Source organism: Schistocerca serialis, chromosome 6, assembly GCF_023864345.2.
Source record: "Schistocerca serialis cubense isolate TAMUIC-IGC-003099 chromosome 6, iqSchSeri2.2, whole genome shotgun sequence".
Taxonomy (NCBI): Eukaryota; Metazoa; Arthropoda; class Insecta; order Orthoptera; family Acrididae; genus Schistocerca; species Schistocerca serialis.
The window spans coordinates 299,591,917-299,880,274 of NC_064643.1; the positions used below are offsets into that span (position 1 = coordinate 299,591,917).

The 288,358-nt window shown below is 42.8% G+C and overlaps 1 protein-coding gene and 1 non-coding gene across 2 annotated transcripts; both read left to right on the forward strand.

Moving 5' to 3' along the window:
• The first annotated feature begins 85,568 nt into the window (after nucleotides 1-85,568).
• Nucleotides 85,569-227,368, forward strand: LOC126484829 (thrombospondin type-1 domain-containing protein 4-like). The gene is made up of 7 exons (XM_050108425.1): nucleotides 85,569-85,588; nucleotides 86,332-86,398; nucleotides 125,773-125,894; nucleotides 214,068-214,161; nucleotides 217,949-218,051; nucleotides 224,435-224,577; nucleotides 227,270-227,368. Exons 1-7 carry the CDS (start codon nucleotides 85,569-85,571, stop codon nucleotides 227,366-227,368), a joined length of 648 nt encoding a protein of 215 aa, XP_049964382.1.
• Nucleotides 146,749-146,824, forward strand: Trnas-cga (transfer RNA serine (anticodon CGA)). The gene has a single exon. It is a non-coding gene; the product is annotated as a tRNA-Ser (tRNA).
• Nucleotides 227,369-288,358: the final 60,990 nt, after the last annotated feature.

Here is a 288,358-nt window from a genome sequence, read left to right on the forward strand (position 1 = left end):
TGGCTCCTGCCTGGAGACTGTAGCCTCTTCACTCAGATCAAACGAGCGCCTTTACGGCGGTGTACAGCTCACGACCAAGTGCATGCGTATGCTTCGTGCGCAGGCTATAGCGGTGACTAGGCAGCGCACGTGAGCGTCCATCGGAGGCAGACGCTGGGATCGTCAGAGCGTGTCCAGCGGTCACGACAGGCGCTCGCGGGCGCCCCCTGCGGCGGCTCCCTGCTGGACCGCTCTGGAGTCTCCACCCGCTGCGAGCAACAGAGCTACCACTGTGCTGGAGAGAGCAGACCGGCGCTCTTGGCTGCATTATCCGCCATGTGAAACATCCGAGAGGACAGCAGGAACATGATATTTCGATACCGTGTGATGTGATTAATCCATCCGCAACAATATAAACTGATCATATATTGCGTAAGAAGGTGTCAATGAAACTCCGCTTTTGTGGAAGATATTAAAATATTACTGTCGAGGTGGAACATTAATGCGAAAACGCTGAACAACGGTCTTCGGCTAGCAAAAACTGCGTTTTATTGGCATAAGACGTAGAAGCTGCAACAGATCTGCTACACTGTCTGTACTACTTTGGCCCGTTCTCTTCTGGACCTGACAAGACTGACGGAGACCATCAAAAAATTCAAAGAAGTACTATCACGAAGTAGAGGAGAGGTTGTCACGGCTATGATAAGCGAACAGAAGTGGCCATCATTCGAGCTAGTTGGTTGGTATGTGGGGAATTGAAGGAATCAGACATCATTCAAGCGAAGGCGTTTTCCGTCACAACGAGAGTTTTAAATAACCAACTTTCTCCTCCGAATGCCAGAACATTTTGTTGTGACCACCTCCGTGGAGATAAATGGCCGTCGCGATGAAATAAGGATAACCAGAGCTTGCACGGAAAGATTTAGGGGCTCACTTTTCCTTCATGGAATGATAGAGAAATAATTTCAAATTAATTACGTGTACCCATTGCCAAACACTTATATCGATTAGATATAGGTTTATATTATGTAACTATGTATCTGCAATTATGGTATGTGTGTTCTTTGTTATTTAAAGTCCTTGATTTGTGACAGGAAAATTAGAGTTTTGTAATGTGTATATGAAAACAGCAAAATGATTTGTTAATATGATAAAATTTTATAACACGTGTATGTTCATAAAAAGAAAATGTTTATTGGAAGCTGGTTCATGCTTAGGGTACCTGTATTTGTAATATATGTGAGGTGTAGGGAAGTCCCTCCGCAACGGAAGTGGCATGGTGCGATGTAAAAGATGGTCGAACTAAGCGGCTCCTTGGAGTCAAGGGTACGCAGTATGTGGCTAGCCGTAGCACAGTACACTTCGACGATGCTAAGAGAGGCAATTGGAAGCTGCTTTACAATGGATTAGCCTTGGATGTGGATCTGGCTATTATTTAGTATTCTCCGCAAAAAGGAGTGGCTCTAATATGGTGAAAATCCGACGTCAAGAAGAGGTTTTATAGAGCATTCGAACATTAAGAGCGTGAGTGCAGTTAAACGCCATGTCGCCTGCCACCACTCTTCACTACTGCTTCACTAACTTCAAACATTCAGTAATGTACATGGACATGAACCAGTTAATTTGTGTGTGGTTTGAGTAACAATCACAAAAACAAACTTGTGTCCAGAACTTCATTTTCTATCCTGATCACGAATCTATGCAGGGTCTTCACCTAAGTGCTACTAAAACCGACTATCTTAATTTAAATGAACAATCCTTGCATTCAAGTGTTTCAAAGTGATGTTTTTTGCCTAATGTAAAAGGAGTAGTAAAAATTAAAGTGAAAAACACAAAATTGGAGTTAGATAGGATTTTGCTAAAGTATCCTTAGTTTATTACAAAGTATAGTTTTGTAGAAATACAGTGCAAGATTGTGTAGATATTATTGTGTAAAATACCTGCTTCACTGGTAGTAAAAAGACAAATAATTTAAGCTCATTTTCATAAATAGTATGGTTTTGATTTCTATTGTGAATGGGTCCTTTTTTTGAAGTTAATTAAGCTCAGAATTGAATTTTATTGTCTTGCAAAGTAAATTATGAACTACTCGAAGTGAAGTGAATGACTAGCTTTGTTTGTATTAGTCTTTTCTACTAGAATAATCATACAGCTTGACTTGTGAAACTATACTAGTTTATGGGTTCCCATCATATTCTCCACTTACTAGAAAGAAAACTGAACTATTAGTGCTGAAAAGGAAAACTGGTACATGTAGAGGAGTTTAAACAGTGTTTTTTTTTCATGTCTGTTAAGATAGAAGCCCTTTGTGTCCAAATTTAGTTCTTCACTTCATGCAGTAACATTTCAGTATTTGATTAAGCAACGATCTTGAGTGTAGCTATCATTAATACGCGCTTGGTGCAAATTTGATTCCTTTAATTCACTGGTGTGTGCGTTATTGGTAACACAGTTCAGAGTGCACTGTGTCAGTTTGTATCCCGTGTGCTATTCAAAGGGAAATATAAACGAAAGTAACTTCAATAACCAACATCCAATTTTCTGAAATATATATTTCCAAATTAATGTGCCTAATTGGGCTGGCGACCGCTCTTTTCTTCATTCCCTTACGATTTTACCACTTTCATTAACTCACAAGGTTAAAGTCCGTTTAGTTTTTCTGTTAATTTCACCATATTCAAAATTATAGTCCGATACCTTTGTCCATTAGACACACGCGCGGTCGAAATTCGAGATCCTCTCAGAGGGTAACATTAGCTTGTTTCACGGCAAGTTAGTGATATATGTGGCTTTTGCGTGACAGGACTAAAGGTTCGGTTGTTTGGGAAGAGTGAGATAAGCATGCTAATCTTATACAGTGCCAAACACTTAACTGTGAATTCCAGAGTAATCTCTGAATAATACCGTACCTGTGAAACCTCCGCATGTAGTCCAGGCAACGGACGAGGTTAACGAGCTTACTAATGCTGAACACTGTATCACGTTTTCGACCGTCTCACACTTGCTTGCGTTTGTTAAAAGGATCGGGTTACCCGAGCGCGGAAGCTGATCGGCACCGACTGCAGCGAGGAGATACGTTCATTTTATTTATAGTACGGCTCACAATGCATAGAGAAACAAATGTCACACAACAATGTCGAATTAAAATTTATACTTAGAAATATAAGTAAAAAGCAATAGCGTCTTTTCACTGTACAAATTCTTCAATCTATCAATAGCTTCATATACGATGCACATGAAACTTTCTTTCTCTCCTCTATGCCTCATACGTATAACCTGATCGCTGTCTGTAATTGCATATTGTTACTTAAGTGAAGTAGTACTGCCGTTCCATTTCTCTTTTTTTTTCTTTTTGGTGCAGATTTATTCCTGTAATTTAATTTCTCTGCTCAGTGAACTGTGTTATTTGTTCACAATGATTTAGATTCAATGTCCACGCCAGAAATAACGCCAGCAGTGCGTTCATGGAAGATCTTCAACAGTTTCAAGTGTGACGCTTTGTTTCAAGTTATAAGTTTTTTTGGGCGTATTTTGTGCTTATTGGGTTGCCTATTCCTTTTAGCAGGTCCTGTGATGTCATCAGTGAATGTTATAGCTGATTTTCCTTCATCCTAAATCTTAATCCCACTCGTGAATCTTTCATTCATTTGTCATTGCTTCTTCGATGTGCAGGTGATGCAGGAAAGGGAAAGACTTCTTCTCTACCGTATGTGTGCATTTTCTTGTGTTTGTCAGTTACATATCGCATATTACTCTCCTGTCCATTTAGCTCTTTTCCTGTTTTTCTGAAAATTTCAGGAATTTTGTAACATTTTGCGTTGTCAAACGCTTTCTCCTGGTCGCCAAATCCTGTGAAGATGTCTCTACTTTTCTTAAACATGAAAGATTATTACGAAGTAATCCTGTTTTATTTAAAGCTTACTGAATGGGAAAACACACACATACTTATCGACATATGAGTATACACACGTGTGTTTAATGAGAAAAGGACGCTTGATTGTCCGTCATGAAAGAAATCTTGCCTGAAGTGATTTAGAAATAGCACGGAAAGCTTAAATGAGGATTTATTCATTACGCACTGGTATTGGCGGTCTGATTTTACATTGTTTCACAGAACTATGCATTTCCTGGCTTTAACGCGGCATAATTTCGTACAGCACTGTTCACAGTTTATTTGTATACTTTTAAGTGTTTTTGCTGTGTGAATAAAAAGACCTTCTCTTGCTGCACTATATTTTGTTTCTCCCAGAAACGTTTTGCCTTTTATAACTTTATGGCATCATCACTGGGATAGTTCTCCTCGTTTTCAGCTGGCATCTTTGTTATCTCTCATCTGGACACATCTGAGGTCGCAGTACAGCTCTATTTACGAACCATATGCGTGTTTTTATGTTAAGATATTTTTCTTCCCACTGTCAGTCATCTGTTACTAATTGTAGACATTTGACCGAAAACTGTGACTTCAAGACGTAATTGCTTTGAATTCAGTGTGCGTCTCATCCTGTTTGCTTTGCTTAACAAACAAACAGATCAAACAGGAAAGGACAGTAGCTAACTCAAAGTAGTTACTTCTTGAAGTCACAGCTTTCAATCAAATGTCTACAATTACTGACAGAAGACTGATAGTTCATCACAAAAACAAGGTCAAACAAGATGAAAAGATAGATGAGAAAGTTCTTAATATAAAAACACGCTTAAGTTTCGTAAACAGAGTTGTAGTGCAACCTCCAGCATGTGATTAGGTGAGACGAACGCAGATGCCAACTAAAAACGTGGGGAACTATCCCAATGATGACGCATTAAAGTGAAAAAAGGCGAAACGCGTCTGAGAGACATAAAATACAGCGCAGAAAGAGAAGGCGTTTTTTATTTACAAAACAAATATTTCTGTATGTGTTGCGGAGGATGTCTACGCAAAAAAAAAATTGTTACTTTTAAGTCCGTATTGTGTTTCGTAGTGTTGCCAACATTGACACTAGTTTTTCTTTGACCTAGCTATATGTTTTCTCTGTAGTTCATTACATATGTCTTATTCTATTTAATTATGTTAATGCGTACTTCTATACTGTATAACACTAATGAAATTATAGTGATGGAGTTTATTTTGTGGTACGTAGCTGTGGAAGGGAGATGAGAGGACAGTAAGCGCACAGTAGTATGATGGGGATTGATTAGAGTGAGTCGGAGGAGAAAGATGAGGGACAAGAAGTGAAATGAAACGGGGGGGGGGGGATGTGATTTCTTCAGCTATTTTATATATTGTGTGGTTTCCAATATTTATTTGTTAACTGAGAGACTGTTATTTTGCATTAATGCTTTGTGCACATGGAAATTTTCTTGTGATATTCGCATCGTTTTCAGTAGTACGTGGTTGTGGTACTCCTGTCCTGTATGACGGTTTTACCGTATTTCAGTGCTCTGATATGTTCATCATATCTTTTGTCAAGTGTTCTGCCAGTTATCCCATTGTACATATTTTCACTGTCCCTGCAACTGAGCCGGTAGATATCAGATTGATAGTATTTGTCTGGTTTTGATTTTAGTTTCAGGATGTGGTTTTGAATTGAGTTGTTTGTTCTGTAATAAATGTTTATGTCTTGATTTTTTAAATATGTTTTTTATTTTATGTGTGAATTTGTTACAGGTTAGTGTGTCACTTTTTTGTGCAGGTTGTACGTGATGATGTGGTTTGGAGATATGTAGTCATTCTCGCCTTATATGTGGTAACAGCCAGTTACTAAATTTAAGGTGCGCGGTAGTCTACGGTAATTAAATTCTGACACAGAATCTGTAAAATGTATAAGAAATATGCGTAAATTATGAGAGATCTGGATAGAGTTTTTGTCGAATTTCTTTCAAAATCCAAAGAGATAACTGTCGTAGTTGTGACTGTATAGCTACATCTCAGAAAGCATGCGTCATTTCACAGTAAATGTCAAGAGAAAGACATGGTGAACGGCACCAGTTTCTAGAAGACAAAGGATGATAAATTTGTGGCTATTTCGCCGAAATAGCTGTTTGGTCGTGAACCACTAATTACGCAATCGATCACAGCAGCCTGATTAATCCCTTCAGATCGTTATTACTGATCGGACAGCAAGATTCATAAAACACCTTCTGTGGGCATCTTTCACACAACGTTTATTTCAATTACGCTGAAAGAAACGTGATAAGACGTTGACTGATACCGCTTAACGAGACACTATAATTAAACTTGTTCTGGGGGACCAAAGCGAGGCGTCCACAGTGCGGGAGCAGATTGAATCAGTCCACAAGCGACACGTTCAATTACCACTTCTTTCATATAGCAAATTAAATTCTTAATTAAATTTGCCCGTATGTTTTGCATACGTGAGTATATCTGACAAAAACAGTTACAATCTGTTGGCGTAATAATAGATTTCACTTTCGATAATTAAAAGCGTGACAGCCGAAGATTGCTGCTGAACAATGCGGAGGAGGGGTGATGAATCGACAGTATCTGGTGAAAGCTGTAGCGAGTTTATTCCACAGTTTTCAGAAAGTCATTGGACATTCAAGGACGATGTGTCCATTCACCAAAATGGATACCACTAACTTATTGAACGTAACAGCTATGTACCCTTTTTTGTCTTGTTGACAAGACACATTGTTCCATTCCTATAAACAACACGATTTCACTTTGGTTGGTACATCTGGAAGCTGTAGCGACTTTATTCCACAGTTTTCAGAAAGTCATTGGACATTTCAAGGACGATATGTCTATTCACCGAAATGGATGCCACAAACTTCTTGAACGCAACAAATATGTACCACATTTTTGCCTTGTTGACAAGACACACTGTTTCATTCCTATAAACAACATGATTTTACTCATAGTTGGTATATCTGTGTATTACAGCTCAATAGGTTTATGTTTCGATACTACGAGGTCGGTTATTTTGTAAGTAAGTCTTTGGTCGCACAAGAGAAACTCTCCATCCATTCTCAACTGAATGACATTAAAGATTTCATTTCTTGTATTTCTGTTGCAATTTGTCATTGTGCTGAATTATTTTACTAACTGATTTTACTAAGATTCTAATCGATGAAAATTACACGAAGTGTCTGAATGCGGTATATTCAGTGCAACACGCATCTTACCGTAAGTTGTAGATCATCTGTGTAACTGCTGATACGCTTATGCTGAAGATTACTCGGAACTCTAACTTTCCCAGCTTATAGTAGAATTAAGTAGAAGAACCTGTAACTATTAGAGCACCACAAAAAATGGGATTTGTGTAGGTATAGCGTGGACGTAACGTCTGACTAATTCGACTTCTTTTGCCACTGTGAAAACAGTAAATCCGGTTGCCGGACAAGGGAGCTTCTTTTTTTGTCTTTTCAATATTAGTGGCGCTCGTCTTCGATGCTTCTTCTCACCTTTCATATGCTGATCTCTTCATCTCTATCTAATAACGTAGCTTATTGCTCTCTACGTCATGAGATCACCACGCCCCGACTCGCTTTGCCAACAATCGCCAATCTCCCGCTACATTTCGTAGTCCTTGTTTGTTTTCGAGTAATGTTTTTTCATTTCGATCATTATGCATTTTAATTCTGTGTATGGCCTTGCTGCAGACTCCTTGAAGTCTAAGTATGTGCTTCACTTCCATGCAGTCCTATGCTCCAGTTCAGGACTGCAACTTCTACTTCAATACGTAACCTATTTCTGACTGCAAGATGTCAGCCTTGAATCAAAATTTCATATCACTCTTTTCATTTGTGTAACGTTCCCAGTGTCCCCGAAAAGTATGAAAATACAAACAAAAGGAGTATTATCATTACTTTTTTAAATTCCGTTTAATACGTCCAACGGATCTTGAAGGCGTGCAGAAAAATATACTGTGAGGATCAATTGATCGGATTTCACTTCTTGAGCCCATAATGCAAGCGAGTTTTTGCTGTGTGTAAGACCTATGACTGTTATTCGTGACGGACAAGGCAACTGTGATTTACGTTTACCTGAATCATTTATATGAATGTCGTGACGGTTTGTGTGAAAATATAGGTTCCTGTTTAACTCGAGCGTGGTTTTTGTCTCCAATGACTTAATATTCCTTCCTGGCCTAGCTGTAGGCCGTTATAAGGTGAAACTTTGCACAGATTTTGATGGAAGGTCATAGCTGAAGTTAGATGATGAAGCAGACATTGTTTAGGGAACCATTGGCAGCTGAATATTTGACACCTACTTAAACTGGCAAATTAATGAAACACGCTGAAAACCGTGAAAATTTTCTGAAATTGGCTTGATTATGAATGTAGGCATCTACCTTTATTTATAAAGGGCATACATATCTCAGGCTAGTTACATTTCATTGGATGAAAATAAAAAGGAGTTTAGCAGTTAAAAGTGTGTTTTTTCTGGAATTTCAGACTCTGTATTGGAGTGTAACATGGAGTTTGTGGTCCATTAAGTAACTGTCTCACATGTATCATATAAGATTCAAACATTAAGTGAGTTGTACCACGAAATAATAGTAGGATAATTTACTTACGTAGACATTATGTTAGATAACCAACTATCAGATTATCTTCATATCTAATGCTGCAAAAAGGAGTTTCATATTCTTACCAGTAATGACAAACTGTATCGTTCAGTTGTACATCTGAAGATGATCTGCTGCTCAGATTGAAAAAGGTCACCATTACAAAAAGAAAGAAAACAGTGTTCCAAAATTGGAGAGAAGCTGTGAGTGAAGTCAAAACGTACCTCGTGATAACGATGGAATGCTTCGACAGGGTTACTTTTTTGTGTATGTGTGAACTTTTAGCGTGAGAAAAATGGATGTTACGCAACGGCTACGGAAGTTACTGTGCAATAATACTGTGCAGCTAGTGATATGGATGGAAATGCGTATAGGAAATTTTGCAGAACGTTAAGAGACAAATCCTCGTAGTGAGGGATTCATGAGAAATACTTTGCTGATAATCGTGATGTAAGGCAGGTGGACCGGAGCTCGGAGGTAGCTTAAGTCTTTACATGTTAGTATAATGACCGTCAGTGAGGCAAATTGCTGCAAATGCTTTAGGTCCACTCCAGCATGGGACATAGTCATGTGTCTACAGTTTTCTCACCTGCCATGCAGACTTGCTTTCTGCTGACTACCATGCAGCGTCAACACTGCCGAAAGACTGATTACCGACAGGCTGATCACGACCTGATAAAGACATGTACTTCAGCACTCCTGTCACAGTCTGCCTTACATTGCTTTATTTGTCTCAGAGTAACAACTAGAACCTAGGAAAAATCGCACACACAAACTTCAGTTGTCAGTTTCTTACTAAACTACCTTTAGTCCAAAACAGACCCTTTTATGCAGATAAAACGACTTCAGTGAATTCTATTTGTGGTTCGAACCGGCGTCTCGCAGTTGGTAAGGGATAAACACGTTTCCAACAGACGCCGATATCAGACGCGCGAATACATTGATGAGCGCTTGCGCAGCCAGACCTTCAGCGGCTACAACTGCGAAGGCCTTCTGCCGCCGCGATATACAATATGTGATCAAATGTATCCGGACACCTGGCTGGAAATGACGTACAATTGAGTGGTGCCCTCCATCGGTAATGCTGGAATTAAATATGGTATTGGCCCACCCTCAACCTTGATGACAATTTCGACTCTCGCAGGCATACGTTCAATCAGATTCTGGAAGGTTTCCTGGGGGATGGCAGCCCATTCTTCACGGAGTGCTGCACTGAGGAGAGGTATCAATGTCTATCGGTGTGGCCTGGCACGAATTCCACGTTCCAAAACATCCTAGAAGTGTTTATAGGATTCAGGTAAGGACTCTGTGCAGGACAGCCAATTACAGGGATTTTATTGTTGTGCAACCACTCCGCCACAGTCCGTGCATTATGAACTGGTGCTCGAACTTGTTGAACGATGCAGTCGCGATACCCGAATTGCCCTTCACCAGTGGGAAGCAAGAAGTTGTTTAAAAAATCAGTGTAGGCCTGTCCTGTGATAGTGCCACGGAAAATAACAGGGGTGCAAGCGCACTCCATGAAAAACACGACCACACCATAACACCACCGCCCCCGAACATTACTGCTGGTAGATGATATTCACTGGGCATTCGCCATACTCACACCCTGCCATCGGATCGCCACATTGCGTACCGTGATTCATCGCTCCACACAACGTTTTTCACTGTTCAATCGTCCAATGTTTACGCTCCTTACACCAAGGAGTCGTCGTGTGGCATACACCGACGTGATGTATGGTTCAAAATGGTTGAAATGGCTCGGAGCACTATGGGACTTAGCATCTGAGGTCATCAGTCCCCTAGAACTTAGAACTAATTAAACCTAACTAACCTAAGGACATCACACATATCCATGCCCGAAGCAGGATTCGAACCTGCGACCTTAGCGGTCGCGCGGTTCCAGATAGAAGCGCCTAGAACCGCTTCGCCACACTGGCCGGCTCATGTGTGGCTTGTGAGCAGCCGCTCTACCACGAAATACAAGTTTTCTCACCTTCCGCATAACTGTCATAGTTCTTGCAGTGGATCCTGATGCAGTTTGGAGTTCCTGTGTGATGGTCTGGATAGATGTCTGCCTATTACACATTACAACCATTTTCAACTGTCGGTGGTCTCTGTCAGTAACAGGCGAGGTCGGCCTGTACGCCGTTGTGCTGTACTTCTCCCTTCACTTTTCCACTTCACTATCACATCGAAAACAGTGGACCTAGGGATGTTTAGGAGGGTGGAAATCTGGCGTACAGACTTATGACACAAGTCACACTCAGTCACCGGACCACGTTCGAAGTCCGTGAGTTCCGCGGAGCGCCCCATTCTGCTCTCTCACGATGTCTAATGACTACTGAGGTCGCTGATGTGGGGTACCTTGCAGTAGGTGGCAGCACAATGCACCTAATATGAGAAACGTTTATTTTGGGGGCTGTCCGGATACTTGTGATCACATAGTGTAGAATGGCCGGCGACAGTTACACGCCCATTGTCAGTCGCAGATTTCAGCAGTTCTCATTCTTGGTCGACTTTCGACAGTCCACTCGCGCATTAGCTCACGCTGCAAGATGATCTTTAATATGCTCCTTGTAATAGCTGGACCTTATTTCTGTTTGTTCTTCTGTATAGTTATAATTTAAGCAAAACTTCTATTTACTCTACTTGCGTGTTCACTGATCATTTCTGGTCCTGTTCAGCTTGCCCGCAACAACAGCTGCTGCAACACTCTGTCACCCACCACCGTCGAGTACGAAGTAGTGTCAACAATATTTACATTGTTGTGGTTGTCAAACCTAATTACTTGTATCATAAATAACTGAAGATGACATGTTCGAGTGATATTATCCAAGAATTTATAAAATTAATCCTCCATGTTAATTATTACAGTGTCGTATTTTATCGTGTCAAGTAAGGTTCCACAACATTTTTGTTTGTTGTAGTTGTTGGTGACATGGTGTAACTGGCAATACAGACCGGAGCACACATGTTCCATCATGCCCCACACACATTTCATGCAAGAGGTCTAATTAGTGCACCGCATAGGGCAGCTGACGAACATTTTTGTAGCTGCACAGAATAACGAAAATGTTACTGGACATTCATTGTCATGCTTGAAGAGCACATGATCAGTCAGTGTTCCAGTAAACTACAAAGATTGTTTGTTATTTTGAGAGCTACGGGTCTGCATGTCATAGGTCTTGTAAGCTGCTGCTTGTCACTACCTATCGTCAGAACGAGAACGAAAAAGAGTTTAACCTTCGTTGCTTCACTGTCAACAACGCTGATGTGCAGCTGACAATCAGCGCCCAACAAATTCAGCTTTCTTTTGGGAGGGCCATTCGACCACACACACGCCAACAAAAGTATTTCACTGAAATGCACTTAAATGACGAAATATGCTCGTCATGGCATATCTACATCGTTTATCACCCCTGTACTACGGGAAACGGATTGAAGGCCCCTTCCTGCCGAAAGTGAGCCCAAAACTTAATCATTGCACGCCACCTCGCCCGTTTCTACCGATGCCTGGGCAAAGTCACAATCACCCTCCACCTCTCCAGTCTGCCAGTACCTCTTTTCTATATTTGGAATTTGGCTGAGGCTGTCTTGCTTGCCTTGATAGAAAAAACTAGTGGAGGGCCGGGTTTTGACTGCGTAGCCAGGAATTAGGTTAAGTATATACCAATGTTTCAGTGCAGTGAACGCAGTGCTACAAGTTACGAAGCAAAATATTTATCCCGGCAACTGTGCAATGTAACTAAAATACGTATTTGTCAATAGCGGTCCATTAGCTAAAACTGACGTTCGTCTGAACTGAGAATGATATATTCCGTTTTTCAGTCCGCTTTGAGCTAACATTCTCTGCCATCTGTCTCCCTACTTTTATCTGTTGATACGTATCTGTGTTTGCCTTTGTTGGCATTAAAACAACAAGAGCACTGAGACTACATGAGAAATTAGGAACGTGTTTGGCGAAGCATACAGGAAAAGAACTTTCGAAATGGCAACGGCAAGAGTAAAAAACGCTAAAAATTCAGAGAAAATAAAAACCGAGGAGACTAGGTAAAAGAGGAGACAACTGTTAGCTGGTAATAATGGTAACGAAGATAACCAACAACATGAAATTGTGTTTTCAATTAATTTAATAAAAATAAATATTTTAATGCTTTTCCGCTATTACATCTCTTTCATTACAAATTCCTCGTTTTCTCAGAAACTAATACAGCTTTTTCTCTAAAACTTCTACAGACATCTCCACAACCATCCGTGAAGTCATGGAACAACACTAGAGGATGTATGTTCTGCCCGGTTAATTTTCTACACACTTGCATTGCCAAGTTGTAATAAAAGTGTACTATAGGAGGAGAAACATTAACTTAAGGTTTCCGGTTGATAAAACTCCTTGATTATATATCAGTAGAATAATGAGACTATATCTGATACGTGGTAGTGGCCGCGCGGGATTAGCGGAGCGGTCGAGGGCGCTGCAGTCATGGACTGTGTGGCTGGTCCTGGTGGAGGTTAAAGTCCTCCCTCGGGCATGGATGTGTGTGCTTGTCCTTAGGTTACATTAGATTAGATTAGATTTACTTTCATTCCAATTGATAGGTAGTGAGGAGGTCCTCCAGGATGTAGAACATGTCAGAAAAACAACAATACATAACAAATATTTACAACTAAAACAAATAAGCTAATGTACCATTCCACAGGTCCCAAGTTGAATGATCATCATTTTTTAATGAACACTATATGAAAGAGTCATTTTACAAATACTAATGCACTGACTTTAAAATAAAAAAGTTCTTTTATTTATTTACTAGGTAATAAACGTGTAATAGTATAATACTTATTTACAATGAACATATTACTGCACTGAAATGGTGCAGAAGTTAGATTGTGCTTACACACACACACACACACACACACACACACATATATATATATATATATATATATATATATATATATATATATATATATAATGAACACATTACTGCACTGAAATTGTGCAGAAGTTATATATACAAATTAGTTGGTTTTACTGAGAGATTCATCAATGGAGCAGAAGGAGTTGGCCACCAATAAATCCTTTAGGCTTCTCTGAGACTGAGTCTCATTGGTTGTTAAGCTTTTTATGGCTGCTGGCAAGTTATTGAAAATGTGTGTTCCTGGATAATGCACACCTTTTTGTACAAGACTAAGTGACTTTAAATCCTTGTGAAGATTATTCTTATTTCTAGTATTGATTCCATGAATTGTGCTGTTGGTTTGAAAAAGTGATATATTTTTAATGACAAATTTCATTAATGAATAAATATATTGGGAAGCAGTAGTTAGTATCCCTAGTTCTCTAAACAGGCTTCTGCAGGATTTTCTTGAGTTCACACCACATGTAACTCTTACTGCACGTTTTTGTGCCCAGAAAACTTTAGCTTGGCTTGATGAATTACCCCAAAAAATAATCCCATATGACATTATGGAATGAAAGTAAGCATAGTATGCCAGCTTTTTCATTTTTATATCCCCTATGTCTGACACAATTTGCATTGCAAATAGAGATTTGTTAAGACGCTTCAGCAGTTCTGTGGTGTGCTCCTCCCAGTTGAATTTATTATCAAGCTGTAATCCCAAGAATTTAACTGTGTCCACTTCTTCTATCTGCTTGTCATTGTTGTCAGGCATATACTCGTGGGACACCCCTTACAAGTTATGAACTGCATGTAGTGTGTTTTTTTCAAAGTTTAGTGACAAAGAATTGGCTAGGAACCAGTGATTAATGTCCACAAATATTTTATTAGCTGATCTTCATAAGACTACACTTGATTTACTATTTATTGCAATGTTTGTATCATCGGCAAACAAAACGAACTTGGCATGTGGTAATGTTACTGATGAAATGTCATTGATGTACACAAGAAAAAGTAAGGGCCCCAAAATGGAACCTTGTGGGATCCCACAAGTAATTGGTTCCCAGTTGGATGATGCCTGATAGCTTGATACATGTCTATTTCCTGATAACGCCCTTGTTTCCTGCCAGAGATGTAAGATTTGAACCATTTTGCAGCATTTCCTTTTACACTATAATGTTCTCATTTACTTAAAAGGATATTGTGATTTACACAGTCAAATGCCTTTGACAGATCACAAAGTATACCAGTTGCCTGCAGTTTTTTGTCTAATGAATCAAGCACATTTTCACTGTAAGTGTAGATAGCCTTCTCAATGTCAGAACCCTTTAGAAATCCAAACTGTGACTTTGACAGTATGTTATTTGAGATAAGATGGTTATAAAGCCGATTGTACATTACTTTTCTAAAATTTTTGGGAGTGCTGGCAACAGGGAAATTGGACGGAAATTTGATGCTATTTATTTACCTCCCTTCTTAAACAGTGGCTTAACTTCAGCATATTTCAACCATTCAGGAAATATTTCACTGATAAACGACTGGTTACATAGATAGCTTAATATGTTACTTAGCTCAGAATCACATTTTTTAATTAACTTTGTTGATATTTCATCATACCCAATAGACGTTTTCGATTTTAAAGATTTTATGATGGACATTATTTCTGCTGGGGTAGTGAGGGTCAAATTCATATTATGGAAGTTACTTGAAATGTCTGGTCTGAGGTATTCCATAGCAGCATCTACCGAACCTGACAACCCCATCTTTTCAGTAACAGTTATAAAATGTTTGTTAAAAAGTTCTGCAACACTACACACATCTGTCACCAATGTATCATTTACTCTTAATGCTATTTGTTCCTCTTCGTGTCTGGTTCTACTGGTCTCCTCCTTCACTGTATCCCTTACTGCCTTTACTTTGTTATCTGATATGACTATCTTTTTCTTGTAATATACTTGCTCTGATGTCCGTATTACAGACTTTAATGTTTTGCAGTATTTCTTATAATATGCTAATCTATGTTAAGTAGTGTGTAAGCTTAGAGACTGATGACCTTAGCAGTTAAGTCCCATACGATTTCACACACATTTGAACATTTGAACGTGGTAGTGATATGTGGTAGAAATTCGGAATCTCTATTCTTAAGATGAACTTTGTAAATTTTAGATGGACAAGACAGCGGGTCTCAAATGATTCGAATTAAGTGATCTTAGCCTTGCAGGTCCTTAAACTACGCAACAGTTTTTTTTTAATTTTTTATTTTACCGTTATTTTACACGCACGACAGAATTTTACCCGACCACGCAACTCGAGTAGGATTAAAGATGTTTGTGATGGAGCTGTGATTGCTCACTGCGGTCAGTGACGGAGACCACACCTTATTGGACTCGGAATGTTTATCAACAGGCTGTCAATCAAGCAGCTGGGGGTACAGCTGTCGAGACGTAAACACAGAGCAGGCCAGAGCTCGGGACGGGGCCACGTGTTGGCCACCAGCGGACGGCTGCCGCGGCTGAGCATATAATTAGGCCCGACGCGCAGTGATTGATGCCGCGCGGCGGCTCCGGTTTCAGAGACTGCTCCTGCCGATAGCGTTTTGGTGCCACAGGACCGCGGGACGTGCGCAGCTGACGCCGGTGTCAACAGCCGAATACCAAGAGCTCCAGCAGTGGATTCCACAGTGCTGCCAGTCGTAAGGGCCAGCAGACTGCATCGCCACAGTTTCGTCTGTAGCATGGAGGTACTTGCAGAACTAAAACTCTTTCTTTCGAAAATGGTTCGGTGTCCAAACAACCACAAATTTTTAAAAAAAAATTATTAAAAGTAATCAAAATGACTTTGCCATCTCCGAATTTACAGGGTGGTCCATTGATAGTGACCGGGCCAAATATCTCACGAAGTAAGCATCAAACGAAAAAAAAATACAAAGAACGAAAATTGTCTAGCTTGAAGGGGGAAACCAGATGGCGCTACGGTTGGCCCGCTAGATAGCGCTGCCATAGGTCAAACGGATATAAACTGCGTTTTTTTTAATAGGATCCCCCATTTTTTATCACGTATTCGTGTAGTACGTAAAGAAATATGAATGTTTTAGTTGGACCACTTTTTTCGCTTTGTGATAGATGGCGCTGTAATAGTCATAAACGTACGTTGTATCACGTAATATCCCGCCACTGCGGACGGTATTTGCTTCGTGATACATTAGCCGTGTTAAAATGGACCGTTTACCAATTGCGGAGTTCGATATCGTGTCGATGTATGGCTATTGTGATCAAAATGCCCAACGGGCGTGTGCTATGTAAGCTGTTTGGTATCCTGGACGACATCATGCAAGTGTCCGGACAGTTCGCCGCATAATTACGTTATTTAAGGAAACAGGAAGTGTTCAGCCACATGTGAAACGTCAACCACGATCTGCAACAAATGATGATGCCCAAGTAGGTGTTTTAGCTGCTGTCGCGGCTAATCAGCACATCAGTAGCAGAGAAATTGCGCGAGAATCGGAAATCTCAAAAACGTCGGTGTTATGATACATCAACATCGATTGCACCCGTACCATATTTCTATGCACCGGAATTGCATGGCGACGACTTTGAACGTCGTGTACAGTTCTGCCACTGGGCACAAGCGAAATTACGGGACGATGACAGATTTTTCGCACGCGTTCTATTTAGCGACGAAGCGTCATTCAACAACAGCGGTATCGTAAACCGGCATAATATGCACTATTGGGCAACGGAAAATCCACAATGCTGCGACAAGTGGAATATCAGCGATCTTGGTGGGTTAATATATGGTGCGGCATTGTGGGAGGAAGGATAATTGGCCCCCATTTTATCGATTTCAATCTAAATGGTGCAGTATGTGCTGATTTGCTACGTAATGTTCTACCGATGATACTACAAGATGTTTCACTGCATGACAGAATGGCGATGTACTTCCAACACGTGGATGTCCGTCACATAGCTCGCGTGCGGTTGAAGCAGTATTGAATAGCATATTTCATGACAGGTGGATTGGTCGTCGAAGCATCATACCATCGCCCGCACGTTCACCGGATCTGACGTCCCCGGATTTCTTTCTGTGGGGAAAGTTGAAGGATACTTGCTATCGTGATCCACCGACAACCCCTGACAACATGCATCAGCGCATTGTCAATGCATGTGCGAACATTACGGAAGGCGAACTACTCGCTGTTGAGAGGAATGTCGTACACGTATTGCCAAATGCATTGAGGCTGACGGACATCATTTTGAGCATTTATTGCATTAATGTGGTATTTACAGGTAATCACGCTGTAATAGCATGCGTTCTCAGAAATTATAAGTTCACAAAGGTACATGTATCACATTGGAACAACTGAAATAAAATGTTCAAAGGTACCGTAATTTAAAAAACCTAACTGTTACCAACTGTCCTTCTAAAATTGTGAGACATACGTTTGTGACTATTACAGCGCCATCTATCACAAAGTGGTCCTACTAAAACATTCATATTTCTTTACGTACTACACGAATATGCAATAGAAAATGGGGGTTCCTATTTTTGAAAAAAACGCAGTTGATATCCGTTTGACCTATGGCAGCGACATCTAGTGAGCCAACCATAGCGCCATCTGGTTTCCCACTTCAAGCTAAACAAGTTTCGTTCTTTGCAGTTTTTTCGTTTGACGCTTATTTCGTGAAATATTTGGCCCGGTCACGATCAATGGACCACCCTGTATACTTACCCACAAGATAAATATTAAAATGAAACTAGATGTTAAAAAATACAATTATACCTCTTATATGTGCTGTGTTTCCGAACGAGACATAGCCAGGGCAATAGCACCACAGGCGCAAAGGTGCGAGCTGGTGTCAGTGCCATGGAGACTCGCCATTTGCGCGAGTTCCACCAGCGCCACGGGCGGCGCTTAGGATGAAGATATCGACTTCGCCTCGGCCAATTGCCGGCCGAGTACAATCCGCCAACGAACGGCCGACAACGGACAGAAGCCTACTCGGAAGATGCGAGAGCAGCTCATGGCCAGTTGGTTATAGATCAACGTCCAGGGCTGACTTAGACAGGGAATGTCGTTTAGGGAACTCTTAGAAGTGAGCAGACATTTTTCTAAATGGCATTTGCTATGTACTGTGAAGTTTACCTACGATTACATTCACTTAGCCATTCAGGGCCTTTTTGTGTTACATTAAATGCAGTGTTGCAGACTTCATTATCCAACAAACCACAAAGATAAGTAAACCTTTTAACTCATTTGTGTGACTTTGTTACTAATTTGTTGGAGTGCTGTAGAACCTTCGTTCTCCTATCCTGTTTCTTGACTCTGCGGCATTTCTGTGTAGTAGTGGCAGGGATAAATTGTCTTAGCGGTGTACTACATCAGAACTCACAATCTCCGCCTACCGTACAATAGCGGCAACTCGGCCTTCACGGCAGCAGCGACAAGGTCTTTACAAACCTGGCGATGAGGGTTTACAAGAACATCCAAATTAAACCACGAAAAATAAAGCCATGTAATGCCATGAGAGGCAGCAGTGGGTCATTGAAAAGCACAATTAGAAAAGCATGTCGTTAAACGAGACAGGAAAACTTTTTAAACGTACATCGATGTTTGTACAGATTTACAAGCCAACGACATGTGATGTTGGGCAGTGAATTGCATAAAAGAGTCTGAAGAATTTATGGTAATATTGAATAACATAAGGGCGACGACAATTTGAAGTTTCGCTGACTGGAAACGGGTGACTGGCGCTACAGGAGAGGAGAAAGCTTAAGGAAGAATTGCAATAGGATAAAAGCTGGATGACTGGAACACAACAGTGCTGAGACGCTTCCAATGTTATGCTGTTTGCTTCGGTTAGTTACAGAAATCAACAACTCCCGAAATTACAGGAGAAGAAAGTACATTAGGAAATCAGTGAGAGATACAATTAGATACCAACTCGATTACATCACAGTTACACATAGATTCAGAAGTGAAGTACGAGTACAGGGCTGTTTTTCATATCAAGGTACTGATAAGACTCGAGCAGTAGCCCAGCAGTGACACACCAGCCTTTCAAAGAAAAGGAAAACTCGAAATCTAGGTCTGAATTAATGGAAATTCTCCGAGGCAGTGACCAATAGCCTGAGAAAAAACAAATACAATATTCCGAAAAAAGAAGAGTAAAAAGTAACAAATAAGAAAACAGTTAAGGCCCAGTAGACCAAAACAAAAATGGCTCTGAGCACTATGGGACTTAACATCTATGGTCATCAGTCCCCCAGAACTTAGAACTACTTAAAACCTAAGTAACCTAAGGACATCACACAACACCCAGTCATCATGAGGCAGAGAAAATTCCTGACTCCGCCGGGAACCGAAACCGGGAACGGGAACGGGAAGCGAGAACGCTACCGCGTGACCACGAGCTGCGGACAGACCAAAACAGGTACAGCAGAACCCAACTCTAGAAATAGCGCCACATTGCGTTGAAAGAAAAAACCGTAACAGTGTAGAAGATGAGATAGAAAACATTCACGAATCTGCTGATAAATGACCAATTATTCATTACTCAGGAAGAGTTGTGACGATGTAGCTTGACTCCCACCATTCTACTTCGTAAGCGCTGCTATGCCACGTATTAGGATCTATATCAAGTAATCGGTAATTTTGTTTTCGAAATTTCGATGTTCAAAAAATGGTTCAAATGGCTCTGAGCACTATGGGACTCAACTGCTGAGGTCATTAGTTCCCTAGAACTTAGAACTAGTTAAACCTAACTAACCTAAGGACATCACAAACATCCATGCCCGAGGCAGGATTCGAACCTGCGACCGTAGCGGTCTTGCGGTTCCAGACTGCAGCGCCTTTAACCGCACGGCCACTACGGCCGGCTTTCCGATGTTAAAGTTCCTACATTAATCACGGAGTATGCAGATTACTAAGATTGAAGAAACAAATCACCCCCCACAAAACTTCATTATTCATTCAGTTTGTCATTCTGACTGCAGCGAGCTAATTTTTTTCGTCAGAAATTGCCATCAAAAGTTATTGCAGTTACAAAATTTCCTACATCTTGCCATACAGAAAATCTTATGAGCTAATAGGTAAATTCAGATGGAAAGACCACATTAAAATTAAATAGTCACTTTTCCCATTTCAGTAACGTATTTACATTAGCCCATCACCTAATTTAAAAGCCCTTATTAATTAAAGAATTTATCTGTCCCAACTTTCAGTGTCAATTCTAGCCAAACTACTGTTATTTCCGTGATATGTTTGAGATATTTTTGATCGCCTGATGCCTCTGTATCAATTGACACCAATATTAGTGAGCAAACGACCCTAATTAAAAAATAGTAAATCATCGTTAGCAAAATGAATACCCGAGATTCTCATTGCATAGGCTTAAATTAGTACTGGATACTTCATTAGCTGCTGCTCATACCAGATAATATATAAACAAATTGTAATGTAATCTGCTTATCCACTAAAAGGCAAACATTCTTGCCTACATACTTTTTATAGTATTTTAATTTGATGAAGTTGAACTATATCCTGGAGCGGGTTTTTATAAGGCCAAAGCTCTCACCATTTTCAGTGTCTTGCTCTAGTCTGTTCTTAGTCTGTTCCTACTCGTTTTGCTCGCATTCTGTTCATTCTGCTCTTATTCTTCGTGTGATATAGCTTCTCTTATTTTAGCCCAACCGCAGGAACCGTTTGTGGTGCGTTTCCGTTCATGTAATTCAAGCAAAGAGAACGTATTTTATAGTTATGGCAACAGATATTAAAGTGAGTGGTTTGGTTCAGTGGAAAAATATTTTTGACTGTAGTAAGAGTTCTGTAGGCAACGGCCTTGCCGTGGGCGCTGTCGGGCGTGGCCGGCACTTGGATGGGTGACCATCCAGCCGCCATGCGCTATTGCCATTTTTCGGGATGCACTTAGCCTCGTGATGCCAATTGAGGACCTACTCGACCCAATAATAGGGGCTCCTGTCAAAGAAAACCATCATAACGACCAGGAGAGCGGTGTGCTGACCACTCGCCCCTCCTATCCGCATCCTCAACTGAGGATGACACGGCGGTTGGATGGTCCCATGGGCCAGTTGTGGCCTGAAGACGGAGTGCCTTTTTATTTAGTAACAGTTCTGTGACTCTGTTTTTTTCTTAATTGCGTGTTACTGAAATTATGGTCACTTCATCTGTACTTTCCGAAGAGTTAACTATTAAGCTTCGCATATTTCCGTATTAACCACCTGTTGCTAGAAACTTAGACGTGGTCATCACCGACAGGATCTTAAGGACGCAATTAAAGATTTGCGAACTTCCAACTTTGAAGCTATAAAAGAAGCTTCCGGCTATTCATTTCTAAGATAAATTCAACAACAGCACTTCCAGATGGTAACCCAGAGATTGTGCAGCTACCAAGCCATATTCCATAACAGCGAGTTTTAGTTGCGTGACATTGAGTTCTGATTTCTTAAAGCCGTGAAAGGCGCAAAGGTAGCAGATGCTAAGTTCACCAGGGACTGCTTTTCACATACCTCTGTAAAAAAAAAGTCTTCTATGTTTAGCGGGCTTGCAGCTTGAATTTACTTTCTCATAAAAAGATGACTACGAAGAAGCACGACAAGCGAAGCTAACTTTCAAAAACACGTCCATAACCGACAGACTATTCTGAACATCATCTGCGAAGGACACCGGCTATTAAAGATGATCATTCGCTGGCCAGCGCGTGCCACGGCGTAATAACTTTGTCCCGTGTCACGCTTCAATCTGGAGCTCATTTGCATCGTAATGAAGGGGCGGCGGGCGCGCTCCGTGCCAAGTGGCGTCGCCCGTGTCTCAGTGGGCAGACCCGCCGACGGATGCACAAATGTGTTAACGCCGAACAAGAAATAATTCTGGTGAGTATTTATGCTAAAAACGCGTGTTGACTAGACACAAGAGCCCACTTGTCGTCGAAGGACCGTTGTTCCTTCACAGAAACGTATTTCAATATTTATGCTGTAAAATTAACAAGAAAAGCATTCAAATAGCAACAGGCGTACCACTAAGAGGGAAGACGTTACTAAATGCACAAATGATTAGATATGGTTGGCAGAATCTAAGAAAGAACTAAAGTACATTTTGGAGTCATTAACTTACGAAGGGCGTTCAATAAGTAGTACGACACCTTTTTTCTGAAATCAGTAAGGTTTATTGAGATTTCCCATACACCCTACTATTCCTCATGCTCTTGGCTCCAAAACCTTATTTTTTAATATTGCATTGTATGTTGAGTCGAAACAAGGCCCCCGGAGTAGACAACATTCCACTAGAACTACTGACAGGTTTGGAAGAGCCAGTCCTGACAAAACTCTACCATCTGGTGAGCAAGATGTATGAGACAGGCGAAATACCCTCAGACATCAAGAAGAATATAATAATTCCAATCCCAAAGAAAGCAGGTGTTCACAGATGTGAGAATTACCGAACTATCAGTTTAATAAGTCACAGCTGCAAAATACTAACGCGAATTATTTACAGACGAATGGAAAAACTAGTAGAAGCCGACCATGGGGAAGATCAGTTTGGATTCCGTAAAAATGTTGGAACTCGTGAGGCTATACTGACGCTACGACTTATCTTAGAAGAAAGATTAAGGAAAGGCAAACCTACGTTTCTAGCATTTGTAGACTTAGAGAAAGCTTGTGACAATGGTGATTGGAATACTCTCTTTCAAATTCTGAAGGTGGTAGGGGTACACTACAGGGAGCGAAAGGCTATTTACAATTTGTACAGAATTCAGATAGCAGTTATAAGAGTCGAGGAACATGAAAGGGAAGCAGTGGTTGGGAAGGGAGTGAGACAGGGTTGTAGCCTATCCCCGATGTTATTCAATCTGTAGATTGAGCAAGCAATAAAGGAAACAAAAGAAAAGTTCCGAGTAGGTATTAAAATCCATGGAGAAGAAATAAAAACTTTGAGGTTCGCCGATGACGTTGTAATTCTATCAGAGACAGCAAAGGACTTGGGAGAGCAGTTGAACGGAATGGACAGTGTCTTGAAAGGAGGATATAAGATGAACATCAACAAAAGCAAAACGAGGGTAATGGAATGTAGTAGAATTAGGTCGGGTGATGCTGAGGGATTTAGATTAGGAAATGAGACACTTAAAGTAGTAAAGGAGTTTTGCTATTTGGGGAGCAAAATAACTGATGATGGTCGAAGTAGAGAGGATATAATATGTAGACTGGCAATGGCAAGGAAAGCGTTTCTGAAGAAGAAAAATTTGTTAACATCGAGTATAGATTTAAATGTCAGGAAGTCTTTTCTGAAAGTATTTGTATGGAGTGTAGCCATGTATGGAAGTGAAAAGTGGACGATAAATAGTTTAGACAAGAAGAGAATAGAAGCTTTCGAAATGTGGTACTACAGAAGAATGCTGAAGATCACATAACTAATGAGGAAGTATTGAATAGAATTGGGGACAAGAGGAGGTTGTGGCACAACTTGACTAGAAGAAGGGATCGGTTGGTAGGACATGTTCTGAGACATCGAGGGATCACCAATTTAGTATTGGAGGGTAGCATGGAGGGTAAAAATCGTAGAGGGAGACCAAGAGATGAATACACTAAGCAGATTCATAAGGATGTAGGCTGCAGTAGCTATTTGGAGATGAAGAAGCTTGCACAGGATAGAGTAGCATGGAGAGCTGCATCCAACCAGTCTCAGGACTGAAGACCGCAGCAACAACAACATGTTAACCGGGGGCCTAGAAACGACGGAGAGGCTCCGTCCCCACCGCAGCGGCAGTGGTCCACAACCCCAGGACGACTACCGCAGTCCACTTCGCCCCTCCGCCACCCCACACCGAACCACTCTTTCAGAGTTATTGTGCGGTTCGGCCCCCGGTGGACCCCTCCAGGGAGCGTCTCACACCATACACGTGTACCCTCTATGTTTGCATGGTAGAGTATTGGCGGTGTACGCGTACGTGGAGAACTTGTTTGCGCAGCAATCGCCGACGTTGTGTAGCTGAGGCGGAATAAGGGAACCAGCCCGCATTCGCCGAGGCAGATGGAAATCCGCCTAAAAACCATCCAGAAACTGACCGGCTCACCGGACCTCGACACAAGTCCGCCGGGCGGATTCGTGCTGGGAACCAAGGGCTCATTCCCAATCCGGAAAGCCGTACGTTAGACCGCACGGCTAATCGGGCGGTCTATTTTTGAACATAATCTCCGGTGAGTGCTACAGCTTTACGCCACATTACTGGGAGGGCCGCATGGTACCACTCTACTGCTCGGTGTCGGAGCCAAAGTCTTGCTGCATCAATAAGCTCACCGTCACCTACCTACTGCTTCCCGGGGATTGCATCCATCGTATACTGGGCCAAACGGAAGTCGGAAGATGCGATATCCGGGTGTAGGGTGAATGAGGAAGAACATTACAATGAATTTTTGTAGCTCCTCTCGGGTGGGCAGACCCGTGTGAGGCCTTGCGCTATCACGGAGAAGGATAAGTCCGTTTCATTTTTGTAGCTACGAACAGGCTGAAGTAGTTTCTTTAGTTTCCTGAGATTAGCACAGTAAATTTCAAAATTATTACACTACTGGCCATTAAAATTGCTGCACCACGAAGATGACGTGCTACAGACGCGAAATTTAACCGACACGAAGAAGATCCTGTGATAAGCAAATGATAAGCTTTTCAGAGCATTCACACAAGTTTGGCGCCGGTGGCGACACCTACAACGTGCTGACATGAGGAAAGTTACCAACCGCTTCCTCATACACAAACAGCAGTTGACTGGCGTTGCCTGGTGAAACGTTGTTGTGATGCCTCGTGCAAGGAGGAGAAATGCGTACCATCACGTTTCCGACTTTCATAAAGGTCGAATTGTAGCCTATCGCGATTGCGGTTTATCGTATCGCGACATTGCTGCTCGCGTTGGTCGAGATCCAATGACTGTTACCAGAATATGGAATCGGTGGGTTCGGGAGGGTAATACGGAACGCCGTGCTGGATCCCAATGGCCTCGTATCACTAGCAGTCGAGAAGACAGGCATCTTATCCGCATGGCTGTAACGGATCATGCAGCCACGTCCCTATCCCTGAGTCAACAGATGGGGACGTTTGCAAGACAACCATCTACACGAACAGTTCGAGGACGTTTGCAGCAGCATGGACTATCAGCTCGGAGACCATGGCTGCGGTTACACTTGACGCTGCATCACAGACAGGAGGGCCTGCGATGGTGTACCCAACGACGAACCTGGGTGCACGAATGACAAAACGTCATTTTTTCGGACGAATCCAGGTTCTGTTTACAGCATCATGACGGACGCATCCGTGTTTGGCGACATCGCGGTGAACGCACATTGGAAGCGCGTATTTGTCATCGCCATACTGGCGCATCACCCGGCGTGATGGTACGGGGTGCCATTGGTTACTCGTCTCGGTCACCTCTTGTTTGCATTGACGGAGCTTTGCACAACGGACGTTACATTTCAGATGTGTTACGACCCATGGCTCTACCCTTCATTCGATCCCTGCGAAACACTACATTTTAGCAGGATAATGCACGACCACATGTTGCAGGTCCTGTACGGGCCTTTCTGGATACAGAAAAATGTTCGACTGCTGCGCTGGCCAGCACATTCTCCAGATCTCTCACCAACTGAAAACGTCTGGTCAATGGTGGCCGAGCAACTGGCTCGTCAGAATACGCCAGTCACTACTCTAGCTGAACTGTGGTATCTTGTTGAAGTTGCATGGGCAACTGTCCCTGTACACGCCATCCAAGCTCTGTTTGACTCAATGCCCAGGGGTATAAAGGCCATTATTACGGCCAGAGGTGGTTTTTCTGGGTACTGATTTCTCAAGATCTATGCACCCAAATTGCGTGAAAATGTAATCACATGTCAGTTCTAGTATAATATATTATCCAATGAATACCCGTTTGTCATTTGCATGGTGCAGCAATTTTAATGGCCAGTACTGTAGTTGCACGATGAGGAAGGATATCAAACACAATACCCCCTTCAAAGACCCAGAAATCTGTCCTAGTGACTGTACCGGTTGAGGGAGAGGCTTTGATCTTACTTTTTAGGAGATGTGGAGCCGCTTCATGAATTGCCGTTTGGTTTCCGGTTCGAAGTGATGAACCCATGTTTCATAGTGCCTATGCTCGGCTAGAAACTGCCACAACTAACCTCGTAACGCTCTAGCACTTCCGCGCAGATGGTCCTTCGATGCTGTTTATGGTCTTCTGTTAGGCGCTTCTGTTAGGCAGCGAGGAACCCACCGGGCACACACCTTTGAATACCCCAGCTAGTGAACGAGTGTGTTACCACTAACAACAGTGATGTCCAGTTGGGCAGCGAGGTGTCTGACTGTGGTCCGTCGATTACCTCGAATGGGAGTGTCTGCACGTTCCCACATTGCAGGAGTCAGAACTGTGTGCCGCCGGCAGACACGCAGAAGATCGGCTTGTAAGAGGATGGCCGGCCGGTGTGGCCGAGCGGTTCTAAGCGCTTCAGTCTGGAACTACGTGACCGCTACGGTCGCAGGTTCGAATCCTGACTCGGACATGGATGTGTGTGTTGTCCTTAGGTTAGTTAGGTTTAAGTAGTTCTAAGCTCTAGGGGACTGATGACCTAAGATGTTAAGTCCCATAGTGCTCCGAGCCATTTGAACCATTTTTTTGTGCGAGGATAACAGATGCCTGGCCCAGCGACTCACCGTGCTTTTATTCACCGCCAGGTCTCTGTAAACATTCTGCAAGTGCTCATGAATATCTTCGATGCTCTGGTTTTCTGGCAAAAAAATACACAATGACAGCTCTTTACTTGGAACGCATATCCGTTACTGACGCCATTTTAAAGGTTACATATAGCGCCGGCACCAAACATAACTTCATGAAACTATAGGTGCTGAGGCGGAAGTATTCCACCATGTCCCACAAGAAATGCTGTGTTTTTGTCAATCGAAATTGGCTGAGAAAAACGGTGTTGTAAGGGCCTTCGTATTATATTGGAAATAAACGCAAGAAACTGATGAGCATCACCGAATATTGAAACTGCCAAAGAAGAAAATTAATCGTTATGTCCAATACTGCACCTAGTCTTGATGTGGAAGCAGTTCTTCGACGAGGAAATGTGTCCACAAGTTTTTTTTCAAGAAGCCATATCCAGCCCAACATTGGTGTGTATATCACGTAGGACTACCAAATTTTAAAGTTGCTGATTCCTAAGTCTCACCTGCTGTTCCAAATAGTCCCAGCTATTTCCTGCTGGAGTGACGTCGGGTGATTTAGCGGAGCTGGACGAGCTGCGATAGGATGCAGGAGTATTTTACAAATCAGAAACTCAAGCGTGCAGCCCAATGAACAAGTCTTGGAAGACGTGCATCCATGTCATGAACATTCAGAAGAAAGGGCAACACTTGGTCTCAGAGAATGTCGAAACAAAATATTCACGTGCATCTTGATATTAGCACGAAATGTTTAAGGCTCCATTAGATTTTTGGCAAACAGCTCTACTCCCTCAGCTGATATTCCTGGCGTTTTCCACTGTCTTCTGAAACCAAAACGACCATCGAAGTTCGTTTTCATGGTATCCCCAATGAATGGACGCAAGTCATTACACTCGTGATCGGAACATTTGATGTCTTGCATCATTTTTTTGCAAAAGGGCAGTATTGGGACTCGTCTGACCCTATAACACTCTTGCTCTTACCCATTGTCCAGGTCCGTTGAAGACGTGCAGCTCCGTCTGCTGCTATGAATAATGGCCTTTTGCTATGTACACCATTTCATCTTAGGGTTGGGATACCGAACAGTGATGTATGGAAATATCAATGTGTCGGAAGCTACAATTCAAGGAATTCAATTGATGTTTGACCAGCCGATATATCGATAACATCGATGTTTTGTGACGATGTAACTGGATAACATTATTGTCATCGTCTCACTCACAATACAGGAAACACAGTTCTATTTTCTTTCCGACACTAATATATATACAACTTCAGAAAGGTGCCTTTGATGTTCTTGGCTGGAATCAGTTGTGTATTCTCGTGAACTCCTCTCACTCGAAAATAAGGTTGTCAGAAATTGTGACAATGTGGAAGCAAAAAGAGATAAACTCTAGAGATTCCCCAGGATTATCAGTATAGTTACGAATTCTACCCCCTGGACGGTTAGGAGATAGCTCAGTGATAGTCTGGAGGGAAATATCTCAACTTAGTTCCGATGTCTATCAGATAGCAAGGAATTATTTATGTATTGTAGAGACTTCCAGCAGAAAGACTGTTTTCAAAAGCTGGTGATTGCAGTTCAGAGAAGTAGATTAAAATCAGAAAGTGCCAGCAAATTAATTTTCTTTACTTCTTTAGGAAATAAATTTTGGAACTGCTAATTTTTCTCATTTTTATTATCTGTTTTTCGGGTGGTTCTTTCCTCTTTTTTCGTATGTTGTACAGCCTTGTTACTTTCTTTACTAAGATTCCTCTACATATATGTAAAGTAACGTATTATTCAATTTAGTTCTGCTTAGTTTTTTATTAATTTATGAAATCGTCTCCTCACAATGTTAAATAACACGTGTAACCATAATCAACCTACATTTTAAAACTAAATTTTTGCCACCGAATTATGGAAGTATCTATTCGATTAAATGACGATATCGATTCTATTATTCTGATACACTGTTACGGCGAATACTGATATTTATTTTTCGATGACCCATCTGAATTTTCAGTGCTAGTTGCGTAAGGTTCCCTTCGCAATACTCTCTCTCTGGCAGTAGCAAATTCCAGTAGGTTTCAAACGTCTGCCATCGAAAAGGCGTGTCATATTTACCCGGTCCCTGTCAGTAAGGTTCGCGAGCATAATTATTATTCTGTGTTATGTGGATGCGGGAGTGGTCTAATGTTATATTACTCCTTTTAGACTAATCGGTCAGTCTGCTTTGACCCATCACCAAACCTCACGTTGTCCTCATGGGTTTGTCTAAACACGATAGCCATTTTCTCACGTCGCCACAGCACCCGTCTTACTGCCCTGGTCCGAAACCACCAGTTAAGCCACAACATTTCAATGCAATGACCTAACCTTTCTTTACTTATGTATTTTTGAGCCACCAGTTTCCTAACTGGCTTGATGCGGCCCACCAATAATTCCTCTCCTGGGCCATCATTTTCATCTCAGTACATGAAATGTATTCGCAATTGCGAATATAGACAACAGTCAGCTGTTTAATGGAATGATGACTCGGAAAATTTGAGCCAAACCGAAACCCGATCCTGAATTTCATACTTTTCACGAAAGAACATTGCATCGTACTTCCGAAGCGACACTTACAATCTACGTTCTCAATTATTCACTGGATGTATTCCAATCTCTGTCTCAAATGGTTCAAATGGCTCTGAGTACTATGGGACTTAACTTCTGAGGTCATCAGTCTCCTAGAACTTAGAACTATTCAAACCTAACTAACCTAAGGACATCACTCACATCCATGCCCGAGGCAGGATTCGAACCTGCGACCGTAGCAGTCACGCGGTTCCAGACTGAAGCGCCTAGAACCGCTCGGCCACACCGGCCGGCAATCTCTGTCTCCGTCAACAGTTTTTTACCCTCTACAGCTCCCTCTGATAAAATGGAAGTTATCCCCTGATGTCTTAGCAGATATCCTACCATGATCCCTCCTTCTTGTCAGTGCTTTCAATGTATTCCTTTTCTCGCCGAGTCCACGGAGAACTTCTTCATTCATTACCTTATCAGTCCACCACATTTTCAACATTCTTCTGTTGCGCCACTTCTCATAGGCTTCGATTTTCCTCTATTCGAGTTTTCCTACAATCCATGTTTCACTACCATACAATACTGTAGTCCAAACGTCATTCTCAGACATTTCTTCCTCAGGTTAAGGCCTACGTTTAATACTAGTAGACATCTCATCCCCAGGAATGCCATTTTTAACAGTGCAATCTGCTTTTGATGTCTTCCTTGCTCCGTTCGTCATGAGTTACTTTGATGCTTGGGTAGCAGAATCTCCTTTGTCTACTTCGTAAGCACCAATTCTCGTGTCAAATTTCCCGATCTCATTTCTGCTACTTATCATTAATTTCATCTTTCTTCTATTTCCCACAATCCATATTCTCTACTCATTAGACTATGCATTCTACTCAAGAGATCATGTCATTCTTCTATCCTATGAGAGAGGATGGCTGTGTCATCAGCGAATTTTTATCATTGATGTTCTTTCACCTTGAATTTTAATCCCACTCTTGAACCTTTGCCGGCCGGTGTGACCGAGCGTTTCTAGGCGCTACAGTCTGGAACCGCGTGACCGCTACGGTCGCAGGTTCAAATCCTGCCTCGGGTATGGGTGTGTGTGATGTCCTTAGGTTAGTTAGGTTTGTGTAGTTCTAAGATCTAGGGGACTGATGACCTCAGAAGTTAAGTCCCATAGAGCTCAGAGCCATTTGAACCATTTTTTTTCTTGAACCTTTCTTTTATTTCATCAGTGCTCCTTGGACGTGCAGATTGAACAGTAGAGGCGAAAGAAAACATCCCTGTCTCACACCCTTTTTAACCCAAGTACTTCGCTCTCTGTCTTCCACTCTTATTGTTCCATCGTTGTTCTTGTACATCTATGCCACTACATAAAGACATGTCGTTGCTTATCGTTTTTACCAAAAATTGTGAAGAGTACTTACCCATTTTTGCACGATATTCTAATGAACATTCGGACATATAACTATATGTATAAAAGGGAAACGTTATTACCATGTTGTTGTTCTTGTGGTCTTCAGTCCAGAGACTGGTTTGATGCAACTCTCCATGCTACTCTATCCTGTGTAAGCTTCATCTCCCAGTACTTACTGCAACCTACATCCTTCTGAATCTGCTTAGTGTATTCATCTCTTGGTCTCCCTCTACGATTTTTACCCTCCACGCTGCCCTCCAATGCTAAATTTGCGATTCCTTGATGCCTCAGAACATGTCCTACCAACCGGTCCCTTCTTCTTGTCACGTTGTACCACAAATTTCTCTTCTCCCCAATTCTATTCAATACTTCCTCATTAGTTATGTGATCTATCCATCTAATCTTCAGCATTCTTCTGTAGCACCACATTTCAAAAGCTTCAATTCTCTTCTTGTCCAAACTATATATCGTCCATGTTTCACTTCCATACATGGCTACACTCCATACAAATACTTCCAGAAAAGACTTCCTGACATTTAAAACTATACTAGATGTTAACAAATTTCTCTTCTTCAGAAACGCTTTCCTTGCCATTGCCAGTCTACATTTTATATCCTCTGTACTTCGACCATCATCACTTATTTTGCTCCCAAAATAGCAGAACTCATTTACTACTTTAAGTGTCTCATTTCCTAATCTAATTCCCTCAGCATTACCCGACTTAATTCGACGACATTCCATTATCCTCGTTTTGCTTTTGTTGATGTTCATCTTATATTCTCCTTTCAAGACACTGTCCATTCCGTTCAACTGCTCTTCCAAATCCTTTTCTGTCTCTGACAGAATTACAATGACATCGGCGAACCTCAGAGATTTTATTTCTTCTCCATGGATTTTAATACCTACTCCAAATTTTTCTTTGTTTCCTTCTCTGCTTGCTCAATATACAGATTGGATAACATCGGGGATAAACTACAACCCTGTCTCACTCCCTTCCTAACCACTGCTTCCCTTTCATGCCCCTCGACTCTTATAACTGCCGTCTGGTTTCTAGGCAAATTATAAATAGCCTTTCGCTCCTAGTGTTTTACCCCTGCCACCTTTAGAATTTGAAAGAGAATATTCCAGTCAACATTGTGAAAAGATTTCTCTAGGTCTACAAATGTTAGAAACGTAGGTTTGCCTTTCCTTAATCTATTTTCTAAGATAAGTCGTAGGGTCAATATTGCCTCACGTGTTCCAACATTTCTACGGTATCCAAACTGATCTTTCCTGAGGACGGCTTCTTCCAGTTCTTCCATTCGTCTGTGAAGAATTCGCGTTAGTATTTTGCAGCTGTGACTTATTAAACTGATAGTTCGGTAATTTTCACATCTTTCAACACCTGCTTTCTTTGGGGTTGGAATTGTTATATTCTTCTTGAAGTCTGGGGGTATTTCGCCTGCCTCATACATCTTGCTCACCTGTTGGTAGTGTTTTGACAGGACTGGCTTTCCCAAGGCCGTCAGTAGCTCTAATGGAATGTTGTCTGCTCCCGGGGCCTTGTTTCGACTCAGATCTTTCAGTGGTCTGTCAAACTCTTCACGCAGTATTGTATCTCCCATTTCTCTTCATCTACACCCTTTTCATAATATTGTCCTCAAGTACATAGCCCTTGTATAGACCCTCTATATACTCCTTCCACCTTTCTGCTTTCCCTTCTTTGCTTAGAACTGTGTTTCCATCTGAGCTATGGATATTCATAGAAGTGGCTCTCTTTTCTCCAAATGTCTCTTTAATTTTCCTGTAGGTAGTATCTATCTTACCCCTAGTGATATAAGCCTCTACATCCTTACATTTGTCCTCTAGCCATCCCTGCTTACCCATTTTGCACTTCCTGTCGATCTCATTGTTGAGACGTTTGTATTCCTTTCTGCCTGCTTCATTTACTGCGTTTTTATATTTTCTCCTTTCATCAATTAAATTCAATATTTCTTCTGTTACCCAAGGATTTCTACTAGTCCTCGTCTTTTTACCTTCTTGATCCTCTGCTGCCTTCACTACTTCATCCCTCAGAACTACCCATTCTTCTTCTACTGTACTTCTTGCCCCCATTCCTGTCAATTGTTCCCTTATGCTCACCCTGTCACTCTGTACAACCTCTGGTTTAGTCAGTTTATCCAGGTCCCATCTCCTTAAATTCCCACCTTTTTGCAGTTTCTTCAGTTTTCATCTACAGTTCATAACCAATAGATTGTGATCAGAGTCCACATCTGCCCCTCGAAATGTCTTACAACTAAAAACCAGGTTCTTAAATCTCTGTCTTACCATTATATAATCTATCTGATACCTTTTAGTATCTTCAGGATTCTTCCATGTACATACAGCCTTCTTTTATGATTCTTGAACCAAGTGTTAGCTATGATTAAGTTATGCTCTGTGCAAAATTCTACCAGACGGCTTCCGCTTTCATTTCTTACCCCCAATCCATATTCACCAACTATGTTTCCTTCTCTCCCTTTTCCTACTCTCGAATTCCAGTCATCCATGACTATTAAATTATTACCATAAGTCTCTAAAAGTTCTTGACCGAATTGCTTCAAATTTTTGCGTGATGAGCTAATGACCCTCTTCAGTGACAATTTTCCGATATTTTCTCCCCAGTGGTAAAGCCACAATTTGAGCTTCGTCATTCTCGTTAAGTTGTCTCTAAGGAACGTGAAAGCGTCTCTATGACAAGGTGCTTACTTGCTCAGGAAGTTTTCACCACACTACCGTATGGCTGCGGGTGCTCCCTTGTACAGGCTATGTACAAATGACGCTCTAGTAACCACGCCACCACGCCTTTTTTCTGCTGGACGACGTTGAAATGCTTACCAGTTGGCATATGCTGCCCTCCGATCAAAATCACCCTACTTTCTGTCAGTGTAACATAAACAACTCACAAAATTACTTTGTTACAGACATAGAGCATATGATTTTCTTTATTATGCGCGCTGTCACATACTCACACATTAGACGTTCATGTCACTATAAAGGACCTGTTGTCGGAGAAACAGTTTTGAAAATACCTCTTTCCTACATCCAAACTTCGCAGTAAGCATCCTGTAGGTGGACAAAGACTCTTGAAAGAATGAATACTGCTGGGAAATGGCTTACTCGCAGCCTAATTGTTTCTAGAATTAATCTTGCGCTCTGTGGTGGTTTGAGCACTGATTTTTTTTTAAAAAAGAAAAAAATCTTTATTTCAAAAGCTTATTAACCATACAATGTAACCCACTACCTTATGTGATTAGTGGGCCGTAATACATCTACATTTATTCATTTTATTGCAGCTATTCTACGTATGATTTAGTAACTAGTTAGTAAGAGCACTATATGGGAACTACAATGGGCATAGTAATATGTTACTAAATACTAAGTGGTAACCTAACTAACTATGGACTAGTCACTAAAGCCTGCTCATTCAGCTAACACCAATGAGCGTGCCCCTGACACTGGGCAGGCCATGGTGTTAGTCGCTGCAGGTTCCTGTAAATGGAATCTATTAACTAGGTCCTACAACTAAACTTATCCTAAGGTCAAGATTGGGTGCGTTGTCTAAATCGGTGTATAGAGGCACCCCACTCCCCCTAATCCCGAAGCGCGGCGGATTCTAGACTGAAGAAGTCGGCCTTTCCGCGCTCACGCGGTTTGGAAATAGGGTACTAGACTTCATCGGTATTTAAAGAGTCTTTGTAAGGTGCTACTTCGGTTCTCGCAGGTAGTCCCTTAAGACTTTCTGAGCACTGTTTCACAACTTCCAGAACTTTGTGCCGGACAGGATTCCAAAACGGAACCAATCAAAGCACCAGCATCATCCCACTCACAGATCTGCACGCGGACTTTACCACGGCCTATTTGACTGCTCTGACTGCGTTCATGACATCACAAAGAAATGGCTCTAAGCACTATGGGACTTAATCTCTGAGGTCATCAGTCCCCTAGAACTTAGAACTACTTAAACCTAACTAACCTAAGGACATCACACACATCCATGCCTGAGGCAGGATTCGAACTCGCGACCGTAGTGGTCGCGCGGTTCCAGACTGAAGCGCCTAGAACCTCTCGGCAACGACGGTCAGCCATGAAATCTCATACAGGCATGAAGAATCATACAGATTATCAACAAATATAGAATATCCCAAGCGTAACCAGCGAGATAATAAGGTAAGGCCTTGTGTCTCTTCTGCGGAAGAGTTAGGCATCTTCAGAATTAGACCTCCACCATTGAAAAATGATGCGATAATCTGAAAATTTTGTTGTCCGTAGTTACCAGGAGCGGTTGCACGCTGAATCTTCCAGCATGTCCCATGCTCCTTAACTGCAAGAGTTGGGTGTTCGTCGCTTGTCTCTGTCACTGACAATGAAGTGTAACATGGTTAAAATCTTATTCCTCTCCACATAATAGGAGGGTTACGTTAATTCGAATGTACGTAGACGTTCTTTCTAGAGTCCGTGGTTAAATTTCAGGCGTTTCATCGTCACAAGAGTATGAATGGGATGGTTTTACAGTAGTGCTCTATCAAAACTACGATTCGGTAGTTTTGCTACGCTACATAAATCATGTTGTAAACGGTAGGATTACTGGTAGTATTGGTAGAATTGGTAGGGAAAGGAACAAAGATGAATGAGAATGAGAGAATATGAGAGCTGGGGACTTCTCTTTGTTTCTTTTGCACGTAATTAGAACTGCATATCATTCTGTGTTAGCCCGTTGTTTACTTTATATCCTTACAGAATAAAAATTGTTTTATAGCACTAAAAATTAGTTGATAGCGTAACTTCTAAGCTTTTATCTAATTAAAGCGATTACTTTTGATGCAAGTACAGTTTATGTATATATAGGAATAATTATTATAATAATTTTATCACATATAATTATTGTTGTTGTTTTGTAATCAATAGAACGGTCTACATCATGATTAAGGACGAGAGTTTCTTGTTATTATTGATAAATCGGAAAGTTTTTTATTAACAACAAACTCCTTTCATGGAAGTCCAACGAATTGAAGCGATGTTCGACATATTTTTGTTCTGCTGTTTCTTATTTTTGGCAAGGAAACTGCTTTTTTGTGCTACATGATAAATCAGTATTGTTTTCTTTGTCCCTCTGTTTCACTTTCCAGATCAACAATTTACGAATAAAATCTAAATTAAACACTGGAAACTTTAGTTTTGCTACAAATACAGTTTACTCTTAAGTAAGAGATAGGAGGACTACAGACCAAAAATGTTCGGTACGTTACGCGGTCCTTTATATATCCTCAGTTTCTAGACGCTCCACCGCTTCAACTTATTAGGGGAATCTAGAAGTACATTGATGGCATACGCGAAGAAAGCAATCGCTATGAGGTAATGCCCAACATACATGCAAAACACCCAACATACAGGTAACAATGGTAGGAACTGAACTGACCAAAACTATTAGAAAAACTACCGTGGCTTGCATTTATTTGTGGTAGTCTTTGGTAGCCTATGGTAGTCTTACTGTGTGGCCGGGATGCTGAAGTACAGCTTACTGTAGGATTCAGACTGGTGGCGCTAAAGAAGTCACAGGGATGTATTCAATGTCACAACAAAATTCAAGTTCGGGTCCTTTCCGTGTACATAGGTACCCGTCATCCGCCAGCCTACTGGCAAATTCGTTGCCCCGAGAACTGAAATGGAACGTTTTGAGCTGTAGTAATTTTTATGAAACTTTTCTTCGCTTACGGATGTCAAATCGTGACTCGGAATTCTCTTGCTCGAAATGACTTCAGTCGAAGCCACTGTGGTGATGCGCGATAACATATTGAAATTGTTCGAAGGGAGTTCGGGATTGCAGCCGGTCGCCGTAAACTTCACTCCACGATGTTCCGACTGGACACCTGACATTCAACTTCAGTTGAGCCATCGAAGACTGGCTCACCTATCTTCGATGGCTCACTTGAAGATGAATGGTAGGTGTTCGAGTGATCGTGGAGTGAAGTTTACGACGACCGGCTGCAATCCAGAAATCTCTTCGAACATTTCATTCATGGAGAAAATTTTACGAATTGAAATTCGCAGTGACGAATACGACCGACCCTCATCTGTATAAGGAAACGATGACAACAAAAATATGTGCCGGACTAGGACTCGAACCCGGGTTTCCCGTTTTACGCGAGCGGTCGCTTTAACCCCTTTGATTACGTTTGCACGACCCAAGGTCAGACTTCCGTATGTCGTCGTTCCTGCGTCACAACCTGTACTCGGACACAAATTTTGTAATTCCCGCACAGTAGAGGACATTTTAACTGAAAGTCGCTTCCTGGTATCGGCAGATAAATACCATATTGCAGTGCCTCTGTTATTAAGAAAAATGATGCAATGTTTCTTTGGACATGCATGCATCGTATATTGAAATTAGTTTATATTAAGTTACACATTGAGTAGTTATTAGGCTGAAGTCTGCACGACGTTGCCATGTGGCATCTTTCAGCACCGTGACCCACTCCTCCACATCGAGAGTCCGTGGCTGCGCTATTTCTGCGGCCGCTGGTACCACTACAGTGATACTCCGGGAGAGAGTACGGGCAAACTGCTAGCTGCTTCTTGCATAAATCTGCGTCGCCATAATTGACTGCCTTCACCGTAATTACATTCCTCTATTTACATAACTGAGGCAGGCGCAGGATGAAATATGACCTCCATTTCCGCCGGCCGACTGCATGGCAGTTCATTAATTCCCGGAATATTTCGCTGTGCAGGCGTTGACAGCGATTTAGGCTTTCCCTTATGTCTTTGTTACTTTTCCAAGGTCGTGTGTGCGACTGTCTGCGTTCCGCAGTTGTGACGTCAATTTTCTCTCTTTTTCCGCCTGCTCTCTTGCCTTTAATTAATAAACGTAAATCATTTGTTGGATCCTACAGAATGAATGAGCTGCGTGCTAGCGTTGCACCCAATGTGACATTATTTTTCTCCACGTCCTCTGCTTTGTTACCTGTGTGAAGCCTTTGTCCAACTACTCCTTCTTTGTCTTTCGGTCTGTCCTTGCTTATGCCCGTCAACATCCTGGACAGTTTGTGTTACATATTGTGATTATTTCTTAGTCGCTACAGTTTTACCCTCAACAGCTGGTGGCATCGCCAAGTTCACTTATGCTTGATGTCTTCGTCGTACGTCAACGACTGAGCCATGACCAGTCTATAAGGTGAAGTCTCAGTAATATTCCTTGTATCTCCCATGAACCTGCTCTTTTTGGTAATGGAATCCAATAGGCATCTCTCCTCGCATATCTTCGTAATTTCGTTTGATTTCCTACTTCATCCATACACACAATTCTGCTGTAACAAGCGTCCATGTTCTTCTTGCCCAATTTCTCCAAGTCCACCTTAAGTGCATGGCTGTAACGCAAAAGCCTGAGGAACTTCCTCCACAGCTCTGTGGCCGATACCAGTAGATTTCTTTTGTTAGAGAAAGGTTTGTTTGTCTACGGCAACTTGCTTCTAAAGTGTTCCTTATTTTGATTTGCTTCCTTCATACGAGAACTTTCTTCAGCTCACTGCTACATCTTCTTACCTAACATGTATTATTTCTAAGGAGCTAAATTTCCTTCCTAATTTGTTCAGGAACTTTCATTCCTTTTTTATACTTAACCTGAGTTATAAGTGCATGTGGTAGTCTCATAGTTAGGTCACGTATGGTGTACATCACTAAAGGAGTATTAGTGATATATTTTTTTTCATTTTGCTTGTTTTACCGAGTAAAAACTATCGACACACTACAAGTCTGCATTAGGATAGGTCGCATTTCTCTCTCCGAAGTGCATTTTTAGGGCTTCTTCCCTAAATCGGTAGAAACGGAACTCTTATAAAATCACTTTATTCTCCATCTGCCTGTCCAGACGTCTATTAAAACCCCTTTTACTCGGGAACAGTTAGATCAAAGTGAAATTTATGCCCAATATTAAGGTGTACTGTCTCTAGGGGGTGTAAAAAAATGTTACAACCTAAGTTGCTGCAATCAAAATATACGTCTAATTGTGTCACATATTTTTACAACCGCCAACTCACTCATCAGAACTGTAACATACTTCCAGTTGACCTAGAATCATGAAATTGGACAACGAACACGTTTTCACAGTACAAGTAGAGGAAAAAGTTCGAAAATTGCAATATCTAGTAACATTACACAAAAAATATCTTTTGCCGTTTGTTTTCTGCCTCTCCGTATGCTAAGCCATTTTTTCTCAGAAATGTGTGAAGGTATCAAGTTGAAATTTATGTCAAATGATGAGGTCTACAGACCTTTGGCGATGTAAAAACAACTTTCGCCTCTAAGTCAATGCATTCATAAGATTCGGCCATTTATGTCACGTACTGAATGGATATAATCAAACTATAGACACTCGCTGAGGTCTATTTTAGACAGTAATTATCGTATGGCAGCGAAAAATAGTTTCGATTTTGGCCACCAGGCGTTGCGAGTACAGGAAAGACGCACAAAAATGTTTCCGTATTAATGGAGTAGGAACGGGACGCGGACACAGCAGGTCAAATAGGCGAAAAATTTACACAATTTTGATTTCACTTACAATGTTCTAATTGCTCGCAGAAATTCCGGAGGAATCTGTGACGTGTTCCTGTATATTGTCCTTCAGCTCAGGTAGAGATCGAACGTGTCCCTAGTAAACGTGTTCTTTTAGATATCAACAGAGCCTCAGGTCACATGGATTCAGATCAGGTGATTTTGCAGGCCATGCATCTGGTAAACCTTTGGAGATAACAGCTTCGTGGAAGGTTGCATTAAGCAGATCTTTCATAGGGCGAACGATATGAGGTGTTGCCCCACCTTGCCTGAAAACAGTGGTTTCCCCAAAGCTGCACTCTTCCAAAGCAGGAATCAAGTCCTGTACAAGGAAGTCTCGATAAAGTGGAGACATGGCAGGGTACATGATACGCCTTCTGTATATTCACTGCAACATGTAGTGTAAAATGTGTGTCGGTACTTCATGGAACACTGCCGTCAAATTCGAACCGTAATAGAAACCGTATAGCAAATATAGAACGTTGCTGTGGATCACGATGTTTCAGTTTTTGCACCATCTGTTTCTTGTACGGGTACCAGTGTAAAATAGACCGAAAAACTTTCCATACTGTTGATCAAGGGAAGGACATTTCTCATGGCACTGCACTAATACTACCACTACCCGGTGCAAATACTGCATGGTCAGTTACAGCAACAGCAACCTAGTCAGTAAATTCCGCCGGGATAGGACGCATTCCTCTCCAGGTGCCACACCATGCTCAGCCGTGCTTCCATTATCGTCTTCTTTTAACCATTTAGTGACATCAGGGCTTTCCTACGACCTTTCAATCGGCGAGAGTCTCTCAGTGCAACACTGTAATCCTGCTGCCGTTCACATAAAACAGACTCATTAGCAGCGCACGGCCTCTATTATCGGCAGCCATACTTTTCACCCACGTTATGGCTCATCAAATGACAGCATGGATGTCATACAGTTGTATAGACTGTCTACAGCACCAGATTTGAATTGGCGGCCAAATTTGGAGCTATTTTCTAGCTTAAATCGGTTCCGCATTAACGTTAGCATACCTACCAAGTTTCACTGCCATACGGTAATTACAGATCACAGTGGAACTCCGCGAATAGCTGCACTTCATTTATAACCACCCGGTATTTCGATACTCACAAACGCTCTTATCAAAACCCATAGATGTACTATTCATATACATAATTAAGCTTTTAAGCTTTTACGAAAGACTCAGAGCGCGAGTAGTACCCACAGTTGTCGTTATATATATATACGTTGGTAGTCGGCTATTTGTGTGTGTTATCCCCATTCTCCGGAATAGTGCAAACGTATTGTTTCACCATACATTATCTTAACCCGTTATCTGGTTCAGTTAAAAAGGTTTTAAGAAAGTAGGTGAAATATTTGTAAAGTACGAAATATTTGTAAAGTACGAAACAAAATAGATTACAGAAGCACTGTCGAAATTCATTTGCTGCATATGATTTCGAGCAATATCGAGAGGCGCCTCGACTGTTGTATTTGTACTTTTAGATATATGATTGCACTAAACATTCGATGTATTTTTCAGAAACTTTTTTTATTTCAATGTTTTCTTCACAAAGCATGATCTTATTGAGATCTGGTTTCCCTTCCTAGCGCTTTTGTTTTCGAAATGTTATGAATTTAGTACATGATTCGAAACAAATTTGACAGTTAAATATTGCACCAATCTAATATTTCATGCACAACAAACCAGCCCTTGAAGATTACACTTTTTGACACCTCATTTGCCTTCTAATGTCTGCTGTGCCCGAAAAGTTCTAAATTTATTATCTGATTTTAAGGAAGCCTTTTTGAACGTTAAATATCACACCAATGTAATTCCTTATCACAGAATAGCTAAACCTTGAAGAGAAACTCTTTGACACTTCAGTTAGGTATCTGGCAGTAGCTGTTCGTGAAATATTTCTTTTTTCCATCCCATCACTAATTAAGATTTTTAATTACCCTGATTACTCTCAAGCAACAAAATTTTTTGTGATACTTGACCTCACGCTGATCAATTTCATGCTACATGTGTCCATTTCTCACTCTTCTTGACTCTGAAAATTCGGACAAAACGCCACTGCGTAATTTATAGGATGACTCGTGTACATTCCAGTAAAACTTCTGAAAAACTGCTGTAAAGGAATATAGATTTTTCTCGCTCATCACTAACTGCAAAGTAAGAATTCCTCCTCTGGAATCATTTTCTGAAAGTAAAATGACCTGCCTCCAGCATTTTCTTTGAAATTTTACCTCGGTCTGCAGACGACACGCGCAGAATCGTCCGACACTTTTGTTATTTAATGTGGCGATATCATTTTCCCTGAAATACAACGCAAATTTCTCTTTAAGATAAATGGTTGAGACGCTCAATTAATGCTCGTATTCCAATACCTGAAGATCCATATGACTGTTTTCTCCATCCGCATCAGTACTCCACAAGCCACTAGACGGGACATAAAGGAGGGTACTTGTGGTGTCTTTTAACTGATCTCTCTCCTTCCCCCCCCCCCCCCCTCCCCTCCTGTTTCCCTGTTCCACACGCTATAGACACGTGGGAAGAAAGATTGTCGGTAAGCCTCTGTATTGGCCCGGAATTCTCGAATTTTTTCGTGGTCATTTGGTAAGGTGTATGTGGGAGGCTTCCCGGAAAGTACTCACAATTTCAATAGTTTTAGCATAGGTCATTCATTGCTCTATCTGACTCCACATTGTGGAATCACTTGCTTCTCAAGCATCATAATGTTCACCTCTACCTCCTCCTCCTGTTCCTGTCTCGTTTCACAGAAGTTCTTCTCCAACGTTTAAATCTTCGTTGTACTTCCGCCTCATAGCTGCACTTTCTTCACAGGTATTTCCCATTGAGCACGTTTTGGTTAACATCTTGCACTGGAATATAAAGTGTGTGACTGTCTCATGCTGCAGCCAGCCCTGCAAAAATTTCCAGAAATGATATGGTCAAGAAAAATGAGACACTCTCACAAAGGGGTGTGCAAGAGGGCGTGGGGAGGGGAGGTGGGGGTGGGAGGGACAAGTGTCGCAGACGTGACTAACGCAGATATCGACTGCGGCGCTGTGGGGTGAGCCGCCGGGACCTTCAAAGGGATTCTTTCCCTTTTAAAGCGGCCAACTGCTGCGAATAATCTCGGCGCTGTTGGCAGCTTTTGTGTTTGTCGTGAGCGCCCTGCGCCCTGCGTGCAGATTATATCGCTCCGAAATTCCTGCAGTGCGCCGCTCGTGACTCGGACTGCGCCTGCCGCCCTGCTTTTTCGTTTTGTCCGCGCAGATGCTCCGCGCGGGGACCAGCTCCCCTGTGTCCCTCCTCGTTGTTTTGCCGTGTACCTGCTCGTTAAACGCTGCTAAGAGCCTTCTGCCCCTCCTCAGCACTTCCGTGCGATTCCGAGTCGTGTTGCCGACGAGGCGGAATGAGAGATACCATTTAACCAGTCTCACTGAAGTGATTTACTTCTGCGTGCGCTTCGGTACGCTTTAGAACAGTGCACTGTGTGGCGAGAAGGAAATACTCTACCACTCACCCCCATTCCCTTCCCCTTTCTGATCCATTCGTGAATGATGCGTGTAAATATTAACTTTCCTAAATTTATCGTTATGTAAGGACTGCGAAGTATTGGACTGGTGCATAAATTCGCCGAGTTTTTGTTTTGCATGCCGGTATTCCCGTTGCTATGGGTTTATTTAACGATTTTCATGTTTTATTTGTAGTTAAGGGGGGTAGGACGTCAAACGGGCCGACGTGGAGCAGGAGAGGCACCACAGGACATTTTAATTTCCACTGTCTATACTTTTACAAATAAATTCATAAAACTTTAACAGCATGACCAGGATGGATTCAGGATTCATACTCATAGCAGTCGAAGCTCAAAAACGTAACAAAACACGTTTTTTTACATGTGAAATTTCATCATTTTTTCACTTACTACTGGCTGCATTTGTTGCTATAGGTACACTTTTCTTTCTAAGTAAGAGAGATTCTTCGATTACTTTTGCACAGCATACAAACCATAGTCCAGAACTTATTTAATTTATGAAAAAATGAACGCATTGTTACATTTTAAATTTCATTTTGAAAAAAAATTTAAGTTTTATAGTTAATTATCTCAATTTTTTCCACAGTTTTTAATAGATTTGGAAAATTCTAGAGTTTCATACACCTGTAACTACCGTTTTTATGCTAAGAAAATTTCATCGTAGAATCTCTCTTACCTAGGAAGAAAAGTGTACTTATAGCAACAAATGCAGCCAGTAATAAGTGAAAAAATCATGAAGTTTCACATGTAAAAAAAGGTATTTTGCTACGTTTTGAACTTCCATTGCGATGAGTGTGAGTCCTCAATCCTTCCTGGTCATGGTGAGAAAGTTTTATGAATTTATTTGTAAAAGTATAAACAGTGGAAATTAAAATGTCCTGTGGTGACTCTCCTGCTCCACGTCGGCCAGTTTGACGTCCTACCCCCCTTAACTGCTGTTACATGATTTTACACATTGTGGGCGCATGATTTTACACATTGTGGGCGCTAAAAAACAGAGTGCCAAGTGGAGAAATCGGAACGTTTCCGACATATTCTTCTGTCCGAATTCATAGAGGGGGGAGAGCAGTGGAGGCAGCCAGAAACATTTGCGCCGTGTGTGGGGAGAATGCCACTGGACAGAGCACGGCAAGGAAATGGTTTTCTCGTTTTAGTAAAGGATCGTTTTGGCGTCTATGACTCTCCAATTTCAGGAAGGATTTCGGGGTTTGATGAAGATCATTTAAACGCATTAACCCACAATTATACACTACTGGACATTAAAATTGCTACACCATGAAGATGTCGTCCTAAAGACGCGAAATTTAACTGATAGGAAGAAGATACTGAGATATGCAAATGATTAGCTTTTCAGACCATTCCCACAAGGTTGGCGCCCGTAGCGACACCTACAACGTGCTGACATGAGGAAAGTTTCCAACCGATTTCTCATACACAAACAGGAGTTGACCGGCGTTGCCTGGTGAAACGTTATTGTGATGCCTCGTGTAAGGAGGAGAAATGCGTACCATCACGTTTCCGACTTTCATAAAGGTCGAATTGTAGCCTATCGCGATTGCGGTTCATCGTATCGCGACACTGCTGCTCGGCTTGATCCAGATCCAATGACTGTTGGCAGAATATGGAATCGGTGGGTTCAGGAGGGCAATACGGAACGCCGTCCTGGATCCCAACGGCCTCGAATCACTAGCAGTCGAGATGACAGGCATCTTATCCGCATGGCTGTAACGGATAGTGCAGCCACGTCTCGATCCCTGAGTCAACAGATGGGGACGTTTGCAAGACAACAACCATCTGCACGAACAGTTCGATGACGTTTGCAGCAGCATGGACTATCAGCTCGGAGACCATGGCTGCGGTTACCCTTGACGCTGCATCACAGACAGGAGCGCCTGCGATGGTGTATTCAACGACGAACTTGGGTGCACGAATGACAAAACGTCATTTTTTCGGACGAATCCAGGTTCTGTTTACAGCATCATGATGGTCACATCCGTGTTTGGCGACATCGCGGCGAACGCACATTGGAAGCGTGTATTTGTCATCAGCATACAGGTGTATCACCCGGCGTTATGGAAGGGGTTGCCATTGGTTACACATCTCGGACACCTCTTGTTTGCATTGACGGCACTTTGAACAGTGGACGTTACATTTCAGATGTGTTACGACCCGTGGCTCCACCCTTCATTCGATCCCTGTGAAACTCTACATTTTAGCAGGAAAATGCTCGACCGCATGTTGCAGTTCCTGTACGGGGCTCTCTGGATAAAGAAAATTTTCGACTGCTTCCCTAGCCAGCACATTCTCCAGATCTCTCACCAATTTAAAACGTCTGGTCAATGGTGGCCGAGCAACTGGCTAGTCACAATACGCCAGTCACTACTCTTGATGAACAGTGGTATCGTGTTGAAGCTGCAGGGCCAGCTGTACCTGTACACGCCATCCCAGCTCTGTTTGACTCAATGCCTATGCGTATCAAGGCCCTTATTACGGCCAGAGGTCGTTGTTCTGGGTACTGATTTCTCAGGATGTATGCACCCTAATTGCATGAAAATGTAATCACATTTCAGTTCCAGTATAATATATTTGTCCAATGAATACCCGTTTATCATCTGCATTTCTTCTTGGTGTAGCAATTTTAATGGCCAATAGTGTACAATTTAGTGTATTCGAGAACTGGCAAATGTGATGAACTGCCATCATTCTACCATCATGCGACATCTTCATGAAATGGGGAAGGCTCAAAAATCGGTTATATGGGTAGCGTATGCTCTAAGCCAAAACTCACGTAAATCAGCGAGTGGACATTTACTTCTCTGCTTGCTGCTCATCAAATAGCTCATGATCAACACCGACCATTCCTATCCTGTATCGTTACTAGCGACGAGAAATGGTGTCTTTATGCTAACATCAGGAAAAGAAAGGAATGTGATACGTGATTGCTTAATCGTACCACACTTACACACCCTATCTTAAATACCATAAAAGAGGAAGCGGGATGGAATCATGATTGGTAGTCACAATTTATATCTATGACAGTTTATTGACATTACCCCTTTTTTTTTTTAAAAAAAAAAAAAGACAATTACAAATTGTGGACGAGCCACTAGATAAAGCTTTGAAAATAAAGTTAGAAACCCAACGCACTCAGTACTCTAAAAACAATTCCAAATTAAGAAAATAGCGTTACTAACAAACTTGACAATTTCAAACTCCCGTATAGGACTTCCCTCAAAATAGATATAATGAAAACAATTACAGGTAAGGGGTTACTTAATAACACTTGAACACTAGTGCCAAGCTAAGATGCCATTAAATAACATGATAGAACCACTTAAATAAAAAACTACTACAAAAACATTGATCTTCAAAATATAAATGTTCACCTGCTCTGGCGTGTTAATAAAATAGTCCCTAGAAAAAGCTGCACAAGAAACTCAGCAGATGCTCTGCAGTTTAAGGTTTAGCCAGTTGTCAGTCCCTAATATTTAGGAAAACAAGTTCATATACAAACAGGTTACATATATATATACCAGCTTAACCCGCCTTGACTGAAAGGTAGATAAATACTAAATTTTGGAAGGCGATATGTGAACAATTCCGGCAGTGGTCAGGTTCTTAAACACTGCCAGGCCTAGACCTCGGATGACATTTCACTCCCCGCCAAGGCGCTGGCACAACCAAAAGTTTCTGCCCGAATCACAAAGACATTCCAATAACTCTGAAACACAGAAACACTTGGCAGAACCTTTGACTCACTCATACATGAACAACTGCATTAATAGAGTGCAGGCTTTAAGAAAGGCAACATAGAATCTTTTGATTGAAAGAGACACAAAGCACTAGCGAAACTGAGAAAATTTTCAAATAACGGCCACCATTTAACTAGGCCAACTGAGCCCCTCCACATCACCTTAAGTTTCGACTGTGAAATATGCAATAAAGTTTAAAATCTCTGAGTGCGTCGGTGAATAAACAACCACGACGACTTGTATCCCCAAGCTGCCATGTCGGCAAAACGCCCAACCAGTTTCACACCACAACGTGTAATGGTCATCACGCTTGTTCGGCAGCCGTTGACACTCGTCTCCCCGCGAGTATCACAAGATCTCCAGGGTTACCCGTCGAAGGCTAACAACCAACTCGCTTCGCCTGCCAGGCCGCAAGATAAGACACGCAAGAAGCAAAGATAGCTTACTTCAACCACAATAGATCTCCACGACACGTGAACAAAATAAGACTGACGCCAGCTCGCTGCAGCTCAGAATCGTCGAGCCCTAACAAAACCTGCGCGCATCCACAGAAGATAATGTTACGTTCCAGTTGGAACAGTGCTTATAACCACAGTTACTGACATTTATTGTCAACAACAGACGCCTCTTGGCAGGCAGTCCAAGAACGAAGACCAAGAAGACTGCATAAAGTGCTGCTACTCCACGATAACTCCCGAACGCATTCTGTTAGACTGACAAAAACACACCTTATTCAGCTCCTCTTGCACCTTCAGATTTTCACCTTTTCTGTTGTCTATCGACCAACCTTCAAGAAACTTCCTGCTCGGATGAAAATGCACTCCGAACATGGCTCGACAAGTTCATCATCACAAAAGCACAGTCGCGGAATCGAAAAGTTGGACCAGCGTTGGTAGACACTCATAAATAGTCAAGGAGAATATACTGTTGATGAATAAAGTCTCTCTTACATGTATCTATTGTGTTTGTTAAACGTATGGAATATTATGCACTTGACATGTCCTTAAATTATACACTCCTGGAAATGGAAAAAAGAACACATTGACACCGGTGTGTCAGACCCACCATACTTGCTCCGGACACTGCGAGAGGGCTGTACAAGCAATGATCACACGCACGGCACAGCGGACACACCAGGAACAGCGGTGTTGGCCGTCGAATGGCGCTAGCTGCGCAGCATTTGTGCACCGCCGCCGTCAGTGTCAGCCAGTTTGCCGTGGCATACGGAGCTCCATCGCAGTCTTTAACACTGGTAGCATGCCGCGACAGCGTGGACGTGAACCGTATGTGCAGTTGACGGACTTTGAGCGAGGGAGTATAGTGGGCATGCGGGAGGCCGGGTGGACGTACCGCCGAATTGCTCAACACGTGGGGCGTGAGGTCTCCACAGTACATCGATGTTGTCGCCAGTGGTCGGCGGAAGGTGCACGTGCCCGTCGACCTGGGACCGGACCGCAGCGACGCACGGATGCACGCCAAGACCGTAGGATCCTACGCAGTGCCGTAGGGGACCGCACCGCCACTTCCCAGCAAATTAGGCACACTGTTGCTCCTGGGGTATCGGCGAGGACCGTTCGCAACCGTCTCCATGAAGCTGGGCTACGGTCCCGCACACCGTTAGGCCGTATTCCGCTCACGCCCCAACATCGTGCAGCCCGCCTCCAGTGGTGTCGCGACAGGCGTGAATGGAGGGACGAATGGAGACGTGTCGTCTTCAGCGATGAGAGTCGCTTCTGCCTTGGTGCCAATGATGGTCGTATGCGTGTTTAGCGCCGTGCAGGTGAGCGCCACAATCAGGACTGCATACGACCGAGGCACACAGGGCCAACACCCGGCATCATGGTGTGGGGAGCGATCTCCTACACTGGCCGTACACCACTGGTGATCGTCGAGGGGACACTGAATAGTGCACGGTACATCCAAACCGTCATCGAACCCATCGTTCTACCATTCCTAGACCGGCAAGGGAACTTGCTGTTCCAACAGGACAATGCACGTCCGCATGTATCCCGTGCCACCCAACGTGCTCTAGAAGGTGTAAGTCAACTACCCTGGCCAGCAAGATCTCCGGATCTGTCCCCCATTGAGCATGTTTGGGACTGGATGAAGCGTCGTCTCACGCGGTCTGGACGTCCAGCACGAACGCTGGTCCAACTGAGGCGCCAGGTGGAAATGGCATGGCAAGCCGTTCCACAGGACTACATCCAGCATCTCTACGATCGTCTCCATGGGAGAATAGCAGCCTGCATTGCTGCGAAAGGTGGATGTACACTGTACTAGTGCCGACATTGTGCGTGCTCTGTTGCCTGTGTCTATGTGCCTGTGGTTCTGTCAGTGTGATCATGTGATGTATCTGACCCCAGGAATGTGTCAATAAAGTTTCCCCTTCCTGGGACAATGAATTCACGGTGTTCTTATTTCAATTTCCAGGAGTGTACAAATAAACTTGAAGTCTTTCCCCTTGCTCCTTGCACAGTAGGTTACACAAAAGTAAAGCAAGCAAGTAAAGCTCTGCGTTGTGACCCAGACGGGCCACCTGGGACCGACCGACCGGCGTGTCATCCCCTGCCAACGGCGTCACGTAGGTGCGGTGTGGGTGCGGTTGGAGGTGCATGGAGATTGGACGTCGCTCCTCCGGCATTGTAGGCTTTCTTGAGCTTCGAACCGCTACTTCTCAGTCAAGTAGCCCGTCAAGAAGCATAACAAGGCTGAATGCTTCCACGAAGGAGAAAATCTCTACCGGGAATCGAAACTGCGTCTTCTGATTGGCAGCCACACACTGATCACTGTGTGTTACACAGACAAATGAAATTTTTATATCCATTTTTGTTAATTATGGACTCCTGCGCATTGAACCCACATCCGATTTAAGTTCGTTTCTGTCACCTACACAGGTTTTTTTAGGATTACGTGCGACTATGACAAATTTTATACATGACAAACGGCGCACACGGTTCAGGATCGCATCGTGGAAAACCAACGGTAAGCCAGTGATTCCGCTGTCGCCGAAAACTATTTACTGTTAAATCCATTGATTACAATGAAATAAAAATTGAAGTTCACACTTAAAACCTTTGGTGCTCCAAGATCAGCGAATCAGTGGAAATACAACTAGGTCCTTTATCAATCGGGATTGGGCATTCCAGTTAGAATCTGCAACGAATCCTCTCACAGAAAAACTTCGAGCTCTATCTACCTGGCGTTGGTCTGCAAGTATGTCATATAAAGACGATCGATCTGACATCGACGAAGTGGCCGTTCACCACGAAGGGAGCACAGTTCAGCGCTCTCATAACCGGCAGAAGCGCATTCGTTCAGGCAGCGCATTCGCAGTGACAACTGAGTGCGCCACTATTTAGGTGTATTTTATCCAGTATACTCTCGAAGATGACCAGAAGACTTTGTTACGAAATGTCGAGGCAGCAAGTTACAGATATCCGACAGTTCACCCGAAAGTTCATGAAAGAATTTTTTTTTTCTTTTTGCTTTCTTCTTTTCTCTCTCTCTTTTTTTTTTTAAGTCATCAGTCTTCCAACTATTTTGATGCGGCCCACCACGAATTCCTCTGCTGTGACAACCTCTTCATCTGAGACTAGCAACCTACGGCCTCAATTATTTGTTGTATGTATTCCAGTCTCTGTCTTCCTCAATAGTTTTTTACCCTCTACAGTACCCTCTAGTGCCATCAATAATGCTGGGTTCGGTGTGGGGCGGCGATGGGGTGAGTGGACTGCTGTACCTTGTTGTGGGGTTGGGGGTGTGAACCACTGAGGGCTACGGTGGAGACGAAGACTCTCCGTCGTTTCTAAGTCCCCGTTCGATATACTCAATACACACACCCTGTACAACCATGGAAGTTATTCCGTGATGTCTCAACAAATGTCCATCTATCTTGTCTCTTCTTCTGGTTAGTATTTTCTGTATCTTGCTTTATTCGCCGATTCGGCGCGAAACCTCCCAATTGCTTAGTTTATCAGTCCATTCAGTTTTCGACATATGATACTTCGATTCTCTACTGTTCCGGTTCTCTCACAATCCATGTTTCCCTACTACACACTGTTCTGCTCCAGACGTACACTCTAGGAAATTTCTTCCTCAAATTAAGCCTTGTGTCTAATACTAGTAGACTTCTCTTGGTCACCAATGCCCTTTTTGCCTGCGTTAGTTTGCATTTTATGCCTTCCTTGCTCCATCCGTCATGGGGTATTTTGCTCCCAGATAACAGAATACTGTAACATCATCTACTTCGTCATCACCAATGTTGATGTTAAGTTTCTGGCCGTCCTCGTTTCTGCGGTTTACTCTCACTTCATATGTGGTCTGAGTCTATATCAGCCCTTGGGTACTCATTACAGTCCAACGTCTGTTTTCGGATTCTCTTCCGCGCTGCGAGGGGTAGAGGATCGATCTTAGGCGCCTTGTCACGGTCCGCGTGGCTTCCCCCGTCTGAGGTTCGAGTCCTCCATCGGGCATGGATGTGAATGAGTCGCCCTTAGCGTAAGTTAGTTTAAGTTAGATTAAGTAGTGTGTAAGCTTAGGGACCGATGACCTCAGCAGTATGGTCCCATAAGACCTTACCACAAATTTCCAATTTTTTTGAAATCTTACCTTATCTCCTGGCCTTTTCCAAATATACCTCCTACTTTTGTGATTCTGGAACAGAGTAGTCGCTATTACTAGATGAAAGTTATGGCAGAATTCAACCGTTCTTTCCCCTCTTTCACTCGTTGTACCATACCCATAAGCCGTATTGAGAATATCATCTAGCTTGCCCTGTAGGTGTGTATTCGGTATGCAGAGGCTTCGGTTGTCGTGACTGTCACCAGTCGTATTTGATGTTTTTAAATGATCGATATTCATTGATTCCTTCAACTGCTTACTCGGTTGTAGCCCCTTCTGTCCCTTATTTTAAATACCATTTATTTTTGGAAGAGAAATACCTTCTTCTCCTCCTTCTTCTTCTTCTCTTCAGGCATTAGGCAAAATTGCCTGTTACAGTACTCATTTTTGTCGGGGTCTTCCTCTATTTATTCTTCCTTAGCACTTGTAATTTCTAGACTTCAAAGGGAGTATCTGACTCCCCATTCATTCTACGCGTTCGTTCTATTTTGTTCTGTGATTTATAATTTTATCATTTATACTAAAAAGTTTTAGTTCTTCTCTAACATCTTAGTTCCTTAATCTGTTAGCTGTTGTGCAACTTTGAACTCTTTCCAGGAATTTCATTTCTTCTGCCTGAATACAGCTTTCTTGCTGTTTAGTAAACATCGAGATCTCACTTCCACACAGCAAGGAGGGGACTGTAATAATTTTGCACAATTTAATTTGAGTATCTTACCTAATTTTGTTTTTAAATTTCTGTTAACTTTTTTGGAAATTTGTCGTAAGGTCTTATGGGACGAAATTGCTGAGGTCATCGTTCCCTAAGCCTACACATTACTTAATCTAGCTTAAACTAACTTACGCTATGGACAACATACACACCCATGCTCGAAGGAGTAACCGAACCTCCGACGGGGGGAGCCGCACGGACCGTGACAAGGTGCCTTAGATCGCACGGCTACCCCGCGCGGCTTCTGTTAACTGTTTGACTGGGCTGGCTGAATTTAATGAGCCTGATTTCTGCAGGGTGTGCCAGAACGAATGGTCAATATTCAGGAATGTGATAGGAACGATCATTTGGAGCATAAAACTTTCCGTGCTACCGGGTGTACAAAAAAAAAAAAAATGGTTCAAATGGCTCTGAACACTATGGGACTTAACATCTGAGGTCATCAGTCCCCTAGAACTTAGAACTACTTAAACCTAACTAACCTAAGGACATCACACACGTCCATGCCCGAGGCAGGATTCGAACCTGCGACCGTAACGGTCGCGCGGTTCCAGACTGTAGCGCCTAGAACCGCTCGGCCACACCGGCCGGCCCCGGGTGTACACACGTACATTACAACATTTATTTTACAATGTATCAACTGAACAATACGATTTTTTTAACACACTCACCTCTAAACATTATCGTACACGTCACATTATAGCCCTCGTATAGTTCACTACAGATGCTCGAATATACCACCATCAGTTTCAGAGCATTAATGAACTCTTGGGGTAACATGTAGTTTTGCTTGTCTGAGTGCTTCGGCATCTTCCTCAATGAGGGCATCAGCATCCGTGATGCGACCAACAAGTTTATCTCGCATATTTACCTTTCATTTGTACACATTATTTTATTGCAGCCCAATAAAAAAACCTAATGTAAGGTCTGCCGATCTTGGTAGTCAGATAATTTTTACCAACCATGAGCAAACCAGAGATTAGGGTTAAGTGTGAATGAGACGCTCCCTCAAACGTTTCACAAAATGTGTAGGGGCTGCGTCGTGCTGGAAGTATATGGCAGTCTGTGTGGTCGAAGGAACTTCCACAAGGTGTTCGAAAACCAAATTTTACAGCAACAAAAAATAGCAAGTAATTCTATCCCGTCATTCGGTCTTCAAAAATGACTGAAACCTATTTACTTGTTACCGATCATACCGCACCACAAATTGGTCGAAAACTGTCCACTGCAGCGTCTGGATTATCCTGTGAACATCGACGATTATTACGTGTATTTTTGATTCCACTCCGGGTAAACGTGGCTTCATCGGTGACAGTATTGATGAAAGAAAATGATGATTGCCATTTGTCCGGTGATTAAATTCAAGTCGTAGGCATTATCGCCATTGTGAAGACTGTTGACCGGCTGTATGGGATATGTAGCTCCTCTATTGGCAACACGAGGCTGAGTGCACCACGAAAATTGGCAATAGCGCATGGCGACCCGGACGGTCACCCATCTAAGTGCCGGCCACGACCGACAGCGCTTAACTTCGATGATCTGACGGGAACCACTGTATCCACTGTGGCAAGACCGTTGCGGAACAGGCATAGACCCATATGAAATTTTTTTGCTTCAAATGAGCGTCCCCGTTACATCCCTGAATATTGACCACTGCTTCTAGAATACCCTGTATAACTTTGTTGAAGTGATATGTCACCTAAAATCCTAAGTACCTGAATTGTTTTATTTGTTCTAAACTCTGCTGACCAATGAATATTTTGATTCCGACTCGCTCTTCGCCATGAAGGTCATTGTCTTAGTTTTTTCTCTTCAGATCTCCATGTCAGTTCCACACTTATTCGTTTCTGTGAGTAAATTACTTTCTGAAGGCCCTCTTCTTTATCTGATTGGGTCATTGCATCGTCAGCATTCAGTTAAAAGAGTTCTCGTCTCAAGGTGTACGCTTTTTTGAAATTATGTTTTACATACGCAGTATGCACTGTTTCACGTACGTAAACGCTGAACGAAGTTCGGGAAGTATAGCACCCCTGTTGTACTTCTTTGTCAGTTGGTATCTCATAAGTTATTTTTCAATTGAGTCTAGAGTGATAATCGTCTCCTGATATAAACTTTTATCGCTCTTATTAGATGTTTCGAATATCAGCGATTTTTCATTATCTTCTAGAGTGTCTACTGACGTTGTCAAAGCCGGTTTTTTTAAATCAGTGGAAGTTAGTGTACCCTCACGGACAGTTGTGCACGTTACAACGCCGTTTCCGGGACGTGGGAGGTGCGCCAGCTCCGAAACGAATTCGCCTGACAGATTAACGATGAGGCGCGGTGTGCTGGGCAGCCTGGATATGGTTTTTAGGTGATGAATACAGGGCTGGTAAACAAATCTCGTCTCCATTACACGATTCACTAACATTTAAAAAGTATCGCTCACTTCTGCATGAATAACACTATGCGCTGACTGTTGAGGTGCACATATTCCATTCCGGTGGCAACAGTATGGCGACAGGAAGGGCATCCAGCCACTCCTTAAACTAACCATGACAATCCGTAAATAAACATGCCGACGTGACACCTAGGGAGCACAAAGGCACAAGAAATAGAAGAGTAAGCAAAGTGTTTCTTCCTTATGATCTCCGCGTTTTTGTATTACCTGCTGTAAAATGAAAACTGCATCTATAGTGGAGCGCCCCCCCCCCCCCCCCTAAATCACACTTGTTCCTCATGCAGTACTACACTGAAGCGCCAGAGACACTGGTACAGACATGCGCATTCAAATACAGAGATGTGTAAACAGGCAGAATACGCGCTGCGATCGGCAACGCCTATATAAGACATCAAGTGTCTGGAGCAGTTGTTACATTGGTTACTGCTGCTACAGTGGCAGGCTAATCAAGATCTAAGTGACTTTGAACGTGGTGTTGTATTCAGCACAGGAGCCATGGGACACAGCATCTCCGAGGCAGCGATGAATTGATGTTTTTCGTACCTCAAATCGGCGAAAACGCTGTGGTTGGAAAAAGATCCTGCAAGAACGGGACCCACGAAAACTGAAGAGAATCGTTCAACGTGGAAGAAGCAAATTGCTGAAGATTTCAGAGCTGGGCTATCGAAAAGTGTCAGCGTGTAAACCATTCAGCGAAACATCATCGCTATGGGCTTTCGGAGACGAAAGCCAACTCGTGTACCCTTAGGCCTCGCTTGTGCCTGTCGGCACCGAAATTGGACTGTCGATGACTGGAACCACATTGCCTGATCGGACGAGTCTCGTTTCAAATTGCATCGAGCGGATGGACGTGTACGGATATGGAGACAACCTCATGAATCCACGGACCCTGCATGTCAGCAGCGGATTGTTCAAGCTGGAGGAGGCTTTGTAATGGTGTGGGGCGTGTGCAGTTGGAATGATATGGGAAACCTGATACGTCTAGATACGACTCTGAGAGGGGACACGTACGTAAGCATACCGTCTGATTAGCTGCATCCATTCATGTCCATTGGACGCTTCGACAGACTTGGGCATTTAGAACAGGACAATGCGACACCCCACACGTCCAGAAATGCTACAGTGTAGCTCCATGGAGACTCTTCTGAATTTGAACATTCCCGCTGGGCACCAAACTCCCCAGACATGAACATTATTGAGCATATCTAGGATGCCTTGCAAGGTGCTGTTCAGAAGAGGTCTCCACTACCTCTTACGAGTTTATGGACAGTCCCGCTGGGTTCATGGTGTCAGTTCCATCCAGCACTACTTCCTACATTAGTTGAGTCAAAGCCACGTCGTGTTGCGGCATTCCTGCGGGCTCGCGGGGGCCCAACACCATATTTGGTAGGTGAATCAGATTCTTTGGTCTTCAGGGTAGTTCCTAAATGTTTTTAAGATATATCTATTGTACGATAAGGAGTCCGTGTCTCCACAGCCAGCGGGCAAAGGATTTGCAAATAGTTCTTTTTCTGTTGAGAGGGAAACTGTAGTAGTTAGGACAGCTGATATTTTTAACCATTTGCATCTGCTCTACCGCCGGATGGTATCATCCGGGTCGCCCTGCATGAGGGCATTCGGCACGTAGAGGCATCGGCTGTCCGGACGGTCGCCGGTCTGTGGGCAGTCGCACAAAGCGAGCATTAACGGCAGCTCGGCACGTTGCGGTGCGCTGCGGCACGGCTTGCTAAGCGCCGCCGACGGTAGATATCTGTGGGTGATTTATGACCGCCCACCATCGACTGGTTCAGGCAGAGCGGTGTGTCGTTGACAGCGTCTGCATGGTACTGCGTGCGACTTGGGACTGCTAATGGACACTGCGCCGACCATGCAACGCGCATTAGCGTGGGGCGCTCTTGTTCCAGCTTATCAGCAAGAGCGTTGTGACTGCTGCTGCACAAGTCGGTTATCATTTAAGACTGTTGCACATCGTAAGCAGGGTATTACAGAATGCAAAAAAAGAAAAGAAGAAAGCTCCACGTTCTGGCTCAGACAGACCTATCGAGACCAACCGACCGCCGTGTCATCCTTTCGCACAGGCATTATTCGGATGCCGAGTGGGGCAGCGTGGGATCAGAACATCGCTCACTATGTCGTTGTCAGTTTTCTTGACTTTGGAGCCGGTACTTCTCAATCATGGAGCTCAATTGACCTCACGAGACTGATTGCATCTCGTACCAGTCCTGCTACCAAAGAAAATTCTCTGACAGTAAAGAGAGTCCAACCAGGTTCCTCCACATACTAGCCAGACAGGCTGACCACTGAGCTATGGAGGCGAACTATTACGGAGTGACGACTTAAAAATTTTGTAGATTCTAGACAGCCTGGGGGCTTTATTCAACATGTTGGAGAGGCCACTCCAACAGCCATTTATGGATCAGGATGCAACCAACCACAGACTGAGATGCATGACGGAACAAACAATGCTTGTTGTCTGGTTTCTGACGTCATACTTGGTTCATGCCACTGACTACCAGAGAAGACTGAGAAAACTAGGTTGCAGCATTGTCTGCAGCACAGATAGTGGCCACATGGTTCTGGGTCGAGTGGGAAGACTGAACCAGAGACTTCGAAGGTTTTGTGAAAAGCTAGGCTGCAACATCCAGGAGGTGCACCATAAGATTGAGAACTTTAAAATTCGGAGCGTTTTACAGGAAGGAACCTGTGAAATGCAGCGTTATGCAGTTTCCATGGTTTCGATAGACTAAATGAAACACTAGAATTCTCCAGTCTGAAAAACTTTTAGTGACAAAACAGGAGAGTACAGTCAAATACCGTGAACAGAATCTGTGGCTTGGCTATTTTCGAGTATATATGTGTGCGCTGGAGCACCGACGTGCTGAAACCACAAACTAGAGCGTAACTAGAAGGAAAGGTCCTCCTGGAGTTCAGGTAAGCCATTCTTCAGAAAATACAAATGTCATGCACCATACAAAGGACCTGGTAAGCTGCGTGGCCCAATAAGAGAATTTTCAACAGCCCATTAGTGGATACTGCGGGGGTTAAAAATACCCTGCCTTGTACAAGTTGACTCGACAGTAAACAGAACGAGGTCGGGAAAATTGGTGGCAGCATCACGTTGACGAAGGAACCACTGTGACTACCGTTCCGTCGCTAAAATTAAGGCTGTTCCGTAGTATGCATTGGTTGATAGTGGAATGGGAGTAGTTGCTTGTTATGCAAAATGCTCTAGATACGTGATAGGCGCGCACTGCGCGGGCAAGTTCCTTTTTCTTAGATTGATAGCTACAGGTTCCGTGACGTCTTCTTCAAATACGGGGGTTCCTGTGCTTCTCCTTGCACCTGCCTGACATGTATCGGCTAACACGGTTCGTCTCTCCTTCAGTCAGCGATCAGACTGAACAATGAAACGCGACTAAATTGTCTCTTTGGGTAACATCGTGTATGCACTCGACGAGCTGCAGTGGCAATGCATGAAAGGGTAGCTGTCTAAGTGAAAAGAGATCTGACACGTGCTACTGCTAAAGAAATTAAATTTTACGTTTCCGGCTACAGATTCCCTATTGCAAAATGTTCCGACTGTCATCTTTCTTTTTTTTTTTTTTTTTTTTTTTTTTTTTTTTTTTTAATCAGTCTACTGACTGGTTTGATTCGGCCCGCCACGAATTCCTTTCCTGTGCTAACCTCTTCATCTGAGAGTAGCACTTGCAACCTACGTCCTCAATTATTTGCTTGACGTATTTCAATCTCTGTTTTTGCCCTCTACAGCTCGCTCTAGTACCATGGAAGTCATTCCCTCATGTCTTAGCAGATGTCCTATCATCCTGTCCCTTCTCCTTATCACTGTTTTTCACATATTCCTTTCCTCCCGGATCTGCATAGAACCTCCTCATTCCTTACCTTATCAGTCCACCTAATTTTCAACATTCGTCTATAGCACCACATCTCAAATGCTTCGATTCTCTTCTGTTCCGGTTTTCCCACAGTCCATGTTTCACTACCATACAATGCTGTACTCCAGACGTACATCCTCAGAAATTTCTTCCTCAAATTAAGGCCGGTATTTGATATTAGTAGACTTCTCTTGGCCAGAAATGCCTTTTTTGCCATAGCGAGTCTGCTTTTGATGTCCTCCTTGCTCCGTCCGTCATTGGTTATTTTACTGCCTAGGTAGCAGAATTCCTTAACTTCACTGACTTCGTGACCATCAATCCTGATGTTAAGTTTCTCGCTGTTCTCATTTCTACTACTTCTCATTACCTTCGTCTTTCTCAGATTTACTCTCAAACCATACTGTGTACTCATTAGACTTCATTCCGTTCAGCAGATCATTTAATTCTTCTTCACTTTCACTCAGGTTAGCAATGTCATCAGCGAATCGTATCATTGATATCCTTTCACCTTGTATTTTAATTCCACTCCTGAACCTTTCTTTTATTTCCATCATTGCTTCCTTGATGTACAGATTGAAGAGTAGAGGCGAAAGGCTACAGCCTTGTCTTACACCCTTCTTAATACGAGCACTTCGTTCTTGATCGTCCACTCTTATTATTCCCTCTTGGTTGTTGTACATATTGTATATGACCCGTCTCTCCCTATAGCTTACCCCTACTTTTTTCAGAATCTCGAACAGCTTGCACCATTTTATATTGTCTAACGCTTTTTCCAGGTCGACAAATCCTATGAACGTGTCTTGATTTTTCTTTAGCCTTGCTTTCGTTAATAGCCGTAACGTCAGAATTGCCTCTCTCGTCCCTTTACTTTTCCTAAAGCCAAACTGATCGTCACCTAGCGCATTCTCAGTTTTCTTTTCCATTCTTCTGTATATTATTCTTGTAAGCAGCTTCGATGCATGAGCTGTTAAGCTGATTATGCGATAATTCTCGCACTTGTCAGCTCTTGCCGTCTTCGGAATTGTGTGGATGATGCTTTTCCGAAAGTCAGATGGTATATCGCCAGACTCATATATTCTACACACCAACGTGAATAGTCGTTTTGTAGCCACTTCCCCCAATGATTTTAGAAATTCTGATGGAATGTTATCTATCCCTTCTGCCTTACTTGAACGTAAGTCCTCCAAAGTTCTTTTAAATTCCGATTCTAATACTGGATCCCCTATCTCTTCTAAATCGACTCCTGTTTCTTCTTCTATCACATCAGACAAATCTTCACCCTCATAGAGGCTTTCAATGTATTCTTTCCACCTATCTGCTCTCTCCTCTGCACTCTTAATGTTACCACCGTTGCTTTTAATGTCACCTAAGGTTGTTTTGACTTTCCTGTATGCTGAGTCTGTCCTTCCGACAATCATATCTTTTTTCGATGTCTTCACATTTTTCCTGCAGCCATTTCGTCTTAGCTTCCCTGCACTTCCTATTTATTTCATTCCTCAGCGACTTTTATTTCTGTATTCCTGATTTTCCCGAAACATGTTTGTACTTCCTCCTTTCATCAATCAACTGAAGTATTTCTTCTGTTACCATGGTTTCTTCGCAGCTACCTTCTTGTACCTATGTTTTCCTTACCAACTTCTATGATGGCCCTTTTTAGAGATGCCCATTCCTCTTCAACTGTACTGCCTACTGCGCTAATCCTTATTGCAGTATCTATAGCGTTAGAGAACTTCAAACGTACCTCGTCATTCCTTAGTACTTCCGTATCCCACTTCTTTGCGTATTGATTCTTCCTGACTAATGTCTTGAACTTCAGCCTACTCTTCATCACTAATATATTGTGATCTGAGTCTGTATCTGCTCCTGGGTACGCCTTACAATCCAGTATCTGATTTCGGAATCTCTGTCTGACCATGATGTAATCTAATTGAAATCTTCCCGTATCTCCCGGTCTTTTCCAAGTATACCTCCTCCTCTTGTGATTCTTGAACAGGGTATTCGCTATTACTAGCTGAAACTTGTTACAGAACTCAATTAGTCTTTCTCCTCTTTCATTCCTTGTCCCAAGCCCATATTCTCCTGTAACCTTTTCTTCTAGTACTTCCCCTACAACTGCATTCCGGTCGCCCATGACTATTAGATTTTCGTCCCCCTTTACATACTGCATTACCCTTTCAATATCCTCATACACTTTCTCTATCTGTTCATCTTCAGCTTGCGACGTCGGCATGTATACCTGAACTATCGTTGTCGGTGTTGGTCTGCTGTCGATTCTGATTAGAACAACCCGGTCACTGAACTGTTCACAGTAACACACCCTCTGCCCTATCTTCCTATTCATAACGAATCCTACACCTGTTATACCATTTTCTGCTGCCGTTGATATTACCCGATACTCATCCGACCAGAAATCCTTGTCTTCCTTCCACTTCACTTCACTGACCCCTACTATATCTAGATTGAGCCTTTGCATTTCCCTTTTCAGATTTTCTAGTTTCCCTACCACGTTCAAGCTTCTGACATTCCACAACCCGACTCGTAGAACGTTATCCTTTCGTTGATTATTCAATCTTTTTCAACATCTGCAACCTCCGAAATTTTTAAAATGTCGGTCTGTGACTTCCTGTACACTTGTTACTGTGTACAGAGTATTTCACGAGTCTCGAAGTACCTATCGTTACTGAATGAAACGTTTCGTTATTCGCATGTTTCCTTCTCCGCATGCACCGCGGAAGATCAACAGCTCTTCCAATATTTGCTCTCCGCCATTCTATGAACAGTCTTGTGGTTGTCCGATCTGTATATAAAGAAAGCGTATGTTGATGTGAACAGAGAAAAGGTGTGAGAAGTACTGAAGAAAACTGGAATACGAAATGACACGGTAAACAGAATGAAGAATTTGTTTGGAGATATACACAGTAAAATCAAAACCCTCCTGAAATATTTGACATAAAATGTGTCTTCTCTTCTTCCCATTACTGGTACTGTAATGAATGACTTTCAAAAAGAAGTACATCAGACCATCACAGATGAAGGTATGAGACCTACATTACCAGCGTTTTTCGTAGATGAGTGCCTACAGTTGTTAGATAATTCGAAAAAAGGCATATTTATGCCATCAGATGTACAGTTTTATGTTTATTCTCTATCCGCGTCGATTATGACAACCATGTTCACAGGAGAAAAACAGTGTACATCAGTGGATGAGATATATATTTTCATCAAATATGACACAACCAAATGTAGAACATACATAACTGTCGTAACAGTCAGTCTCACCACAGTCTATATAACCGAACTGTGTCTTCCCACTGTTACAGTAGAGCATCATCAAAGGTACACTACTGTAATTGCGCCAAAGCACAGCGCGTTTATATAGATTGCATTAATACAGACTATTACGACAATTATGTATATTATACATTTGGTTGTGTCATATTTGACGCAAATGTTTGTTTGATCCATTGATATACACTGTTTTTCTCCTGCGAAGATGATGGCAATAAACGACGCCGGTAGAGAATAAACAGATATTTGTACAGCTGATGTTACTTTCTAATGACGTGCCTCTACAGACCTCCAGGAATAAATAAACACCTCGACAGAAGCTGTTAAAGTACATGGTCTCACATTCAGCCAGGAGGAAATTGACGTGATCGACATTAAAGATACGAACAAGCAGTGGGACGTGTTGAAATGGAGAGTAAGTAGCTACAAATGACCCACCATTTCAAATATCTTGGTACTGTTGTCTTCAATACTGGTTCTATAGACAAATAAATTGCTCAGCGATTTCTGTCAGGTGTTTACAAGCTGGAAAAGACTTAAAACGGAACAAGAAAGTACAAAAATGTAAGATATTCGTTTACGAAACCTCATACATCTCCATTTTGACGTATGGTTTGTGAAACATGGACGGTGAGAAATAAAGACGTCAGCAGAATTTATGCTTCTGACACATTTGTTGTTTGAATGGTAGGAAGGACACGGAGGAGGAAATCTGAAAATGGGTTAAGGTTGTAAGACTACAAGACGTAATAACATCTCAGTGGCTGATATGGTATGGGCATATAGGACCCAAGGATGCTAAAAGGCTACCAAGACTAAGGTACGATTTGAAACTCAGAGACAAAAGACCGAGAAGACGACCAAGACTCAGGTACAAGGATGTGGCGAAGTTTGACATCGAGCAGAGAGAACATACCTGGAATAGCACTGTAGAGAGAGAGAGAGAGAGAGAGTGAGAGAGAGAGAGAAGTTTAAGGACCGTTCACCGTCCCATTGAATAAAACTGGACGACGTACTATATGACGATGACGATATGATGATGGCGATGACGACGATGACGACGATCTAGTCGACGGTTTTCATATTCATACAGTTCGTTTCTCTTGAGTCATGTCCCTGTTGGTAGCGGCCAGGGCTTGATCTATAGTGAATTGTGGGTTGACCCCATTGCAACGTAGTAAGAAGAGATAGGGAGTAGAGGCCTTCTTGACCTTCTTTGGACAGGTGATTGGAACAGTGAAGATTGTTACCATGATATTAAGTATTCTGTATTTCAAACAGATATTGCTTAAATAGTTCAGCATATATACAAGAGCTATTTTTTTTCAACCTCCAGTTGCAAAATGAAAACCACACAGAAAATCAAAAACTTTTAATTTGCATCGTTTATCTACACCGTCCAGCTACTTCCTGCATAGTTGCCGCTGTGACTTAAGATAGTCGTAGCGTGATACCAGCTATCCAGAACCCTCGTCATAGAAGGCACCCGCCTTCGCTTTCCGCCGTTTCCCTGCGCCAATCTGCAGCTCGCTCTCTGTGGCAAAATACTGTCCTCATAGCCGGCTTTTAATGTGAGTGAAGAGATGAAAACCAGAGACAGCCAAGTCCGTGCTTTATAGTAGAGGGTCAAACACTTCTCATCGAAAACGCTGCAGGAGCGTCATTGTTGCACCTACAGCGCGTGACTGAGAGTTGTTATTAAGAAGGAAACACAATTAAGTTGTGGGGGCTGCATGAAATCAGGTGGAACCCCTCAGTAGATGCTTTACACTTGGCAAGAGACAATTTTTCTAAGTATCTATACGTGCTCACTGTACGCTCAGAACAAAGTGCGACGAAATGCTATGGATGGGAACAATGGAAACACTGAGCAACCGATCCATATAAAGCTACTCCATGTTTTCAAAGTGGTTTTACTTTCACAACCGACCTGAGGTCGGAAAACAAAACAGCCCTCATATCTTACTGGTAGGGGTCTCTTACAGTGGCTTTACTCTTGTGCCTCGCCAGATTAACTCTTGCAAGAGACAGTTGCGTTACAACAAACTATTTCAATTACTCTAACGGTTTTGGTTCCACGAACGTGACTAGTCCTGCCTACTGACAGAGAAACCTTGACGGTCTATCTTATTAATTACTCAGCTTCGTCAGAGATGAATACTACGCCAATATTTTTTCTAATTCTTTACTCATTATTATTTATCATAGTAAAATTATTAACGTTTTCTTAAGTGTATGATGTAGAGAGTACTGCATGTGTAAAACCCTGGTCCGATGTAAGAGAGGCTTAAAGGGCCTCATCTGTTCATGTTAAGTAAATATGCTGCCTGACAAAAGAAGTGTAACACCAAAAATTCGTGGTCAGATGTCTCCGTAACATCATGCACGTGCACATCACTGGTGGGTATGCAAATGATACATTTGCAGTTCACTGTGACAGCCAGAACTCAATTAAAAGGTAACTTGCAGTGAATCTATCGTACTATATCTTGGTCTAATGCCACCTCACTTCTGGCATTTACGTGAGCCACAGAGACGATTAATATACATATGTACTGTTGCATCTAAATGTACGTCTATACTCCTTAAGCCATCTTACGGTAAGTGGCATAGGGTACTATGTGTACCACAGTCACTGCCCCTTTTCGTATTCCAGCTGCGAATCGTTCGCTGGTAAGCCTCCATGTGTGCTCGAATCCCTCTGATTTTACATTCATGATCTTTTCACGAGATATACATGGCAGGAAGTAATATTTTGGTTGACTCTTGTCGAAACGTAAGCTTTCGGAAATTTAAAAGTAAACCACACCGTGAGGCAGACAACCTCATTCGCAGCATCTGCTGAACTATACTGTGACGCATTCGTGTTTATTAAATGAACCTCTAATGAATTTGTATCTTCTATATTTCCATTGTCAATGCTGCCTCGTACAGATCCCAGATTGACGGGTAATGTTTAAGTACTGTTCGAACTAGAGTATTGTAAGCTACCTCCTTTGGAGATATTTCCTGAGATTCTTCCAATGAATCTGACATCTGTCTCACCTGCATTCAATTGGGTGTGGTCGTTCTCCTTTCAGTCGCTCCATACGCGTGCTACAACGCATTTTACAGAAGTTACTGCTTACAGTTATTTTTCTGCAATGACTATACATTATGGCTGTTCTGAAGTATTTACGCGCAGTACGTTATTACTCTGTGTGTTGAGGACAGTTTGCCTCTCCCTACACTAAGCGTCTAATCTCAGCAAGTCTTCCTGCATTTCCCAACATCTTCCAGCTAGCGACTTCTGTGTGGACAACGGCACCTCACGCGAAAAACCTCTTGGAGCTTCCGATGTTATCCAATAAGTCATTTATACAGCGTATCCCATCTAGCTTTGCCACCTCATATATTACGGAAATGAAACAGAATGCAACAGGCCATGGATGTACCTATGTCCAGCGATTACACAGTGGGCAGGAATGCACGCTTTTTAAAAGTAAACAAACATCACTTGCAACCCAAAATTACTTTTTCTAAGGCATATGTGTGTTTTTTCTAAAGAAACGAAAACTAGAGGTACACTTACTGATAATGGCAGACTTGGTTTCGCTGCTCTAAACCTTATATCTTCCGGAATACTTAGACTTTAAATAACGGTGGGACAGTAATACTGTAATGCCGTAATGCAGTTTGCTTGCACTGCCCTGACGTCTGTTGTAGGCAAACCTTACTCTGCGCATTACGGCAGAATCTGTGGCGTTCTTCCATCCTTTAAAGTCTTCATATTCCAGACGGTATGAGGTTTAGGACAGCGAAAACGTGTCTGTAGTTCCTAAGTGTACCCTTTAGTTATAATTTCCTAGCAAAAACATGCATGTGCATTGAGAATGTTACTTCGTATTGAAGCTGAGCTTTGTTTACAGCCGGCTGTTGTGGCCGAGCGGTTCTAGGCGCTTCAGTCCGGAACCGCGCGCCTGCTACGGTCGCAGGTTCGAATCCTGCCTCGGGCATGGATGTGTGTGATGTTCTTAGGTTAATTAGGTTTAAGTAGTTTCTAAGTCTAGAGGACTGATGACCTTAGATGTTAAGTCGCATAGTGCTTAGAGCCATTTGAACCATGATTGTTTACATTTATGGAGTGTGCATCCCTTACTGTGTGAGCTACTGACACAGGTGCGTTTCTTGCCAATTTTCTTTCCATATTTTTTTTCGATTTGGAAATATATGAGGTGACAGAATTACATGGGACACTCTGACATACCTGCGAAAAAGTAATGGTTCTGTAATTCTTCCTTGAGATACGGCCGAAGCTACTTTTGCATCTGAGGATTGCTCTCCATTGAGAATGACATGCTGTGCTCTGTTTACTAGAAACTCATCAATCGAATAATTTCATTGTATATTGAGGAAGGCTTACATTCATTGCCACGAAGGAGCACGTTGCCAGGAAGCTGGTAGCCGGCGGCGGCGAGTTGACAATAGACGCTGGCGCCCGAGTTGGTCTTCCGTGAAGAGGCGGCGCTAGGAATAGAGCGCCGGATCCGCGGCAGTGCTGAGTCACCGCCGGCAAAGACAATGGGATGCGCCTGGTGTGCCGTGCTCCGGTCTCGCCCCTTCCTAGGGCGGAAGGCAGGCGAGGTGAGTGCATTCGACAAGAGCAGCGTCATCGGAACGTCTGGATGTGCGTTACTGGCAAGGGAAGCCATACTTCTTCTTCTTCTTCTTCGTTTCACCCAACTTTGGGGTACGTTGAATCAATCACTTCTGTGTGTTCTGTGCCTTTCTTTTCGCCCAGTACTGCTTCATTCTTTCTGATCTTGCTTTTCTTTCCTCATCAGAGATGACAATCGTTCTTTTCTTTCTATTTTGGAGCTGGAATCCCTCTTTTCTGTCTTTGCTTATCATTTTTGCGGTCCTGTCTGTGAGCATTTTTTCTGTGATGTGTAGTTCTCTTAAGTCTTTCTCTGTTTGGATAAACCAATTTGGTTTGGATTTTTTATTCCTGAAGTAGTGAAACATTCTTTTTGTAAGTCTATTTGGGTTCATTCTGAGAATGTGCCCATAAAACTCAATTCTTCTTTTCCTCATTGTATCCGAAAGTTTTTCTGTGGTTGTGTAGAGTGTTTCATTTTTGGTATGAATTAGTTTGTCGTTATGAAATTTGGGGCCTAAAATTTTTCTCAATATTTTTCTTTCTTTGATCTCTAGCCTTTCAATTGGGCCATGGTTAGTGATAGATAATGTCTCAGCTGCATATAGTGCTTCTGGTTTAATGACAGTGTTGTAATGTTTTATTTTTGAATTCCATGAGAGGGACTTTTTATTATAAGTATTATAAGCTGAAAGGCTAGTTCAACTTTGTTTCTTCTTAATTCTATTGCTTTTTTCTCAAGGGCGTTCCAGCTAATCCATTCACCAAGATATTTGAATTCTTTAACAATTTCGATCTTTTGGTCTCTTACTTTAAGATATTTCATTGGCTTTTTTATATTTGTGATTATTTTGGTTTTTTCAAAAGAAATTTTAAGGCCTATTTTCTCTGCTTGTTTCTGTAATTGGAGGATCTGTTCTTTGGCTTCTTCCCATGTTTCAGCTAGTAGGGCCATATCATCTGCAAATGCTAGGCAATTAACCTTGATGCCTTTGTTATCATTTCAAAAAAATCAAGCTAGACCCATCAAATCTGGTGAGGGTATTATTATTGCTCATCTTTTAAGATCGTGTGACTGTGTCTTACGCACCGGGAGCAGCTGAGTTGTCCTGGACGAGAACAGCCCCTCGGACAGCTTCCTGTGGTGGCGCATTCACATCTCAGGAGACTTTGTAGTGTGTTGCTCTCAGACGGTCCGACCATTACCATTCTAAACTGCGCCATTCCGAGGGAGCAAAAATAACTAGGCATCAACTTGAGGTTAGGTCTTCTCCTTTTTAGGTAGTTGTGAATCCACATATTTCAGTTGCTTGCTTTGCTCCTCTGTGTCGGGTTCATACTGATCCACGATAGACTCGTCCATGGCGATTAGCGGCTAAAGAAACCAGGTGGATTAGTCTGGCACAGCTGCAGAATTTCCTCTGTTGCCTGGCTTCAGCGGGTGTTTGAATTCGTGTGAGCAGTAGTGAAACCCAGTCAGTGACAACCTTGTCATTTTTAAATGGCTTACAAGAATTTGAAAACTTATCTGTGACTGATATTCACATTTTCCGATATCGCCTCCACTGACGTACACCATTCTTCTAGCACTACTTCCTCCTCTTGCATTTCCCGATTCTTCACAGAGAGATGATCTGCCATTTCGTCCTCGTCATTCGGACTTGTTTGAGCACACTGAAAGCGTGTGCGCTATCTAACCGTATGGTGGTGCAGAGATGCCGTACAGTTCTACCATGTACTGTTGATGCGATGATCTTTTCCGATTTGTAAAACCCATGACGGTTTTAGATTAAGGTTGATTCTTTATTACTGGACTCTTTAATTTGCTGTCCAATTGGTTTGGTATCGGACAGCGTTAGCGGGTAGCTTTGCACCCAAGGTGCACATATGGTGCACGTATCACAGAGGTGAAGTTTCTAACCATGTAAAACTCCTACTTGCACTAACCCACATAATTAATTCAATAACGTATAAAAATTGATGAGGTAGGTCTCTTGAAATCAGAATAATATTTATTAAACGGAATGTATTATATTTTCAATCCATAGAAAACGTCGCTGCGATGTCTAAAGCTAATTCACAGAACATTAACATTTTTCGGAACTATCAAGTTAATTCAAGATTTTTTTGTTGCAACAGCTCATAAGGAGTACGTGAACAACAGCACATGTGGTTCTGAGAAACCAGGTATTGACCCACGCTGAAATACCCATATTAGTAGGTCGTTGTAGCCTCCAACGACAGCAGCGCAGGCGGTTACTCTGGCCTCCAGTCGATCGTATAGATGGTGAGTACTGTCCGAGGATCCCGACCGGTTAGCCTTACGGTCTAACGCACTGCTTTTCGGGCGGGAAGGAGTGATGATCCCCGGCACGAATCCGCCTGGTGGATAAAGTGTCGAGGTCCGGTGTGCCAGCTAGCCTGTGGATGGTTTTTAGGCAGTTTCCCATCTGCCTCGGCGAATGCAGGATGGTTCCCCTTACCGATTTTTGTGACTATTTTCATTGACCACGAATTTTCGTTATATGATATAATTAGTGCTGAAAATCAAATTCCGCCTCAGTTACACTATGTCGGCGATTGCTGCGCAAACACTTGTCTCTGCATACCCGTACACCATGATCACTCTACCGCGCAAACATTGGGGTTACCTCAGTCTGGTGTGAGACGTTCTCGAGGGGGTTTGAGGGGTGGGGGGTTCCAATGGGGGCCGAACCGCACGGTGTGTGGCGGCTGTGGGGTGAGTGGACTGCTGGAGACTGTTGTGGGGTTGTGTACCACTGAGGGCTACGGCGGGGACGAAGCCTCTCCGTCGTTTCTAGATCCCCAGTTTTACACAATACAATACAATTAATGTCCGAGGATATGCTACACATGCTCCACCCGTTCACGTATTTCTGTAAGAGTTGTTGGTTGACGACTTATACGAGTCACTTCTCTTCCCATCATGTCCCACACGTGCTCGATTGGAGGCAAGTCCGTAGTTAGTGCTGGCCAGGAAAGTTGTTGCACGTCTTGCAGAGTACGTTGAGTTCCACGCGCAATGTTTGGACGAGCATTATTCTCTTGGAGCAACACATCAGTTTCCTTTTGGAATAACGGTAAAAGAAAAGGATCTAACAACATTCGGCACCTACCGAACGCTCGTTAGTTTACCCTCCAGAAACACCAAAGGTCAACGAGAGTTGTAGCTTATCGCTCCCGCAACCATAAGGCCTAGGGTGGGACCAATGTGTTTTGGACGAATCCACTCTACGAGACAGCGTTCACCAGGTCTACGTCGTACGCGCAAACGACCATCATTCGTACAGATAGAACCTGCTGTCATTGCTGAACACCACGACACGCTATCCCATCTTCTGAATGATCATATGACGGCACTAGTTGAGCCGTGTACGTCGACGCTGTGGCGTGACTCGAAGACGGGTTAGAGGTGTGGGCATCGGTAGTCAAACCGTTAATAAGCGATTCGTGTTGACACGTCTGGGGCTGACAAGCTCTCTTACCTGTGCTGTGATACCTGTGCGATCCACTACTACTGCTCTTACAATACGAAGATTCGGGAGGGTGTCCAGAATCTCGTCTATGATTGTGAAAATGTTTACGTGACTGCTGATACCAGCATCGTTGCACACCTGATGTGGCAATTCTCGGAAAAGACCATCCCGCCACTCTGAAGGCTACAATTCGAGCGCTTTCAAACTCGCACAGTTGGCTTCAGTAAGCACGAGTGCATCTCCATGGCATGATTGCCTGCCTTCTTCACTCGTTTGCGCCACACTGAACCGTCTGGCTGTGAGCATTCCATATTAAAGGGTACGCACAGATGACTCTCAGGTAACTATGCCACTACGCTGTCTGTCGGTGGATGACACTGAAACTATTAGCAGTACATTTACTATCCATCAGGTGGCATATGTCGTAATTGGATCAAAACTGACGTCGTCTTTCCAGGTGTACTACCTTCCTTTCCGGCAGCTTATATTGTCTCATTTCATGTGGAATAAACGTGAGTCAACATTAGCGCCTATTTTCCGCACGCTGCGGTCTCCTGCGATTCGTTCTGCAAAGTTTCTTAGAGCAGCTACACCAGCTGCCCGCTACTGATTGCCGCGCGTCAGGTTGGTGTGAGTAATGGCAAGATTCGACATATACGAACCGTATCGATATCTGTCTTCTTACCTGATGCAGTAATCAAATTACTACGCAAAATTACTCTTTACCAAGGGGCGGTGCCTATTTCTTTGGCCCCTCTACCAGCCGGTTACGTAACTCAGAAGCGGGAATTGCAATGTGAAGCAGGATGGCGCACAGTCACTGTGAAATAAATAATTGTTGTCTTTTCCAAAAGTCAAATTACTGAATTTCAAATCTACCGCTGGGTAACATTCAATATCACTTTGCCCCCATCTTTTGCACTGCGACATACTTAGATTCTCCTCAGCACGCTGTCAACAAAGTGGTCCACACTGTTGCGCTGGAATTTCTATGTGTACCAAGGCTGCAGTCACTCTCCAAAGAAACAAACAATTACGCAAAACCGAGCGAGGCGGTGCAGTGTTTAGCCAGCTGGATTCGCATTCGGGAGGACGAGGGTTCAACCCTGGGTCCGGCCATCCTGATTTAGGTTTTTCGTGATTTCCCTAAATCGCTTCATGCAACTGCTGGGACGGTTTCTTTGAAAGGACACGGCCGACTTCCTTCCCCAATCTTCCCTAATACAGAGGGACCGATGACCTCGCTGGTTGGTCGTTTTCCCCAAATCAACGTATGGACCGCCTAATAACGCAAATTTATTTTTGCAACATGATATCCACAACTGGATGGCTATCTCTCGCATATCTTTATCCTCTACCGCCCGACTGTTCAATAGCTTCCACTGTTCGAACTAATGCTGCCTCACTGCAGCGTTGTTAAGGGCAACACACGTTTGCGTTCATATATTGCCGCAAAATGTGGGCGACGTAAACTCGCCTTAAGAAGCTCGTCGGGCGACATACACTGCCGAAATGAAAAGTACAACACCTTCAAGGGCTGAGTTCAGTTGCATCAGGGTATAATATGTGCGTGATGAGACTTTTAATTTTAGTGATTCATCTGTCACGGTCATCTGCGATGAAGCGGCACTCAGGAGGCCTATCTGTGCACCCTCTGCCGGCCGGAGTGGCCGAGCGGTTCTAGGCGCTACAGTCTGGAACCGCGTGACCGCTACGGTCGCAGGTTCGATTCCTGCCTCAGGCAAGGATGTGTGTGATGTCCTTAGGTTAGTTAGGTTTAAGTAGTTCTAAGTTCTAGGGGACTGATGACCTCAGAAGTTAAGTCCCACAGTGCTCAGAGCTATTTTTTTTTCTTTTTTTTCTGCACCCTCTGTTTTGACCTCGCGGACAGGTAATGTGTTTATAGGGCAAGAATGTTTGCAACATTCGTTCTAGGGCACCATACCATCATGCCCTACGCACGAGTACGAACCCTTGGTGAGCTGCTTCAGCCATTTCAACGAGGTTGCATTGTAGGCTAGTGCGAAGCTGGCTCGACGTATCGAAGGATTGCTACCCAAGTTGGTCAGAATGTATCGGAGGTGTGTCCTGTTTCCTATGATGGTCTGTGAAACCTTTCTGCACCTGTAGATCGGTTTCCGGACGCCGGCGTAGTACAGATGCACATCAAAATCGCCTTCTTGTGAAAGCGGCGGTGGCCGACTGAACACTTTCAAGTACTGCGTGGCACCAGGACATAATATGTGCATAATGAGAGGTGTCTATGTCATCAAGGAGCACTAGGAACCGTCTGCCTGCAGAGAAATTAAGATCACGTGTTCCTCTGGTCAGGGTAGTACTGATACCACGACGCCGCTAAGCATGGCTACTCTGTTGTCGTGGAAGACTTCACTGGAGAGTGTAAAGGCGTTCTGTTGTCTTCCGTGGTGAGAGAGGGGTCTATCTGTATGCGGAAGATGGACGTAACTTCATATGGCACATTCAGGGTGAGCTGCCTGTTCCAAAGTGCTTTCGCCAACAACACACACGTCCCATACCAGGCTTCAGGATAAGGGAGGGGGGGGGGGGGGGAGGTGGATATCAATTACAACTCGCGTCTTTCTGCAGGAAAAATTAACCAGTGCCGCTGCAATACACAGGTTACTTGTCCCCGCACTGCTGCCATTTCTTCGACAGGAAAGTGATACGCTTTCCCGGCAGGACACTGTACATTCATATATGGCTGCTGCCAGACGTGGTGTATGGCAACTGCCCTGGCCAGCAAAAGCTCCAGATATCTCACCAATGGAGCGCGTACTGAGGATGATAAAGTGGAAACTTATTTATTCTCAAGGGTTTGCAATAACTATAACTGAATTGCAACAATAGAAGCAAGATGTTTGGGACAAACTGGCCCAAGATGCTTGGATTAGTCTATCGCATGATGGCTTTCGGCCTCTTTATTATAGTCTGCCAGAGAGAATACACTGTCTATTGATGTGACTGATTTGGAAACATTTACTGTAGTATCTACGTTTCATTTGGTCTTAATTTGTTATCATATTCTCCTACTATGATGAACAACATATCGCTCCACTTGTCAATTAACTGACCCCGTCCTTGAGGGTTTCGCTGACAGTGCATTTGTCTCAACTTCCTACGGTTTATTAAGCAGATGAAATTATGCGCTCCAGAGACATATTAAGTCTCAAATTTATCTATGATAATAAATACAGGCCGAAGCAATCAATTTAAATTTGTACCAACCCTTGGATTCGAACCTGGGTCTTCTACTCACCCGGATTACCCTAGAACGTCTCAGTCGTAAAAAAAAATTAAATAAATAAATAAAAGAACTCCAATTCACGCCTCAGTCCTTCTTGATGTCCCGCTTCTTAACTCGTTTCAGTAGTGCAGAAGCACTCCGACATTGGACTAGTATCTTAACATTGAACAAAATGGAGATAATTCTGCCTGTATCTCAGGTGTAGGTGATATATTGCTTCGGCCTATATTCATTATGATAGATTAAGTTGAAACTTGACACGTTACCGGAACATACAATTTACTCTGAGGTGCAGCCAAAATTGTCACCATTTCGTTCAATGCCTAGGTGCTATTCCAGCGTTGGAGAGTAACTGCAACACTGATACGCATGCAGTGCCAGGATGGCGCACTGGTTAGCGCATCTGTTGGTGTTTGAATGCCAGCTTTGGTAAAAATTTTAATTCGTTGCTTCGACCTGTATTATACATTACTGGCCATTAAAATTGCTACACCAAGAAGAAATGCAGATGATAAACGTGTATTCATTGGACAAATACATTATAGTAGAACTGACATGTGATTACATTTTCACGCAATGTGGGTGCATAGATCCTGAGAAATCAGTACCCAGAACAACCATCTCTGGCCGTAATAACGGCCTTGATCCGCCTGAGCATTGAGTCAAACAGAGCTTGGTTGGCGTGTACAGGTACAGCTGCCTATGCAGCTACAACGCGATACCACAGTTCATCAAGAGTATTGACTGGCGTATTGTGACGAGCCAGTTGCTCGGTCACCATTGACCAGACGTTTTCAATTGGTGAGATATCTGGAGAATGTGCTGGCCAGGGCAGCAGTCGAACATTTTGTGTATCCAGAAAGGCCCGTACGGGACCTGCAACATGCGGCCGTGCATTATCCTGCTGAAATGTAGGGTTTCGCTGGGATCGAATGAAGGGTAGAGCCACGGGTCGTAACACACCTCAACTGTAACGTCCACTGTTTAAAGTGCCGTCAGTCCGGACAAGAGGTGACCGAGACGTGTAACCAATGGCACCCCATACCGCCACGCTCGGTGATACCCCAGTACGCCGATGACGAATACACGCTTCGAATGTGCGTTCACCGCGATGTCGCCAAACACGGGTGCGACCATCATGATGCTGTAAACAGAACCTGGATTCGTCCGAAAAAATGACGTTTTGTCATTCGTGCACCCAAGTTCGTCGTTGAGTACACCATCGCAGGCGCTCCTATCTGTGATGCAGCATCAAGGGTAACCGCATTCATGGTCTCCGAGCTGATAGTCCATGCTGCTGCAAACGTCATCGAACTGTTCGTGCAGATGGTTGTTGTCTTGCAAACGTCCCCATCTTCTGACTCAGGGATCGAGACGTGGCTGCACTATCCGTTACAGCCATGCGGATAAGATGCCTCTCATCTCGACTGCTAGTGATACGAGGCCATTGGGATCCAGCACGACGTTCCGTATTACCCTCCTGAACCCACCGATTCCATATTCTGCTAACAGTCATTGGATCTGGATCAAGCCGAGCAGCAGTGTCGCGATACGATAAACCGGAATCGCGATAGGCTACAATCCGACCTTTATCAAAGTCGGAAACGTGATGGTACGCATTTCTCCTCCTTACACGAGGCATCACAACAACGTTTCACCAGGCAACGCCGGTCAAGTGCTGCTTGTGTTTGAGAAATCGGTTGGAAACTTTCCACATGTCAGCACGTTGTTGGTGTCGCCACCGGCGCCAACCTTGCGTGAATGCTCTAAAAAGCTAATGATTTGCATATCACAGCACCTTCTTCCTGTCGGTTAAATTTCGCGTCTGTACCAAGTCATCTTCGTGGTGTAGCAATTTTAATAGCCAGTAGTGTATTACCTAGCGTATGTAAGTCTTGGGCTCTTACAAGGCAGATGACGTCCTGTTCAAAAAATGGTTCAAATGGCTCTGAGCACTGTGGGACTTAACATCTTAGTTCACCATTACATATGGCTCCGTTTCAGATATGGATGTATTTGATAATCTCTTCTCAGTAACCCTAGTAACATCTTCGTTCCGGAACGATCTTCTACTAGAAGATAACAAGAAAGAAACTTTACGAAGCACCTCTCTGAAACGAATTACTAAGACGATTGCCCCAGAAGAATTTATCAAAGCAATTCGTCGAGAAAGCTTGTACCTAATATACTGAAGTTCAAAATGGTTCAAGTGGCTCTGAGCACTATGGGACTTAACATCTGTGGTCATCAGTCCCCTAGAACTTAGAACTACTTAAACCTAACTTACCTAAGGACATCACACACATCCATGGCCAAGGCAGGATTCGGACCTGCGACCGTAGCAGTCACGCGGTTCGGGACTGAAGCGCCTAGAACCGCACGGCCACCGCGGCCGGCTGACGTTCTGTGAACTGCAGTATCAGAAGGTGCGACGAAAAGCTCTCGTCCTCCCACCGCTAGCGGTAAAGCACCCAAGTGAAGCCCAGTAGGCAGCGGTACATGCTGTGCCGGGTGCTGGCTGGGGTAATTAATGCGAGCGCTCGGAAGCCGCGGCGAGACTGATCCCTGGCAGCGAGGCCTGGCCTGGCCACGGCTGGGCCCGGCGACCCAGATGGCCCGAATCATTTGTCCCCATTTGTCTGCGCCACGGCGCCCTGTAATCTCTCCCGGGCACTGCTGCTGTTTTGCCCCTCATCCGTCAGCGTAATGAGGTGCCGGACGGCCGCTTCCGAGAAGCGTGCTGCGCCGGGCGACACACTTAGGCCCGTCTGTAATTGACGCCTCGCTCACGGAGACGCCTGACGCGGTCGGGCGGGTGGGCGCTGGCTGCCGCCTGATGAGGTTCTCTTTCATCAGACGGGGAATAAGTCTGGCACGTGGTGTCGTTAAAATAAATCCACTAAGACTGCCGCAGAGGCCTAAATGTGAACAAAGGGGAAGTTGCTGCAGTAAAGCGATTCCCTCAAGGAGAAAATATGTGTCGGTTAAAAAAAAAACGATCGAGTTGTTTACAGCTATTGGTGTTCCTCTCTTCTCGACTTCTTACGGTTTTCACAACCGGCGCCTTGGAAATAGCTACTAGGTGGTCCAATGCGTCGTCTTTTTTCCTCTGGGATCCAGCTCCATACCTTCTTTGGCCAGCTAATACCATCGTTTCATTTGGCCATACTGTAACAACGTATTACTTTAAAAACTTCAATTACGTTCTTCCTCTGTCTTTGTCGTTCCGCGTGTTCGGTCAGAGGGTTAGATTCCCTCTGTAATAAAAAAACTGAGTTAATCGATCAACAACGAACCTAAATGGATGTCTTACGACGTCCGCCCCTAGCAGATGCAACGAACAAAAGCGAACAAAATGAGATTAAAAGAAAAAAAAAGTGGTCAGTGCGTTAGACTGCCACGCAGCGGGCGCAGGTTCGATTCCCAGCCGATTCGGATATTTTCTCCACTCAAAATATGGATGTTGTGATGTCCTCACCGTCATTTCATCATCGACGCGCAAGTCACCCAGCGTGGTGTCAACTGACAAGACTCGCAACTCGCTGGCCGATCATCCCTAGGTGGGAACTCCCCCTTTCTTTGAGATACGATCATTTCATTTCTGTTTCTCCATTTCTGATGTGGTTCATTTGAAACTTCAGCTCTTCTCCCCAGTAATCCATTTCCATGGCCACTAGCTGATAATTTTCTCTCGTTCTTGTAGCGTTTGTTTGTATAAACATTTTTCCTTTTGTTTTAGTCGTCAAAGGAGTGTGTTTAAATCTCGAATAATACATCTGCTTTGTCTAAGCTTATTTTTAATATCTTCTAAAAGCTTTCCACTCGCAAGCATAGTTACGTGTAGGTATTTGAAAGAAGAGCACTATTTCCAGCGTCTAAAGCATCTACTATCATAAACTCATTTTTCTTCGTGTGTATTTTTAAACACCATTTGTCATATTCTTCAGACAGCTTCCCCAGCATATTGTTAATCATTATGTCCAGCAATTGTCACATGATGTGTTTTGCAACTGACGCGAAGGGTACAAATTTGTTCAAAGGTAGGAGTCGAACCCAGCTCTCATGCTTACTAGGTAGATGTGCTAACCACTACGCGCATCTGCCTAGTGAGCAGGAAACCCGGGTTCGAATTCTGAACTTCGTAAAAATTTTCATCCGCTGCTGCTAACATCAAAATGTTTGAGACTTGAAAAGGGCTCTGGAACCTTATGGTCTCATTTAATTGTCACGTGCGTATCAGCGTATAGAAAAAAGTGCAATCTACCAACTGAGATTTCTATTTTCTTCTGAATGTCTTGAATAATTATTGTAGGTGTATTTCAGTATCATAGCACATCCCTGCCGAAGCCCTTATCTCCTAACGTGTGACCAACATTCACTGAACTCGTTTCTTCGTAATATAACTCCCTAACTGCATCATGTAGTGCACTAAGGCACCACTATTCCTCAGTATCAGCCGCAACTTATATAAAGGAACTTAAAACTTAGCAGCTGAAGGAAGCTTCTTCAGGGATGAAATAACGTTGAAGTTCGTCAGGTAACGAATGGTGCTGGACTCCATTCATCTCATAACTCCATTCTTTTTTTACGCTACGCAGTTATATGGCTTCTAAACTGGTCTCCAATATCGAATATCTATTTGTCGTTTCAAATCTCGAAAAGTTCACAGTCCCTAACAACTTTAAACAGACCACAAAAATATACATGATACAAAAATCACATGCAGTTACTCTCCATTAATCCAAAGCGAATGTTATAACATCATCATCATCATCATTTAAGACTGATTATGCCTTTCAGCGTTCAGTCTTGAGCATAGTCCCCCTTATAAAATTCCTCCATGGTCCCCTATTCAGTACTAACATTGGTGTCTCTTTTGATGTTAAGCCTATTAATTCAAGATAATTCTTAACCGAATCCAGGTACGTTCTCCTTGGTCTGCCCCGACTCCTCCTACCCTCTACTGCTGAGCCCATCAGTCTCTTGGGTAACCTTGCTTCTCCCATGAGTGTAACATGACTCCACCATCTAAGCCTGTTCGCCCTGACTGCTACATCTGTAGAGTTCATTCGCAGTTTTTCTTTGATTTCCTCATTGTGGACACCCTTCTGCCATTGTTCCCATCTACTAGTACCTGCAGTCATCCTAGCTACTTTCATATCCGTAACCTCAACCTTATTAATAAGGTAACCTGAATCCACCCAGCTTTCGCTCCCATACAACAAGGTTGGTCGAAAGATCTTATAACAGCAGACATAAAATTTTTAATACGGAAAGATATGGTATTTTAATTTTAAAACCAAGAAACATTTATAAAGTAATATTTATAAAGTATAAAACAATAAAGCAAAAATACAAAAGCAAACAAGTTTTCTGCTGCTCTGGAATAGAGGAGAAACAGAATTAAATTTCACAGGATAACGTGAACTTTATGAAACATTTAAAATTTAAAGTTTGAAATTTACTTCTTGCGGTTAACATTGTTCATAAAGGAAATTATTTTTTTCTTTTGTAAGTAAAAAATAGAATAGAGGTAAAATTAGATGGCAAGTTCTTGTTTCTTGCCATCTCTAGAATTGCGTCACCCGTAAGGCGTATAAGGAATTATACGTCAAAAAACAATATACCGCTTGTTAAATATTACTTGAAGTTTCCAATGCAGATCTGTAAGTTACATTGACAAGTCGTGTGTAATGGGCTTGCATTGATACTCACGTAATGAAATGGGCTGCTAACCAAGAGCAGCTATTTTGGTCCAGCGTAAGGAGGATATTGATGCAGTTCCCACAACTGAAGTATTGGTTCTAAATAAAATGCCAGCGCCAACTGCTCTTTTCTATTTATTTTAAAAACCACTACCAGTTTGGACCCCAAGACCATTATCCAGTGATATATGTCAGGCGTCTTGAGAGAGTACCGAACAATTAGTCTCTCCCAGTTTCCATTCACAGTTCTCCTACATACTTTGTGGGATCAACACACCTGAAAGAGAGAATACTGCGGAGAAATGGCTCAGCCACAGTTCAGGCGATTATTGTTAGTAAATATCTTTCACCATCCAGGGGAGAACTGTTCTGAAACTTCCGGGTCGACTAAAACTGTGTGACGGACCAAGATTCGAACCGAGAACCATGCCATTCGTCTTAGCGACCCATGTATTCAGGTACGACTCACAACTCGTCCGCCGGCGGTGGTCTCGCGGTTCTAGGCGCGCAGTCCGGAACCGTGCGACTGCTACGGTCGCAGGTTCGAATCCTGCCTCGGGCATGGATGTGTGTGGTGTCCTTAGGTTAGTTAGGTTTAAGTAGTTCTAAGTTCTAGGGGACTGATGACCACAGCAGTTGAGTCCCATAGTGCTCAGAGCCATTTGATGCACAACTCGTCCTCGAGACTTTACTACCGGGAGTACGTGTCTCTTACTTTCCAGTCGTCTCTTAAGTTCCTCGGGACAAGAACTTCTTGAAAAGAGGACACTGTGCAGCAATGACTTGCCAACAGTTTAGGGCATTGTGTCACAACGATTCATTCTGAAATTTTTTGAGTGCTACAATGCGGTTGCAAGCAGTATGAAAGTCGAGATGATTCATCATCATGCCGTAGCCCTACCCGTCAAACTGGTGCGTGCCAAGGAAGGCACAAAGCCTCGTGGTAGCGCCTTGGCAGTTCTCCAAGGCGCACGCATGACGTCACACCAGGCTGCGTGAAATTGTCCTTTGGCTTGGCTTCCGTCCTGGACCGTGCGTCACACCAGCCAATCTGTTTCCAGGCGAGACTCCGGTAAAGAAGGGATCACGACGCTTCTTTTCCGCATTCCTCTGTGTAGTTCACTATGTTATCTCCTGTCGACATGAAACTGCACCGCCCACAAGTAGCCACTGTGATGAAGGGTGCTTCTAAAAGCTGACCTAAGTTGATGGCATTGTTACATTACATCCTGTAGCGGCCCACACACGCAAAATTACACTGAAGTGACCAAAGATATGGGAAACCTCCTAATATAGTGTTGGACCTCTTTTTCCCCGGCGGAATGGAGCAGTTCGATCTGGCATGGACTCACCAAGTCGTTCGAAGTCCCCTGCAGAAATACTGAGCCAAGTTCTATAGCGGACCTTATTTGCAAAGGTGTTGCTTGTGTGATGCAAGATTTTTTTCACGGACTGACATCTCGACTGTCCCATAAATCTTCGATGGTATTCATGTCGGGCGATTTGGATCGCCAGATCATTCACTCGAATTGTGGAGTAGCGAACAACTGTGGCCCGATGACGTGGCGTATTGTCATTGTTGTTTGGGAACATGAAGTTCAAGGAAGATTCCAAATGGTCTCCTGGTAGCCAAAATAACAATTCCAATCAATTATTGGATCAGTTGGACCAGAAGACCAAATCCATTCGATGTTTAGCACAGGCCACACCATTGCGAAGTCACGACCAGCTTGCAAAGTGCCTTGTTGACAGATATGATCCATGGCTTCGTGGAATCTGCGCCTCACTCGAACACTGTCATCAGACCTTACCACCCAAAATCGGGACTCATCTCACCAGGCCACCGTTGTCCAGTCCTCTACGGTCCTACCGATAAGGTAACGACCCTACGAGAGGCACTGCAGGCGACATCGTACTGTTAGAGAAGGCGCTCGCATCGGTCGTCTGTTGCCGCAGCCCATTAACGCAAAATTTCGACCCACTGTCCTAACGAAAACGTTCGTCGTACGTCCCACATTGAGTTCTGCAGTTATTTCACGCTGCGTTGGTTCACTGTTAGCACTGACAACTCTACCCAAACGCCACTGTTTTCGGTCATTAAATGAAGGCCGTCGGCCATTGCATTGACCGTGGTGAGAGGTAAAGACGGAAATTTTGTATTCTCGGTACACTATTGACGATGAGGATCTCGGAATATTGAATTCTCTATTTCCGAAATGGAATGCCGATGCATATAGCTCCAACTACCATTCTTCTTCGTGCCTGTTAATTCCTGTAGTGCGGCCATAATCATGTCGGGAACATTTTCATATGCATCACATGAGCGCAAATCGCAGATCGGATATGCATCGCTCTTTTACGCTTTTTGTACGCGATACTCCCGCCCTCTGTATGCGCGCAGACCGCTGCCACATGACTTTTGTCACCTCAGTATATTTTACATAAATGTTTTGCAGCTATGAAAGTCTTTACTCATATTCCACTCATGATACGTCTCCACAAGCTGGAATTCGGGGACTTCAGGGAAGTTTCCACTCACATTGGAGCATTACGGACGGTCTCCTACGATTTTCTGCATACATACAAAATTTGGTCAGAGGCAATATAATAACTTCCTAAAGCATTTCATAAACCAGGAAAAAGTCAGTTTTACAGATGCTGAGATTTCCAAGCACCTGAAAGTGCTGAATACGCGGGGCCTACTTGACGTAAGCTACACACGTAAAGCACTTCTAATATATCGTTCATGTTTCAGTCCCATTTGCACATTTATTTAATACATGACGTGTTTCGACCTCCTTTGATTGTATTGAGACCTAAAAACAAAATGAAACTAAATACACACACCAAAGAAGTTCTGCACCACCCCAGTTCCCAGAACTCCTGAAGATAAACGTTGACTGTGGATATTATATCACAGGCACAGTCCCTTTGACTGTTCAGAGATGTGACTAAACCCAACCAAAGATCTAAACAACCGTGCATGAACGGCGCCCATTCGACGGAGGGGGTCCGACAGCCGATCTGTTCTGGTGTCATTCCACCAGGAAGGAGGTACACGCCTCGTGTTGTCTGTAGTTCAACCATGCCTAAAAGGCCAGTACCGAAGTTCGACCGCGTCCGCATTGTTACTATGTGCCAGGAAGGGCTCTCACCAAGCGAAGTGCCAGGCGTCTCGGAGTGAACCAAGGAGATACAGAGAGACAGAAACTGTATATGACATGCCTCGCTCATGCCGCTGAAGGGCTACTACTGTAGTGCATGACCGCTGCCTACGGATTATGGCTCAGAGAAACGCTGACAACAACGCCACCATGTTGAATAATGCTTTCGTGCAGCCACAGGACGTCGTATTACGACTCAAACTGTGCGCAATCGGCAGCATGACGCACAACTTCACTCCCGACGTCCATGGCGATGTCCATCTGTTGCAACCACGGCACCATGTAGTGTGTCACAGATGGGCCCAGCAACATGTCGAATGGACCGCTCAAGATTGGCATCACGTTCTCTTCACTGATGAGTGTCGCATATGCCTTCAACCAGAAAATCGTCGGAGACGTGTTTGGAGGAAACCTGGTCAGGCTGAACGCCTTAGACACACTGTCCAGCGAGTGCAGCAAGGTGGAGGTTCCCTGCTGTTTTGGAGTGGCATTATGTGAGGCCGACATACGCCGCTGGTGGTCATGGAAGGGGCCGTAACGGCTGCGATACGTGAATGACATCCTCCCACCGATAGTGCAACCATATCGGCAGCATATTAGCGAGGCATTCGTCTTATTGGACGACAATTCGCGCCACCATCGTACGCATCTTGTGAATGACTTCCTTCAGGATAACGACCATCGGTCGACTAAAGTGGCCAGCATGGTATGTTCTCCAGACATCAACCCTATCGAACATGCCAAAGATAGATTGAAAAGCTCTATTTATGGACGACGTGACCCACCAACCACTCTCAGGAATCTACGCCGAATCGCCGTTGTCGAGTGGGACAATCTGGACCAATAGTGCCTTGGACAGTATGCCACAACGAATACAGGCATGTATGAATGTGTATGAATGCAAGAGGACGTGGTACTGGGTATTAGAGGTCCTGGTGTGGCAGCAATCTGGACCATCACCGCTGAAGGTCTAGCTGTATGGCGGTACAACACGAAATGTGTGGTTTTCATGAGCAATAAAAAGGGCGGAAATGATGTCTATGTTGATCTCTGTTCCAATCTTCTGTACAAGTTACGGAACTCTCGGAACCAAGGTGATGCAAAACTTTTTTTGATGTATGTATGTACGGACTGTTACTCTACAAAACGTATATGAATGTAGAATTTACTTACGTGGTTGCGTCAGCGACCCATCGTGTTCATGTCAGAACCACCCATCAGAACAGCATGATGTGAAACTGTGATCCATGTTTTAAATTGGTAACTGATGAAAGGAGGGGGTATGTGGGAATAGGAGAAGGGGAGAGGAGAAAATTGGAGAACTGGGAGAGGGGAAGGAATTGAGGGAGGGGAATCGGAGAGATGACAAGAGCCGAACGGATTTACATTTCGTAAAACTTTATAGTAACCTTCGTGATAAGAGAAAGTTATACGCTAAAAATAAAAAGTAAAATTATGTAAAATACTATAGTTGTGATATTATGAGTATAAAAAGACGAGGAAGAGGTGTCCTGAGCGTATCTCGTTACACTCTGTAAATAATTATAGTAACAAGTAAAATTATAAAAGTAGAATTATTTAAGAATTATACCTAGAACATTAAGACTGTGAAACGATGGGGGGAGGGATGCAGTGGTCACAACGGATTTGCATTCGACAAAATACTGCAGTATCTTACATAAAAAGCGAAAGTCTTAGGCTAAAATTATAAAACGTATATAACTATAACTGTGTAAACTGCAAAGGCGTTTTAAACATGAACCCCAGTTTCGTACCACTGTACTCTGATATGTGGTTATGATACAGACGGGTTGTTGACGCAACTACGTAGGTAAATTCCACATTTACCTACAACGATTTCCTACTTCTTTATAAAAGCAGACAGTACATATTTCGTTTACATTTGCTTTTAGATCTGAAGATGATTCAGGGGTACCGAAGCTAGTGACGTATTAAAAAAAAATCTTTATGTGGAACTAAAAATAAAAATTAAATTAAATTTATTTTAAATATCGATACAGTTGTTGATCGCTCGGGACAAATACGACGGCTTTAGTGAAAGTTACACATTTTTAGGACAGGCTAAGAAACTGGTTTTGCTATATTGCAGTGCCTGTGTTGTTAAGAGAAAAGATGCAATGTACCTTCGGATATGCAAGCGAGTCTGAAGGAACAGGCAAAGCGGCGACTACAGGCGTTATGAAATACATGAAATGTATTCCCTGTGGCGAATGCAAACAACCATCAGCTGTATAAGGGAATGAAGACAGTGAAAATTTGTGCCGGACGGGGACTCGAACCCGTATTTCCCGCTTTACGGGAGCGGTCGCCTTAAACATTCTTTATTTTCACCCAAAATCTTTTAGAAAATAAATGGTGAAAAAAATTTGTCAAGAGGTGAACGACAACCTGCTACCTTTGTACTTCCTTTTTTTCTCATCGGTTAGGGAACTTTATGTTTGTCCTGCACAATTAGTTCCTTGTGGGAAGAAGGAACGTCAACATTATATTCATAATGAAAAACTAAATAAACATAGTGACTCACCTGCGGCTGTTTACGATTTTTTATTACAGTGGTGACTACACGTTCGGAATATACACTCCTGACGAACAGTTGCCCACAGCACATACTTGATGTATGGGTCCAATGATACATGAGTCAATGAGTGCAAGTACTTATTTGGTTAACAAAAGGGCCTAAAGACGACGCATACGTAGCGCTGAAATCTGAATAATCAATACTTAGAAAAATACGGCTGTGATAGTCCACATCCATTACATTCACACCTGAAAAAAAAGCACAGCAGCACTCCGTCTTCAGGCCACAAGTGTCACATCGAGACCATCCGACCGCCATGTCATCCTCAGCTGAGGATGCGGATAGGAGGGGCGTTCGTTATGATGGTTTTCTTTGACCGGAGCCGCTACTGTGCGGTCGAATAGCTCCTCAATTGGCATCACGAGGCTGAGTGCACCATGAAAAATGGCAACAGCGCATCCTGGCCCGGGTGGTCACCCATCCAAGTGCCGGCCACGCCCGACAGCGCTTAACTTCGATGATCTGACTGGAACCGGTGTATCCACTGCGCCAAGGCTGGGGCCTACACCATTTTTATGAGTCATAGAACCAGTTGTGAGAATTAATGTACGAGAAAAGAAATAAGAAACGAAAGAAATGAAAAATGGCCTTTAGTACATGTATTTAACAACACAGCGTTTGCAAAATTAAGCTTCTGGTGTGCCTTAAATGGTATAAACATAAAATCATTGTGTATCAGCAGTCGACGAATAGCAATGAGGCTTGTACATTACTCCAAAAATCAATCCAAATGTAAAGTGGTTGAGTTATCAGGTACTTGTTTGGAATCGCTGGGAACAACTGGAAACAAATATAAGAGACTAGAGTGAAAGACTTCATCATGACTGTAATGGCACGGATGTAAGTAGGATATGTTCCTCGAGCGATTAAATGGCCGATATATAAAAGAAATAATTTATTGAATCAAATCAAAATGACAGCTCAATACGCCAAAGACTAGTATGCGCCGAGCAAGGTTGTTAGGGATAGGAAAGACCCATAGTAGTAAAATACTCAGGAGGTTGCTACGAAAGGAAAGAGCGCAACACGTATGTAGGCGTAGTTGGAATACAAAAACTGAACTAACGCAAAATGAGGCAGCAAAGGGACTAATGCTAGAAGCATTCAATGATCTCGAATAATTCCAAGATCTAAGAAAAGACCGAGTTGAGGAGCTAACGTTTAGTGAGCATGTGATATTAGAGAGTATACTGGAGAAACACGAATGTGTATCGCTGCAGTGCGCAAAGACGTCTGAAGGAAGTCAGATTGTGGCCGCAACTGCTGCTGACGCTGCTATTGATGATGACAGTTATTGTTACATTACGCTTTTTAGTGTAACATAATAGTAGTGGAAAGGAAACTTTCTTCGCCCTGAATGAGTAAGTCGCCATGTGAGCCAATAACTTCATCCATCACTAACTGCATTGTTTTTCATTTAGTTATCAATATTAAGATTACCAAGTCAAACACCTTCACCAAGCCCTGAGGAGAAGCATACAGGCGTGCGACGTGATAGTGGAACTAACACTCTATAATATGGATATATGCGCTACTGGAATGTGTACGTGCAGCTGTCTAATATGCCTTGTGTCTCTTTGCAGGTTGCTGATGGCGGCCAGTGTGCTGATGGTCTCCTATGGCAAGACTGCCAGCAAGTATCCGCTGCAGGTAAGTTCAGTCAGTTCTCAGTAGACATTATATTGGCTGTAAGCGTATCATCTTGTATGTATTGTCCCTCTGAGTGAAATGGTTCACTTTTTAACTAAGGAGATACAAGGGGATGATTCAACTTGAAACTATGTTTTAGACCTGCAAGTTAGGTATATATACCGTGTGTCCCAAGAGATATTGTCACTATTCTCCGGATATGACAAGAATGATCATTCGAAGCAAAAAATACTTGAATTAAAAACAGTCTTGGTTACAGCTTATTCTTTTACTAACAAAGCATTTCGCCATCTCGGGGTAGCTTCCGATCATCTTAAAATTTTCCTTTTACGACATATTAAAAGTAATAAAACGGCTCTGTGGTAGACGGAAGCTCGCGTCTAATCAAATGGATTCGCCCAGACCTTCGCCTTTTCCAACATTTTAAGAACCGTAGAAAGGCTCTATTCTAGGTTGATACACGCGAGCTCATTTGTTCGAGCCGTGCTTCAGTCTACCACAGAGCCGCTTTATTATTTTTAATTTGTTGTAAAAGGAAAATTTTAAGACAATCTGCAGATGCCCCACGAAGGCAAAACTGTAAGTTCATGCGGATGAGTAGGAATATCAAACCTGTAATGTTCGGATACAGTATTAGGGTCTAATAGTATCTTGCTTGACACAGTCAGTCGTTTAAATATTAGAGCGTAACGTTGCAAAGCGATATGAAATGGAATGAGCACGTGAGAACTGTGGTAGGGAAGGCGAATGGTCGACTTCGCTTTGTTGAGAGAAGTTTAGGATGAGTATATACCGGTAAAGGAAACCGCATTTAGGACGATGGTGCGACCTATTCCTGAGTACTGTTCAAGTGTTTGGGATCCGTACCAGCTTGGACTGAAGGAAGACATCGAAGCAATTCAGTGGCGGTCTACTAGATTTGTTACCGATAGATTAGAACAACACGTCAATATTACGGAGATGCTTTAGGAACGCAAATGGGGATTCCTAAAGGGAAGGCGACGTTCTTTTCGAAAAACACTACTGAGAAAATTCAGAGAACCAGCGTCTGAAGCTGACTGCCGAACGATTCTAATGCCGCCAACATACACTGCGTGTAAGGACTACGAAGATAAGATAAGAGGAATTAGGGATCATACGGAGGCATGGAGACAGTCGTTTGCCCTCGCTCTATTTACCAGTGGAACAGGAAAGGTTCAAAATGGTTCAAATGGCTCTGAGCGCTATGCGATTCAACTTCTGAGGTCATCAGTCGCCTAGAACTTAGAACTGATTAAACCTAACTAACCTAAGGACATCACACACATCCATGCCCGAGGCAGGATTCGAACCTGCGACCGTATCGGTCACGCGGTTCCAGACTGAAGCGCCTAAAACCGCACGGCCACACCGGACGGCGAACAGGAAAGGAAATGACCAGTAGTGGTACAGGATACCCGCCGCCACGCACCGTGAGGTGACTTGAGAAGTGTCTACATAGACGTACATGATCGCGAAACACGTTGTTAATAAAAGTATGGTCTACAACCAAGGCTGTTTTAAATTCAGATATTCTACACATGGTTCCTGTACCAGACGGCCTAATGAAGTGGAAGAAGTGTTACGAAGCAAAAATGTCTGCTGAACATGGGCTGTAAAATGGATACCTTAAGAGCCATGAGCCCATGTTCGTCTTCGAAACTGCGAAACTCATTTCTTCTGGTGAAGAAGTGTTCGTAGCTCTTACGCTGTATGCACATAGCGAGTTCGCAGCGTCGTTTTCTTCCGCGTTTCATCATTGCGTGTCAAACAGTGGAACGGCACACACTACAGCTGTAACCTGCAAGCTACCGCGAAGCAGCAACCGTTGCAGGCGAACCAACAGCTTGACGCCAGCCTGCTGTGGATGCAACCGATTTCGACGCGGAATTTTTCATTAAAGGGTATAAAAATACGCAAATATATATGTTTTGCTGCGAAACCGAATCAGGAGAGAGATGGTATAGGTAAACATTACTGTTAAATTATTTGTTTCTGTTCTAGCGGTGGCGTTTCTGCTCGGATGTAGCCATTTAAAACTTGAATTAAAGCTAAGCAGCGAATGCTTTGCGCTCTGGTGATAGCTCTGTCACCTTCAGTGAACAATAACAGTTTAATATAAATTCTGTTACCGAGACCGGTTGAATGCTTTATTGCACTGCAGCCATAATTGTACACATTTCAAAAGTCATATACTGTATGTACTTTATGGCCTATAAGACACTACATGCTATAAGGTACAACTTAATTTTCAAGCCCGTTTTAAGATAACATTTTACCATTTGTATTGTTGGACTACAAAGCAATATTCTCTCTTTGCCTTAGTTCCACTATGGTTTCCTTTCGATGTTGAGAAATAAAACGATGGAAAGATTGTATTTCCTCCTCATACTCTTGTGGCATTTTCTGAGATATTTTGGTTTTGGTTCGCATGCTAAGTCCATGACGCTTCATAAGGCTATAGCACCAACCAACTCCACCCTCAAAGTCTGTTAGTTCCACCGCAGCGCTAGCTTACGAGCTTGTATTGGAATCGTTTTTGTATTAATTCCGATGCCATTCTGGAGGTGTCCTTCAATCCATTCTAGTCTGGGCCATTTTGTATTCAATACACAACTTGCACATTTACTCTTCCTCACTTTTTTTAGTTCTTATTTACTAGCCCGCCAACCTCGAATGACTTTTTTTCTGTTGGTGGACGGCCGAAATGCCGCTCAGCTGCTCTGTGTCCATGTTCTTCTGCGCATGTTATTACTTTCAATTTATAGCCCACATCATACCTTTAATTTTTTTCCTTTAAGAAACTAGCTACTGACAAAAATATTGTGCTGTTACCGATAAGGGAAATCACTTTCAATTCAAGTTCATTAGCACCACAGACTGCAGTTGGCGCACCATTGGCTAGACTGTGTTATGGGTTTGTGACGGCAGGGCGGGAGAGAGGAAACCCACGTTCGTCGCAACGGTGCACTGCTGCTGTCAGTTGAATGTTGCCTAATAGGGATAGGTTTCCCCCTGCAGCATCGAATATATGGCCATTTTTAAGACTGGCGGGTGTTTTGAATCATACACTGGACATTTTTATATTTCGAGCATAAGACGCACTTGAATTTTGGGGGCAATTTTCCGAAGAAAAAAGTGCGTCTACGTAAAATCCAGCAAATTCGAATGGTGTTTCACGTTCTGGAATAAACTGATTCACTGCTGACTATTGTTGTTGATACAGATAGAGATACATTTGTCCTTCGACAGTACTTTGTCCGCGTCGCTAATGAACTAATCACGAAGATATTTCTTTTACAATTCGTGAACGTCCTCCATAAGATGAACAGATTTCATTGTCCAGATTAGATATCACGCGGTTCAAACACAGTGCATTTTTGGCCAGCTGTATTTTGTGACATTCTGTATCCCTTATGCATGCAAGACACACAGATTTACAAACTTCCCGTAGAATTTTATACAGTGTTGTGTGGCCGATTCTGTATTGATAATAGAGATTAATTAGAGTGCATCCACTGCCCAGACATCAGGAAGCGATGAACAGTTCACGCTGCCGCTATTGTTTTACTGACAATTCATCAAACGACAATATGTTCATTCAAAAATTAAGAATTTACCTTCGTCTTCTCTTAAACCCATAAACGCTATTTTCAGCAGCCGTGAAGTAACCATTGAGTCCAAAACCTCCTGTTGCGTTGCTTAATATATTCTTAAAAGAAATGAGCAAATACTACCTGCTTTCTCCTGCCTACCTGAATACTGACTTGATTCCTATCTAGTAGTGTACCGCTGCACGATTACCGCTATCGCAGCCGTGTTTGCACTGAAACGATTTCTGAGGCCGCGGTTTCGATGCGAGCACGCGCGTCTGTCACTCGATTGTGTGCATTGAGCCTTAAGGTATGCATTTTAGAGACCACCAAATAGTAAAGCTCCGATTCATTAGAGAATGGAGTTCCCCTTTTGTAGAACAGCTTCAGAAGTCTAATTACTACTTCGGTTTAAACAAGTAAACGAGAAAACGTTTAGAAAAGTGCTCCTTTTTAAATATATATGATATTACAGTGCCTTTGTTGTTCAGAAGTATGACGCAATGTTCACAGACACTGCGGCGACGACAGCCGCTATGGAATAGCTAATGGAATGCCTAATGGAATGACGACAATGAGAAATTGTGCTGTACTGCGACTCAAATTAAGATTTCCCGCTAATCCGGAACGGTCACCTTACCATTAGGTATCCGAACACGTCTCAAGGCCACACCCAAATGGGCCAATAGGCGCTCTGTTGATTTAAAACATGATGTGTAAACATCCTACGTCAAAGTGATTGAAATTCGTCTGGGTATTATGCCGCGTCATTGCTAAAAACTAACAACAATAACAAACTAAAACAAAAACAAAAAACAAACTAAAACCGACTTTTCGGTCGAATTGCAACGGCCTTACACAGGGCACGAGTGGTTTTGCATGGGGATAGGTGCTTCTATTTATTACAGACTATCGATGTCTGACGTCACTGTTGTAAAACTACGTTCTTATAGAACGTCTCGGTCGAGCACACAGTTTTAATCTGCCAGGAAGTTTCATATCAGCGCACACTCCGCTGCAGAGTGAAAAATGCCATTCTGGAAACATCCCCCAGGCTGTGGCTAAGCCATGTCTCCACTATATCCTTTCTTTCAGGAGTGCTAGTTCTGCAAGGTTCGCAGAAGAGCTTCTGTTAAATTTGGAAGGTAGGAGACGAGATACTGGCAGAAGTAAAGCTGTGAGTACCGGGCGTGAGTCGTGCTTTGGTAGCTCAGATGGTAGGGCAGTTGCCCACGAAAGGCAAAGGTCCCGAGTTCGAGTCTCGATCGGGCACACAGTTTTAATCTGCCAGGAAGTTTCATATCTACGTTCTTATATCCTACGTCAAGTGCGCAAATTTTCTTTGTTGGTTGCCGGTTTCGGCTCATTGACAAGCCATCCTCAGATCTAGAACACGGAAGACTGCATATAAAAAGTGAACAATAAAAAATACATTCAATATTTGAATTTCCACTGTGCAATACATTACCAGTCTAAAATGTTGTCCAGTGTGTGACGATCATTACACACCGTCATACTCTTACAGCTAAGTCGCCCTAGTTAAACAAAAGAAAAAAAAAATAGGAAAATACTAAAACGTGACAATACAAACACGCAAAAAATAATTTGAGTAATATCAAATACTCACCTAAAATGAAAAATCCTAGTTCGTTTTGCAAATTGACAACGTTAATCACTAACTAGATTTTGTTACAGTGCCTGTATTGCCACATCTGTGGAAACGATCTACAGCAACGATAGTTGTATCGTCCATGAGTAGTTGTAAACAAGATATCACTTCTAATATTTATAACAGGGGAAGTAAGTGACAGCGTCATGGCTACACGAAAACACTAATTACCAGATGGCGCTACCATCCAACACATTTAATACAGTCGTGACTCTAGTAAGGCAAACAATGTTAATATACTGAAATTGTTTTATAAATTTACGTTACATAAATGCAAGAAATTATGGTCATATCAGAACATTTGTAGTATTTTGGCTCTGAGCACTATGGGACTCAACATCTGAGGTCATCAGTCCCCTAGAACTTAGAACTGCTTAAACCTAACTAACCTAAGAACATCACACACATCCATGCCCGACGCAGGATTCGAACCTGCGACCGTAGCTATCGCGCAGTTCCAGACTGAAGCGCCTAGAACTGTTCGGCCACCCCGGCCGGCACATTTGTAGTAAATAAACACTAAATATTATCGGTTCGTTAAATAATAAAAAAAACATCAAGTTCTGGATGTCACGGAATTACATCAAAAGTGCTACTGGAGACTGTGCATTATTCTAAACGGAGAAAAATATAACGGCATTACTGATCAAAAAATATTACTTAATATTAGGACGAAGTAATATCGTAACCCAAGGTCTAGTTGCGAGATGCAACAATCTCGATGAATGGCTATGATAACGAACCAGTCATTATAAAATGGTTCAAATGGCTCTGAGCACTATGGGACTCAACTGCTGTGGTCATCAGTCCCCTAGAACTTAGAACTACTTAAACCCTTCTAACCTAAGGACATCACACACATCCATGCCCGAGGCAGGATTCGAACCTGCGACCGTAGCAGTCGCCAGTCATTATATACGTGGCTAACCAACAGTAGTGTATCTGAGCCCTTAAGTCTTACAGAAGATAAAAAGTAATATAGAAAGACAAAAATATTATCAGAGTGGCCTTAACTATTTGTTACAGAATGTAGCATGAACTGCTGATATGTCCAATATACATAAAATACAATAAGCCGATGACTAATGAACAATATTCCGTTTACTTTTTTAATACGTTTGTGAAATGAATCACATTCAAAGGCCGAAATCCAGAAGCCATAAAATACACACACAATACACATCTAGCTTATGGTCTAGGTGTTTCTTGCTTTGCTTACCGTCTATAAGCACTAAATACATAAAAGTGAAATAGTGTTGTAAACTGATGCCTACGTGTAAATACAAACGGCACTGTACAGTGTGTTCCCGTAAGAACGTACAAAGAGGATGCTTCGCTGTCTAATTTTAAGTAGGGAACCTGTGGTCGGAGAAGCCAGCTTAAGGAGATAATAGGAATAAAATCACACTACTGCGTATTCTTTTATTTACATTAGTTCACTGCAAATACCATCATTGACACCATGAAGGTACCATTTGTACTGTGTCTTACTAAATGTGCTGAAACTGACGGCAGTCAACGTCGATACAAGCATGTCATCGGCGAACAATATTCTGAAGCACCCTGCCATATAACCCTGGTGTGTTTCGAATCACGTCCCAGGCAGCTACAATCCTGGCAGCTAATTCCATCTCTGTATCCACTTGGGTCTCATATACAAGTGGCTTTAGATATCCCCATAGGAAATAATCAAGGGGATTCAGGTCAGGTGACTTCGTTGTTGTTGTTGTTGTGGTCTTCAGTCCTGAGACTGGTTTGATGCAGCTCTCCATGCTACTCTATCCTGTGCAAGCTTTCTCATCTCCCAGTACCTACTGCAACCTACATCCTTCTGAATCTGCTTAGTGTATTCATCTCTTGGTCTCCCTCTACGATTTTTACCCTCCACGCTGCCCTCCAATACTAAATTGGTGATCCCTTGATGCCTCAGAACATGTCCTACCAACCGATCCCTTCTTCTGGTCAAGTTGTGCCACAAACTTCTCTTCTCCCCAATCCTATTCAATACTTCCTCATTAGTTATGTGATCTACCCATCTAATCTTCAGCATTCTTCTGTAGCACCACATTTCGAAAGCTTCTATTCTCTTCTTGTCCAAACTATTTATCGTCCATGTTTCACTTCCATACATGGCTACACTCCATACGAATACTTTCAGAAATGACTTCCTGACACTTAAATCTATACTGGATGTTAACAAATTTCTCTTCTTCAGAAACGCTTTCCTTGCCATTGCCAGCCTACATTTTATATACTCTCTACTTCGACCATCATCAGTTATTTTGCTCCCCAAATAGCAAAACTCCTTTACTACTTTAAGTGCCTCATTTCCTAATCTAATTCCCTCAGCATCACCCGACTTAATTAGACTACATTCCATTATCCTTGTTTTGCTTTTGTTGATGTTCATCTTATATCCTCCTTTCAAGACACTGGCCATTCCATTCAACTGCTCTTCCAAGTCCTTTGCTGTCTCTGACAGAATTACAATGTCATCGGCGAACCTTAAAGTTTTTATTTCTTCTCCATGAATTTTAATACCTACTCCGAATTTTTCTTTTGTTTCCTTTACTGCTTGCTCAATATACAGATTGAACAACATCGGGGAGAGGCTACAACCCCGTCTTACTCCCTTCCCAACCACTGCTTCCCTTTCATGTCCCTCGACTCTTATAACTGCCATCTGGTTTCTGTACAAATTGTAAATAGCCTTTCGCTCCCTGTATTTTGCCCCTGCCGCCTTTAGAATTTGAAAGAGAGTATTCCAATCAACATTGTCAAAAGCTTTCTCTAAGTCTACAAATGCTAGAAACGTAGGTTTGCCTTTCCTTAATCTTTCTTCTAAGATAAGTCGTAAGGTCAGTATTGCCTCACGTGTTCCAGTGTTTCTACGGAATCCAAACTGATCTTCCCCGAGGTTGGCTTCTACTAGTTTTTCCATTCGTCTGTAAAGAATTCGTGTTAGTATTTTGCAGCTGTGACTTATTAAGCTGATAGTTCGGTAATTTTCACATCTGTCAACACCTCCTTTCTTTGGGATTGGAATTATTATATTCTTCTTGAAGTCTGAGGGTATTTCGCCTGTTTCATACGTCTTGCTCACCAGATGGTAGAGTTTTGTCAGGACTGGCTCTCCCACAGCCGTCAGTAGTTCCAATGGAATATTGTCTACTCCGGGGGCCTTGTTTCGACTCAGGTCTTTCAGTGCTCTGTCAAACTCTTCACGCAGTATCATATCTCCCATTTCATCTTCATCTACATCCTCTTCCATTTCCATAATATCGTCCTCAAGTACATCGCCCTTGTATAGACCCTCTATATACTCCTTCCACCTTTCTGCTTTCCCTTCTTTGCTTAGAATTGGGTTTCCATCTGAGCTCTTGATATTCATACAAGTCGTTCTCTTATCTCCAAAGGTCTCTTTAATTTTCCTGTAGGCGGTATCTATCTTACCCCTAGTGAGATAGGCCTCTACATCCTTACATTTGTCCTCTAGCCATCCCTGCTTAGCCATTTTGCACTTCCTGTCGATCTCATTTTTGAGACGTTTGTATTCCTTTTTGCCTGTTTCTCTTACTGCATTTTTATATTTTCTCCTTTCATCAATTAAATTCAATATTTCTTCTGTTACCCAAGGATTTCTACTAGCCCTCGTCTTTTTACCTACTTGATCCTCTGCTGCCTTCACTACTTCATCCCTCAAAGCTACCCATTCTTCTTCTACTGTATTTATTTCCCCCATTCCTGTCAATTGCTCCCTTATGCTCTCCCTGAATCTCTGTACAACCTCTGGTTCTTTTAGTTTATCCAGGTCCCATCTCCTTAAATTCCCACCTTGTTGCAGTTTCTTCAGTTTTAATCTACAGGTCATAACCAATAGATTGTGGTCAGAGTCCACATCTGCCCCTGGAAATGTCTTACAATTTAAAACCTGGTTCCTAAATCTCTGTCTTACCATTATATAATCTATCTGATACCTTTTAGTATCTCCAGGGTTCTTCCATGTATACAACCTTCTTTGATGATTCTTAAACCAAGTGTTAGTTATGATTATGTTGTGCTCTGTGCAAAATTCGACTAGGCGGCTTCCTCTTTCATTTCTGTCCCCCAATCCATATTCACCTACTATGTTTCCTTCTCTCCCTTTTCCTACACTCGAATTCCAGTCACCCATGACTATTAAATTTTCGTCTCCCTTCACAATCTGAATAATTTCTTTTATTTCATCATATATTTCTTCAATTTCTTCGTCATCTGCAGAGCTAGTTGGCATATAAACTTGTACTACTGTAGTAGGCGTGGGCTTCGTATCTATCTTGGCCACAATAATGCGTTCACTATGCTGTTTGTAGTAGCTTATCCGCATTCCTATTTTCCTATTCATTATTAAACCTACTCCTGCATTACCCCTATTTGATTTTGTGTTTATAACCCTGTAGTCACCTGACCAGAAGTCTTGTTCCTCCTGCCACCGAACTTCACTAATTCCCACTATATCTAACTTCAACCTATCCATTTCCCTTTTTAAATTTTCTAACCTACCTGCCCGATTCGTAGGCCATGGAATAAGACTTCCCCTTCCAATCCAACGGCCAGAAAACACTGTACCGGCACCGCTTCATCGTATTGTACTCTACGTCTCTGAATAGCACTGAGTAATGAATGGGTCTGTCGTTGATTCATAGCACGTTCTGTCATGAGACACCGTAAATACGATACACCAGAGCCACCTTATGGAGAAATGAAGCAAACAAAATTTGCATCACAAAGCCCTGGTATCTAGGCTCGTCCTCCTTGTTTCGTTGCAGGAAATAAAGAACGAAACTCCGTCCGATCAGGCCTTGAAAGGCCCAACGATACCGATCGTCCGCCGTGTCTTCCTCACTACACAGGCGTCACTGGATGCGGATGGGGAGGGCCATATGGTCAGCACACCGCTCTCCCGGCCGAATGTCAGTTTACGAGACCGAAGTCGCAACTTCTCAATCAACTAGCTCCTCAGTTTGCCTGATAAGTGCTGAGTGCACCCCGCTTGTCAACAGCGCTCGGCAGACCGGATGGTCACCCATCCAAGTGCTGGCCCAGCTCGACAGCGCTTAACCTCGGTGTGGAAGTAAAGAATGTACACGTAAATAAACAGCACAGTACGTGTAAACCTGTACGCATGTTAGTTGTAAATAAGCTGGGTGGACAAGTTTACTTGCATGTCTCATTAAGCTGGCTTCTCCGACCTCAGGTTCCCTATCTCAAATTGTTCAGTGGAGCATTCTCTATGTCCTGTTACATTTTTGCACGCTCTTGCGGAATAACCCTGTTTGTGTCAATTAATAAAACATCAATAATTAGTAAAATATGTATGTAAACGGGACTAAAAAGAGATGTCAATTACAATCATGAGTAGCCTTGCGTCAGTGTATCAGATAAAGAAAAATTGTTTACCAACTCATCGTAAGCTAGAGGATAACACATTTTGTTTAACTAGGGCCACATAGCTCTAAGAATACGACGATGTGTAATTTACATTTAAGATTGCAAAGTACCGCATAATGGAAATTCAAACAATGAATGTATTTTTTATTGTTCACTTTTTATACGCAGTTTTCTGTATTTTAGATCTTAGGACTGTTCACCAATGAGACGAAACCGGTAATAAACAAAGAAAATTTGCGATACTGACGTAGGATTTCTATTCGTATGTGTTTCAGCTATTGTTGGTTACGTTAAGAAGACAGTGACGGCGACTTTGAGTCCCGAACAGTTCGGAAAAGCCTCGTACTAACTTGGAAGAAAACCATAAAGGCAGTCGGCAAGGCCCACACAAGGGCGGCTTTTTTCCGCCTTAATTTTGATTCGTGGAACACCAGCGTGCTCATTGTTAATGAAATCACAGCAGCCCACAAAAGAAAGAAGCCAGTGCTCCAGAATGGAATGTCTGGTACTACATTTTTTGAAGAGAAGAAGGTGATTGCCGTAACATCTCACTACGATCAACCACATGATGCTGCAACAGGCTAAACTGGAGGTTTTGCAGAATCACGGAAATTACTTCTACAGATGTATGAGAATCTTGTGATGAATATAAACTCCGTACTCCAGATTTTTAGAGGGTCAAGTGCCCCCCTTCCCCCCCCCCCCCATCCCCCCACCGCCCTCTCGCCAACGGACGTCTATTATCGTAAGAATTCTCGATAACGTCTACATCTCAATCACTACTCCGCGACCTGACGGTGTGTAGCGGATGGTACTTCTGGTACCACCAACTGATACCCCTTTGCCTACTCCACTCGCGAATGGCACATGGGAAGAATGATTGTGCATATTAGTACTAATTTCTCGAGTTTTCTCATCTCACAGAGATACAATAAAAAGAAGTCAAATATACATAATGATCGCTAAAGTAATAAATAGTATCTCCCGTCGGCTTGCAGCTCTAAATCCACACTTCAGTAGATTCTTTGATAACCATTACTACAAAGTGACAGAACTTTGTAATAAAAAAAAGTGTGTTCCTAAATTCCAGCCCCCCTCCCTCCCTAGCGGACGCCAATATACTGGACATTCATTCACCCAGCAGCTAGAATGCAACTATTTGAATATTGCGGCAGTCATTAAGACTACCGATTTGTGCCGATGTGAATCGATTAGAACTGGGGAGCAAAATGACACTGCTACAATGCCAGACGGTAGCACCGGCTCTTTGTATTAAATCTTATGGCGAGAGGTGGGTGGGGCTGTATGATTGAAGCGGTGCGTTATGGCACCTAGAATTTTGGAAATAAAGTTCACCGGCTCCCCTCCCTCCTAGCGGGCTCACCTCTACTGACATTTACTGACAAATTCCGCACTACATAGGGGTGTCCGAATAATCTGGTTTCCTCTCTTAATACAATGTTGTTGACATATTTTGCATGTGGTCAGTCAAATTTTTGATTATCTCCTCACATCAGTTAACACGAGCTTTTTTTTTGTGCTTTTGTCGAGCCGTACGGAATCGATAGGCAACGGATCTCTCCCACAGCTGAAAGCAATGAAAAGTCGAGTATACTGCGTTCACCAGTACACGAGATCATCCTTCTTTTCACACCCTTTCAAACTGCTTTTCAAACTCTCCCTATTTTAGCAATAATAAATGACCAGTTTTGAAGCATGTGTTATACAGGGTGTTACAAAAAGGTACGGCCAAACTTTCAGGAAGCATTCCTCACACACAAATAAAGAAAAGATGTTATGTGGGCATGTGTCCGGAAACGCTTAATTTCCATGTTAGAGCTCATTTTAGTTTGGTCCACCTACGCTCAATGGAGCACGTTATCATGATTTCATACGGGATGCTCTACCTGTGCTGCTGGAACATGTGCCTTTACAAGTACGACACAACATGTGGTTCATGCACGATGGAGCTCCTGCACATTTCAGTCGAAGTGTTCGTACGCTTCTCAACAACAGATTCGGTGACCGATGGATTGGTAGAGGCGGACCAATTCCATGGCCTCCACGCTCTCCTGACCTTAACCCTCTTGACTTTCATTTATGGGGGCATTTGAAAGCTCTTGTCTACGCAACCCCGGTACCAAATGTAGAGACTCTTCGTGCTCGTATTGTGGACGGCTGTGATACAATACGCCATTCTCAGGGCTGCATCAGCGCATCAGGGATTCCATGCGACGGAGGGTGGATGCATGTATCCTCGCTAACGGAGGACATTTTGAACATTTCCTGTAACAAAGTGTTTGAAGTCACGCTGGTACGTTCTGTTGCTGTGTGTTTCCATTCCATGATTAATATGATTTGAAGAGAAGTAATAAACAACATGGAAAGTAAGCGTTTCCGGACACATGTCCACATAACATATTTTCTTTCTATGTGTGTGAGGAATGTTTCCTGAAAGTTTGGCCGTACCTTTTTGTAACACCCTGTATGTTACTTTTATGTTATATCTGAATACAGGCATCTGATGGGCGCTTGTAGAATCTGAAAAAGTGATTCTGTATCACTTTAAGCATGTTAAAGACAATCAAGTTTTACTTCTTGTGAACTGATATATGTATTAGTATCGCTGGAAACGTAACGATTGCTGTATGCCATTTTTCTTCATATGTCTTGTTCATGCAACAGAATAATGGCTGTAACACTGTGTGATTCTGTGCACAACCATCGCCTGAAGTCACAGGATAACATTTACCTTCCTTCACATTGAAATCTTATCCCTACATTGCATTTTCACTTGTGATTTCACAAGAGACCATGAGACAGGTTTTCAGTGCCCTAAAACATCCCACTCGATATGAAATCTGACGCATAAGTCGACAAAGGCAATGTGACTAAGTTTTGTTTTATATTTCGTAGAGACAAAGAACTTTCTTATAGAGAAACGCAATAACTATAGGGGGACTTACCACAAGATAAACCAAGAAGAAAAAATGGCTCTGAGCACTATGGGACTTAACATCTATGGTCATCAGTCCTCTAGAACTTAGAACTACTTAAACCTAACTAACCTAAGGACAGCACACAACACCCAGCCATCACGAGGCAGAGAAATTCCCTGACCCCGCCGGGAATCGAACCCGTAAACCAAGAAGAAACCGAAACCATAATCCCTACATCAAATCTCACGTAGTTAATCGCTGTTCGTGTCTATGAATTACACCTAATAGGTATAATTCGTGCAGTGTAAAAGTTTTGCACTCTGTATACTATAATACATAATAACACGAAAAATCTGAGCTAGTGTGACAGCAAAATGTAGAAGTTTTCGTCGTTGAAACAACATACCTTAAATTTCCACTTCAAGATGAAAACTGAAAAATTCATTTAAAAATAAGAAAGTTCCGTCATTGCTGGAGGCAGTTAATTCTCTCTTCTTGAAATGGAATTCTCAAATGATCGAATGCGAAGATTTGAAAAAAGATCAGAAAGAATGAACAGTAAGTTCGTAAGAATAGCAAATTGCAAAATTCCCCCCGAACAGGCCATGAAGGCCCAACGGTATCGACCGGCCGCCGTGTCATCCTCAGCCACCAGTCACCACTGGATGCGGATATGGGGAGGCACGTGCTCAGCACACCGCTCTCCCGACGGCATCTCAGTTTACGAGATCGGAGCCGCTACTTCTCCATCAAGTAGCTCCTCGGCTTGCCTCACAAGGGATGAGTGCATAAAACTTGCCATCAGCGCTCGACAGACCGGATTGTCACCCATCCAAGTGCTAGCCCTACCCGACAGCGCTTAACTTCAGTGATCTGACGGAAACCGGTCTTACCACAGTGGTAAAGCCGTTGGCAATAACAAATTAAACTTAATGTATATTGTTCAGAAAATGAATACAAAACCACATGTTTGACATACAAGTGTCCTTCAACGGACCACATGACTTTAAATGACTAGATTTAGACAAAAGGCAAAGAAAATCACTCTATATTCTTAATAACGCCCATGATAAAATTTAGTGAGTGAAAAAGCAATGATACAACCAACTTCAAGCCCGGATAACTAAACATAAATACGACGTTAATTTCGAAGTGTTTCACGCAAACTGTAAAAGGGAATAAAAAAAGAGCAAAAACAAAACGAAGAATGTCTCGAACCCAGCCGGAAATAGAGCCCATGGTCTCTGGCATGGCATACGGCCACGGTGACCACACAGCCACGGAGGCGGAACAAACAGAAGTAGGGATGTGTCTTTTCGTCTGCTGATTATTCGGTCCTCGCTAAACGATTCTGCCTGCCAGGTATTTCTATTGGTTGGCTCAGTTTAATCGACTTGCTTTAGACGTGCCTTGCAGTTCCCATAAAAAGATAAGGTTCTCTAGAAGACGGGTAAATGATTAGATTCCTTGACACAGACAAGTGCTTATCAATGGGCGCATGAATGCATGGCGAGAAAGATGTCTCACAGTAAATGACACTGTTGGCATAAATAAATCTAAAGGAAACGTACAAAAATCATAATTTTGTCATTATTTACGGCTTAGGTGTTTCACACAAAAGGGAAAAAAATAAATAAGCCTCTCACACATATAGGTATCTCTTACCTATTGAGGAATAAAAAATGATTTAGTAGTACAGGTAACAGTAATCGTCAGTGTGTGCGGGTGACGTCCACCAGTTATTTTATTCGCTGTATGCCTTGAAATAATGCAAACAACCTGACGTACAACTCAAGGGCGTTTCACTTATTACTGGCGTTTATTCGTAGCTGAGTACGACAGAGCAGCTAATACTCTTAGTGCTAAATTGTGGGATAGTAAACAACTTTCCGGGGCATTTCTCGTGTATCTGTAACGAGGAATTGGTTCCGAGACAACTCAATACTGAGTTTTTAAGGCCGGAACGGCTGTGGGACGGGAGGCCAAATTGCTCTCCGGTCGCGACCATTACACCCAATTTAGTAGCTCAGAATCGATACTGTCGTTCGGAGAACTGAAATAGGGACCCACTTAATGCATCGGCCGATGCGCGATACGATCGGATTGGACGCAATGACGTTCCATTGAGATTTATGGGGCGGCTGGGCAGGACGTGTGCGATGCTAATGTCGGCAGACGTTCGGTCGTCACCGATCTGATAACGTTATTTAATTTATGAGGGGTCAACACTTGAACTGACCGGGGCTGGGTGGGGCGAGGCGAGGAGAGGAGATGCCCATGGGAAGGCGCGTTCCACGCAGATGATCACCCAGCAGCTGGTCTTCAGTTGATCCGGTCGCTGATGATTGCCAAACAAGCTTTTGGGAGCGCCAGTGACGCAGAAAAGTGCTTTACGACGACAATAACAGACTGCGGTAAATACTGTAACAGTTTAGATTAGAAGGAAACGTTCCGATCCTTATTCAGTACCGGTATTGTTTTACACCGACTCGCACCTCAACTCTGTTAACCTGCAAATAAGTTGGTATCTGAAATTGATCTTAACGACGGTACAATTTTCTCTACTGTGAAATGATAATATAAAACATTCTAGACACAGGAAGGACGGCCAGATGAAGTCACATTTAAGGATTTACAGAACAGGGTAAGAGTGATGCGTTTAATTTTGGTGTAAGGCATAAATGCAGTCTTCCCCCACCCTCTCCCCTACTATTCATGCTGTACATTGAAGGCGCATTAACGGAAGTAAAAGAAATGCTAAGGAGTAGTATAAAATTCAGGATGAAAGAACGTATAAGAAGATTCGCTTATGACTTTACTATGCCCAGTGGAAGTAAGAAATAATCACAAGACTTGTCATATGAAATGGTCCAATGAAAGCAGAATATAGAGTAAGTATTAATCAAAGACAGTTCAATGTAATCAGGAGTTGCAGAAATTGAACTAGCGATGAAGTTCACTGCTCAGTTTGCTACTTTGGAAGCAAACTGACCCTAATATTTCTGGACGCCAAGGCGTACACGGAAAAGTAACGGCACGGCAGAGCCATCTGTGGTTTGCGTACCACAACTACGTAACTAAGTGACACCTCCATCCGCCAGGCGGAACCGCGGGTAGTCATAACCGATACATTAACTACCTCCAGAGATCACTTTTATATATCCATATGCAAAAGTAATTGTTTAATGCCTTGTGCAAGTAAATTGGAAATGTCATTGCATAAATCGTAATACAGGGTGATTCAAAAAGAATACCACAACTTTAAAAATGTGTATTTAATGAAAGAAACATAATATAACCTTCTGTTATACATTATTACAAAGAGTATTTAAAAAGGTTTTTTTCACTCAAAAACAAGTTCAGAGATGTTCAACATGCCCCCCCCCCCCCCAAGACACACGAGCAATATCAACCCGATACTCCAACTCGTTCCACACTCTCTGTAGCATATCAGGCGTAACAGTTTGGATAGCTGCTGTCATTTCTCGTTTCAAATCATCAATGGTGGCTGGGAGAGGTGGCCGAAACACCATATCCTTAACATACCCCCATAAGAAAAAATGGCAGGGCTTCTTGGAGGCCAGTGATGACGTGCTCTGTCACGGGCTGCCTGGCGGCCGATCCATCACCTCGGGTAGTTGACGTTCAGGTAGTTACGGACAGATAAGTGCCAATGTGGTGGCGCTCCATCCTGCTGAAATATGAATTGTTGTGCTTCTTGTTCGAGCTGAGGGAACAGCCAATTCTCTAACATCTCCAGATACTGTAGTCCAGTTACAGTAGCACCTTCGAAGAAAATGGGACCAAAAACTTTATTGGCTGAAATGGCGAACAAATGTACAACTAAATGAAACTTTATAGCTCCCTTAATTCGCCGACAGATAGTGCTTAGCCCTGCCTTTTGTCGTTGCAGAGTTTTAAATTCCTAAAGTTGTGGTATTCTTTTTGAATCACCCTGTATTGTAACTCTCTTTTGTAAACTGTTTTCGTATCGACTGAGATAACGTTGTTTAAAGCAATTTTCGTTTGTATAACTGGATTCAGTGCACGATTCAATTATGTAGCGAATGTTGGTGATAGTATCTTTGTTACGCCATTGAGCTTCAGTGTTGTGCAAGCGATATAAAAGAGCTGAAAACTCGAAAAGGAAAATGGAATTAACAATTATTGGGATTGTTCACGAAGTACCTTAGGGGTAATTTGAAATAATTGTCTTGGTCTTAAAGAAATGGGCAATATTTGGTAATAGAAGAATCTGACATAGCAGAACAATTAAACTTCATGAAATAACCGCTTGAAGATCTTTTGAAATTTTGGGAATACGATGGTATGTTTGGCACGTTAATCCAATCACTGGATTGCAAAAATGACTTTTTTTCTCTTGCTATGATTTACTAGACAAGAAAAGAATAGAAGCTTTCGAAATGCGGTGCTACAGAAATGCTGAAGATCAAATGAGTCGATCATGTAATTAATGAGGAGGTACTGAATAGGACCGGGGAGAAGAGGAATTTGTGGCACAGTATGACTATAAGAGGGGATCGGTTGGTAGGACATGTTCTGAGGTATAAAGCGATCACCAATTTGGTATTAGAGGGCAGCGTGGAGGGTCAAAGTCGTAGAGGGAGGCCAAAAGATGAATACACTAAGCAGATTCAGAAGGATGTAGGTTGCAGTAGTTACTTGGAGATGAAGAAACGTACACCAGATAGAGTAGCATGGAGAGCTGCATCAAACCAGTCTATTGACTGAAGACCACAACAACAACATGATTTATATGCATGAACAGCTTGTGGTTTCTCTGGTGTTGTACAAATGCAAAAGAAATAAGTATTCGTTAGTACAAGGATCAGATATAGATACTTCATCTGCTATAAAATAACTGGAACTATCCTCATATTACCTGCGTATGTTATATAGTTATAATTTTAAAGTAATTAAAGGAAGGAAAATTGTGGTCAGCTAAGTAACGAGATAAAAGGAGAGAGTGTCACATATGCTTCGCTGCAAACAGAGATACTGTGACACTCATTTCGTATTTCTGTGTGAATAGCGTGTGAGTTACTTAGGATATAGAATTTAACAGTGGTTAAAGGACGTATGTAGAGTTTCTATTCGACTTAAAATTTAGGGACTGCACTGCTGATATACAGTAAGGAACACTTAATATGAACACTCATTTCACAGATTGTTATACAGTTGTTTCTCTGCATATTGTGTGCTGAGACATTAATATGTTCAGATTAGTATGTATACTTGTGAATTATGTTGTCAGATTTAATGAATGTTAAAAGCTTTTTAAAGAGTAGAAGCGTAGATGACGTATGGTAGAAACTAGAATAAGACAGATGTACTTACACATTTGCTAATCATGCTACAACACTTAGAGATATTATTCGAGAAGCACTCTGTACTTGCTTTGATCAGTGTCTACTATCAACCAACAGTTTGTTTGAGTCTTAACTAGTCAGTGTCCATCTTAGCAATACCATCAAACCGCACATTTTGGGCATCCATTTGGTTACACGTTGTCAGTCACTACCATTGGTACTTGTATTACTGAAGTGGTTCGAGATTAAGCTACCTTTTTTCATTTAGAGTGAATTCCAGGCATATACCCAAGGTCCCAGTAATAATAATAATAATAATAATAATAATAATAATACTCAGGTTACCAAATAGTGATACTTATTTATTTCTTTAACTTGAACTACCCCTCTCATTAGACAAACACAGTTTTTTGCTAAAGGTGGTATTGTTTCATACCTACGCCTAATAACGCCCTCTCTGCCCTGACGGGTCACTTACATGTCTGGCTAGGTTACTAAAAGTCTAGCACACGAAAGAAACGCAAAAATATATGCGTCTTCGTCGTCAGAAAGCGCAATGTAAGGAAGTTAGTCCGGTTTAAGTGGAGTGATAGGTCCAGGGCAGCTGAATTTATCATATGTGTGAAATTCCTCTTTATAAAGATCATGGTACTATCAGAGTAATCCATATATGAAACTAACACATATTTCGTTTGTAAGGCCAAGTCGATACTGGTTCTTTCAAGAAAACGGAAATACTGAACGATATTAAGTTTCGTGCATAGGGTTTTGTCTGTTAGAAATGAAACAATCAATTCCATTTGATTTCCACAACAGACCGTTTTCGACAGCAATCTGCCGATAGCGTATTTGAAATGGAAAATATAGGGTGTTTCTAAGAGATTCGTCCTATTTCATAGTACTGTACTTTCTATAGGGATGTAAACAGAAATTTGGGGTAAATTTTTACTTCGGTATAGGACTAAAAGTTCATACTTTCTATATCTAGCAGATTTTCAAAAATGGATATACACGCTATAAATGCATGGTCGCACTCGTGATCACTGCCAGCATCAAAAATAACATGAAGGAAATTCGATAAGCGAGGAATTTCTGCGCGAGCCGGAATTCCAAACCTACTCGTCACGTGGCGCATTGGTTAGCACACTGGACTTGCATTCTGGAGGACGACGGTTCAAACTTGTGTCCAGCCAACTTGATTTACGTTTCCAGTTATTTCTCTAAATCGCTTCAGGCAAATGTCGGGATGGTTCCTTTAAAAGGGCACGGCCGATATCCTTCCCCATCCTTCCCTAATCCGATGGGACCGATGACTTCACTATTTTGTCCCCTCGCCCATATGAACCAACCAACCAAGCAACTAACCAACCACTGAAGCAGATTTCGTAACGGGAGCAATAGAAGGAAGTCATTTCATCGGATGAATGTTTCACACTGTTCTCAACTTCTGGCTGAGTTTACGTTTCAAGAGTGAAACATGGCGGGCGTACGGTGATGATCTGGAAAGCCATACCTTGGCACAGGGATTTCATGTTTTCGTGGGTACTTCTGCAAGGTCGCATTAACACCAAATATTTTGTGAATATTTTGGCTGATCAGGTCCATCCAGTGGCACAATGCTTGTTCCCCAGTGGTGTTGATGTGCTCCAAGATGACAGGCCTCCTGCCCACACAGCTCGCATTGTCCATGTTAGGTTCTGTGAGCATGGAAATGAATTGTCGCATATTGCATGAGCACCACAGTGACCCGATTTAAATATTACTGAGCTTTTGTGGTCTACTTTGGAAAGAACGGTGCGTGATCGCTATCCAACTCTGTCACCGTTAACTAAACTTGTCACTATTTTGCTGGAAGAATGGTACAGGATTCCACTGAAAACCATACAGAACCTGTATTTGCCTACTCTGAACCAGCTGGAAACTGTTTTGAATACCAATGGCTTTCCTACACTCTCTTAGACATGTGTTGTGTTTCCTGGTGTTTCCATATTTTTGTCTACTCCCCGTACATCCTTAGGGTTCTTTTCACAGTTACATTTCGTATTAAAATTTTCAATTTCCTTCTATATGTTTTCATTGCGCTTTGCAACGGGCTTACAACAAAGATCCAGACGATAGTCAAACTTGTTTAATTTTTCTAGAAGTTACTGTATTCACTACTGTAGCTATGATGCAATGCATTCCATCCAGCGTTGTTAGAAGGGCAGTATTTCTCAAACCTCCACAAAACAGTCACATAATCAGAGATCAGACGACCTTAGAGGCCTGTGCCACAATTCCAGATCCACGGTCACCGTAAAGAAACGCTATTACGTACAGGTGGAAGTGAAATTCTCGGCATGTTCTCCTAATTGTGAAAAAAGCAGTATTTCCAACACATTCGTGTACTTGATTCCTGTAACCGTCTTTACCGCAAAACAAGAATGCGCTGTAAATCTTTACTCGGGAAACACCGCAAAACACATGCATTCTTTGGTGACTGTTTCTCTCTCTCTGTGGCCGTGCACATTGCGTTCTGAACTAGCGAGAGAGGAACTGGCTCCACAAAGTAGATCCCTGATTTTTCTGTCTGTACTTGTAGAGGAAATGACCGCGTCCGTAGCTGAGTGAAAAGCATGACTGAACGCCATGCAGAGGGCTCGAGTTCAGTTCCTAGTACTGTCACGTATGTTTCCGTGGTGGGAGGACTGTGACAGTGACAATTCAGCCTTGTGATGCCAATTAAGGAGCTACTTGAGTGAGAAGTAGTGGCTGCAAGGTTTGGAGAGCCGACAACGGCCGAGCGTAACCTGATGCTCCTCCACACCGTATCTACATGACGGTTTACAACAGGTGACATGACAGCTTGTCGGCATCGCGCAGTTCTCTGGTCCTAAATTCCGTATCAAGAAATCGAATGAATTTTTGTGGAACTCCATTTTATGTTATTTCTACCAACAAGCAACTCCTTCGTTTTCCAATATGATTATCATGCCTGTCGAACCAAGTCGGACGAAGACACTGACCACAGTGCGCGGCAGCTGCCGTCCAGTCCAGATTGCATTACTAGGCCGTCCGCATAAGCTCTCCAACAGTGGTGAACCTGCACGCGTTCAGTATTAGACGGTCTCGGCTGCACAATTAACTAGAACAATTTATACGATAAACCGAATACTTGATGTCAGAGATGAGATCATAATAAAAGTCACTTATGTTCTTTCATTTACTTAAGCTTTGGTATACGTGTCTTTCCATTCGGTCTACTCATTCTCATATTTCATCTTTCACAATCGTGTGCTTTCTGTGTAGTCTGCAGAACGAAACTGATAGTACATTATTATTTTACAGGGTCTATTGCATTAAGCTAAGTAATAAATAAAAGCTTATCTTCGCACCAATCGCGTGAGAAAGATTCATAGAAATCTTGTCAAAGATACTGTCTTTTTCTGCAGTCATCTCTTTTGTGACTATTTGACAAGTTTTAGTTTTGCACCAAAGGTTTCTTTTCTCTATGCCCACAAAACAAAATTTTTGCCGCCTTCCAGATCCCACTTCTCCATCCTCTTCCTCCGTACGCTCTCCAGTTCTTGTCTGGAGGGCAAGTATTCCCACTTCCAGTTCCATTTTTGGTCTATGTGCTCCAGCTCTAGGAGAGGGTCTCGCTAGATTTGTAGTAGCTTCCCCACAAAATCCACAGTACAATCTACAATTTACTAATCTACGATAATTCATGCGGATCTCCCTCATGTTCAAATTTTATGACGATATTTGTAACAAATACACTTACGGAGAAAAAATTACAACACCAAGAAAGAGCTGTGCGACATAAACGAAAGTTAATAGGCATGTTTCTACATTTTAACGATGACGTCTATTAAAATTTCGCGCCAGTCCCATAAGAGAGGCGCTTGTAGCGCCACTATGAGGATGCAAATCAGGTTTGCTTTACATACACGCTGTAACGGAAGTGAGCGTTAGTTACCTTTGAGATTGGACATGGTGATTTGACGTTAGTCAAGAAGTCTGCAACCAACCGGTCTGCGTGCTAAGCACCCTGGACCTACACCTGGAGCTGTGGCTTGGGGTGCGATTTCGTATGATAGCAGGGGAACTCTCGAGGTTATCCCACTCACCATGACTGTAAATTTGTACGTCAGTCTGGTGATTCAACCTGTTCTGCTGTAACTCATGTACAGCACTCCAGGGAGAGTTTCCCAACACGATAACGCTCGCCCACATACCGCCGTTGTACCCCAACGTGCTCTACAGTGTCGGCGTGATGCCTTCGATTGCTCGATCATCAGATCTGTCTCCAGTCGAGCACGTATTGGACATCATCGGACGATTCCAGTGTCATCCACAAACAGCATTAGGCCTAATAATCCGCGTATTGACCGACCAAGTGCAAAAGGCACGGAACTCCAACCTGACGTCCGGCATGTGTGCAACACAATGCATACTCGTTTGCGTGCTTGCGTTCAACTTACTGGCGGTTACAGCGGTTATTAATATACGGGTGTTTGGTATTTGCAATGGCTGATCTTGCAGTGTTAATCACTTAAATATATTTCCTAGAAAAATATATTCCCAAAATTTCATTACTCTACTTTAATTCTTCTTTGGTGGTGCCATTTGTTCATCAATGTACGACATAATAACAGGGAACAACGCTATAAACTTCCAATAAAGTATCTACCCTATCTTCCTTAAAACGTGAAGAAAGTTTTGTAGGGGTATGTAGCGTATCATCACTCAGTTACAAGACAACTAACGTAAAGTAGGTGAGCACTAGCTACCTCTATCTATCTGCAAACAAAACACTATCTCACAAAATATAAGTACACACAGAAGCAAAATATAAATGAATACATTACCGTATCGACATAAACTACTAAACACTTGAAGCAACAAATCTCAATCGACGAAGTGCATGCGCACTGACGACCTTCAGAAATTTATAGACGAATGTAGACTGATTAAACAGAACATTAGGACCACCTAGCAAGTAGCCGGCGTGTCCATCTTCGGCACGGATAACAGCGGCGACGCATCGCGTTATGGAAGCGATGAGGCTTTGATAGCTCGCTGGAGGGAGTTGGAACGACGTCTGCATACAAAAGTCACCCGATTCCCGTAAATTACGGGGACGGAGCCGACGAGTTCCAACGCCGCGTTCAATTCCATCCCAGATGTGTTCCGCGACTGCTACGGTCGCAGGTTCGAATCCTGCCTCGGGCATAGATGTGTGTGATGTCCTTAGGTTAGTTAGGTTTAAGTAGTTCTAAGTTCTAGGGGACTGATGACCACAGTAGTTAAGTCCCATAGTGCTCAGAGCCATTTGACCCATTTTTGAACCAGATGTGTTCAGTCGGGTTCAGATCTGGCGAGTTGGGGGCCAACACATCAATTGGAAATCGCCACTGTGCTTCTCGAACCACTCCATCACACTCCTGGCCTTGTGAGATGGCGCATTATCTTGTTGAAAAATGCCACTGCCATCGGGCAACATGATCGTCATGAAGGAGTGTACGTGGTCTACAACCAGTGTAAGATACTCCTTGGGCTTATGGTGCCTTGAACAAGCTCCACTGGACCCATGAATGCCAACTTGAATGTTCCCCAGAGCATAGTGGAGCCACCGCCAGCTTCTCTCCGTTCTGCCGTAACAGCTATGAGCTATGAAGGATCAGTTTATGTGATCGCTCTGAGCTTGTGGTTATAGCTTCATACCAGTGCCTACCAATTTTAATTGTATATTACAGCACTGAGGATGGTCACTAAGTGATCGAAAATCGATTTTGCTGACAATGAAACAACAAAATACGTCCAATGCTGATTTTCCTTCCAAAGGTATCAAGGAGTTACCGCCCTGGTAGATGATAGTTTCTCGTCCCCCAATCGACACGACGAAGGAGGTACCGGACCTTGCAAAGCACAGCCTCTGAGCCATCGTCCAGTGCCGATGGTCACTTGCCGATGTCGTCGTGTTATTACCAGCACGTGCATGGGTCATCGCCTGCAAAGGCCCATTGTTAGGAGTGTTCAGTGCACTGTGTGTTCAGACACACTTGTGCTCTGCCCAGAATTAAAATCTGATGTTAGTTCCGCCTCACTTCACCGTCTGTCCTGTTTTGCCAGTCTGCCCAGCCTACGATGTCCGACATCTGTAACGAGAGGTGCTCCCCCCAACCCTACACATGGCCATTACAATCTGCCCTCTGTCAAACTCGGATGGATCGTGCACCTTCCCCATTCTACACACGGACAGCACTCATACTGATACTACATGTACCTTGCGTGTCTTTGTGAGAATCGATTTTTTTTAATGTCGAAGTAAGCGTGTTGTGTAGAAGATTTTTTCAATTATTACATGGAGTCCATCGGACAAGCAGAAATTCATCACCAGATGATACTGCTATTTATATCGACAGTAGATCGTTGGTCATAATGTTCTGACTCATCAGTGTATATGAATATGTGTACAGAGTTATTGTTACATACATACAGGTTTTCAGAAGACGATATGAAAACTAAAAGACTTACAGAAAACGACACATATCGGTGGGCAGAACATCTCTTCAAGTTTCTGTCTGGAATAAACGCTGTGGCTTAATAACAGGAGAGCAGGCGTGTCAGATAGGGAGGGCCAAATCATCTGCAACCCAATGAACACATACGGAAAGCAGGTTGCTTTCGCGCCTTTCGAGACAGTTTAGCATCAGAATCTTCAAATAATTACATGCATGTATTCAAGTTCGTCCTGTTACAAACAGTGCCCACATCGTACACCTATAACTTCACTTAAGAACTTAGAGACGTGCTCTATCGACATAAATTTGTCTTTTTTTGTGTGTCTTCTTCTTTTTGCGCTGTCGTCCTCTGAAACTCGGGAAATGCTTATGAATATTACTGTATACACACCGACTGATATAAAAGTGAAACACCCAGAATGGAAGGAGAAAAGGAAATGAAACTTTGCGGTCGAGTGTGTTGTGATGTTATTGGACTGATCACTAAATAGTCCAATTTGGAAGAAAAAACTTGGCAGTACGAGCCCAACTATCAGTATGACCCTGCACCGCAGTTTGGTTTGGATATGTGCGCTTGGGTCATAAATGCTTTTCTGAGGTAAGCTGGTTTACAAGGTTAAAACCTGTTGAAACTGGTCCTAGAGATACCGGTTGGTGGAATGGAGTTTGTCAGAGTTGGTCCCACACGTTCTATCGGGGACAGATCTGGAGATCTTGCTAACCACTGGAGTATCGCAACATCAGACAGGTAGTTCAGAGACATGTGGCATATGTGGACGAGCACTGTCCTGCAATGAAATGGTGCCACGATCGTGATGCGTGAGATGTAACACATCAGGATGCTGGACGTCTGTGATGTACCAATGTACCGTCTGAGTTTCCCGTGACCTGTAGTCATATCCACTGGCTCAAGTCAAGATTAAGAGAGCTGTGCCTCCGCAAAACCGTTGAAGGATGTGACTTCTCACCAGGTCTCCACCATACTAGTCAAATGAAGGTCATTGGTCAGTCGGGGTAAAATCAGGATTTACCGCTGAACATAACGCAACGCCATTGATCACCAATCCGTTCCTGCTGGTCCACGGCAGCACTTAGAACGCAGGCGTTGGAGTTGTGGTGTTTAGTCTACGTATTCCCAAGTCTGGCTGCTGCTATTCTTCGTCCAACGGTGTGAAATGAGACAGAATGTTGCAGGGAGCCCAGTATTTGTTCTTGGATGTCAGATACAGATTTAAAAGGGTTATGATGTGCCTGGTGCACAATGCGACGGTTCTCTCTTATTGTTCCAGACGTGGGCAACAGCAATCTTGACGACTAGTATGCCTGTATTTAGGTTCCCATGCAGTAAGACATTGTGCCACCGTCATATCTGGATGCCCTACAAAACTGAATACTGCACGATGTAGATCAGCCAGCCACATGGAGACTCACAATGAGTGCCATTGCAGATCCTGTCAAATGTTGATGACCCTTTCTAACATGGGTACGCGGCATGTCAATGACTTTCACTGCGATCATTAAACATCTGATACTATTCTAATCACTTACATACGCACTGATACATTCACATACGCTGAACCACCAAAGAAAATGGTAAAGGCGTGCTATCCCAATACAGAAATATGTAACCAGGCAGAACGGCGCTGCGGTCGGCAACGCCTGTATAAGACAAATGTGTGACGCAGGTCTTAGATCGGTTACTGCTTCTACAATGGAAGGTTATCAAGATTTAAGTGAGTTTGTACGTGGTGTTATAATCGGCGCACGTATGATGGGACACAGAATCTCCGAGATACCGATGAAGCGGGCATTTTCCCGTACAACCATTTTATGAACGTACCGTGAATATCAGGAACCCGGTAAAACATAAAATCTTCGACATAGCTGCGGCCGAGAAAGATCCTGCAAGAAGGCGACCAACGACGACTGATGACAATTGCTCAACATGACAGAAGCGCAACCCTTCCGTAAATTGCTCCAGATTTCAGAGCTGGCCTATCGACATGTGTCAGCGTGTGAACCATTCAACGAAACATCATCGATATAGGCTTTCGGAGCCGAAGGCCCACTCGTGTACCGTTGATGACTGCACAACGCAAGGTTTTACGCCTCACCTGGGCTCGTCAACAATGACATTGGACTGTTAACGACTGAAAACGTGTTGCCTGGTCGGACGAGTTCAGTTTCAAATTTTGTCGAGTGGATGGACGTGTACGGGAATGGAGACAAAGTGATGAATCCATGGGCGCTGCATGTCAGCAGGGAACTGTTCGAGCGGGTGGAGGGTGTGTAATGGTGTAGGGCGTGTGTAGTTGGGGTGATGTGGTACACCTGATTCGTCTAGATACGACTCCATCCATTCATGTCCATTGTGCATTCCGAAGAACTTGGACAGTTCCAGCAGGACAATGCGACACTCCACACGTCCAGAATTGGAAATTTGTGATAAGACCTTATGGGACCAAACTGCTGAGGTCATCGGTCCCTAAGCTTACGCACTACTTAATCTAGTTTAAACTAACTTACGCTAAGGACAACACACACACACACCCATGACCGACGGAGGACTCGAACCTCCGATGGAGGCAGCCGCGCGGGCCGTGACAAGACGTCCCAGACCGCGCGGCCGTCCAGAATTGTTACAGAGTGGCTCCAGGGATACTCTTCTGTGTTTAAATACTGCCGCTGGCCCTGAACACCCCTGACATGAACATTACTGAGCACATCTGGGGTGCGTTGCAACGTGCTGTTGAGAAGAGACCTTCACCCCGTCGTACTTTACTGATATGTGGACAACCCTGCAGGATTCACGGCCTCAGTTCCCTCCATCACTCCTTATGACATTAGTCGAGTCCATGCCACGTCGTGGTGTGTGTGCGTGCGCGCGTGTCAAGAGTCGAAATTAGTATACAGTACACTTTCTGATGTCCCCTCTCCCCTTTTGTTGTCGCTGTTGATGTTGAGCCGCTACTGCTACAGCTCGGGCGGTGGAATGGAGACGCGACGCGCAGTGATGGTTCTCCCCGTCGGATAACGTGGAACAGCACCAGAAAATCTCTAAAGAAAATTGTTTCTCTCGTAATGTATGAAGGTCCGTTTGCGAGTCCGCATAGTCTTCTCAGCGATGCGAACTGCTGATTTTAGTTGTCTGTTATGGTTTTATGATGATTTGCTATGCCCAGTTAGTTAGTTATTGCGGTATTGAGTGAATCATTCATCACCGGCGACGTTTCATACCACTAAAACGGGGAAAAATTCATTTGCGGTTCAGTAGCAGTAGTTGTTACGTTGCTACGCAGAATTGTTACTACGGCACGACGCAAATCCAAAGATAATCTATAATGCAATCTTGCTTTCGTGCGTCGTGATATTATTTCGGCAAAACACTCCTTTCAATGCTCAATGCTCATCAAGTCACACTTTCAAATTAAAATGTTCACAGTTAATTAATTTTGATCATTTTCAACTATCACACAGTTCAATTAATGATCGAGCCAACACGTGAGATTTCCATTACTGACGAACAATTTTATTGTTACTTCTTAGCAGTTAGTTTATAATCATCACACCACACGCACACCGATGGATCAGTTCAATTACGATTCTGTTCAGTTCGGTGATCGTGACAATTATGACAACTTTTACATTCGGCGTATTTGTATTATCTTCGTGTGGTCGTATTAATGTTTCCTACTCCAGGCTAATCAGGTATTGCTGTCTTCGACACTATGTCCATTCTTCGTTGTAACTGTTCACTTAGAATGAAGGTTGAGTCAAACAGTGATATCTCCAATAATTAAAGTTCATTAATTCGTCGCACACTATCAGAATATCACTTCAGTTGAAGTTCTCAAGTTAGAATAACTGAGAACAGTCCGCGCATCTCTATCACACAATATTACTTTTGTCAAATAAAAACAATCTCGTACCATTCCGTTTGTAGTACTATAATAAACGGTGCTCTCTCTCGACCTGATAGCAAACAAGCTAGCAAGCGACTAACTTTTCCATGATCGAGCATTGTAGACGCATTGAATTTCCTTTTCGCCTCGTTTACGTCTCTCTTTCACAATAAATGTTATCTCTGACCGACACATTACTTTGGACTTAACTTTCGTCGTACTGTTATGCAGTTATTACTACGATGTTTGATAGCTAATTAAAATAATCTTTCTTTCTTTCTAGCTTTATATCATGACATACTCAGTAATTATTGAAATTGGTGTTCATCAAAACTTTAAGGTGTTATATTATTGTCAAAGTTGTCGTACCAGTCAGGATAACACTGTTCCCTGCTTTAAATTATCATGACATATTTATTTCAGCTTTCGGGTTTCTTGTGGTGTTACAACTTCCGTGAATCATGTGACCCGTATTCTGTGTGCTTTCGTTTTATATTACATGCAGGGTGTGACGGGTATAAGTGCAGATATTTGTATTATTGACTGGGGATGGTGTATTGTAAAACATTACATCAGTATTTACTTCATTTCCGGACTAACAATTGCAGCTATTACGAGTACCTGTGGCATAAGCAAGCCATTAATGTTAATTTTCTCTTGGGTAGTATGTCAGGTACCCGTGTGGCTGCGTGGACGCGAAATGGAAAGTCTGTAATGACAGGCGTAGTCCACTTCGTGGTGCAGTTACAGCCATGCAGAAAGTATCAGGTCGTAAAGTTTGTGACGTGTTTATGGGATAACTATTCGAAGGAGAGAAATAAACAACAAACGCAGTGATGTGTCTACATATTAAAGTACTCATACCATGTATAAACATATTCGCACTTACACCCGTAACACCCTCTATGTAAAACAGCGTAATGAGAAATGTGCTAGCTTCCAGAACGCAAAGGTAAACTCAGATGGAATCCACAGAGCGTTGGTATGATGAACTGACTGTTGTTATTGTTGTTGTTGTGGTCTTCAGTCCTGAGACTGGTATGATGCAGCTGTCCGTGCAACCCCGTCCTGTGCAAGCTTCTTCATCTCCCAGTACTTACTGCAACCTATATCCTTCTGAATCTGCTTAGTGTATTCATCTCTAGGTCTCCCTCTACGATTTTTACCCTCCACGCTGCCCTCCAATATTAAATTTGTGGTCCCTTGTTGCCTCAGAAGATGTCCTACCAACCGGTCCCGTCTTCTTGTCAAGTTGTGCCACAAACTCCAATTTCTCCCCAATTCTATTCAATACCTCCTTATTAGTTATGTGATCTACCCATTTAATCTTCAGCATTCTTCTGTACTCCACGTTTCGAAAGCTTCTATTCTCTTCTTGTCCAAACTATTTATCGTCCATGTTTCACTTCTATACATGGCTACACTCCATACAAATACTTTCAGAAATGACTTCCTGACACTTATATCTATACTCGATGTTAATAAATTTCTCTTCTTCAGAAACGCTTTCCTTGCCATTGCCAGTCTACATTTTATATCTTCTCTACTTCGACCATCATCAGTTATTTTGCTCCCCACATAGCAAAACTCCTTTATTACTTTAAGCGTCTCACTTCCTAAAGCCGGCCGAAGTGGCCGTGCGGTTAAAGGCGCTGCAGTCTGGAACCGCAGGACCGCTACGGTCGCAGGTTCGAATCCTGCCTCGGGCATGGATGTTTGTGATGTCCTTAGGTTAGTTAGGTTTAAGTAGTTCTAAGTTATAGGGGACTAATGACCTCAGCGGTTGAGTCCCATAGTGCTCAGAGCCATTTGAACCATCACTTCCTAATCTAATTCCCGCGGCATCGCCCGATTTATTTCGACTACATTCAATTATCCTCGTTTTGCTTTTGTTTATGTTCATCTTATATCCTCCTCTCGAGACACTGTCCATTCCGTTCAGCTGCTCTTCCAGGTCCTTTGCTGTTTCTGACAGAATTACAATGTCATAGGCGAACCTCAAAGTTTTTATTTCTACTCCGTGGATTTTAATACCTACTCCGAATTTTTCTTTTGTTTCCTTTACTGCTTGCTCAATATACAGATTGAATAACATCGAGGATAGGCTGCAACCCTTGAAACGTCCCCTTTGAACAATTTATACATATGACTGTGCTTAACCTGACACACAATATTTTGTTAGCGCAACGCAATCTGACTTTCAAAATTCCCTACAAAAGAATGGCCCTGACTAACATTAAACTATACCTTTCATAAATCACTTACCTCACAAAAATCTTCGCTGCTCAAGCTACTGCAATACAGCGAGCGCCACTACTGCCAGCTAAATAAAAGATTCAAACTACTGAAGGCACTAACTACTGATAGGGATAGTTAGCAAATGAAAGATATTAATAGAGAACAAACAATGTATTTACCTTGATATCATCATATATAAATATAGCAGTTCATGACAAATTTCAAAACTCCGCCATCTCTCTCCCCACATCCACCACTGCTGGCGGCTCACCTCCAACTGCGCAACGCTACGCGCTGTTCACAGCCAGCTGCCTAACACTACAATGGCGAGTATTACAACAATGCAAAGCAGACACAGACTGCCCACAGCACAGCCAGTGATTGTCATACAGAGGTGGCGTTACCAATAAAAAACCTTATATTCGAGGATAACAGTATTCCTCATCATAGTGAATGTAGCTTAATATTAAAAGAAGAAAAAATTCTATGAAACTACACAGAGACAGGAAGAAAACAAATACACAAGGGTACACACACACATAGTGCGATAACACCAATAGGAAAGGACAGGGTTCGTTTTCAGTGTAACATTTGGTACTGCAGTCCAACCCAAAACTTCATATATCTTACCTCTTATTTCATCCTTTGTTTCCACCAAAAAAATTCTATCTAAGCATGCTTTCTGTATTTATATGTTCACACATTTCTTACCTCAACATTTATTTCCAAGAAAATCCTACCTAAACCTGTTTTCTCAATGCATTTCTTCCAATTCATCGTAACTCATTCTCTTAGAGGCTACCCCCTCTTAAGCTAACTTAAATCTACTGAGCTCAGATGCTAAACTAAGGGACGAGGCAATGCAGCAGCACAAAATAAGTAACACAAACAGCAATGACCAAAAACTTGGAAAATTGCAAAGCAAGCTACAGTAAATCTAAATTAACAGATAAAATGCAAAATTACAACTAATATGAGCCAATGTGCAGCAACATGAAAAATCAATGAGTAGTAAAATTGGCTTAGCAGAGTAACACAAATTAAAGTTCAGTAGCACTATGCCTGGCAAACAGCAGCTTATATCTAAACATGACATAGCTCAAGCAGAAAAAATATTACAGTAAAGATAACAATGCAGATAAGGGAAATGTATAATCACATCTTAATGTCTAAGTAATTAAAGTGGTGCACCACAAGAAGTTATTCTACCAAAAAGTTACCAATTACTTGAAAAGAAAATTATGAATGCAGTTACTAGTTCCTTCTTATTGTTCTTTCCTTTCCAAGTGCTCCTTTTTTAAAGAATGTGGATCATAAAATAATTATGTAATAGATCTGTTGACAGAAAGTGTTCACATTAGCAAATGCATTTTATTTTATAAAAGCAATGCTGCAACACAGCTGGAAAACAGATGTCAAATGAAATAAGCAACTATGAAAAGCAAAGCATAAAAATATCATTCAATAGCTATGTGGCATTTCGTAAGTCAGTAGCTCTCAATTCTCGTAGAAAGACACTTGTCATTATCAGGTTTGCAGATGTAAGAATATTTCCGAGGATAATGGCCTCCCCTTTTGTTTTGTTCTACCTGTGCCGCTGAAAAGGGCTCGCAATAATGGCTTTTTCTCCAGGCGTCTGACACAGCTGGGTGCCCGCGACGCATTATGTGCAGGTGGTCACTTAACTTTCGTACGGAAATATTTACGACAGCAGTTTCCGCTACAGTGACAGTCATATATACAAAATTTCACGTGTCGAGAATTTACGTTGCAAATGTGTAGAAACAAAATCCTATGAATATAACAGTGTCCAAAAAAATTTTCAGTGGCATTGTGATACATTCACACATGATTCACACATGTACACACATTTCATAATTCTAAAGTATGATTCTTGGTTTCCAACATCCTTTTCCATAAGTCAGAGTCCCTAATCACTATTCATTACTCCTTACCTTATTACACATATACGTATCCATCGACACTCGTCAATATTTCGTCATTATAAATATGAAGCATAATCAAATAACTCATATAGCCTCAGCCTATTAATCATAAACATACCTCAGCAGCATAATACACATCGTCGTCGTAAAAATAACATCATAACACCTCAGTCAAATCTCAAAATCGTCGTAGCTTCCTCCAATAATTTCAAAACCTAAAAAAATTCTCTGCTCATGTCAAAAGTGTCAGCTGCCTCAAACGTACTTTAAAAATCATAATCCCTTTACCAAATACATCCTTCAAAGCTCTCATAGTATCACAATGGTTCCAAAAAAATATGAAGAGTTCACACAGTACAGACAAAATACAATTTCGTAAGTGTGAAGTTATCCAACGGTGTAATTACGTAAACATGTGTCACTGACGTAGTAAAAATAAATGTTTGTCTCTCTCAGTTAAATGATCAGATAGCTGTGTAATTCTGTCTTAGAGAAATATGGTACCGATGTGTAAAGTTGTTTAAGCAAATACCATATTAGCTAGGGCTCCTTGTGCTTGCCAAACACATGGTACACAAAGTAAGCGTGTACCCCCCTGAGGATTAATGTAATTATACCCTCAGGTGTTACAGATTACAGCAATAGAATGAAATATATCACGGAAAACTTTCTTTGTAATTCAAAAATCTTGAAAAATAAATGGCTTAAGTACAAAATCTCTCAAATGCGTGTCCTGTAGCGCTAAATGTGCATCTTGTTGTAAGATAATCTCTGTGGAAGTGTCGTAGTTATTTTCCTCCGAAAGCTAAGTTCTGCAGAAGCCAATGTACTTACCTCATGATAAACAAAGGTGAAATGCTTTGCGTATAGATATCGTAGTTATTATGCTTATTGGCGTGATGAAGAAAGTACTGTACAGTAACGTAATGTTGTGCCACGAAAAAGGCTGTCTCATTGTTGCTATACCACAAAAGTTACTACTAAAACCTGTTTTACTTTCCAGAAGAATTCAGAAAAACTGTGCAGATATAAAACACCGCAAAAGCAACATTGTAAATTGTCACTCATTAGTAGCGTCGTGATAAAAATCGTGTAGCTGTCACATTAACTAACCACTGTGTCATCTGGTATCTCACAGAAAGTACTTTAAATACAGAATGTATTTTCAGGTAACCAAAATGTTGCATTAAAATCTCATTAGCAGTACTGGTAAATGTTCTAAGTATGTGAGCCTTATAGTCGTTACGTAATCGTGCAACAAACAAGCAAGAATGTACACACACAATAACACTGTGACGTCTGTTTACTATAACAATGCATTCGTCATTTCTGTTTAAATAAGTTCTCTTGGTTCTTGATTGGATATTTAACTTCAAACATTGTTGTATGTTAACAGATTCTAAGTCTGACAAAGCATATTAGTAATGTGAAGCGAAAAATTTTATGACAAAGACTAAGTTAAAAAGCAGATTATCTTTCAATAAACGGTTTTACATGTGAAGTGTGGTGCAGTCCTTTACTCTTCCTAGTACGCAGACTTTCAACTTCAAAGCAATTATCATGTTGTTTACATCGGTAAAGAATGCTAAATCTTTTCTCAAGGTTAGCGTCTTTGTTATTTTTCCCTGAGCCAGCGGCCGCACGCGGCTGCCTGCGGTGCGAGTCATTGTCTGTCCCTTTGTTGGCGCGCGTCGTTATTGGGATTTGGAGACCTAACTTCTACAAATTCACCGTGACGAGAGGGCCCAGCTCTGTTAGAATCCCGCCAGTTCTGATGAAATTGACGCCTGTCGTTATGATCATATCGTCTGTCGTAATGTCGGTAGATTCCGTAGTTTCTTCCTTGTCGGTCATGTGGTGGAGAATTTCTCCCTGAATCGTAACTGCGCGCTGATCCTTTGCGTCTAAAGTTATTCTGTCTCCCTTGATAGTATTTATTTTGGTTCCCATATTGTCTGTTTCTCTTATTGTCTCTGTGATAGTCATTACCACGGAGAGGTGATCTTTCCCTGTAGTTATTACTACTCTGCCAACGGTTGTCATACGGGTGGTGTCTGTTTTGGTCACGATTTGTGTTGTGAGAATAGCCTTGTCGTGTCAAGTTATTACTTCTTTCATCGCGGAATTGCGACGGATGTGACCTGTAATTGTTGTGTTCCTGCTTTCGCGTTCCGCGATTGTCAGTGTCAATTTCTAATTCTTGTAAAAGTCCCTGAAATGCTTCAATGTCGTCTTTGCAACGTCCTGCTAAAATAATATGTCGTAAATGTTCAGGCAATTTGAGTAAGCAAATGCGGATGAGTTCTGAGGGGCTGTATGGGTTTGAAAGATACTGATTCTTGTGCAACATGTCTTCAAAATATTTCACAAGACTGGAAAATTCAGACTGTTCAAAGTGTTTCATCATCATGATGCTATGTTTTACACGGTCTTGTGTGGCTTGAGACCAATATGCTGAGAGGAAGGCATGGTAAAATTCTCCCTCACTGTGGCAATCGTGAATGACCGATCACATTCTTACAGCTGGTTCATTCTCTAAGTAGCCACACATAAATTCTAATCTGTGTTCTAACGACCAGTTGGGACGAAAACAATGAGAGAATTGATGGAGCCATGCTTGTGGATGAATGTCGTTGCCATAATTCTTAAATGTTTTGAATTTATGTGTAGTAATGAACAGCTTATAGTCAAAATCGTCATGTCGGCGAGTCGCATATCGGTCATTGTTAGGTCGTGTCGGCCGTTCCATCTCACAATTCGGTGCACATTGCCAATTTCTTTCATAACTTCCGAAATGCCCTGTGTTATTATTTTGTGGCTGTTCCGTATTTCTGTGTCCCTCTTCCCGTATTGGGGCGCGAGTATCCTCTGAAATACGTAATTCTTGTACTACTTGTGCCAACTGATCTTGCACTTCCCGGATTTCTCTTTTGTTCTGTGTATTGATTTGATTTTGATTTTGTTTGAATTTTCTAATTTCTACATACTCTTCAGTGTCAGTGAAGGCTACAGGTGTTGTGTTATTCAGATCATCATCTACCTTTGTAGATAAGTTAGTGAACTGATCTGAAAGTTCTGCTACTTTATCCGATAGTGAAATTATTTCCTCTGTATGTTTTTCTGAACCAAGTTTCAGAGTATCTACTGTGTCCTTTAAGTTTTCCTGAGTTTTTGCAAGTTGCGTAACCGAATCGGTAGATGCAACTGAGTCAATTTTAGCTTGCAAGGTGTTGTGATTTTCATGAACAATAGTTTGCAGTTCTTTTATGGCTGCTTCATGATTCTGTAATGCATTTTCATGACGCGAAAAAATAGGTTGGAAATGCTCACAAATTTGTGTTTTTACGTCATTACAGACTTTTTGACATTTCGATTCAATGTGATGTAACTCAGTAGTTAAATCCTCACGTGTTTGTTCAAGAGTTTGCTCCAATGAGTCTAACTTTTGAAGATTCTGTTCCATTGTGTCTAACTTTTTAAGATTCTGCTGTGTTTGTCTCTGATTTTGTTCCATTGTGTGTAACTGTTGCTGTGTTTGTTTCTGATTTTGTTCAAGCGTTGTGTCTAACTTTTGTAGCCTTTGTCCCATTTGTTGCATTAACTGTAATAACAATGCACTGGTGTCTGAAACATGTTCCTCAGTGCTTTTCGGCAGTGAATTTGCACCGGCAACATTCACATTTTGACAAGCGGAAAACGTGTCTTGACTCATTTGAGAAAACGGTGAGGACGCAAAACCTGAATCTACAGTGTTTGCAAAATTGTGTCCTATCATTTCAGATTCCTGAGGCGAGCTGTTGCCGACCGATCGATCGATAATGCTTCCCTCTTCACTAATTGTTTCACTGTCCACGCCATTGTTTGCCGCCCGCTCCATTTCCCTATGCACAGTTACCAAATTACTACTTTGAATATTAGTTAATTCATTACATGGTGGGGCCAACACACTGCTTTCGTCTTCACTGTCATTTCTCAGTTTACTTTGGAGCCTAGTGTTACGTTTTTCAGACGCCATTATTGTCACAATATTTCACACGATAACACAGAAAAACACAATTTGAAGATCAAAAATGAGAGAACACATTAAAATAGCACTGAAAATAATATCTAGTTAATTGCAGCTGCGAAATACTTGGTGCAAATCTACATGCATGCCACAACTGTTTTACTGTACAACAACGAAAGACTGCAACTACAAAGGAGATTCTCTCTACAGTTACGCACTAGCAATAAACAAAATCTACACTAATTACACAAACTACAAGAAAAATCAGAAGATTCCAGTGAGGTATCCTAGGCTAAGGGTCGACATATGAAACGTCCCCTTTGAACAATTTATACATATGACTGTGCTTAACCTGACACACAATATTTTGTTAGCGCAACGCAATCTGACTTTCAAAATTCCCTACAAAAGAATGGCCCTGACTAACATTAAACTATACCTTTCACAAATCACTTACCTCACAAAAATCTTCGCTGCTCAAGCTACTGCAATACAGCGAGCGCCACTACTGCCAGCTAAATAAAAGATTCAAACTACTGAAGGCACTAACTACTGATAGGGATAGTTAGCAAATGAAAGATATTAATAGAGAACAAACAATGTATTTACCTTGATATCATCTTATATAAATATAGCAGTTCATGACAAATTTCAAAACTCCGCCATCTCTCTCCCCACATCCACCACTGCTGGCGGCTCACCTCCAACTGCGCAACGCTACGCGCTGTTCACAGCCAGCTGCCTAACACTACAATGGCGAGTATTACAACAATGCAAAGCAGACACAGACTGCCCACAGCACAGCCAGTGATTGTCATACAGAGGTGGCGTTACCAATAAAAAAACCTAAACAGCCTACTTACATAGAGAAAACATAAACAGCCTACTTACACCCTGTCTCACTCCCTTCCCAACCACTGCTTCCCTTTCATGCCCCTCGGCTCTTATAACTGCCATCTGGTTTCTGTGCAAATTGTAAATAACCTTTCGCTCCCTGTATTTTACCCCTGCCACCTTCAGAATTTGTGAGAGAGTATTCCAGTCATCATTGTCAAAAGCTTTCTCTAAATCTACAAATGCTAGAAACGTAGGTTTGCCTATCCTTAATCTATTTTCTAAGGTATGTTTAGGGTCAGTATTGCCTCACGTGTTCCAGCATTTCTACGGAATCCAAACTGATCTTCCCCGAGGTCGGCTTCTACCAGGTTTTCCATTCGTCTGTAAAGAATTCGTGTTAGTATTTGGCTGCCCTATCTTATTAAACTGATAGTTCGGTAATTTTCACACCTCACAACACCTGCTCTCTTTGTGATTGTACCACTTATAAAAATATTCGCACTTATACACGTAAGACCCTCTATTTAAAACAGCGTAATGAGGAATGTGCTAGCTTCCAGAACACAAAGGTAAGATAAACTCAAATGGAATTCATAGAGTGTTGGTATGATAATCTGACTAGTTTAGAGCATTTATTAGCTGGTTTTCCGCGCTCGTTTAGGCAAAACTAGAGCTAATCCCCGTTCTCTTTCTCAGAAAATACGATGCACAAAGTAGGATTATACGAAGAACAACGTTTACGCGATTCACAAACAGATTCCGCACATGACTTCCCTCCTGAGGTTAACTGACGACTGTGGCTACTGGCGAGCTATCTGACCACGGTGTTAAAAATAATATAAAAGTATGAAAGCTGTGGACTCAGTACGCAAGAGCAAGGCAGTTGCAGCGTCAGCTGGCCTTATAAGCTGAAGCCGCACGGTGCCTCGTGATGAGACGTGCTGTTTGCGGTTGCAGGTGCACGGGCCGTCGCAGCAGCGGCTGGGAGCGCCCGGCCACTGGGCTCCGTGGTCAGCCTGGTCGCCCTGCTCCAGGACCTGCGGCGGCGGCGTCGCCGTGCAGACCAGGGACTGCCGGCCGTGAGTACCGCACTCTGCTCTGCTCTGCTCTACCGTAGCACCTCACCTTCAGTGTTTTTCTTTTAACCTGCGACCTCAGTTTCTAATATTCTCTGAATCAGTGGTTTCCAACAGGTATTCCGCGGACCCCCAGAGGTCCGCGACTATGCCAGAGGGGTCCGCAAGATGCTATTAGAATAAAAAAATATATTAAATATATTTCGTATGATAACAGATTTTTTTGTTTTTGCGTCTCAATATTTTTTCAATAATGAATATGTCAACGTTTTTTCTAAATACCAAAAATAGAAAACGTATAAAAAGACTCCTAATTTGACTTTTTTAGGTACTTGATACTGTGATACGACAAGGTACCAATCACGCTCGATGAGGGGGTCCTCGAGAAAATTTTGTTGGGAACCCCTGCTCTAAACGATTCCATCTCACATGCATCTATCGTTTTTTTGGTTTATTGACTGTATTTAAGCTACAGTATTCTAGTAAATTTACTTGTTTTACAACCAAAAACTCTGCGTTGGCAAATGTTGCCATGCTGGCATATTTTTCGTCTCCTTCACTCCTACACTCTCGCTCCAGAAGAAAAGGGTGTGGCTTGTAAGCCGTACTAACGTCTCGCTCTACAGCAAAGTGCTTTTTTTTTTTAAAAAAAACGAAAACTTTTAATACAATTTAAAAGGAAGAAATAATTAAATGTCGTTTTAAATTTGCGTGCGTGCGAGACAGAGAGAGAGAGAGAGAGAGAGTAGCAAAATGAAGCAGTGCACAATCACTAAAAATTGGATTTGCAGTGGGAACAGCGTTAGGGGAAGGAAAGTCCGAGGTTGTTTAGGGTTTCAGAGTGCGGGTACAAAAGAAGATGGAGGAGTGGGCGTCAAATGGGGTGGGGGGTGGGGGGTAATGTAGAGGAACGGTTGAGTGCGTGGAATTTGGGAAGCAGGTGAATGGGGGTGGAAGAGCGAAGGAGCAGGTAACGGAAGAGATGGAGACAGGGATCCCTAATGTAGCGTCAGTTCTGCATCTAAGGGGAGGGGGGGAGAGGAGCTAACCGAAGTATTGAGAAAAAAAAAACTCGTTTCGCAAAGCACTTAGCATCCAGGGCACGTTGGTCTGTTGATTGTTAATACGATTTTGAAACGCATCCCTGTTGGTTCCTGAACATTTTTGAAAGCTTTCGAAGTTGATTTCTGAACTAATCATAAGTTGATTTTTTAATCCGTGCATAATGTGTGTGTTGCCTCTGTCAGTGAACTCCCAGTCGTATCTATAAATAAAAAACTTTTTCGCAGACAAAAGGGGAAGGGGCTATACGAGTTGAGCCGAATACAATCGAACGGGTGAATGTCTATCGCTGTTTGTTTATGTGATTGACTGGGTGTGCGAATGATCAGCGTTTTTATAATTATTAGCAGAATCCATGCATTCCGACCACCAGAATGGAAATAAACGAATAACAGGGATAAGAAACATTACATACCGCCGTGCGGGATTAGCCGAGTGGTCTGGAGCGCAGCAGTCATAGACTGTGCGGCTGGTACCGGCGGAGGTTCGAGTCCTCCCTCGGGCATGGTTGTGTGTGTTTGTCCTTAGGATAATTTAGGTTAAATAGTGTGTTAGCTTAAGGACTGATGACCTTAGCAGTTAAGTCCCATAAGATGTCACACACATTTGAACATTTTTGATTACATATTAATCTTCTCGGTGTATCCAAGAAAATGAACTTTTGAAAGAAACTGTTTTCCACATGTCTGCAATACCAAGAGCAAGTTGTACAGTTCCCGCTTAGCAGCCGCTTATGTTCCGTTCTCGGACTAGCGCGTGAAACGCGTTGCACGAACACGTAATAACGCTTAACAGGGGTATTAAAGTGGGAAAACTAAACTGATGATTCTGGCAGGGTTAGTGAACTTACCAAAGAAAGTTTTGAAAGTGGCAGAAACAGTTAAAGAGTTAGTGACGAGAAGATTGTTTGTTAGAGCAAGGATGGAGAGGAAATTGGGGGATCTCACAAATTATATGGAAGAATATGACGGTTACAAATTTATATAAAAATTTTGTTCTAATACTTTTCTATCTCATGCTTGAGAAACTGGAGCGTATGAATAAATGTGAAACAATTTCCTAACGTAGAACTTTTTGATTGTAGTAAGCCTAATACGCATTTGGTATTGGTATTTCGTGAATTATATTCTGTCGTATTATTGATGTAAATGAGGTATATGAAAATGACCATTTGGGCAAAACAGTCTCCCTTATGTGGCATGTACTACAATTGCTGCAATATTACGAAGATCTGTTTCGTTTTATCTAGCAGTGACAAACTAGCCGTAATCAGATCGAGAAACCACACCAATCTTGGGTACTATTCGTATCAACAGCTTTCGTCAGCTAAAGCACGAAATTTACTAAACGACTTCAACGAACAGAAAACTCTAAAAAACACAGCGAGCGAACGTTTCCAAAAGTTTATTAAATCGTTATTTCGCCACAAACAGCACGAAACACCGCTGAAAACTATTAAATTTAATAACTGTATAACAGTGCACAAATAACTTTTTGCCGAGGACTTCCGACTACTTGTTAAGTCCACGCCAAGTCGAGTTGCTGCACTATGCTGGTGAAAAAGAGGTCCGACACCATGTTAGGAGGTTCAAATGGCTCTCAGCACTATGGAACTTAGCATCTAAGGTCATCAGTCCTCTAGAACTTAGAACTACTTTAACCTAACTAACCTAAGGACATCAGACACATCCACGCCCGAGACAGGATTCGAACCTGCGACCGTAGCAGTCGCGCGGTTCCGGACTGAAGCGCCTAGAACCGCTCGGCCACACTGGCTGGCCGTTGGGAGGTATACTGTAATGTAATAAAATATTAATTTTTTATTTGTTTTGTGACTATTAGTGTAATGTAATAAAATAAAATACGAGCAGTGACTTACACAAAAATGAAACACACATTAATACAATGGCTCAGCATAAAAGAGAAATAACTAATGTAGGAATATTATTAACAGTGTAATAGGTTGTTTAATTTAGCCTGACGTGTATAATCACTCAGAAAACTAGCTCAGTTCTCAGGGTAGTTACGTAATCGTCGATACATCGTGGTTTCGTCTCGATTCTCCAATATAACACAACAAGAGTAGCATCTACTAGTGAAATCCTATAATGGAACTGGAATCCTGTGACCAGATCCTTTCTGCCTGGGATGTTATCTTGTTCTATAAAGAAAATCTGTAAATAAAATTGTTAAATTATTAGTAGCTGCGTCCGGTCTCGCGGGATCTGGAATAGAGTTAATTGTCCTAACCGATGGCACGTCTCGAAGATGAGCTAAAAGAAAAATGTTAAAGATTTTTCTAAGGTGGCGCCTAACAATGAAAATTCTTTGTTAAGGCCCATATCTACTTAAGACAATAAAGGTATCAGATTTACAATAGATTGACCACATACACAAATTCTTTTGACAAAATAAGTACAACTTACATTATCAACTGGTACAGTAAGAAGAGCTTAACACAAGAACGTCCTCTTAGGTCATAATCCAAGCAGATAAGATAAGCCAATGACAAAGGAAAGATATTTCATGCACAGGAGCGCAAGAGTCCATGGAATAACATGTCCATTGTAGTTCTATCTCTTCATCACTGGCGTACTTGTAGATTGTTTATAAAATTTGACGTAATATTTAGTTCACATTTTTTAAACCCAAGTCCACCCAGGGAAACAGTACAATACCATGACTTTTATCATCTCAGTGTAGAGACACTGCACAACATAATATCCGCAAAGCTTCACAGGATTTCCACCGTGGTTTTACTTTCGCGGCCGATTGGAGGTTGTAAATAAATAGCCATTGTACTTGTGCATAATCAAACAGATTATGCGTGTTATTTGATATTAAAATAGATGCAAATAGCAAAATATCAGGTAAAATTTAATTTTACACTTTTACTGGGTCACCCTTACATAAAAGAATCTTTCAACGTGAACGTAGTACAGGTAGGCACGAAATTGCTGCTGGCGCCCTGGTATAGTATTCAACACCCTCGTAATACTTCGAATTTCGATTTATCGAAAACGCCTGAGAAGCATCTAAAGATGCATTACAATCGTGCGTAACGTGAGCACAACGCTTATGGTGTACGCTTTCAATGTGAACAATTACCTTCTGCTTTGTTAACAGACCCCTGCCACGGTACCATCGCCGGAAGGCAAAACGTGTACTGGACCGACAATATTGTGTTACTGTTCTCGGAAGAGATGTTGTAGCGTTGAGCCCTACGCACGCATCTACACGTAACAAACTGGGTGGCGGAAATCGTTCCTTCGGTACGCCGCGCAACGTCACAGCCTGTCGTTGGGATTAAGTTGTTTCTGCGACGCTGTCCACTCAGTTAGCAGTCGCCGAGGGCCGAAGTGCAGCAGAACCCACAATAAGGCGAGGTGACGAGTGCTCCGTTGTGAGGTAACACGAAGCAGTAATTGGCGCTCGCGTGGGCCGTGTGCGGCGCTACTTTGCTCCTTTGAGTGGCAGCTACGCATGCGAACTGCCGCCGCGGTTCGGCCAGCGTAGCTCGCCGGGTACGGCCTAATTGTTCCGAGAAAACGCACCGCTTAACGAGACAATTACGTCGGCAGCGCGTCCAGCGCCGACTGTAGACACCCCACGCTCACACGTCGGCGGTGGCACTGACGCCAGCCATGCTGCTCTGTCATACCGAACATCTAGCCACGCGTTCTCTGTCTCACAGTTCACAGGAGATAACAGTGAGTGATCTCACCGAACTAACATTTAATTTACCACAAATACACCGACGGAAAAAGATCGCAACACCAAGAAGGAATTGTGCGACATAAACGAAAGTTGGTAGCCCCCTTTCTACACCTGAAAGATGATGTCTATTCAGATTTCGTACTATAGTTTAATTCTTTTATCTTGGCGGTTCGCGCATGCCCGCCCAGACGCGGGAGATTGCTGCGTTCCCAGTTGCACGCGCCAAGCAAACTTACGTTTAGGGGGGGAGCGCGCAGTTTATGAAGTTAAGCCATCACGGCTGCTAACACTTTCGCTGCTACAGAGACGTGCTCCCCGCATTCCGCGCTGTGCGCGATTTTGTCATCACTGCACTGCTCGCCTGTTCAGACACATGGTGTTCCGACTGCTTTGACACACTTATCATTCGATTTCACAAAAACTATTTGGCTCATAAATTTGATTTTTACACATCTTCTTGACTGATACCTTCCCCTCATAAATGACTTAATTTTGTTTCGATGTTCAACGCAGCTATTGTGCAGAACTAAATGTAGTAAACCACTCCACGAAATTTTGAATAGTTTACAGAGGTAAAAGGCCATAGCGTATACTTTCCGTATGGTTGATTTCAGTTGCCACTAGAAATTTCAAAAAATTACATTCAAACGAATAAAATTCATGAAGTAAGACACTTAGATATCGTTTTTAAATAAAGAAAATATCAAGCACAGAGCAAGATTTGAACTCTGAACCTTCCGCTTAGTAGCTAAACATTTCAACCATTACGCTAACGTAGCTCATCATTTAATATGATTCATGGAGGAGTTTAAACTAGGACGCAAAATACCGACAAACACTGTTGGTATGACTATGAATTACTCACGCTTCGTTGAAATACAATAGGAAATAAACAATTGCCGTTGTTCTTTATTGCGAAAAAGCGGTTAGTGAGAATGATACAAACACCTTTCCTTGCTATAGCCTGAATTAGGAGGCTTATTGCTTGTTTGGTTTAGTTAATTAATAGAATATGAAGCAATTGGTATAAAGATTGCATTTTCCAAACTTTCTATAAAAGAAATTCTGCTATCAAGACATTGCTTTCGTCCAGTTACTTTATTTACGACTGAACGTTTCTAAAACTGAAGGCACTCGTCCGTGCTCTGTACTGCAGTCGAGCTCTGGCAACGCCGTTCTCTGTTCATTGGCTCACTGTGTTTTGAGACGTCAGATGCGCAGAACGAACCTAAACTCGGCCGCCGTCATAAATGACGCGCACTTTAGACGCTTAAGATTGGCGCTAGGAGCGCTACTATAGGGATGGAAATCAGGTTTCTTTCAATACACGCTGTAGCGGTCGTGAACTTTCGTTACCTTCGAGTTCGTGTTAGTCAAGAATGTCTTTAAGACGACGAAGACGTCTGTATCAGCAGCTCGTTGAGTTGGAGCGAGATCGTGTAATATGGCTACGAGAAGCTGGATGCTACTTCTACGGTGCTGCAGAAAGACTGCAGGAACCTAGCCACGGAACATGATTGCTATCAGCGCTGGTCACGAGTGTCTACGGTCGGAAGAAGAGCGGGCTGTTGACGGCCACATGGCACTGCCGAGATGGAATACGATAGTGATCGGCGTATGGTTTTGGCGCTTTGTTTTGCATCTGCAGCAGCAGTGGGAGCAGCAGTTGGCACCACATTGACACAAGGAACTGTTACAAATTGGTTACTTCAGTGACATTGTAAGTAGGCTGTTTAGGTTTTTTATGTTGGTAACGCTTCGTAGCACTCTGTATAAAATCACTGACTGTGCTGTGTGCAGTCTGTGGCTGGTTGGACTCACTGTTGGAATATTCGCTTGTGTAGTGTGGGGCAGTTGGATGTGAATAGCGCGTAGCGTTGGGCAGTTGGAGGTGAGCCGCCAGTAGTGGTGGATGTGGAGAGAGAGATGCCAGAGTTTTGAGAGGTTACTATAAGCGGACGATCTGAACGTGTGTCCACCAGAAAAAAGGAAATTTGTTAAGATGGAGGACATGAATTGATATATGACTTTTGAACATTTTTAAGGTAAATACATTGTTTGTTTTCTATCAAAATCTTTCAGTTTCTTCTAACTATTCCTATCCGTAGATAGTGCCTCCAGTAGCTAGAATCTTTTATTTAGCTGGCAGTATTGGCGCTCGCTGTATTGCAGTAGTTCAAGTAACGAAGATTTTTGTGAGGTAAGTGATTCATGAAAGGTATAGATTATTTGAAGTCAGGGCAATTCTTTTGTACTGATTATTGAAAGTCAGATTGTGTTTCGTTAAAAATATGGTGCGCCAGTTTAGTGATGATCAGAATAAGTAAAGAGAGAGATGTGTGAGTACGTTGAGTTTTGATCAGCTGTTTGAAAATCAAATAACGTAACAGGTTTACCAGCACAGTAATTTATAAATTTTTCTAAGGGAATGTTTCAACAGCTCCGACCCAGACGCCCTGTAACGCGCATGCCACTGACCCCAAACCAACGCCACTTGCGACTTCAGAGGTGTCAAGTGAGAGCTCGTTAGCGAGCGGGGTGGAGGTCTGTTGTGGCCGTGTGTTGGTTAGAAGTGGGCCAGTTGAGGGCTTGCAATCAACTTGTGTGCGTGATAGTCACAATTGAGCTACACGTATGATCTGGGGTGCGATTTCGTTGACCTGCAATCAACTTGTAGGATTGCTAGACACAATGGACCTACACCTACAGTTATGGTCTGGGGTGTGATTTCGTATGACTACAGGAGTACTCTCGTGGTTATCCCACGCGCCCTGATTGCAAACTTGTACGTCACTCTTTTGATTCAGACATGTTGTGCTGCCATTTAAATGGTTCAAATGGCTCTAAGCACCATGGGACTTACCATCTGAGGTCATCAGTCCCCTAGAACTTAGAACTGCCTTAACATAACTAACCTAAGGACAACACACACATCCATGCCCGAGGCAGGATTCGAACCTGCGACCGTAGCAGCAGCGCGGTTCCGGACTAAAGCGCCTAGAACCGCTAGGCCACAGTGGCCGGCTGTGCTGCCATTCCTGAATAGAATTCGAGTGGGTGCTTCCCAACGGGATAACTCTCATCCACAAACCGCGCTGTTGTAACCCAAAATGGACAACAAAGTGTCGACTTGATGCCTTCGCCTGCTCGATCACCAGGTGTGTATACAATCAGGCACATGTGAGCCATCATTGGACAGCAACTACAGCGTCATTTATAAACAGAATCAACACCCTGTGTTGACCGACCAAGTGCAGCAGGCACAAAGCTCCATCCCACAAACTGACACCCTGCGCCTGTACAACAGAATCTATGCACGATTGCATGCGTGCTTTCAACATTTTTGCCGTTACAGCGGTCGTTAACGTACCAGCACATCACTTCTATGGCTTATCTCGCAGGCACATTTCGTGCCATCTTGTAACTTTAATCCTTTAAATATATTTTCTAGACAAATGTATTCCCAAAATTTCATTAATCTCCTTTTTTTTTGGGGGGGGGGGGGGGGTGGAATTGTGATTTTTTTTCTGTCATTGTATTTTAATTAGTTTGTGGCGTTCTTATTTTAGGCCCCATTTATTTACCGGTTTTAGCATTATACTGTAGCAATAACCTGATGTGACCGCTTTTGGCCGAAAATAAGATTTTACTAACGTTGAACAGTTTCTAAATTGCTCTGTCGTGTGGTGCAAAAAAGACCTGTCCATGGGACCAACTGAAAATGTGTAGGGAATGGAACTTTCGATGTCGGGTGTTTGTGGCAAGATCGAGACATGTCCTGGGTCTGCTTAATCGTTGCACCATACAGTTATCAGATTCCGGCATTTTAAATGCGTGTAAGTACTTCACTGTCGCTGATGTCACCCAAGATCTACTTTTAGATTTTTTGTTCCACCCAAATAAGTTGTTTCGGTTCAACATGTGCTCCTAATGTGAATACTACTATTTCAAAGTACAGATTCTTTGAGCACCCCACTGCACTGGGTTGCATCACAATTTACATATCGTGATATCGTAATACAGAAAGCTTCACCTACATTAACTTTTCCCAAGGAAAATGTTACGTGAATTGCCTTTCCCATTTCAATATGAAAAATACAAACATGTCATGAATCTTGCGAAGAAGTATGTAGCAACCTCGTAAATGTAATTTTATAATAAGGTACTCTGTGGCAGATCTGTTATGGACGCTACGTCCAGTTCATTAACTTTCCACGCATGTGACTTTTTATTTGAGCATCCATTTTTCGTACTGTAATTCTCATACTCCACATCATATTCAGAAACTTTTTAAGTACTAAAAGTTTTTGTTTCTTTAGTTGTTTATTTTTGACATCATATCCAAAAAAACGAAGCTGTTTGGTGCAATACCAAGACAGAGCCTGTGCCATAAAATTCAGCAAATACCATAATAAGCTTTTGTTTGCTTATGTAATAAGCTATTGCAACTTTTTATGTTTTATAGTCTTCTTCTGAAATTACAAAAGTTACTCCTGAAAATTAAGGTATTTCCGAATTTAAAAACATTTCCCAAGGTACAAAATAGTCTTTTAACTAGGAAAAAATAATCTACTCAGGCTTAAAAGCATTGCAATCAAAAAAATCTTGTCAGTACCATATTTTGTAGTATACATGTTGCATTTGCACCTTACTACACATCAGTAACCGAAGCCATTTGAAATTAACACGAATATTCATTTAGAAGACAAGTAAAATTGTTAAGACGTTAATGAAACTCAGTTCATTTGCAAGTATCACATTTTTTATGGTAAAAGACTACCCTTCTTTCAAGGTATAAGACGGTGCACGCCCGGCGACGTGTGACTTAACTGTCCACATGTTGTATAAATAATTACAAGGGTACGTAACTCTTGAGTCAACATAAGACTCTATTCCTGAAGAATTAACAACATGTTACAAATAGCTTTCGTATATTATACAGCACTTACATGCCTAGAACATTAACAAATGATGTTCAAAACGCAGTCTCATATCTGAAACAAAAAAAGCTGTTGAAATAGGCGGATACTGATTACTCCGACATCTGGTGCGCGCCCCTTCCTTTGATTCTTAACTCAGTCACTGAACTGAAATATAGACGAAAAAGCCTCGTATCTTTCTATGTCCACTAATCTAGAGGTACAATACTCTACCCTACATGGGAAAATGTGACTTCAGTAAAATGCCCTGAACGTGTGCCCCTTTTTATACGAAAGTTCTCCCAAGAAATAATTTATAACGCTATCCGATCTCGGTTTGATAAACATATTCAACGAGTGGAGGATGCTTACATTGCGCAACGGAAAGAAATGCGTCTCTACATAAACATTTGAGTCGGCCGCTGTGGCCGAGCTGTTCTAGGCGCTTCAGTCGGGAACCGCGCTGCTGCTGCGGTCGCAGTTTCGAATCCTGACTCGGGCGTGGATGTATGTGATGTCCTTAGGTTAGTTAGGTTTAATCAGTTCTAAGAGACTGATGACCTCACATGTTAACTCCCATAGTGCTTAGCGCCATTTGAACCTTTTTTTTTTTTTTTTTTTAACATTTGACTGAATATAATATCACAGTTAGTTCTCTAAGAGTTTCATAATATGATTAGGTGAAAATATAATTGATTTTCCTTCTAAGTAGATCAAGTGCTACGGGGTTGTTAACCTCAGTGCGATAGCGAAACCGCTGCCCACGCAAGAACATGAAATATAATAACTTCGTCAAACATTAGCTGATAAACAGCAAGAAGTTTCGATGTCCTTGCAGCACTACTCGCCTTCTGAGCTTTAAAGACATAGAAAGAAACAGGAAAACACTTCTCCTGATGTCAATTTGCACTGATTAATATTTCTGCTGAAGGGGGCTTTCACGTTAAGGTTCTTGATCAAATAGAGTACATATTCGAGAGTGAATGCAGAAACACGTTTGTAATCGAACTTTAACATGGATTTCATTAAGTTACTGGGGAAGAAAAATATGTAGTAGATAGTTTAGCTGAAGGCCTGATTGTTTAGACCCAGTTGAAAAGCGACGTCAATTGGAAGAATACACTCTTCCTACGATGGTCCATGTGATATATAGTGCCAATATACATAAATCATTGAACAAGGAAAAATTCTGGACACATCAGAAAACAGTGAACACCTTTAAATTAACGGTAACGTGGTGCAGCCACAATGCCTACCGTACGGATAAATGAATGACTGCGAACCACCTCGTTTAACAGCGGAAGTGAAATTTGAACGTGAGTGAAGAGACATCTAAAGACCTGAAAAAGTATTAAGCCAGCTTCAGTTGCAAGCCGGCGCTTCAAAGAAATACTCGTAGCTCGATGCGTGATAATGGACATCACAAAATAACAATAGAAATATCCGGCAGCCACAAGCAAGCTGCAGCACGAATCGTCCACAGCAAACGTGAAAGCGGCACCACGAGGCAACAGCCAAGAACAGCACCAGTGGCAGAGTGCTGAATGCGTTGTCAACCGTTCAAACAGGGCTCACAACCACGCGATATGACCCGCACAGCTCTGTAATTAGACCGTAAACGCTACATCCAAAGTAGAGGCTACCAGACACGCCTTCACTAAACTAGTCAAAGACGGTAATATATGAGGAAATCAGTAACCTGATACAGGACATCTCTGCAATCGAATGAGCAACTTGGCCGAAAATATTTTAACGAATGACTGTTCCCTGCCTTGTACTCATACAAACCTTTAGCAAAAGATGGTTGACTTAATGCCCGGTTGCGCATTTTTTTGCACTTCCGATCGGTCGATCTGGTGCGACTTCAGGAGATGAGAGACACAACCGGGATGGGTAAATAACACTGTTGGGTAGGTCTCCAACTCTTCCCTAGAAAAACGGTTACTCGGTTCATTGCTGAGAAGAATTCATCGCTTTGATTTTTCTGTGTGTGGTGGGCGTAGAGGTGATATAGTGGGGGATGACCGCAGGGCCACCAGTTTTGCTCGTTGCTGGCGCTCTATTCATAGAACGCACCTGACGATTTTTTTATAATAAGTCGTCCATAGCGGAGCTGGGATGGAATGCTACGTCTCCGTTCACAAGCTGTACGATAACACATATTTCTATAATGTCCTTGATTACAGAATCCCAGAAATCCATGACACTCCATTGCACATTTCTCGCCGCCAAAGTTGAATGTGTATCCCTCGATGATGCTGTTCTCTGCTGCCGTCGACTTGTATCTGTAGCTGAGGCGGACGATACACGCTTCTTCTACGCGTCACTATGGCATGTAGCATTGCATGATGATTTACAGGAGAGGTGTTTCTAGTCCTAATGGATCTATTATGAACCACAGCACGTCGCCAATCTCCATGCAGAGTGAAAACACGTCTTCACACTGTGCTTTTTGAAGAGCCTGGCGAACGTGTCTGTTGGAGTTCAAACGTACGATAGGAACACCAGATCATTTTCGTCATTATTCACGTTTCCTTCTTTCTTCCGGTCTTCTGTCCTGATAACGTTTTTTTATTGGCTCGTTCTTGTAGCTGTTCGTGCGGAATTTTTCACTTCAGAGCGCACGTACGCCATGGCTTGGGTTCTGTACATTAGTGTGTTGATTACCGAGACGTACGGCGCTGTCTAGTACGTCTGCTTGAGACGCAGAATGCCTGAGTGTACCGTACGGTTACTTTTATAAGAATGTTCGAGGTAGACAGATAATTATGTAAAGGATTTTTTAAATTACCGCTATCAGTCACAAACTTTGTTAACTATTGGATTACTTTTTTATTTAGCGACATGGTTCAAATGGCTCTGAGCACTATGGGACTCAACTGCTGAGGTCATTAGTCCCCTAGAACTTAGAACTAGTTAAACCTAACCAACCTAAGGACATCACAAACATCCATGCCCGAGGCAGGATTCGAACCTGCGACCGTAGCGGTCTTGCGGTTCCAGACTGCAGCGCCTTTAACCGCACGGCCACTTCGGCCGGCATTTAGCGACATGTTTCGAGGGTTAAACCTCATCTTCAGGCTAAATGGCATTACAAAGACAACTTTACAATAAGGTCATACTGATATTACACGGTCTTTTCGTAAATGCTGTGGTCATCCTGTGGAAGTGAACAGAGACCAAGAAAGCCACGGAAATGGATACACCGCAACTCATCACAACGAGACTGCCACGCCATAAGAACAAATTGAGAGACCGTTACACAACATTTTCGTGAAAACATCAGTCCAGCTTCCAAAGTGACATGGCCTCTTACCAAGTTTGCTCTTCTTCTACAGGATAAATAAATAAGTAATACAATAGTTGACAAAGTTTGTGGCTGTAGTGATAATTTGAAAAAACCTTTACATATTTCTTGAGATAGTCACGGTCGAAAAACAGTCAAAATGGCTTCAAAGACATAACTATTTACCTCTACTTAAGTGTAGATCTTTTTGTTTTCGTGTGTGCTGCTGAGATGCCGCAGTAACCTCATCATGTCTTCTACGGCCTGCTGCCACAACACATGTCTATAGGTGGACTTTGGCTCTAGCTGTGTGCTTACAAGCGCAGGCTCTTCGAAGTGATTACTGGAGCGAGTTGAAAGCCCCTTGCTACCCCATATACCTTTCCGTAGAAAATTAAAAATAACTGAGAGTGTGTGTGTGGGGGGGGGGGGGGAGGGGGGGTCATGTGTTACTTTGTTATTGTCATTGCTGCTGAGTAAGATTTGCCATCCCCTTTACTTGAATACAAACACCAGTTAGGTCTGTGCAGGTTATGAGTTTGGTGCACAACAGCAACTTCTCACTGAGGTTACACAAAGGATGAACAATGGAAAATACTGCAGGTCCTTATTGCAAACCCAAGTCGGTTATAATGTTCTGAGAAATCCAGTCAAAGACGAACACCAAACATTGACTGAATTCACATCGTAGATCGTCAACTGAAAGGTATCCATGACGTTCCTTGCAGGCATGCAGGGATGACTATGACACTGATTTGTTGTGTCTGTGTGGGCTCCTCTACTCCGCTCCGAAGACTACTGTATCACGCTGCATAATATTAGGTGGCGAGGCAGGGCGTATGTCCAGTCCGATGCTGTTAACACTCTGCCTCCTGTGAATATGTGGCGCAGCCGGTTGCGGGAGAAAGAACGTACCGGGTGATCAAATTGCAGCTACTCACAGAGGGAAAATGTGGGCTGATTATCGTATGACGACGATAGCTTCTACTGGAACTAATTTGTTTTTCAGCGAAACCAATTTATGCCTAAATTAGTTTCAGTAGAAGCCACTAGGTGAAAATCTGGCGCTGTGCACTGTTTACATGGAAGTATGTCATCCACGGTGTCAAATGCAAGCCATAGAGTGAGCGAACAGTATGGCAATCGAGAAGAGAGACAATGCGCTGTTAGTGAAATTATTTCATGTGAACGGCAGCAATTACAGTACGGCATTGAGAGAGTATCGCCTACTAAAAGGTCCGAGGAGATGTTTCATATCATTTAATGGTCTAGAGAAGATGATAATGAAATTCGAAAACACGGGTGAGCTTGGTGAAGCCTCAAAATACAGATTGCTGTAGAGAAAGAATCACATGGAAGCGTGGGTCCACAATTCTTGCATCATTGGTCATTTCAAGGATCACTTTTATTTACAATACACATGATAGCACAAAATAAAATACAATGATCACCAAATATCTCTGAACATAAGAGGTTGTTAAATGAAAATAAGCCTTTTTTAAATATTAACCACAGACTGACATAACTACCTCTTCTTGCTACCCAAAGAAATGAGTGCCAATAACAAATAAAAAAGGAAATCATAATTAAACCTCTGTTAAGCAGTAAGTAAGTAAAAGATAACTCTTGCACTATCTTCTTAAACAATTACAGTTATTAGGATAAGAACTGGTAATTCAGAGTAAACACCCAAACGTGGCAGATTAGACAAATACCGCCGAAACGTCGGGCTAGCTCTTCACATGACTGAGAGGCGTTGCTAACGAACACAGCATAGCTGAGATATAGGCTATAAGAAACACAAATAACATGTAACTCTTCAGGCTTTCCTGGCGATCTAATGACATCTTGGGTTGTCGGGTGTTCTGCCGCATATCAGTGTCGTACTTGCACGATATTTCGGTCACGTATCTCGTAACCTTCATCAGGTGCGACCTGAGACTGCTCCTCGAGTGGACCTGGTCCAGTATTTATGCCTATGGCCTTCCCCCTCCACCAACGGCTGCAGGCGCTTCCTCTGTGGTCCGCGCCCATTCCCTGCGACCTGCTGGAGCGTTGCTGCTCCGTTTTCCGTCCGCTGCGGTTCTAGGTGTTCCCTCTGCGGTCCGCGCCCACCAAACCCGCTCCTGGGGGTTTCATCTACGGTTTGGGGTACCAAGCGTTCCCCCTGCGGTCCGCGCCCGCTCACCACGACCTGTTGGAGCGTTGCCCCTCCGTTTTTCAGTCGCTACGGGGATGTCGACGCGTACAGACCACGTTAGCTGCGCTCAGGAGGGGACTGTCCGCCGTGCGGTGGGGCTTGCCCCACCGCCGGCCCCGTCAGGCACTTCAACGATGACGACACGGCAAAGGAGGACGGGTAATGATCTATTGACGACCACGGCACGTGCACTAGACTTTGCAGCGGACTATTCTACGGACGCGTCGGTCGAAGACGACGCAGAACAACAATTTATTTCCAACCTGCGTAGGAGTGACAGACGCCAGCGAGGCAAGGGACGCCAACGTCCTTCCACATCGCAAATCGACGAGGAAGGGTTTGTCCGCCCTCCCAAGAAGAAAGTGGCGCGAAATCGACAGGAAGTTCCTGATGACGCGATCGCTCTGCAAAATCGTTTTGAGCCTATGGAAGAAGGCGACGCGGGGACGGGTGCGGCAGCGCCGCCGGCGCCACCGCCGCAGCAGCCACACCCTGCGCCACCGCCGCAACAGAGGATTCCACCCATCGTCTTACAGTATCCTGAAGATTACCGCACGTTGTACGAGTGGCTGAAGCAACACTGCGAGCAGCCCTTCACTGCTAAGCAGGCCGGCGGGGACAAACTTAAGCTGACGTTGACTGCCACTGACGACTACATGACCGTCATGGATATGGTTGGCTCCCGGGGTATCGCATGTTATACCTTCCCGATGGTGCGGCCGCCAGTTCTGACAGTCGTCATCCGAGGAATTCTAAACTCCCTTCAAAATGACTACGTGAAGGAGTCGCTGGAGGAGCTTGGCTTCGTGGCCACGGTTGTGGACTACCACAAGATCCCTGGCACGAACAAGAAGTCGGGTCTGCGTGTCGTCGTGCTGCCTGATACGGACCGCCATCGTGAAATTTTCCAACTGACCAGGCTCTGTGCCCTGGCCGTAACGGTGGAGAAGCTTCGGAAGTCACGTGGAGTCCTGCAGTGATTCCGCTGCCAGGGCTTCAACCACGTCGCTCGTCATTGCACCATGCCGGCAATGTGCGTTCGATGCGGCGGTGGTCACGAGAGTAAAGCCTGCGCTCACCCACGGCAGGAGCCTGCAAAATGTGGCCTCTGTGGCGGCAACCACCCGGCCAACTACCGTGCTGCCCAAAGCACAAGGAGGCCAGTCGCCGCCAACGCGGACTTCCACCGTTGAACGCCAAGCGTCGTTCACCCTGCGGCACCTCCAGGAACACCGTGGCGTCTACGCAGGCTGCAGCCGACTATCGCTCACAGCCGCCTACCCTGATGGAGCGCCGCCGTGCCTACGTCCTGCAGCGCCCAACGGCTGCCGATGTCGCCCGGGGTGGGGTTCAGGCCCCCGCTCCTGCTCCCGGGTTGGACCTGTCGCAGACCTCGTTTCCAGCGTTACCACCGCGACGCCTTCAGGACGCTGGCCGGCAGCCCCTCTCCAGGGGTCAACCCCTCGATGCCGACTGTGACGTGAAGACCCTTCTTCAAACGATGCTTGCTGCACTCGCAGAGATGACCAAGGCCATCCAGGCACTCCCTGCTACTGTTGCAGCCGCGGTCGACGCGACCGTTCGAGGAGCACTTAGTGCAACCCGCGAGGTACCTTCTACACAGCATGGCCGGGATTAGACGACTGGAGGACCTATGCATTGTTACTTACAATGCCAACGGACTCTACCACGACCTCTTGGACCTGCGGCAGTTCCTCCTCGACCATGATGTAGATCTCTGTCTTGTCACGGAGACCCATCTCAAGCCCGCCCTCCGGGCCAACATTGCGAACTATCGGTGCTACCATACTGACCGGCTGACGGCCGGTGGCGGCACTGCCATCTATGTCAAAGCCAGTATTCGTCACTATGCTGCGCCGACGCCGCCGCTCCAGACCTTCAAAACGACGGCGGTCGCGGTCGAGACCTCTGCCGGCCTCGTGACGTTCATCGCAGCTTATCGTCCACCACGTGGACTTCTCAACATGGATGAAGCTCGTGCGCTGCTCCAAGTTCGTGGCCGCCTCTTCGTCGCTGGCGATCTAAACGCGAAGCACGCTGCGTGGAACTCCATCACCACGACGCATAACGGCCGCTGACTTCTTCGCGTGCTGGACCAGATGGACGCCTATGCTTGTGGGCCAGATACTCCCACCTGTTTTCCATCCAGAGGTGCTCCGGATGTCCTGGACTTTGCTATCACCAAAGGGCTGCGGCAGTTTCTCACGGCGGAGTCGATCCACGCTCTGAATTCGGATCACGTCCCTGTCCTTTTCAGGCTTGCCGTCTCCCCGTCGTCACAGCCCGATCGTCGGGACCTCAAGAGGACGGACTGGGACAGTTTCCGTGCCCGCCTCTCTCATGCTGTGCATCTTCACCCTGAGGACGACGCCCACGACGTGGATTGGGCGGTTGATGAATTCACCACTGCTGTGGGGAATGCCTTGGATTCCTCCACGCCGCGCCCTCGGCGTTCTCCGCCACCGCGGCCTGGTCTTCCGCCGGACATCCTCGATCTTATTCGTGAGCGTAATCGGCTTTTCAAGGACTGGCGGCTTACGAGGGATCCTCACCTGAAGCGACATGTCAACTTTCTCCGCCGCGCCATCAAGTCCGCCATCATTGACCACAAGAATCGTCAATGGGCGTCGCAGCTAGCCTCCTTTACGCCGGATGCCCATTCCTGGGACGCTGTGCGATTTTTCACCAAACGGAAGGCCTCCGTTCCTCCTCTGGACATTCCGGCCGGCGTCGCTTATGCACCTTTGGACAAAGCCAACGCGTTAACCGACGTCTTTGAAGCGAATTTTCGTCCCATCGCTGATCCCATCGATCTGCAGCATGTTCAACACGTCGAGGGTGCCATGGACACGTACTTGGCGGACGACATTAGCGCAGAGGACGATTTGCTAGTTCCCATTACTCCGGTGGAAGTCAAGTCCACCGTTACCGCCCTATCTTCCACCAAGGCGCCGGGTGCTGATGACCTTCCTGTCAGGTCCTGAAGGAATTGCCGCCCGTCGCCTTCATGATACTGGCTACCATTTTCAACAGTATCATCCGGACGTGCACCTACCCAATAGCTTGGCGGCGTGCGATTGTTGTGGCTGTTCCTAAACCGGGTAAACCCCGTCAGGATCCTCGCAACTATCGGCCTATCAGTCTGCTGCCTCACCTCAGCAAAGTCTTTGAGAGGCTCCTGCTGCACCACTTACGGGACTTCCTGGACCACCGCCGAATTCTGCCTCCTGAGCAGTTTGGCTTTCGGAAGGGGCATTCCACCTGTCTCCAGTTGATCCATGTGGTGGAGGAAATTACCCTCGCCTTCAACAACAGGGAATTCTGCCGCGCCATCTTCTTAGATGTCTCGAAGGCGTTTGATAGTGTGTGGCATTGCGGGCTGTTGTACAAGCTCAAGGACATGGGCTTCCCGAAGAAGATCGTTCATCTCCTCGCCTCGTACTTACAGGGACGTCGCTTTCAGGTGCGGATTGGCGACGCCCTGTCCTCGACCAGGCTGATAACGGCGGGCGTTCCGCAGGGCTCCGTCCTGGGCCCCACGCTTTACTCTATCTACACGTCTGACCTCCCTCGATCACCTCGCATCGAGAGGGCCCTCTACGCAGACGACACCCTTCTCTACACCCGTAGCCGATGGCCAGCGGCTCTCCTCCGTCGGTTGCAGGATGCTTGCTCCGACCTCGAGACGTGGGCGACGAGATGGCGTGTCTCCTTTAATGCCCTCAAGAGCCAGGCCGTCATCTTCACCAGGAGACTCTCGCCGCAAGTCCCGCCGATCCGCCTGTTTGGTGTGGACATTGCGTGGAGCGACGCCGCCACTTACCTGGGAGTCGTCATGGACCGTCAACTGACGTGGCAACGGCAAGCCGCTGCGGTTCGCCTTAAAGTGCATCAACGCCTGGGGGCCTTATACCCCCTCCTCAACGAACGCTCTGCGCTCTCCGTTAGGAACGGGCTTCTGGTCTACCGCCTCTTTATCCGCCCTGTGATGGATTATGCAAGCGCCGTCTGGGGAACCGCTGCCAACAAGCACATTCATCGTCTTCAGCAGCTCCAGAACAAGGCCCTCCGCCGTATTTTTCACGTTCCTGCCACGTTTCCGTCTCGCTATCTCCAAGAGGCAGCCCAAGAGGAATACGTCCTAGCTCGTTTTCAACGCCAAGCACGACATCTGTATCGTTCCTCTGCGGATTCAGCGAACCCTCTCATCCGGAGCGTTGGTGCTCCGTCTCACGACAGAGACCGCTACAAGCGGCCCAGCGCGCTACTTACTCGCTAACTTGCTAAGTATCGCTCTCCTCTTGTGATTCTCCTTTCTCCACCGCCTGCATGATGACATATAAATAAACGTGAAGCACCTTCTTTCCTTCTTATAATCTGCTGTTAGTAGTAAATGCCTCCTTGGTAAACACTACATTTCCTAAGTAGACGACACTCTACAGATGCGGACCGGCCCCTCCGTTTTTCGTCCGCTGCGGCTCTGGATGTTCCCCCTGCGGTCCGCGCCCACCAGTCCCACTTCTGGGTGTTCCATCTTCGGTCTGGTGCGCCTGGCAGTCTGTCAGGGGCTCGTTTTCCATCTCCATGTCTCTGGTTCTTCTGTTTGTGTAGTGTTGCCATAGGCATAAATACTGGACCAGGTCCACTCGAGGAGCAGTCTCAGGTCGCACCTGATGAAGGTTACGAGCTACGTGACCGAAATATCGTGCAAGTACGACGCTGATATCCGCCAGAACACCCGACAACCCAAGATGTCACAAATTACATGAACAACAATCGCCAGCTGCTTAAGGGATAGGGTGATAAGGCCAAAAAATCCACCTTAAAATACGCAGCAAATATTATTCACAAAAAACTGCCTCAAGGAAATGGATCTAAAATCACTGGTAAGGGAGTATAAAAATACAAAATTAACGTCACCCCAAAGAATTCAGGCAAACTTTACACCGAAATTGCACGGCCAGATGTCTACTTGAATCATACAGATAGCCGGCAGCTGTGGCTGAGCGGCCTTAGGCGCTTCAGTCCGGAACCGCGCTGGTGCTACGGTCGCAGGTTCGAATCCTGCCTCGGGCATGGATGTGTGTGATGCCCTTTGGTTAGTTAGGTTTAAGTAGAATGAGATTTTCACTCTGTAGCGGAGTGTGCGCTGATATGAAACTTCCTGGCAGATTAAAACTGTGTGCCCGACCGAGACTCGAACTCGGGACCTTTGCCTTTCGCGGGAAAGTGCTCCACCAACTGAGCTACCGAAGCACGACTCACGCCCGGTACTCACAGCTGTACTTCTGCCAGTACCTCGTCTCCTACCTTCCAAACTTTACAGAAGCTCTCCTGCGAACCTTGCAGAACTAGCACTCCTGAAAGAAAGGATATTGCGGAGACATGGCTTAACCACAGCTTGGAGAATGTTTCCAGGATGAGATTTTCACTCTTCAGCGGAGTGTGCGCTGATATGAAACTTACTGGCAGATTAAAACTGTGTGCCCGACCGAGACTCGAACTCGGGACCTTTGCCTTTCGCGGGCAAGTGCTCTACCAACTGAGCTACCGAAACACGACTCACGCCCGGTACTCAAAGCTTCTGTAAAGTTTGGAAGGTAGGAGACGAAGTACTGGCAGAAGTACAGCTGTGAGTACCGGGCGTGAGTCGTGCTTCGGTAGCTCAGTTGGTAGAGCACTTGCCCGCGAAAGGCAAAGGTCCCGAGTTCGAGTCTCGGTCGGCACACAGTTTTAATCCGCCAGGAAGTTTCATAGGTTTAAGTAGTTCTAAGTTCTAGGAACTGATGACCTCAGATGTTAAGTCCCATAGTGCTCAGAGCCATTTTTGATGACTTCAGATGTTAAGTTCCATAGTGCTTAGAACCATTTGAACCATCAAATAGATAGAACAAATACATGATTAAGCTTACCCCTCTAAGGGAGTCCGCAGCTCGTAGTCTGGTAGTTAGCGTTACTGCCTCAGAATCATGGGGTCCCGGGTTCTGATTCCTGTGCAGGTCGGGCATTTTCTACGCCATCATTCAGAAAAGTGGCGAAAGTCGGCAGTAAAAAATGGTTATTTGTACAGGCGCTGATAACCACGCCGTGGAGCGCCCCACAAACCAAAATCATCATCGTCATCATCAACCCTCCAAGTAAATACTTAGTGACTACACGTTACAAACAGTGTTTCCTTGAATCAGTCCTCTGGCTTGATAGCCATCTAGAAACTAGTTACAAAACACCCATGTTAATACAGGGGATTCCCCTTAAATTAACAGAAAGGTAAAATTACAGAGCTTACATAACGTAAAAAAATCTCCAACTCTGCCACGAAGAATTATGCCGCACTGCTCATGACCAAGTTAAAAAAACTGAGTAAAGAGTTTCTTTAAACGCTAAAGCTCTAACAACAAACTGCCACATACATGGGGCGACAGTTAAGTTTCACAAGTGAATCACTGAATTTGAAAGTGCTACACAGCTTATGGCCAACTTAATGAAACTGAGTAAAGAACTCGAATAAACACTAAAGCTCAAACAGTAAGTAACCATACACACAAGGCGAAAGATTAGTTTCATTAGCAAACCATTGAATTTTAAAGTGCTTGCGTTGGGCCGGGCTGTGCTCCTACTATCTTTTAAACAATCAGTCAACCTATCTGGTTAGATTTCAGATTGTCTGTCTCTTCACACTGCGATGGTAGATAATGGTTCAGCCGACAAAAGCAGCGTTGACGAAAATTGACTAAATATCTTCCACGAAAGGACTAAGGGCAGTAGCTGAAAGTCAGTTACACTACCAAGCGTTCGGTGTTCTTTAATGACTCGTTTGTTAAAATGTCTAGCATTTCCTTTAAGTTGGTTTGCTGTCTTTAAAACGCGGAAAATGACTATCAATGCCGTATTAAATATCCGAGCATCAATTATACAATTTTTCCGACAGTCATTGTTGCAAGCTCAACACCTGGAAGCAGCCAGAAGATATTTAGTCCGGCCAGATATTCTGAACGTCCTAAACTGACTCTGATCCGCGACTACTTTACGAGTTAACACATGCAGTCGTTCTGTAGGCTTCTTGTAAAGAAGTGCTCGCCATAATGTCTAGTAATCTGCAAGAAACATGCCACGCGGAGTTCATGGACGAATGAAATGTTCACAAGCGAATATCTCCTAAAATAAACCACTCACAAAGCTCAAACTTCGAAATATTCAGTGCTATTGTCGCTTTTCGTCAGCGACACGAGAACCAAACAAACGTGCGAATTTCTTCATTTTATTACAAATTTGATCAGCGCGGTTTAACATAACCAACTCCCGAGCGAATATCTCGACTCTTAGATCTGCGGCACAAATCCCTACTCAGGCGCGCGGGAAATGCTGAATTCCTATTGGCTAGTATGTTAAGCGACAAATCAGATTATGTTCAGTACTAGTATACTCGCAGTATTTCTAATGTCAGCCAATCAGATTACCACAAGTAATTTGGACTAGAAATCTCGTAATTCCGAAACTAAATAAAATTAGATGAAAACTAAATACGAGACCTTTCCAAAAAAATAAATTACTAATAAATTTAATACTCAACGCCCCTTCCGGATACCTTTTACAAAATCAACCTCACGCAGACATACGTCACAAATTCCCCTATTGCACAACAACTATCATACATTTACATAGTGTAAATAAAATATCACATTCTCACTTTACGTACGTCCTTCATTCATTCTCTCAGTTTGTCCAAAACAATCATACATGCAAAAACACGATGAAATAATAATTTTCCAAAGTACTTTTAAATGTCTGACATCTGTGGTAATGACAATTCTATAAAATTCTATACAATTCTATAAAAGTAGATTATATGAACCGATCCTCTTGGTTGTAGTTTCACTTGATACTATAGTTGAATGTGTTACAGTCCCTAACTCAGTTTGACAACGTCATCACGGTTATTATATGTTTTAAGTAAAAATTTAAATTTTCGAAAGTACTGAAGTTTTGATTTGAAATTTTAACGGTATGATCGTGTACCCATAGAATTTGGTACATTAAGTACGGAAAAGATCGATTAATGTTTAATAGCACTTATTCAGATTCTTAGAGAGTATATGTAACGTATTGCTCGGCCCAGTATCCAGCGTCAGCTGTGCCAGTGTGAGAACCTACATAGCTCTCCTCCCGGCTCCACGGCAAGCTACGCTTTCAATGCAAGGTGACAACTCGTAATGCTACGTTACATCCTGCGCGGCTTATGACCTCCGTAATCGACAAGTAAAAGTCTCAGTGGTACACTTAATCGCCAACACAGGGACATTCTCTAATTTCCCCTGAAAATATCCACCAATGCCGTAGGAGGATACCGTCGAAAGTTCAGTGTGATTGCCACTACCCAGAGGAGAACTAACTGCAGAAGGAACCGTTGTGCGCGAAAACCACGCGGAATCCCTTACGCTCCACCCCTGCAGCCCGTTCTCACCACACAGCCCACTGCCGGCAAATTTTAGGTTCTCTGATCCAGCGATCATTTACGAAAACTGCAAGTTGAATTCGCGCCGCGTGTAGGGCGCCAGTGAAAGAACGTACCGGGACGACAGAGATAAAATGAACTGTAGCCGCCGCGGCACACTTGTGGCACCTGGAAGAGGATAGCGTCCCATCGCGATGAAAACTACTGACGAGGTTGCCATTGCCGTAACTGACAGCACAGCGCGTGCTCTCAATAGTGCTAGTACTCAAATGTTGAAATGTGTGTGAAGTCTTATGGGACTTAACTGCTAAGGTCATCAGTCCCTAAGCTTACACACTATTTAACCTAAATTATCCTAAGGACAGACACACACACACCCATGTCCGAGGCAGGACTCGAACCTCCGCCGGGACCAGCCAGCGCGGCTGTGCTAGCACTCGTGGAGTGTCACGACATTTGTCCATCCCATGGCCAACAGTACGGAAATTGACATCTTGAGTTGTCGGGTGTTCTGCCGGATATCAGCGTCGTACTTGCACGATATTTCGGTCACGTAGCTCGTGGCCTTCATCAGGTGCGACCTGAGACAGTCTCAGGTCGCACCTGATGAAGGCCACGAGCTACGTGACCGAAATATCGTGCAAGTACGACGCTGATATCCGGCAGAACACCCGACAACCCAAGATGTCATTAGATCGCCGGGAAAGCCTGAAGAGTTACAGTACGGAAATTATTTCACACTGGTACGTACAGAAGATCCAGATGGTGCAGCAACTAAACTTCATTATCCGCAGAAACGTTCTGAACTTAGTCTTCGGTATTTGGCCCAGGTGAGAGTTGATGACATCTGGCCGGGCAATAATGTACGGAGTGACAGGGCACATTTCAGGCTATAGTGTACAGTGAATACACAGAACTGCCGAACTTGGTGTACCGTTAAAGAGTATGTTGTACACGAAGAGCCATTCCCCTCGCCGTGTGTGACTGTGTGGTGTGGATTCGCTAACACCTTTATTCTCGGTCTGTTCTTCTTTGAAGACAATGGGTCCGACAGACGGTGCCCCGTGACACCTACACGTTATTGAGACTTCTTTGTATAGCATGTGATTCCTGCTTTGGAAGTGCGCAGCTGTGTGGAAACCACTGTTATTTTGCAAGATGAGGCAACAAAAATGGTTCAAATGGCTCTGAGCACTATGGGACTTAACTTCTGAGGTCATCAGTCCCCTAGAACTTAGAACTAGGCCTACTTAAACCTAACTAACCTAGGGACATCACACACATCCATGCCCGAGGCAGGATTCGAACCTGCGACCGTAGCGGTCGCGCGGTTCCAGACTGTAGCGCCTAAAACGCCCGGCCACGCCGGCAGACAGATAGGGCAACGCCTTATGTCGTACACCCTGTGAAATATTGGGTTAACGCAGCCCTCCACAAACGTGTTAACTCCAGAGGTTACCAGACACATGCATGGCCTGCGAGATCTGAATCTATCTGACTTTTGAACCTGGGGATATCTAAGAGACTACGTTTACCAGGAACACGTTTGCCTTCTTCCTGAACTGAAAGCCAATGTATAGGAAAACGTTGCTCTCAATCCACTGGAACTGCTGCAAGCAAGTGTTAAACAAGTCATTTTACGGGCACAATACCTCGTCGACGACTCCAGTGTTCATAATGAACAAATTGTGGAAGCGGCGGTTTATTATAAAATCAACATTATGCTTTTCTCACTTGCTCGTCCATTACATATCGGGACATTTCTACACGTCTCTCTTGCATTCACAGCGCCGGACTTGCCGCTGGTGGCCAAAATTGGAACTGGTTTTTTTTTTTTTTTTTGTTTTCAGGGTAAATCGGTTCAAAAAAATGGTCCGAATGGCACTGAGCACTATGGGACTTAAATTCTGAGGTCATCAGTCCCCTAGAACTTAGAACTAATGAAACCTAACTAACCTAAGGACATCACACACATCCACGCCCGAGGCAGAATTCGAACCTGCGACCGTAGCGGTCGCGTGATTCCAGACTGAAGCGCCTAGAACCGCTCGGCCACTCTGGCCGGCTAAATCGGTTCAGCGCTTCTACAGTTGTTTGGAGTCTTCTAGTAGCATGAAGAACGACTTACTAGCATTTCACCGTTGTCCAAATGCGTATCTCAGAGCACACATTATATATGGCTACATGAATGCACGTGATTCTCTTTATGTACCTAGACAGGTATCTGAAGACAGAGAGAAAAGTAATGTTATGAAAGATCGTTGACAGCTGTAGCTAGAAGTGGATGTTCTACAGCCATGAAAGAGGGTACTTGTTAGTTAATGAGTTTGAGTAAACTTTAAAAAGCATCTGCTAAAAACGAGTTCACTGGTTTGGCGAATTATGAGTTCATGTTGCAGCGTGTATAAGCGAAAAAAGTGACACCAATGGAAACGCTGCTAATTACTTTGTAAAATATGTTCCGGATTTGCTTACACTCGCGCTGCTCCCTCATTAACTCAAATATTGTCGTTTTATCCCTTTTTTCTCTTACTCCTTTTATTGGCCCCCAGACAAAATTTTAAAACTCGGTATTCCTTCATTAAACAAATTACAACTTTTTGTAATCATTTCTGTGTTCCACTATTTTTATTGGGAAACCTGATTACTTTTTCCAGTATGATAGCTAATTTTCGTTTAAATTCTTTGTAGTGAGATCGCTAACAGATTGGTCACGACAACACTGACAGAAGTTTATCGAATGATACAAAAATTTTACTTATTGTTTTGTAGGCTTCGTTCGTGCGACACTAATTTTGACATTTTTGCATCTACAGTGAACATTACATGTGATAACATGTATCTTTTTTAAAAAAATTCTGAGGTTCTCGTGACTGGCATGTCTAATTCTATGATCCTTATGTCTATCGCACTGAACCAATAAAACATAAAAAATATTGGATAATGAAAACAGAACAGTTACTAAATTCTAAAACTGGTCGCCGACATTTACGAGCACATTCTACATTATGTTATTACTTCAACGCTTCTTTACACATTTCTTTACGCCGATACTGCATACACAGTTGTGATTTACTTAAACATGAAATCATGAACGTGTCAGTTAGTAAATAAAAGAAGCAAAAATGATTATGAATGTGTGAATGATTGCTGTCTCCTATTGACATAGGAATACTGAATACAATCAGTGTGACGCACCACAGCGTCTCAAATTTTGCTACGTATTGTTTGCCTAGAATCAAGACATCTGCCGTTTATCTCATGCGTGTTTTGATCGGACTGTGACTTCATTTCGTCATCATATCACAGGAAATTTGCTTGTTAACGGGTTGTAAGTAGTTATTTTGTCACTAAATCGACCACATTAATCCCCGTGGTTACGTAAGTCTAACTAGAGGTCCTGTTCTTCGATAAAAAGCCTTTAATGGTGACTTGACAGCTCCTCTTCCAAGAGTGTATCCATAGTCTAAGTTGGAATGGGGAAACTTTAAATTCGCAGTGAATAGCCTAAAAGTTTTGAGATTTCACAGCAAAAGGCTTGATTACCTCAGCCACTAGTCGATACCCATTACTTCTGCAGGCTTTCTCCAAAGTAATAGTAGACTGAGCCCTGTGTTTCAATTGCAGGGAAGGATACGCATTCTGTTTTTGAAGACTATTCTTTCTAGAATGAGAGTAAAGCACACTGAAAGCTTATATACATCGTCTCTCGACAGTAACTGTAGCTTTCAGACGAGTACTATAACTCAGACGGTCAGTAGCGAAGCATATACAAGTAGAAGACATGGTCTATGAAATATAGTACAGGTTAATATACAGAACAATATGTAAATTGATGAAACTAGCGAGGGACTCAACTGTTAATGCTTTGATCCGTTCTGACAACGTGGTCAATACATAGCACCACGAAATTGTGTCAAACCTTTATAACCACTCATGAACACAAAAATATTATCTTACTATGGGATACGAATGAGTTTGGCAAAGATTTCTTTGTCATATCTTCCTGTAGGTGGCCATCTCTGTGCATTACTTTTTTGAAGGTGACTTGGAAAACCGAAAATTTTATGTACAGCTTTGTAATACTGTCACATTTTCTCGCGCTTCACACATAAATGTTGCTTCAAAAAGTGAAGAACTGAAGCCAGTACCATTTGTCACAAACAACTTTTCTCTTGTAATAGTAATAAACAATTTCTACGTCAGTAAGTTGTCGTTAATGGAATCTGTGGTAAAATAATAGATTCAAATATTCGCGTAAAGTTAATTACGTGCGAGTTCCTTCTGTGTCGTTGTATAAGACAGATGTACAAAATAGTAACAGAATGTTTTCAACATTACGCACTCGTAATAAGAAACATTCCCTGTTTTATTGCTCCTGTGCCTGAAATTACACGCTGCGCAAACCATAGGTAGGATTTTGGAAAGAAATTCGGTAATTAAGAGACGAAGGACTGGGTTTGAGTCCCGCCCCCGCACACAGTTTTAATCTGCCAGGAAGTTCCATATCAGCGCGCACACTGCTGCGCAGTGAATATTCATTGTGGAATTCGTTAACTGCTTATTGTATAAGTTCGGACACGTCCTCTCCCGCTTTCGAATCAGCCGAAGAATGCCATCGCAAATTATGGCAGCTAATAGTGCAACGTGGCACCGCTTCACTTTGTAAAGAATTACCAATGGGATTTCCAGTGTCTGGAACCATAGCAAACATATTTATGAACCATGTAGAACTGATTATAACTAACAAAATAGTGTCAAACAGGTACAACATCCTATACTGGATTAGATATATGGACGACATCTTATGTCCGATAGATGAACCAAACAATGAAATTGATCATACATAAATTCTGTTCATGGTAAGATACATTTTGCAATAGAGAAAGATCAAAATAGGCAGTTAAATTTATTGGACATCACCACAAAGATTAGAAACAACCAACACACATTTGTCATATACCAAAAACTGACAGCAACAGACACAATTATACATGAGAAATCACAATATCCCAGTTCCCAAATGCAGACAGCACTTGGATACATGCTCCACAGACTAAACACAGTGCCATTAGATACAAGCAATTACAAAAAAGAAATGAGTACTACAATACAAATAGCCACAAACAATTGATGCAAAGAGAACTTGCTAACAAAGCTGTATAAGAAAATCAAGAAACAGAAAAGAACAAACACCCAACTTCACCAATACAAGGACAAAAACACACGCAAAAAATAAACAAAATACAAGAATAAGAACAACATAAAGTGTGGAAGAAACACAAAGTAAAAGACGGTACGCAATGGCATACAACCACAAATACACATAGAGAATATCCAATATTTTCAAACAACAAGGCATAAAAATAGCACACCAAACCAACAACTCAATTCAGAAATACGTCCCAAAAGCAATAGGAAAGACTGATCTATATCAGAAATCAGGATTATACCAACTGAAATGCAATAGATGTGATGAAAGATACATAGGTCAAACCAGGAGGACATTTGACACCAGATACAAAGAACACGTAAGAGCACGCAAGTGTAGGACAAATCATTCAACTTTTGCAAAACATGTACACCAACACCAACATAAAATTACAACCAGAGACACAGGCATGGAGATCATAAGGATAAACAACAAGAAAAAACACCTCCTCACCTCACAAGAAAACTACAACACCCAAAAAAGACCGTAACAAAAAAGAAACAACTCATAAATGATCAGATCAACTTGGAAAACCACACACTCTTTAAACTGACTGACCACTTAATATAACATTAAAAGTACACAAGTACACATTCTGTCCTATAATCACTGTCCAGAGCCTCATCCCTGTCTTTCCTCCCCCCCCCCCCCCCCGCCCCCACCGCCACCAACACCAACACACACACACTCACACACACACACACACCAAATCCTTTCATAGGTTGGCAAAACTCACAATGTGAACGAAAACAAACGAACAGGCTTAAACATTGTGGCAGTGTAGAACGAAAAACAGTTTATGAAATTCACTTGTAAATAGTACAACGCAGGAAATACTGCAGAATGCCACAAACTGCGAAGCGCAGATGTGAAATGAAGCCGCTCGACACCAAGCACTGTTAGCAAGGGGGGAAGGAGCAGGTTATGTAAAGAAACACCGTAAGTAACTTACAGATCAACTTTATAATGAAAACACTGTTTTTAACCTAAAACAATCAAAAAATGTACACACATATGTATCCAATTTAGAGAATAACAACAAAAGATGCTTTGTAAATAGAAGCGAAAAGCGCCTGGTGTAATTCTTTTTAATTAGACTGCAATCATCTTAAGACGCGTAACTTATAGTAAAAGATGTTAACAGCTACTGCGGAAGATTTCCGCATAAACAAACATATTGTATCTGAAATACATGTATATTATTTGGCTGAGGGCACAAAGTGATCAAGATTAATACTGAAGTTTCAGTTAACATCGTAATCACTAAGTCACGAGACAGTTCCGGCTTGGTGTTAGCTACGTGCGAAGTGTTGCATTTTCCCTCCATAGATACCCCTACTCGGTGAGTGCTATCACAGAAACTATTTAGTCCATAGATAAATATGGTCCTTCTTAACTTTTTCTTCGAAGTCAATATTGGAGCACTCCAAGTGGTAACGGTTCCTCTGCCAATCGCAAGAGTTGTGTGTAGTTTTTCTTCCTTCGTGCCATTTTCGTTTCGTTTGTGAAATATTTATTTCTGAAAGAGTAGAATTTAGGACAGTATATTAAGATACTGCAATTCTGAAAGGACTCATTGGGTAAGAGAATGAGAAAGTAGATTTAATGAAGACCTGACAATGCCTTGTCAGAAGTACTGTATCTCTTTTATATGGAACAGAATTTCGGTTGTTCTCCAAAATCGTGAATCAGCTGTGAATAGCTATTTCCACAAAAATGGTATAGGTAGCTCTTTTAGTGTCTGATCATTATCGACGGGAATCTTTCTGAAGAGCACAATCGGTGCAAACACTATCCAGGACGCCGCCAGCTGCGAAACAGAATCTGGTATGCAGGTCGAATTAAACTTAGTCTCCAAGCAAGCGTGAAACACGGCGGAAAAAGTGTTGAAGAAGTGCGAGGTGGGAGACCGCTGTTGTTTTTAGCGTTGCCCAACTACCATAGAGCGCATAAAATATGCATCGCATTCCACGTCCCACCAGTCGTTTTATACTTCATTAATTCAGCAGCCGTGAGCAAAACGCATTATGCATTCCACGTCGCTAATTGAGTTAGAGAACTACTTTACAAGAAGCGGCGGCGGGGCGCGCTCGCGCGCCCGGGAATCGCTCACCGCCTAATGGCTCGCGGCGTCCCATTATTTCCGGTCGCGTGAGAAATTGCGGCCCACGTCAGCGGCTGGCTCGTCTCGTCCCACAAATTAATACTTCGCCACCACCCTTTCACACCTGTTCGGGACGGAGTGCCAGCCAACGCCCACATAAATTCTAGCCTCAGCGTAATATTTATGCGTTCTCTCTTTCAAGCATGACGAGTGTCCTTGTTTTTGTTTTTTACATTTTTTACCATCGAGGATCAAAATACGGTCTTCACCTTTCAAAGTTAACTTATTTGAACAGATCTCTGAAAACAGATCATCAAGAAATAGGCACTGGTGCGGAAATATGGACAGGTTATAGGGCCCCTGAAGGTAAGTAGCTGCATAGAGGCGTTAATGTAAGTCAACGGGGACAGTTGAAAACGTGTGCCCCGCCCAGGACTCGGACCCGGGATCTCCTGCTTACATGGCACACGCTCTATCCATCTGAGCCACCGAGGACAAAGTGGATAGTGCGACTGCAGGGACTCATCTCTGGCACGCCTCCCGTGAGGCCCACATTCGCAACTTATTGGCCCGCACTATATTCATAGTGCCCCTGCCCATCATATTATTCACGGCTTTACCGCCGATTCCCGTAAAAGTTCGGGCACTGAGTGTGCATCCACACAGAAGAAGATGGTCAAATAGGCGGTGAGCCTTAACTATATATATAATCTCCGAAAGAATAGATACCATATTAATATATTGTTTATCGTGTTTGAGGTTATCTCACAATAAAATTCCAGTAGAAGCAGCTGAAAGTGGGCTTGATCGTAACTGGAAGCACTGTACTGTTCTCCAGCAACTACGAAACATGGTGCAACATTGACATATTGCGTCTTGACGCTTTCATAGTGTCTTTTCTTTTCTTTTTTTTTTTTTTTTTTTTTTCAATACTTCTTCTGACCCGTCTTGCGGAAACCGCCACGACATGCCTTTCTCTTAATCATAGAGAACAGTTACACCCAAATGTCCTCAATTGTGAGTTGTATTTATTATAATCTCCGTGTTCCTCTACAAGTTTTACTCTTCATGGCAGCTTTTAGTAGAGTGTCACCCCTAATTACCTGCATGTCGAGGGTTGCGACTGATACGAAAATTTACAAGCACTACTGTTACACTACTTTATTCACTTAGCGGTTCAATCGTCTTGCCATCGTCACCAATTGGGTAGTGGGCACTGACAAGCAGATGGAGTTCGCGCTGACCTAGTAGATAGTGTCGGAAATTCCATGAGGCTTTTCCATGATGATGCTGTACTATACAGAGAAGTTGTAGCATTAGAAAATTGCAGCAAAATGCAGGAAGATCTGCAGTGGATAGACACTTGGTGCAGGGAGTGGTGACTGACCTTTAACATAGACAAATGTAATGCATTGCTAATACATAGAAAGAAGGATCCTTTATTGTATGATTATATGATAGCAGAACAAACACTGGTAGCAATTGCTTCTGTAAAATATCTGGGAGTATGCGTACGGAACGATTTGAAGTGGAATGATCTCATAAAATTAATTGTTGGTAAGGCGGGTGCCATGTTGAGTCCTTACAAAATGTAGTCCATCAACAAAGGAGGTGGCTTACAAAACACTCGTTCGACCTATACTTGAGTATTGCTCATCATTGTGGGATCCGTACCAGGTCGGGTTGACAGAGGAGGTAGAGAATATCCAAAGAAGAGCGGCGAGTTTCGCCACAGGGTTATTTGGTAAGCGTGATAGCGTTACGGAGATGTTTAGCAAACTCAAGTGGCAGACTCTGCAAGAGAGGCGCTCTGCATCGCGGTGTAGCTTGCTGTCCAGGTTTCGAGAGGGTGCGTTTCCGGATGAGGTATCGAATATATTGCTTCCTTCTACTTTTACCTCCCGAGGAGATCACGAATGTAAAATGAGAGAGATTCAAGCGCGCATGGAGGCTTACCGGCAGTCGTTCTTCCCGCGAACCATACGCGATTAGGACAGGAACGGGAGGTAATGACAGTGGCACGTAAAGTGCCCTCCACCACACACCGTTGGGTGGCTTGCGGAGTATAAATGTAGATGTAGATGTAGAAGCAAATATGCAGGTTGTAAATTTTAAGTTGACAAACCAGAATAACTTGAAAAATAAGCTTCACACGAAAAAATTAGTAGAATCCAAAGTTGATTATTTTAGAGGGGGACATCTGCTGGTGTTAAAATGAGCCCGCCACCCCAGTCCCCTGTGGGGTGGGGTGGGAGACAACTTTAAAATTTCCAATGAGAACCCACATTTTTTATTTCAGAATCAGATTCTACATAGAAAACTACGTATATTTTGTCTTAAACATTTGTTTTGATTCTTGGTAGTTGGCGCTGTAATTTTAGAGAATTCATGTTCTCATTCTTGCGTCGAAAATGGTTACGGATAAATAAAAAATACTTAAATAGGATGCTTGGTTAGTTAGTTAGCTAGTCAGATTATATGTTTGATAATTAAAAGTTGTGTGGCCTCATGACCACGAAACAAACAAAACTTATCCGAATCTGCGGAAAAAATTAATATTTGGGCCAATATTTCTAAAACTCTAATTTCTCTCTCTCAAACCCCACCCTATGGGAAGAGAGGGAGAGTTTCAGTTCTAGCTAATCAAAATTTATGAAGTAAATAAGTACTTTTAATTATCCTTAAGCATTTTCCACACAAAAATGAGAACATGGATTTTCTTGAATTACAGCGCCAACTACCAAGAGTCAAAACAAATGTTTAAGACAAAACGTACGTAGCTTTTTATGTAGAATCTGATTCCGCAATTAAAAATGGGGTTTCCGATTTGAAATTTTAAAGTTGGGGCGGCGGGTTAATTTTAACACCAGCAGATGTCCTCCTCGAAAATAATCAACTTTGGTTCAAAATGGTTCAAATGGCTCTGAGCACTATGCGACTTAACTTCTGAGGTCATCAGTCGCCTAGAACTTAGAACTAATTAAACCTAACTAATCTAAGGACATCACACGCGTCCATGCCCGAGGCAGGATTCGAACCTGCGACCGTAGCGGTCGCTCGGTTCCAGACTGGAGCTCCTAGAACCGCACGGCCACTCCGGCCGGCAACCTTGGATTCTGCACATTTTTTCGTGTAAAGCTTATTTTTCGAGTTTTTCTGGTTTGTCAACTTAAAATTTACATCCTATATTACCCTAGATGTGCATAAAAGACGACACGTAACCTCCCGGCCACAGCGCTGTCTGCCAAACAGAAGATACGTATTTATGTCAAACCAGACTCAACGGTGTAAAAGTATCTTATCCAGATGATAATAATAGCTTGACCATTTAACGCGCAGTGATGGTAAAAATAAACATAAAAGTAACTGAAACAATATTCCAATAAATCTTGTATTTTACGGAAGTTATCCCCTGCTATATTAATATACAGGGTGTTTATAATTTAGTTATTACAAAAGTAACCTTAATTGCAAAAAATGTAAATAACTTATAGAAACTTTTGATACAGCGTTAAATGCAGTAAATCGTAAAGTTTTATTCCCGCCAAACACTGTTAGTTTCCGACATTCCCACTAGGTGGCGTGCGTTAATGAGTCACTCCAACAATCATCGTGGAGTGCTATAACGGTGCAGAAAGTGCGCAGTGTTCCAGTTTGTAGGGTTTTGATAACAGGCGTTTCCGTATTACCTTCCACACTGTCACAAGAGTTATATGCAACCCTAACCTGGCACGTTTTGTTGACTTACCTGGACTACGAATATAAGACTGACAAACTTGTTGAACTGCTGCTTCAGATACTGCTGGCCCACCCTGATCTGGCGTCCTATGTGACATACAGTCAGTTTCGGCGAAACGATGGTACCGGTTGCTAACAGTTTTGCAAGGAACACATGCTGTGCTGTGGGGCGATCATTACAGTTGGAAATGAGCACACTTCGTACGCAGCGATCACAGTTTAATCAGTTTTGTGGTTCCAACATGACAATTTTCAACAGTCTCACGCTGTCATTATCTGATATTATGGAACTTGCTATAAATTGGCACGCAGTACTACATGAAAACGAAGCATATAAAGGCACTTCCCACGTACATATATCTCGATAAAAATCCAATTGATAAAATGCACACAGTTGATAAAATGCACACATTTGGTACAATCCTCGTACCATCCTTGAATGTTGGCGGTGAACATGACTCATGCATGGATTGTACGAAAATTTTATCAGATGTGTGCATGTTATCAATTGTGTGCTCTATATCAACCGGAATTTTATCAAGATATCTGTACGTGGGGAGTGACTTTTATGTTTTGACTTCATGTAAGGAAACATGGATATTTCATAACAAGTTAAATACGATCAGATGACGGTAGCGAGAGACTGATGAAACCGGTCATCTTGGAACAATAAAAGTGTCTGCACTGTTATCGAGATGTACGATGTGTGTTCATTTACTAACAGTGTGTCTTTGAGGTGGTGGCTTACGATATGTAGTCCAGAATTGTCTGTGAACTGTAGTAGCGGATTTAGATTCATGAAACCGTAAACAAAACTTCTCTCGCTCTCAAGCGTTATACAACTCCATGATGACTGTTGTAATAACTCATTCGCGCATGTCACTCAGTCAATATAGGGAACAAACTCTCTGAGGCGGGAATAAAAACTTGAAGATATACTGCATTCGGTACTGTATCAACTATTTCTGCAAGTTATTTACCCTTGTCAAAATTGAAGGTTACTTTTGTGACGCTAATAGTTTATTCTCTGTTCTATGGAAAGACTCCTTTTTTCCCATCAGTCCACATAGCTCTCAGAAGTCTTCTGTAACATCACATCTGAAACGTTTCAGTTATCGACTTGTGTTTTCCCACGATCTGTAATTCACTGCCAAACGATGCTAAACTCTAGACATCTTTGTTTTCTTGATCGTAAGGTTGGGGCAACACTCTAAGTAAGATACTGTGCATACATAGGAAAAGAAATACACTAATGTACAGCTACGCCATTGATAACAAACAGCTGGAGACAGCGTCTGCCGTAAAAAATCTAGGCGTAATTACCCAGAGCGACCTTAAGCGGAATGACCATATAAAACAGATAGTGGGAAAAGCAGACACCAAACTCAGATTCATCGGAAGAATCACAAGGAAATGTAACTTTTCCACGAAAGAAATGGCTTATAACTCGCTTGTTCGCCCGATTCTTGAGTATTTGTCATCTATCTGGGATCCATATCTGGTAGGAATGATAGAGAAGATCCAATGAAGAGCGGCGCGTTTCGTCATGGGATCGTTTAGCTGGCGAGAGAGCGTTACGGAGATGCTAAACAAACTCCTCTGGAAGACGTTACAAGAGAGACGTTGTGCATCACGGAGAGATTTGCTACTGAAATTTCAGGACAGCACTTTTCAGTATCAGCCAGACAACATATCACTTCCCCCTACAAACATCTCGCGTATTGACCACGCGGAGAAAATTCGAGAAATTAGAGCCGATACAGCGGCTTACCGACGATCATTCTTCCCACGCACGGTTCGCGAGTGGAACAGGGTTGGAGGGATCAGATAGTGGCACCGAAAGTACCCTCCGCTACACACCATTAGGTAGCGTGCGGAGTATGATGTATGATTTGAGTGTTTGGACACTAACCCACCTATAAGGAATTTGACGAGTGATACTACGAAAATATTTTTATTCATTGGCCTATAAACAATTTCTTATTTTGTGGTAAGTTATTCATGATAGTTACGAATTTTAGACAGTCACCTGAAAATCGCTTCACAGCCGAAAGTGCGTTGTGACGAAAGTAAATTAAAGGTATATTTTGATCCATTCAATGACAGTATGGCAGACTGTTATCTCTCGGACAATCTGCAGTGACTTGGACTCTGTTGCAACTAAAATATTGCATTAGTTTTTAAAGTAATCTGGAGTGTACGATTACAGTGTATATGATGCACCGATTTTTCTGGCTGGCTGGCATTAGCTGCGACTTGCTCTTCTTTAGGAAGCATGCGTGTGTAACCAGGGACACTGGCATTATTTTAATGCTTACTGTAGTTTACGGCTATCGTGTAAGGCGTTCATTGATATTTCTGCTTCTGTGTCCAGAACGGTAAGATTCTATTGCGTGAGGTGTGGAGGGTCTTCCTTGTAACAGCTCAAGTAACCTCTCTCGCGCGGGTAAACGAACTCACTTTTCACTGACCAGTCCACACAACAGGTGCTCTGCGAGCAACGCACGCACAATCGCTATCCGTCATGCTCCGGAGATTAAACTAGCCCGCTGGGGAACGGAATCATAAAAACGAAGGCCAATCTGTACCTCCCCCTCCTCCTTTCCACTGAAAGTAATGATGTGCACCAACTGGAGCAAAAGAAGGATACTGCTAATTACATACACAAAAACTCTGCAGTAATGTAATATGCTTTGATTGAAGTAGACGCAGATATTATAAAATAATGTTCGCACCATATTAAACAAACTGTCACGAAACAGGTCATTATTTGCATATTATTTTTCCTCATTCTTTCGTTTCCCCCACTTGACGGTTGGCTGACAGCGAAATAATTTCCATTTCGCATATGCTCTACAATCAGTAAGTGCTTTATACAATATTTAGTAAGTCACATGTAAGCCATAGTGCTTCTGCAATTTAGTGCCCCGTTTTTATATTGGTTAACACCGATTTCCTTGTTGTCCCAGTGTGTGGTGTGTTGCTGTTGGAGGAAATGATGATGCTTCAGTCGCGGCTGTCTTAGTGATGCTATTGACGCTAATATTTGGCTGGGAGGGATATAACTGGTGAAAAGAGGAAATATAAAATATTTAGCAAATGAAACCGAGGAAGGGAATACAGTCGTCTAAACAATGAGACAGACAGAAAGGTGAATATGTGAAGGGGAGATGTGATACTCCGAGAACAATTTCAGATAGCATGGAGACGAGGTACCTGGACTGACGAATTGTTAAGATCCTTTGAAGTGTCAACCAGAACAAAGCTATTGTACCTGCTGTATACTAGACGGAAGTACTCTCAGACTTATGGAATAATGCAACAAGAATAACACTCCCAATAGCAAAGGAGGCAGTTTCTGATAGTGTAAGTATCAGTACACAATCAGCTTGGTAAGTCACAGTTGCAAAATACTAACACGAGTTGTCTCTAGAAGTACGGAACGCCTGCTAGATGCGGACTTGAGGACATATCAGTTTTTGGGTCTGAAGGAGTGAGAACACTCGTGGCAATGCTGGCACTACGATATGTCTTAGAAGATGTTTAAAAAATTTTTACAGTCTTCATCGTGATGAAAAATATAAAACCACAGTTTGCTGATTGCTGGGTTCGGTTGATTAACGGCCATCTTTAGATCATGCATTGGATAGTTGTCTCTAGAAGTACGGAACGCCTGCTAGATGCGGACTTGAGGACATATCAGTTTTTGGGTCTGAAGGAGTGAGAACACTCGTGGCAATGCTGGCACTACGATATGTCTTAGAAGATGTTTAAAAAATTTTTACAGTCTTCATCGTGATGAAAAATATACAACCACAGTTTGCTGATTGCTGGGTTCGGTTGATTAACGGCCATCTTTAGATCATGCATTGGATAGAATCAGTATTTAAGTACAATGCTGGCCGTAACATCATCTTTACCAGGAGTAAGACTCATCCTCGCAAATGGTGAGGACGATGAGTTGCTTGTAGTAGCAATGGTGTTAGGTCAACAGCGAATTTAGAAACTAATTCTTTAGTAAGTATGATCTGATTTACATTTAGTAACAATGGTGTTGTGGGCATATAGATACTGATTCCTTACTAACCATGATCTGAAGATGATTGTTAATCAACCGAAACCGGTGATCAGGAAACTGTCCTTTTATATATTTTTTTATTGCGATAACGACTATTAAAAACTTCTGTCAAATAACACAGGTCGGTGTATCTCCTTTACCTGATAGTGGAAGGTCTTACAAATCTTAGAAGATTGTTTGAGATCGGCTACCCGTCATTTATATTTTTAGATTTGCAAAACGGTTTTGGCAGTGTTGACTAAAATTCATTCCTTGACATTATGAAATCATAAGGAAAGAAAGCTGATCTACACTATGTACAGAACAGACAAGGAAATAGTCCAATCCATCATGTCGAAACATACCCCGAATTATTTTATGCGGGAAGAAGACACCAAAAGAAAGACCCTGTCAAAAATTTACTTGTGCACTGCAAGTAATTCTTAAAAAAAAAACAGTTGAAAATTGCCCAATTTGTAGCTCGCAAGGCGTTTGTACGCCCTTACCGGAGCTGCAGCGGACTGCGAACGGGCAACACGGCAGGCGTAGATCCTTGGTTGAATGCGTATGCGTAAACAAATAACATGGCTCGGCGCGATTTAATTTGTGAGGTGTACTTCAGTTTCCGTCCGAAACAGTTGTCCGCTATTACTGTACACTCAGATCTGCAACTCATTTAACATCGATAATAATTACTAGTTGCTTCTGCGGTAAGTGTAAAGAATGGATCGGCCGCTGTGGCCGAATGGTTCTAGGCGCTTCAGTCCGGAACCGCGCTGCTGCTACGGTCGCAGGTTCGAATCCTGCCTCGGGCATGGACGTGTCTGATGTCCTCAGGGTAGTTAGGTTTAAGTAATTAAGTCTAGGGGACTGATGACCTCAGACGTTAAAGCTCATAGAGCTTAGAGCCATTTCGTAAACAATGGAGGCAGAACTGAATTAGTACTCAGTGTATTTAAATACTTAATGTTGAGCAGTGTGGAAACCCGGCTTTCCTTCGTAAGATCTACTAATGAAGTGTATAAAAGGAAGGAAGAGTTGCATGAAGCAATAAATAGGCCATACGCCAAAATAAGACTCGCTAAACTGCGAAAGAGAAACTATCGGGAAGACTTACTGCACAGTGTGGCCACAAAGTCCATTACACCCACACATAACTTGAAAAAATAACGTTAACAACAGTTCTTTAGAAGAGTTTTCTTGAGATATGACCTGATCGTGAGGGGCCTTTCGATGAACGTTGCTAATTTCAAGTCTTCCTTGACACGGTTTGAGAAGATTCAAGAAATCATACAGTACAGAAAGTCGCAAAACAACGATGTTCACTTAAGCGAAAGTTCAGAGGAATTATAAAATAAATAAAATAAAATAAAATAAAATAAAATATTAATTATTTTTATCTGTATGATTGGCTCTCCTATGAGTCGTCAGGTTTTGATTATTCGGTATCAGACGCTTGACAATGGCTTTTTCGTAAATGTAATGTTATTCGTAGTTGACCGTGAAATAAAACTGAAATAATCGGACTTCGTAATTAAATCGTTTCCAAAGACTGCTGCGGTAGGTGCGGACTCATAATCTAAATCTCAATATTACAATAATTTGCCAGCCATGCCAAAACGTCGTACAGAGGTGATTGTCTACTAAACAAAAAATTACACAGTTAGTTAAATCAGATATATTCAATGAATAAGCCTACAGTTCATAATCCTACTTACTTTTATAAATATAAATTCTTTACAGAATCGAGTGCCTAGTATGGTTGCAATTTTCTATATCATGAAATATGGCGGTGTGCCAGACAATAAACTAAAATACGTGCTTCTCGCACCACTTCAACGAGAGCTCTCCCTTTTTTTTTTAATCAAACATACGACTAACGAAAATGTACTTTTGTTTTATCAGCGACACAGCGCTGCAGTTGTGTGCCATAGGCTTTATTTATTTGTCACTGATTATTTATTTAATTAATATCTCGCGTTTCCGAGGAAACTCACGCTCGGCATGCAAATGTGCCTTTATATTGCCCCCTGAATTGCGAGGCGAAAGGACACACCTGCAGGCGAGCAATTCACCTAAAGGCACAAGAAAATCTAAGTTATCTACAACTATTTACATGACTTACATTATACTGTATATTATACACAAAATTTGAATGACGCGCGTGCGCCGAAAAAGTTCTTATGTTGGCAAAACAGAGTGCGCGCATGCGCAGAAGCGTCTGTGTAACTACGGCACTGCCGTTATTTCGTAAATTTAGATCACGCGGCACAGTATTGCAGTTCATATTGTTCATGTGCGCGCGCATTTCTTAGTCGTTGCACAAAGAAAATATTCCACCAAGATTACATATGAAGACTACATTCTATGACAGGTAACTTAGTTTTAAAATTACAATATTTGTTATAATACAATACAACTTTAGATTGTTGAATGTTCTTAGTTACATAGCATTGCAATGAAATGCTTCAACGAAAAATGTTCTGTTGTTTCAGGTGCGTTGACCTATACACATCGTGTCGTTATTACAGTTTATATTCATCTACTGCACAATAATTTTTTACAGGTTAGTATCGTCGTGGTAAAGTTTTTTTGATCACAGTAACATCGTTGTATAACAACGTGATTGATACATAAGCATGTCCATTTCCTATTTCCATTATAGTCGTTGTGATGCAGTTCGTTGTGACAAAAAGCATTGTTTATTACAGATCAGACGTGACCCGTCGAGTAATTAGTCCACGTGCAGTTCTTCTTTTTTTTTTTTTACATTCCGTGGAAGCTTGGTTGCAGAACCTCGGACGGCACATAACTGGCATCGATCCTTGGACAGTCCAGGTAAGAGTGTCCGTCACATTTCGAGAACATTTCATTCCCTGAAGTTCCAACCAAAATTCTTCCACCCGTCGTGTTGTTTTCTGGACAGGCACTTTGTGTCCATTTAATCCAGTTAACATCTTGAAGTTGGGTACTGTAGTAATGTCGCTAGACGATGCACGAATTATGCACTTCACATATTCAGTTTTTTTTTTTTAAATATAGCTCACCTAAATGTTCGTGGTTACTCATCGAAGAAATCGTTCATCGCGTTAACAAAGGTACGATGCATCATGAATGTCATTAACAGTTTCTTTCACATAGGTTTCTGCGTAGTTGCAGACTTAGTAATGTACGTTAATGTCCGTGAATAGTGGTTCACTACGCAATTTTTTTTTTTTTTTTTTTTTTTTAAAAGTTTTTCACATTTTGGCACTCGTTATCGTTCAAATTTTCACACAGTAACAGTTACATTATACATCAGTTTAAAAAATAAGTAATTATACATACACACGTCACATATTTTCTTAGCATAAACATAATACAGTTGCACATAAACATGTTTACATCATCATTACATAGCTATAGGTTATTACATTGTGTCATATTTGATTACATGAATTGCAGATATTTACATCCTCTTTAGCGGTTTTGCTGGGATATTATCGATGTTTTTTGTGATGTCATCTGAAATTAAGATAGGTTAGACACAACATTCATTACATCAGTAGGCAAGACCAGGCGTTTTCACTACTCAATAAATATTCAAAATAGTAAGAGAGAGAAAATGTTCGATTCCTCGCGTTTTGTGCGTGTGTGTAGTGTGTCTGTGTGGCCTTGACTACTGGTAGATGCTTTTCTTGCTGAGAGATGTGCGTCTAATCTATTTCTCGAAGTAAAAGATCGCTTCACAGATGACGTCTGTCGGTTCGTCAGGTGTCATAGCAAGTCAGTGGTACCTACAGTCACAAATGTTCCGTGAAAAATTTATATATCATTCACTGCTACGTAATCATAAATTTTACTTTAATATTCAGTCTTCTCGGTGGAACCGCGGCGTTGAAAGAAAAGTTCTTCTGTCTTCAACTGCGACTCTGGAACCGCTGAAATGAAAATTTCTATACTACTTATAATCTATGTTGTAATTTGTTTTAGTTCTTGCCACACAGCAGGTCGTTGAGATAACGGTACGTTATATGTCTTATGGTAGAAGATCTTGTGAGGCTTAACTTCAATCTTGTACACATACGTGTTGATAACACCTAATCGTTTGGTAAAAACTTGTAAATATTTGGATAACACTTCCTGTAGTTTTATACGTTCATGTACACTGAGAGCTGTAGCTTCACTTATCTTATGATCAAGCAATGTTTTCAAGTCCATTAGCTCTGCGTCAGATGAGTGTGTTTGCATGTGTTGAATGTCTTTGTTAAGTACTAACTGAACCTTGTACCATGTACAGTGTTTGTCATGCTTTAGAGTTCTCCTGTCCAAATCAATAATAATTACCCTGCTTTTATCATTTAAAATACATTTACCTTTGGAGAAGTCTATAATGCAGTCCTTCTCGCTCATAATATCTATTCCTAATATGCAATTAGTCACAAGGTTTTGTACAACCAGGAATGGCCATTGTACGGTTCCATTACCTATTTTAACGTTTACAAAAACTTGCTTCGTAACCCTACATGACTTATTACCTAGTGCAGTAGTTATTTTACAGTTTTGGGCAGGAAACTCAGGCACAGGTTCCAATTCACACATCTTTTTATAAAAATTAAAAGATAGAACGCTCACAGCTGCACCTGTATCTAGGATAATAGTAGTTGGAATCCCACCTACTACACCAGTAGTGGATGCTAAAACAATTTCATTTGTGTTTAAACGACATTGTGTACTGTCTTGTAAAAGTTCATCTGATATATTGTTATTGTGGTTGTATCTTATAAATAAAACAGGTAGTTTTTGTTTAGAATTACTCGGCATATCATTATTCTGTTGTTCAAGTGTGGTGTCAAATAACTGATTAACATTGAAGTCGCCCCCCAAGAATTCTTCAGCCACGACCTGGGGCAAAGTAGTGACTGTTTCTAGTTTGTTGGATTATCGTTTGTACTAGGTACTGACACAGATTGGGGTTGTGCATCAGGTGTCATTTCTATTATATTCACATTCGGATATTGCCTATTATGATCTCCAAACTTTTGCGGTTGTTGTTGCTGTTGCGCATTATAACTTACCTGTCGGTCGTAAGGTATGCTCCAATTTTGTCCTGGTGGCTGCTGTGGTAAAGCAGTGTTTGAATGAAAGTATTGATCGCTACGAGTCCAGCCTTGATGCTGTCTTGGCTCGTAGTTATTATTGTTTCTATTTCTGTTTGTGTTTTTGTTGTTACATTTGTATCCGTTGTTACCGTTGTTGTTATTACCGCGGTGCCTTTTGTATGGATTGCCGCATGAAGTGTTATTACTGTTGTAATTGTTGTTTGTATTGGAATACGCGTGTTGATTTTGATTTCCGTATTGAGACGGCATGTGAGTTTGCTGTTTTTGCTGTACCGCGTATCCAACTGTGGGCGCGCCAGAATTGTGTTGGCAAGCCTGCATGTTTTGCATACCACTAGTGTAAACATTGTGGCTGCTGTTTTGCCGCGCGAAGCGCTGATCTTCAAGTAACATGTCAACCGAATCTAAAGCTGTTAAAAAATAATCTGAATCGTCATCCGGGATATGTAGAAGTTTTTCCTTAATGTTGAAAGGCAATTTGGCCTTCAACGCTCGGAGTATATCACGTGTTGCGACTGGTTCGTCTAAAAAATGTCCCATGTTCAAGTATTTTTCAAAATATCTGCGTAAGTTACCATTTTTACTGTTAAAAGTTTCAGGTTCTAAAATTTGTCTCCTGAGTCGCTCCTGGACGGATTGCGACCAGAATTTGTTCAGAAAGGCACGCTCAAACTCACTGTACGTGGTACATACGTCAGCTTGACTGTATGCCCAGACAGCTGCATCGCCTTGGATGTAACCGACAATATATGAAATCTTTTTCCGGTCACTCCAAGTGCGTGGAAATGCGTTACTAAAAGATTTAAGAAAAATCACCGGATGAATGGTTCGTTTCTCTGGGATAAAAGCCTGAAATTGCCTGTGTTTTATTAAGCTTTCTTCTTCCTTTGCATTATGATATGGATTTGTTCCACTGTAATTACTGCAATGCTCAGCTGGCGAGTAATTACGATAATGTTGCTGTGGTTTACCATGATAATAGCTTGTGTTTGTGGTTGCACGTCGTGGTATGTGTTGTAGTCGTGGTGTGTTTTGTTCTTGTGTGTTTGTGGTGTGCGGTATGTGTGCGTCATACTCGAATGTATATTGGTTTCTGAACTGTACATTTTGACTGATATTTTCGTTACATTCAGACTGTGGTTGATCGGTGAATTGTCTCATGGGTGCAGTGACGGATTGTACTGCGTCACTAATCAGCTGTTTGTTATTAGTGATGTATTCCGCTACGGAGTCGTGCACAATTGTTGGTAAATTTTCACGTATGCATCTATCAAAATGTTTGTCTTTGTTCTCTACCCAATCATGAAATTCTTTATTAATATTTTGAAAATGAGCTGTGGCATCAGATTGTAAGATGTCAGTCAGGTGTTGTTCAACATCGTCAAATTTATTCTGCACGTCAGTAATTCGTTTTTCAAGGTTGTCGTGTACTGAAGGATATGTTTGAATTTGTTCAGTAAGAGCTTCACACGTGACATTAAGGTTTTTTAATTGTTTCTGTAAAAGTGCTACGTCATTTGTAGTCTTTTCTTGTCTCGTATTAAGCTTGGAAAATTTCGTACTGAGTTCAGTCATCTGTTCGGTCAGTGTGGCGTCTATAAGTTCCACACGTTTACACAAAGTGTCATTACATGCCTTGATTGCTATGAGATCAGATTTAATTTCGTCATTTTGTGTCTTTAACTGTTCATTTTGTGTCTTTAAGGTTGCCATGTTTTCCGCGTTCTGCATCCTTAAGGTTGCCATATTTTCTGCGTTTTGTTTCATTAGCATTTGTAACATGTTGGCAATGTTTACTGTTTGCAAGGTCTCTGCCCCCGCCGCGTCATTAGACGTGACGTCATGTATTAACATGGGCTCTGACTGAGACTTTGAAATTTTTGTGGTGGACGGCCTATTGTCAAAATTTCCGTTGACACTTGCGTCAATATTTGATGTATCGTCACTACCGGTTGCTGTCGTAAAGTCATTTTCTAACATTTGTCTCTCGTCCGAGTCGGATTGCGTCTGAATAGTACGTCTTTGCTGTTCCATTTTTGCGTATTGTTTTCTAGTTATTACCATGCCACACGTGCTATATATTTCAAGAAATTAATGTTTGACACTGGTTTTAAAATAAAATGCAGTTGAGCATGAATCGGTCGTAGCAACAATGGCTGTCTGTTAATTTAAAAATATAAACTGAATTTGAGATTATTGGTAATGGCTGCTGGCCATGTTACATGATATCGTACAGAAGTCGGCCATATTGTACACTCGTGTATTGGTATTGTTGCATACGTTATTGTTTAAGGAAAAATACTGAGAATGGAATTTATCACTGAAACTGTTATGCGGAAAAGAAACACTACAGAATTTTACTGAAAAGCTAATACACTGAATTATACGTCTGGTCAAGCCTGCTAATGCAAAGATGCTGCGTCTTACCTTATTTTGCTGGAAGCTTCTTTGCGTCTTCCCGCAAAATTTTATAATTGGCAAATATCTTCTGATTTTTTTATTTCTCATATAGTCAAGTCCAGGACCAGAAGATTGATTTTTCACATGAAACAAAGAGAACAATGTAACAAATGACAAAATAACAAGTCCGACACGCAGTCGCCAATATAAAATAAATAAAATAAAATAAAATAAAATAAAATATTAATTATTTTTATCTGTATGATTGGCTCTCCTATGAGTCGTCAGGTTTTGATTATTCGGTATCAGACGCTTGACAATGGCTTTTTCGTAAATGTAATGTTATTCGTAGTTGACCGTGAAATAAAACTGAAATAATCGGACTTCGTAATTAAATCGTTTCCAAAGACTGCTGCGGTAGGTGCGGACTCATAATCTAAATCTCAATATTACAATAATTTGCCAGCCATGCCAAAACGTCGTACAGAGGTGATTGTCTACTAAACAAAAAATTACACAGTTAGTTAAATCAGATATATTCAATGAATAAGCCTACAGTTCATAATCCTACTTACTTTTATAAATATAAATTCTTTACAGAATCGAGTGCCTAGTATGGTTGCAATTTTCTATATCATGAAATATGGCGGTGTGCCAGACAATAAACTAAAATACGTGCTTCTCGCACCACTTCAACGAGAGCTCTCCCTTTTTTTTTTAATCAAACATACGACTAACGAAAATGTACTTTTGTTTTATCAGCGACACAGCGCTGCAGTTGTGTGCCATAGGCTTTATTTATTTGTCACTGATTATTTATTTAATTAATATCTCGCGTTTCCGAGGAAACTCACGCTCGGCATGCAAATGTGCCTTTATAGAATGTCATTAATTCATAGCCTGCGTAAAGACGAAACTTCTATTATCCCCACATTTGCCGTGACCAACGCCGATCAGTCCGATTTCGTGAAAGATCTGCATGCGAACTGCACTTCATGAAGTCGAGGCTAAAAAAGACTGTCTGTTGTGCAATCAGTTAATGCTATGACACATTTATATAGAACAACGAAAGTGATGAGTGTATTACTGTTTCAACAGCTTAGTATCTGTCTCTGCGATTTCAAGATATATTAGGATAAAAAATGAAATAAAGAATTGTTTTAGTGGCAAAAATCTTATAATTGATGTATCAAAACCTGGAAAAAGAGGATATAATAATTTTTCATATTTCATTCGAAATGGTTTCTAGCAGAAATCAGTTCAGTGCTTTTATTGGACGTAACGATACACCTGTCTTTCAAGACGACAACGAAGAGTGTTGACGTACTTCAGATTTCATCCAGAATAGTCAATTTGACTCTCGATAAAGAATTGTTTTGGTGTGGGAAGTATTTTTAAAGAAACTGACGGACAATGTTATATCAGATAGCTATGTGTCGTTTGAGGATTATCAGAGCAACAATATTGTTAAATTTCATTCATTTGTGCATTGTCAGTTTTCATCGGCACGTTTTACGAATTGCTTTAAGTATGCTCTATATGCAACACGGTAAGCAGAGCAAACGGTCAGGACCATTTCTCATAGCACCGCAGTTCTCTCTAAGTAACGCTAATAATTACTGTGGCGTAGCTCAAAGCATTATTTTTTTCGTCAGGTTTTCAGTTTTCATGGTGCAAGGAAAATAATTGTTTTCGTTATTTAAATGGCACTTCGCTTTATTCTGACGACTAGGGGAATAAACAAGAACCGTTCCATTGTTTTTAAAACATACGTCATTAAAAAATTGTCACCAGAACTGTGATACAGGAATTGTTAGTCTATAAGAAGATGTATGTGTGACAAATATTTCATTTGAAGTGATTTGTAATGTGACGTCGAACACTGCCTTGGTTTATTTTTCCTCTGACCTTTGTAAGAGTTACATATGCAAAAATTTAGCTTTCGATACGAATTCCCTCTTATTTCAAACAATCACACGTGAAATTTTTATATGGTTTAGGTGCTTCAAATTCGCCTGTGTCATTCCGGATCTTAGCTTTATTTGGCTCAATGCTCTCTTGTCACAGCCGACCGTGCACTAGGTAGAAAAGGCTCTACAAACCGCAGTCATAAGTGGTCCTTCGCGTAACAAAAACGAGTAACTTAAACAATTTTTAAAATATTCTCTCAGGGCGTCGTAGCAGCTAAAATTTTGACAGTGCATTTCTTTCAGTGAATTGTGCCTGCATAAAAATTAAGGGTGGGTTTCGACGTGTCAGATAAGACCATTCTCTTGTCAGTTTGCAATTATAGTGGGATGATACGAACAAGAGGCAGTAAATGAGAATGGATTGAGTTAGGCTTGTACACAATTTACCCTACGTGGAAAACTTCAGTTACGTTTGTCATAGAGACGTCAAAACATTATAGCTCTTTTCTGCCATTCTGTGCCGGCCGGTGTGGCCGAGCGGTTCTAGGCGCTACAGTCTGGAACCGCGCGACCGCTACGGTCCCAGGTTCGAATCCTGCCTCGGTGATGGATGTTTGTGATGTCCTTAGGTTAGTTAGGTTTAATTAGTTCTAAGTTCTAGGGGACTGATGACCTCCGAAGTTAAGTCACATAGTGCTCAGAGCCATTTGAACCGTTTTTTTTTTTTGCCATTCTGTCACGTTTTCATGTCGATGCGACTTATTTTATAATTTTTTTGTAATTAGAGTATGTGTAACTATCATGAGTATCAAATATAAAACGAAAAAAGGATATGTCGTAGGATAGTTATGCAGACCCTCCACCTTCCTCTTCACGAAATATGCTGTGACTACAACAGCCCTTAAATCAATATTTGGCCCCAAGAAGTAGCACTGTTACAAGTCGCGTACAATCAGTAATGCAACACTTTTTCTGTTTGTTTTTTTATTTCTTTTTACCATGTTGGTTTTATTCAGGATTCCGACACACCATATTATTCCTCACTGTTTTGGCTCATCATCATCATTAAGACTGATTATGCCTTTCAGCGCTCAGTCTGGAGCATACAATACAATGATTTTTGACAACATTCCAATTCAATGCGACAGCCTTACGCCATATTACGGGAAGGGCTCATAGGCCTATATCCACATGGTACCACTCTGCAGGTTGACATTGCATCAACAACCTTCTCATCATCCACGTGCTACTTCTTCAGGAGTAAATCCTTCATTCAGCCAAACAGATGGAAGTCCGAAGGTGAGAGGTCCTGGCTGTAGTGTGGATGAGGAGGAACAGCCAAATTAAGTTTTATGAGTTCCTCTCGGGTGCATAGACTTGTATGATGCGGTGCGATGTCATGAAGGAGAAGTCCGTTTGCATTTCTTGGCGAAAAATACGCAGAAGTCATTTCTTTAATTTGATGAGGGTAGCACAATACATTTCTGAGTTGATGGTTATGTCTACGAGGGAGGGCATCAAACAGAATAACCTCTTCGGAGCCACGGAAGACCGTCGCCATGAGTTTATCGGCTGAATTTGGAGATTTCAAATACTTATTCGGAGGAGGGGACATGTGGCGCCATACCATGAATTGTACGGCGATGTTCGACAACAAATTTTTGCGCTTAATCTCGTGACGTGCAAGAAATTCCGTGCAGATGGTCCTTCGTTACTGTTTATGGTGTTCTGTTGGGCAGCGAGGAACCCACGGACATACACCTTTAAATACTGATGGACGAGTGTGTCAGCACTGCCAGCAGAGACGTCCAGTTCAGCAGCGAGGTGTTTGACTGTGATCGGTCGATCACCTCGAATGAGAGTGTCCGCACGCTCCAACATTTGATACAATGTGAAATTCCACACACCTCTCCTTCTGAAATTAGGAACATAATAAACTCTCTTAAGAATAAAAGCTCACATGGAATTGATGGCATTTACAGCAGGATAATAAAAGCTTGTTCCCAAGAGATAAGTCGGTTTCTTAGCCACATATGTAATAGCTTTCTGAAGCTGGGTATTTTACCAGATAGACTGGAGTATGCAATTGTTAAACCACTGCATAAAAAAGGGGATACGTCTGATGTCAACAACTACCGCCCAATAATCTCTTCTGACTGCCTTATCCAAAATTCCTGAAAAATTAATGTATTGTAGAGTAGCTTCACACCTTTGTAAAAATAAAGTTTTAACAAAATTTCAGTTTTGTTTCCAGAAAGGTTTTTGAACGGAAATTGCTATATATACTTTCACTAATGAAATATTAAATGCTCTGAGTAACCGGAAGTCACCCGTTGGGATTTTTTGTGATCTCTCAAAGACTTTTGAATGCGCAAATCATGGTATACTTCTAGATAAGCTCAAGTACTGTGGTATGAATGTGACAGCGTTCAAATGGTTTAAATCATACCTAACTGGAAGAGTGCAGAAAGTCGAAATACGCCGTTACATAATATGCAAGAAACTGGTGATTTCTCAAACTGGGGAGCAATCAAGAATGGGGTGCCGCAAGGTTCGGTCTTGGGTCCTCATCTGTTCTCAATATATATTAATTACTTGCCATTCTACATTCACGAAGATGCAAAACTGGTACTTTTTGACGATTATACAAGTATAGGTATCACACCCAACAGACAAGAATTAACTGGTGAAATTGTAAACTATGTTTTTCAGAAAATCATTAAGTGGTTCTCTGCAAATGGGCTCTCATTAAACTTTGACAAAACACAGTACATACAGTCACACACAGTAAATGGAATGACACCATTAATAAATATAGACTTCGATCAGAAATCGGTAGCTAAGGTAGAATATTCAAAATTTCTAGGTGTATGCACTAACGAGGGGTTGAACTGGAAAAAACACACTGAAGATCTGCTGAATCGTTTGAGTTCAGCTACGTATGCTATTAGGGTCATTGCAAATTTTGGCGATATACATCTCAGTAAATTAGCTTACCATGCCTATTTTCATTCTCTGCTTTCGTATGGCATCATATTCTGGGGTAACTCATAATTGAGTAAAAGAGTGTTCATTGCAAAAAAGCGTGTAATCAGAGTAATTGCTGGAGCTCATCTAATATCATCCTGCAGACACTTATTTAAAGAGCTACAGACCTTCACTGTAGCCTCACAATATATGTATTCACTTATGAAATTTGTTATTAACAGTCCGAACGAATTCAAAAGTAATAGCATTGTACATGGCTACAACACGAGGAGAAAGGATGATCTTCACTACTCAAGATTAAATCTAACTTTGACTCACAAGGGGGGTAAATTATGCTGCCACAAAAGTCTTGTTCACTTACCTAATAGCATCAAAAGTCTGACAGATAGCCATATAGCACTTAAAAGGAAATTAAAAGAATTTCTCAATGGCAACTCCTTCTACTCATTAGATAATTTTTGGGATATAGTAAGTGGGTAATTTCCGCAACCCCAACCAAAAAAAAAAAAAAAAAAAATTAAAAATATTCAGTGTCATGTAATATTTTGTGTAATGTAATATCTTGTATAGACACCATCTATTAGCCTGACACGTTCCACATCATTACGAAGTGTTGTATTAATGATCTATGGAACAAGTACTAATCTAATCTAATATAATCTAATCTAGTCACAGCTGAGTGCGGCCGGCTGGCACTAGAGAGATAAGACGGCTTTGCACACCTCGTTGCGATGTGACAGATGCGCCACCCACCACTCACCGTTCTTTTGTTCAGTCCAAGGTCTCCGTAGGCATTCTAAAAGCGCTTATGAATATCCGCCTTGATCTGGTTTCCTAGCAAAACAAACTCAACAACAGCTCTCTGCTTGGAAGGCACCTCCGTTACAGACACCACTACCTATCGGAACTTCATGTAACCATAGGGTCTGAAGAGGGGAATATTCCACGATATTTCCCAACAAATTACACATTTTTTTAACCGAAATTGCCCGAGAAAAAAAAGTGTTGCATTTCTTATTGAACGCCTCTCGAACTTAGAGCTCTTTCATGCTCACTGCCACAAATTTTCCGTCTCTCTGTCTCTGTCAACAAACGTTTTCGTCGAAGCCGAATCGTTATCTTTACGTTCACCGCAGCCTCATTACAGCTTCGCCTTTAGTGGCCCAGCTAGTGTACACGACAGCCTCTACGGAGCGGCCCGCATCGGCGAGAAGAATCTGGCCGGCACCGGCAGCGCGCTTAGCACCCGGAGTGGCGATCACACCCAGGTCGAGCCGTAAATCTGCCCTGCTCCGCTCTGCCCCCGGCTAGGCGCACGCAGACTGCCATCTCGAGCTGAGAGATACCGCCCCGCCCCGACCCACAGCCGCCCCAGTTATCCCCTCGGGTGAGATACCCGCCTCCCTGCAACGCCTTTCCGGGTCCTGAACTCTCTCAGGTGTTCCTGATGCATAATTCATTATCCCGGCCCGAGAGTTTTGCCGTAAGACGCAAAGAAAGGGAAGAAAAAAAAACTTAAGAGCGGAAGAATTAAGTCCACGGCAAGAAAGATCCAAGGCAGAGAATTGCAGCTTCTTTCCCAGTGGATCTCTCCGCCGTAGAAGGAAGTTTGTGGCAGATGGTAAGTGGTCGTCACCCAGGTAGATTATCTATCGAAGCCGCTAAATTGATCCATTTTGGTGAAATCGCGTGCTTGTGGTCTCCGGAACGTCAGTATCATGTTTAATACGGCGTAGAAAACCGTTGGCATTCCAAACGACTTCCAGTCCTCTCGCATTGAGTAATTACGGGTCCTGTATGCTTTTCAAAGGACTCATTAATACTCCAAAATAGTGGCTCGTTCAAGAAACGATGATTAAGGTTGACATACCCTTCTTTCGGAAGCAGACCACAAAGGCTCAATATTATTGAGATTGAGTTTGTCGAGGACAGGCATAAAAATCCATCCTCGTGCACACAAAACCAGTCTTGGACGAAGCGAGCTGTGTGAACTGGGCCCTGTCATCTTGGGGCACAGCGTCACCATTGAGGAACAAATATTAAACGTGCGATGGACATTATGAGGCAAAATAGTCACCTAATCGTTGGCGATAATGTGACCTAGGAGAGCAACTATGGGGCCCATGGAATAGCATAATATAGCTGCCCGAATCCTCATCGAGCTCTTTGGAAATAAACTGACCCAGAAATTGTAAACGGTGTGCAACAAAACTCATGCGACAAAATGACTTTCTTCCATATCTCCACCCTCTATGCCTCTCCATCTTCTATGTCCCATGACTTCGACACCATGTTTCCCGTTGTGGGAATTTGAATCACTGGCGAGCGGGTTTGGAGATCCAGGTCGCCTGCAATTCCCTACTTATGAATTGTCCTTCACGATTTGGTACTAACATGGTTCACTGGGTTCGTGAGTGAGACATTCAGTTCTGCTGCTGTCGTCCTCTTATTGTTTGTCACGGTCCACTTCAACGACTCGATGTCACGATCAGTCAACACACACTTTTGTCCACGCTGTGACTTAGCGGATGACGTGTTCCACGTTCCCTCTGTGCGGTATAAATCTTTGATGCGGTGACACGTGAATCTCCAAACACTTCTTATCCCTTAGCTACTGCAGCACCTATCGTACAAACACCAACAATATGATTACTTTCGAATTCGCTTATCTCCGACGTTGTTGTTGTTGTGGTCTTCAGTCCTGAGACTGGTTTGATGCAGCTCTCCATGCTACTCTATCCTGTGCAAGCTTCTTCATCTCCCAGTACCTACTGCAACCTACATCCTTCTGAATCTGCTTAGTGTATTCACCTCTTGGTCTCCCTCTACGATTTTTACCCTCCACGCTGCCCTCCAATACTAAATTGGTGATCCCTTGATGCCTCAGAACATGTCCTACCAGCCGATCCCTTCTTCTGGTCAAGTTGTGCCACAAACTTCTCTTCTCCCCAATCCTATTTAATACTTCCTCATTAGTTATATGATCTACCCATCTAATATTTAGCATTCTTCTGTAGCACCACATTTCGAAAGCTTCTATTCTCTTCTTGTCCAAACTATTTATTGTCCATGTTTCACTTCCATACATGGCTACACTCCATACAAATACTTTCAGAAACGACTTCCTGACACTTAAATCTATACTCGATGTTAACAAATTTCTCTTATTCAGAAACGCTTTCCTTGCCATTGCCAGTCTACATTTTATATCCTCTCTACTTCGACCATCATCAGTTATTTTGCTCCCCAAATAGCAAAACTCCTTTACTACTTTAAGTGTCTCATTTCCTAATCTAATTCCCTCAGCATCACCCGACTTAATTCGACTACATTCCATTATCCTCGTTTTGCTTTTGTTGATGTTCATCTTATATCCTCCTTTCAAGACACTGTCCATTCCGTTCAACTGCTCTTCCAAGTCCTTTGCTGTCTCTGACAGAATTACAATGTCATCGGTGAACCTCAAAGTTTTTATTTCTTCTCCATGGATTTTAACACCTACTCCGAATTTTTCTTTTGTTTCCTTTACTGCTTGCTCAATATACAGATTGAACAACATCGGGGAGAGGCTACAACCCTGTCTTACTCCCTTCCCAACCACGGCTTCCCTTTCATGTCCCTCGACTCTTATAACTGCCATCTGGTTTCTGTACAAATTGTAAATAGCCTTTCGCTCCCTGTATTTTACCCCTGCCACCTTTAGAATTTGAAAGAGAGTATTCCAGTCAACATTGTCAAAAGCTTTCTCCAAGTCTACAAATGCTAGAAACGTAAGTTTGCCTCTCCTTAATCTTTATTCTAAGATAAGTCGTAAGGTCAGTATTGCCTCACGTGTTTCAGTGTTTCTACGGAATCCAAACTGATCTTCCCCGAGGTTGGCTTCTACTAGTTCTTCCATTCGTCTGTAAAGAATTCGTGTTAGTATTTTGCAGCTATGACATTTTAAACTGATAGTTCGGTAATTTTCACATCTGTAAACAGCTGCTTTCTTTGGGATTGGAATTATTATATTCTTCTTGAAGTCTGAGGGTATTTCGCCTGTTTCATACATCTTGCTCACCAGATGGTAGAGTTTTGTCAGGACTGGCTCTCTCAGGGCCGTCAGAAGTTCCAATGGAATGTTGTCTACTCCGGGGGCCTTGTTTCGACTCAGGTCTTTCAGTGCTCTGTCAAACTCTTCACGCAGTATCGTATCTCCCATTTCATCTTCATCTACATCCTCTTCCATTTCCATAATATTGTCCTCAAGTACATCTCCGACGTTATGCCCTCATAATTGCACAGACCACTGTTCTGACCACTAGTGACACAGGCCGGCCGGAGTGGCCGAACGGTTCTAGGCGCTTCAGTCTGGAACCGCGCGACCGTTACGGTCGCAGGTTCGAATTTTGCCTCGGGCATGGATATGTGTGATGTCCTTAGGTTAGTTAGGTTTAAGTAGTTCTAAGTTCTAGGGGACTGATGACCTCAGATGTTAAGTCCCATAGTGCTCAGAGCCATTTGAGCCACTTGAACTAGTGACACAGGCAACGTACTGACGACATTGCAAAGGTGCCGATCGTGGTCTGATACAACAGCGCAGCCCTTAGCCTTGGCTAGCATCAGCATTTATGTTCAAGCATGCTTTTGTCGCTGTAATCCCATACTTATACTCTATATTGACATACCAGTGGCTACTTAAATAAAAATGATCAAATTTGGCTTCACTTTGACTGGACTTTGCTATAATCTGTTCAATATCGTCTTAAGTCTGTTTCAAATTAAATCATTACATCTGTTGATCAAACTTTTTTTGTCAACATAACTCTTGAGTGAGGCATTTTGCTTAGTTTCTAGCATAATAATGAACACTGTGTTTCCTTATAGTTACCGTCTCACACTTTAAAATTCTCAGCAATGGGCCGGATGCTCGAATTAGAGCCATCCAATGAAGAATTCCACGTTGGGAGCAGATTATACTGGACATGTTGACCTATCCAGTTGTAACGTGCTGCACTAGCTGCCACTGGAACCAGAAAACTGAGTGACAGAACTGTAACATCCTAATTTTTGTGACTATCTGTCCACCGTACACTATTTAGTCACTGTAAGACAGTAGGAAATATTTACAAAAACGATCCAAAATCTTCTACCCAAAGCCAAAACAAATTAACGTGAATCTATTGGTATGTGGAAAACTTACCACTGTATCACATTTACGTTATAAAACCATCATTACTATGAAGAAACTAGTTTAAAAAATACTTAAATTACGTCAACAATATCAAATACTTCGCGGCATAAACTTAATGAATGGCAATTATTCCAGAAGTCAGTACATCCATAGTGTACATAGGAAGCTCAGTTAAAACTTCTCACTTTTATCAGGCTAATTGCTGTTGTGATTGCCACATGGCTGGTGCTCACATGTTGTGTGGAAGAGCAGGTATATATACACCACCATAATAGGTATCTAGATTGATAATGTTGGGAACCGTGGTCTATCATATCACAACTTAACATTGTAAAGTAGGCTTTAAAATCCCACAATGCCTCAAATGAAAAAAATGTCGAAATCACGCTATAAATATTTTTAGCATCCATATGTGGAATGACTACATTCAGTAACCACGGTAAGTCTGTGGACCAAGTCCTAATCATAATACTGTTCGCAAATTGATACTTCCTGGCAGATTAAAACTGTGTGCCGGACCGAGACTCGAACACGGGACTTTTGCCTTTCACGGGCTGTGAGGAATGGTCGTGAGCTGTGCTTGGGTAGCTCAGTTGTAGAGCACTTTCCCGCGAAAGGCGAAGGTCCCGAGTTCGAGTCTCAGTCCGGCACACAGTTTTAATCTGCCAGGAAGTTTCATATCAGCGCACACTCCGATGAAGAGTGAAAATTTCATTCTGTTTGCAAATTGTGTTACAGGAGACCATTCTAACAGTTTGAAGTTTTTAATCACTTCGTTGTGAGTGTTGAACGATGTTTTCCACCGATATCAGCTGCTAGGCTGGCATGGTATCTCCATATACATTCAAATACCTATATTACTATCCTCCTTATACTGCAGTAGGTTTGACAACAGTAATACTTCTGTGCTTCCGCTGGATAATTGCTGGCCCGACACCCAATATCATTTTCCGTTATACTCGTATTTGCATACTACAACATTTCCTCGAGATGAAACTATTTCTTAGATCAGTCTCACACTTTTACAAAAGTACTTTTAAAACGGGCCGAGAAAACGTTTTTACCTTCCAGATAGCCCACACATTAATTTTACCCTGCCGTTGGCTTCTAACACGAATTGCACTATGAGAATTTTCATCTAACCACAGATTTCGTGGGAATACATGCGTGTTGATGCTGACGGAGGGCATGTTCCACATTTATTAAGATTTCTGAATTGATAACGCCGTAATATGTTCTATCAGTAATAAGTTTAAAATGAAGGATTTTTTGGCATAGCTTCATGTGCATTATTCTATTGCTTTCCGTGTTATTATCTCAACAAAAAATTAAAATATTACTGAAACATCTGTACATATAATTAAACTGACATTCGGCTACACGATTGTACAATTAACCCGTTAATTAAAATACTTACGAGTGATGTATTTTGTTATGTAGCCTGAAGAGCCAACACCGTGTTACTAGAGGAGGCCGAAATGCAAGCGTTTTAGCTCCCGCAGGCTGGCGAGAGGAGGGAAGAACTATACTGACGTGAGGTCTGGAACATGACAAGGAATGAGGGTTCAGAAAGCAGACATAATTAGTTTGATACTTAACTTTAATCCATTAATGAGGAACGTCGCTCTTGACGGTACATGGTTCACAATATTATCTGTTCAGAAGACATATAGTAACTGAATATGGCGCCTTGCTAGGTCGTAGCAAATGACGTAGCTGAAGGCTATGCTAAACTATCGTCACTGCCAAGGAGAGCGTATGTAGGCAGCGAACCATCGCTAGCAAAGTCGGCTGTACATTCGGGGCGAGTGCTAGGGAGTCTCTCTAGACTAGACCTGCCGTGTGGCGGCGCTCGGTCTGCAATCACTGATAGTGGCGACATGCGGGTCAAACGTATACTAACGGACCGCGGCCGATTTAAAGGCTACCACCTAGACAGTGTGGTGTCTGGCGGTGACACCACATATTTCCTATACGGTGTCCAATTAGAGGATTACATCCAGCCATTTCCTCCGAATAAAAAACTAAGGTGAACCAAAAAAACAATATTTGTGTACAGTAATACTGGTTTGGTGTCACTGATGTGTAGAACATATTTTTCAGACAGTTTTAGATGAACAATGGAAAAACAGTTAACTCATGTCCATTAAATGCTTCAGCAGTTTTTAAATGCACCGCAATATTCTGGCATTAACACATCGTCACTGTACTTAATACTACCTTTTATTCCGCCGTTGCCTGACTAACCGCTACTGCCTTAGTAAGAGCTTGCGCAGATTGCTGTCAGAGTCGCGAATGGAGCTGGAAGATTGCCTCTCTAGCCGCAGACAGCCTTGCTGGTGGACAGCGTCTGTCGTCAAATAAAGAGCACAGATGTGGCGACGAGCCCCGACGCGAGCGGTCATCAAAATGCGCTCAGGCGGCCGGGGTGCGTGAGCGTGCGTCGCTACTGCCTCGTTACGGGCGCTGGCTGTGCGTGAACGGTGCGTGCGCAGGTGCTGCCAGGTGGTCCCGCCACCTGCTAACGTGAATACGACTGCTCCCCTGGGCGACACTTGCTGCCTGCGACGTGGCTTCAGGGAAAGAGAGAGAGAGCGAGAGAACCATTGCTGTGTTCACACGTCTGCACTTCCTAATGTGTACCTCACATTACTTTCACAAACACACACATCTTTTAATATGCTAGTCTTTTAAAAAAGAAAATCTCGTAAGCATGTTCATTTTTTGAATCATCATCCATCCTGATACGTCGTGGTATGGGAAAACTTAACCAAAACGTAAGGTAAGCAGAGCTCAAAGGCTGCAGGGAGTTAAAGCGTAGACCCAAATGAGGTTACAGTTTCAAACAAAATTTAATTTTATTAAACATTAAAAAACACTTGTTCACTGGTACGTATATATATATATATATATATATATATATATATATATATATATATATATATATACAAATAAAGAAAAGATGTTATTTTGACATGTGTCCGGAAACGCTTAATTTCCATGTTAGCATATGTGTTTTTTAACACAAACGTATGTTTTTTTAAATGGACCACCTATAATTTTTCTTCAGCGATCCATAGCATGACAAAGCACATACACAATGGCATTGATTGCACCGCAATATTCCCATTACATCCCGAGATATTGAGAAGCGAAGTTGACGCTTGAAACACCCGACATGCGCTGCTAGCGCACGTCCTGAGGCTCAGGCGTGAACCCCATGCTGCCCGTAATCGCGATGTGATTGACATGTGTAATCACACCTCCATACTTATCAAGAGGTCCGAAACGAATAATACGGTCTGCTGCCATCAACTCTCATAAGCACATAATGGTTTCCCTCTTGCACGTTTTACGTATCTACGTACAAAATATGAACCAGTACCGATCGGTGTACACCCGTCAGGTTGTCTTATTTATTCTGCACACCGAAAATAAGGTTTATCTAATGCGTTATATGACCCATTGTGCCTGTTGCGCAGGGCCTGGCTCTACCTAGTCAAGTGTCCAACGTAGTTCCCACTACTGCCACAGTTACCACTTCGCCTTGTTTATGATTTGCGACCCATGCAAACTCCTGTACTCCACCACCCTCCGAGCATCCCATTTGTTGTTGCTTTGGCGTGCAGTACACCGCTTGCCAGTGTAGTCGTGCATCAAAGTAATCTAGTGACGGAACGGAGGTAGTACACATTGTGAATAAACGTTGTGTTGTGGAACTTATACTGTACAGTATAATGTACACACATGAAGATATGGTAGAAATGCTGCTGACCTATAGAGAATGTACGTTGACGGGAAATACGTTATGAGATTGCTTGTTTGTTGATAGTACTGTTAGCGAACATTATGATTATTAAGTTAATATGTCTGTTTTCTAGCCTACTCCACATACCTGTACTGTGCCCTGTTGTAGGTGGACGAAATGCTGTTCAGGCAGAACGACTGTACAGAAGACGATTCCCTGACAAGCCATCGCCTTCGCACAGGATGTTTGGTCGTCTCACATCTCGTCTACGTGGAACGGGAAGCTTAAATCCAAGACCTCGACATCGTCCTAGAACACGCACAGATGAACGTGCTGAAGTTGCTGTCCTCGCTACCATAGCTGTGAATCCTCAAATCAGCACACGTCAAATTGAACGTGAAGTTGGTGTGTCGAAATCAAGTGCACAGCGTATTCTTAAACGTCATAAATTTCATCCTTACCATGTTCATTTACACCAGGATCTTCATGGAAATGACTTCCGCAATAGGGTAACATTTTGTCGGTGGGCTCAGCAAAAACTTCTGACTAATCCAAATTTTTTTGCAGATGTTATCTTTACCGACGAGGCATCATTCTCCAACAAAGGAATTGTCGATATGAGGAATATGCATTATTGGTCCGCAGACAATCCAAAATGGCTCCGTCAGGTAGAGCATCAACGTCCGTGGAAAGTTAATGTTTGGTGTGGGATTATTGGAGATACCATTATCGGACCTTTCTTTATAAATGGCATCCAAAATGGCAGACAATACTCCAGATTTATACGACACAATCTTCCTGTTCTCTTGGACACCGTACCTCTGAACCGGAGAATGGTCATGTGGTATCAGCATGACGGATGCCCTGCACATAACGCCTTACGAGCACGACGACTTCTGAACCGTAAGTTCCCTGGTAGGTGGATTGGACGAGGTGGCCCAGTTAGGTGGCCTGCCTGATCTCCGGACCTTACACCGCTGGATTATTTTCTTTGGGGAGCAGTGAAGGATGCTGTTTACCAACATGAACCAAAAACACCAGAGGACATGAAGCAACGCATTATTGATGCTTGTACAGCCATCAAAGAGGAAACAGTAGCACGAAGTAGGGCATCCTTCATCCACAGAGTGACCCTATGTATGCAAGCCAATGGGCATCACTTTGAGCATGAGATGTGAACGCTATGTTTAGTAGGTAGTGCTGGTATCACAGTGGAAGTTTCTACAAAGGGCCATTTTACCCTGTGATGTTAAGAAACATTTGTTTGCAACAATTTGTCATTTAACGCATTAGATAAACATAACATTGATAATTATGTGATAATAAAACTAATTGGTCAAACATGTTTACATTCATCTTCTATGTCCTACCTGAACTTCCCAAATCAAAACATTTTTACCTAAACAACGGTAAAACTTATAGTCCATTTGCTCGTTTTTCTAAAACCATCAACATGAATTTTACAATTACGAGTGAATGATTAACTGTCATTTGCGCTAGATCTACAGTAAAGTGAAGTTTTAACGTTGAACGGCATTACCTTTTTAGTAACGGATTAACGATAAGCGAAGTTAACTTTGTGACTAACGTTGCGGTACACAGATATGTTACAGAACCGCATCACTCCTAGCCTATGGGATAAATACCTGCTGGAATGTACGACGTTAATGCAGGATGGCAGCAGACCGTATTATCCGTTTCGGACCTCTTCATAAGTATGGAAGTGTGATTACGCATGTCAATCACATCACGAGTACGGGCAGCATGGGGTTCACGCCTGAGCCTCAGGACGTGCGCTAGCAGCGCATGTCGGGTGTTTCAAGCGTCAACTTCGCGTCTTACTATCTCGGGATGTAATGGGAATATTGCGATGCAATCACCGCCATTGTGTATGTGCTTTGTCATGCTATGGATTGCTGAAGAAAAAATATAGGAGGTCCATTTAAAAAAAAACATAAGTTTGTGTTAAAAAACACATATGCTTTCGTTTTAGAATGTTTCCAAATATGTACATTCATGGGCCCGAGCCCTACATTGATACCGGTGAAAGTCGTTTTCCAATAGCTGTTATTGTTCCAGAGATATTTTGGGTGGACAAGATAGCTGGGACAACCTGTATATATATATATATATATATATATATATATATATATATATATATATATATATATATAATGAAAATATGCATTATGAAAATAGCATTTGTGGTTACATTTGATTGGCCCTTCTGGCCGAATGATTAAAGTCTTTCCTTTCAGTGACTTATTGTATTGGTCAATAATTAATCAAAGGTGTTGGGTCCTTCAGACCGTGATTATTACCTTATGTTGAATGTTAAGGTTGTCATTCTGACATTACAGTTGTGAATGTTCAGCGGCCCTTCAAGCATGGAGTTAAAAATTTTTTATTGTGTTTTGTGATATATATATATATATATATATATATATATATATATATATATATATGTATGTATGTATATCACAAAACACAATAAGTAATATATATATATATAATATCACACAGCCCGTCCAGAAGGACTGCCGCCGTTCAAATGGTTCAAATGGCTCTGAGCACTATGGGACTCAACTGCTGAGGTCATTAGTCCCCTAGAACTAGTTAAATCTAACTAAACTAAGGACATCACAAACATCCATGCCCGAGGCAGGATTCGAACCTGCGACCGTAGCGGTCTTGCGGTTCCAGACTGCAGCGCCTTTAACCGCACGGCCACTTCGGCCGGCACTGCCGCCGTCCCGAGTACACACGCTCGTAGCAATCACATGCGTTCACAGAAAGTGTGCCATGGTGTTTCCCGCAACATTGCGCTGCCACACAACCGGAAACTGAACTCCCCGTCTCACTCCGGCAGCAGCATTCGATACTCTCGTCGTCAGCAGGTCTCTCCTAGAACGCAGCGCCCTCTGAAATTTAAAAGCAAACGGACCAATCGCGGCAGAGCAAAGCCAAGGCTCCGGAAGACGACACACCACACCTAGGCAAAGATGAAGATGATATGGTTCACATCCCTTCTCTTTTAGTCCATCCATGTACTTCGATAATTTGCTAATATTTTGATACCCACTACTGGACCATTCGATTTGTTATCGATGGCTAACGTTTTCCCACCTGTTGCTGTTACCAGCGTTTCGTTGACTGTTCTTGAATGTTGCAGCAGATTTATTAATAATCTGTCCCTTATTTTAGGGTTTTGTATGTCAGTGGGTAAAAACGGAACCCTTACAGGACCGTTTTCTTATCCGTCCCTCTGTCTGTCTGTTTGACGTTTGAAAATCATTTTTGTCAGGAACAAGTAAAATTATCAAGTTGAAATTTGTGTCAAATAATGTGGTATATGATCCCTTAGCGGAGAAAAAAATTTAAGCTTCTGAGTCAATACAGTTAAAAGATATGGCCATTTATGTCACATATTCTGACCCTCGTAAACTCACTCAATTGTACAGGATTCCCGTTGGCGTAGAATCATGAAATTTGAAAAAAGGCAAGCTTTCGCATTGAAAACAAAACTTAAAAATCCGAAAATTGTTAAACTGTAGTTATGCCGCAAGAAAACAAAATTGTCATTTGTTATCAAACTAGAAATTGAAACATTAGCGAAAGACTTGGAAACGCTGGAACCTATATCTTGCCACTATAAACGTCGATAACAGGTAAAAATCACCAGGATCCTCGAATCCGAGAATAGATGAGCTATCTGCATATATACACTCCTGGAAATGGAAAAAAGAACACATTGACACCAGTGTGTCAGACCCACCATACTTGCTCCGGACACTGCGAGAGGGCTGTACAAGCAATGATCACACGCACGGCACAGCGGACACACCAGGAACCGCGGTATCGGCCGTCGAATGGCACTAGCTGCGCAGCATTTGTGCACCGCCGCCGTCAGTGTCAGCCAGTTTGCCGTGGCATACGGAGTTCCATCGCAGTCTTTAACACTGGTAGCATGCCGCGACAGCTTGGACGTGAACCGTATGTGCAGTTGACGGACTTTGAGCGAGGGCGTATAGTGGGCATGCGGGAGGCCGGGTGGACGTACCGCCGAATTGCTCAACACGTGGGGCGTGAGGTCTCCACAGTACATCGATGTTGTCGCTAGTGGTCGGCGGAAGGTGCACGTGCCCGTCGACCTGGGACCGGACCGCAGCGACGCACGAATGCACGCCAAGACCGTAGGATCCTACGCAGTGCCGTAGGGGACCGCACCGCCACTTCCCAGCAAATTAGGGACACTGTTGCTCCTGGGGTATCGGCGAGGACCATTCGCAACCGTCTCCATGAAGCTGGGCTACGGTCCCGCACACCGTTAGGCCGTCTTCCGCTCACGCCCCAACATCGTGCAGCCCGCCTCCAGTGGTGTCGCGACAGGCGTGAATGGAGGGACGAATGGAGACGTGTCGTCTTCAGCGATGAGAGTCGCTTCTGCCTTGGTGCCAATGATGGTCGTATGCGTGTTTGGCGCCGTGCAGGTGAGCGCCACAATCAGGACTGCATACGACCGAGGCACACAGGGCCAACACCCGGCATCATGGTGTGGGGAGCGATCTCCTACACTGGCCGTACACCACTGGTGATCGTCGAGGGGACACTGAATAGTGCACGGTACATCCAAACCGTCATCGAACCCATCGTTCTACCATTCCTAGACCGGCAAGGGAACTTGCAGTTCCAACAGGACAATGCACGTCCGCATGTATCCCGTGCCACCCAACGTGCTCTAGAGCGTGTAAGTCAACTACCCTGGCCAGCAAGATCTCCGGATCTGTCCCCCATTGAGCATGTTTGGGACTGGATGAAGCGTCGTCTCACGCGGTCTGCACGTCCAGCACGAACGCTGGTCCAACTGAGGCGCCAGGTGGAAATGGCATGGCAAGCCGTTCCACAGGACTACATCCAGCATCTCTACGATCGTCTCCATGGGAGAATAGCAGCCTGCATTGCTGCGAAAGGTGGATATACACTGTACTAGTGCCGACATTGTGCATGCTCTGTTGCCTGTGTCTATGTGCCTGTGGTTCTGTCAGTGTGATCATGTGATGTATCTGACCCCAGGAATGTGTCAATAAAGTTTCCCCTTCCTGGGACAATGAATTCACGGTGTTCTTATTTCAATTTCCAGGAGTGTAATAAGTTTACACGGAACACTCAGTCCCGATTCCTACTTGTACCTGGCCAGTTTTATTTACTAACATTTTCCACAGACTTAAATCCTTACGTATTTCTTGTAGGTTTAGAAGAAGCTTGTTGACTACAATCACTCTCTGAATTTCTGATAAAATTCAGGGAATGAAAGATCGTCCTAATGTATACAGGGACATACCTACATTAATAAAGAGTTAAATGTATTGGAAAGAAAGCAGTTGTTGAGAAGGGTGTAAGACAAGTTTGAAGGCTACCCACGATGTTATTCTATATCTTCATTGAGCAAGCTCTCAAGAAAACTCTACAAAATACCGTAAAGGATATTAAAGTTCACGGAGAGTAAATTAGAATTTAGAAGTCTGTCGATGACGTGATCCTGTCGTAGACGGAAAAGGGCTTGGGAGAGCAGTTGATTGTAATGGATTCTGTCTTGCAAGAGATGGTAAGATGAACATTGATAAATGTAAAACAAGAGTAATGGAGCGTACTCGGATTAAATCATGGGTATTAGATTAGGAAATCAGATAATAAAAGTTAGAGATGAGGTTTGTTGGTTGAGAAGCCAAATATATATAGATGGATGAAGAAGAGAATAAAATTCAAACATGCAACAGGAAAAACAACATTTCTGAACAAGGGAAAATGTAAACGTTAAAAAAAATGTACATCGCTGGTAGTTGTTTTTGAAGTTGTTTGCCTGAAGAGTCGTACTGCACGGGACTGAAAAGTAGACAACAAATAGTTCAAGCAAAAGAGAACAGAATTTTTGGAAATGTGGTGATCTGAAGATTTTATGTGTAGACTGAACAGGTTATGTGGAGGTGGTGTATCGAATTGGGGAGAAAATAAATTTAAGGATAGAACTTGACAAAATAAGGAGTCGTTTGATAGGAAACGTCCTGAGGTACAAAGAAACCGTCAGTAATGTAAGGATGTGTGGGGAGTAAAAATTGTACAGAGATACCAAAGCTGCGTAATGTTACGATCAGGTTGGTCCGGCAGAGATCCAAATTTTCGGCTACTTATAATTACGTAATAACAACACAATAGATTACAAGCACATGAAACAATACTGATCAAAGGGTGCTCTCCAGGCATATGCCTTCTTGATGCTCACCGAGACAGAACAGAAAAACGGTCAACATCGGTCTTAACATTTCCGTCTTTCTTATTTTATTGCAGATCTAGATTTCGACTGACACTGCAGCTATTATCAGGGCGATACAAATAGTCATGTAAACAAAAAGTAATTATAACGACACACATTCTCGTGTAACTGAGGCATGTACAAGCCTTAATCCAATAAAGCCTGTACATGCCTGAATTAGAGTGGAATGCCTGTCGTTATAATTACATTCAGTCTACGTGACTTCTTATAATGAACTGATGATAGCTGCTCTGTCAGTAAAAATTTAGATCTGCAATGCTGTAAGAAAGACATATGACCTTAACGACCGATGGTGGTCTTCTTTCTCTCCTGATTTACATCACGATCGTTGGTACGATCATTCCCCTGGAACGGAACTTTTTGAGACACGTATGATTGCAAGAATGTTGCCAAGATTGTGCCGAGAGATTACACTGAAAGTTAGTAATAATGTTCAATGCCTCTACTGTACGTACGGTATAAGGTGCATACATTTGTGAAAGCGTAGCTGTAGTGTAAGCCAAATGAAAGCATGGAGTAAGATATATGCGGAGGACGTAATGAAAACCGGATAGGAGCGATATATTTCTGAATAGTGCTGCAGGAAAGGCGAAGCACACAATAAAAATAACGTGACATTCAAAACTTGTACTGACTCCATACCCCATTAAGTCTCAGTGCGGTGAATAGACGGAACATGTCGGGAGACTGCGATGATCGGTAGCTACAAGAAGGAGGTATGTGCTGAGAGAAGCGCTATGTGGGAACGCTGGCTAAGTGAACGATGGCCGCGTTGCCCGACAGGTACCTGCTCCCGCTACGTTATGTTGCGTTACTTGCCGGTCGGGAAGCAGACGTGGTAAAGGCATGTCTGGATGCAGATGATCAAAGAGCTGCCGGCGAGACATTCAGTAAGAAAGCTGTACCAAAGGGGCACTCCGTTCTAGGTGGACGGCAGAAAAATGCGTAAGGTGTCTCACAGAGACAAAAATCGATAACGGTACGGGAAGAGTTACTTGATTGGATAGGGTAACAAGGTACGTAAGGGAACTGAAAGTGTAAGCATTTCTTATCTTTCCGATATCTGAACACATGCATACTTTTACAATAAATTAAACGAAGATGTAAAGTGCCGGCTGTGATTTTAGTGTTTGGCAGCATGGAGTGATCTGATGGGAAAGCAGTGTTCTTAATTTGTATTTCTGGCTGAAAAAAGCGAAAATATGACAGTAATCCCTTAACCACTGATTCCTATTGTCGTTTGAACACATTCGGTGATGATTGTGTACCCCGTAAGTGCAATGGGGCATACTGTGGTTAGTTAAAATATGAGGAATTTATACCCTGAAACCATGTAAATCAATTTCTTGAAATTAACGCAATGGAAACGAGCAGCACAGTGTTGTATTATGGAGACAAACAAAAATGGTTCAAATGGCTACTTAAACCTAACTAACCTAAGGATATCACACACATCTATGCCCGAGGTAGGATTCGAACCTGCGACCGTAGCGGTAGCTGGTTCCGGACTGTAGCGCCTATAACCGCTCGGCCACTCCTGCCGGCGAGACAAATACAATGTTTAGCCGTGCCTAATGTGTTTCTAACTCTATTGCCCGATGCATCTGGAAATGAACTTGGGAGGGGTGGGGGGGTGGGGGGCGCTCAAAGTGAAAGACTTAATCCTAACCTTTGGATTTATTAAGTTACTTTTACATGAAGGAAATTTGAATTACGTAACAAGCATTGTTTTTAAATGCTACTGTTCCTTATGAAATGAAGACCTGACAATACTTTAGCACACAAAATGGTCAGCATGGGTGGTGAATCCATGGGAACAAGGGAAAGTATTTTATAAGCTTGTGCATGATCCACCATCCTGCAACATAAGCGTTGCCGAGGCAAAAAAAAAGAAGAACTAGCGGTAAGTTGTTGCTACTGATTCACAGACATTTGCGGCGTTGATTAACTTACAGATTCCTTAAACGATTTGCATTGGCGTCCGCATCTCGTGGTCGTGCGGTAGCGTTCTCGCTTCCCACGCTGGGGTTCCCGGGTTCGATTCCCGGCGGGGTCAGGGATTTTCTCTGCCTCGTGATGACTGGGTGTTGTGTGATGTTCTTAGATTAGTTAGGTTTAAGTAGTTCTAAGTTCTAGGGGACTGATGACCATAGATGTTCAGTCCCATAGTGCTCAGAGCTATTTGAACCATTTTTTTTATTTGCATTGGACAAGAGCAGAACGACATAAAAGCGGATATTAAGCAAGGGAACCAATATATTGGTGAACTGAAAACGGGGCGGTGTAAAGTATTTAGCTTACGAGACACGTGACAAAGATTTCAGCAATTCGGAAAGAGTTTAGTACACAGAACTACTAAGAAGCTCTGATCGTGACCGAACTAGCACTACACCAGCCAGCATTTGCATCGCGTCAAACCGTCGTTGCCTCCTGGTACGGCTGCACAGCCTGTCCTCACCGGCCCACAGCATTTGCAACACGTCCATACTGCAGCTCCTCCCGCCTTCACCTGCCCACCGTTCGCTCCTCAACATTCCCGAGAGGATCGCTTCTTGGCACCCATCCCGGTCAATCTCGGCATAGCTTCCTGGCGAAACAAAAGGAACCAGGTGGCTCGTGTCAAAAAGCGTGTCCTACGGATCCCTTGCTCGTCCCTTTTGACACATTTTGTAGAAAGATCTCGAAGCTTCTACGGCGATCTTCCAGCTACCAATGGAAATACTCGCCCACGAATTCGGCAGGGGAAATCGTTCCACCTACACTCTCCAAGTCATGTACGACAAGACAGAGAGGCTGGGTTCTTCTGCAATCATTTCTCTCCTTGTTCTTCGATTCGCCCCCCACCCCCACCCCTTTCCCCTGCTATTTTCCTGTGCATTACAACGGTTCAACTCTCCGTTCCTAACGTTAGAGAGAGCAGAAAATTCGCCTAGCCCACAGCCAAACGAACAGAATGGATTTCATGCAAGACAGGGAGTGTTCGTGAAATAGAACCTGTTAGTAATAAAGAGGAAGTTCGAATTAAATAAAACACATGCCCCCACAGATCACTTCTTTTAGACATTGGTCTGAATAAAATATGATAAAGATGGGATTTAAAAATGAGGAAATATTATATCTAGTTGATAGGATACACTCTAATGAAAGATGTACTCAAATGTCTTTCAAAGGGTTATAAGATTCTCCAGTTTGGACAAAGATGTGCTTCTTGCCAGGTATAACAGACAACGAGATAGAGCTTATCCATTCGTTTGGTAACAAACATAAGACTGTACGCAAAATTCGTACACTTCTATTTTATATTCCCTGGTCGTGAAACAGAGCTAGTAATTATCATCTTTCCTACTATTGTTATCATCATCATTACTTAGGGTTAAGTTAATCTGAATTGTCCAGTAAAATTGCCATAGTTTCTATTAAATTTGCCTAGTAGGACTCTCAGCGACGAGGCGACAAAGGATATGCAACGAAATTTTAACCATAAAAGAAGATCTATCTGAGATTCCGGATTCCGTGATTCCGGAAAAAATGTATGTGAAATCTTTACTGCAAGATGGGGATTTTACTGAGGTGATTGACTACAGCGTGTAAGATCGAAAAGTGCCGTACTCATTAGGAAACTTCAAATTAGTGGCATAATCATGCAAATAAGCACGGAAAGTGGAACCAATAAGCGCCTTAAAAAGTGACTACGTAAACTTGAACTTTCGTGATGACACTCAGAAAACCAGCAGAAAGGATCTAGAATATTTTGAGAAAGTAGTAAAGTGATTAATCGTGGTTTTTTGCTTGTGGACCGGTAACTAAGAGCCACCAATCAGTGCAATGAAAAAGCTCCAATTCACCGAAATTGAAGAAGCCTCGAATGTCACAATCAAAATTCAAACAACCGTAACTGTCTTTTTGAACGTCCATGGTACTGTATACGTAAAATGGGTGCCTGAAAAGTTAACAATAAATAAGGAATATTAGAAATATTATCTTGAAGTCCAATCTGTGCTCCTTGAAAAAGTGAGAAGAAAGCGACCTTGAGTTGTGGAAAAACAAGTCATGGGTTCTGCATTAGGAGAACACGCCAGCCCATAATGCAAAGGATTTCACGCTGTTTTTGCTTTAGCTTGAGCTCACTGAATTGGAAAATCTACCCTAGGCAACAGATCTTCTTCATGGCTACTGTTTTCTGTTCCCGAAAGTGAAATCTGCACTGAAAGGAACGAGATTTGAGAGAGTTGAAGTTGAGAAATGAAAAGCGACGGACTCCATGAATATGCTTCAAGAAGATGACTTTGGCGACAGTGGGGCTGCGGCCTCCTCTGTGCTTTTGAGGGCACGTCCAGTGCTTATCCTCGCCGAGGTCACAGGACGCAGTGCCACCGTTTCCGTACCCAGAGAATAAGTGAGCATTACATTTTTGTCTCTTCTGCACAAATATCAGAGTACAAGACGTCAGTGTTAGAAATTCAGTTGCTTTCGTTCCAAAAATTTGCTGCATCTAATCGATTATGTCGCTACCACCACCTTGCTTGGCACTAAGAAGCCGACCAATCAAGAATACACGTCTGCAGGCTGATACCAACCTCACGTTTATTAATAAACATTTTGTGTGTCAAGAGTGGGAAGTTTCTGCGATGTTCCTATTTCTTCGTGAGCTAAACAAATTTCTCATCTGTCATACTGCCAACAGTATTTAGTCGTTCTCTCTGTGTAGACTTTTGGGAAGCTGAGAGTTGATAAGAGGGACTAATGTAAGATGGCACGAACTATGCCCCTTACATGAAATCATTAAAGATCATCTAACTCACGTTGAGCGAACAGTAGGGCTGAACAAAAAGTTACTGACAAGGCAGAATGCATCTTGTAGAGGGTATAGTATGGACATATTGGAATAATTAATGTCTGGTGATGTTTTTAAAGTAATTCACATGACATGAAAACTTTGTGGAAACGAGTCTATTTACTGGATGCTAGTTTACCCCAGGGAAGCATTCAGAGTTGACCGTGGCTGGCTGGGGAACGGCGCAGGGAAGCGACAATAGGCAGCTTAGAGCGGCTCAAGCTCTGAGAAAGTGGTAACACGGTGCGACCACCAGCCGCCTTAAGATTAGTGACAGTCAGTGGGTGGTTGGCCCCGACTGCATGCTGGTGTACCAGGAAACAGATGGAGAACTTGTATGCCTGTTGATAAATGTCCGTCGTCCCGTTTTCTGTGAAACATGTGACAAAGGTGCGCAAAGCTACGGTGGAGCGGTCAACAGAGGTCAAAATATGTGTGTTCGTGACTATAGCAACTTCACACTGAATTCACGGTCCGTAGAGCCTGAAGTAAATCAGGTGAAGAGCGACAGCATGAAATACGCTGGCCTCCGATGGGAACGTGGGACCAAGGAATTTGAAGTACTCTCCTTGGAGTCAGAATTCCGGAAAACTTAGTGTTTGTGCAGATGCTAACCTTGATGGGTGGCCTGGGTGGAGCTAAATAGCAGAAGTTGAGAGGAAGGGAAATTTTGTGGGAATTTGTTCACTTCCCAGAGCAGGCATTGGTCGGCGCTGGGAAGTGACATGTAATTAACGCGACATATGCTGCATTTGGCGTAAGTGATTTTTCTGGAGGGGAAACTGAGGCGAAGAGCAGACTGGCAGAAGTCTCAGTAGAGGTCTTCCGTTCCCAGCTTGCCTAGAGTGCAGACGTGGCATTCTTTACTCAGCTTTCCTGAGAAAGAGTGAGCATCTCTGCAGTTTACAACAGCAAATGGAACGATTGAGCTTGGAGATAGAAAGTTTTGGTTCTGCTATGTACTGAGCAAGATAGCTAGGAGAGAATAGACAAGTGCAGCCTTGCAGCACCACGAGGTCGGCCAACATCCACACAGTGACGCCGCTCTTCCACGCTGTATTCGGTGATATTGTGGCCACTCCGGCCACTGTTTAATTGTTGGATCATGTCGGCAAAGTTTCCATGAGGGTTACATGGGCGGTGTACTGTAGAATTCTTCTCGCACTTCGCATTTCGCCTGGGTCAGTCGGTAGGAATTACTTTTGAGTTATTGAGCTTTATTCCACGCAAACGCAATTTATTACCACTGCCTGGTAGGAGAGTCTTGTAATGTGATGATTGAAGGTTGTGAGATGAAATAAATTTGTGATAATCGACTGCATCTGTTTTCAATCAAGTAGTTGAAATCCCAAGTCACTTTCTTGATTAATTTTATGTTCAACATTTGCATCTGGTGTTCAATAGCTGCATATAACATCAATGTGCACCCCTTTTTAATTAAAAGTGATCAATTCTGAATCAATTAATGTCAACACTGCCACCACAGTTTAATCAGGAGTCACAGGGCCTTATTACTTTCTTTGCATTATCCGATATTGCGGCAGTGTTGCACTCTCTGTTGATCTGTTAGTCAATTAGCTGTGGTGAACACACGCCTAAACCAGATAAGTGACGGGTGGGGTGTTACACTAAGACTCACGGTTATTTGTCTCTTGATTGTCGTCTGATGGACAGCATTTTTGAAGTTATTTCCGTTATGTGATAATGTCCATGTAGAATCTGAATGTTTCTTTGTCAGTTCACAATATCAGCAACCCTAAAAGCAATCAACCGACGGTCTTTTGGTCTTTTCGGATTAAGTCCAGATTTTTTTCTTGATTTTCCATTGCAGTGGGTGGTAGGAACGTTCGTGTGTGCTGATCTGCAATTAAAAATACGTTATAATCTGGCTGTGGGGCTGGTTTTTGATTTCTGCTGACTGACGAGGCGTTACTTTTGCACGTATTGCTGATCAGTGATGTTAGCCAGTTGTCATACTGAAACAGTAATAACTTACTTCTACAAGAAATATCTTTCAAAATGCATTTGAATATAGGCTTCTGCAATGTTTTTGGCTTGACAGCCACCATGTTCAGGCACAAGAGCTCTCCTTAGAGGAGCTGAAAATGCAGCAGTGGGAAGATGACGTGACGTGGTGTGAGGCACCGGTAACAGATGGTTTGTTTTGTACAGGTATCGTGAGAAATACCGCCTAAATTGTGGACTTAGATAGAGAACACAATTATAAACAAAAAATTCTTTGCAGCCCCAATAAACTTGAATATGGCTTGAACAATACAAAATATCTTATGGTAATAATAACATTAATTAATACAAAACAATTTAGTCTGGTCCCACTCGGGAACATACATGACGACGTAACACTTTACGATATAGGGCCTTAAATACTTTCGGCAGTAGCATGAACACCTACAGGGTGTTTTACAATTCAAGTGACAAACTTCTACAGGTTGTCGAGGGGACATCGTAGATCAAATTTTACGCAGGAACCCATGTCCGGAAACGTCATCCAACGACGCTACAGAGCATCAAAGTTATATGCGTCGATGCCTGTAACTGTTTGTACGTACAGTGTGTTGCGTGATGATGCTACAAGCTTTATAGGATGATGTAAAAGGATAAAGGAATCAGTTTCAGGTAAGAGTACCTATACCGGAAATTAGCGAGTCGAAAGTTATAGGCGAAAATCATTCTGATACCTCTGACAGTGGAATACATGTAATGGTCCTGTTGTTGCTAATATTGTATTGCATGCAATTTTCAGAGGTGGTAGTATGGACCAGCCAAGAAAAAATGTCTACGAAAAATGGGCGCTAACATGGACACTTCCTCATCTTCGCTAGTGTGAGACCTATCTCCTCTACTGAGCAGGAGCTCACAGCTCGTAAGGTATGCATTTTAAATCCCATGTTTACTAAACTTTTTCTCTTGTTTTAGTCCATACCACGATCTCTGAAAGTTGCCTAATCTACACTTTTAGCAACAATAGTACTAGTATTCCACTGTCAAAAGTTTCAGAACGGCTTTCGCATATAAATTTCGACTCGTTCGTTTCCGATTTAGGTACTCCTACCTCAGATTGATACATTTATCCTTCTCCATAATCCTTGGAAGTTTGTAACATCATCACGTAACAACCGTGTTCATAAATACATTTACAGACGTCGGCGATAATAACTTTGAAACTCTGTAGCGTCGTTGGATGAAGTTTCCAGGTCGGCCGCAGTGCCATCGGCTCTAGGCGCTTCAGTCTGAACCGCGCGACCGCTACGATGACAGGTTCGAATCCTGTCTCGGGCATGGCGTGTGTGATGTCATTAGATTAGTTAGGCTTAAGTAGTTCTAAGTTCTAGGGGACTGATGGCTTCAGATGTTAAGTCCTATAGTGCTCAGAGCCATTTGAACGTTTCCGGACGTGGGTTCCTATGTAGAACTTGATCCACTAAGTCCCCTCTGCAACCTGTAGAAGTGTATAACATGAATTGTGAAACACTTTGTACAACTGAAAACTGAGTACAGTCTCCACTAGCTACTTCTTGTCAAGCTTCTACTAGCTGCTCCTAATCATCAGGACACCAACTAACAATATACTACTCAACTACCCAAACGTACTGGTAAGTGATTATTACACCACTGCATATCAAAAGAATTCATTCACGTAAGAGAATATAGCAATCGCAATACATATTAATGAACTGCAGGTTCAATTACAAGACCCATGCTGAATCAAAATATATTCACTGAGTATGGAGCAGATCCATAGTTGTAACAAGATTTAAATTGCATTATAATCTTTGCACATCCGTGCACACTGCAAGTACTAATATGCAGCATCTAGGTTTATGATATAATATTTGCTTTAGCATGCCTCTAATGCAATGCACAATATTGACTTAGCACTGTTCCATGTGCAATATCTACAATAAGCTACACTCAACACACAACTTCTGAACAATGTGAGGGATAATTGACGTCACGTAATGCATTTTTACGAACAACACTGTAACTAAACTTGAACGCTAGAGCACCCGAGCACCCGATACCAATATTAACTCGAAAGCACTCTGACTGCGGTCCTCGAAATCTCCTGAAGCCATTCCTCGCCTTCCTGCATTGTCGTGTGCGTCCAGAGAAAACAGCACCCGCTGCAACAGCTTGTTGGCCACTTGAGTACCGCCAGTGCTGACCACGTCCATAAGATGTCGATGAATATACGGACTTGGCTTCCCGCAGAACTGTTTTCCTTGGTGTCTCTCCAGAAACTGTCATCACTGTCTGTCTACTTCTATGCACAGGCCGAGCCTCCGAGCTTTTTGTGAGTCGTGATTTTATAAAATTACTTCCAAAATTAAAATTCGGATGGGTCAGTTGACTGCTGCTGATGCACTCTGCTACAGTTTTGTAACAGAGACGTTACACAAGTGTTTTTGATGAGCAGCAGCGCGAGACAGTATCTAGCGGCGAGCTCTAGAGACGGCCAGACGCGGTGACGGATGGGCACAGAATACGAGCTGTGCTCAGGGCCCGTCCCCGCGGGCGCTGCCCGTGACTTACGGCGTCGGCCGCACGCGACAAGAACGCGGCGTGGTCTCCGCAGTGCGGAAGGAAGCGGCCGCACTGGCGCCAGCGCTAACGAGGCGTGCGTGACGCCGGGGTCGCCGACCTGTCCTCTCGGCTCGGCACAGCCACGGCGTCCCGCGCTCACGCGCACCTCGCGAACAATGGGCAATCGCCACGCGTGGTGGCAACTGCGCCTGCGCCGCCGCCTTCGGCCGCTCACAGAGTTACGGGCGGCCCCCATTAGCCCAGATATGCCGCCGATAAATCACCGCCCGACTGGCGCCAAAGCGAGGACGACGTCGCCGCCGCTGACGGGTTGCACTTATTAGTGGCGCGGCTCCGTGAAATACTGGCGCCTCCCGAGGGCATTACGTGGCCCCTGCGTCTTCGGCGGCGTGCACAGTCAGCGCGTGCAGCGGCCGGGCCAAGAATGCGGGGGCGGCGCTCGCTTGCACGTTCCAGACGATACAGCTTCTAGACATAGGGCTGTAGTATCCAAGTTTCGCCCTCATTTTTATCCATTTGTCATTAACACTTTCATCAACACTACCTCTTTGCCATTTTTCCATAAATCTTTTCTCCAAATCTGATGCCTTTCCTACCTCTTTGAGTCTTTCCATGTTTATTCTTTCTTTTGCTTTACCTCTCCACACTTTTTTCAACTTCACTTGTATTTCTCCCATCACTAGGTTGTGGTCTGAATCTATATCCGCTCCTGGATAAGCTTTAGCATTCTTCAAACAGTTCCTAAACCTTTTTTGTATCAGAATGTAGTCCAACTGATAACTTTCCCTATTCAAATTTGATATCTATGTCTAACATCTCCTTCTGTGGTGTTCAAATAATGTCTTACCCACTGCTAATAAATTTCCTCTACAGAAACTAATTAGTCGTTCACCTCTCTCATTTCCTATTCCTAATCCAAATTTATCGACTGTATCTTCATTTCTTCCTTCACCCACCACTGCATTCCAGTCCCCCATGATGATAAGGCAGACATTTCTATCTTCTTTCTCGATGAGTTCTTGTATTTTCTCATAATATTCTCCAACTTGCTGATCTCTATGCTGGCTGGGTGGCATATATACCTGTATTAATACCATATCTTTTGAACTACGCCGGCCGTTGTGGCCAAGCGGTTCTAGGCGCTTCAGTCTGGAACCGCGCGACCGCTACGGTCGCAGGTTCGAATCCTGCCTCGGGCATGGATGAGTGTGATGTCCTTAGGTTAGTTAGGTTTAACTAGTTCTAAGTTCTAGGGGACTGATGACCTCAGATGTTAAGTCCCATAGTGCTCAGAGCCATTTCATTTCATTTTGAACTACCCTTCAGTCGTATCATCATCAGTCTTCCATCAATATATAGTACCTTCGTTACCTTATTTTTCAACTTTTGCCCTATCAATATTCCTACTCCGTTTTCACCACTCTTGATTTCCCCTTAATTTTTTTTGGTCATCAGTCTACTGACTGGTTTGATGCGGCCCGCCACGAATTCCTTTCCTGTGCTAACCTCTTCATCTCAGAGTAGCACTTGCAACCTACGTCCTCAATTATTTGCTTGACGTATTCCAATCTCTGTCTTCCTCTACAGTTTTTGCCCTCTACAGCTCCCTCTAGTATCATGGCAGTCATTCCCTCATGTCTTAGCAGATGTCCTATCATCCTGTCCCTTCTCCTTATCAGTGTTTTCCACATATTCCTTTCCTCTCCGACTCTGCGTAGAACCTCTAATTCCTTACCTTATCAGTCCACCTAATTTTCAACATTCGTCTGCAGCACCACATCTCAAATGCTTCGATTCTCTTCTGTTCCGGTTTTCCCACAGTCCATGTTTCACTACCATACAATGCTGTACTCCAGACGTACATCCTCAGAAATTTCTTCCTCAAATTAAGACCGATATTTGATATTAGTAGACTTCTCGTGGCGAGAAATGGCTTTTTTGCCATAGCGAGTCCGGTTTTGATGTCCTCCTTGCTCCGTCTGTCATTGGTTATTTTACTGCCTAGGTAGCAGAATTCCTTAACTTCATTGACTTCGTGACCATCAATCCTGATGTTAAGTTTCTCGCTGTTCTCATTTCTACTACTTCTCATTACCTTCGTCTTTCTCCGATTTACTCTCAAACCATAGTGTGTACTCATTAGACTGTTCATTCCGTTCAGCAGATCATTTAATTCTTCTTCACTTTCACTCAGGATAGCAATGTCATCAGCGAATCGTATCATTGATATCCTTTCACCTTGTATTTTAATTCCACTCCTGAACCTTTCTTTTATTTCCATCATTGCTTCCTCGACGTACAGATCAGGGGCGAAAGGCTACAGCCTTGTCTTACACCCTTCTTAATACGAGCACTTCGTTCTTGATCGTCCACTCTTATTATTCCCTCTTGGTTGTTGTACATATTGTATATGACTCGTCTCTCCCTATAGCTTACCCCTACTTTTTTCAGAATCTCGAACAGCTTGCACCATTTTATACTGTCGAACGCTTTATCCAGGTCGACAAATCCTATGAAAGTGTCTTGATTTTTCTTTAGCCTTGCTTCCATTATTAGCCGTAATGTCAGAATTGCCTCTCTCGTCCCTTTACTTTTCCTAAAGCCAAACTGATCGTCACCTAGCGCATTCTCAATTTTCTTTTCCATTCTTCTGTATATTATTCTTGTAAGCAACTTCGATGCATGAGCTGTTAAGCTGAATGTGCGATAATTCTCGCACTTGTCAGCTCTTGCCGTCTTCGGAATTATGTGGATGATGCTTTTCCGAAAGTCAGATGGTATATCGCCAGACCCATATATTCTACACACCAACGTGAATAGTCGTTTTGTTGCCACTTCCCCCAACGATTTTAGAAATTCTGATGTAATGTTATCTATCCCTTCTGCCTTATTTGACCGTAAGTCCTCCAAAGCCCTTTTACAATCCGATTCTAATACTGGATCCACTATCTCTTCTAAATCGACTCCTGTTTTTTCTTCTATCACATCAGACAAATCTTCACCCTCATAGAAGCTTTCAATGTATTCTTTCCTCCTATCTGCTCTCTCCTCTGCATTTAACAGTGGAATTCCCGTTGCACTCTTAATGGTACCACCGTTGCTTTTAATGTCACCAAAGGTTGTTTTGACTTTCCTGTATGCTGAGTCTGTCCTTCCGACAATAATATCTTTTTCGATGTCTTCACATTTTTCCTGCAGCCATTTCGTCTTAGCTTCCCCGCACTTCCTATTTATTTCATCCCTCAGCGACTTGTATTTCTGTATTCCTGATTTTCCCGGAACATGTTTGTACTTCCTCCTTTCATCAATCAACTGAAGTATTTCTTCTGTTACCCATGGCTTCTTCGCAGCTACCTTCTTTGTACCAATGTTTTCCTCCCCAACTTCTGTGATGGCCCTTTTTTGAGATGTCCATTCCTCTTCAACTGTACTGCCTACTGCGCTATTCCTTATTGCTGTATCCATAGCGTTAGAGAACTTCACAGGTATCTCGTCATTCCTTAGTACTTCCGTATCCCACTTCTTTGCCTATTGATTCTTCCTGACTAATGTCTTGAACTTCAGCCTACTATTCATCACTACTATATTGTGATATGAGTCGATATCTGCTCCTGGGTACACCTTACAATCCAGTATCTGATTTCGGAATCTCTGTCTGACCATGATGTAATCTAATTGAAATCTTCCCGTATCTCCCGGCCTTTTCCAACTATACCTCCTCCTCTTGTGATTCTTGAACAGGGTATTCGCTATTACTAGCTGAAACTTGTTACAGAACTCAATTAGTGTTTCTCCTCTTTCATTCCTTGTCCCAAGCCCATATTCTCCTGTAACCTTTCCTTCTACTCCTTCCCCTACAACTGCATTCCAGTCGCCCATGACTATTAGATTTTCGGCCCCCTTTACATACTGCATTACCCTTTCAATATCCTCATATACTTTCTGTATCTGTTCATCTTCAGCTTGCGACGTCGGCATGTATACCTGAACTATCGTTGTCGGTGTTGGTCTGCTGTCGATTCTGATTAGAACAACCCGGTCACTGAACTGTTCACAGTAACACACCCTCTGCCCTACCTTCCTATTCATAACGAATCCTACACCTGTTATACCATTCTCTGCTGCTGTTGATATTACCCGATACTCATCTGACCAGAAATCCTTGTCTTCCCTCCACTTCACTTCACTGACCCCTACTATATCTAGATTGAGCCTTTGCAGTTACCTTTTCAGATTTTCTAGTTTCCCTACCACGTTCAAGCTTCTGACATTCCACGCCCCGACTCGTAGAACGTTATCCTCCTGTTGATTATTCAATCTTCTTCTCATGGTAATCTCCCCCTTGGCAGTCCCCTCCCGGAGATCCGAATGGGGGACTATTCCGGAATCTTTTGCCAATGGAGAGATCATCATGACACTTCTTCAGATACAGGACACAAGTCCTGTGGATACACGTTACGTGTCTTTAATGCAGTGGTTTCCATTGTCTTCTGCATCCTCATGTCGTTGATCATTGCTGATTCTTCCGCCTTTGGGGGCAACTTCCCACCTCTAGGACAAGAGAGTGCCCTGAACCTCTATCCGCTCCTCCGCCCTCTTTGACAAGGCCGTTGGCAGAATGAGGCTGACTTCTTATGCCGGAAGTCTTCGGCCGTCAATGCTGATTATTTATCAAAATTTAGGCAGTGGCGGGGATCAAACCCGGGACCGAAGACGTTTTGATTATGAATCAAAGACGCTACCCCCTTTTTTTTCTTTTTCTTTTTTTTCTTTTTTTTTTTTAAACTAATGAACCGCTGCAGGAGCAGGACGACGGGTAGGGCAGGGGTCGACACCCGAAGCCTGGCCCCTCCGCCGCCACGCCCAAGCAACGTGTTCGAGTTCGAGGATCGAAGGATCAGGAAGAGGATGTAGTGGGTTTGTCGATGTTGTTTCATTTATTTATTTCTTTAATTTTTATGACTTTTTTATTATGGTTTTATTTTTGTTTCATTACAAAGAAAGATCCTACAACTGCCGTAGCCGAGCGTCCGAGTCGTCTTCTCGTCTCTTGGGAGGGGTTCCCCCCTATTCCGTCCGTAGAGGATCAATACGCTCCAGGATTCTTCTTCATTTTCAGCGTCTCATACCCGGAACGCCCCAGTGAGCAGGAGGATCCGCAAATAATGAACCTAAATAATTTGCGAAACGAGTTCTGTACTTCGGGTGGCGGCTGAAAGCTGCATGTGTCGTCATCAGTAGGGACCAAAAGTCGAGTGTGCCTTAGGGAGCATCGCAAAATATGTAGTAAACGGCCATGCCTCTTAGCCAGTTAACGGCGTTCGTTCTGGTTGATGGAAAGTATACGCCGTCGGGGCGCAATACGTCATCAGGGGAGATAGACTCCGGCAATCACCGCAAGAGTAATGCCAGCATGCGCTGCGTCAGTAGCCAGCGCTCGCTGGTCGCGGCACACGTCAGACGGTGTGCATCCGAGTCAGCGACTGAGCATGTCGGATACAAGGGGTCGTCCGTCAGATGTATGGAATGTAACCTCTGACGAGTAGCGAACTTCCCATTCACAACCACGTACCACAATGAACGCACCGTCGTAGGTAGAAAAGGCGTGTGTACCGCTCGCCACACCGCGTTCCAGGCAACTTCAGGATGTCTGTGGGTGACCGTATTTACAGGTTGCCGCTGTTGATAGAGGCGATAATAGTCTTTTGTGCTGGGCTTCCGTGTCGTCGGAAGTTCTGACCGTAACTAGCTGAAGTCAATAAAGAACTCTCTGATGTGGGTGAGTGCCGGTGAAATGTGTCCTACAGAAACCGGGGGATGCAGAGAGTGTGGTGCCACTTCCGCTATCAGGGTGCCCGTCACAGTGGCGTGGACAGAGGTCCACGTGCGACGCATAGTGTTGAGACAAAGCGATCGCGCACGGTTATATACGTGAATTAAACCGATATCGCCCGCCTGCTGCTGCAGTGTCAGGATGGCGTATCGGACTTTAAAAACCAGACCGGTGCTTACGAAATGTCCGTATGCTGCTTGAAATCTGTCGGCCATCGTAGCTGTCAAGGGAAGGATATGCGCAAAATAGTTCAGTTTTGAGACAAGATAGGTGTTGACATAATGTGTTCTGAGGAGCATATCCAAGCGACGCAGTTTGTTGTTCTGCAGCAGAGCACGTGTCTGGTGTAGGAGCCGGCGGTACGTAGCCGCCGCCGTGCGGCGGACGTTGCTATAGAATTGCACTCCTAAACACTTGAGAACGGGCACCTTGTCAAAGGGCACTGCCGTTGTGTGGGGGCCCTAGACCACGGGTACCCCTTTCCCCTTAATAAAATAGTTTATTATCTCCACTTTCTATTTCCCCATTTTCTCCCCATCTCATTTCACACAAACCGAGGGCGTCTAATCTCTTCCTTTTCATCTCCTATTTTGCATTCTTTAGCTTTCCTGTTTGCAATAGTGTCCTCATATTCCATATTCTAATCCGTATCTTTCCTCCCTTCACTGTCCCTTTCTCTCTTTCAAACATTCTCAATGTGTTCCCCTCCTGGAGATCCGAATGAGGGGAAATTTTAACTTCGGAATCTTTCACATGGGGAGACATACCATGTACTGCTTGGGAATGTAATGTGGTAGTTTCCCTAGTTTCCCGTTACTTTCCACATAGGCAGTAGGAAGCCCAGCCTAAAGTGAGCCGCTCACCATGAGTCAGATGCTGTCTGTAGCAGCCCCTCTGGGGTTCAGTTGCTACTTGTACTCTTTTTGTACACAAAGAGAAAAGTTGCCTCCTCCGCCAGCTCCGCCGTACCGAAGTCCATCTTCTCCGCCTTCTCTGCCGTTGAGGTCTTCACCGTATCCCTGGCAAGGGGTCCTCACGAGGTACTATCACCCGGGCCAGGTAAAAAAAAAATGGCTCAAATGGCTCTGAGCACTATGGGACTTAACATCTGAGGTCATCAGTCCCTTAGAACTTAGAACTACTTAAACCTAACTAACCTAAGGACATCCATGCCCGAGGCAGGATTCGAACCGGCGACCGTAGCGGTCGCGCGGTTCCAGACTGAAGCAACTAGAACCGCTCGGCCACCGGCGGCCGGCGGCCATGTAAACCAAGATTTTTTTAACGAGGTGTTACTCCTCCTCCCTTCTCAACCGGGTTTGGGACCAGCTATGGCGGAGTTCTAGACATAGGGCTGTAGTATCAAAGTTTCGCCACTTTCGAGTTCTCCCTCGGGCATGGGTGTGTGTTGTTCTTAGCATAAGTTAGTTTAAGTTTTCCTTGAGAGGTGAAAGCCCGCTGGATGGTTGAGAGTCTCAACTAAAGTATGTAATCTTGGATTGGCTCTGTTTCTCCACTCCGTTGGCCAGATTTCAACGCCATTGTAGTTTTGGCCCAGAAGTTGCTGTGCAGTCATCATTTTGAGATTTCTGGATTTGAGTCTCCTAAATACAGTAAGATCCTGGTGGATTGGCAGGGCTGTATTACTGGAGATCTTTTTTAAACTCTCTTATGAGTATGTTGCATCGTCGTATATAAGGCGATTCGATGTTACTGAGGACTGGTAGTCAGTAGAGTGGAGTGGCTTTAATGGTTCCAGCAATTATTCGCATCGTCCCATTTAGCACCGCATTTACTTTTCCCACACCGATGCGCAGTGTTCAACTGTTCAGTGGACCAAGCTTAGAGCGGTGGTACGGAGTGTCTCTGCACCAGCTGCCCAGGTCGTTCCCGCTAATTTGTAGAGGATGTTGTTTTGGGTTTTCCGTTTTGCGGCCATGCTTGATAGTTGTTCTTTATAAGAGAGAGTGCGATCCAATGTTATTGCCAGATAATTTAGATGGGAATTGTAAGGAAGCGCCGTACCATTCAGAGATATCTGTAGAGGTCTTTCAGACAACCTATTTTTTAGGTGGAAGCATGAGGTCTCTGTTCAAGTGCGCTTAGGATTAGTCGCCATTTCGTGAAGCATTCAGCCATCAATTGCAGATCTTGGGTGAAAGTCTGTTCAAAATAAGTCATATTAGTACGGTGACATGCAAGAGTGATGTCATCTGCGTAAATAGATTTTCTGGATGCGGCAATTAGTTGGTTGGCTACATAGAGATTGAACAGCAGAGGCACAAGCACTGTCCGTTGGAGGAGACCATTACTCACGAGTTTTGATTTGCTGAAAGAGCCACTCATTGAGATATGCAAGACTCTATTTAACAACATGTTCTCTAAAAGAGACGTTATCGTTTTACATGTTATCGTTTTACATGTTATCGTTTTATATGTTAGACCCTCTCTCCAGAGAGTATCATAGGCTGCTGTCAAATCGACGAAAACCGCACCAGTTTTCAGGCGTTGTTCACAGCCTCGCTCAATGAACGTTGTTAATGCGAGGACCTGATCCTCGCAGTCTCGATTGGGTCTGAAGCCGGCTTGGTCGATAGGCCGAGATTCCAGTATGATTGGATATAATCCGTTGTAGAGGAGGCGCTCAAGCAGTTTATATGCTACAGTTAAGAGAGAGATGGGTCTATATGTTTCTGGTTTATCGTCTGGCTTTCCTGGTTTGAGGATGGCAATGATTTTTGCTCTCTTGAATTCCTTTGGCAAAACTCTTGGCTGGAATATGTTGGAGTAAAATGTCGTCAGCCATTCTTCTGTTTTTGGTCCACAGTGCGTTAAGAACTCTGAGTGTATGTTGTCGAGACCTGGGCCCTTGCCGTTTCTTATGACTTGTAGGGCCCGTAGCGTTTCTGTGACTGTGAACGGTTCTGACAAGTTTTTCACGACTTGAGTACTGGAGTAACAAATTGAATAAACCGTAAGTATTTTATCGCTGCGTAATGAGCCACTGAAAGCCAAATGTCGCTTATACCAAAATGCCCGGAAAGTTTTTTCCGACCATTCTTCGAAATATTTTCATCTTTTTATTTTATTGGTTACGGTTGCCTGCTGTATGACGCCAGCTTTGTGCCTGAAGATAGGGGATTCTTGTTAATTACCCTAACGGAGATTTTAAGGACACTCTGCACTGAAAGGTCCGTATTCCTTACTTGCTAATCAACATTGTGTCAATTCGATACATCTTGGGGTAAGATGGTTCTAATTTTTGTATCTTCTTTATGTCAAGAGTTTGTCACCTGAAGATGTTTCTAGAATTTGATGAAACTAATCGTGAATAATAAATAATTTTGACGTAGCTGTTATGCTTTTCATCAGCTGAAATGTATTATCACAACTGTCGTCACCCTCATACCAAGTGATATGTAACATCAAAATTTTCGAGGTGGAAGTTGATTCAGATTACATACACTATGTGATTAAAAGTATCCGGACACCTGGCTGAAAATGAATTACAAGTTCGTGGCGCCCTCCATCGGTAATGCTGAAATTCAGTATGGTATTGACGCTCCTTTAGCCTTGATGACAGTTTCCATTCTCGCAGGCACACGTTCAATCAGTTGCTGGAAGGTTTCTTGGGGAATGGCAGCCCATTCTTCACCGAGTTCTGCACTGAGGAGATGTACCGATGTCGGTCGGTGAGGCCTGGCACGAAGACGGCGTTCCAAAACATCCCAAAGGTGTTCTATAGGATTCAGGTCAGGACTCTGTGCAGGCCAGTCCATTACAGGGATGTTACTGTCGCGTAACCACTCCGCCACAGGCTGTGCATTATGAACAGGTGGTCGATCGTGTTGAAAAATGCAATCGCCATCCCTGAATTTCTCTTCAACAGTTGGAAGCAAGAAGGTGCTCGAAACATCAATGTAGGCCTGTACTGTGATAGTGTCACGCAAAACAACAAGGGGTGCAAGCCACCTCCGTGAAAAACACGACCAAATCATACCACCACCACCTCCGAATATTACTGTTGGCAGATGACGGTCACTGGGCATTCGCCTTACCCACACCCTGCCATCTGATCACCACATTGTGTACCGTGATTCGTCGATCCACACAACGTTTTTTTACTGTTCAATCGTCCAATGTTAATGCTCGTTACCCAAGTGTGGCGTCGTTTGGCATTTACCGACGTGATGTGTGGCTTATGAGCAGCCGCTCGGCCACGACATACAAGTTTTCTCACCTCCTGCCTAACTGTCATGGTACCTGTAGTGGATCCTGATGCAGTTTGGAATTCCTGTGTGATGGTCTGGATAGATGTGTGCCTATTACAAATTACGACCCTCTTCAACTGTCGGCGGTCTCTGTCAGTCAACAGACAAAATCGGCCTGTACGCTTTTCTGCTGTACGTGTCCCTTCACGTTTCCACTTCACTATCATATCGGAAACAGTGGACCTATAGATATTTAGGAGTGTGGAAATCTCGCGTACACACGTATGATAGAAGTGACGCCAAATCACCTGACCACGTTTGAAGTCTGAGTGTTCCGCGGAGCGGCCCGTTCTGCTCTCACTATGTCTAATGACTGCTGAGGTCGATAATATGGAGTTCCTGGCAGTAGGTGGCAGCACAGTGCACATAATATGAAAAAGTGTGTTTTTGGGGGTGTCCGGATACTTTTGATCACATAGTGTATGTACGTGTATGTCAGGAGAAAATAGCTACTTTGAAAAATTTCACTGCTGTCTTTATGTAATTCTTCAAGCAAAGCAAAATTATTCGCACAACGTTCTCAACTGTCTATGTATAGGCAGAACCTTGTTTAATGTACGCGTAAGAAAATTCACAGCTTTGGTCGAGACATTCTGACCATTTGTATAAGGAGTTTCTAACCATGTATTATTCTACTTTGAATATGAGGATGTATTTAATTTCATATGTCATGTCGACCAACAAGGTTTTATAGATTTTTTGGAACAAAATCTAAAACTACACCTGACCGTAGACAGGAGTGCATAATGAGTATCGAAATCATACACTACTGGACATTAAAATTGCTGCACCACGAAGATGACGTGCTACAGACGCGAAATTCGACCGACATGAAGAAGATGCTGTGATATGCAAATGATTAGCTTTTCAGGACATTCACACAAGGTTGGCCCCAGTGGCGACACCTACAACAAAGTTTCCAAGCGATTTCTCATACACAAACAGCAGTTGACCAGCGTTGCCTGGTGAAACGTTGTTGTGATGCCTCGTGTAAGGAGGAGAAATGCGTACCATCACATTTTCGACTTCGATAAAGGTCGGATTGTAGCCTATCGCGATTGCGGTTTATCGTATCACGACATTGTTGCTCGCGTTGGTCGAGATCCAATGACTGTCGGCATAATGTGGAATCGGTGGGTTCTGGATGGTAATACGGAACGCCGTGCTGGATCCCAACGGCCTCGTACCGCTAGCAATCGAGATGACAGGCATCTTATCCGCATGACTGTAATGGATCGTGCAGCCACGTCTCGATCCCTGAGTCAATAGATGGTGACGTTTGCAAGACAACAACCATCTGCACGAACAGATCGACGACGTTTGCAGCAGCATGGACTATCAGCTCGGGGACCATGGCTGCGGTTACCCTTGACGCTGCATCACAGACAGGAGCACCTACGATGGTGTACTCAACGACGAACCTGGGTGCACGAATGGCAAAACGCCATTTTTTCGGGTGAATCCAGGTTCTGTTTACAGCATCATGATGGTCGTATCCGTGTTTGGCGACATCGCGGTGAACGCACATTGGAAGCGTGTATTTTTCATCGGTGTACTGGCGTATCAACCGGCGTGATGGTATGGGGTGCCACTGGTTACACGTCTCGGTCACCTCTTGTTCGCACTGACGGCACTTCGAACAGTGGTCGTTACATTTCTGATGTGTTACGACCCGTGGCTCTACCCTTCATTCGATCCCTGCGAAACCGTACATTTCATCAGGATAATGCACGAGCGCATGTTGCAGGTCCTGTACGGGCCTTTCTGGATACAGAAAATGTTCGATTGCTGCCCTGGCCAGCATGTTCTCTAGATCTCTCACCAATTGAATACATCTGGTCAATGGTGGCCGAGCAACTGGCTCGTCACAATACGCCAGTCACTACTCTTGATGAACTGTGGTATAGTGTTGAAGCTGCATGGGCAGCTGTACCTGTACAAGCCATCCAAGCTCTGTTTGACTCAATGCCCAGTCGTATCAAGGCCGTTATTAAGGACAGAGGTGGTTGTTCTGGGTACTGTTTTTTCAGGATCTATGCACCCAAAGTGCGTGAAAATGTAATCACATGTCAGTTCTAGTAATACATATTTGTCCTATGAATACCCGTATATCATCTGCATTTCTTCTTGGTGTAGCAATTTTAATGTCGTGTATTTGCTTATGGCAATCACTGGCTTAATTGTGTTTGCTGAATTGGTAAGCAGTGTATCAGTCAGTCTACAGAGACGTATGTGTGCGTTTCTTGTTGCAGTATGGAGACCCGGCGCCGTCGCCGGTTGACAGAGCCGCCACCTCGCAGCCACTGCGTGGGCGTCTACAAGCGCGTCCACGTGTGCAACGACCAGGTGAGCTGGCGCACGTTCCGGACACATCGCGACCTTTCTTGGGTGCGAAGTATTTCTCAATACGATGCACGTCGCACCTGTAACACGTTCTGTTTAGTTCTACAAGCATGCCGGCTAAAAGTGACTACCAAATGGTCGATGGATGGAAGGGAAACAGAATCGCGCCTCATCTTGGACAGAAAGCAGAGATGAAGACAGATGATGACAGAGAGGATTGGAATACGGTTGAAGGGCGCGGGAGTTGAAGAAATGATTACGAGGCGAAATGGGTTTGATAGTAGAAATGAGAGAGGAGAAAGACTAATTGAGCACTGCAATAAATACCAGTTAGTAATAGCGAATACTCTGTTGAAGAGTCTCTGGTGGAGGAGGAGAAGGTACACTTGGAAATGATCTAGAGATAATGGAAAATTTCAGTTAAATTACATCAAGGTCAGGCAGAGATTCCGAAATTAGATATTGGACTGTAAAGCGTACTCAGGAGGAGATATACACTCTGACAACAACTTAGTAACGATGAACAGTAGCCTCATGTTCAAGAGACTGGTGAGGTAGAATCAGTGCACAAAGAAGTGGGATACGGAAGTACTATGAAATGAAGAGAAACGTTTGAAGTTCGCTGAGACTATAGACACTGCGATGATGTATAGCTCAGTAACAGTACACTGGAAGAGGAATTTACATCTCTAAAGAGGACAGTTACAGAAGTTGGAAAGAAAACCGTAGGAGGAAGAAGGACAACTCCGAAGAAACCACGGATAAAAGATAAAATACGTCAGCTGATTGGTGAAAGAAGGAAGTAGAAAAATGTTCAGCGAAATTCAGGAATGCAGAAATACAATTCGCTTAGGAACGAAATACGTTGGATGTGCAGGGGAGTTAAGGCAAAGTGGCTGCATAAAGAATGTGCAGCCATCGAAAAAGAAATGATTGTCTGAAGAACGGATTCAGCATATAGGAAAGTCAAAACAACCTACGGTGAATTAAAAGCAAGGGTGCTAACATAAAGAGTTCAGTGGGAATTCCACTGTTAAAAGCAGAGGAGCTAGCGGATAGGTGGAAAGAGTACATTGAACGCCTCTACAAGGGGGAAGACTTGTTTGGGTTGGGTTGTTTGGGGAAGGAGACCTGACATCGAGGTCATCGGTCTCATCGGATTAGGGAAGGACGGGGAAGGAATTCGGCCGTGCCCTTTGAAAGGAGCCATCCCGAAAGACTTGTTCGATGACGTGATAGAAGAAGGGATGAGATAGGGGATACAGTACAAAGAATGAGAATTTAAAAGAGCCTTGAAAGACTTAAAATCAAATAAGACAGGGGAGGATAGCTAACATCCCACCGGAATTTCTAAAATCATTGGTGGCAGTTGCAGAAAAACGACAATTCACGTTGAAGCGCAGAATGTATGAGACTGGCGATGTACCACCAGACTTTCGGAAACACATCATCTACACAATTCCGAAGATTGAAAAAGTAGACGAGTGCGAGAATAATCGCACAATCAGCTTGATAGCTCATGCATCCAAGTTGCGGACAAAAATAACGTACAGAAGAATGGAAAAGAAAATTGAGGATGCGAATGACGATCAGTTTGCCTTTACGGAAGGTAAAGGAACCAAAGAGGCAGTTCAGGCGTTGCAGTTAATAATGAAAGCAAGACTGAAGAAACATCAAGACAGTTCATAGAATCTGTGGACCTGTAAAAATGTTCGACAATGTACATTAGTGCAGATCTGATGAAAATAGGAGTAAATTATAGGGAAATGTGGGTAATATACAATATGTACAAGAATCAAGAGAGAACAATAGGACTGGAAGACCAAGAAGGAAGAGCTCGGATGAAAAAGGGTGTAAGACAGGGATGCAGTGCTTCGCTCTTACTATTGAATCTGTACATCGAAGAAACAATCATGGAAATAAAAGAAAGGTTCAAGAGTGGGATTAAAATTCAGAGTGATCAGTTATAAAATTTTCTGATGACATTGCTACCCTTAGCGAAAGTGAAGAAAAACTGCAGGTTGTGTTCAATGGAATGAACAATTTGATGAGTACAGAATATGGATTGAGACAAAACGAAGAAGGACCGAGGTAATGAGAACTAGCAGAAACGAGAACATGGGGAACTTACAACAACAACTGGGCTTCACGAAGTAGATGAAGTTAAGGAATTTTCCTACCTAGGCAGCAAAATAACGTACGACGGACGCAGCAAGGAGGAAATAAAAGCAAGTTAACACAGGCGAAAAGTGCATTCCTGGACAAGAGAAGCCTGCTAGTATCAAAGATAGGCCTTAGCTTGAGGAAGGAATTTCTGGTCATGTAAGTTTGATGCGCAACATTGTATGGTTGTGATACATGGACTGTGGGATCACCAGAACAGTAGAGAATCAAAGCCTTTGAGATGTGGTGCTTCAGAAGAATGTTGAAAATTATGTGGACTGACAAGGTAAGGAATGAGAAAGTTCTCTTCAGAATCGGTGGGAAAACGAACATAAGGAAAACACCGGCAAGAAGAAGCTACAGGGTGATAGGACATGGCACCCGTGAGCTGTACAGGGAAGACAGAGACTCAACTACATCCAGAAAATAATTGAGGACTCAGGTTGCAAGTGCTACTCTGAGATGAAAAGACTGGCACAGTAGAGGAAGTCGTAGCGGGATGCATCAAACCAGCCAGAAAACTGATGACTCAAAAAAAAAAAAAAAAAAAAAAAAAAACCCTCTTTACTTACCTGACATAGCTATATAATCTGTAATGTTGCTCTTTAGCAGCGCATTTCAAAAACTTCTATTCTCTTGTCGTCTGAACTGTTTACCGTCCACGTTTCACTTCTGTACAAGGTTACACTCCAGACAAATATCTTCTGATAAGACTTCCTAACATTAGTATTTATATTCTACTCTAATTTATCTTTTCCATAAATTTTTTCTTGTTATTGCGAATCTATATTTTGCACTCTGACTGCTTCGTCCATCGTCAGTTGTTTCCTGCTCAAATAAAAAAACTATTCTACTACTTTATGTCTTACTTCCTAAAGTTTTCCATGAGCATCTCCTGATTTAATTCGACCACGTTTCATTGTCCCCGTTTTGCTTTTCTTGATGTTTACCTTAGAATGTCTCTTCAAAGCGCTATCAGTTCCAATCAACTGGTCTTCTCTGTGTCTGACAGAATTACAATATCATTGGCAGAAGTTTTATTTCTTCCTCCTGAACTTTAATTCCGTTTCCACATTTCTCACTGATTTCCTTCACAGCTTGCTCAGTTCACATATTCAGTGCAGCTGGGGAGAGGCTACAGCGTTGTCTCATTCCATTCTCACCTGTCTTTTGCCTTTATCTCCTTCCACTCTTATAAATAAAATCTGATTTCTGTATAAGCCGTAGGTAGCCTATCGCTTCCTGTTATTTTTTTTTATCCCTGCTAATACTATAAATAATGTATTCCACCTAATATCGTCATAAGCTTTTTGTAAATCTACAAATGTTATCAATGTAAGTTTGCCTTACTTCAACCTATGTTGTATGATAAGTCGTGGGGTCGTTATCGCCAAGGTGTTCAAACGCTTCTCCAGAGCTGAAACTGAGGTTCCTTGAGGGCGGTTCCTGTCAGTTTCTGCAGTCCTTGTATTTTATAACACTGTGGATAATGTATTAGAATCAAGTGCGTTAACTGCAAATACGTCTCCATATCATGTTTTTGATGGATGGTAAAAGACATGTATTGTATGCTTTTACTTTGAACAGGAAATAAGCTGAATAACGTGAAATGTTTTTTGTCTCTCAGGAATGCCCGCCTGGGTCAAAGGACTTCCGTAGCGCGCAGTGCGAAGCTTTCAACGGAAAACCCTTCATGGGGCGCCTCTACCTCTGGGAGCCCTTCCTGCAGGGTGAGTACAGCTGTTATATGAAGGAAAAGCAACTGACAGAGCTCCAAAAGAATATCGCCTTGCCAAAGGAATTATTGTTGGCAGTAGGCAGATACTCAAAATAATGTGCAGTTAAATAATACGGAAATTTGTATGTCAGTATGTGCAGATGTAGTGTCAGTTTTAATAAAAGGAAGTACATTAATCTGCTTATAATCTTTACTCATTGCAGTTGGATAAATGAAACTAACTATGACGCCAGAATGCAATCGGCAAAGATGAGAATCTTGAGTACAGTGAGGGCTGCATAATCAAAGACCTGATTACAATGTTCGTAATAAGTTGAATGTACAAGGTGGTTATAATTAAACTTTAGCTACGTGAGCCAGTGTACACGGAAAACTATTTACTGTATGGGTACCCAACTTCATACGAATGATGTTTAGACTGTGCACTAAAGGATTTGCGTTGTTTGTAGTGTTAGTGTCATGACTTGTCTTTAGGCACCGGTACAGATATGGGACATAGAATTAAAACAAAGGAATCAGTGTGCATTACAGTTGCAGACACTCGCAAGGGTCTGGACGTGGTTAACAGGGCCATGCGCCCGGCGCTTGCTTCCTCGTACGACAGATGCAATATTTTGTAAGAAATTTTATATTAATAATCAGCGAATGCGTCTAGAGACTGTCACATATTCATCATTTTTCATTTAGAAAAATACCATTCCTTCCCTAAAATACCTGAAGAAGAAATGCCACCTCTCCCTTTGCACTGTGGATCCTTGGCGCCTAACGCCGTGGCAATGGCTGCAGCAGAAGTGGCGGGTGGGTTGCATAACAACCAGAGCGCCGTCGATGGAGAACAGAGAGTAGCCTGTACCGAGTATGAGTTGGTCCACGATGTTACTACAAATTTAATAGATGTGTGAATGCAGCCTGCGTAAGGCAGGGATCGGGGTTCGTGTTCTCCTTTGGCACAAAATTTCGAATTATTACAGACAGTCATTAAAAATATAATTGTTGTAGACAGAGAAACTATCGTCTTTAAGCAACATATCCAATGCGTTCCCTTTAAATGAGGATTATATTAACTATCCAAATGAAGTCAAAATAAGGTTCCCTCCAATCATTTCTTCATTATTGTTAGTTCAAGAACCACCCCTCGAAATTCTTGAATTATTTTCTTTCTATAAACTGTATATAATAGAGCAACGACCATAAAGAATAATTATTAGTCCTTGCTTCCATTTTCGGCACTTTTTGTTTTACTCCTAGTAATAACTGCCATTCATCGCCAGCTCTTCCCGTAACCACTTTGAGGAATTTGTCAGCACTGAGTGGCGCTTATAAGTAACATAATTTACAGGTAAATTGTCAGCACTGAGCCGCCCTTGTAAGCAGCATAATTTATAAATTAATGGACTTCATTGATTTCTGTAACGAAATTAATGGTGTCAATCGTTTTGATTTAAAATGTAGAGATAAAATATAGAGCTAAATATTGTTAGAATAATACAATTTAGAATGTTATATCATTTTTATTGGGACACTAGAGATGCTAATGAAACACTTTCATTACAAAAATATCATGTGCCATGGCAATATATGTTACAGATATGCGATATATCCACCATTATAGCAATCTTTCCAAAGTGATTACAAAAGCTAGGGAAGATTGAAAATATATATACAAAGTAAAATCGTAACCCCAGAATGTTACAATCAGTTTTATATTTTGAAACTATACATGAGCAGCAGGTACTTTCTGTCACAAAAATTGCTTGAAAATAGTACTTTCTTAGAATTATTCAACAAACGTGAGCCAGTGCACTACCTGATTCTGAAAACTGTACCACATTTTGTAATTATATTATTTAATATTTACAGCGATGAACAAGAAAAGTGAACCAATCAGAAGGGGAGAAGGAAACGAAAAAAATGACACTTCACGGGTTGAGAAGATATGCGGTATTATTCCAGTCCTTACGAAATCGAGTGAAATTTACAAAGAACTCGACAGTATTGACGTCATTATCCAAAATCAACATTATATCTCTTCATAACGTAACGCCAGGAGCACCACGACGATCATTTTAAGAGTTCTGGGCGTACCCTCAAATGGCGAGGGGAGGGTGCACATTATACACCCAGGGACATTGTCAAACATGATTGTTTTAATGGTCAAGGTGGTGGTGTGTGGGGAGGCATCATGTTGCACGGGTGTACTGACCTCCGAGTTTTTCAGTACGGTACAATCATTGGTCACCATTATCATGAAACTGTACTCATTCCCCATAAGCGAATTTTCGGAGGTACATTCGATCCTGACTTGACGTTTATAGATGACAATACGTGACCGCATCGAACAGTGCAAGTAGAGGAGCTCTTGGAAGGAGAGGATATTCCGCGAGTAGCGTGGCTTTCCCGGTCCCCCTACTTAAATGCATCGAGCATGTGTAGGATGCTTTGGGGAGACGTTTTTCAGCACGACAATGTGCACCAAAGAACATTCAGGAGGTGTTAACCGCACTGCTGAGGAATGGAAAGCAGTAGCAGAAGAATTCCTTACCAGCCTGGTGACTGCAGAGGAGCATATTACAGAGCATGTATTAGATTCAGTGTTGATGACAGAGCCTGTTAAGAACCATGTCCGACCTTTTGTAATGTCCTGAGTGCCATCATGAATTGCGGTGACTTCATTGTACGAGGGTTGGAACTTTAATAATGGCAACCATTTATTTACAGCTCGTACAAAATAGATACGTGTTTCAAAGTTTTACTGACCTTAAGAGTAGTCACCAGCATTGAGTATAACCCGTTGCCAGTGATGTGGAAGTCTTAGGATACTCTTAGCAGTGCCGGTTGTGTTGACAGTTCGAGCGGCGCGGTCTATAGCCCGACGAATTTGTAGCCCTTGTGAAGCAAATGCCGTGAAGTGTTTCCTTCAGTTTAGAAATCGAGTTGAACTCACGAGGGCTTAATTCAGGGGAGTGCAGCAGGTGGTATAGCATTTAGCAGCCCCATCAGCCAAACGAATCAGTAACAGCTTGCACCTTTGCCTTTCGTGGGCAGTTTCATTCTGGAAACATCCCCCAGCCTGTGGCTAAGCCATGTCTCTGCAATATCCTTTCTTCCAGGAGTACTAATTCTGCAAGGTCTGCAGGAGAGCTTCTGTGAATTTTGGAAGGTAGGAGGCGAGGTACTGGCGGAATTAAAGCTATGAGCCGGGTTATGAGCCGTGCTTGGGTAGCTCAGTTGGTAGAGCACTTACCCGCGAAAGGCAAAGGTCCCGAATTCGAGTCTCGGTCCGGAACGCAGTTTTAATCTGCCAGGATGTTCTTGTTACTGATTTGTTTGACTAATGGGGCTGCTAAGTGCTATACCACCTACTGCACTCCCCTGAATTGAGACCTTGTGAGTTCAACTCGATTTCTAAACTGAAGGAAACACTTCATGGCATTCGCTTCAGAACTGCTACAAATTCGTTGGGCAATAGACCGCGCCGATCGAATTGTCAACACAACTGGCGCTGCTAAGAGTATCCTACGACTTCCACATCGCTGACAACGGGTTTTACACAATGTTGGTGACTACTCTGAAGATCAGTAAAACTTTGAAACACGTGTCTATTTTGTACTAGCTGTAAATAAATAGTTGCCTCTATTAAAGTTGCCTGCCGGTGTGGCCGAGCGGTTCTATGCGCTTCAGTCTGGAACCGCGCGATCGCTACGGTCGCAGGTTCGAATCCTGCCTCGGGCATGGGTGTGTGTGATGTCCTTAGGTTAGTTAGGTTTACGTAGTTCTAAGTTCTAGGGGACTGATGCCCACAGCGGTTGAGTCCCATAGTGCTCAGAGCCATTTGAACCATTCTACGAGGCCTGTTCAGAAAGTAAGCTCCGATTGATTGCCAAATTGAAACCACAGTGAACATCAGAAATGTTTTACTTGTAACAATTAGCTACACCTTTCAGCTACTTCTCTACGTAGTCGCCGTTCTGACTTAGACTTTTGTCATAGCGTTGTACCAACTTTTCAATAGCCTCATCATAGAAGGCAGCCGCCAGTGCTTTCCGCCAATTCTCCACGCTGGCCTAGACCTCGTTGTCTGTGTCAAAATGTTGTCTTCAAAGACAGCGGTTCATGTGACCAGGGGGAGACAATTGCGGACTGTATTGTGGGTAATCTAACATTTCCATTTGAAAACGATGCAGGAGCATCTTCATTGCCCCTGCAGAATGCGGCTGAGAATTGTCGTGAAGACGAAACAGCACGACAGTTATGTAATGTTAGCTGCATAGCTTCAGGCGAAATTTCTCACCAGGCCCTCGTACTTGGCGGCAGACACTATTTTCTAGACATCTTTACGCACTCACTGCGAGCTCAGAAATGAGAAGAGCGACGTGATGCTAACTGGGGTTATACTAGAGACACTACCCAACACATCTATGCAAAGCTTTATCGGATTTTCATAGTCGTTTCCATTTCGCGACCGATCGGAGCTTACTTTCTGAACGCCCCTCGTATTAAAGTTCCAACCCTCGCAGTTATCGTATTTCAATAAAAGAGTCTTTTCTGTTCGTGTCATTGAGTACATCTTTGTTTCGTTTCGTACTGTAGTAGTTCTTTCTCCGTACGGTCCAGGTTTCATCGAAATGCGTTATTAGGCAGTGACACATCACTTTCGTCCGTAAGTTCTACAAACCGAAGCATTCTACTAGGCGTGATAATCACGAACAACACTAATAAATACCCTCTGGTAGTCGTTCTACTTTCACAGAGAATTCTAACTCTATTCATTTACATATTCGTCGATTATTTGAAGCTGAATTTTTTTATCAGACAGCGCATATCTGGCAAGCTAATTCGTCATATATATGGTGTAAGAATAAAATTACGCGTGCACCCCTGAGCACCAAAATATTAGGGCTGAAAATGCTGCTTCGCTTTACGTTCAAATTTCGCCGAATGGTTTTGAACGGTACCTTTTGGTTCCATCTGTATTCCGGGGCAAAAATTAGGATCGAGCTGCACTCCAAATGGGTGGGATCATGTTCTCTGGTGTTGCAGATCCACGAAGTCCGTGGGATTTCAGCGGTGTAGAAGGTTCAGAAGAACGTCGTCCTGCTCTTTATCGCAATGCGAACAGTGTTTTCTACCGCGCAATGTGTAGAAATGAACGCCCAAGTGAAGACGTGCTTCAGAATTACATTTAAAAGGTGTTGCGTGAAAGTAAAGATCATTGTATTCTTCGGCACGGGAATGAATTCTGCAGAAGACCATTACTTTACATTACATTAATACTTGTTAAATAGATCATGAATACAATACAGATGGGAGAAAGGGTCGTGAGTCTTGCTTGGATAGGTCAATCGGTAGAGCTCTTGCCCGTGAAAGGCAAACCTCCCATGTTCCAGAAACCAGTCCTGCCCACACCTTTAATCTCCCAGTAAGCTTCATGAATTAATTTACATACATACCAAGTGAATTACTATAGTACTCAGTACAGCTGAATAATTCAGATTTATTATATACTGTTATAATAACATGAATTATACTATATTAAAAAAATAGTTTTCAGAAGGAGTTTACCAAAATAAATTTATTGTGTACATTTAAATTCACTGTATACCCAACAAACCATTTTCAACCAACTAAATGCTTTGATTTGTAATATCTGTGTTAATATTAAACACTTAAATTGTTGCTAGTTTTTGGTCCATTATGATCAAATTTTTTTTATCATTTTCTAAGAACAAACAGTAACGACAAAGAACTTATGCGTGTAAATGTGTGATGTGAATCTGTCGTCAGCATATCACAGCTTATTACAGATTTTTCTGCAGGAGTTTTAGGAATAAAATCAGATAATGATGCATCAAGCTTCTGTATTGTCACAATGTGTAGTCGAGTCTCGAGGAAACGATTTCAAAAATTTCTAATTTGTTGAAACAAAATAAACTATGGATCACTTATGCTGCTAATCACACATGTTCTAAATACTTCATTAAATATACAGTGTGCTTAATTAAATATACAGTGTGAACTCGCAATTTATGTTGTAATCTCAAATATCTCTTTGGAACAGACTGAACAGCTTATAGTTACAGGATGTGTATTGAACCTTGCCTGGATTGAACGACAATAAATATGTCTTTAACCCTTTTTTTTAAATATAGTTCATCACCTGGCCGTTCTGTAGTGGCTCCACTGATACTTTGTATTCCTGTTGAATGAAATTATGAATGAAACTGTTAATAAAGGAAGATTCACTATAAACCTATTTGGTTAGCCTGTTTCTTTCTCTTTCCGAATGTCAGTGAGAGCCAAACTTAACATCACTCTTCCTCAGCAGATTCAGACACTGGACTAAAGAGTCCTTGTTTATGCTTGTTATTTCGACAGCGCCCAACCCGTGCGAGCTGAACTGCCGCGCGGCGGGCTTCCGCTTCTACGCAACGCTCAACAAGACTGTGGTGGACGGGACGCCTTGCCGCGGGGAGGCGCCGCCGCCCGCCAGGCACGTCTGCGTCGCGGGTGTCTGCCAGGTAGGCGCCAGCAGCCACTCCACTCTAGTCTCTTCTCCGATCTTAACTGTGGGCTTGCCACTCTCTCAGCGCTGCAGTGATAAGACTTACAGTGTTATAGAGCCTCTGATGGAGACGCCCCATAAAGATAGGGTAAATAAAGATACACAAAAAATGCACCTGTGTTTTGTACCGTATGTGGTGCAGGGTTGTGGTTCAACACACGATTCACAATAAGGAACTAAACGAGCATAAAGGTGAGTAGTACACCGCGTGTATATCTTTCGTTACTGATAAATCAAACAAAGGGTAACAGGGCACCAGGTTGGTTGGTTGGTTGGTTGGGGGGAAGAGACCAAACAACGAGGTCATCGGTCTCATCGGGTTAGGGAAGGACGGAGAAGGAAGTCGGCCGTGCCCTGTCAAAGGAACCATCCCGGCATTTGCCTGGAGTGATTTAGGGAAATCACGGAAAACCTAAATCAGTATGGCCGGACGCGGGATTGAACCGTCGTCCTCCCGAATGCGAGTCCAGTGTGCTAGCCACTGCGACACCTCGCTCGGTAGGGCACCAGGTACTATCAACATTAATACTGTATCTCTTGTAATAGTTCATACAGCCTGAATGATGAATGATTTTCAAACGAAACACTGAACACTGTTTGTGCTGAATTAACCAAATGACTTGTGAAGACTAGAAGCATTTTGTCGCTTAATGATGTTGGTATTACTATAATTTTCTTAATTTTTATTTATACTGTCCCCGTCTCATCGCTACTGAAAACGGTATGCATAATCGTGAGTAATCTGTACATGAAAGGAGGGAGCGGAGGGAGCAGACTTCAGTTTACTTTCATTCCGGTGTGTTTTCATCCCATTTTTAACATCGACGGAGCCGGATGTATCAGAAAAAAATAACGTATTCACAGCTGCTGTACGGTATCTGCATGGTTGTCGGTATCATATTTTGGCTGATATGTCTGTAAGCAGATGAAACACGCCCCCCTCCCCCCCCCCCCCCCCAGAAAATCCATCTGGGAAAAAGCGATGCCCAAATGTTAGAGAACAGCAATCAGTCGTCCTTCTTTATTTTGTTTTATTTTTTATTTATTAATTTTTTTGGAGGTTTTATTCGGCAAATCTAGATTTCGGCTAGTGCCTAGCCATTACTAACGTTCTAATTCATAGTATCAATGCCTGTAAGTCTCCTGTTATCTTGAAAGACTGCTTGAAGTAGTCTGAAGAGTAGACTTGAAAGAACTGTGACAGACGCCCGAACAACAGGAGACTGACAGGCATTGATACTCTGAATTAGTGCGTTAGTAATGGCTAGGCACTAGCCAAAATTTAGATTTGCCGAATAAAACCAGCAAAAAAAGACGATTGAGTTCTGTGCTTTATCATTAGTAAATCATTTCACAGTCGCTGAGAGCACCCACGCTCCTAATGGAAGGTAACCTGATGACTTTTACATTTTACGTTCTGACAGGTGTGACTGAAATAATTACAACAGATACAGGTACATTGCACATATTGACACACACGCACACACACACACACACACACACACACACACACACACACACACACACACACACACACACACACACACCTACGAACGCTGACAACTTTCTCCCAGACATAAGACATAGAAACTGGGTTTCCTCCTCGGTTGCGATCAGGGTTTTCTGTATGTTTTCGTTGGTGGTCAGGCTAATGCCGGAACTGAAAATCAACTCCCAAAAACTTCCAGCGGGAAGCCACCTATCTTTTCCAACAGTAGAACGCCGTACTTTCAGTACGGAATAAAAGATATACAACATATAAAAACAAAAGGAAATACTTGCAAGCCGACGACTGAACTGCATCGCACACTAAAACAGTCACTCAAATTCGCTCTGGTCCATTGTTTCGGATGTACAGTCAGAGAAATTAGTTAATAATAATTCTAATCTTCTGGTTGCTACCAAGGTTTTTTAGGAGTTTCCCTTGGTTGTAAACCAAATGCTGGGGCTGTAAGTCCTCTCCCTAACGTTGCGGGACTCTCTTTGCCTCACTAGTAGCTCGCTTGGATAATTATTCACGGGAGAGAATGGAAAAATTTTAAAATTAAACAAATTAAATTGTGTCTCGACGTCTATTTTCAGGAGGCCCCAACTACTGAAATCTGAATCTGTATTAGGGTTAAATATTTAGTTAATTAAAGAAGTTACATTTGGATCTTTCCTTGCAGTTATGAAACTAATACATCCCTAACAATAATGAAAAAAATTACGTTACGCTTGTTCCACAACGAGACTGTAATATGGTTCTCCAGGAATGTATTAACTGTATATATAGTCTGAAAAGTAAATTGAATGAATCGAGACCAAAAAGATCTCGGAGTTGTTATTTATAATTATACTCATGATCAATACAGTTACCTTGGAGGATGATAAATTTACTTTTCTGTGATGACAGGTGGATGCGCCGTGGTAAGGCTCAATGAGACACCCAAACTGCTGTGAAGTCTTTCCTCCAGATGACCACACAACTAGCGCCCACCACACAAGGAAATTGCACGGAGATGGGAAGAAACCCAACCGATACTATCTGGATCGCGTCCCTGGGTATGAGGCGCGGGGGTTTAAGGTCGACGGTGGTCAGGCGATTGAGATGGTCAAAACCATTTCAAAATAATTACCAGGCGAGGACATGGTGCATTGTCATATAGAGATACCCTGCCGGCACCTGCCAGTCCCAGCAGGCGGACAAGCGGATCCACATGACGGGACAGCAGGTTGTGGTTGCGTTCGTTGCTGTGAGTCGATAGCAAATGCACTGTTTGACAAAAAAGATCAAGCATCCAGAAGAGGAGGAGCAAATGAAATGAAACTTCACGGCTTGAAAGGGTACTTCATGTTACAGTGATCACAGTGCAGGGTCAATTTACAAAGGACTTGTCATGTTTGCGGGGAGACTATTACTTGTTCTCGGATGGTATCCGCAAGTCTGAAGAGTTTGCCATGTGATTGGTGCACAGTACGATGGATCTCCCTTATGGTGTCAATAATGTGTTCTTAGGTTCCCACACAGTTCACATCTGAATCTCACAAGAATGTGGATGCCACACTATCCGCCCAGGTGATCATATATAGACGCACAGTGAGGTCCCATTCACACTGATAAAGCAATCTCAGACAGGTACGTGGCATCTCTGTGTGATCATATGACGCTGTTCACGTCCTTTACATACTCAGTTAAGCCTGATAACAATACTGAATACGAACGACGCCTCCTGCTTGCTGTTCTACCTGTCAAAGAGGTCTGCAGCTCAATGATTTTTTTCAGGCAGTGTAGCTCAGCCGACAACTTCGGTTGTAAGCCGAATTTTTCCAATCTGATTAAGTAATTTTCCTTTAGGCACCGTTTTAATCTTGCGAGATTGATCCTTTCTAGAAACTTTCTGAGTGTTTGAAATAAGCTCATTAGACGGTGGTTGTTGGATTGAGATAGGTCTCGTCCGATTTCAGTAAGAGCACAGCTTTGACTGCCTTCCAGACTGTGGGGATGTGTTCGTTATTTGTAAAACTACTGATGATGCGGTAGAGAAACTATTGCCTTCCTTGGAAGTGGTTTTCATCTTTGTTCTACCCCTTGCGCTGACATATTAGTGTGATGTATTATTTTCTTGACCCCACCCGATGACGTTAGCGCCCGTGTGATGTAGACAGTGATTGTGCCAGCTGGCGTCTCCCTTCTTAGTTTTGTCACTCCAAATGTGATTGTTACGATCTGTTGTCATATGCCTCACGAATTCATTAGCAAATAACTTCGCTTGTTGGAAAAATGGTTCAAATGGCTCTAAGCACTATGGGACTTAACATCTGAGGTCATCAGTCCCCTAGACTTAGAACTGCTTAAACCTAACTAACCTAAGGACAGCACACACATCCATGCCAGAGGCAGGATTCGAACCTACGACCGTTGCAACAGCGCGGTTCCGGACTGCAGTGCCTAGAACCGCACGGCCACAACGGCCGGCTTCGCTTGTTGGATTTTAGTACCCTGTTCTGGTCTTCATACGAGTCGAAAGAACGTCTTGAATTTTCCGTACAGTTGTTTTCTCAGTGCATCAGGTAATTTAACATATTTTCTACATGGTAGATAGCCATCCTTGGCTAGCCTTTCATCGGGCTTCCACCGTTGTATTTGTCTTAGATGTGGTGTTTGTAGCCGACTCCATCATTCATTTTCCTCTTTCATTACACTTGGACGCTGTGGGTTGGTATCTATGTGATACTTCAACCTCCTTCTTTTTCTGGATTCAGGATCGGTGTTCGAACTCGGGCGCTTTGTCATTTGTATTGTACAATTGTACATTTTGTATCAGGTATATCCCGCGTCACGATCTCCTGCAATATGTTTTATTACGTCTTCTCCGTTTGATACATCTCCCATATATAGGCCTTCTAAAATTTCTGCAATGTTTTGTGACAATGGTACCGTAGTATGTTGTTGAACGGTACATTCACCGCTTGAAGACTGTGCTTGTGTCAGCGTGGTTGCGTTGTCTGACGTCTGAGTGGTGCTTACCTTGTTGTTGGGATGGTCGCCTTATTCCGGATCCTGTCCTTGCGCTTTTAGTCTACCTTCTAGATTACAGCTGGCTTGCCGCCCGCAGGCATGGCTATAGCTTATCGTCCCCTTCTCTACCCATTTTGTCGATCTGGCTGTTTCAGATCATCTTCCCTGCCATTTATTCTCCCTGTCAATGATGCTAAGAAGAAGCGTGTTTGCTGCAGCACCGTCGATTCTCTGTAATATAAAACATACACCCATTTGTTGGCGCTTCCAGGACTACAGGCTGAATGTGCAACTGTAGCTGATTCTGGCCGACCTTCTACATGCTGTTTCACAATTCCTGTTACAGGTTTTTAGGGTTCGTATAGAGGTCTTCGTGGAAAAAGGTTTGATAAGAAAACCATGTCAGAAATGTACGAGGGTAATCCCAAAAGTAAGGTCACCTAGTTTCTTATAAGTACATAGACCTGTTTATTTCTACAATCGTTTACATCAGTTTACAGCTTGAGCATTTAGCTATTTATCGACATAATCACCATTTCTGTCGATGCATTTTTGTAGATGCTGTTGCAGTTTTTGTACACCCATGTCATACCAGCTCACGGCCATGCTGTTCAGAAAGTTATGAACTGGCGTGATTGTTGCTTGGTCTCAGGTGTAAAGTGCTTAGTCACCCGTGACAATTGAGTTCAGAAAGTTACCCTGTTCGGCTGCAGGACGCTGAAGAAATTCGCGGGAAGCACCAAGTCGTTGCCGCATGTGGTGCTCAGTGAGCATGCGTAGCACCCACCTTGCCCACACCAACGTGCAGGGATCATCCAGGGTGATCCGCCGATCTTCACGCATGCTTTGCTAAACCTTCAACACTGTCTCCTCAGAAATTCACGGTCTCCCGCTCTTTTGTTAGTCGTGAATTTCGGTCCGACCAACTGCAAACTCTCTACACCACTTACGAACATTTTTGGGGTTGAGTTGCTTTTGGGGAAGGAGACCAGACAGCGAGGTAATCGGTCTCATCGGATTAGGGAAGGATGGGGAAGGATGTCGGCCGTGCCTTTTGAAAGGAACCATCCGGCATTTGCCTGGAGCGATTTAGGGAAGTCACGGGAAACCTAAATCAGGATGGCCGGACGCGGGATTGAACCGTCGTCCTCCCGAATGCGAGTCCAGTGGAACATTTTTGACATCCATGCACGACTCACCATACACTTTCGTCTATTGACGATGGATTTCAATCGGCGCAGTGCCCTTTGTGTTCAAAAACCGAATAGCTGCGCGCAGTTCTCACTTGGCGGTAACATCCAACGGGAGCTCTATTCTCAACGGCGCGTCGTGCGCATGTTTACACACAACGCGTGAAGCACTCTTCATAACAGTGTGACCAACCGCCACACAAATAGAGTTCTGTACTTATAAAAAAATAGGAGACTTTACTTTTGGGACTACTCTCGTACTACTTGGATATAAAATAAGTTTTAAGATCGGATCACTTTCCAATCTGCCGCTTCGCGGTACGCATACAAACTGCATAGAGGGAGCCGTCTTGAGTCCCTGTTGTGATTATGACATCACATATCATTTTCGTACGTATACGACGGCTGCGAGAAACCGGTACAGTCGCAATTGGGAGGGTTGATTATGGTGCTCCACGGACGACCCGCACTCTTGACACTGAAGAGTGCGTCCTTCGTAGACGACAACTTGACTACGAGTACGCGAAACATTCGTAATCCCATGGGCTCCTTTAGAATACAAGTGAGAAACAGCTGTCTCCACTGTGCTGGCGGGTGTGGCCGGGCGGTTCTACGCGCTTCAGTCTGGAACCGCGTGACAGCTGCGGTCGCAAGTTCGAATCCTGCCTCGGGGATGGATGTGTGTGATGTCCCTAGGTTAGTTAGGTTTAAGTAGTTCTAAGTCTAGGGGACTGATGACCTCAGATGTTAAGTCCCATATTGCTCAGAGCCATTTGAACCATTTTTTCCATTTTGGGCACATCATTTCATACGTGCTCAGTCATTCGATTCATTACATATTTTGTGAAGAATTTTTTTCTCATTTCTTGCAGGGCGTCTTCATTCCTTACTCGGTCATTTCATTTTCAACAATCTGCCGTAACAGCACATTCAGGCTTCTAATCGTTTACTTTCTGTGTTCGCTTCCTTCCACATTTCACACCCGTATGGAGCTATAGCCCAGTATAGCTTTTTATAACCTTCTCCTTGTCGCAGTTTCTGTTTTTGGACGTTAGTTGTTTATTAAGACCTTACGCCTTCTACAACGCTTGCCACTTCACTTTGTCACCTTTGCCGATTGTAGTTGCGGGGTTCTAAAATTCGTCCACCTCTTCGAAAGGTATGTAATGAAGGTGTGTCGGTATAAACCGCACAAATAGCTCATTTTAGAAAGTAACGCTTCACCATCTTAACTCATCTTTTTTCAACACTCCACCATGTTTACGCCAATTTTTGTTTTGTTTTTGGAAATGGTTGCTAATCGTGTAAATGAGAAGGAACCCGTGGGCACCACCCCTGCAATCACCTGGTCGGATGTGAGAAACTGCCCAAAAACTGCGTCTAGGTTGCCGAGTTCACCGCATCCCGTCGTATATCCGCAGGACGGTTTCGATCGTGGACCAGGGTTCCTCCCCAAATACCGGTAGCTGCGTGCTAACGCGGGCGAGTATCCTGACAGGTAGTTCACATCCTTAAGCAATCGATGGCCTTGCTTTCAGCACGGGATAATACTGAACTTTTAATTACGTGTTCGGAAAGGTTATTTTTGTTTGCTTGTTTTTTGCAAATGAGTGTCTGCAGTGCAAGTACCACCATCCTGCATCACACCACTACAGGAAACAAAACGAAGTGGAGCAACCCGTTGATAAAGCACAGTATCGTGCAGCAATTCGATTTCCGCGTTTGAAGGGGAAAGACGATGCAACTGCTCACACTTGGTTGGTGGAAGTGTACAGTAACGTCATATGACACAGAGGTTACGTGGCCAAAATGCTGGCAGTGGCAGCGTGGTCAGACATGACTGAATAATGAAGTACGAAATGGAAGACCATATTCGCGAAGACCCGAGAGTTTCAACAGCAGTGGTGGCCATGGAACTCCGGCGAACAACCATCCAGGCGACAGATATAAAAAGAGTGTGCACCAGTTGTCGAGCAGTAATCCATGTCGTGAACGACATTTTGAACATGGTAAAGGTCATCGCTCGTTGGGATCTATGACCGCTCACATCAGTTCTAAAAATGCGCCGAACTGAAACAGCAGCGAGAATGTCGCGGATGTGTCATTCACTAATGCCGAAAAGAGGTGAAGACCCAGCTGTGATCTGGCGCGTAGATGAGTGGTTTCTGGGACTGCAACGGTGTGGTAGTAACAGATGACGCTCGTAAGGGCCAAATCGTAACAGGACTATACTACTCAAACTTCTTGTTGAGGTTAGAGGAGGCTGTCAAGACCATCGCGGAACGCTGTCGAAGGTGGAGGTTTTGCCCCACGACCACGCCCCAGCTCTTGTTGCCAGGATAAAACAAATGTGCTGCCTATTTGGGCTACGGAGTTTCGCCTCGTTCCCAATATTCTCATGACGTGGCAATCAATGCTTTCTTCCTCATTTCTCGGGAGAATAAAGCATCGCGTATTAGATGTTTTCAGAACGTCGGTGAGGTGACTTTCGAGGTGGAAAGTTTCTTTGACAGTCAAAATACAGATTTGTGCAACAAAAGTTTCTCCACGTCTTCCGTTAGTGGGGAAATGTGTCGTATTCAGAGGTGAATAAGTAAATTACAAATACCAGATTTCATGCTCACCAATTATTTTCTTCGAGGTGATAATTAAAATTTCAAAATGTTTCATTAGAAATTTTAGGCAGAACATTATGGCTCAGAGCTTTAGAGCACCATTTGTAAAGTCGGATATATAACTCGCGTGGACATAACGAACAGTGTTAGGAGAACGTGCACAGCTCAGGTTGCCCCGTTAGTGAAGACGGCGGCTGCCGGACATCTGATGGTAATCGCCGCTCACGCACCACCAGTGGACACGGACGACCTCTGGGGCAGAGTACACAAGCTGTACGGAGAGGTACAGTCCTCACACGGGAGACAAACATTTCTCTGCCGGGCCGACAGTGATACCGGGGGCTCGTTACAGCCGAGTCCAACTAGGCTCACAATTGTGACATTAATTGCTCGTCCCGCTACTTGAGTTATTGGAAATTTATGTTATCAAGCGTGACACTTATGCTACGGAGCATAGCGGAAATGCTAGGGTGTTGTCTTACTGAGGTTCCATTTAAATCCAGTCAAGCCAACTAGCCAACAATGTTGGAGACGACCTTAACGATGTAATCTGATGGCTCGAATTTCTCTTACCGTTGTTCGGGTACTACGGCTATACAAACCTAAAAAGAAATCAATTTTTTATATTTGTTCACAACGGACTTCGTTTATTATGTACTAGTGGTAATCATTCACTTGTTTTTAGTGCAGTTCCTTGCTGATGTTAGTCCTCTTTTGTTCATGTTATCAGGGAATGTTGAATTCTTCATGCAGTCGTATAATTAATTTTTCTCGTTCTTACTCGTTCGATGACCAGACCGTTGGGTACAAGAAGACGTACACCTCACCTTCGTTATTGATGGCGAAGAGAAACATTTGAGATCTTATTGATATTGTCGTTCTGGCTGTAGCTAAATTTTTATGAACAGATGACAATAGAAACACGTCGATTACGGCCCAAAAACAACGAAGAGAGGAATCCTCCAGTAGAAGACATAACCGTGCTGAGTTGTAGAGGACACTGTACTACAGCCGAAGAACTTTCAAGCTCACTGTTACATCTCACATCCAGCTGATATTGTACAGTCTGGATATCAGTCAGTTAATATTTTATAACTGCTCTAACGTTATCGCACTGATATAGTCTTTTCTTCATTTATTGAATCATTTTGTCGCCCTGTTCTACTACATTTTTGTTCCCACCGTACGTTTGTAATTACTAACATAAAACTGATGAAGCTTCTTGCAAATTTACCTTCATCATTTTATTTTGTAAAGTAACTCCATTCAGTCACTGTAGCTTTCGTTTAAACCAGGGTCAAATATTCTCCTTTACCACGTTGAGTTATTCGCTCGTTGCCGCAGAAACTTTTTCCGCACTATGACGTCTATCATAAACAAATTTTTTCCTGCAAACTGCGAGCGTCAGTGATCTTTAGCCTGAGATAGTGTTGCTTATTAGTCTGCATCCGTATAAAAAGGCATAGCGTTCCCGTTTCACATACTTAAGTAAATTGTCACAGCATGGAAGCAACAAAATAGTTCTTCAAATACCAAAATTTTACTTCAAAAGTTTATTTAAACAGTAATCTGTGAATGTGTAATGCATTGTTGCCAGTAGCAGATGGTTTTAAATGTACGAAAATAAATTGTTTAACTAAGTACATCAGTATACTTGGATATCGTCTGGAGCTGAATGTAACTGAGCTATGCGCACTTCATCGTCTTCGATATTATGATACAAATCTCTTTCATTGCTAACTCTTTGCTTTCTATAATTCGGGAGGAAACAGTAAGGGCCAAAATAAGAAAAAAATAATCGAGTAAACATGCGCTCTAAAATGCATGCGTTAAGAGCTATGAACACCTGTTCGGTAGAAGAGATGTGCCAAACACATCTGTTCTACTGAACAAGTGCTAACAGCTCTTAAGGTATGCATTTTGGAGCTCATGTTGACTAGATTCTTTTGCTGTGAATGATCGTTCCTATAGTATCACTGAATATTTACCATTCCTTCTGGGACACGCTACTGATAAAAATGAAAGGTGCGACAACGATGAAACATGCTAATAGGCCTACTAAATATACGAGTAGGTCCGAAAAGGAATGGACTCCTCGACGGGGCGCATCACGACACGATCACATTCTAACAGAGTGCACTTGAGGACAAACATAGTACAAGAATAGTTCCTCATTGCCATCGTTTATGTGATGTGACGGCTTCAGCATCTCTCCTCTTCAAAGCCGATACAAGTTTATAAACTCCCCAGTGTGTTTCGAATTTATCGCCAACTATCCACGATGCGTGCGTTTCCAGACTCAAGAACACTATCAACTGGGCTGAAATCAACCAAAGCCTCTAAATTTTCCCATACAAATAGATCCCGCGGGTTCAAGTTGTGGACTTTGAAAGCCATGGTACTGGCGAGCCACGAGCGATACGCTCTCTTCCAGATCAAATTTTCAGTCTGCAGCGGAGTGAGCGCTGATTCGAAACGTCGTGGATGAATGAGACTGTGTTCTGGATAGGATTTCGAACCTGGGACCTCTTCCTTTAGTGAGAAAGTGCTGTACCGACTGAGCTATACATGCACAACTCATGACTCTTCCTCCCAGCATTACTTATGTCTTACGCCGTGGGTCGGACATGGATAGCTCAGTCGGCAGAGCATTTTCCAGCGAAAGGCATAGGTTCCGCATACGAGTCCTGGTGCGGCACAAAGTTTTAAAGTTTTTATGTTCGAGGAAGATACACTTGTTCGAAACGCTACATACCGATACGTACCGGTACTTAGTTACCAGGCATGATGATGAAATCAAACAAGTGCATTTTACTGCGTGTGGTGTTCCTAAATAAACGTAACATAGACATTTACCGTGTTGGAATGTTGGTGTGACTGTATTCTTTATTAGGATTGTCCTTTACTCGCCTCTTTCATTTGCTCCTGTACCAATTAATCACCCTGTACACACTGTCGTGCTGCAGACCTATATTGTCAATAGTGTCTTCTCAAATTAAGACCTCTTTTTCCCATCAGAAGTCTTCTTTCAGGAAGGTATGCCCACACTACCAGCCCTAGTCTCTTCTTAAATCCTCATTACTTCAGCCGTCATGCGTTATTTCGCTTCTAAGCTAGCGGTATTCCCTCTGTTTGTTGCCCCTGTTTTGATGTTAAGTGTATCGCTAATCTCGTTTCTACGTATTCTTTGTTACTTTGGCCTTTCTTTAATTTACTGTCAGTTTTTATTCTGTCCTCAGTACACCATTACATTCAACAGCTCTTGTAGTTCTTCTTCACTTCCAACGAGGACAGATATTCTTCCATTCAGACTCGTAATCCTATTCGTGAAACTTCCTTTTGTTTCTGTTACTGCATCTTGAAGGAAGTCGGCTTGTCTGCCTTATGCCCATTTTAAACCGAGCATTTGTTTTCCATTCATATTGTTTACTCTTAGTTCTTTCACATATTATACATTACCCGCCTTTCTATATAGATAATACCTATGTTTCTGAATATCTCAGCTCTCTTGCACCATGTCGAATGCATTTCCTACGCCTACAAGTCCTATGAATGTGCCTTGATTTTTCTTTAGTCTTTCCTTCATTTCTAAGCGCAATCAGAACTTACCTGTGTGAAACAAAACTGTTCATCGGCTAATAGAACCACAATTTTTCATTCTATTCTTCTGTATATTATTCTTGTCAGCATCTTATATGCATAAGCTGTTACTTGTTGTATACTTCTCGCATTTATCTGCCTTCTGTACCTTTGGAATTATGTAACTTGATTCCTCACGATGACGTCATTTAATAGTAATCCGAAAAATGACGTCCTTAGGTTCCTGTCGTCAAGATGGATGGTAGATCCCTTACGTACTAAAGCAAAGAAGACAAATTGTCAAATGCAGACGTTTATAACAACAGAACAACATTTTTGTCAAAACACTGGTTAATTTTGCTACCGGCAGTAGCGATTTACTAAGGCACTTCTTGTGTATTAATAATCGGACGTATGTATTCCGTAAAGATGGCCTTGTTGACAAAAGAGTTTATCCATCTGAATAATCATCAGCAGAACATGTTCCTCGAATCATAAGTCCACAAATTTCAGCATCCTTTTAGAAGGCTGCTAGAGGCAGTAAGAGCACAGGTTTACAGCAGTAGTCAACTTCAAATTTTTCTCAGAGGGAAGCCTTAATTACCAAAGCAACTACAGTTCAATATATGTCACTAAATGATATGGTATAAAGCTTTTTATAAACGTCAGAGCAGTTGTGTCTTATCTCCTCGCCAATGAGCGACAAACATTAACAAACGACAGGTAGCTGGCTGTTACACATTGTACATATCTAATCAATATATTTAAATAACAGCGATATATAAAATACGGCTGGGGAGTAGTAAAGGCCTAATGTGTTTGGTTTTTTGAAGGCTGTAGTAGTAAAGGACTAATGCGTTTGGTGTTTTGGAGGGTGTCGTGCTCTCGGAATGGGAGTGCCTAAAAGAACAACATGAAACTACCCGACCGATTAAATTCTTTTGCCGGATCAGGAGCTGACAATTTGGAAATTTGCTGTAAGAGCCTATGGGAGCAAAATGCTGAGGTCATCGGAAGCGCCTGAGACCGCGCTGCCAGGAACTGAAATCGGAGCCTTACTTTCCGCGGGGTAAGGTATTCAGACACAACTCTCGATCCTCTCTCGGTGCTTTAATTCTGCCAGTACTACTGTCCAACTTCTCAAACATCACGTCTCTTCAGCATAGTTTCTATACGAGCATTGTTGAGGACAGGATACGGCGGAAAAATTCCTAAAGTGTTTGTCCTAATATTCTCTGGATACTTATGCTCTACATCGGATTAAAACGAAGTTCGTGTAATGTGCCTTTTCACGAGCAGTGCTCGTCTTGATCGTGGACAGCTCAGATGATAAGAACGTTTCCCGCATCATTTAAGATTTCGGGTTGAAGTCCCGTTCGGGCACACTTGGCCAGGGAGCTTAAAATACAGCGCCTTCAATTGGACGGTGAAGTAATCATTTTGGGCACAAGAATACTCATGTGCAGCAGCTGGTTTCAAATGGCCTTTTGAGAACGTCAAAATGGGTAATATGAAGAGATAATTTTTAATGCCTCGGAAAATAATAAAAAAAATTAAATACATTGTGTCTCAAACATTTTGGGTCAAATTGAAACTAGTGACAACCGATTATACTGCGACAGGGCACTAATGGTCGGAAATGCAAATGGCTCTAAGCACTATCGGGCTTAACATCTGAGGTCATTAGTCCCCTAGACTTAGAACTATTTAAACCTAACTAACCAAAGGACATCACACATAACTGGCATTCATAGTCATGTAAAATTTTTTTAAAAACATCATGTTTACGCGAGTGACTGTTAAACATTTTATTTCCACTATTGTAATTTCGGCCTTAGGCCATTGTCAAGTGCGGATGGCTTTAAGCCATGTCAACTTTATACAGGCAGACACATTTATATGTCGTTGTCATTTGCTGTTATATACATTCATAATGCTGCGTTACGAATGTATATAACAGCAAATGACAACTACATACAAATGTGTCAGCCTGTATAAAGTTGACATGGCTTAAAGCCAAAACATCTGCACTTGATAGTGGCCTATGGCCTAAATTGCAATAGTGGAAATAAAACGTTTAACTGTCACTGGCGTAAACATGATGTCTTTAAAAAAATACGCCATTTTATATCGATATGCACATATAAAGATGGCCGTAGAAGGTGTGAAAGGGCGGTCCGTTGGCAGAGCAGTCATTTGCGCTCACATGATTTATTTGAAAAGACTTCCGGCGTGATTATGGTCGCGCGACAGGAGTTAACAGACTTTGAACGCGGAATGGTAGTCGGATATACCGGGTGATCAAAGTCAGTATAAATTTGAAAACTGAATAAATCACGGAATAATGTAGATAGAGAGGTACAAATTGACACACATGCTTGGAATGACATGGGGTTTTATTAGAACCAAAAAATACAAAAGTTCAAAAAATATCCGTCAGATGGCGCTTCATCTGATCACAATAGCAATAATTAGCATAACAAAGTAAGACAAAGCAAAAATGATGTTCTTTACAGGAAATGTTCAATATGTCCACCATCATTCCTCAACAATAGCTGTAGTCAAGGAATAATGTTGTGAACAGCACTGTAAAGCATGTCCGGAGCTATGGTGAGGCATTGACGTCGGATGTTGTCTTCAGCATCCCTAGAGATGTCGGTCGATCACGATACGCTTGCGACTTCAGGTAACCCCAAAGCCAATAATCGCACGGACTGAGGCCTGGGGACCTGGGAGGTCAAGCATGACGAAAGTGGCGGCTGAGCACACGATCATCACCAAACGACGCGCGCAAGAGATCTTCCAAGCGTCTAGCAATATGGGGTGGAGCGCCTGGTTCTAATAAAACGCCATGTCATTCCAAGCATGTGTGTCAATTTTTACCTCTCTATCTACATTATTCGGTGGTTTATTAAGTTTTCAAATTTACACTGACTTTTTGATCACCCGCTAGATGCTTGGGATATTCCATTTCGGATATGTTAGGGGTTTCAATATTCCGACGTCCACAGTGTCAAGGTTGTGCCGAGAATACAAAATTTCATGCATTACCCCTCACCACGGTCGACGTAGTGGACGATGGCCTTCACTTAACGATCGAGAGCAGCGACTATTGATTAGAGTTGTCAGTGGTAACGGACAATCAACACTGTGTGGAATAACCGCAGAAATCAATGTGGGACGTACGACTACCGTATTCGTTATGACAGTGCTTCGAAATATGTCGTTAATTGCCTATAGCAGCAGACGACCGATGCGATTTCCCTTGCTAACAGCACGACATCGCCTGCAGCAACTCTCCCGCGCTCGGTACCACTATCGGTTGGACCTTAGAGATTAGAAAACAATGGCCTGGTCAGATGAGTCCCGATTTCAGTTGGTGAGTGCTGATGATACGGTTGGTGTGTAGCGCAGACTCCACGTAGCCATACACCTATGTTGTCAACAAAGCATTGTGCAAGCTGGTGGTGGTTCCATTATGGTGTGGGCTGTGTTTACATGGAATGGACGGGTCTGGTGCAACTGAGCCGATCATTGAATGGAAATGGTTATGTTCAGCTACTTGGAGACCATTTGCACCCCTGCTTGGACTTCATGTTCCCAAACAAGGATGGATTGCTTATGGGTGAGAATACGCAATGTCACCGGACCACAACTGTTCGCGATTGGTTTGAAGAACATTTGAGCGAATGATTTGGCCACCCAGATCAACCTACATGAATCCCGCCGAACGTTTATGGGACATAATGAAGAGGTCAGTTCGTGTACAAAATCCTGCACCGGCAACACTTAAACAGTTATGGTCGGCTATAGAGGCAGCATTTCTGTAGGGCATGGACCCAACGACTTGTTGAGTCCATGCCACGTCGAGTTGATGCACTACGCCGGGAAAAAGGAGGTCTGACACGATATCAGGAGGTATCACATGACTTTTTCACCTCCGTTTATATCTTCATTTGGTGCTGTAGTTCAAATGGTATGTTTCTTGCTTTATGGAATAGTTTTATCGTACAGTCTTGGAAGCGATGACGGTACAACGAGGGACAGTGACGCGTTGTCCGTGGCCTTCGGCTTCATAGCGGCTCACGGCTCGCGTCAGAGGTCGCTGACACAGTATTTCACAGGCGTCCAAGGATTAGTGACGGGCATAAACGCCGCTCGTAAAGGAGACGTAAATCCCTGCGGCGGCGACCTGCCCCACGCTACTCTCACCTCCACCAGGAGTATCCCACTGCAGCGAGCCTCAAGGCGCAGGCCTCATGTTTGTACTACTGTCGCTCGAATAGTGTCTCCTTTGATATGCTTTATGGCTTCTGTGAGTTTCCATTTTTATCTCCGCTGAGTAACCAAATGTCGTGGAAAGGCGCATAGTGTGTTTATAGCGAATCGCTCCTACGAAAGCGCTTCGAAATTAGAGTTACACGTCGAGGCTTGTGGAGTCTAAGGGGTGTTTCTTTCATTCTGAAGAGGTACTGGCCCACGTACCTTACATTGCTACACACTTTTTTTTGTGTGTATCAAGACACAAATGAATTGAGGACTTTAGCTGTAACTGGACATTGAGCTAAATCAGTGGGAGAAGTTGAAAATTTCTTGTAGATGGTTATGGATTCATGAAGCTTAGACAAGTAGCGACAACATATCTTTATTGCTCGATTGGATTGAGATCGGGTATCCTGGATAACTTAGCCATGGTTGTAAATACAACAAGGAGCTTTTTAAGCATTCGCGTGCAACGAAAGAACAGCGGCATTTCCATCAGAGTATTCATTACCAGAATGTGGTGCACCTGGCCAGCAAACATATCCATATAACGTACGCCGGTATTAGGTTTCTACACTCGTACAATGGCGCCTCATTCGACGATTTGAATGAGCAAAGACGATCTACATCTACATCTACACGGAGACTGTTCAAATCACATTTCGGCAAAGAGGGTTCATCGAACTATCTTCACAATAATTCTCTATTATTCGAATCTGATACAGCGCGTGGAAAAAGCGAACACCTATATCTTTCCGTGCGAGCTCTGACTTCCGTTATTACATTAAGGTGATCGTTTCTCCCGATGTAGGAACGCGTCAACAAAATATTTTCGCATTCAGAGAACACAGCTGGTGATTGAAATTTCGTGAGAAGGTTACGCCACAACGAAAAACGCCTTTGTTTTAATGATGTCCATCCCAAATCCTGTACCATTTCAGTGACACTCTCTCCCCTGTTTCGCGAAAATACAAAACGTGCAGCCTTTCTTTGAACTTTCTCGATGAATTCTGTCAATCTTATCTGGTATGGATCCCACACAATCTAATGAGTACAGAATATTGATTAACAGTAAATCGAAGAAAGACGAAAGAATGACAAGTAGCAGAAATGAGAACAGCAAGAAACTTAATATCAGGACTGATGGTCATGAAGTAGATGAAGTTAAAGAATTCTGCCACCTAGGCAGCAAAATAACGAATGACGGACGCTAAAAGGAGGACATCAAAAGCAGAGTGGCACTGGCAAAAAGGGCATTCCTGGTCAAGAGAAGTCTACTAATATGAAGCACAGGCCTTAATTTGAGGAAGCAGTTTCTGAGAATGTACGTCTGGAATACAGCTTTGCATGGTAGTGAAATATGAACTGTGGGAAAACCAGAAGTTAATCGAAGCATTTGACATATGGTGCAACAGACGGATGTCTGGTTGGCAGAGCAGAGGAATTCTGGGGAGCCACATCAAACCAGTCACAAGTCTGATGACCCAAGAAAAGAATGCAGTATATTAAAAACACTGCAAACCCTGAAAATACCATACACACGTAGAAAGGAGTCCAGAAAAATGTAGACAGTCTTTGATAGTCAGCATTAAGGGAACAAAATGACATACCGCTACAATTCTTTATGAAATCAAAGCGGCCCCCATCAGCCGCCAAACAATGTCGGTGCTGCTGAACTGTTGACCGAACTATGGCTGTCAGTGTTGCCAATGTGTAGCTGCACAGGCTGCCTCGGTGGTTTATCGTTCAGTCCAGCTGGCGTCTATTGATAAACTTCATTTTTCAAAGTTCCCCATAGGTAGGAGTCAAAATGTATAAAGTCTGGAGACCGTGGTAGGTACTTAACAGCTCCTTTTCGACCTGTCCATCGCCCAGGTAGATTTTCATCCAAGTAGGCTTTCACATCTCTGGGGGTGAGCCGGAGCCTTATCTTTCATTTCCAAATGCGTTTCGGATGGCAGATAAAATCGATGTTTTCAGCATATGAAGATACTCACCAATTACGGTACTTTCAAAGAAAAATGGACCAATCAATCTGCACGATGACATAGCACACCACACCTTAACACCTAACAGATTAACACATTTTCCCACATGAACGTGAGGATTTTCAGGAGCCCAATACACGCTGCTGTGGCGGTTTCCACCACTTCAATCTGAACTGCACCTCGTCACCGTCCCTGCAGTCCGTTCATCCTCGCGAAACATGCCTTCAGACCACACACAGTACTCCACCTTCGATACGGGTCGCCCTCGTTCATACAGTGCAGCGATCTTTGACTGTACATTTTCCTCTTTGCAGCCGTCAGAATTCATCGAACGCTTGATCAGCTTACCCCGACTTTTTGAGGTGACCTAGTAAAACGTTGCAGCACAGCAGCGCTGAAAGCTGAACTTGCCGTTTCTGGTCAGCCACGCCTTTCCTTATGCACTCCTGAACAGTGCCGTCGGCTTCAAATTTATCCCGAATACGATAAATTGTAGTACGTCTTCGTGGCTGAGTTTCGTACACATTACGCCATTGCCGTTGTACCTCCATCACGTTTTCATACTTCCTGTACCCCTTGAATACGGCCGTGCGTTGCTCAAACGACAACCTTACTTTATTTACTGCTGCACTGTCTTCTCCGCCGGCCGGTGTGGCCGTGCGGTTAAAGGCGCCGGCCGGTGTGGCCGTGCGGTTAAAGGCGCTTCAGTCTGGAACCGCGTGACCGCTACGGTCGCAGGTTCGAATCCTGCCTCGGGCATGGATGTGTGTGATGTCCTTAGGTTAGTTAGGTTTAATTAGTTCTAAGTTCTAGGCGACTGATGACCTCAGAAGTTAAGTCGCATAGTGCTAAGAGCCATTTGACCCATTTGAACTGTCTTCTGCTGGAAATCGCACGCCGCGGTCTGTTGAGAGAAAACAACGGACTTCGCTACCGCGCAAAATTGCAACGATCTGTTATTTTGTTCCAAAGATATTAACTATCAAAGTGTGTTTATATTTCTGTGGACCCCTCTGCATTTTATGTGATAAATATATGACTCTCATTGTGAAACTCACTTGTAACTTTGCAGTTAATATAACGCTCTTGTTGGGGTTAACTTGATAAGAAATACTCGTTTTGTAACCATCTAATGCGGTGGGTACATAAGTAAATGAATAAAATGAATTAAGTAATACATTAATGGGGTTTAGAACGCGGTACGTAAAAGTGAGATTTCGCGTCTCTAGCCACTATGCTACCAGCTAGGCTGAGCTGGCCGTACGCTAAAAACCATTTAAGTTACATCGAAAACTTCGACGCTCCTTTCCTCAGGTATGGGCGAGCATCTACGGGATAAGCCGAGACACGCGTTCGCTTATTTTGGCTCCTCTTCCACTGACCGAAGTTTCTGGTAAATCGGGTTAGGTACTTGCCGTGTTCCTCTCGTCAGCCAGGACACTTACATTATCGCCCGCCGAGTATGCAACGGCGATCCGTCAAATCCATCCACCCCGTTGGTGCTTCCCGTTTCCCCCTGATGTGCTGTGTTATGTGGTGCTCCATGTTCTGCCGCGCTTTCCCAGACCAGGCAGGATAGCCAAATCTACAGCAAACGTCACCGGGCGTGCCGTAATGCGTCAGCTCGGTCAGTACACTCTTCTTAACCGCTGCCGACTTAACCACGACTGCCAGGACATGCGCTCAAATCCATCCAGGCCGCTCGTCCGTTGGTGCCTCCAGGTTCCTTGTGACGTGCCCTCATCTGCGATGCCCCTGTTCACACTTGCAGCAGTCCACAGCCTCTCTGCTTGGCTCCTGAGGGCGCTGCTGTAGTGCTGCATCCAATGTCAGAGCGGTTACATTGTATCGCTGACATCGGCACGGCCGTACAGTCTGTACAAAATTACTTGAGAATTGGCTTTTCGGCAGGAGCAAGTGCAGACGCGGAACACAAGCGGAATACACGCGTAACGTGCAAGCTATTCACTTTATAAATAAGGAAATTGCATCACGTGTGCTGGAAGAGTTACGCTACATTTTGATTTTAGTCTTATCTGCTGCAACAAACAATTAAGACGATATTCGGACAGTTTACGAAAATCGATTTTCGCTCGACGTTACCGAATTTTCGACATACGAGAGACTATTCTGTTATGAATTTAGGTGAGTACATGATGCGAACTAAATCTTGCGAATACATCAAATTTTCATATGTTCAAAACCAGGACTCTGTCGGAGATCTCTAACGCGAGATAATTTGAGTTAAATATGACGCGCGATGGTCCGCTCGCACGTCAACTACTAATCAAGAGCCCACACAATTTCGACACGAGAAACAGGTCGGTATAGGTATGTAGTGAAACTGTTATTAATTTTCCTTATCCGCCTACTTAACTCCAACGCAACAAAAAATAAGATAAAGCGTGTTTATCAAGGTGGGAAAACCTATCTTAAATAGGCCAACCTGTCTGGCTTAGAAAGAACAAAGGCGATGCAAATAGCAGGGCCTCTGTATCACCGCAGTGATGTTGTTAAAAGTACATACGAATTTCCTGAAATGAACTTCCTTTGAAATTAGTCGCTATTAAGGCCTTCTTATTAAAATTTCAAAACGTACTACGATAGAATTTAGTTATGCAGGTACTTACAGTTGCAAACGGCGCTCCGCCTGTGCTCCATTTCTACAGGGATAATGGAAAATCTCCACTAATATCACTCTCGTCGCTATGACGGATTCCTGAAGTGTGACTGTCGCTGTCGCTGCCAGTTTTGTCATTTAATGAAATTATCATCTACTCCACTGAATTTTTCAAAAGAGCTTCATTCTGCCACGCTCATTCCATGATACTCTGTGTATTTTTGACGGCTTTCTCCCAGTCTTAGGCTGCTCAAGCTTCTCTTGAGAATGCTTCGACTGCAGAGAGGGTGAGCTTATTATCATTCCTGGCAATGTAACCTTTAATTTGAGCTCATATGAACTCTGTTGGGTTAAAATGGCAGTGATAAGGTGGTATCCCATGCATTTTACCAGTTTGTCGATTTCGTTTAGGGACAACTGTGATTTATGGAGAGAGTTTTATTCAGTAAGATACAGTATTTAATGTCATCAGTCACATAAACTTTATGACGCTGAAGCCAATCAATCATTTCCTCCTTTTGGACTGTCATGCTAGTTGCCTTGTCAACAACAACTGAATGGAAAGGAGCATTATCTACAACAATTGTTGACGTTTTTCCAAAATTTTGTATTAATGAATTTTGAACCACTTTTTAAATATAACGTGGTTCATTAATTCGTTATAACCTCTTGTTTCCTTTAATTTAAAAATGCAGGAGACTGTTTGGGAGAAAACATTGCGAGGTGCCTCCATGAAGGAGGCCCTTGCCTTGCCAGAAGACATTGCCATTGTTCCTTGAGCCGTGTCGTCTATCCAGCCCTGCTTCACAACGTGACCAGAACTGACCCACATTTCGTCAAGGCATACAGATTCGTCGATATTTATGCTACGGATGTTCCTCCCAAATCGGCATCGCCATTATATACCCCCTCTCCATCAACATTTTATGACCACAGGAATGTCCATATGAAAGCCAAGATCATGTATAACTGTGGACAAGGAAGTATGACTGCCCTGAAAACGTCGTGATTCTGTTAAGTGTGACCAATAGGTACCTGAGCGTTGGAAGTTCCTTCCTGCGATAATAATCATAAATATGAAGTCTAATAGCATTCTCTACAAACTAATCGATATTGGTAATCCGCTTACCCGTACGACGTATTATTTGTCGAACATTTCCTTCGCAGTCTTCACAACAGTGTTTTTGTTTGTATTCAAATCTGCAGCAGTTCTGTCGACCACTCTGATAACGGATAGCAGCGGGCCACAGTTAAATTTTTCATTCTCAAAGTAGACACGTAACGCACAAACCACTGCTCTCGTCTGTGTGGTTGCCATCCGTCCCGATATATCGGGACCGTCGCCGTTATGGACTTTCTTGTGCCTACATCCCGACAATACCCAATTTTGCCGGCCGAAGTAGCCGTGCGGTTCTAGGCGCTGCAGTCTAGAACCGCGAGACCGCTTCGGTCGTAGGTTGGAATCCTGCCATGGGCATGGATGTGTGTGATGTCCTTAGGTTAGTTAGGTTTAAGTAGTTCTAAGTTCTAGGGGACTAATGACCTCAGAAGTTGAGTCCCATAGTGCTCAGAGCCATTTGAACCATTTTTTGAATACCTAATTTTGTCCCGATTTTTTCAAAATATTGTTGCGAGATTGGCTCCTGTACTGAAGTAAAACGATCTGTTAGCGTAAAATGCAAGTACGGCCTCAGTTAGTTTTATTTATGCCTACAAGTTTATGTTGAAAAGGTCGTCTGACAGAAGGCATCTCATGTTACGTATCCTGTATCGACGACGCAAGAACCATCTAGATTTAGCACCATCATTCGAGAAAATACCAAACTTCTCCAGTGATATAGGGCTGGAAATGTTTAAGCATCGCATCGCGGAAGAATTGGTCAGTTCCCATTCGAATAGCGATCTGATACGACGGTTCCTTCTAAACGTAATACGAACGAGTGCAAGCTACTAATGTTTGGAGTCTTTACTGCAGGTATACAGGGTGTCCGATTTATCTTGACCACGCTAAATAACTGTTTGTCCAGATGCAAATTACAAAATGTTTCAAGCAAATGTTCTTTAACCGTCAGGGTGACATCAATGAGCAATTCATCCTTGGTATCTTCTTTAATCATGAATATAGAAATAGACTTCGGTTTCGATGCTATCGTGAATCTACTTTTATTATTCTTCGTAGAAATGTGATGACTCACATCTGCCTTACCTCCTTGACTTACTGAGATCAGATAGCTACAAATCTCACGAAACGCCTCTTCATCAACGATTCCTGATCCGCACGTCCTTTGTTAATAAAAAACCACTTTTTTCTGTAATCATCCGAAAAGTGACACTTTCTCTTTCCATCCTCAGCATGTTCGTAAGCTATTATAAGGTAAGTTAATTAGACGGTTAACATTCGGCAATAACACTTTAGTTATCTAAGTACACGTCACTACACACTTCACGCCCTATACAGGGTGTCCCATCTATCTTGACCACTCGAAATAACTGTTTGTCCAGATGCAAATTACAAAATGGTTCTAGCAAATGTTCTTTACCCGTCAAGGGGACATCAATCAGCATGATTTCCTTCGTTGTAGCTCTGTTTTCTACAAAGATATGAACAGCGGTATGACTTTTTTAAATGGCACCTTGTAATTTTTATTCGGTAATTCATTTCCTCTCTTAAAGACCTATGCAAAAATGTATCACAGTGTACCACTCACTGAAACACAACGTTATTAATTCCATAACACAACACTGACACAGAATAAATTAAGGCCTCTGTGTCTATGGAACTCTGGATTCCATGGACGAACAGAGTGATCTGATATTCGCGAGCGCTCTGTTTCCAGAGTCCATGTTGATAAACAGAGAGTAGAATTTCATTCTCCAGAAAGTCATAAAATAAGATATTTCTGTTGTGAAAATCTGTCTGTAGATCTCGTCGCCTATAGTATACATAACAGTCACAAACGCAGATCATAGAAATGCCACGATACCATTCCACAGCACGGCCAGACTGAAACTAACCAGCATCTTCTTATAAAAGTGTAATACCAGCCAGCGGTTGCTTGTTTTTTAAATACATTAGTGTTGCAGAGGATATCAAAGGGAGGACGTTTTCACAAGGTCCACCAGGGTGCTGGGCTTTCATCGGGTGAACACCGAAATGCCGTGTGTTTTTTTTTTTCTGTTTGACAGTGGCGGAAACAAGATATAATAAGTGAAATACTCTTGGAGACATTCGATTCGTTAGAGGGTCTTCCACTGACATTTTTAATATCAGTAAATACCGCTGTCAGATCACCGATAACCTTAACATCATAATTCGAGACCACATGTAGGCTAAGTGAAGAAATTCTGCTACATTGGAAGCGAAATAATGAATGATGGACGGAACTAGGAGTGGGAAAGAGAATATTAATCGCTCAAATGATTCTGTTAGCACCAAGCATGGTCCTTAATTTGGGGGACGAAATACATAAGATGGAAGTGAATCATGGACTTTGGGTAAGCCAGAAGAGACACGTCGCGTTTGGCAAGTGGTGCTACACAAGGATGCTAAAAATTTAATCGACATGAGAAATGAGGAGCATCTCTGGAGAATCGACCAGGAAATAAATATATGGAAAGCACTGACTAGAAGAAGGGGGAGGAAGATACCGGTGTTAAGACACCAAGAAACAACTTCCATGGTAATAGAGCAAACAGCAAAAATTGCAGGCGAAGAAAATGGTTCAAATGGCTTTGATCACTATGCGACTTAACTTCTGAGGTCATCAGTCGCCTAGAACTTAGAACTAATTAAACCTAACTAACATAAGGACATCACACACATCCATTCCCGAGGCAGGATTGGAACCTGCGACCGCAGCGGTCGCTCGGTTCCAGACTGTAGCGCCTAGAACCGCACGGCCACTCCGGCCGACGCAGGCGAAGACAGACAGTGTAAAACGCTAAGAAAATAACTGAGGTTGTTAAATGTGTTACTCTGATGAGTTTGGCAGATCTGTATACATATCTCTTCAGTATTAAGTTTCACCATACACAAATATTTTCTTGAAAATCATACCACTCCATGTTCCGGTTAAAGGTAATGTTACGGCACAGAGCAATACGTGTTGCAAGTTATAAAATTTTTAACGGAGTTCAACCACTATGACGTACGATAGGCTTGTTACGTCACGGTTAGCGGCGGACCAGAAAGCACGGTGATGGAAGACAGACGGGCGGCACAGTCGGAAACTCTGCATTATCTGAGTGAAGGAGACCACACGCAGCGGGAAAACAGAAAAGGACAGCGACTAAGCAAAATAACACGCACGCCTGTACCCGCTGCGGGATTGCGAAAGAAGCAATAGACATGGCTAGGGAAAACACTCACAGACCCATTTAACTAGCTGCTAAGACAGAATTGAAGTTCGGGTAACAGAATAAAGAGCCCACATGCGATCATCGCTAGTAAACTGCATGTCACAGAACTACGGAGAGCTCTTTAAATGCCGGAGCCCCAGCTCCAAGTAGATGACTACGGTTCACGTCAGTGGGAATGATGGAGTCCGTATCGACAACATTCAGTTCCATGACCCTGTTGTTTTAGTAAGTCTTGTCTTAGATCAATCAGCGCACTACCAGCCAGCCGTGGAGTGCTGCAGAGCTGAACTCCACTGCCAAACTTCATGCTGTGTCACACCAACCACTACTGATGGCTGATGAACTGCCAGCAGCAGTGCAGTACCAGGTGCTGTACACTCTGAGTGCGAGACGGAAGACGACGACCAGGGTTCGTGGCAGATCACCGTCCGGTACGCCTAAGCACATCCGCGTGCGGGGCCTACCAGGCCGGCGGTACTGGGTTCGACGCCTGACGTCTGCACCACATCGCGGATGGGGTGGTCCAGGGAAGAAGAGGCACGGAGTGGGATCGAGTACACTCCCTCAGCCAGTAGCAGCTATCCATGCTGTACCAGGCTGTGCTAAGCATCCGTATCGACGCAACAGGTTCGACGTCTCGTTAGGACGCAGGCTCAAAGACTGGCGCAGAGTCCGACACCGAGAGTCTGTCCGTGACCAGGGCAGGAGGGAACTACGGACAACAGTGCACCACCATTTTTAAAAGTTGTCAAAATAAACGATTTAATGAGTCATCATATTTTCTTAGCGCCACGAGCGCTTCCAGACGATTCCTGACATCGTGCAGACGCGTCATCCACTCGGCCCCTGTGTAGCACAGCAACAAGGAAGAATATGCTCCGGTGCAAAATTGTTTTTTATTTATTTAATTAATGGCGCGTTTCACGCTCACAGGAGCATCATCAGACATCTTGAGGGAAAACAAGTTTCGTCAGTATATATTTATGAGCCAGGAATCAGCTATGAAGCCACATTGTCAGTTAAATAAGGTAACTGGGAAACCATGACCCAAGATGTGAAAAAGGAGCAAGGAAAGACAGACTCACCGGATAAAAATACTCGAGGTCCACTGGCGAGAGTAGAGAAAGTCCCGCGATTATCAAAAATGACACATCATCCAATAAAATTTACAGGACACATCCAACAACCAAAACAGATAAGAATATGTTTCAAGACGAAGAGCAGTAAGCGGAAAAAACTAAAGAAACTACGTAAATAACGGTGGAGATAAAAGATCAAATATTGAGGGCTAAGAGACATACTCTCTCAGCCAAGGTCTCTTAGTCCTCAATATTTGTTCTTTTATCTCCAACATTATTGAAGTGGTTTGTTATGTTTTGTTCCACTTACCGCTCTTCGTCTTACTTATTCTATTTTATTTCCGTAGATGGATGTGTCCTGTATGTTTTATTGGATGACGTGACATTTCGGTGATTACGGAACGCTCTGTATTTCTGCCCGTGTTCCTTGAGTGTTTTTATCTGGTGGATGTATCCTGTAAATTTTATTAGATGGTGTGGCAATTTTTTTCTGATTACAAGACTTTCTGTACACTCGCCAGTGGTCCTCGAGTGTTTTTATCCGGTGAGCCTGTCTTTCCTTGCTCCTTTTTCACATCTTGGGTCATGGTTGCCCAGTTACTTTATTTAACTGACAATGTGGCTTCATAGCTGATTCCTGGCTCATAAATTTATACTGACGAAACTTGTTTTCCCTCCAGATGTCTGATGATGCTCCCGTGAGCGTGTAACGCGTCACAAATTAAATAAATAAATAACCATTTAGCAACCGGAACTGCCTATTCTTTCTTGAATATTTTTTTGGGTCCCTGCTGCTCCAAGACGTACAGACCGTAAATCAACACGGTCTTTGAAAGGTGTGTTCAGAGACTATTTTCGTTCCTTTACACCAAAGCACAACTACACCCTTAAGTTACATTCCACGACGTCCATCTTGGAATGTGGTTTATTTTCGACTGATAAAGTTCTTGTTTTTACCAACGGAACATCCTGACTCATTACTAGTGCGCAGTCTTCACTAACATAATGAACAGCATTTTTCTTTGTGCTGTAATTTATTAACTCCTGTTGTGACTCTGCTACAAGATTTTGGCGCTACCTTCGTGTAGCGGCGCTCTCGGTCAACATTCCCTTCGTTCTGCTAGTACGTGGTGTAAGCGACGTAGGTAGGGGCCAAAGAGGGGCCAAAGACTGCTGCCAGCGACTAAGCCACCGTGTGTTTAGCTCCTTTGGCCGCGTAATTAATCTCTCTGATTTATGTGCCGACTAGCCACACTCAGCTGCTTGCCCACTGCAGGATTACCTCCGAACACCGCATGGAAGCACCAGCGACGACTTAGGTTATATTAAATAAACCGGTCTCACCAGGAGTGGCATTTCAGCGACGCAGCTTCTTGTACAGCAACACTTCCTGCTGCTTTCCGCGTTTCTACTAGAGAGCTGTCCATCAGCGTTCCGCAATTTCAAAGGCCCCGCGCCTACAGCCTGTTCAAAATTATAGTAGGTCTGACAGCGAGGAGGGATTTTGTAGGGGCCTGGGAAGGTTAGCCCATACCGAAGGCCCGTGCCTCTTTCCGCCAATACCACTGAAATGTTACTTTTTAAATGTATAAAACAGTAGCAGCAGTTTTAATTAACGCCTGAAAATATTATAAATAATTTTACTTTTATAAATAAATTTGTATGTTAATTGAAAGAAACGATGTACTAATGAGATGATGTATTTTTAATAACTCATTAATTATTTTGTAAAGATGTATCTATGATTTAAATTTGTAAAGGAATCTCTGCGAAACAAAATGTAGTAGTTTCATTTTATCCATATTTCGCACCTTCAAATGTAACTGTATTCAACACACTGGAAGTATGAATTAACAAACGCCTTCAGTCACAACATTTCGTGTTTTATTAAGTATACGATGCATTTCGGACCCTGTGGGTCTATGATCAGGTGTAACTTGTCTTAATACAGTGACTCACGCCGTGATGTCCAGCTTTCCGCGTACGACTGGGACCCTCTGGCAACATACTATTGCACTTTACACCGAGTCGCTAATATGTTACTTTCTCTGTCTCGTCCTTAAGTTCTGCAGAGTCAGTCTCTGTAGCGGTCGGCGTGGCTGATTGTTAACTGAAGGGACCCGGCGTCGATTCCCGCGTGAGTCGGAGATTATACACCGTTCAAGGACTGAGTGTTGTGTTGTCTTCACATTCGTATCGCCATATTTGACATTTCGCTTTTGAGATGCTGTATGGACACATCCCAAAGCCATTAATTAAAAACAAGTTCTACAAAGCAGTATGTTACTGACACATTGGATCTTTCTAATGTTTACATTTTGTGCACTGAGTTATGATATTCGGTTCGTCATTTTAAGACTGAAGAGTGGTCTGGAAAGTTACGTATACATCCACATAGATGAAATTCTTATGCCTAAGCATTTACCACAGCTCAAGCTGATAGCGTTAATGAATGTTTCGGTAACAGCTGAAGGTGATGTAAACTACTGGCCATTACAATTGCTACACCAAGAAGAATTGCAGATGATAAACGGGTATTTATTGGACAAATAAATTACACTACAACTGATATTTGATTACATTTTCACGCAGTTTGGGTGAATAGATCCTGAGAAATCAGTACCCAGAACAAAAATGGCTCTGAGCACTATGCGACTTAACTTCTGAGGTTATCAGTCGCCTAGAACTTAGAACTAATTAAACCTAACTAACCTAAGGACATCACACACATCCATGCCCGAGGCAGGATTCGAACCTGCGACCGTAGCGGTCACGCGGTTCCAGACTGAAGCGCTTTTAACCGCATGGCCACACCGGCCCGCACACCCAGAACAACCACCTCTGGCCGTAATAACGGCCTTGATACGCCTGGGCATTGAGTCAAACAGAGCTTGGATGGCGTGTAGAGGTACAGATGCCCATGCAGCTTCAACACGATATCACAGTTCATCAAGAGTAGTGACTGGCGTATTGTGACAAGCCGTTGCTCGGCCACCAATGACCAGACGTTTTCGATTGGTGAGAGATCTGGAGAATGTGCTGGCCAGGGCAGCAGTCGAACATTTTCTGTATCCAGAAAGGCCCGTACAGGACCTGTAACATGCGGTCGTGCATTATCCTGCTGAAATGTAGGGTTTGGCAGGAATCGAATGAAGGGTAGAGTCACGGGTCGTAACACATCTGAAATGTAACGTCCACTGTTCAAAGTGCCGTCAATGCAAACAAGAGGTGACCGAGACGTGTAACCAATGGCACCCCACACCATCACGCCGGGTGATACGCCAGTATGGCAATGACGAATACACGCTTCCAATGTGCGTTCACCGCGATGTCGCCAAACACGGATGCGACCATCATGATGCTGTAAACAGAACCTGGATGACGTTTTGCCATTCGTGCATCCTGGTTCGTCGTTGAGTACACCATCGCAGGCGCTCCTGTCTGTGATGCAACGTCAAGGATAACCGCAGCCATAGTCTCCGAGCTGATAGTCCATGCTGCTGCAAACGTCGTCGAAATGTTCGTGTACATGGTTCTTGTCTTGCAAACGTCCACATCTGTTGACTTAGGAATCGCGACGTGGCTGCACGATCCGTTACAGCCATGCGGATAAGATGCCTGTCATCTCGACTGCTAGTGATATGAGGCCGCTGGGATCCAGCACGGCGTTCCGTATTACCCTCCTGAACCCACCGATTCCATATTCTGCTAACAGTCATTGGATCTCGACCAACGTGACACGATAAACCGCAATCGCGATAGGCTACAATCCCACCTTTATGAAAGTCGGAAACGTGATGGTACGCCTCTCTCCTCGTTACACGAGGCATCACAACAACGTTTCATCAGACAACGCCGGTAGACTGGTGTTTGTGTATGAGAAATCGGTTGGAAACCTTCCTCATGTCAGCACGTTGTAGTTGTCACCACCGGCGCCAACCTTGTGTGAATGCTTTGAAAAGTTAATCATTTGCATATCTCAGCATATTCTTCCTATCAGTTAAATTTCACATCTGTAGTACGTCATATTCGTGGTATAGCAATTTTAATGGGCAGTAGTGTAATATGAATTTCGATACTTTTCTGCTGTTGGGCACCTATTACTGAAAATACTTTGTTTTCGCGTGCTACACAATTCACCGAAGCTGTTGATTAATCTGTATATCAGTTGTTAAGACATAATACGCATAATCTTGCATCACTGACTCTGTCTGCTGTGTATAAAAAAAAAAAAAAGCAATTTTCCGTTGCCTGTTGGCCAAGAGAGGAGTAGTGTTTTGTTTAAAATTCGTAGTGGTATGTAAAAGCGTGTGTCTAAAATAAGTAAATAAAGGAATCTTGTGCGGGCAGCAGTAATCAAAGCACGTATTCTATTTGTACAAGAGCCCATTTCCCGCAGTTGACTGCGTTTCACCATACGTCGCATTGCTCCTACGCTATAGCCATATTTACATCGAACGACCGCTTGCAGTAATTGCGCTCCGACTCCACATTCCGTGGTTCGTATTATTTTTCATTGTTCGGAGAAACGACTGTGGAGCAGAGTACGCAGGTAGTCTTGAGACAAGGAATACGCAGTTTTTAACGGTAGGGATTAAGTGCCGAGCATGCAAAGAAATGCAAGCCAGGCATGCACAGAGAAACAGGACCAGATAAAAGCGGCCACCTTGACTTTTATCGTCCCGATTGCGAGTGCACGTTTTACATCACCGTTCTATGGAACTGAGCTACATGAGTATAATAACAAAGACGTCTGCTCCTCCCCACTACAATCTTTTAGAAACTTTTGCATGTTTTTGATATCAATATTCTTGTTAATAGAGATAATTATGCATATCTTCGAAGATATTTAAAAAGGACACAGTCATCAGTATATTCCATCATGGTTCAGATAATAACATGCAAGCCAGGGAAAATGTAATGAAGATTGCAGTGCGATCACACGGAAACAGGATCACATAGGCCAAAAAATAATTTCATAATTTTATTAGTAGATTCGATCAGTTTCATCTCTGCACTGAAGACCGGGCTTCTTCAAGTCCTCATGTACTAAGCAGCAATCATACCTCCTGTACGTATAAGTCATGCGTAATGATAACTCATTGACTGAGCGTGACAATGCATGACAAGTGGATACACGTCATGCTACAGCATGCTGCTAGTTACACGAAGGTCTCAAAATGACGGATGAAGTTAAAAATCGGACAGATGAGAACACTTTTCTAGTACTTAAATCTCTACTCCACCAGAAGCCTCACAGGATATGTCGGAGGAAACGAGTATTTCGTTGTACCACTAATTTCACGATTGGTTTACGGTAAGAACTTTTGGTAAACGTCCTTGTGAGCTCGAATCTCTCAGACTTTACTTTCAAGGACTTTTGGCAAATTATACGTAAGAGTTAGCGTACTATTAGCTCGTGATCTTAGGATTTTAACGTTTAACTATACGGTAATGCAAAACGCCTTTCGTTTAGTGTAACTTGGATGATGATCTCCACGATTCTTTCACCCTTACTAAATGAATTCGTAACGACACCGCTGCAATTCTTTGGATTTTTTCTATTTTGTCAGTTAATAATACCTGGCAAAAGTCCAAAACTGAGGAACAGTATTCCAGCATCGGACGAGCGTTTTTAACCTATATCCTTCGTGAGAGGACTACACTTCCTGACGATTTTTATGACAAATTTCAATCTGGTTTCTTCTTTTCCTACGATTGGAACCATGGGCTCTTTGACTTTAAATCACTGTTCGGCTAGCATGTTCTCAAAGAATAAAAGGCATTTCCACCTTTTCATGCGCAATTTTTTACCCTCTTATATGTTGAGGACCAACATCTGCCCCAAGAGGCAATCCTAGGCAAGTATAATTTCATTCGACTACAATTGAATGGTGATGCACCTTTCTTACACGGGATGAAATAAAACTCCAGAGACAAAATTTCGGAATCTGCCAAGGGATATTTTAAAAGTATTTTGTTATAAGGGACACATTGTCTCCAGTGACTAGTGGCAAAGTAATTATATAGCAACAATTTATTCGATTTGTTGCCTCCATTACCACCGCTTCTGTGAAAATGCTTTACAAAAAGCGTCGAAATAAAAAAATGAAAAAATTATGCAGCACAAGACACAGAGTTGAAATGGTGATAATTACGACCTCATAGTTCAGCCAGGAAGGAAAACCGGGAAGAACTGGACCAGTGGGGATTTTACATTCACTGATAGAAAACAAATTTATTTTATATAGTTTCAATCAAATAGCAAATGTTTAAAGGTGTGAGAATTGCTAAAGGACCAAACTGCTAAGGTCATCGTTCGTAGTGTTACTCACTACTTAAACTAACTTAGACTAACTTACGCTAAGGATAACACAACACCCATGCCCAAGGGAGGACTCGAACCTCCGATGGGGGCCACCGCACGAACCGTGGCAAGACGCCCGAGACCGCGCGGCTATCCCGCGCGGCAATCAAGTACCAATCAATTAAAATTTTACTTATTTTTTTAATTAATTGATAGGCCACCCAATGACAAGCTCATTGAAAATTCAATGCCAGTTTACATTATTAACAGAAAATTTAAATTTAACTTGAAATAATTTGTCTTAATATTCTTTAAGGCAAGACATTCCCTATATATGGCACAGAATGTAATGAGTTGAAGCCGTAATAAAGTCGGAAGTAAATCTAAACAACGGTACCAGAACAGATACGAAAGGCCTTAATTACTAAATGGTGGGAATAAAACATTGTTTAAACTAGACATTGAAAAACCTAAAACCATACTTGAAACAATGAAAAACAATTTAACACCAGTACATAGGCAAGTTAATTTTAAACTCACGAAAACAGGTCTATTGAAGATTAAACACGTTTTCTAATAACACGAGAATAATTGAGTCACAACACATTAAGGTGCATGTTGGGATCCCAACGCACATCAAAATTTGCTACAAGTGAAAGCCACAGGCTAAGAGACACAAATTCAAAATTATTCCTAGTACAAACTTAACATGAACAGTAGCATCAAGTTCTGCGGCTGCGGTTGGAGGAAACAGCGCGAAAGACAGACAGCGGAGAAGGCTGCACTCCAAACGACATATGGAGCCGGCTACGCAAGCTGACAAGGCGTGAGGAAGTCAAGCCCGATCACGGGTGGAAGGTACCAGCAATGGAGTACAAGAGATTATTAACGACAGTTCTCTGCAGCACAAATAACTTTAATTAGAGAGAATTTCAACACACAGCCGTGCATCCAATAAATAACTCTTAGGGTAGAATTAATTAATCTGCTGTCTTACCAAAAGCCATGACAACTTTACTACTTTTTAATAAATTAACCAAAAGATTTAAGAAAAAACCTAAATATTTTTAAAACATAATTTCAGCAATAAGACAGTAACACCAGAAAAATTTTACTCTCAGCAAACCATTAAAGCAGCCGCAAGGACACTCGCATGATATTAAAGCTCAGCAGTACATTAGTCCATTGCGATTCGAGAGAACAAATGCGTCCTGGAACACTCTAACATTTATCTGGGTCGCATTAGTTATTTCTTATAGAGCATAGGCCTTTAGCATTAACCTATAAGAAACCAGAATTACAAAGGCAAATTTTAAACAGGCCAGTACAATAGCAAAACAGACACACATTCTGACATAAACAATAATGATCAGTGGTAAACGGTAATATTAAACACTTCACTGCGCCACCAATTGAAAACTACACTGAAGCACCAAAGAAACTGCTATAGGCATGCGTATTCAAATACAGACATGTGTAAACGGGCAGAATAGGGCGCTGCGATCGGCAACGCCAAAATAAGACAACAAGTGTCTGGCGCAGTTGTTAGATTGGTTACTACGGTTACAGTGGCAGATTATCAGGATTTAAGTATGCTGAACGTAGTGTTATGGTCGGCGAACGAGCAATGGGACACAGCATCTCCGAGGTAGTGATGAAGTGGGGATCTTCCCATACGACCATTTCAAGAGTGTACCGAGAATATCACAAATCCGGTAGAACACCAAATCTTCGACACCACTGCGGCCGGAAAAAGATCCTGCAAGAATGGGACCAACGACGAGTGAAGAGAATCGTTCAACGTGACAGAAGTGCAACTCTTCCTCAAATTGCTCCAGGTTTCAATGCTGGGCTATCAACAAGTGTCAGCGTGCGAACCACTCAACGAAACATCATCGATGTGGCTTTCGCCGAAGGCTCACTCGTGTACCCTTGATGACTACACGACACAAAGGTTTACGACTCGCCTTGGCCCGTCAACACCGACATTGAACTGTTGGTGACTGGAAACACGTTGCCTGATCGGTCGAGTCTCGTTCCAAATTATATCGAGCGGATGGACGTATACGGACATGGACACAACTTCATGAATCCATGGACCCCGCATGTCAGCGAGGGACTGTTGAACGTGGTGGAGGCTCTGTAGTGGTGTGGGTCGTATGCAGTTGGAGTGATAAGGGACCTCTGATACGTCAAGATAGGGCTCTGACAGGTGACACATACGTCAGCATACTGTCTGATCACCTGCATCCATTCATGTGCATTGTTCATTCCGACGGACTTGGGCAATTCCAACAGGACAATGCGACACCCCTGCAGCATTCATGGTATTAGTTCCCTCCAGCACTACTTCAGACATTAGTTGAGTCCATGCCACGACGTGTTGCGGCACTTCTACGTGCTCGCGGGGATCCTACACAATATTAGCCAGGTGTACCAGTTCCTTTGGATATTCACTGTAGTCCGAGTACTTCAGTACTCCATCTGTCTGTGTCTACTGTTATCTGACTTGCAAGTGTGAGAACATTCTCTGAAAGCTTTCGAAACGTATAACTTGAAATTAATTAAGAAGACGAGACTGGTTGACCGGAAACTGTGTGTGACGAAACCTCTCGCTAGCAATGCGAGTGCTTTTAAATTCCGATTACAGTGTCTGATCGAGGATCGGTTTTGTTACCCTACTTTCTAATACGAACGTAAGTTTGCAGATTACTGTCCATGCCTGTGACACCAGTAAATCCAAACTGCATCTATCTGTAAATGAATGCAAAGAATGATTATAAATAATATTCGCAATGACTTTCTCACGAAACAATGGCTAACTGTTGGATAACAAAAACGGTGCCCTCCTATAAAACGCATCCACTGAATTTATATGAAATTTTTCACATGAAAGCCGCTTTTAATATTTAAAAAAAGGGTTGGTTTAGGATCTACGGTTGTTTCTATGGCGACAGATAACTCGGCCCTGCAATGTCTGCATTGCAAAAATGCTGAGCTGAATTAAATTACTGCGTGGCAGTTTGCTTTTTTAATTCGTTTATCAGGCTGCATTAGCAAATTGAATTTTTCAGTGCTTTTTTTTCAAAAACGGTAGTTAGTATTCACGCAATGGTTCAAGACTTGACAGCGCAACTTTTTGCCAAAAACATTTTTCATTGAAACACGGAGGACAGGGTTCAATGAACTGTTTCGTAAGTAAATAACAGTGTAGTTTGCAGTTAGATTGAAACCTTTTAATGTCATAGAAAAACTCAAGCTAACATGAACTATTACTCTTTTTCAATATTATCTTCCTCAGCATTGTCGCAAACGATACTGAGTATTTTTAACAGACACTTTCTTTAAATCACGTAAACTTTACTCTTCTAGATTCCTAATAAAATCTTTTTCAGTTAATCTTGGTGAGGGACATTAATTAGAATATTGAACACATGACTGATAATTCTCTCCAGATATCAGCATGTAGAGATTGTCAAACACAATTAAACTTTTACACTACAATAATTACTAAGCTAGGGTTTGCAGCAAAATAAACTTTTCTTTCAAATGAGCCATATCTCTGTACAATAATATCACTCTCTGTTCTCAATTGCGCATCGTGAAACATCACCATGCAGCACATCCGCCATCCAGACTCGTGACGCAACTGTCTCTATCGCTCTCTGGCAAACAACTCCTCCGCTTGCCCCAGCTCTACTCAGTAGCCAAAGAATGCCTATCGGTCATGTTCTCGGCATGCTAACATTCCAAATAAACTGTCAAATATACGGAACAAGCTGATATTTCTCATGATATATACACCTTCCACAACCATTTGTCCTAATATGTACCTTTGAAACTGGGGCGAGACGCGGGTAGCAGCCCGTCATTAACCTCTTGGAATGTCGGAGTCCGCATAAAGACCTCATCCAGGCTAACCGGCGCACCACAATTCGCTGGGCAGATTCTATCTCGGGCCAGTGCACTTCATCATACACCGGAAAGACGGCGTTTCAGGGCTATCAAATGGCTCTGAGCACTATGGGACTCAACTGCTGTGGTCATAAGTCCCCTAGAACTTAGAACTACTTAAACCTAACTAACCTAAGGACATCACACACATCCATGCCCGAGGCAGGATTCGAACCTGCGACCGTAGCGGTCGTGCGGTTCCAGACTGTAGCGCCTTTAACCGCTCGGCCACTCCGGCCGGCCAGGGCTATCAGTCCGCCTGCTTAGCTTAGTGATAGCGTGTTTGCCTCCCATGCAGCGGGCCCTGGTTCGATTTCCGGGCAGGTTGGAAATTTTCTCCTCTCATGGACATGGTGTTGTGCTTTTGTCTTCATCATTATGACCGGCGCGCAAGTCACCCAATGTGGCGCCTGAAATAAGACTTGCAACTAGGCGGCCGGATTCCCCCGAGTGGGGCCAATCGGCCACCAGTGCCACATGATCATTTCATTTTAGTGCAATCAGGAGGTTTCGACGTCTGCTTGGTCAGTTATAAATATTATGAACGGCAATGGTCCTCTCAAGGACAAGTCAAAGGTCTGGTACGCTAACGCATTTTGGTTCTGTCCGCCGACAAAATGATGGACGTTATGCGGCCCAGGGTCAGCGTTACCACATAAATACACATACTCGTCGTTACTGGAGGGAAGTATAAAGCGCACATCACAACAAATTACTCAGGAGCCTTGAATGACAACAGTGGTCACGCCTCCTTCATTTCGTGGAGAAGTCTCTGACGGCTTGCTCAAGGGGCACTGCTTAGTCGCGAGTTATAATAGCACGTTGCAGGTAGTCTGACATAACCTTCGGTCTTTTGCTGCCTGTCAAGCAACTCAAACGAGATCTTTTCATTCCAATTTCTTATTGTACTCGTTTACATTGGTCAGTATCAAGGAAATAAATAGCCCGCAATCAAGAAGGAGTCTTTTGGAAGCAGGCGGTCAAACAATCTGCTGGTAGTTAAGTCTCGGGTTACATACGGTCACCTCCACACACCACCTAGGAAATTAGTTCTGAAAAATGAATCTGTCAATGATTGGGATCCTTCATTAACCAACATTCAGCTATGAACACAGTCGATCAATGCCCCTGGAGGACCAAATCGACGTAGGAACACCGAAGCATCCGACCAACACCCCTGGACCAGTAACCGTCCACAGCACAACTTGCAGAATAGTTTCTTCTTCGATTTGACTAGTCACTATCTGTAACACACGTGGCATCTCAAAAGTTCGGTCAATGAACTGAAAATAAAGGAAACAAGAGTTACAAGAAAGTACCTCTACTGTCCTCGATAGTAACCACCATCAGCTACAGCACACTTCTGACATCGGTTGTAAACCTATCAGAAACTATCAGCAAACGCTTTTTGTGCTGTCGCTCGAAGCACCCGTGGCCAACCACTGTTGAACATTCGCGATGTCTGCAAAGCGTTACCTTTCTGGGCTAATTCAAGGCTAGGAAACAAAAAGAAGTCAGGCGGCGCCAAACCTGGAGAATAAGGGTCAAATTGGAGAACAGTCTCCTTGCGTTGAGTGAAGAAGTTGAGCACACGGATCGCAGTGTGCGGGCAGGCATTGTCATGCAAGAAACTCCACCGTCTAGTCCAGTACAGTTCCGGCCGAAGCCGCCGGATGCGCTGTAACATCCGTTTCAAAATTCCCTGGTAAACTTCCGCGTTGCTATATTTGCCCTCGGGTAGAAACTCAGAAGGTATCAAGCCCTTGCTGTCGAAAAACGCAACATCTTGGATATTGTCGGTCGACTTTTTTCTATTAGGGAGGCGGGGGGGGGGGGGGGGGGGGGGCGGAGGGAGTCCGTGTAGACGATGTATACCTTCTACTGACTGACTGACTGTCTGTCGCTTGGTCTCTGGACCGTATTTTTACCATCGGGTCTTATCTCCTGTTGTTATGGTTTCCAAATGGTTCAAATTGGATTTAACATCTGAGGTCATGAGTCTCTTAGAACCACTTAACCGTAACTAACCTAAGGACAACACACACATCCATACCCCAAGCAGGATTCGAACCTGCAACCGTAGCGGTCACGCGGTTCCAAACTGAAGCGCCTAGAACGGCTCAGTCACACCGGCCGGCTGCGACCGTAGCAGCACGGCGGTTCCGGACTGAAGTGCCTAGACCCGCTCGGCCACAGCGACCCGTGATGGTTTCCAAAAACTACAGATTCCCGTCAGACACATCTATGAAATCTACAGACCTTTCTATCCGAGGTCGCCTCTTTTCGTCTGTCAGTGAGTGCTGTGCAAACAGTAAAAATGTCCGTGAACAGCAGTGGGTACACCGCTTTGCTTGTCTTCAACTCATCTGCTAGCCACCTATCATCCACAAGCATCCGTCGCACTCGATGTTGTCTGGGACGATATTCGTTCTTGGTCGACCTGATCGCGGGCGAAACACTCATGAATACACTTTTTACCCACTGTTTCAGCATCGTAAACTTTCACTAACATTCCATTAATCTCCGTCACTGTTTCCCCTAGTTTGAAGTAAAACTTCAACTTAACGCGTTGATCCGTTTCGATCTCCGTTTTGCAATGAGACGAGTTCTCGCTCTGACTCCTTTAGCTTGGTCGCAGCGTGCATCACTGCTTCACTTCTCTGTAAGTCCTTCTTCGTACAGATGATTGCGGGGCCTCGGCTGATATAAAATGTCGAATCAAAACTCCTTCAGCGGTCTAAATTTTCAGTTGTTACTTTTTTCTGCAGCCAGTTACAGCGCTAAATAACTCCGTCTTCAGAACACCTGGTCGACGTGCAGGAAGAATCGCACCTCTGGTCCAGTTGCCAAGTGATGATCGAAGGGACCGTTGTGTTAAGAAGAAATGTACAGATGAAAACTACGGATACCAAGCACTGAATGCTCACCCCTGACCTGAGTTGACCGGAGGCGTTATTCTTCCTGCACGTCGGTCGCGGTGCCTGAAGAACGAGTAATGAAGCGCTGAAACTGGTCGCAGAAATAAAATAACAACTTGAAATTTAAACGCCTGAAGGTGTTTTGATCCAACATGTTACTGCTCAACATCGGTGCTTTGCACGATAGGGGAGGCTGGTTAACATGCGCCTCAATGCGTATATGCCTTCTCCTCATCCTACCCAACACGCTTTTTAACGCATGGGACCATTCACCGAATTTTTCGGACGTACCTTGTATTTCTTGACTTTCTATGAAAATGTTCTGTCACAAGGGAGACTGGTCATCCTTCACGAGCTGACGGCAGGTAACCATTTGAACTTCTTATTATTTAAATTTGATGTACTCTCATTTACTACAGACCAATAAAATAATTGTTGCGTAATGTAGTTCAAAATAAGGCCAGGTGAGAGAGTAACAGGTATCAACAATCTATTCCGGTTAATTTTTTTCTTATTTTTTCTCCTGAGTTTTCTTACTGGTTTGATGCGAACTTATCGTAGCACTTGCTCCCAGCATCCTGAATTAGTTGTAGGATTTGTTCCAGTCTCTGTCTTCCCTTTATCCTTTTTGTGTAAAACTTCATTATATCTTCTCTTATCAGTTCACACTATTTTCAGAATCCTGTAGCATCACAATTCCCACAGTCCAAGACTGAATTCCATAAAATACTGTGCTCCGAAAGTATTTTGCTGCCAAGGTTGCAGCATTACTCGATTCCGTCTACTTCATGAAACCTAATTTTGATGTTAAGTTTGTTGATTATCTCGTTTTTGTTATTTCTAATTATTTTCGTGTGTCTTCGGTTTATTCCCTATACATATTCCGTGCTCAGTAGTTCACTCCGTTCAACAACTCCTGTAAATCTTCCTCACCGTCACTGAGGATAGCAGTGTCAGCGAATCTTATCACTGAACTTTAATTTAACACCTGAAAGTTTCTTTTAATTCTGTCATTATACCTTCGATGTACAGACTGAACAATAATGGAAACAGACTGCATTCCAGTCTTACAAGCTTTTTAACCCGAGCACTTCATTCTTGTTGTGCCATTCTTCTTGTTCGTTCTTATTTATATACATATTCTATATTCGCTTCTACCAATTTTCCTGACATTCCGAATATTTGGTACTTTTTTACATTGTCGATGCATTTTTCTAGATCGAACAATTTCATTAAGTGTGTCGATTTTTCTTAAGTCTTATAAATCGCAACGTCAGAACTGCGTTTCGGGCGTATTTATCTTTCCGAATACCAAACTGATCGTCAACAAATATACCTTCAATTGGCTTTTTTATTCTTCTGCGTATTATTCTTGTCACTTTCTAGGCTACATGAGAAATTAAGATGGTCGTATGATACTTCTCTTCTTATCTTCGGAATTGGGTGGACAATACAAATCATTGTTTCGTTGCCACTTCCATCAACAATTTTAGAAATTCCGAATGATTATTATCTATTTCTTCCCTCTGATTTGATATCAAGTCTTCCAAACCTCTGATGAACTATGACTCAAATACTGGATCAGCCACGTTTTCCATATCGATTCCCAGTTCTACTTCTACCATACCATGAGACAGTTCCCTTCTCTCGTACGGCTTATACTCTTTCCGCCTGACCGCTCTCTCCACTGCTTTTAACAACAGAAATGCTCTGGCATTCTTAATACTAATTTCTTTGTTTTTAATTTCACTCGAGTTTGTTTTGACTTTTCTATGTCCTGAACCAATCTTTCCAACGACGATTTCTTTTTCGTTTTCTCTGCAGTTTTCCTGTAGCCATTTCGCCTTTGTTTCAGTGCACTTGCTACTTTTTCGTCATTAGTAGATTTTTTTGTGTTCCTGTCTTTTTCTGAAGCTGTTGTATTTGCTTCTTTCATTGTTCAATTGATCTGTTTTATTACTCACGATTTCTTCGCAGTTACCTTCCTTTTACCCAAATTTGTCGACCCAACGCCTGTGATTGCCGCTTTTAGAGGTGTTCATTTCTCTTCAAATGGACTAGCTGTTGTGATATTCCTTATTCTATAGTGAACCTCAAACGCATCTTGTCATTCATCAGTATCCCACTTCCTTCCACAGTGATTCTTCCGCACGATTCTCTGAAACTTCAGTCTATTCTACTCATTTACAAATTATGATCTGGGTCTATATCAGCTCTTGGGTGCATCTTCCAATCCAACATCTGACTTCGCAATCTCTGTCTTACCGTGATGTCGTCCAACAGGAGTTTCCCAGTTTTCCCAGGTCTTTCCAAGGATACCCCCACCTCCTGCAATTTTTCAACGGTGTATGCACTAGTACTCGCTGAAAGTTATTGCAGGACTTAATTAGTCTGTCTCTTCTTTCATTCCTACTACCTACCCCAAATTCTCCAGTAATCTGCCTACTATTCCTTACCACAGCATTCCAACCACCCACGATTATCAGTCCGCAGCTCGTGGTCTTGCGGTAGCGTGCCCGCACGGGGTCCCGGGTTCGATTCCCGGCGGGGTCATGGATTTTCCCTGCCTCGAGATGACTGGGTGTTGCGTCGTCTTCATCATCATCATCATTCATCCCCATTACGGTCGCAAGAAGGCAATGGCAAATCACCTCCGCTAGGATCTTGCCTACGTAGCGGTGCGGGTCACCCGCATCGTCACCTACGCTCCTCGATGGGACCTCATCATCATCATGATTATCATTGTTTTATATCAGTTAACATACAGAACTACGCGTTCAGTATCTCTCTGTTGCTATCTCATCTTCTGCTTATGATGTGTGCGTTTATAGCTGAATTATTGTTATTGGAGTTGGTTTGCTGTTGACTCTGATGACAATAAGACTGTAATTGAACTGTTCCTCATAGCTCACTTTCTGCTGTGCCTTCCTATTCTAATCCTGCTGCCATGACATTTTTTTCTGCTGCGGTTGACGTCACTGCAAATTCACCTGACCAGAAGTCGGTATCTCCCTCCTACACTCCTGGAAATGGAAAAAAGAACACATTGACACCGGTGTGTCAGACCCACCATACTTGCTCCGGACACTGCGAGAGGGCTGTACAAGCAATGATCACACGCACGGCACAGCGGACACACCAGGAACCGCGGTGTTGGCCGTCGAATGGCGCTAGCTGCACAGCATTTGTGCACCGCCGCCGTCAGTATCTGCCAGTTTGCCGTGGCATACGGAGCTCCATCGCAGTCTTTAACACTGGTAACATGCCGCGACAGCGTGGACGTGAACCGTATGTGCAGTTGACGGACTTTGAGCGAGGGCGTATAGTGGGCATGCGGGAGGCCGGGTGGACGTACCGCCGAATTGCTCAACACGTGGGGCGTGAGGTCTCCACAGTACATCGATGTTGTCGCCAGTGGTCGGCGGAAGGTGCACGTGCCCGTCCACCTGGGACCGGACCGCAGCGACGCACGGATGCACGCCAAGACCGTAGGATCCTACGCAGTGCCGTAGGGGACCGCACCGCCACTTCCCAGCAAATTAGGGACACTGTTGCTCCTGGGGTATCGGCGATGACCATTCGCAACCGCCTCCATGAAGCTGGGCTACGGTCCCGCACACCGTTAGGCCGTCTTCCGCTCACGCCCCAACATCGTGCAGCCCGCCTCCAGTGGTGTCGCGACAGGCGTGAATGGAGGGACGAATGGAGACGTGTCGTCTTCAGCGATGAGAGTCGCTTCTGCCTTGGTGCCAATGATGGTCGTATGCGTGTTTGGCGCCGTGCAGGTGAGCGCCACAATCAGGACTGCATACGACCGAGGCACACAGGGCCAACACCCGGCATCATGGTGTGGGGAGCGATCTCCTACACTGGCCGTACACCACTGGTGATCGTCGAGGGGACACTGAATAGTGCACGGTACATCCAAACCGTCACCGAACCCATCGTTCTACCATTCCTAGACCGGCAAGGGAACTTGCTGTTCCAACAGGACAATGCACGTCCGCATGTATCCCGTGCCACCCAACGTGCTCTAGAAGGTGTAAGTCAACTACCCTGGCCAGCAAGCTCTCCGGATCTGTCCCCCATTGAGCATGTTTGGGACTGGATGAAGCGTCGTCTCAAGCGGTCTGCACGTCCAGCACGAACGCTGGTCCAACTGAGGCGCCAGGTGGAAATGGCATGGCAAGCCGTTCCACAGGACTACATCCAGCATCTCTACGATCGTCTCCATGGGAGAATAGCAGCCTACATTGCTGCGAAAGGTGGATATACACTGTACTAGTGCCGACATTGTGCATGCTCTGTTGCCTGTGTCTATGTGCCTGTGGTTCTGTCAGTGTGATCATGTGATGTATCTGACCCCAGGAATGTGTCAATAAAGTTTCCCCTTCCTGGGACAATGATTTCACGGTGTTCTTATTTCAATTTCCAGGAGTGTATTTCACTTCACTGACCACACTGTATCTAGACTCGTCTTTTGCGTTCCCCTTTTCAGTTTTTCTGGCTTCAGTACGACACTCAGACTGCTGACATACACCGGTCAGATTCGAAGAGTGTTATCCTTTCGTTGGTTACTCTATTTTTCTCTTGTGATTATCGCTCCTCCAACAGCCCCCTCCCGCAGATCTGAATGAGGGCCAAATCCGGGGTATTTTGGCAATAGAGAGATCGTCATGGCACTTCTTCTATTACAGACCAAAGGTTTCTCATGAAAGTAAAAGGAACAGTCGCCTGCATGATTTGGACAACAGCGTGTGCTGTTCAGCTTACTGCAAGTGTTACAAGAAACACTATTAATCAAATTACTACAATTTCTATTAATAAACGCTGTTAGAGGCGAGAAAGTGTCTTACATCACTGAAACACTTCTAGCAGGCTGTTTTCAAGGGATAGTGAAAGAAATTAGGCGTATCATCATAGCAAAGTGTAATTCTTAAAACATTAATCCCTCACGGTACATTTCCTAACAGTTCTCTCAATACGCAATTGCATAAGCAGTAGCGTGAAAACACACATATAATACTTATTCATAGTTCCAGAATATATTAGAATATTATTGAGAAAAGCTTAATAATCTCTATGATCCTGTCGGAAGCTGAAATAATTCACAGGCCAGAAAATTTCAACAATGATTTGTAGAATCTCAGACCGTTGAGACATGCCAGCGGACCTTTGGTAGGTTGCCATCCACGTAATACTGAAGACAGAAAGAGGCTATAAATGAAAAAAAAATCTTTGTCAGCTTAAGAGTTCACGCATCTAAATTGATGGCCAGAAAAATATACAAAAGAATCAAGAAATATATCTGTCGCTGAACGATCACCTTGACTTCAGTAAAGAAGCAATTCTGGGTTTATGCGCTATGATGGATTAAAGACTTAAGAACTTCGAAATAATTTTCGTCTTACGAAAAGCATTCGACCACGAAAACTGCTGCAAAATGTTTAAATCTTCGTAATAATATATGTGCAATCTAGAGAATCGGGGCTTACAGAAATATTCCCAAGACTCGCGTGGGAACAAAATGGATGAAAGATTAAGATATTCTCAGATTGAAAAGGTTATAAGGCAGAGATGCCAGTTTTCTTTCGCACAGTTCAACCTGTATGTGGAAGGAGCAGTGAAAGAAATAAAACAAAGTTTCAGAATTGTGATTTACCAACGATAAGCGTCAGTATCGATGTTTGTTCCCTCAGTGAAAGTGAGGAGGAATCACAAGATCTGATAAAATGGAAAAAGTTGTGTACTAAGAATATAAAATGGAATGTAAGCAAACTAAAGAAACTGAAAAATATTAGGGTGTATTAGAAATGGAGTTAGTGACAAAGGTAATATCAGAATAGTGGACCATGCCGAGGGCATTAATTTTAGAAAGATATTGATGAGTATATACGGCTGGAGTACAGCATTGTGTGAATGTGACTTGTGGACTCTACGAAAACCGGAATATCTGGCATATGATTATACAGAATACGATAAAAATTAAGTGAACTGACAAGAAATGGGCAGGCTCTTAGCAGAACTGGCAAGAAATATACAGGGTGGTCCATTGATCGTGACTAGGCCAAAATCTCACGAAACGAAAAAACTTCAAAGAACGAAACTTGTCTGGCTTGAAAAGGGAAACCAGATGGCGCTATGATTGACAGGCTAGATGGCGCTGCCATAGGTCAAACGGATATCAACTGCGTTTTTTAAAAATAGGAATCCCCATTTTTATTACATATTCGTGTAGTTCGTAAAGAAATATGAATGCTTTAGTTGGACCACTTTTTTCGCTTTGTTATAGATGCCACTGTAATAGTCACAAATATATGGCTCACAATTTCAGAACAGTTGTTAACAGGTAGATTTTTTAAATTAAAATACAGAACGTAGGTACGTTTGAACATTTTATTTCGGTTGTTCCAATGTGATGCATGTACCTTTGTGAACCTATCATTTCAGAGAACGCATGCTGTTACAGCGTGATTACCTGTAAATATCACATTAACGCAATAAATCAATAAATGCTCAAAATGATGTCCGTCAACCTCAATGCATTTGGCAATACCTGTAACGACATTCCTCTCAACAACGAATAGTTCGCCTTTCATAATGTTCGTACATGCATTGACAATGCGCTGACGCATATTATCAGGCGTTTTCGGTGGATCACAGTAGCAAATATCCTTCAACTTTCCCCACAGAAAGAAATCCGGGGACGTCAGATCCGGTGAACGTGCGGGCCTTGGTATGGTGCTTCAACGACCAATCCACCTGTCATGAAATATGCTATTCAATACGGCTTCAACCGCACGCGAGCTATGTGCCGGACATCCACCATGTTGGAAGTACATCGCCATTCTGTCATGCAGTGAATCATCTTGTAGTAACTTCGGTAGAACATTACGTAGGAAATCAGCATACATTGCACCATTTAGTTTGCCATCGATAAAATGGGGGCAATTATCCTTCCTCCCATAATGCCGCACCATACATCAACCCGCCAAGGTCGCTGATGTTCCACTTGCCGCAGCCATGGTGGATTTTCCGTTGCCCAATAGTGCATATAATGCCAGTTTACGTTACCGCTGTTTGTGAATGACGCTTCCTTGCTAGATAGAAGGCGTGCAAAAAGCTGTAATCGTCCCGTAATTTCTCTCGTGCTCAGTGGCAGAACTGTACACGACGTTCAAAGTCGTCGCCATGCAATTCCTGGTGCATAGAAATATGGTACGGGTGCAATCGATGTTGACGTAGCAGCCTCAACACCGACGTTTTTGAGATTCCCGATTCTCGCGCAGTTTGCCTGCTACTGACGTGCGGTCCGCAGCTCGTCGTCGTGCGGTAGCGTTCTCGCTTCCCACGCCCGGGTTCCCGGGTTCGATTCCCGGCGGGGTCAGGGATTTTCTCTGCCTCGTGATGACTGGGTGTTGTCTGATGTCCTTAGGTTAGTTAGGTTTAAGTAGTTCTAAGTTCTAGGGGACTGATGACCATAGATGTTAAGTCCCATAGTGCTCAGAGCCATTTGAACCATTTGAACTGATGTGCGGATTAGCCGCGACAGCAGCTAAAACACCTACGTGGGCATCATCATTTGTTGCAGGTCGTGGTTGACGTTCCACATGTAGCTGAACATTTCCTGTTTCCTTAAACAACGTAACCATACGGTGAACGGTCCGGACACTTGGATGATGTCATCCAGCATGCATAGCACACCCCCGTTGGGCATTTTGATCACAATAGCCATACATCAACACGATATCGATCTTTTCCGCAATTGGTAAACGGTCCATTTTAAGACGGGTAATGTATCACTAAGCAAATGCCGTCCGCACTAGCGGAATGTTACGTGATACCACGGACTTACACGTTTGTGACAATTACAGAGCCATCTATCACAAAGTGAAGAAAGTGGTCCAACTAAAACATTCATATTTCTTTACCTACTACACGAATATGTAATAAAAATGGGGGTTCCTATTTAAAAAAAACGCTGTTGACATCCGTTTGACCTATGGCAACGCCATGTAGCGGGCCAACAATAGCGCCATCTGGTTTCCCACTTAACGCTAGACGAGTTTCGTTCTTTGTAGTTTTTTCGTTTGATGCTTATTTCGTGAGCTATTTGGCCCGGTCACTATCAATGGACCACCCTGTATATGAAAACACTAAATAGGTGAAGGGACTGGCGTGGTAATAGAGGAAGCCATAACGGCCAAAATTTTAGTGGAAGACAGAGTTTGATATGTTACAAGAAATAATAAGTAACTGATGACGCTAGATGTACTCTGAGAAGGCAATATTGCCACAGTAAAGGAAATTGTGGCGGACCGCTTCAGAAGAGAAGAGTCATTTTAAAATATGATGCTTATCACCAGCACTACATATGTTTTTGTGTTTGTGTTTTCTTCCATCCAGTAAATGCGTGGACAATTCACTTCAGTGAATGTACGAGAAACTACAGCTAGAATAACTTCTCATTTTTCGTAGTAAATAGTTTCAATAGTTTAACAATATCTGTTTTTCTTCCGCATTCAGATGTCACTTTACAACGGCTTATCGGGCGATAGAGAGAGCAGAAAAAAAATAATAACCCCACTTCTATATCCTCAAGAAAGTACATACAATCCTGTAATACGTGAAGTAGTCCAGTGCTGTAGAAGCAATCATAACAAAAATTCGGCAGTTCATTTCAGAGATATGTAGGGCTGAAATGAAAGTAAAGTACAGGTTTCTAGTTCGTTTCGGTTATACATTTCCCATCTCCCTAATGAGCTTGGAAATAATAGTGTTGGAAACTGAAATTCGGCCTTGTGACTGCTGCTGCCATCTTGCGGTAACGGATGAAACTACGTGGCTCCGGGGAACGTTGCAGTCTGCCCGTATGGCTCCAACTAGCGCCCGTTTTCCTCACTTCCGCATTACGCTTGTAGTTCCGCAAATGAAGAGACAAAAGTATACGAACACAATCAACAATTTAGTTTCCTCGATGATTTGAGAGTGAATTCCGTAAGCCAAAATGACACTATTTACCAACGTAAACACGTAGCCTTGTCAACCCGAATAGCTGGGACTACTTTTACGCAATTCAAATTTTTGAGGAAATAGGTTGCAGTCACTGTACATACTACAGTGATAAACTTGAAGCTGTTGACTAATTATATACTGAATGTAAATATAAACATATGGCAAGATATTTCTGAACTGCCTTGTCGTTAACCAGATGATTGCTAATACCGAGTAGAGCTTTTCATCGTCTAGATTTCGTAGCGTCGTGCAGACTGCTTTCCCCGGGTATTTTCTTTCCTTGGGTATGTCTGTTTTCAAATTAGTTTTTCCGTTAACGATCGCTATTACATACGAATACGTTACTGATTTGGCTGTCTTAGGTACCGGTACGATTTTAATATAACAATATCACAGAACTGCGCTGTTGTAATTTAAAAAAGACCACGTCTTTTCAAGGTCACCTGGCATGTGGTCGCGATAAATGATCTTCACAATTCGTCTCAGTCGTCGCTGGTGAAAAAATTGAGCTAATATCTTTCACGTCTCACGTGCGTGTATGGACGTCGGTAGGATGATAGAGGAGTACAACCGAACCTATGTGGACATACAAAGTCTAATTGCCATACAGATAGTATTCGTTGGAAGACTGTAGTAGTTTTACCAATTCTACTGACGAAGTCTGCATTTACGTCTCCGTTACTGCAGATAGGGCATCGAGATATCGTCTTTCATCAGTTTCATTGGAATCACTAAAATATAAGATTTTGTTTCAGTTTCATTGGAATCACTCAAATATAAGATTTTGTTTTGGAACGTTGTTGTAATGCAAGTAATTGAGTACGTCTTCATTAGATATCTGAATGTCCATGACACGCTTCCGAAAAAGTGACGCTACTAAAAGTCTTAAAAAGTGGAGTGACGCTACGAAAATTCCTAGTCAACAGTCTCTATGTTTTAGACCAACAGATCTAAGAAATTTGGCGACTTCTCTCCTAATACAGAATAGACTGGATATTGTGTCTGAGGCAGTTCATCATATTTGTAATAATGTGTTTGTACAAATCTTTCACTTATTTTCACATATCACTGTATTACAGAAATACTCAGTAGTGTGAAATGAGTACACGCTTGTTTATGTTTATGAATGCAAGGTATGTTTATCTCGCAAACACAACAAAGACCAGTGTCGTCCTCATCTCTTCACTTGGTAAATCTATTTGCCTACGCTGTGTGTCCAATTGATGAGGTATCGGAAAATCACATGAAGATATTGGACAAAGGAGCCAAGTTTTTGGTGCCGATAACATCTACAACAGCGAGATATTTTCATTTGAAAAACATAATCCATTCCCGATTCATATCAGGCCATTTTTAGAGAGATTAAATATACGTTCAATCGTGTAACATTGCCAACTGCCGATGCTCTACACTTGGTTTATTGTGTGTTTCGTTTCACTTAAACTAGCCTCGTGTGTCTGTGAAATTAGTTGTACTTTTTTTTTAATCAAATTCAGCTGAAGGTGTAATTATTACCAGTGATTTATTGCTGTGAAAACCGTCGCCGCCTCAACGTGGAACTTACTCATGTTCTTTCCTTCAGCTAACCGCAGTTCCATGTCGAAGCCTTCAGCCTACTATTTTACACTTTTACACGTTGATGGAAAATATATACATATATTTGTTTATTTTCAGCATGCGGGAAAGTCAATCAGACAACCTCCGGTGGAATTAAAAACAAGGATGGTAACATTAAGAGTTCATTGGGAATTTCACTGTTAAATGCAGAGGAGAGAGCGGGTACGTGGAAAGGATACATCAAGGCCTCTAAGAGAGGGAAGATTTGTCTCACAGTGTGACTGAAGAAGAAACAGGAGTCGACAGTGAAGAGACAGAGGATCGGAATTCAAAAGAGCTTTGGAAGACATAAGAACAAATAAGGCAGAAGAGGTAGATCACGTTCCATCGGAATTTTTAAAATCATTGGCGAAAGTGGCAACAAAACGACTATTCACGTTGGTGCCAAGAATGTATGGGACTGGAGATTTACCATCGGACTTTCAGATGAACATCATCCACACATTTCGGAAGATTCCAAGAGCCGAGAAATGCAAGAATTATCGAACATCAACTTAAGAGCTCGAGCATCCAAGTTGCGGAAGGAATAATGCACAGAAAAATAGAAAAGATAATTGAGGATGTACTAGAAAACGATCAGTCATGCTTTAGGAAAGGTAAAGGCACCTGTGACACAGTTCCGACGTTGGTGTTGGTAATGGAAGCAAGGCTGAGGAAAAATCACCTCAAGTTCATAGGACTTATCGACCTGGAAAAAGCGTTGGACGAAGTAACGTGGTGAAAGATGTTCGAAATCCCGAGACAGATAGGGGTAAGCTACAGGGAAGGAGGGAAATAAAAGAAAGGTTCAGTGGTGGGATTAAAATTCGTGGAGAAAGGATATATTTGTGGTGAAGGGATATCAGTAATAAGGTTCGCTGATGAGATTGATATCCTCTGTGAAAGTGAAGAAGAATTATAGGATGTGTTGAATAAAATGTACTCTCTAATGAGTACAGAATGTGGACTGAGAGTAAATCCAAGAAAGACCAAGGTAATGGAAGTAGTAGAAATGAGAACAACGAGAAACTTAACATTACAATTGGGGATCACGACGTAAGCGAAGTTAAGGAAATCTGCTACCTAGGTAGCAAAATATCCTATGATGGACGAAGGAAGGACGACATAAAAACAGACTAGCCCTGGCAAAGTGACATTCCCGCCAAGACAAATTTGCTAGCCTCAAACAAAGGTCTTAATTTGAGGAAGAAACTTCTAAGAATGTATATTTGGAACACAGTATTGTATGCTAGTTAAACATGGACTGTGGGCAAACCGGAACAGGAAAGAAGAATGTTGAAAATTAGATGGGATGATAAGGTGAGGAATGACGAGGGTCTCCGCAGAATCGGCGAAGGAAACGAATATATGGAAAACACTGAAACACTGACGAGAAGAAAGAACAGAATGATGGATATCTGTTAAGACTAGGGGATAAGTTCCATGGTTCTAGAAGGAGCTGGAGAGGGTACAAACTGTAGAAGAAGACAAATCTTGGAATACATCTTGTAAATAACTGAGGTCATAGGGTGCAATTGCTACTCTGAGATGAAAAGGTGGGTACGGGGGAGGAATTTGTGATGGACTGCATCAAACCAGTCAGAAGGGTGATGACTCAAAAAAAAAAAAAAATTAACAGCCACATGATTTTTCTCGAGACACCACTATAAGATGGAGTGAAGGTGTAAGGGAAGTTGCAGACGTACTGCGTTACAGATGGACTAGCCTATCTTTTGAACAATATGACATTTTCTGAAGTAGTAAGGCCATGTCTGAAGAATGTGTATACGAAGTAAGGTATCAGTACAGCATGGAAATAAAGTACCACGAGGAAGAACCTATTTTTTGCTGTCGTAACCAATTAATAAACGAACTATTCACAGGCGTACTGCACCTTGATACAGTACCTACATTTTATTTAGTCACTTCGGTGCATTGAAGAGCCTACCTACAATTATCAACTGAAGCACCGAAGATCGAAACAGGTTCTGAAATTCAGAGCGATGATTGAAGTAATCAGCTCTAAGTCGACGAAATTTATAATTAATATCCACAGTTATTTCACTGTCTCAGGTTAGCATGGAAAGCTGCTACAGTCGCTCTAACACAGATGCTAGATTTACTTCTTAACGTAAGTGGCAAAAGATAAACGGGATGTGCATAAATTTTATAATCACCGGCTTCCCGGGAATTCCTCTGAGGCGAATAACAGTAACTGGTAAGCAATGTGGCGCCAAGCCAAGACTGCAAATACGCTAGGGATTAACTTCTGCGTTGTTTACAGCGAGTGTCCATGCCTAATGGGCACGCTACTCTGTGTTTCTTGATATCGTGCACCTGTTGGTCGGAAGCAGCCAGGAATTCCTTTGAATTGTTGATGAATACAGTAGCTTCATTCGGTGAAACGTATTAACAGTAGTCACGTCGAATTTTATTTTTTTATTCGTTCTGTAAGTTTAACCGTCGTGTTTTACTGCGTATGTTAGACGGTATTACAAAGGTTGTTTTAACTGACAACAAGAGTTCAACGCCAAGTTGTTAATGATTTGGATTCAGACAAGCAGCAGATAGTGCAGTTATCATGCTCTCGTCTTTCCCGTTGAAATGATTATAATCTTAACGGGATTCCAGCTAATTCAGTTTATCGAGATGGTGCTCCAGTTTTCGCCAGTAGATGATGGGAGTGAAACGCAACAAATCATGCGCTATTTCGACGAAACCACTAAGCCGAAAGTCCGAGACCTTTTCATTAATAGAGAGTTCATTGATACTGGTAAGTGATCTAGTGGTAAAGATATATGATGGATGTGCACTGAAATAGAAATTAAAATTTAGTTAACGTCCACCTGAAACTATAAAGTTACTGTCGTCAGCTAGAATTATTATTTTTTCGCTGCTACCGGCCAATGTCAGCAGTCAGGTCATTTTCACGCAGAAAAACTGATAGCAGTTACGTACAACACTGACGAATGAAGAAAACTTATTAATAAAAAGTTAGAAATTCGCAAGTGTCGGTTATGCCAGTACACTGAATGAGTAAAAGTTTACTTGGGGAGCGTGAGCAGCGGCCATCAACCTACTCAGCCACAGGCATGACCGCTGGTCGCAAGTAACTGGTCAACAGGGGAAAAAAGATAATAATTATAATCGAAGACAGAAGAAGTCTCCATTGCTGCTGTGGCATCCATCCGAAGAAAGGTAATTTTTTATTTACCATTACATGTTTTCAAGATAAATAAAAACTGTGTTGTAAACCATTATTCAAAAATGACCAAACTTCTGCATTGTCGTCTGAAATAATTTTGTTACCATTCGAATACACCAACTTTACAAAAACCGAGGATTTGTCTCCATCAGCGTAATCGTTTAATTTTCTGTTTAGAAAGTATTTTCGCTGATCGACGATTAAATTTTCGATATCATTTTATAAATAATAAACAGTATTGCGTAACGTACTTAACAGTAAGGACGTGCGTAGCGATATTTCAACATGTAGAAAATTTTCCTGATTTTCTTTTCAAATCTTTTTCATATTACCATAACCTGCTCACAGTTTTCTCGCTCTAAAACTCGTTTCCGCTGTTTCTGCTTAACGTGTTTTACATGGCCCGAAACATTTCGTTTCACTTTAGCACTGCTGTTTTCGTTTCTATAGTTTATGTATCTGAATTTTAATGTTCTTCTGTGTGTGTGTGTGTCGTGGCGCGCGAGCACGCGTGCGATACTCTACTGAAGTATTCGCACATCATGCATCAGTGTTTCCAGCCTGCACAGTATGCTGACAGAGACCATACAGTACTGTGCTCGTTTATCGTGCAGTTTTATTATTATTTGTATCTTTTCGCGGTGCCTACTCTGGCTACAATACCCTACTTTTTATACAGCAGTTCAGTGTGATAGATACAGAGGTTAGACAAAAATGTGGAAACACCGCGAAAAATACTTGCTCGTACATAAATGTGGATGCTAGCCAAGCATGCAGGTTGCGCTTTTGTATTTGACCACGTACGGCACCTGCACAAGGACCTCAATACGTTGAGTCTGTCGAGATCAGAGAAGTGTTCTGCGTAATTGTGAGTGCATTACGTCGGATCTCAGTGATTTCGATAGTGGGCAAAGTGTTGGTACTCATTTATTGGGTGCTTTCGGTAACCAAGGTAACCGAGGTATTTGGTGTTTGAAACGGTATCACATCGTAGAGTTACACCGCATAAATGGAAAGCAAAAAGACGTCGTCGCACAGTTTTTGAAGATAATTGTGACGTAAAATAAGAGGACGGCAGCTGCAAAGTTCACTACAGGACAGAATCTTGTGCTCGCGAACCCTGTTAGTGCCGAAAGGGAACGAAGGGAGCTCCATCAGCTGAGGATTAACCGTCTGCGATGGGAATGCCGGTACCAGGAAAGCATGGTACTGAATGCGCAAAATCTGGACTGTAGAGTAATGAAAGAAAGATATTTCGTTGAAAGGGGATTGTTTCACATTGTTTCCAAATTCTGGATGAGTTTACGTCCAAGGAGTGAAACATACGGGCTTCGGTGATGATTTGGGCACCCATATCGTGGTATTCCATGAGCCCTATGGTTACTCTGAAGGTCTCGTTATTGCCAGGGATTACGCGACCATTTTCGCTGATAAGGCCCCTCCTGTGATACAATGTTTGTTTCCCAATGGTGATGCTGTGTTGTAAGACGCCGCAGCACCGGTTCGCCCAGCTCGCTTCGCCTAGGACTGCTTTTGTGTGCACGCATTTGAAATGTTTCATCTCCCCTGCCTACCATAGCCCCATACCTACAAATTATTGAGCCTTTGTCGTGTACGTTGGAGAGAACAGTGTGTGATCGCTATCCACCTCCGTCACCGTGACCTGCACCTGCCACTTTCCTCAAGAAGGATGATACACTGCTGGCCATTAAAACTGCTACACCAAGAAGAAACGCAGGTGATAAACGGGCATTCATTGTACAAATACATTATACTAGAACTGACATGTAATTACATTTTCACGCAATTTGGGTGCATAGATCCTGAGAAATCGGTACCCAGAGCAACCACATCTGGCCGTAATAACGGCCTTGATACACCTGGGCATTGAGTCAAACAGAGCTTGGATTGCGTGTACAGGTACAGCTGCCCGTGCAGTTTCAACACGATACCACGGTTCAATGAGAGTACTGACTGGCGTATTGTGACGAGTCAGTTGCTCAGCCACCATTGACCAGACGTTTTCATTTGGTGAGAGATCTGGAGAATGTGCTGGCCAGGGCAGCAGTCGAACATTTTCCGTGTCCAGAAAGCCCCGTACAGGACCTGCAACATGCGGACGTGCATTATCCTGCTGAAATGTAGAGTTTCACAGGGATCGAATGAAGGGTAGAGCCACGGGTCGTAACACATCTGAAATATAACGTCCACTGCTAAAACTGCCGTCAATGCGAACAAGAGGTGACCGAGACGTGTAACCAATGGCACCCCACACCATCACGCCGGATAATACGCCAGTATGGCGATGACGAATACACGCTTCCAATGTGCGTTCACCGCGATCTCGCCGAACACGGATGCGACCATCATGATGCTGTAAACAGAACCTGGATTCATCCGAGAAAATGACGTTTTGCCACTCGTGCACCCAGGCGCTGCTGTCTGTGATGCAGCGTGAAGGTTATCGACAACCATGGTCTCCGAGCTGATAGTCTATGCTGCTGCAAACGTCTTCGAACTGTTCGTGCAGATAGTTGTTGTCTTGCAAACGTCCCCATCTGCTGACTCAGGGATCGAGACGTGGCTGCACGATACGCTACAATCCGACCTTTATCTAAGTCGGAAACGTAAATGGTACGCATTTCTCCTCCTTACACGAGGCATCACAACAACGTTTCACCAGGCAACGCCGGTCAACTGCTGTTTGTGGATCAGAAATCGGTTGGAAACTTTCCTCATGGTAGCACGTTGTAGGTGTCACCACCGGCGCCAACCTTGTGTGAATGCTCTGAAAAGCTAACCATTTGCATATCACAGCATCTTAGTCCTGTTGGCTAAATTTCGCGTCTGTAGAACGTCATCTTCGTGGTGCAGCAATTTTAATGGCCAGTAGTGTATAAGATTCCTTTCAAATCCATGTGGGCCTGCATTTGGATGCCAAAGGTTTTCCTATGCTGTATTAGGATTCGTAATGTGTTCCGTCCACCCCATGTATATCTCACTGCGGTCATATAGTTCGAATGTTCATATAAAATAATTTTTTTCCTGTCAAATACTGTTTTAAATTCTACAGATTAAAGTATGTAATTGCTGTATTTATTACGAGGTTAGTGATTCAGTTGAAATTATCACCTAAAGAAAGGAAAGTAAGTTACGAGACGTAATTCATTCCTTGTACACACCGAAATAACCTCGCCAGAGTATTGCATCCATGAGCGACCATACCCGGGGTAAGGGGGGCGACGCCCATCCCATCTAGTTGTCAGGGAAAGGAAATAATATAATGTAGCCTCGAGGTTTTCTTTCAAGAAAATGACTGAGGAGTTGATATTACGCAGGTTTGGAGTCGATATTGCGCAGGTTTTTAACAGGGTTTGTCCTGCAACTATTTTATGGCTACTTTCAAGTCGCCATTCATCTTACAAAGGAACCTCCCCATCGCACCACCCTCAAATTTAGTTATAAGTTGGAACAGTGGATAGGCCTAGAAAAACTGAACACAGATCAATCGAGAAAACAGGAAGAAGTTGTGTGGAACTATGAAAAAAATAAGCAAAATATGCAAACTGAGTAGCCCATGTGGAAGATATGCAACTTCAAGGGTGATGTGCATCCAGAAGCGCCGTGGTCCTGTGGTTAGCCTGTGCAGCTGCGGAACGAGAGGTCTTTGGTTCAAGTCTTCCCTCGAGTAAAAATTTTAATTTTTTTGTTTTGAGACAATTATTATCTGTCCGTCCGATACGATCACTTTTTTGGGAGTGATAATCACATTCACAAGAAAACCTAAATCGGGCAAGGTAGAAGAATCTTTTTACCCATTCGCCAAGTGTACAAGTTAGATGGGTCGACAACATATTACTGTCATGTGACGCACATGCCGTCACCAGTGTCGTATAGAAAATATCAGACGGGTTTTCCTGTGGAGGAATCGGTTGACCTATGACCTTGCGATCAAATGTTTCGGTTCCCATTGGAGAGGCACGTCCTTTCGTCTACTAATCGCACGGATTTGCGGTGCGGTCGTAAAACAGACACTAAACTTATTAGAGTGAACAGAGACGTCAATGAACGAACGGACAGATCATAACTTTGCGAAAATAAAGAAAGTAAATTTTTCACTCGAGGGAGGACTTGAACCAAGGACCTCCCATTTCGTAGCTGCTCACGCTAACCACGGAACCACGGCGCTCCTGAGCTCACACTCTCCTTGATGTTGCCTATATTGCGCATGGACTACTCAGTTTGTATATTTTCCTTATTTTTTTCATAGTTCCACACAACTTCTTCCTGTTTTCTCGGCTGATCTGTGTTCATTTTTTCAAGGCCTATCCACTGTTCCAACTTATAACTAAATCTGAGGGGGTCGCGATGGGGAGGTTCCCTTGTTAGAAATATAAAAGTGTTCCATATCTCCAGGTATTGTCTGCAACCCCCCCCCCTCCCCCTTCCCGTCTATAAGCAATCGTAGGAGCGCCCTTGACTACTATATCACGCGACCAGAGTAGATACAATGGAAAGGCCTGACTGTCATGATGGTGCATTGTTATTTTACACTTCCAGCAACTCAGCATGACATCCACCTGCAAACAAACGAAAAATTAATGTGTAACTTATTTTTCCAGTAGACAGTTTAAACTTCGTAAGTACCCTTAGCAGATTTCTAACAAGCAATTTAGTGTGATAACCACTGTTGTCACAAGATACATACTCTTCGAGGAAATAACGTGCGCCGAGAATGTAACGCAACTTGTGAATGTTGTATGTTCCGATTATACGATAGCACTAGCAGTTGTCCACACCCGTGGTTCTTTTGGGTCTGCGACCGTTATTAACCACTAATGCTCAGCGTTAAATTGATGGTACACGTGACGTGACTGGACTTTTTCTGCTTTTTGGACAACAGCTCACTTCTGTAATCTCGTTATGCTTTTTTAATTATTGTTGAACATCTGCTGTTTCAGTCCCGTTTTAGTAGGTGCGAGATGAAATCCCCTACTTACATCAATTCGCAATTGAATTTAAACAATTTTTCCTACAGCCTGAATCCCAGTAGAGCACTTATTTAGAGTAGGTATAACAAATTAAAAAAAATTATCATTCAGGTTAAAATACTGTAAATAGCCTTTAATACACCAACAATCGCATATTATTTATTTAAACGTGTGCAACAGTATTGGCATCGCACGGACACATGCTACATTTTAAGCGTTCACTATTGTAGCGCGCTTAACACTAATAAGGGCACTCTGATAAATTTTACTTCTGTTTTGACAACTTGCCTACAAGTTATAATTTACTAATTTTACTTATATTACAAGGTTGCGAGAACAATGTTGTGAGAAAAAAACTATATCCCCAGAAAATCACTACGTTCCAGTGAAGAAGGAAACAGAAAAAGATGAATGAGGTATAGTTCCTTCTGCCATATAAAAGGAAAATGAGTAAGCATAGAGTTCCGCCATGGCCGTTATCACAGCCAATAGCAAAAAACGCCCAAAGGAAGGTCATTTGCAACAGTGGCCTAAAGGTCAGAGAATTTTACACATCGACATTGCGGTTTCATACCCAGAGGAATTTTATTGACTGACAAGGGAAATGGTCTGTTTCTACGTAAATGGTACCACAGCTCTATTCTTTCTGCAGCGTACAATATAACAGATGTCAATCCAACAACTAATGTTAAAAGATATTTTCAGTGGACAAAGAAACACGTTGAGGTTCATCGAACCTCCATCCTGGCAAAATACAACAATGTGGGTGGAACTGATCGGCTGGATTAAAATGTGAATAAGTGCAGGATATCCATAACAGGAAATGGTAGTGGGCTCTTTTCAGTTGGTTGTTGGATGTCAGTGTACCGAATGTATAGATTCTCTACAGTAGAAGTGGAAATACACTGTCCCACGCGAATTTTGAATAAACATTGTGCAGGTATACTTGAGGAGATTAGTGACGCCACCGAAAGGACTCGGGAAACCTCACATTCCAGTACTGCAGCGGATAAGCTCCAGTTCGATAAAGTGAACAATCTGATTGCGAAAATAAACGAATACAAAGGAAGAGGATGTATGAAACAAACATACATGATGTATGGAATAAACATCAGCAAGTACTTTAGGGAAGAAATGTACTGTGGGACTTTCTCGCTGCTTACCGTACCAAGTAATCTGCTGGTCTTTTGTTTGTATTTCGCACTTGTGTTCCTTTCTTGCAGTACAAAAATATGCTATATTTTCCTTTAGTCTATGATTTGCTAAAAAATGCGACTTAACTTCTGAGGTCATCAGTCGCCTAGAACTTAGAACTAATTAAACCTAACTAACCTAAGGACATAACACACATCCATGCCCGAGGCAGGATTCGAACCTGCGACCGTAGCGGCCGCTCGGCTTCAGACTGTAGCGCCTAGAACCGCACGGCCACTCCGGCCGGCTATGATTTGCTATTAATAGCGCTTAGCTAGTAAGGTAAAAATTGCTTATTCGCTGAAAATGTTTTTTTTTAGTTTACCAAACAAGGAAAAATAATAAATGTAAAATAATTAAGAAAAAAAATGATCTGGGAACGAGTTAGATAAGGAACCAGAAACAAGTATCAAATGGTTCAAATGGCTCTGAGCACTATGGGACTTAACTTCTGAGGTCATCAGTCCCCTAGAACTTAAAACTACTTAAACCTAACTAACCTAAGGACGTCACACACACATCCATGCCCGAGGCAGGATTCGAAGCTGCGACCGTAGCGGTCGCGCGGTTCCAGACTGTAGCTTCTAGAACCGCTCGGCCACTCCGGCAGGCCCAAGTATCAGTTTCAACAGTCACACAGTCACTGTCGACTGTATTCGGAACACTACATATCATTTGCAAATGTGATCGAGACAAAAACTGTTTTGTAAATCACACAAGTATACGGAACCTGGTCAGGAAACGTGGGAAGAGGTATCCTGAAACCAGGTCACATATTTGGTTAGGAACCTACTAAGGGCCAGAGTCATAGTAAATTACCACCAATCTTTAACGTAGTGGGCGCCAGTTGATGGGACATATTATTTTACAAATTTGTTCCTGTATTATTGGGATAGTTCACTTATTTCCATTCAGATGCCTATATTTCCAGCTCCTCAACCCCTAAAAGTTTTTAAGAGTATTCTAGAACAACACTGTACGTTTTGTAATCTTGAATATGCTAAATACTGACTTGCGTTGGCTAAAACATATCGGTGATGGTACTTTACGTGACTGATAGTCTGAAATTTAGCATTAATACTCGCCCATCCTTATCGCGAGCAGTAAATTTCTGATACCCAGCTTTGAGGCTGGTGGACCCTCAGAAATGTGGGTGCGTCCATCATTTACTACACACACTGTAGCTTGCCTACACGATGCCATAATTCTTATCACGAATACTCGCCTGTAACGGCACTGTCTATCACGTGGGAGATGCATGTTCCACGATAGCGACAGACAGCTCAACCGTGATGTGCGGCTGTCTGCCCCTTTAAAAAAAAATGCTCTAAAATTTCTGTATCTGTCATTGAAACAACAAAATTCATTTTAGCTCTGTCAAAGACTCTTCTTAGTGCGCAATTTAAAAACGGGTTGTTTAACTACAAAATAACATAAAATGTATAACTGCTGGAAGAGATTTTACGGGTACCGTGTGTAATATGTAGAAATCACATGCTTTAACGACTGTGGAAGCCACCGGTTTTTTTTTTAACACACTAAATGTAAACCAAATATATAAGGCATATCGAAGTTTATTTCACATGCGATGAAACTTCAACAAAAATATCGTATGCAAAAGATATTACCAAACTGATATTCTAAATCAGAAAATCTTTCAAGCGCACACATCAGTGTGTGACTGCCCAAAGAGCAATACGGCACATAGTTGCGAAACATGTTGTTAATGAAGACGTCTGTGACTTTGACAAACGAACGTTATTCTTCTACTCAAACAACTACCACCATTATAGGAGAAGAAACAAAAAGTTGTAAGACAAAATGTTTTATGTTGCAAGGACAAGGTCTGATGTGGAAAAAATGACTTATTTCCATTGATTTGATTTGATTTGATTTGTAAAATGCAGGTAGCCAGAAGCAACAGTGGACTAAGCACACTGTTGTCCGCACCGAAACTGTGCGGTTTAGCTCTCTATGGTTCTAACAAAACCAATCAGCACCGTAAGAAGTAGTAGGAGACCCTTTACTATATCCGTAGTTTCTTCAGTCTCTACCGACCCGAATATTCTGAGTCTTTTTGCCCTCCAGAGGTTACATGTGGTGTGGTTTCACCCTGCTAAGCACACAGCCTAGACTTAGGGGCTTCTTCCTCTATACTCATCATGTGTAGTTGTTTTTCAAATTTTCCATGGTCAGTCATAAATCCTACCTTTAATCTATTTCATTTTCAAGTTCAGTGTTACAGATCTTTTTCTGAAACATGGCTATGGCATCATTTGCTTCCTATGTTTTGGTTTTTGGATTGTAGTCCACTTTGCTACCTGCTGTTTCTTGCTACACCTACGTGGTTTTGGTTTTACCATCGCCTTCGAGATGGTTAGGATAGGTTCAGGTCCAGTAAATGGAGTCATCACGGATGTTGTCTATTAGCTTATTCATTACCATAATTCATGAGTAACCAGGGACCACAGCAGGTTAAATCTGTTGCTCTCCCCTAGTCTCCGAAGACTTTCAGGGCGGTCTCCAAATACCTTTGATTTCGCTGCGGGGGCTGATACAGATTTAAAAGTTGCTTCGCTGTCTGAATAAATTTAGATGCTACGATCGTCCGCACACACTCTGATGTAGATATTTCCGCCTGGAATACTGTGGCCAGCTTCCTTGGAGAGACTGCTCTCTCTAGTCTACGTGTACTCCATATGCTCCGGCCCCGGCGCCTTCATCTGTTTTCGCCCGTCAGTAAACTCTTAAACGCTGTCGTGGTTCATTCTTCCGCTGCTTCCTTCTTCCAGTTGTCACATTCAAAGGTTTATTGAAGCAGCTGGAAAATATTACATGGTCTGTCGGCATTTCTCCAACTGTTCCTATGTGTACCTCACTCACTATATTGGATATATTATATATATTCTGAGTATCCTAAAGGAATCCATTATTTCCAATTTTTAGCCCTGGCGCTCCCTCCATTGTAATCCAGATGTGTAATAGGAGCATGTCCAGCATGGTCTCCATTTCCTCAATGGCTACCAATTCCGCCTTTTGTGGCTAAGCAAGCCAATCTCTGCCCTTTGCCAAGCTCCTTAGCAGCCATCTTCAGTTCTGCTTTATTCCACCGTACTGTAGCCCCATAAATTATCATAGATGTTACTACATTGTGTATATCCAGTACATACTCCTGAGGCTTAGACACCAGTTTTTACGACACGCGCTTCTAGTGCTCATAAGAGTACTTTTTGCCTTGGGACATATATTCTTTATATGAGGGGTCCATGATAGTTTCTTATCCAAGTTTACTCTAGATACTTCATTGCCCCTCTACCGATTTAATCGATAAGCCTGAAATTCTAGTATGTATGCTGGATTTTCTTCCTCGTAAATGATGCTATAACAGTTTTACTGGGACTGGCCCTTAGGTCCTTAAATTCTGTACCAGTCATCCACAGTATTTATTGCACCATTGTGCCATTGTTCTAACAGTACAGCAAACTTGCCATGTATTCCTATGACTATACCGTTTGCGTACCCTTGTAAAAAGTTGGCTCTAGTATTTAACTCTTCAGTGATTTCTTTCACCACTAGGCCCCACAAAGATCGAGAAGAACTCCTCCTTGTGGGTACCCCCTTGTCGTGTTGATCATCATTTTCTTGTACGTCATCGTGGCTTCCACCATGTTTCTCCTTAGCATGGTCTTAATCCACCTGCATACGGTGATCTCCTGCAGCCTTCACTATGAATTCAAAGGTAGTACTGCTAAGAGCCACCTCGATATTTCTTTCTATTTGAATTTAATCAGGCCAGGCTCTGTTACCGCTACGTCATGAGAGGGCGACCAGAAGTACAGCTTCTTCCGCAATGTATTCAAGAAGCAAGGTGGAAAAATAAGAATAAATGACCAAGAACAAGGTGCTCGTATTATGAAGGGTATAAGACAGGGATAGAGTCTTTCACACCCTCTGTTCAACCCATATGTCGAAAAACCAATTACGGGAATAAAAGTTCAGGAATGAGATTAAAATTCAGGGTGAAAGATTACTAACGATAAGGTTCAATCATGACACTGTTACCGTTAGTGGAAGTGAGAAAGAACTGCAGGACCTGTTGACTGGAATGGTGCAATGATGACACACTATGGACTGAGAGGAAACTGAAGAAAGGCGAGCAAGAAATGAGGAATAACATAAATGAGTTTAGTGACAAAATAACCATCAAAATTTGGAACCCTAAGATAGACGAACGGATAGAATTCTGCTGTCTTGGAAGCAAAGTAACTCATGACGGACGAACGAAAGAGGACATAAACAAACAGTTTAGCACATACGAAGAGGGCGTTTGTGGCTCAAAGAACTCTATCGGTTGCAAAAATAA

Coding starts and splice junctions, on each gene's coding strand:
- LOC126484829 (XM_050108425.1), top strand. CDS start 85,569: ATGACTGTAATGGCACGGAT. Junction 86,399..125,772: donor CCAGCAAGTATCCGCTGCAG/GTAAGTTCAGTC, acceptor TTGCGGTTGCAG/GTGCACGGGCCGTCGCAGCA. Junction 224,578..227,269: donor GCGTCGCGGGTGTCTGCCAG/GTAGGCGCCAGC, acceptor ATTGTCATATAG/AGATACCCTGCCGGCACCTG.